Source organism: Mobula hypostoma, chromosome 8 (assembly GCF_963921235.1).
Source record: "Mobula hypostoma chromosome 8, sMobHyp1.1, whole genome shotgun sequence".
In the NCBI taxonomy this organism is placed as follows: Eukaryota; Metazoa; Chordata; class Chondrichthyes; order Myliobatiformes; family Myliobatidae; genus Mobula; species Mobula hypostoma.
In genome coordinates this window covers 118822315-119105653 of record NC_086104.1, presented here as the reverse complement: position 1 = coordinate 119105653, position 283339 = coordinate 118822315, and the positions used below count along the sequence as shown (strand labels likewise).

At 53.5% G+C, this 283339-nt stretch overlaps 2 protein-coding genes across 7 annotated transcripts; one reads left to right on the top strand and one right to left on the bottom strand.

Annotated features, from left to right (window-relative positions):
- The first annotated feature begins 23034 nt into the window (after positions 1-23034).
- Positions 23035-65411, top strand: LOC134350222 (basal cell adhesion molecule-like). Of its 2 annotated transcripts, none has more exons than XM_063055224.1 (16): positions 23035-23224; positions 37335-37462; positions 39406-39622; positions 40692-40762; positions 41621-41717; positions 42526-42708; positions 51654-51778; positions 52818-52971; positions 53926-54041; positions 55589-55730; positions 56181-56308; positions 56407-56542; positions 58999-59034; positions 59742-59886; positions 63236-63350; positions 63570-65411. In XM_063055224.1, the coding sequence occupies exons 1-16, from the start codon at positions 23179-23181 to the stop codon at positions 63573-63575; spliced, it is 1845 nt and encodes a 614-aa protein (XP_062911294.1). In that variant the 5' UTR covers positions 23035-23178; the 3' UTR covers positions 63576-65411. The 2 variants fall into 2 exon arrangements, with proteins under 2 accessions (XP_062911294.1, XP_062911295.1); XM_063055225.1 differs by lacking the exon at positions 23035-23224 and adding an exon at positions 25398-25497.
- An 89745-nt stretch (positions 65412-155156) lies between these two features.
- On the bottom strand, positions 155157-271102 carry cblc (Cbl proto-oncogene C, E3 ubiquitin protein ligase). 5 transcript variants are annotated; one of them, XM_063056670.1, is made up of 14 exons: positions 270598-271047; positions 243132-243278; positions 241256-241412; positions 240805-240926; positions 223019-223156; positions 221558-221645; positions 221133-221264; positions 176541-176741; positions 169867-170004; positions 168813-168977; positions 160961-161067; positions 159308-159466; positions 156633-156691; positions 155160-156308 (listed from the first exon to the last, which is right to left on the bottom strand). In XM_063056670.1, the coding sequence occupies exons 1-14, from the start codon at positions 270912-270914 to the stop codon at positions 156136-156138; spliced, it is 2103 nt and encodes a 700-aa protein (XP_062912740.1). In that variant the 5' UTR covers positions 270915-271047; the 3' UTR covers positions 155160-156135. The 5 variants fall into 5 exon arrangements, with proteins under 5 accessions (XP_062912741.1, XP_062912740.1, XP_062912742.1 ...); XM_063056671.1 differs by lacking the exon at positions 169867-170004 and having other exon boundaries at positions 155157-156308; positions 270598-271102; XM_063056672.1 differs by lacking the exon at positions 159308-159466 and having other exon boundaries at positions 270598-271045.
- Between the last annotated feature and the right edge of the window lie 12237 nt (positions 271103-283339).

Sequence of the window (283339 nt, the reverse complement as noted above, 5' to 3'; positions counted from 1 at the left end):
GAGTCTCTCTCTCTCTCTCTCTCTCTCTCTCTCTCTCTCTCTCTCTCTCTCTCTCACACACACACACACACACACACAAACACAGTCTCTCTCTTTCACACACATGCACGCAGAGTCTCTCTTTCACACACATACTGTCTCTTTTTCTCTCTCACACACACATACACAGTCTCTGTCTCTCACACGTACAGTCTCACACACAAATAGTATCTTTCACAAACAGAGTCTCTCTCTCACACACACATACATAGAACGTCTCTCTCTCTCTCTCACACACACACGCACACATATACACAGGCTCTCTCTCACAGTCTGTCTCCCCATCTCTCAAACACACTGTCTCTCACACATTCACAGTCTCACACACAAACAGTATCTCTCTCCTTCTCACACACACATACACACAGACTCTCTCTCTCTCTCTCTTATACACACACACACATACACAGGCTCTCTCACACAGATTCTCTCTCTCTCACACACACATATACAGAGTCTCTCTCAAACAAAGTGTCTCTGACACACAGTCTTGCACACAAACAGTATCTCAGTCTCTCTCACACACATACAGTCTCTCAAACAGTCTTTGTCTCTCACACATACACAGGCTCACACAGTCTCTCTCTCTCTCATACACACACACACACACACAGAGTCTCTCTCTCACACAGTCTCTCTCTCTCACACACAGAATTTCTCTCTTAAACACTATCTCAGTTTCACACATACAGTCTCTCACACACAAACAGTATCTCTCTCTCACACACACACTCACAGTCTCTCTCTCACACAAACACATAGCCTGTCTCTCTCACACACAGTCTCTTCTCACACACACTCTCTCACACACCTGATGAAGGGTTCCGGCCCAAAAGGTTGACTGATTATTTCCATGGATGCTGCCTGACCTGCGGAGTTCCTCCAGCGTGTTGTGAGTGTTGCTTTGACCCCAGCATCTGCGGAATATTTTGTATTTCCTCTTCTGTCCTTTCTCACCCTCCATCATCATCTCGATCTATCTCCTTCTCCTCCTCCTACCCTGGCTCACTTCCTCTCCTCAGCTCGACGTTGGATGCACTGAACGTGGAGAACAGTGCCTTAGGAACGATGTGCGTAAGGTGGAAAGAGCACAGAGATGATGTGTGTTGATGTTGCCAGTACTCCAGGGGTTGAGTTATAGAGAGGATGGGTAAATTGTGACCTTACAGAGATGTATAAAACCCCAAGGGTGAGTGCACACAGTTCTTTTCCCAGGGCTGGGGGATCAAAAACTGAAGAACACAGGTTTAAGGTAAGAGAGGAGAAGTTCAGAAGTGATCTGAAGGGCAATTTCTTCACTCAGAGGGTGGTGAGTATCTAGAATGGGCTGGGCTGTCAGAGGAAGGCATTGAGGTGGAATTTAATAGACACAGACAGGTACGTGGACAGGAAAGCTTTTGAAGGATGTGGGCCAAATGTGGGCAGATACCCATGGTGGATGGCAAGGAGCAGATGGGCCAAAAGGCTACGTGACCTTCTCCTTTGCATGGGGTTCAACACATCCATGAAAATCATAGTAACAGCTTGTGGGGAGAGGAAGGCTGTCACGTCCCCTGTGGAAAACTGCCCCATAATCGGAGGGCAGAAGAGGGGAAGGAGGATGCCAGAAGGGTAAGGAAGGAAAGCAGAAGAGAGAGCAATGGAGGTAGTGAGGGAGGAGGCTATGGGAAGGGACAAGGGGAATGGGACAAGGGATATGGGAAGGAACAAGGGGAATGGAGCGGGGAATGGGAAAGAATTCTGTGGAATCAGGGAGTGGGAGGAGGGTGATAGAGGGAGAAAAATGGAGGAGAAGGGGGAGGAAGGAAAGGAGAGGAGGTTATACAGGAACGCCCTCCAACATCACTGACCCTGCCTGTTGGGCAGCATCTGCAGTGGAAGCGGGGTAAGTAGTGTTGGGGGAGGGTGAGAGGGTGAAACAGGAAGGGAGTAGGAGGTGGAGGGGGAGGGAGAGGAAAAGGGAAAAGGATGGGGAGGGAAGGGGGAATGGGACAAGAAATGAGAGGGGGAGAGGGACAGAGAGAGCGTGAGAGGGGAGAGAGAGAGGGAGGGAGTGTAGATAGTGGGCAGGAGAGGGGTGACAGAGGATGAGGGAGATAGAGGGAACAAAGAACAGGGAGGGGCTGAGAGAGGGGGGGAGAGGGAGAGAGGGGGAAGGAGAGGGAGGGAGAGGAGTGACAGTGGGAGAGGGAGAGAGAATGGGAGGGAGGAATGAGAGGAAGAAGGAGAGGGAAAGAGAGGGAGGAGGATTAGAGAGGGAAGGGGATGGGGAGTGAGGGTTCGCAGGAGAGGTAGGAAGGGTGAGAGAAAGAAAGAGAGAGAGAGAGGGTGAAGGGGATAGAAGGAGGAAGAGAGAGAGGAAAATGGAGGTACAGAGAGAGAGCAAAGGAGGGAGAGAGTGGGGAACATGGGAGAGATGGAGGGAGAGGGGAGGGAGTGTAAGGAAGGGAGAAAGAAGGGGAGAGGAACAGAGGAAGAAAGGGAGTGAGTGAGAGAAAGGAAGGAGAGTGAGAGTGAGGGAGGGGCAGGGAGAGACAAGGAGGAGAGATGGAGGGAGAGAGAGTGGGTAGGAGAGGGAGAGGGAGGAAATGATGGAGAGATGGAGAGGGAGGAAATGATGGAGAGATGGAGAGGGAGAGAGTGGGGGAGAGGAAAACGGACAGAGGGAGAGAGGGACAAGGAACAGGGAGAAATGGAGGGAGATGGTGGGAGACAGGAGGAGTGGTAGGGAGAGGGAAGGAGAGATGGTGAAGAAGAGACAAGGAGAGGGAGAGGGACAAACAGAGAGATGGGGAGAAAGAGAAAGAGAGAGAGAGTGTGAGGAAGAGGAAGAAAGAGGGAGATGGAGAGGGAGAGAAGGGGAAGACAGAGATAGAGGGAGGGGAGAGGAGGGAGAGGGAAAGGGGGCAAGGAGGAGAGAGAGGGGGAAGGGGTTTGAGGGAGAGAGAAGTAGTGCAAAGGAGAGGAGGAGGAGGTGAGTGAGGGAGAGGGAGGGGAGGGAGTGGGTTGATGGGGAGGGTAGAGGGGAGGGGAGAGAGGGAGGGAGAGGCAGAATGATGGACCGTCAGGAACAGACAAGGAGAGAGAAGAAGAGGAAGAGGGAGGGATTGGGAGAAAGCGGGGAAGAGGAGGTTGAGGGGGAGGGAGGAAGAGAGAAGGAGAAAGGAGAGGAGGAGGAGGTGAGTGAGGGGGAGGGGAAGAGAGAGGGATAGGAGAGGGAGAAGGGAGAGGGTGAGAGAGGGATGAAGAAAGAACAGGAATAAGGGAGAGAGAAAAAGAAAGAGGGAGGTACAGAGGGGGATGGGGGATGGAGTGGGAGGGAGAATGAGAGAGAGGGGAGGGAGAGGGAGGGAGAGTGAAGGAGCAATAGCAAGAGACAAGCAGAATAAGAGAAAAGGAGATGCAGAGAGTGGGATTGAGGGTAGGAACAAAGGGAGAGGGAGGATAAGAGGGAGAGAGGGTGAGGAAGAGGGAGCAAGAGGGAGAAAAAAGTGGGGGAGAGGGACAGGGACAGAGAGAGGGGTAAAGGGTGGGAAAGAGAGAGAGAGAAAGGGAGAGCGAGGAAGGGGAGAGATAGACAGAAACAGCGACAGAGAATGGATAAGAGGACAAAGAAGGAGGGAAAGTGTGAGAGAGGGGAGGGAGATAGAAGGGGATGGTGAGTAGAATATGGAGGGAGAGGGAGGGAGACCGAGCGAGAGTGGAGAGAGGGAGGGGGATGGAGAGAAAAGGGGGAGGGAGACAGAAAGGGGGAGAGAAGGAAGCAAGGGAGGGAGAGGCAGAGAGAAGGACGACAGTGAGACAGAGGGGGAAGAGGGGGAAGAGGGGGAGGGACTGTGGGAGGAGGGAGGAGACGGTGGGAAAGGGAGAGAAAGGCTGAGGGAGAGGAAGGGGGATGGAGAGGGAAAGGAAGACGGTGAGGAAGGGAAAGGAAGAGAGACGGGAAGGGGTAGGGGAGGGAGACGGGAAGGGGTAGGGGAGGGAAAGGGAGAGAGACGGGTAGGGGAGGGAAAGGGAGAGGGGGGGAAGAGGGAGGGGGAAGAGGGAGGGGTATGGGAGAGGAGGGACAGATAGGAGGAGGGAGGGAGAGACAGGATTAGAGAGGGAGAGGGAGAAAGAAGAGGAATGGGAGAGGGAGATTGAGGGAGTGGGGGAGAGAGGGAGGAGGGAGGGCAAGAGTAACAGAGGGGGAGGGAGAGGGGATAAGAAGAGGGAGAATGAGAGAAGGAGGGGGATGGACTGGGAGGGGAAGGGGAGTGAGTGAGAGGGTGAGAGAAGGAGGGTCAGGATGGAGTTGGAGGTGAAGGGGAGGGAGGGTGAAGAAGTAGGAGGGAGAGAGAAAATGAAGGAGTGACAAGGAGTGGCAAAGAGAGGGAGAGGGAGAGATGGGAGAAAGAGAGGACAGAGAAAAAGGGTGAGAAAGAGGGAAGGAGGTGGAGGGAGAATGAGAGAGAGGAGAGGGAGTGGGACAGAAAGAGAGTGGGAAAGAGAGTGAAAGGGAGAGGAATGAGGGAACGAGTGGGTGAGTGAAAGTGTGAGGGAGCGGGAGAGGGAGAGAGAGACAGGAAGATGGAACATTAGGGAGTGAAGGAGGAAGAGAGGGGCAGTGAGAGGAAGAAACATCGGGGAAGAGAGGGAGTATGTTCGGAAATGAGAGGGGGAGCGGGTGGTGAGGGAAGGAGAGAGAAGAGGGAGAGAGGGAGAGGGGTGAGGGAAGAAGCAGAAAGGGGAGAGGCAGGGAAAGAGAAGGAGAGGGAGAGAGAGTAGGGGAGAGGGACAGAGGGAGAGAGATTGGGAGAAAGAGAGAGGCAGAGAGGGAGAGGGTGATGAAGAGGGATGGAGAGGGAAAGAGAGAAGGAGATGAAGAGGGAGAGGGTGATAGAGGAGAAGGATTAATGAGAGAGTGGCGGGGAGGAAGAAGGAGAGAGAGGGAAGGAGAGAGCAGGAGAGATAAAGAATGAGAGGCTGAGAAAAAGGAAGGGTGAGGGAGAGAGACAGAGAGGAGGGCAATGGAGAGAGCCAGGGAGAGAGAGGGAGAAAGATGAAAGGAGAGGAAGGGAGGGTGATTGGGATAGGCTAGGGGGGGTGAGGGAGATGGAGGTTGTGGGATTGGCGAGGAAGAGAGAGAGGAGAATTAGAAACAGACAAACAGACAAAGAAGGAAGCTGAATAGGGTCAGAGAGAGAGGGAGGGAGAGGGCATGAGCAAGAGAGAAAGAGAGAGAAGAGAGAAAGGTTGAGGAATTGGAAGGAGAAGGTGAGAATGAGAGGGAGCAAGAGGAAGAGGTACGGAGGGGAGAGAGAGAGGGAGGAGAAGGAGGAAGAGAGGGAGGGGGAGGGGGTTGGAGAGGAAGAGGGAGAGGGCAGAGAGGGACGAGGAGAGAGGGGGAGTGAGGGAGGGAGAGGGTAGAGAGGGAGGGAGAGAGGGAGAGGAAAGGAAGAGGACATGAAGGGGGAAAGGAGGGAGGAAGGGAAGGTGAAAAGGGAGTGGGAGAGAGAGAAAGAGAGAAGGAGGGGTGAGAGAGAGGGAGGAAGAAGGAGAGAGGGAGGAAGGGGGATGACATGGAAGGGGAAAAGGAGGGAGAGTGGGCGGGAGAGGGTGGGAGACAGAGGGAGATGGAGGGAGGGGCGGAAGAGGGAGGGAAATAGAAAGACAAGGACAGGGACAGAGAACAAGTAGGAGAGAGTGGAGGAAAGCAAGAGGAATAGATGGAGAGAGGGAGAGTCAGAAAGAGGCTGGGAAATGAAAGGAGAGTGAGCGAGGAGAAGGAGAGGGAGAGGTAGAGGGGGTTAGAGAGGAGGTTGGTGAGAAGATGAGCAAAAGAGGAAGGGAAGGAAGAGGGAAAGAGGCAGAGTGAGAGGGAGAGGGAGAGGGAGAAGAGGGAGTGAGATAGGGGTGTGAGGGAGAAAGAGGGGTGGGAGTGGGAAAGATGGGGGAGAGGGAGAGAAAGAAGGGGAGGGAGAGGGCAGGGAAGAGGAGAGGGAGGAGGAGGGAAAGAGGGAGAAGAACAGAGAAGGGTGTATGGAGAGAGGGAGAGAGAGAAGTTGGAAGGGAAATGGGAGACAGAGTGGGAGAGAGAGGGAGAGAAAAGGAGATGAAGAGGGAGCGATGGGGAGAGGGAGGGACAGAGAGACTAGGCGTGAGAGAAGCAGGAGAGAGAGGGTGGGAGGGAAATAGAGGGTGAAGGAGAGGGAGAGGGAGATAGACGAAGAAGAGAGAGAAAGTGAGAAAGTGAGGAGTAGGGAGAAGGAGAGAGAGGAGTAAGGAAGAGGGAGAGACAGTAGGAGAGGGAAAGAGGGGGAGGGACAGAGAGAGAGAATGAAAGAGGGTGGGGGAAGAGAGAGAAAAGAGGGAGATGGAGAGAGAGAGAGGAAGAGAGGGAGTGGGAGGGAAAGGGACGATGAGGGCTAAGGGAGGGAGAGTGAGGGAGAGCTAGAAAGAGACTGGGACAAAGAGAGAGAGCAAGAGTGAGGGTGGTAAAGAGACAGGGAAGGAGGATGAGTGGAGGAGTGGGTGGAAGATGAAGAGAATGGGGAGAGGTATAGAGAGATGGGGTGAGGGAGAGAGTGATAGAAAGGGAGAGAGAGAGATTGAAAGAGGGAGAGAGTGAGAAGAGTAGTGAGAGGGAGACAGAGAGCAGGAGAGAGGAAAGAGAGGGAGAGAGAAGGAAGGGGAGGGAGAGGGGACAGAGGTAAAAGGAGAGAGAGAAGACAAAGGGAATGGGAACAAGAGGGCAGAGGAATCAAGGAGAGAGGGAGGGAGGCAAGGGTGAGTGAGGGAATGTGAGGGAGATAGAGGGAGAGGTAGAGGGTGAGGTAGAGGGAGGGAGTGGAGTGGGAAAGGGAGAAGGTCAGGGACAAGGAGAATGAGAGGATTTTGGGAATGGGTGAGGCTGAGGGAGAGGGAGGTGAAATGGTGGGGTGAGAGAGATGGTGAATGAGAGTGGAGGGAGAGAGAAGGACAGAGGGTTAAGGTAAGGGTGAGGGAGTGGAGGTTAAATTGAAGTGGGAGAGAGAGGGTGAGGGAAAGGATGAGGGAGAGGGAGAGACAGAGAGGAATGAGAGAGAGATGGGAAGGAGAGAAAAAGAGAGGAGTCGGGGAGAGAGTGGAGAGATGGAGAAAAGATAAGAGAGAGAGGGGTTAGAGTAAGAAGGAAATTGAGAGAGAAAGAAAGAGTGGTTGAGGGTGAGGGAGAAAGAAGGAGGATGAGGAAAAGGGTGAGGGAGGGAGAGAGAGGGAGAAAGAGGGAAAGGGAGTGGAGAGGGTGGGGGAGAGGGGGGAGAGAGAGGGTGGGAGAGGGAGAGAGAGTGGGAGAGAGTGAGGGAGGAAGAGAGAATGTGAGGGAGATGGAGGGTGAGAGTGAGAAGGAGAGGGAGAGAGAAGAACAGGGAGTGGGAGAGTGTGACAGAGAGAGAGAATAACACAGAAGGTGAAGGAGGAAGAGCAAGAGAGCAGGAGATGGAGTGGGAGAGGGTGAAGGAGAGGGAGATGGGAGGGAGTGTGGGAGACAGAGGGAGAGAGTGTGATTTTAAGATCGCAAACACGAGGAAATCTGCAGCTGCTGGAATTTCAAGCAACACGCACAAAAAGTGCTGGTGAACGCAGCAGGCCAGGCAGCATCTATAGGAAGAGGTACAGTCGACGTTTCAGTCCTGAGGAAGGGTGTCAGCCCGAAACATCGACCGTACCTCTTCCTATAGATACTGCCTGGTCTTCTGTGTTCACCAGCATTTTTTGTGTGTGTTGCTAGATATACAGTGAGTCAGATATAGAGCAAGTGAGACATACAATCTCAGATATACTGTCAGATGTAGAAAATCAGATACAGTCAGATATACCGATGGTCAGTTAACCAGAGAGAGATGTACAGAGAGAAACAGTCTGATATACAGGGTCATAAATACAGACATTCAGACATACAGAGTGTCAAGCCTACAGCAGTTCAGATATAGAATGAGGTGGAGTCGCACACAGTCAGGTATACAAATCGTTGGATATACAGAGAGTTAAATATACAGTCAGATATAATATGATGTAACAACCAGTAATAATGGAAACACTCAGTAGATCGGGCAGCTTGTGTGGAGAGAGAATCGCTGTTTCCAGTCCCTTCATCAGAACAGGAATTATAAAGATATACTTTTTTTTATTCCCAGAGTCAGCGTGGTCAGATCGGAACAAAGACGTGTCCGAAGGTGTAGAAGACAGATAGTCACACATCAGAGACATATTCGGACAGGGAGACAGTCAGACATCAGATACACAGTCATACTTCAGAGACACAGTCAGATGATTCAGACAGACATCAGTCACACAGTTGAACCAGCTTTCCGGACACGGCAGAAAGATAGATATGATTGCATTACAAAGTACAGCTGGCACAGCTTTGGCTCAAGGAAGGGGGTGGGGGTGGTAAGTGGAGGCAGACAGAGAGGAGCAGGGTCTTGACACCTGGTTAGTTTTGGGGAGCTTGTTGCATCAGGTTCCAATAAGTGAGTCGGTTCTCTGCCATCACCATCCCCCTAGCTTCCTCCCCCAAACCCGCCTCCCAGACTTTCGAACAATAAACCTGGTGCTGTGAGCCCTCCTTCATTCACAAATAACATTCAACAATGGAAAATCAAAGGATGGGTGTGGTGCCTCCACGTTTCTGTCCTGCCAAGTCACACGGAATCAGCCAGCCTGTTTTAGATGCTAATACTAAACTGTTTACTTTGAATAACCTGATCCCTCGGCTCGAATAAACTTACAGCTCGTCCCAAACGTCGCCTATGTCCGTAATTGAAGTCAGCCTCATCCACACTTGCTCTGCGGCCCCATCACCCTGTAAAATGGGCAGAACTGGATGGGCGGCAGCAAAATAAACTCGAACAAATGCCTGAATGCGTGGTTAATCCCTTCAATGGGCGGAATGAATTTTCTGCCCAGAGCAGGACGCTCAGTGTAGGTGAGTCCTAGATCAGGTGGAGTACGTTCGATAGACATGCAGCACCTGTGACCGCCCAGCACACCCCAGTACTGTGCAGAAACAGACAGGCGCAAGGGACCGGAGAGGGAAGGATACCTGTTCACTTGCTTGTGTTTGGGGGTGGAATGGGAAGGGCAGTTTGGGAAACTTTGCCATCCAGGGATGTCAAAATCAAGCAAATTAGATTAGATTAGATTCAACTTTATTGTCATTGTGCCGAGTACAGATACAAAGCCAATGAAATGCAGTTAGCATCTAACCAAGAATGCAAAGAATAATGTTATTTACAAAATAACTGTGGAAGGGTGTGTGTGTGTGTGTCTGTCTGTGTTGGGGGGCTGTGTATGTATCTGTATACATATCAATGTGTGTGCACATGTGTATGTTTTCTGTATGCATATCTGTGTGTGTGTGTGTGTGTGTGTGTGTGTGTGCATCTGCATGCGTGTGTGTGTGGAATAGAAGGAGGGACTGACTGTAGGTTACTCAATGACTGTGTCTGTATCTCTGAATCATGGGAGCATAACAGTGCAGAAACAGGCCCATCTAGTGAACACTGACCTGATCTGTTGCCTAGTCCTCTCCACCTGCACCCCCACCATAACCTTATGAACCCCTCCTATCCATGTACACATCCAAACCTCTTGAATAGTATTGTGGAGAGAGCTTCACTCTGACCCCAGAAGTGTGTGACGGGACAGTGTGGATGGAGTTTCTCTCTGTGTCTGACCCCGGGAGTGTGTGATGGGACAGTGTGGATGAAGTTTCTCTCTGTGTCTGACCGCGTTGAGACACACACTAGAGATGCAGCATGGAACAGGCCCTTCCATCCCGACAAGCCCTGCGGCTCAGCATCTCACCGATTTAACCCTAGCTTAATCATAGGACGATTTACAATGACCAATTAACCTACTAAATGCTGTGTGTTTGGAATATGACAGGAAAGAGCACCCAAGGGAAATCCACCCCTGTCTTTCCAAGTACGAATGTCTCCTGTCACTTAGAATACCTTCCAAAAATTTAACTGTGATGGACATCGGGCGCTCTGGTCTATAATTTCTCAGCTTATTCTTAGGGCCTTCTCTCAAACAAGAAAGTGTGTTTGTCTGTGTTTACATGCACTTATGTGATTGTGAGAGTATCTGTTTGTGGGAATGTACATTGGTGTGTGTAATATTCTTTGTTCAGATATGCATAGCACATGAGCATTGTGTACATGTATGTACATATCTGTGTCCATGTATATGTGTTGACATGTTGATTCTGTGCTGGATATCCTTGGTTACTGAGCACAGTTTTGTTACAGATATAAGCACACAGTCGTACATATGTGGTGTGTGTATCTTTGTGTGAGGGAGAGAGAAACTATGTGAGTGTATTTGTGGGTGCATGTCTGTGATGAATTCATTCTGTGTGTATGAGTGGGAGTCGGTGTGTGATGAGTTCATTCTGTGAGTATTTGTGGGTGTCTGTGTGTGATGAGTTCATTGTGGGTGTCCATGTGTGATGAGTTCATTGCGTGAGTATTTGAGGGTATCCATGTGTGATGAGTTCATTGTGTGAATATTTGTGGGTGACCATGTGTGATGAATTCATTCTGTGAGAATTTGTGGGTGTCCGTGTGTGATGAGTTCATTGTGTGAGTATTTGTGCATGTCCATGTGTGATGAGTTCATTGTGTGAGTATTTGTGGGTGTCCATGTGTGATGAGTTCATTGTGGGTGTCCATGTGTGATGAGTTCATTGTGTGAGTATTTCTGGGTGTCCGTGTGTGATGAATTCATTGTGTGAGTATTTGTGCGTGTCCATGTGTGATGAGTTCATTGTGTGAGTGTTTGTGGGTGTCTGTGTGTGATGAGTTCATTGTGGGTGTCCATGTGTGATGAGTTCATTGTGTGAGTATTTGTGGGTGTCCGTGTGTGATGAGTTCATTGTGTGAGTATTTGTGGGTGTCCGTGTGTGATGAGTTCATTGTGGGTGTCCATGTGTGATGAGTTCATTGTGTGAGTATTTGTGGGTGTCCGTGTGTGATGAGTTCATTGTGTGAGTATTTGTGGGTGTCTGTGTGTGATAAGTTCATTGTGTGAGTATTTGTGGGTGTCCGTGTGTGATTAGTTCATTGTGTGAGTATTTGTGGGTGTCCGTGTGTGATTAGTTCATTGTGTGAGTATTTGTGGGCGTCCATGTGTGATGAGTTCATTGTGTGAGTATTTGTGGGTGTCCGTGTGTGATGAGTTCATTGTGGGTGTCCATGTGTGATGAGTTCATTGTGTGAGTATTTGTGGGTGTCCGTGTGTGATTAGTTCATTGTGTGAGTATTTGTGGGTGTCCGTGTGTGATGAATTCATTGTGTGAGTATTTGTGGGTGTCCATGTGTGAGGAGATCATTGTGTGAATATTTGTGGGTGACCATGTGTGATGAATTCATTGTGTGAATATTTGTGGGTGTCCGTGTGTGATGAGTTCATTGTGTGAGTATTTGTGCATGTCCATGTGTGATGAGTTCATTCTGTGAGTATTTGTGAGTGTCCATGTGTGATGAATTCATCATGTGAGTATTTGTGGCTGTCCATGTGTGATGAGTTCATTGTGGGTGTCCATATGTGATGAGTTCATTGTGTGAGTATTTGTGGGTGTCCGTGTGTGATGAATTCATTGTGTGAGTATTTGTGGGTGTCCGTGTGTGATGAGTTCATTGTGGGTGTCCATGTGTGATGAGTTCATTGTGTGAGTATTTGTGGGTGTCCGTGTGTGATGAGTTCATTCTGGGTGTCCATGTGTGATGAGTTCATTGTGTGAGTATTTGTGGGTGTCCGTGTGTGATGAATTCATTGTGTGAGTATTTGTGGGTGTCCATGTGTGATGAGATCATTGTGTGAGTATTTGTGGGTGTCCGTGTGTGATGAGTTCATTGTGTGAGTATTTGTGGGTGTCCATGTGTGATGAGTTCATTCTGTGAGTATTTGTGGGTGTCCGTGTGTGATGAGTTCAATTGGTGAGTATTTGTGCGTGTCCATGTGTGATGAATTCATTGTGTGAGTATTTGTGGGTGTCCGTGTGTGATGAGTTCATTGTGGGTGTCCATGTGTGATGAATTCATTGTGTGAGTATTTGTTGGTGTCCGTGTGTGATGAGTTCATTGTGGGTGTCCATGTGTGATGAGTTCATTGTGTGAGTATTTGTGGGTGTCCGTGTGTGATGAGTTCATTGTGTGAGTATTTGTGGGTGTCCATGTGTGATGAATTCATTGTGTGAGTATTTGTGGGTGTCCATGTGTGATGAGTTCATTGTGTGAGTATTTGTGGGTGTCCATGTGTGATGAGTTCATTGTGTGAGTATTTGTGGGTGTCCATGTGTGATGAGTTCATTGTGGGGGTCCATGTGTGATGAGTTCATTGTGTGAGTATTTGTGGGTGTCCGTGTGTGATGAGTTCATTGTGTGAGTATTTGTGGGTGTCCATGTGTGATGAGTTCATTGTGTGAGTATTTGTGGGTGTCCGTGTGTGATGAGTTCATTGTGTGAGTATTTGTGGGTGTCCATGTGTGATGAGTTCATTGTGTGAGTATTTGTGGGTGTCCGTGTGTGATGAGTTCATTGTGTGAGTATTTGTGGGTGTCCGTGTGTGATGAGTTCATTGTGGGTGTCCATGTGTGATGAGTTCATTGTGTGAGTATTTGTGGGTGTCCGTGTGTGATGAGTTCATTGTGTGAGTATTTGTGGGTGTCTGTGTGTGATGAGTTCATTGTGTGAGTATTTGTGGGTGTCCGTGTGTGATGAGTTCATTGTGTGAGTATTTGTGGGTGTCCGTGTGTGATTAGTTCATTGTGTGAGTATTTGTGGGTGTCCATGTGTGATGAGTTCATTGTGTGAGTATTTGTGGGTGTCCGTGTGTGATGAGTTCATTGTGTGAGTATTTGTGGGTGTCCATGTGTGATGAGTTCATTGTGTGAGTATTTGTGGGTGTCCGTGTGTGAGTGATTAGTTCATTGTGTGAGTATTTGTGGGTGTCCGTGTGTGATGAATTCATTGTGTGAGTATTTGTGGGTGTCCATGTGTGAGGAGATCATTGTGTGAATATTTGTGGGTGACCATGTGTGATGAATTCATTGTGTGAATATTTGTGGGTGTCCGTGTGTGATGAGTTCATTGTGTGAGTATTTGTGCATGTCCATGTGTGATGAGTTCATTCTGTGAGTATTTGTGAGTGTCCATGTGTGATGCATTCATCATGTGAGTATTTGTGGGTGTCCATGTGTGATGAGTTCATTGTGGGTGTCCATGTGTGATGAGTTCATTGTGTGAGTATTTGTGGGTGTCCGTGTGTGATGAATTCATTGTGTGAGTATTTGTGGGTGTCCATGTGTGATGAGTTCATTGTGTGAGTATTTGTGGGTGTCCGTGTGTGATGAGTTCATTGTGGGTGTCCATGTGTGATGAGTTCATTGTGTGAGTATTTGTGGGTGTCCGTGTGTGATGAGTTCATTCTGGGTGTCCATGTGTGATGAGTTCATTGTGTGAGTATTTGTGGGTGTCCGTGTGTGATGAATTCATTGTGTGAGTATTTGTGGGTGTCCATGTGTGATGAGATCATTGTGTGAGTATTTGTGGGTGTCCTTGTGTGATGAGTTCATTGTGTGAGTATTTGTGGGTGTCCATGTGTGATGAGTTCATTCTGGGTGTCCATGTGTGATGAGTTCATTGTGGGTGTCCATGTGTGATGAGTTCATTGTGTGAGTATTTGTGGGTGTCCGTGTGTGATGAGTTCATTGTGTGAGTATTTGTGGGTGTCCATGTGTGATGAGTTCATTGTGTGAGTATTTGTGGGTGTCCGTGTGTGATGAGTTCATTGTGTGAGTATTTGTGGGTGTCCATGTGTGATGAGTTCATTGTGTGAGTATTTGTGGGTGTCCGTGTGTGATGAGTTCATTGTGTGAGTATTTGTGGGTGTCCATGTGTGATGAGTTCATTGTGTGAGTATTTGTGGGTGTCCATGTGTGATGAGTTCATTGTGTGAGTATTTGTGGGTGTCCATGTGTGATGAGTTCATTGTGTGAGTATTTGTGGGTGTCCATGTGTGATGAGTTCATTGTGGGTGTCCATGTGTGATGAGTTCATTGTGTGAGTATTTCTGGGTGTCCGTGTGTGATGAATTCATTGTGTGAGTATTTGTGCGTGTCCATGTGTGATGAGTTCATTGTGTGAGTATTTGTGGGTGTCTGTGTGTGATGAGTTCATTGTGGGTGTCCATGTGTGATGAGTTCATTGTGTGAGTATTTGTGGGTGTCCGTGTGTGATGAGTTCATTGTGTGAGTATTTGTGGGTGTCCGTGTGTGATGAGTTCATTGTGTGAGTATTTGTGGGTGTCCGTGTGTGATGAGTTCATTGTGGGTGTCCATGTGTGATGAGTTCATTGTGTGAGTATTTGTGGGTGTCCGTGTGTGATGAGTTCATTGTGTGAGTATTTGTGGGTGTCTGTGTGTGATAAGTTCATTGTGTGAGTATTTGTGGGTGTCCGTGTGTGATTAGTTCATTGTGTGAGTATTTGTGGGTGTCCGTGTGTGATTAGTTCATTGTGTGAGTATTTGTGGGCGTCCATGTGTGATGAGTTCATTGTGTGAGTATTTGTGGGTGTCCGTGTGTGATGAGTTCATTGTGGGTGTCCATGTGTGATGAGTTCATTGTGTGAGTATTTGTGGGTGTCCGTGTGTGATTAGTTCATTGTGTGAGTATTTGTGGGTGTCCGTGTGTGATGAATTCATTGTGTGAGTATTTGTGGGTGTCCATGTGTGAGGAGATCTTTGTGTGAATATTTGTGGGTGACCATGTGTGATGAATTCATTGTGTGAATATTTGTGGGTGTCCGTGTGTGATGAGTTCATTGTGTGAGTATTTGTGCATGTCCATGTGTGATGAGTTCATTCTGTGAGTATTTGTGAGTGTCCATGTGTGATGAATTCATCATGTGAGTATTTGTGGCTGTCCATGTGTGATGAGTTCATTGTGGGTGTCCATATGTGATGAGTTCATTGTGTGAGTATTTGTGGGTGTCCGTGTGTGATGAATTCATTGTGTGAGTATTTGTGGGTGTCCGTGTGTGATGAGTTCATTGTGGGTGTCCATGTGTGATGAGTTCATTGTGTGAGTATTTGTGGGTGTCCGTGTGTGATGAGTTCATTCTGGGTGTCCACGTCTGATGAGTTCATTGTGTGAGTATTTGTGGGTGTCCGTGTGTGATGAATTCATTGTGTGAGTATTTGTGGGTGTCCATGTGTGATGAGATCATTGTGTGAGTATTTGTGGGTGTCCGTGTGTGATGAGTTCATTGTGTGAGTATTTGTGGGTGTCCATGTGTGATGAGTTCATTCTGTGAGTATTTGTGGGTGTCCGTGTGTGATGAGTTCAATTGGTGAGTATTTGTGCGTGTCCATGTGTGATGAATTCATTGTGTGAGTATTTGTGGGTGTCCGTGTGTGATGAGTTCATTGTGGGTGTCCATGTGTGATGAATTCATTGTGTGAGTATTTGTTGGTGTCCGTGTGTGATGAGTTCATTGTGGGTGTCCATGTGTGATGAGTTCATTGTGTGAGTATTTGTGGGTGTCCGTGTGTGATGAATTCATTGTGTGAGTATTTGTGGGTGTCCATGTGTGATAAGTTCATTGTGTGAGTATTTGTGGGTGTCCATGTGTGATGAGTTCATTGTGTGAGTATTTGTGGGTGTCCATGTGTGATGAGTTCATTGTGTGAGTATTTGTGGGTGTCCATGTGTGATGAGTTCATTGTGTGAGTATTTGTGGGTGTCCGTGTGTGATGAGTTCATTGTGTGAGTATTTGTGGGTGTCCGTGTGTGATGAGTTCATTGTGTGAGTATTTGTGGGTGTCCATGTGTGATGAGTTCATTGTGTGAGTATTTGTGGGTGTCCGTGTGTGATGAGTTCATTCTGGGTGTCCATGTGTGATGAGTTCATTGTGGGTGTCCATGTGTGATGAGTTCATTGTGTGAGTATTTGTGGGTGTCCGTGTGTGATGAATTCATTGTGTGAGTATTTGTGGGTGTCCGTGTGTGATGAGTTCATTGTGTGAGTATTTGTGGGTGTCCGTGTGTGATGAGTTCATTGTGTGAGTATTTGTGGGTGTCCATGTGTGATGAGTTCATTCTGTGAGTATTTGTGGGTGTCCATGTGTGATGAGTTCATTGTGGGTGTCCATGTGTGATGAGTTCATTGTGTGAGTATTTGTGGGTGTCCGTGTGTGATGAATTCATTGTGTGAGTATTTGTGGGTGTCCATGTGTGATGAGATCATTGTGTGAGCATTTGTGGGTGTCCGTGTGTGATGAGTTCATTGTGTGAGTATTTGTGGGTGTCCGTGTGTGATGAGTTCATTGTGGGTGTCCATGTGTGATGAATTCATTGTGTGAGTACTTGTGGGTGTCCGTGTGTGATGAGTTCCTTGTGTGAGTACTTGTGGGTGTCCATGTGTGATGAGTTCATTGTGTGAGTATTTGTTGGTGTCCGTGTGTGATGAGTTCATTGTTGTGGGTGTCCATGTGTGATGAGTTCATTGTGTGAGTATTTGTGGGTGTCCATGTGTGATGAGTTCATTGTGTGAGTATTTGTGGGTGTCCATGTGTGATGAGTTCATTGTGTGAGTATTTGTGAGTGTCCATGTGTGATGCATTCATCATGTGAGTATTTGTGGGTGTCCGTGTGTGATGAGTTCATTGTGTGAATATTTGTGGGTGTCCATGTGTGATGAATTCATTGTGTGAGTATTTGTGGGTGTCCGTGTGTGATGAGTTCATTGTGTGAGTATTTGTGGGTGTCCATGTGTGATGAGTTCATTGTGTGAGTATTTGTGAGTGTCCATGTGTGATGCATTCATCATGTGAGTATTTGTGGGTGTCCGTGTGTGATGAGTTCATTGTGTGAGTATTTGTGGGTGTCCATGTGTGATGAGTTCATTGTGTGAGTATTTGTGGGTGTCCATGTGTGATGAGTTCATTCTGTGAGTATTTGTGGGTGTCCATGTGTGATGAGTTCATTGTGGGGGTCCATGTGTGATGAGTTCATTGTGTGAGTATTTGTGGGTGTCCGTGTGTGATGAGTTCATTGTGTGAGTATTTGTGGGTGTCCGTGTGTGATGAGTTCATTGTGGGTGTCCATGTGTGATGAGTTCATTGTGTGAGTATTTGTGGGTGTCCGTGTGTGATGAGTTCATTGTGTGAGTATTTGTGGGTGTCCGTGTGTGATGAGTTCATTGTGTGAGTATTTGTGGGTGTCCGTGTGTGATGAGTTCATTGTGTGAGTATTTGTGGGTGTCCGTGTGTGATGAGTTCATTGTGTGAGTATTTGTGGGTGTCCATGTGTGATGAGTTCATTGTGTGAGTATTTGTGGGTGTCCGTGTGTGATGAGTTCATTGTGGGTGTCCATGTGTGATGAGTTCATTGTGTGAGTATTTGTGGGTGTCCGTGTGTGATGAGTTCATTGTGTGAGTATTTGTGGGTGTCCGTGTGTGATGAATTCATTGTGTGAGTATTTGTGGGTGTCCATGTGTGATAAGTTCATTGTGTGAGTATTTGTGGGTGTCCATGTGTGATGAGTTCATTGTGTGAGTATTTGTGGGTGTCCATGTGTGATGAGTTCATTGTGTGAGTATTTGTGGGTGTCCATGTGTGATAAGTTCATTGTGTGAGTATTTGTGGGTGTCCATGTGTGATGAGTTCATTGTGTGAGTATTTGTGGGTGTCCATGTGTGATGAGTTCATTGTGGGTGTCCATGTGTGATGAGTTCATTGTGTGAGTATTTGTGGGTGTCCGTGTGTGATGAGTTCATTGTGGGTGTCCATGTGTGATGAGTTCATTGTGTGAGTATTTGTGGGTGTCCGTGTGTGATGAGTTCATTCTGGGTGTCCATGTGTGATGAGTTCATTGTGGGTGTCCGTGTGTGATGAGTTCATTGTGTGAGTATTTGTGGGTGTCCGTGTGTGATGAGTTCATTGTGTGAGTATTTGTGGGTGTCCATGTGTGATGAATTCATTGTGTGAGTATTTGTGGGTGTCCGTGTGTGATGAGTTCATTGTGTGAGTATTTGTGGGTGTCCATGTGTGATGAGTTCATTCTGTGAGTATTTGTGGGTGTCCGTGTGTGATGAGTTCATTGTGTGAGTATTTGTGGGTGTCCATGTGTGATGAGTTCATTGTGTGAGTATTTGTGGGTGTCCGTGTGTGATGAGTTCATTGTGTGAGTATTTGTGGGTGTCCATGTGTGATGAATTCATTGTGTGAGTATTTGTGGGTGTCCGTGTGTGATGAGTTCATTGTGGGTGTCCATGTGTGATGAGTTCATTGTGTGAGTATTTGTGGGTGTCCGTGTGTGATGAATTCATTGTGTGAGTATTTGTGGGTGTCCTGTGTGATGAGTTCATGTGTGATAGTTCATTGTGTGAGTATTTGTGGGTGTCCATGTGTGATGAGTTCATTGTGTGAGTATTTGTGGGTGTCCATGTGTGATGAGTTCATTGTGTGAGTATTTGTGGGTGTCCATGTGTGATGAGTTCATTGTGTTGAGTATTTGTGGGTGTCCATGTGTGATGAGTTCATTGTGTGAGTATTTGTGGGTGTCCGTGTGTGATGAGTTCATTGTGGGTGTCCATGTGTGATGAGTTCATTGTGTGAGTATTTGTGGGTGTCCGTGTGTGATGAGTTCATTCTGGGTGTCCATGTGTGATGAGTTCATTGTGGGTGTCCATGTGTGATGAGTTCATTGTGTGAGTATTTGTGGGTGTCCGTGTGTGATGAATTCATTGTGTGAGTATTTGTGGGTGTCCGTGTGTGATGAGTTCATTGTGTGAGTATTTGTGGGTGTCCGTGTGTGATGAGTTCATTGTGTGAGTATTTGTGGGTGTCCATGTGTGATGAGTTCATTGTGTGAGTATTTGTGGGTGTCCATGTGTGATGAGTTCATTGTGGGTGTCCATGTGTGATGAGTTCATTGTGTGAGTATTTGTGGGTGTCCGTGTGTGATGAATTCATTGTGTGAGTATTTGTGGGTGTCCATGTGTGATGAGTTCATTGTGTGAGTATTTGTGGGTGTCCGTGTGTGATGAGTTCATTGTGTGAGTATTTGTGGGTGTCCGTGTGTGATGAGTTCATTGTGTGAATATTTGTGGGTGTCCATGTGTGATGAATTCATTGTGTGAGTATTTGTGGGTGTCCGTGTGTGATGAGTTCATTGTGTGAGTATTTGTGGGTGTCCATGTGTGATGAGTTCATTCTGTGAGTATTTGTGGGTGTCCGTGTGTGATGAGTTCATTGTGTGAGTATTTGTGGGTGTCCATGTGTGATGAGTTCATTGTGTGAGTATTTGTGGGTGTCCGTGTGTGATGAGTTCATTGTGGGTGTCCATGTGTGATGAATTCATTGTGTGAGTACTTGTGGGTGTCCGTGTGTGATGAGTTCATTGTGTGAGTATTTGTGGGTGTCCGTGTGTGATGAGTTCATTGTGTGAGTATTTGTGGGTGTCCATGTGTGATGAGTTCATTGTGTGAGTATTTGTGGGTGTCCGTGTGTGATGAGTTCATTGTGGGTGTCCATGTGTGATGAGTTCATTGTGTGAGTATTTGTGGGTGTCCGTGTGTGATGAGTTCATTGTGTGAGTATTTGTGGGTGTCCATGTGTGATGAGTTCATTGTGTGAGTATTTGTGGGTGTCCGTGTGTGATGAGTTCATTGTGGGTGTCCTGTGTGATGATTCATTGTGTGATTCTGTAGTATTTGTGGGTGTCTGTGTGATGAGTTCATTGTGTGAGTATTTGTGGGTGTCCATGTGTGATGATTCATTGTGTGAGTATTTGTGGGTGTCCGTGTGTGATGAGTTCATTGTGTGAGTATTTGTGGGTGTCCATGTGTGATGAGTTCATTGTGTGAGTATTTGTGGGTGTCCGTGTGTGATGAGTTCATTGTGGGTGTCCATGTGTGATGAGTTCATTGTGTGAGTATTTGTGGGTGTCCGTGTGTGATGAGTTCATTGTGTGAGTATTTGTGGGTGTCCGTGTGTGATGAGTTCATTGTGTGAGTATTTGTGGGTGTCCATGTGTGATGAGTTCATTCTGTGAGTATTTGTGGGTGTCCATGTGTGATGAGTTCATTGTGTGAGTATTTGTGGGTGTCCATGTGTGATGAGTCATTGTGTGAGATTTGTGGGTGTCCGTGTGTGATGAGTTCATTGTGTGAGTATTTGTGGGTGTCCGTGTGTGATGAGTTCATTGTGTGAATATTTGTGGGTGTCCATGTGTGATGAATTCATTGTGTGAGTATTTGTGGGTGTCCGTGTGTGATGAGTTCATTGTGTGAGTATTTGTGGGTGTCCATGTGTGATGAGTTCATTCTGTGAGTATTTGTGGGTGTCCGTGTGTGATGAGTTCATTGTGTGAGTATTTGTGGGTGTCCATGTGTGATGAGTTCATTGTGTGAGTATTTGTGGGTGTCCGTGTGTGATGAGTTCATTGTGGGTGTCCATGTGTGATGAGTTCATTGTGTGAGTATTGTGGGTGTCCGTGTGTGATGAGTTCCTTGTGTGAGTACTTGTGGGTGTCCATGTGTGATGAGTTCATTGTCCGTGTGTGTGATTGTGTATTTGTGGGTGTCCTGTGTGATGAGTTCATTGTGTGAGTATTTGTGAGTGTCCATGTGTGATGAGTTCATTTGTGAGTATTTGTGGGTGTCCATGTGTGATGAGTTCATTGTTGGTGTCCATGTGTGATGAGTTCATTGTGTGAGTATTTGTGGGTGTCCGTGTGTGATGAATTAATTGTGTGAGTATTTGTGGGTGTCCATGTGTGATGAGATCATTGTGTGAGCATTTGTGGGTGTCCGTGTGTGATGAGTTCATTGTGTGAGTATTTGTGGGTGTCCGTGTGTGATGAGTTCATTGTGTGAGTATTTGTGGGTGTCCATGTGTGATGAATTCATTGTGTGAGTATTTGTGGGTGTCCGTGTGTGATGAGTTCATTGTGTGAGTATTTGTGGGTGTCCATGTGTGATGAGTTCATTCTGTGAGTATTTGTGGGTGTCCGTGTGTGATGAGTTCATTGTGTGAGTATTTGTGGGTGTCCATGTGTGATGAGTTCATTGTGTGAGTATTTGTGGGTGTCCATGTGTGATGAGTTCATTGTGTGAGTATTTGTGGGTGTCCATGTGTGATGAGTTCATTGTGTGAGTATTTGTGGGTGTCCATGTGTGATGAGTTCATTGTGTGAGTATTTGTGGGTGTCCATGTGTGATGAGTTCATTGTGGGTGTCCATGTGTGATGAGTTCATTGTGTGAGTATTTGTGGGTGTCCATGTGTGATGAATTCATTGTGTGAGTATTTGTGGGTGTCCATGTGTGATGAGTTCATTGTGTGAGTATTTGTGGGTGTCCGTGTGTGATGAGTTCATTGTGGGTGTCAATGTGTGATGAGTTCATTGTGTGAGTATTTGTGGGTGTCCATGTGTGATGAGTTCATTGTGTGAGTATTTGTGGGTGTCCGTGTGTGATGAGTTCATTGTGGGTGTCCATGTGTGATGAGTTCATTGTGTGAGTATTTGTGGGTGTCCATGTGTGATGAGTTCATTGTGTGAGTATTTGTGGGTGTCCATGTGTGATGAGTTCATTGTGTGAGTATTTGTGAGTGTCCATGTGTGATGAATTCATTATGTGAGTATTTGTGGGTGTCCGTGTGTGATGAGTTCATTGTGGGTGTCCATGAGTGATGAGTTCATTGTGTGAGTATTTGTGGGTGTCCATGTGTGATGAATTCATTGTGTGAGTATTTGTGGGTGTCCGTGTGTGATGAGTTCATTGTGGGTGTCCATGTGTGATGAGTTCATTGTGTGAGTATTTGTGGGTGTCCATGTGTGATGAGTTCATTGTGTGAGTATTTGTGGGTGTCCGTGTGTGATGAATCCATTGTGTAAGTGTATTTGTGGGTGCATGTGTGCAAATAATTCACTGTGAGTGTGAACATTCATATGAGTGATATTGGAGAATGAGCATGTATGTATCTGTGACTCGTAGGCATGTGAGTGCAATGTGAATCAGCATGTGATGTACATGTATGTGTAATGATGTGTGTATACAATGGTGTGTACATGTGATTTACACATGTACGGATGATGTGTTTATAGAATGTGCTATGTCTGTAGGCTGAGTGAATTTGTGGTGCATTTCCTTCTCTCCCTCCCCTCCTCCTTCCCACCATCTCTTCCTCTAACTCCCATGCTCGACAGCCCTTACCCTAATCTACTCTCTTCCCCTTCCCAGCCCCTCCCTCTCCAATCTCTCCATCATCTTCCCTCCCTCTCTCACCTCCTCCTCTCTCCCAGTCCCCACCCCCTAGACTTCCCTTCTCTCATCCACCCCTTCTTCCTGTCCTCTTTCTCATTCCACCGTCTCTCATCATCCTACCCCTGTCCTTTCTCCATCACTCCACACCCTACCATCTCTCTCCCCATCACCCCTTCTTTCTCTCCCCATCCTTCCTCTCTTCCTCTGCGATTCTTCCCTCCCATTGCTCTCCCTTCATCCCCTTCTTTCTCTCCCACCATCCCTTCTCCCTCTTTCCCCAGCTTCCTATCTCCCTTCGTCCCTTCTATGTCTTCCCATCATCCCTCTCTCCCTCCTCCAGCCTTACTTCTCCCCCTCTTCCCAGCCTATCTCCCTCCCCACCCTCCCTTCACCCCTTTTTTCTCTCCCCACTCCTTTCTCCCTCTCCCCAACTCTCCCATCTCCCTTCTCTCTCCCCACCCTCCCTCTCCCCCACCTCCTTCGCTCTTCCCACTCTTCTCTCCCACCGTCTTCGCTTTCTCCCCACCCTTCCTCCTCTCCCTCTCTCCGTCCCCCTTCGCTTTCGTCCCGCCCTCCTCCCCCCTCCCACCCCACCCGCCGGGGCGGGGATTACAGTTGCAGACGGTGTCCGCTGTATCTCTAACTAGGGGCTCGGGGCTGCATCTGCCGCCTGTCGTGTGATGTGGGCGCGTAAGGAATACACGCCCCCCAGTTGCTGGGCTCCTTTGATGTGGAGGCGGAGGGTGCACTTTCGGGTCCTCCCCTTCTCTCGGCCGAGGGCTGGCACTTGCGAACGTCACGGCGAGCGGGCAGTGCGGCCGAGGCGGCGGAACTTGCGGGCGCGATGGCTCTGCTGACGGACATGCTCCTGCTGCTATCGGCGGCCGCAGGTAAGGGAGGGCAAAGTCCTCTCTCCTCAACCCCCCACCCAGGCAACACCCCTCACCCCACGCAGGCTAGGAGCGCGGACAACACTGCTAAAGTTGCAAGTTTAGCGGCGGTCTGGGCAGGTGTTCGGAGCCCGCACTTCATTAAATTTTCGTCACTGCTGCGGTTCCCACACCGTCTACCTCCGTCCGTCCGTCCGTCCCTCCGCTCTCTCCCTCGCTATATCCCACATTCCTTCTTTCTCCCTTTCTCATTTTCTCTAACTCTTCGTTCTCTCCCCCTCTTTCTTTCACTGCCGCTTTCCTTCTCTCCTCTCCCCTCGCTCCCTCCCCTCCTTCATTCCCTCTTCCCCTCTCGCTCCACCGTCCCTTTCTCTCTTTCCTCTCACTCCCGCAGGATCGCACTCCCGAGGGAATGCCAGCCAGTTCTCTCACCGCAGCAGACATCAATAACACCCAAACTTCTGGTGCGTCTTACTCCCCACTCCCCGCGCCAGCATTCATCTTTCTCTCTCTCTCTCACTCACTCACACACACACTCTCTCTCTCTTCTCTCTCTCTCTCTCTCTTTCTCTCTCTCACACACACACACACACACAAAAGACACTGCTTTCTCTCAAACTGCTAGGCTCCCTATTTAAACCGTAGGTACCTTTACATCGAGATGACCATCTCTCTTTCTCGTTCACCACTTTCTCTCTTTCCTTACATTCTCCTCTTCCTTTTCTTCTGAACCCTCCCAATCACTCCCTCGTCTCCATCCGCATTCAATCCTTTTCTCTCCTCCGATTTCCCCTCCTTTACCGTCTCTCTGGTTCCAGTTTTCTCATTCTCTCCACTGTACTCCCTCCCTTTCCACTCTCACTGTCCACCTGACCCCACCCCGCCCCGTCCCCGCCAGCTTTCTCTCTCCTCACGCTGTCCTACCCCCTCTATCTTCCACCTATAATCTCTGTGTGGGGAGTGTTGGTTTACTCTACGGAGAGTAGAACATTAACCCCATGCTGAGTGACCATTAACTGTCTCTCACTCTCGCTGCTGCCTGACTCGCAGTGTGTTTCTCGTTTCTGTATCCTCTCTTCTGTCCCTACCTAAATCTCTACCTTCACACCTCTCCTATAACTGCCCAACTCCTCCTGCCCCCTCCCACTGCTCTTGCCAGTCTTCTCTCACTCTACATTCTGCGATCTCTTCGCTGGACGCAATCCAGATATTCCATTTAATTCATTAAAGTTCGTGCTCCTGCAGAAATTCTTGCTGTCTCATTCTCCTTGCGTCTACCACCCCTTCCACCCCTCACACTCACTTTTCCTCTCCTTTCCTCTCTTGTTTTGTCCCTCCAGCTCCACTCCAGTGCCCCTACCCTACCCTGCGGTATCAATTATCTCTAATACCCCTGCCGCCTCTCAATTTGCCTACACTTCTGCACCTGTCTGCTCCTTTGTCTTTCTCTCTCTCTCTCTCCCTTCCCCTTTCTCTCCCCTCTCCTTTCTTTCACCCTGTCCATCACTTTCATTCCGCTCTCTATCCCTCTTCTCTCTCATTCCAACTCTCTCCTCCCTCTCTTCATCCTTCTCTTTCTCTCATACGCACACACACGCGCGTTCTCTTCCACCATTGTTTGCAGACCGTCTCCCTGAGTTGACAGCTACCCAGCTGTTGCGTGAGGCTAGTGCAGGGGGATTGGTTATGACGGGGAGGGGTGAGTGTGGGGGAGAGGTTGGCGCTGGAAGGGTGAAAGGTCTGTTACATTCCCGAGACGAGTTGTGAGACTCAGCTCCCTGTGGGGACTGGGCAGGTTTGCCAAGAGTGGGATTCCGCACATTCCTGGGATAAGACTCTCCGCGCAAGAGATAGGACACAGGCCAGGAGGGTGGGGGAGGGTGGGAGGCTGGAGTGACTGTGTCGACTGTTGTTCCGTGTGAGCGGGAAGCTTTGTTCCAGAGGCGGTGATGATTAATCGAAGTGCGAGGTGCAGGGTTTCATCAAATGCTCAACATGTTACCACAGCTCTGCATTCCCCAAGCACAAGCCTGTTATTAAACACACCTCCTCTCCTAACGGCGCCCCTCCTCCCTGGGATTTGCAGGTGACGTGCGGGTGGGGGATGGGTGAGGGGGTGAACGGACAAACAGTAATTACACAGGGCGATGGGACACTCTCAAAGGTTCCCCTGCCCGGACGGAAGAGCAGTCTACTCAGGAAGACAGCGGAGGAGAGGGGTGGGGCGGTTTTGTGAGCTTGCTGTCTGTATATTGCTGTTGTAAAGGGTACAGGTGAGTCACACCTGGAGCAGAGGGAGAAGTCTTTATTTCAGAAAAGGCAGACGGGGGTTGGCCCAGCACAGATTCACCTACTACTAGCCAGGAGTCCAGAAAAAGTGGTCACCTGAAAATGAGGTGCACACAGATTACTCATTGTGGTACAGTACCGGTGGTAACAGGTCTGACACAAAAACACCAGGGTTCTGTACCAGAGGGGACAGCTCTATCACTGGCATTCGGTATCAGTGCGGACAGGTCAATCACAGTAAAACACCAGGGCTCAGTACTGTTGGCGATGGTGCAGTCACACTAAACCATGATGTTCAGTACCATTAGCGCTGAGTCTGTCTCAGTAACACTGAGGTACAGTGCCGGTGGGACAGGTCAGTCACTGTAAAACTGAAGTACCGTGCCTGCGGGACGGGTCTGTCACTGTAACACTGAGGTGCAGTGCCGGTGGAACGGGTCTGTCTTTGTAACATTGAGATACAATGCCAGTGGGACAAGTCTGTCTCTGTAACTCTGAGGTACAGTTTCGGTGGGATGGGTCTGTCTATGTAACACTGAGGTACAGTGCCGGTAGGACAGGTCTGTCACTATAACACTGAGGCACAGTGCTGGTGGGACGGGCCTGTTACTGTAACACTGAGGCACAGTGCTGGTGGGACGGGCCTGTTACTGTAACACTGAGGCACAGTGCTGGTGGGACGGGCCTGTTACTGTAACACTGAGGCACAGTGCTGGTGGGACGGGCCTGTTACTGTAACACTGAGGCACAGTGCTGGTGGGACGGGCCTGTTACTGTAACACTGAGGCACAGTGCTGGTGGGACGGGCCTGTTACTGTAACACTGAGGCACAGTGCTGGTGGGACGGGCCTGTTACTGTAACACTGAGGCACAGTGCTGGTGGGACGGGCCTGTTACTGTAACACTGAGGCACAGTGCTGGTGGGACGGGCCTGTTACTGTAACACTGAGGCACAGTGCTGGTGGGACGGGCCTGTTACTGTAACACTGAGGCACAGTGCCGGTGGGCAGGTCTGTCTCTGTAACATTGAGATACAGTACCGGTGGGACAGATCTGTCACTGTAACACTGAGGAACAGTGCCGGGGGGATGGGTCTGTCTTTTTAACACTGAAGTACAGTGATGGTGGGACGCGTCTGTCACTATAACACTGAGGTACAGTGCCTGTGGGATGGGTCTGTCTCATTTACACTGACATACAGTGCCGATGGGACAAGTCTGTCTCTGTAACACTGAGGTACAGTGCCGATGGGACAAGTCTGTCTCTGTAACACTGAGGTACAGTGACGGTGGGACGGGTCTGACTCTGTAACACTGAGGTACAGTGCCTGTGGGACGGGTCTGTCTCAGTAACACTGAGGTACAGTGCCTGTGGGACGGGTCTGTCTCTGTAACACTGAGGTACAGTGACGGTGGGACGGGTCTATCTCTGTTACACTGAGGTACAGTGACGGTGGGACGAGTCTGTCACTATAACACTGAGGCACAGTGATGGTGGGACGCGTCTGTCACTGTAACACTGAGGTACAGTGCCTGTGGGACGAGTCTGTCACTGTAACACTGAGGTATAGTGCCTGTGGGATGAGTCTGTCACTGTAACACTGAGGTACAGTGCCTGTGGGACGGGTCTGTCTCAGTAACACCAACATACAGTGCCGGTGGGACGGGTCTGTCTCTGTAACACTGAGGTACAGTGCCTGTGGGACGAGTCTGTCTCTGTAACACTGAGGTACAGTGCCTGTGGGACGAGTCTGTCACTATAACACTGAGATACAGTGACGGGGGGACAGGTCTATCTCTGTAACACTGAGGTACAGTGACGGTGGGACGGGTCTGTCTCTGTAACCCTGAGGTACAGTGACGGTGGGATGAGTCTGTCACTGTAACACTGAGGTACATTCCCGGTGGGATGGGTCTGTCACTGTAACACTGAGGTACAGTGCCGGTGGGATGAGTCTGTCACTGTAACACTGAGGTACAGTGCCAGTGACAGGTCTGACGTACAGTGCCGGTGGGACGGGTCTGTCTATGTAACACTGAGGTACAGTGCCAGTGGGATGGGGCTGTCTATGTAAGACTGAGGCACAGTGCTGGTGGGACGAGTCTGTCACTATAACACTGAGGTACAGTGCCAGTGGGATGGGGCTGTCTATGTAACACTGAGGTACAGTGCTGGTGAGATGGGTCTGTCACTGTAACACTGAGGTACAGTGCCGATGGGATGGGTCTGTCACTGTAACACTGAGGTACAGTGCCAGTGGGATGGGTCTGTCACTGTAACACTGAGGTACAGTGACGGTGGGATGGGTCTGTCACTGTAACACTGAGGTACAGTGCCGATGGGATGGGTCTGTCACTGTAACGCTGAGGTGCAGTGACGGTGGGATGGGTCTGTCACTGTAACACTGAGGTACAGTGCCAGTGGGATGGGTCTGTCACTGTAACACTGAGGTACAGTGCCGATGGGATGGGTCTGTCACTGTAACACTGAGGTACAGTGCCGATGGGATGGGTCTGTCACTGTAACACTGAGGTACAGTGCCGATGGGATGGGTCTGTCACTGTAACACTGAGGTACAGTGCCCGTGGGATGGGTCTGTCACTGTAACACTGAGGTACAGTGACGGTGGGATGGGTCTGTCACTGTAACACTGAGGTACAGTGCCGATGGGATGGGTCTGTCACTGTAACACTGAGGTACAGTGCCCGTGGGATGGGTCTGTCACTGTAACACTGAGGTACAGTGACGGTGGGATGGGTCTGTCACTGTAACACTGAGGTACAGTGCCGATGGGATGGGTCTGTCACTGTAACACTGAGGTACAGTGCCCGTGGGATGGGTCTGTCACTGTAACACTGAGGTACAGTGACGGTGGGATGGGTCTGTCACTGTAACACTGAGGTACAGTGCCGATGGGATGGGTCTGTCACTGTAACACTGAGGTACAGTGCCCGTGGGATGGGTCTGTCACTGTAACACTGAGGTACAGTGCCCGTGGGATGGGTCTGTCACTGTAACACTGAGATACAGTGCTGGTGGGACAGGTTTGTCTCTGTAACACTGAGGTTCTGTGCCGGTGGGACGGGTCTGTTGTTCAAAACTGCGATGCGGTCTAGTGAAGACTGGTTTGACAATGTATAACACCAGTGTTGAGTCATTATTCAGGAAAGGAAATTCAATGTCATTTATTTTGAAAGTACTTTTATATAAAAGTGAAAATGTATTGCTGATGATTTATAAGGTTTAGGTTTGACTGCACTTGAAGTATTATGAGCAGTTTTGGTTCCTTTATCTAAGAAAGGATCTGCCTGCCTTGGAGACGTTCCAGAAAAGGTTCATGAGAATGGTTCCAGGAATTAAATAACTAATGTTTGAGGAGTGTTTGACGGTCCTGTGCCTGTACTCAGTGTAGAAGACTGAGGGGGATCTCATTGAAACTTTTCAAATATTGAAAGGCCTTGATTGATTGGATGGGATGTGTTGTGCATTGTGAAAGTCTAGGATCAGATGCACAGCCTCAGAAAAGTGGGGCAATTCTTTAGAAACAGATGAGGAAGAATTTTGATAGGTTCTTGGTTAGGAAGGCTGTCGACATTTATGAGGAGTAGGCTGCAGAATGGGGTTGAGAGAGAAAATCAATCAGACATGATGGAATGGCAGAGCAGACTTGATGGGCTGAATTGCCTAATTCTGCTCCAATGTCTGGTGGTATAGTACCAGTGGAGATGTGTCTGTTGCTCTTCAATTCCAGGGTACTGTACCGGTGGGGATGAGTCTGTCACTGTATAACGTCTGGGTACAGTACTGGTGAGCATGTGTCTGTCACTGTATAACACCAGGGTACAGTACTAGTGTGGATATTTCTGTCACTGTATAACACCAGGGTACAGTACGAGTGGGGATATTTCTGTCACTGTATAACACCTGGGTACAGTACTAGTGGGGATATTTCTGTCACTGTATAACACCAGGGTACAGTACGAGTGGGGATATTTCTGTCACTCTATAACACCTGGGTACAGTACTAGTGGGGATGTTTCTGTCACTGTATTACATTAAAGTACATTATGGTAGGAACAATCGTGTCACTGTTACTGCAATGGGAAGATGTGGAAAAACAGGGTGTGGACAGGTGTTTTTTGCACAACCTGTGTTGTGGACTGCGTTGTGTGGACAAGAGTTTTAGTGGACATATGTTACAGACAGGAGTTGTGAATAGATGTTGTGGACAGGAGTTGTTATTTTTAGGTACTATTTTGGACAGGCCTGTTCTCCTTTTCTCATGAAGTGAGGGACTGAGATGAAGGTTCAGCAACTGAGTCCTGGGAAAATGTTCAGATGAACTGTCTATTTACCTTCCCAGATGCTGACTGCCCCTTTGAGTTTCTTGCCTAAAGCTCCAAGGATGGCGGCTTGACTGTGTGGAGAGAGTGGGGAGACTGGTGATCAGCTTTGTGGAGGTTAGATTTAGAGTGGATATCATTACAAAAACAGGGCTCGGGGGCCGGGGGGAGGGTGTTGTAGGAGCGTTTTCCCTCAGCTGGGTGTCCAGGGGTTCTGGTCTCAGAACAAGGGGTTGGCCATTCAGGATGGAGAGGTGGCAGAGAATCTCTGGAATATCCTCTCCCGGAGGCTCAGTGTATCTGAGAGAGAATGCTGGACATGAGGAAATGGAGGGGGTCTGGGTTAATGTATGGAGGTGGGGCTGAGGGAGATCAGCCAGAGCTTCACTGAATGGGAGAGCAGTGACTTGAGGGACCGAACCCTTTCATGCTCTTCTACATTTATGCAAAAGGTCACTTGGTTCCCAAAATCTAAAAATATCGAGATGCTGCCATCTATATATAACCTCTGATCTGGCCAAATACCTCTCCAGAAATATCAGCCAGTCACATATAGTCCTGATGGGAATTCAGCAGAATGTGGGAATGAGGGACTCGCTCCTACAGGGAGGGAGGAGACAGACTGTAGGTGGACGCTGGCTGCATATGCACAGAGGAACGACCATTGCCCATGTATGCAGCCGCTCCCCGTATCTTGGAGCGTCAGTGACAGATCATGGCCTGACAGTAACCCTGTACCTCTCTCTATCCCTAATCCCATATAATACTCTATGACACCTTCTGCCATTACACCCCTCCCTCTCCCTAAAATACTCTTTGCCCCTATACCTTTATGGTAACTGTCCCCTCCAACTAAACCCCTCCCTGTCTCTGTGACCTCTACCATTATTTGTGCTCCTGCTCCTACACCCCTCCTTGTCTCTGTAACCCTACCATCCCCTGTGCCCCTCCCTGTCTCTGTAATCCATACAGTCCCCGACTCTTCCAATCTCTATGACCTCTACTGTCCCCTATACCCCTCCCTGTCTTTGTAACCCCCTCCAGCCTCTACACCCCTCACTATTTCTGTAACCCCCTCGCTGTCCCTGTAACCACTACTGTCCCTTACACTCCTCCCCATCCCCGTAGCCCGTACTGTCCCCTACACCCTATCCCATACCTGTAACCCCTACCATCTCTACACCTCTCTCCCCATCTTTGTAATCCCCTCCAGGCTCTCCACCCCTCCCCATCTCTGTGACCTCCTTCGGCACCACCTCTTCCTCCATTTCCAACCTGTCAGCCATTCTCCAATTTTTGTTGACTTGCTTGCCCCCCGAGCTCTGCGATTCCCTCTCTAATCCTCTCTGCTACCCAGCTAAACAGTTGTTTGCCAGTCACTGAACTCACAGGGACAGTTTTTCAAGCTCCCTCGTTGACTTTCCCTGTGCAGGTGAAGGGTCTCAGCCTGAAATGTCGACTGTTTATTACTCTCCATAGATGCTGCCTAACCTGCTGAGTTTCTGTACCATTTTGTGTGTATTGCTCTGGATTTCTCAAACCTTGATGACTTGAGATGATTTTCTGATGTGAACTAGGCCTTGACCCCAATCCCACTCTCAAGCCTCTGTGAATCAGGCCTTGTCCCAATCTAACCCCAGGCCTTGTCCCAATCTAACACCAGGCCTCTGTGAATCAGGCCTTGTCCCATTCTAACCCCAGGCCTTGTCCCAATCTAACACCAGGCCTCTGTGAATCAGGCCTTGCCCCAAATTCATACCAGGCCACTGTGAACCAGGCCTTGTCCCAAACCCAACTACAGTCCACTTTGAATGAGGCCTTGTTCCAAACCATAATGAGGAGAGAGGGATGAAGAAGGTTGGAAGGGAATAAGAGGTATGCAGCAACAGGGAATGAAGTGTCGCAGGTGTGATGCAGGGCTATGAGAGGACTCTCAGTCAGTGGTCCCTTCCCCCTGTCACCTGGCCTATTCTAAATCCTCTCGACCCACCTCCCACCCCCTTGCTCCCTTCCCCTACCCCTACCCCTACCCCCTTTCCCCAAAGGTAGTAGATGCAAGGTATTATGCCGGGTGGTTGGGGATCAGTGATCTGTCCTGGGACCACTGCTCTTTGTGAGGAAGTGGAAGGGTGGGTTAGTAAGTTTGCAGATGACACAAAGGAGGAGGATTAGGCACTTTGTGAGAGGGAAGAGTTAGAGTTTTTTTGTAATTGAAAGTTTGAGACCACTCATGGGTTGAAAGGAAACACACCAGCTGTTCTATTTAAACGTAAACAACAGGAATTCTGCAGATGCTGGAAAATCAAGCAACACACATCAAAGTTGCTGGTGAACGCAGCAGGCCAGCCAGCATCTATAGGAAGAGGCGCAGTCGACGTTTCAGGCCGAGACCCTTCGTCAGGACTAACTGAAGGAAGAGTGAGTAAGGGATTTGAAAGCTGGAGGGGGAGGGGGAGATGCAAAATGATAGGAGAAGACAGGAGGGGGAGGGATGGAGCCGAGAGCTGGACAGGTGATAGGCAGAAGGGGATACGAGAGGATCATGGGACCGGAGGTCCGGGAAGAAAGACAAGGGGGGGGGTGACCCAGAGGATGGGCAAGAGGTATATTCAGAGGGACAGAGGGAGAAAAAGGAGAGTGAGAGAAAGAATGTGTGCATAAAAAAGAGTAACAGATGGGGTACGAGGGGGAGGTGGGGCCTAGCGGAAGTTAGAGAAGTCAATGTTCATGCCATCAGGTTGGAGGCTACCCATACGGAATATAAGGTGTTGTTCCTCCAACCTGAGTGTGGCTTCATCTTTACAGTAGAGGAGGCCGTGGATAGACATGTCAGAATGGGAATGGGATGTGGAATTAAAATGTGTGGCCACTGGGAGATCCTGCTTTCTCTGGCGGACAGAGCGTAGATGTTCAGCAAAGCGGTCTCCCAGTCTGCGTCGGGTCTCACCAATATATAAAAGGCCACATCGGGAGCACCGGACGCAGTATATCACCCCAGTCGACTCACAGGTGAAGTGATGCCTCACCTGGAAGGACAGTTTGGGGCCCTGAATGGTGGTAAGGGAGGAAGTGTAAGGGCATGTGTAGCACTTGTTCCACTTACACGGATAAGTGCCAGGAGGGAGATCAGTGGGGAGGGATGGGGGGGACGAATGGACAAGGGAGTTGTGTAGGGAGCGATCCCTGCGGAATGCAGAGAGAGGGGGGAGGGAAAGATATGCTTAGTGGTGGGATCCCGTTGGAGGTGGCGGAAGTTACGGAGAATAATATGTTGGACCCGGAGGCTGGTGGGGTGGTAGGTGAGGACCAGGGGAACCCTATTCCTAGTGGGGTGGTGGGAGGATGGAGTGAGAGCAGATGTACGTGAAATGGGGGAGATGCGTTTAAGAGCAGAGTTGATAGTGGAGGAAGGGAAGCCCCTTTCTTTAAAAAATGAAGACATCTCCCTCGTCCTAGAATGAAAAGCCTCATCCTGAGAGCAGATGCGGCGGAGACGGAGGAATTGCGAGAAGGGGATGGCGTTTTTGCAAGAGACAGGGTGAGAAGAGGAATAGTCCAGATAGCTGTGAGAGTCAGTAGGCTTATAGTAGACATCAGTGGATAAGCTGTCTCCAGAGACAGAGACAGAAAGATCTAGAAAGGGGAGGGAGGTGTCGGAAATGGACCAGGTAAACTTGAGGGCAGGGTGAAAGTTGGAGGCAAAGTTAATAAAGTCAACGAGTTCTGCATGCGTGCAGGAAGCAGCGCCAATGCAGTCGTCGATGTAGCGAAGGAAAAGTGGGGGACAGATACCAGAATAGGCACGGAACATAGATTGTTCCACAAACCCAACAAAAAGGCAGGCATAGCTAGGACCCATACGGGTGCCCATAGCTACACCTTTAGTTTGGAGGAAATGGGAGGAGCAAAAGGAGAAATTATTAAGAGTAAGGACTAATTCCGCTAGACGGAGCGGAGTGGTGGTAGAGGGGAACTGATTAGGTCTGGAATCCAAAAAGAAGCGTAGAGCTTTGAGACCTTCCTGATGGGGGATGGAAGTATATAGGGACTGGACATCCATGGTGAAAATAAAGCGGTGGGGGCCAGGGAACTTAAAATCATCGAAAAGTTCCAGCTGTTCTATGTTCCTTTGCCTCTCTCCTCCCACCTCCCCTAACTGACCCTTTCCCCTTCTTTCTCCTACCTCCAAGCACTTCCCTCCCATCCCCCACTGAAAAGAGGAGGGCACATATTGATATAGACAAGGAGGAGGTTTGAGGGGGACCTGAGGGGTGAATTTTCCCGAACAGAGAAGGGCTGATACGTGAGGCAGCTGGTTAATCAGATGCACTCACTGTGTTTTGGATAGAATTAGGCAGAGGTACAGAGGGAGAAGTGTCATCATTCTGACTGTCTCTGATGACTTGCCATGATTTATCAGTGAGCTAGAGCACAGCATCAGCAGTACAGACGAGGAAATCTGCAGATGCCGGAAATTCAAGCAACACACACAAAAAGTGCTGGTGAACGCAGCAGGCCAGGCAGCATCTATAGCAAGAGGTACAGTCGACGTTTCGGGCCGAGACGTTGACTGTACCCCTTCCTATAGATGCTGCCTGGCCTGCTGTGTTCACCAGCATTTTTTGTGTGTGCATCAGCAGTACAGTCTCCGTGTGGCTGGTCGCTCCTCATGCTCCTGCCCAGCCTGTGCCCCCCTTCACCGCCTCTCCCTCGTCACTCCCCATACCTCTGCCTCAATGAACCGCCCCTCAATGCTCCACCCGACTCACCAGTCCTGCCCCCCCATGGTGAACCCTCTGCACTGTTCCTCTCACAACACGGTAGGGCAAGTCTCGCCAGGTGGGTCGGACTCTTCACATTCCTCAGAGTGAGCTGCTGTGGTGAGCCATGTGTTGGAGTGGATGTTCTGCCCACAGTAACCACTGTTATTGTAACTACTGTGTAACCCGACTCCTCTGCAGGTTTGTCATCAGCTGAGCAGTGGGCCGGGACCCTGCGGGGCTGGGGGTGGGGGTGGTGGTTTTTGGTGGGGATTATGGAACAGGACGCGAGCACCTGCTCTCTCTCTCTCTCTGTACAAATATTGTCTCCGCTCGCAGCTGGCTGCTTCCCTTCAACTCTCAGTGGCTGTTCATGGTCACTGCTCGCAGCTCGTTCTGGATACAAGACAACTTTCAGCTCCCCGTGTTCCGTCGCCAGGCCGCCGTGAGTGGCAGAGGCCGCCAGCAGGGTGGAGAAAAGCTCGGCTGACTCCCGGAGCCAGGGCTGTGGCGCACGGAGCGAGCGAGGGGGCCACCGTGTTTATACAGTTTATCCCAGTTTCATTACAATTCCACACGGACAGCTGAGCAGCACAGACACAGCCGGATCTCCACCCCCTCAGGCAGTGCTGCCAGATCCCCGGCAATGGCAGAGGGAACATCCACACCATCTCTCCGAGAGCTCAGCTCTTTGGGGCCCCCTCTGCACTATTAAAGACCCCTTGTCTTTGTGATAATTTCCCAAAGACCTCCTCTCTCCACTCCTTTCTCTTAGAGACCCCCTGGCACTGAGACAGACTCCAAACCACCTCCCAGTGACCTCTTGCCTAGTGATCCCCTCTCTCAGTAACCAGCCCTGCCCCCATCCCTGTGATCCTCTCTCCGTAACCCACTCATCTCCTCCAAGTGACTCCCTTCTCCCAATGCCCCTCTCCTCCTCCCAGTGAGCCGCTCTGCCCCTCTCCCAGTAACACTCCAGCCCCTCCTTGCAATGATCCCTCTACCAGTGACCCCTCTCCCAGAGAACCCATCTTCACCTCTTTGAGTGATCTCCTCTCCAAGTAACTCCCTCTCAAATTGACTCCACTCCTGGTAACCCTCTCCCAGTTACCCCTCCTCCCCTCTCTCCCTTCTCACACTGACCCCCTCTTCCAGAGAATTCCCTTTCCCCGTCCCAGAAACCCCTTTTCTAGTGAACCCCTCTCCCCATCTCTCTGATACATAGTCACAGTTTGACTCACCCTCTATCTCTGTCTCTGTCTCTGTCTCATCCTCTAACAGCCTCACTCAAACCCAGACACACACACACATATACATAGACACCCACAGTTATTGTACAATAGGGTCTGTCTGCCTGCTGTATCAGACTCAAAGAGTAGGGTTAGCTTGCAGATATAGCAGGTAATGTGGTCAAGGGGACATTCTGTGTCTTGTCTTGTCTTGTCCCAACTGCACCAACCACCGCCACTGGGCTATAAACGTGCAGGAGCAATGTGTGGTACACAACACACTGCCTCGGCTTAGGCTCGAACTCGTGACCTTCAGATCACTAGTCCAACGCCTTAACCACTTGGCCACGCGCCACACAATCGTTCTTTAATTGGAACGCATACAACCTACAGACTTTGGAGTATTTTAATACATTTTTCAGACTGTCGTTGAGACCGGACAAGGAACGTTGGGTTCCCAGTAGGTTTGTGAGGCAGGACAGATACAGTTTTGAAGTACGTTTTCAAACTGGGTGACACTGGACCGGGAACGCTGGGTTCCCATTAGATTTTTTGGCAGGATGGGCACAGTTTTGATGTACAGTACGTTTTCAGACAGTGGGTGAGACTGGACCGGGAACGCTGGGTTCCCATTTTGTGAGGCAGGATGGACACTGTGCAGAGGAGAGTCGGATTATGAGATAACAGCGCTGGCATTCTGCTGGAGTTCGGCAGGTTGGCTCGATAGTGGAGTTTGGAAGAACAACTGGACACTTCATGGAAACAGAAGAGCACAATATTACACGGCCATTTGGCCCCTCAAGCCCTGCTATGCCACTCCCCATGACTGCAGCTGCTCTCCCTCAGCCTTTCCTCCCTTAAATAACCCCATTCCCTCAAAGTGTAGAATTCTCTCTCGGAGCCACCCTCGGCCCTACCTACCTGCACTAATCTTGTCCCCTCGACTCCCTCAGAGTGTAGGTGTCTCTCTGGTACGCTGAGCTTCTGGGGGAGGTAGTTCCCGAGATTCACCGACTCACTGGGTGAAGAGATTAGGTATCCTGTGTGACCTGAATTATCTCATTCTGAGACTGGGGCCCCTGGGCCTGATCTCTCTGGCGGGGGCGCAACACCTTCCCTACAACCCCCTGTGGTTGTCAGAGCAGGACAGGCTTGATTTATCTGCCCCTCTGTGTCCTCAGCCCAATGCCTTTTCACTGCTGAAAGTCTGTACCATGATGGAGGAAGGGTTGTTTAGTGGTGGCTGGGGCTCTGATAGAGTGGACTGCTTTGTCCAGAGTGATGCTGCGTTCCTCAAGGGTTGTAGCTGCCGTCACCCAGGGAAGCGGGGATTGTCCGATTACCCTCTTGATGCTGGAATGGCCTCAGGGTGTCAGGGTGTGAGTCACGCTCTGTATTTGTGTGTGTGTGTACGTGTGTGTGTACGTGCGTGAAGGGAACAGGCCTGTGGAGGGGTCGTATCTGCTAACGGTGCCCTCTTCCCCACCAGCTGCCCTGGGATCTGTGGAGGTCTCTCTCCCGGAACAGGTGAACGCGGAGGTGATGCACAGCGTGACCATCCCCTGTACGCACACCATCACCGGTTCCCACGGCAACATCATGGTGGAGTGGTTTATGGTGAGTAGGGCTATTCAGTCTGGGAATGGAAGGGTGGGGGGTAGACAGCTAGACAGCCAGAGGGAGGCAGAAACACCCCTTTGCCCATGGCTGTCTGAAGAACTGTTTCCTCCAGGAGTAAGTGGGGTGATCACAAGGGGTGGAGGTGGGGGGGGGGCGCGAGGGTGAGTGGAGAGGTTCACACCCAAGGGTACAGTCCCAACTACGCAGGCCCACAGACAACTGAACACCAGCACCTCCCACTGACCACTGGGCCCAAACCTCCTCAAGAAATTACTGACCACAACACCCTCCTTGAGATTCCACCCCTCACCACCAAGGGGGAACGGGTTGTGTCCACAGATTTTCTGAGTATTTCTGCCCTCTCTGTGCTGTTGTACCAGCAACTCCTGCATAACCCAGTGGAACCCTCACCCAGTACTCTTCCTCTACCCCTCAGTCATCCCCTTTGCCCGTCCCATTCTCTGTAACCCCTCCTTCCCCAGGGTCCCTCCTGTCTCTGTGACTCCTCTCCCTCCCCTACACTGTTCCCGGTCTCTGTGAACCCTCTCCCTCCCCACACCCCGCTCGTCTCTGTGACTCCTCTCCCTCCCCTACACCCCTCCCTGTCTCTGTGAACCCTCTCCCTCCCCCACAATGCTTGTCTATATAAATACTCTCCCTCCCCTGCACCCCTCCCACCTCTGTGACTCCTCTCCCTCCCCTACACCCCTCCCTGTGAACCCTCTCCCTCCCCCACACTGCTTGTTTATATAAATCCTCTCCCTCCCCTGCAGCCCTCCTGCCTCTGTGACTCCTGTCCCTCCCCTACACCCCGCCCAGTCTCTGTGAACCCTCTCCCTCCCCCACACTGCTTGTCTATATAAATCCTCTCCCTCCCCTGCACCCCTCCCTATGAACCCTCTCCCTCCCCCACACTGCTTGTTTATATAAATCCCCTCCCTCCCCAGCAGCCCTCCTGCCTCTGTGACTCCTCTCCCTCCCCTACACCCCTCTTTGTCTCTTGTGAACCCTCTCCCTCTCCCACACTGCTCCCTGTCTCTATAAATGTTCTCCCTCCCATTCACCCCTCCCCATCTCTGTGACCCCTCTCCTTCCCCTCTCTAACTCCTCTCCCTCCCCTACACTGCTCCCTGTCTCTGTGACTCCTCTCCCTCCCCTACACCCCTCCGTCTCTGTGAATCCTCTCCCTCCCCCACACTGCTTGTCTATATAAATACTCTCCCTCCCCTGCACCCCTCCCACCTCTGTGACTCCTCTCCCTCCCCTACACCCCTCCCTGTCTCTGTGAACCCTCTCCCTCCCCCACACTGCTTGTCTATATAAATCCTCTCCCTCCCCTGCAGCCCTCCTGCCTCTGTGACTCCTGTCCCTCCCCTACACCCCGCCCTGTCTCTGTGAACCCTCTCCCTCCCCCACACTGCTTGTCTATATAAATCCTCTCCCTCCCCTGCACCCCTCTTTCTCTCTTGTGAACCCTCTCCCTCTCCCACACTGCTCCCTGTCTCTATAAATGTTCTCCCTTCCATACACCCCTCCTCATCTCCGTGACCCCTCTCCCTCCCCTCTCTGACTCCTCTCCTTCTCCTACACTGCTCCCTGTCTCTATGAATCCTCTCCCTCCCCTCAACCCCTCTCTGGTTCTGTGTCCGCTCTCCCTCCCCTGCACACCTCCTGATTTGTGAACCATCTCCCTCCCCGTCTCTATGAATCCGCTCCTTCCCCAACACCCCCCTCAAAACTGAAACCCTTCTGTCTCACCTACACCCTCCCCGTCCCTATGAATCCTGTCCTTCCCCTACACCCCTATTTGATTTTCTCTTTCAACTGCAGCTGCAATAGAGGGTCTGTGACTTCAGCTTCTTGGGGCCCATGCTTCATGTGTGAGCACTGTGGGTGACTGAGCTCACAGATTCTGTCTCTCCCCATTCTCCCATCTACAGCTGAACAAGAACAGCAATCGGGAGCGTATTGCCTACAAGGACCAGACGAGCAGCATAGTGGATCCCAACACAGAACTCACGGACAGGGTATCGGTGGATGCAGACTACAGCCTGACCATCAGCCCTGTTCAGTTGCAGGATGAACGATCGTTCCTCTGTCAGGTCATCGCTGGGGCCGCAGGCAGTCATGAGGGCAAGACTGACCTGAAGGTGTACGGTGAGGGGATTTTGTCCTGCAGAGGTGTGGAGTCTAGGGAACAGACGGAGTGTCCAATTTCCCTAACGACTCTTTCCCATTCACTCCCACTGTCCACATTCCCTATTGGACCCCACCTCTTCCCATTCACTCCAATCGTCCACACTCCCTATTGGACCCCACCCTTTCCCATTCACTCCCACCTTTCACATTCCTAATGGGACCCCATCCCTTCCCATTCACTCCAACCGTTCACACTCCCAATGGAACCCCATCCCTTCCCATTTACTCCCACCATCCACATCCCCAATGACACTCCACTCCTTCCCATTCACTCCCAAGGGAATCCATCCTTTTCCATTCACTCTCACTGTTCACACTCTCAATGGGATCCCATCCCTTCCCATTTGCTCCCACCATCCACACTCCCAATGACACCCCACTCCTTCCCATTCACTTCCAATGGGACCCACCCTTTCCCATTCACTCCCACTGTTCACACTCCCAATGGGACTCATTCCTTCCCATTCACTCCAACCGTTCACACTCCTAATGAGACCTACCCCTTTTCATTCACTCCCATTGGATACCAGCCCTGCCCATTCGCTCACACTGTCTGTAGCCCCAAAAGGACAGTATGTTGGGGGACCCTCTGAGCTACATATATGAGCATGGGGTGGGTTTCCAGAAATTAATTCTACCAGGGTTACTTTATGGTGAATGGCAAAAGGCTTGGAAGGATAGGTGATTGGAATGGTGGTGTTCCGGAGAGTGTGGACTTCAGTGGAGGGATGTGATCCATCATGGATTGGGAGTGTGGGAGGGTAGGGTGGGGAGTGAGAGACAGTGGGAAGGTCTGTTTGGGGAACAGTGGAAGGATTTGTGAGGTTGGGCTGGTGATAGGGAGGAGACTGGAAGTCTGTGGGTGTGGGTGTGAGGTGAGGAGTGGAAGTCAGTGGGAGGAGTTTGGGGTGCCAATCCTAGATTGGTGAGTTGGGGGTCCTGCCTGTGTTGGAATCAGTGACATTTCTGGGCTGAGTTTATCTGGCTGTTCACTCACTTGTCACCCCCTTTCCCCGTTTCTCTGCAGATTCCCCGGAACGGCCGGAGGTGACAGCAAACCCTGCCATCTTGTCAGTGATGGCACCTCTCCTGTCAGAGGTAGGGCAAGGCATCAGGTCAGGGGTCAAATGGGAAAGGATGGTGTGGGAGAGGGACATCAGCTGGGGACAGTGAGGGAGGGGCAGAAACAGGAACGGGAGGTAAAGAGACAGAAGAAAGGGGGCCTATTCTGATTGGCATCCAGTTACTAGTGGTGTTTCACAGGAGCTGTTGTTGTAACCATTTCTTTTCATGTTCTATGTTAACGATCTGGATGATGGAATTGACGGCTTTGTGACCAAATTTGCAGACAATGCAAAAATAGGTTAACGTACTGTATGAGGAGCATTTGATGACTCTGAGCCTGTACTCACTTGAGTTTAGAAGAATGAGGGGATGGGGAATCTTCGAAACCTATTGAATATTGAAAGGCCTAGATAGAGTGGATGTGGAGAGGATATTTTGTATTGTGAGGGACTCTAGGACCAGAGGGCACAGCTTCTGAATAGAGGAACAGAGACGAGGAGGAATTTCTGTAGCCAGGGAGTACTGAATCTGTGGAATTCACAGATAATTAGAGAGGCCAAATCATTGGGACTATTTGAGGAAGAGGTTGATAAATTCTTGATTACTCAGGATGAGAAAGGATACGGGGAGAAGACAGAAGATTGGGGCTGAGATGGAAAATGGACCAAGGGTGATGAAATGGCAGAGAGGACTTGATGGGCCAAATGGCCTAATTCTGTAACTGTATCTTGTGGTCTTATGAACTTGAATTCATTACACGGTGCATGAAGCTGGAATACATCTACTTGTGCATCTGATTGGCCTAGGTTTGGGTTTAGTTCTGGATTTGGGATGGTCCATTTTTAGGATTAGTCTGGGTTTGGACTTTGACTCTCCCTCTGTCTGACCCAGATCGGAAGCTGCACCAGTCGGAATGGATACCCTGCACCCTCACTCATCTGGTATAAGGATGGATCAGCCCTTAACACTGTTACCACCCACAACCAGGGTAAGTCAGGGTGGGCAGCAAGGTACAGAAGGGTAGACAAACTGATCCTGACCTTCCCCACTAACCCCCACACACTGATCCCACCCAGACTGAACCCATCCTCTGACCCCACATTGACACCCCCTTCCCCTGATTCTGTCCACCCATATGATGGACCAACAGCCCTTGGTTTCGGTTTGGACACCCGTATCGAGTTCACTCCATTCCGGACTCGATTACTTCCTGTCACTGATCCGACCACCCTTCATTACGGACTGGACTTGTCTCCGTTCCGGACTGGACTCCTCTCCGTTCCGGACTGGACTTCTCTCCATTCCGGACTGGACTCCTCTCCGTTCCGGACTGGACATCTCTCCGTTCCAGACTGGATATCTCTCCATTCCGGACTGGACTTCTCTCCGTTCCGGACTGGACTTCTCTCCTTTCCAGACTGGACTTTACTCCGTTCCGGACTTCCATCGCTGACGAGACAACCTTCCATTATGGACTGGATTTCACTCCGTTCTGGACTGGATTACCTTTGTCAATGATGAGACGACCACCAAAACAGACTTGATTCTTCTCCACACTTACACGGGGAGGAGGGTGTTCAGTACTCACACTCACCACAGGACTGTACACAGGGAGGGGGTTCAGTACACACTCAGCACAGGACTGTACACTGGGAGAAGTTCAGAACTCACATTCAGCAGAGAGCTGTACACAAGGAGCGGGGTGAGTACACAAACTCAGACAAGGTAAATAAACTTCTCCAATGACATCTCTCCCCACCCCCTACATCTATCCTTTCTGCCCCACCCCCCTGCAGAGATGTACATGACGCCCCGGGTGGTGAAGGAAGCCAGTGGCCTGTACACAGTCAGCAGCCGCCTGTATCTGCGACTACACCGTGACGACAGGCACTCACAGTTCCACTGTAGGGTCCAGTACCTGACTGCTGCGGGGAACACCCTGTGGCTCGACTCGGACCCCTTCAACATCTCCCTGCATTGTGAGTGGGTAGTGGGGGGGTGCAGTTTGGGGGGCATGGGGTGAATCGTCAGTGCGGGGGACATGGGGGGATTGAGGGGTGAATTGTCAGTGTGTGCATGAGGGCTGAGTCATTAGTGTGTGGGGCATGAGGGGGGTATCATCAGTGTGAGGGGCATTCAGTGTAAGGGCTGAATCTGTGTGTGGGGCATTGTGGCTGAAAGGTGGATCGTCATCGTGTGGTGCATGAGGGGTGAATCGTCAGTGTGAGAGTTAGGGTGGTGGAGTTCAGTTGGGGGACTGAGGGGTAGTGTATGGTCATTTGGAGGTGAGGGGGTGAATCGTCAGTGTATGGACCATGAGACCAAAAGGCATAGGTGCAGAATTCGGCCATTCATCCCATCGAGTCTGCTCAGCCATTCTATCATGGCTGATCGCAGATCCTACTTAACCCCATACACCTGCCTTCTTTCCATATCATTTTATGCCCTGACCAATCAGGAAATTATCAACTTCCACTTTAAATATACTCATGGACTTGGCCTCCACCACAGTCTGTGGCAGAGTATTCCACAGATTCACTACTTTCTGGCTAAAAAAATTCGTCCTTACCTCTGTTCTAAAAATTTGCCTCTCAATTTTGAGGTTGTGCAGTCTAGTTCTGGATGCTCCCACCGTATGTAACATCCTCTTCATATCCACCTTTATCTAGTCCTTTCAGTGTTTGATAGGTTTTAATGAAATCCCCATGCATTCTTCTAAATTCCAGTAAGTACAAGCCCAAAGCTGCCAAACGCTCTTCAGATGTTAATCCTTAAGTCCCAGAATCATCCTCATGAACCTCCTCTGGACTCTCTACAATGACAACACATTCTTTCTGAGATATAGGGCCCAAAAACTTTCAGAAAGCCTTTGATAAGGTCCCACATAGGAGATTAGTGGGCAAAATTAGAGCATGTGGTATTGGGGGGTAGGGTACTGACATGGATAGAAAATTAATTGGCAGACAGGAAACAAAGAGTAGGGATTAACGGGTCCCTTTCAGAATGGCAGGCAGTGACTAGTGGGGTACCGCAAGGCTCAGTGCTGGGTCTGCAGCTATTTACAATATACATTAATGATTTAGATGAAGGGATTAAAAGTAACATTAGCAAATTTGCAGATGACACAAAGCTGGGTGGCAGTGTGAAATGTGCGGAGGATGTTGAGATAATGCAGGATGACTTGGACAGGTTGGGTGAGTGGCCAGATGCATGTCAGATGCAGTTTAATGTGGATAAATGTGAGGTTATCCACTTTGGTGGCAAGAATAGGAAGGCAGATTACTATTTGAATGGTGTCAAGTTAGGAAAAGGGGAAGTACAACGAGATCTAGGTGTCCTTGTTGATCAGTCACTGAAAGTAAGCATGCAGGTACGGCAGGCAGTGAAGAAAGTTAATGATATGTTGGCCTTCAAAACAAGGGGAGTTGAATATAGGAGCAAAGAGGTCCTTCTGCAGTTGTACAGGGCCCTTATGAGACCACACCTGGAGTATTGCGTACAGTTTTGGTCTCCAAATTTGAGGAAGAACATTCTTGCTATTGAGGGAGTGCAGCGGAGGTTCACGAGATTAATTCCCGGGATGGCGGGACTATCATATGTTGAAAGATTGGAGCGACTGGGCTTGTATACACTGGAATTTAGAAGGATGAGAGGGGATCTGATCTAAACATATAAGATTATTGAGGGACTGGACATGCTAGAGGTAGGAAACATGTTCCCGATGTTGGGGGAGTCCAGAACCAGAGGCCACAATTTGAGAATAAGGAGTAGGCCATTTAGAACGGAGTTGAGGAAAAACTTTGTCACCCAGAGAGTGGTGGATCTGTGGAATGCTCTGCCTCAGAAGGCAGTGGAGGCCAATTCTCTGGATGCTTTCAAGAAAGAGTTAGATAGAGCTCTTGATGATAGCGGAGTCAAGGGATATGGGGAGAAGGCAGGAACGGGGTACTGATTGTGAATGATCAGCCATGATCACAGTGAATGGCAGTGCTGGCTCGAAGGGCCGAATGGCCTACTCCTTCACCTATTGTCTATTGTCTAAAACTGTTGACAAAACTCCAAGTGCGGCTTGACTAGTGTCTTATAAAGCCTCAGCATTATCTCAATGCTTTTACATATATTCCCCTTGAAATAAATGCCAAGATTGCATTTGCCTTCTTTACCACAGACTCAACCCGTAAATTAAGTTTCTCCCCATTTAGATAATAGTCTGCACTATAGTTCCTTTTACTAAAATACATCATATACTTCCCAACACTGTATTCCATCTGCCACTTCTTTGCCCATTCTTCCAAATCGACTGTCCTGCTGCAATCGCATTGCTTCCTCAGCACTACCTACCCCTCCACCTATGTTAGTATCATCTGCAACTTTGCCACAAAGCCATCAATTCCATTATCAAAATCATTGACAAACAATGTGAAACGCAATGGTCCCAATTCTGGCCCCTGAGGAGCACCACTAGTTACTGGCAGCCAACCAGAAAAGACCCCCTTTATTCCCAGTTGCTGTCTCCTGCCTGTCAACCATTCTGTTATCCATGCCAGTAGCAGCCTCATGTGAGGCGCCTTATCAAATGCCTTCTGAAAATCCAAGTAAATGATCGCCAGTGCCTCTCCTTTGTCCACTCTGCTGGTTACTTCCTCAAAGAACTTTACAGAAGTTCTTTGATTTACATGATTTCCCTTTGCAGAAACCATGCTGACTTTGACTTATTTTATCATTAGTCTCTGTACCCCGAAACCTCATCCTTAATAATAGACTCCAACACTTTCCCAACCATTAAGGTTAGGCTAACTAGTCTATAATTTCCTTTCTTTTTCCTTCCTCTCTTCTTAAAGAGTGATGTGACATTTTCAATTTTCCAGTCCTCCAGGACCATGCCGAATGCATCTGCTATCTCTTCAGCAAACTCCTTCAGGACACTGGGATGTAGTCCATCGGGTCCAGGTGACTTATCCACCTTAAGACCTTTGAGTTTGCGTAGCACTTTTTCCTGTGTAATAACAATGGCACTTTCTCCTGTTCCCTGACACTCACAGACCTCTGGCACACTGCTAGTATTATCCACAGTGAAGACTGATGCAAAGTACTCATAAAGTTAATCTGCCATTTCTTTGTTCCCCATTACTACCTCACTACCATCATTTTCCAGTGGTTCGATATTAACTCTCACCTCCCTTTTACTTTTTATATAACTGGAAAAGACTTCTGGTATCCTGCTTTATATTATTGGCTGGTCTGCCCTCATATTTCATTCTTTCCTTTCTTTTAGTGTTTCTAGTTGCCTTTTGTTGGATTTTAAAAGCTTCCCAAACATCCAAATTCCCACTCACTTTTGCTACCTTATATGCCCTTTCCTTGGCTTTTATGCAGTCCTCAACTTCCTTGTCAGCCATGGTTGCCTCTCCTGCCATTTAAGAACTTCTTCTGAGAAACATATCTACCCTGAGCCTTGTAAACTATTCCCAGAAACCAGTCACCCCTGCCGTCAGCCCTGCCAGTACCCTCCTCAAATCTACCTGGATCAGGTCCTCTCTCATACCTCTGTAATTCCCTTTATTCTATTGCAATACTGATACATATGAGTTATGTTTCTCCCTCTCAAACTGCAGTATGAATTCAATCATACTGCAATCACAGCCTCCTAAGGGTTCTTTTACGTTAAGCACCCTAAAAAGATCTGGGCTATTACGCAACACCCAATTGAAGATAGCCTTTCCCCAAGTAGGCTCATGCAGAAGCTGCTCTAAAAAGACATCGTGTAGGTACTCAACCAATTTCCCCTCTTGTGATCTGACACCAACCTAATTTTCCCAATCCCCTTGCATATTTTGGTCTCCCAATACAATAGTGACATTATCCTTATTAAACGCAAACAACAGGAATTCTGCAGATGCTGGAAATTCAAGCAACATACATCAAAGTTGCTGGTGAAGAGGCGCCTCTTCCTATAGATGCTGCTTGGCCTGCTGCGTTCATCAGCAACTTTGATGTATTATCCTTATTACATGCCTTTTCCAGCTCCCTTTGCAATCGCAACCCCATATCATGGCTACTATTTGGAGGCCTGTATATGATTCTCATAATATTTTTTTTACCCTTTCAGTTTTTTAACTCCACCCACAAAGACTCAACATTCTCTGACCCTATGTCATCTCTTTCTAAAGATGTAATTCCATCTCTTACCAACACAGCCACACCACTGCCTATGCCCTCCTTCCTGTCCTTTCGATACAAAGTATATTATTTGTTGTTCAGCTCCCAACAATGGCCTTCTTTCAACCATGACTCAGTTATGCCCACGACGTCATACTGACCAATCTCTTAATTGCGCCACAAGTTCATCCACCTCATTCTGAATGCTACACGCATTTAAATACAGCACCTTCAGTCCTGCATTCTTCAACCTTTTGAATTTTGCCTCTGTGGTACAATTTAACTGTTTGCTCCCTCTGCATTTGTACCTAGTCACTGGCTTATCCTTCTTTACATTCATGTTACACCCATCATCTACTTGTAAACCTGCTGCTCATCCTCAGCTCTATCATACAGGTTCCCACCCCACTGCCATAGTAGTTTAAACTACTCACAACAGCTCTAGTAAACCTGCCCTCAAGAATATTGGTCCCAGTTATCCAGAAATCTGAATTCCTGCCCCCTGCTCCAAGTCTTCAGCCACACAGTTATCTGCCACCTTATTCTATTCCTATCCTCGCTTTCGCATGGCACAGGCAGCAATCCCAAGATTACTACTCTTGGGTCCTGCTTCTCAAATTCCTTCCTAACTCCCTGTATTCTGTTTAAAGGACCTCCTTCCTATGACATTGGTACCAATGTGTACCACGACTTCTGGCTGCTCACCCTCCTTTTTCAGGATATTGTGGATGTGTTCAGAAACATCGTGGACCTTGGCACCTGGGAGGCAAACTACCATCCACGTTTCTTTTAAGCATCCACAGAATCGCCTATCTGTCCCCCTAATACTGCTGCCCACCCTTATACTTTATTGTCACCAAACAATTGATACTAGAATGTACAATCATCACAGCGATATTTGATTCTGCGCTTCACACTCCCTGGATTACAAATATTAAATATTTAAAATATTAAAAATAGTAAAAATTAGTAAATATTAAAAATTTAAATTATAAATCATAAATAGAAAATAGAAAAATGGAAAGTAAGGTAGTGCAAAAACCGAGAGGCAGGTCCGGATATTTGGAGGGTACGGCCCCGATCCGGGTCAGGATCCGTTCATCAGTCTTATCACAGTTGGAAAGAAGCTGTTCCCAAATATGGCCATACAAGCCTTCAAGCTCCTGAGCCTTCTCCCGGAGGGAAGAGGGACGAAAAGTCTGTTGGCTGGGTGAGTCGTGTCCTTGATTATCCTGGCAGCACTGCTCCGACAGCGTGTGGTGTAAAGTGAGTCCAAGAACGGAAGATTGGTTTGTGTGATGTGCTGCGTAGTGTTCACGATCTTCTGCAGCTTCTTTCGGTCTTGGACAGAACAACTTCCATATCAGGTTGTGATGCACCCTAGAAGAATGCTTTCTACGGTGCATCTATAAAAATTAGTGAGGGTTTTAGGGGACGGGCCAAATTTCTTTAGTTTTCTCAGGAAGTAAAGGCGCTGGTGGGCCTTCTTGGCAGTGAACTCTGCTCGGTTGGACCAAGTCAGGTCATTTGTGATATTGACCCTGAGGAACTTAAAGCTTTTGACCTGTTCCACTTGCGCACCACTGATGTAAATTTGGTTGTGCGGTCCGCTACTCCTTCTGAAGTCAACAACCAATTCCTTCATCTTGCTGATGTTGAGGGATGGGTTTTTGTCTTCGCACCATGCCACCAGGTTCTTAATTTCCTCTCTGTACTGAAACTTAGGTTTAAGAAGCACTGCTGGCGCGGTGGACTCCAGCTGGGTCAGTAGCTTCGCTAGGGTGGTGTTGATCTCAATCTTGCTAGATTGGAGGTTTAGAAAGGTTTCTCGAGTATAGGATAGTGGAGAGGGCAGTTTGCTCAGGAGAGCACGCGCAAAGTTGCCAGTTACTGGTGCCATCTTTCTTTCTTTCACCCTCTTCAGTTCCCTACCCTTGTAAGCAACAGAGCTAGACTCAGTGCCAGAGGCACGGCCACTGTTGTTTCCCCTAGGAAGGTCATCACCCCTCCAATAGTACTGAAAATGGAGTACTTATTGTTGAGGGGGACCACCACAGAGTACTCTCCACTATCTGATGTTCTCCCTTCCCTCTCCGAACAGTCACCTATTTATCTGTCTCCCTGGGGTGACTACCTCCCTGTAGCTCCTGTCTGTCACTGCTTCACTTTCCCTAACAAGTCCACTTCCGTAGCACGGTCTCTAAGGAGCTGCATCGCGATGCACCTGGTGCAGATGTGGCTATCGGGGGAGGCTGGGAGTCTCCTGGAAATCAGAAAAGAACACAGGCTCTGCAGACATACCTCTCCGCCAATTCTCTCAAGATTTAATTCATAAAAAAAAGAAATAAGTAATGAATTTACCTACTTATCTTGCCTCTGCCTGAACTCTCCAAAGCCCTGTTGATTCAAAGCCTTACGACTCTGACCCAGACCACTCTGACGACCGCTCTCATGAGGACCACTCCAATAGACGGTTCCCCTCATTAATGGAGACTGGGTTTTTAATGCTCTTTGTGGGACTTGCGCAGGATCGCTCCTACTGTGTCTGCGCACTACAACAATCAAAGACTCCAATTGAAAAAAACTCCCTGATCTTTAAAGCTCTTTGCCGGACTTGCGCGGGAAAGCTTCTACTGCGTCTGCACAGCAGTCCAATCAAAGGCCGTTGGTGTGGACGGGTGAATCATCAGTGTGTGATGCATGGGGGGAGGATGGATGAATTGTTCATGTACAGGCGTGAGGGTTGAATCGTCACTGTGTGGGACATAGGGGATGAGGGGTAAATTGGCAGTGTGTGGGGCGTGGGGGAGTCAGAGGTGAATCATCAGTGTGTGGCATGAGGATGAGGGGTGGATCGTCAGTGTGAAGAGCATGGGGTGTGAGAAAAGGAATCGTCAGTATGAGATAAATAGTTGATGGGGGTGAATTGTCAGTGTGTGAGGTGTTGGGGGTGAGGGGTGTGGGGGGATGAGTTGAATCATCAGTGTGTGGGGTGTTGGGGATGTGGGGTGAATCATAATTGTGGGGTGTAATCTGAGGAAAGACATTCTTGCCATAGAGGGAGTACAAAGAAGGTTCACCAGATTGATTCCTGGGATGGCAGGACTTTCATATGATGAAAGACTGGATCGACTAGGCTTATACTCGCTGGAATTTAGAAGATTGAGTGGGGATCTTATTGAAATGTATAAAATCCTAAAGGGGTTGGACACGCTAGATGTAGGAAGATTGTTCCCGATGTTGGGGAAGTCCAGAACGAGGGGTCACAGTTTAAGGATAAAGGGGAAGCCTTTTAGGACCGACATGAGGAAAAACTTCTTTACACAGAGAGAGTGGTGAATCTGTGGAATTTTCTGCCACAGGAAACAGTTGAGGCCAGTTCATTGGCTATATTTAAGAGGAAGTTAAATATGGCTCTTGTGGCTAAAGGGATCAGGGGGTATGGAGAGAAGGCAGGTACAGGGTTCTGAGTTGGATGATCAGCCATGATCATGCTGAATGGCGGTGCAGGCTCGAAGGGCCAAATGGCCTACTCCTGCACTTATTTTCTATGTTTCTATGTAAGGGTTGAGGGGTGAATTGTCAGGGTGCAGGAGGTGGGGTGTGAATTGTCAGTTTGTGTTAGGGTTGTGGTGGTCAGTATGTAGGGGAGTGGGGGGTGTTGTTGGAATAGTGTCTGGTCATTTGGAGGTGAGGGTGCATCGTCAGTGTGTGGGGGGTCACCCACACGGGGTGAATGATAAATTGTGAGGGTCATGGCAGGGGAGTACAGCCAGTCGAGAGGAGGGTTGTTGTTAGGGTATGAATGATCATTTGGAGGTGCAGGGTGGATCATCAGTGTGAGAATGATGAGAGATGAATTGTCATTTTGTGGGGTGTGGGGGTGAGGGGTGTATCATCAGTGTGTGGGTCATGAGGGGTGAAGGGTGAATCGTCAGTGTGTGGAGTGTGGGGGTGAAGGGTAAATCGTCAGTGAAGGGTAAGTCGTCAGCATGAGGGGCATGGAGGGTCAGGGTTGGATCATCAGCGTGTGGGGGTATTGGATGTTGGGGCGGATTTTCAGTGTGATGGTCAGGGTGGTGGAGTTCAGCTGGGGTTTGGGGTCCGTGGGCATGAGGGGCAGTTGTTGGGGTAGTGTATGATTATTCAGAGGCGAAGGGTGAGGGGAGGGTTGTCTGTGTGTGGGCCGTGGGAGCAGGAGGGTGATTCAGCAGTGTGCAGTTTGACTGCTGTAGTTCAGTGGGGGGGAACTGGGAACTGGACAGGAGGGGCAGTTGTTGGGGTGGTGTGTGCTCGTTTGGAGTTGAGGGGTGGATCGTCAGTGTGGGGATCGGGGAGGTGGAGTTCAGTGTGGACAGTGAACAATGGGGCAGTTGTTGGGGTAGTGTGTGGTCATTTGGAGGTGAAGTGGTGCTGTTCCATGGGTAGGGGAGTGGGGAAAGTGGACAAATGGGGTGGCGTTTGAGTCAGACAGTTGGAATGTGTTTGGTGCCAGGCGGATGGGCGGAGAGGGTGAAACCGGTGTGGAAGGGTTTCGAGCTGAGGGTGGGTTGTGAGGGGACGACGGAGCCTCTGAGGGTGAGAGTGAGTGTGGGATTGCGGGATGAGGTGTGTGTGGGAGAAAACTGTTGATGATTAGGAGTGGCTGGAATGTGATCAGGTGATGGGTGGGATGCCTGCCCGACCCCACAGAGGGTGCGCGGTCCCATCTCCATTGCGGGATGGTCCCCTCTCCCACTGATGCTAACCCACACCTTGCTCACAGACCACACCGAACACGTGACCTTTAACCTTGACTCGGACACTGACATCAAGGAGGGAGATGATGTACGGATGCGATGCACGGCAGACGGATTCCCTCAGCCTGAGTACATCCTGTACAGAGTGGTGGTGAGTATATGGGGAGCGGGCTGGGTGATGAAAGGAGCAGGTGGTGAATTCCGGGCATGGGCCTGATTTGTAGGATCAGGAGAGAGGACAACAAAGGATATGGAAAAATGGTTGTCTTCCAAGTGACTCAAATAAAAATAGATGAGTCAGTAAATTTGCAAATGACACAACGAGTGGTGGCATTGTGGATGGTGTTGAACAAGGGGTTCCCAAACTTCTGCATGCCATGAACCAATATCATTAAGCAAGAGATCTGTGGACCCAGGTTGGGAAACCCTGGGTGGGAATTCCTGGTGTAGAGGGAGGAGATTCCTGGTGTAGACGGTAGTAGCCCTTGGTGTAGATATGGAATCTCCTGGTGGGAGCCGTTGGTGTAGAGGTTGGGTGTACCTGGTGTAGAGGGTGGGAATTGCTGGTGTAGAGGGTGGGAATTCCTGGTGTAGAGGGTGGGAATTGCTGGTGTAGAGGGTGGGAATTCCTGGTGTAGAGATTGAAAACCTCTGGTGTAGAGGGTGGGAATTCCTGGTGTAGAGATTGAAAACCTCTGGTGTAGAGGATGGGAAGTGTGTCTGTTACAGTGAGGGTTGTAGGTTGTGTCAGTGTCACAGTGAGGGGTATGGGGTGTGTTAGTGTCACAATGAGGGTTGTGGGGTGTGTCAGTGTCACAGTGAGGGGTGTGGGGTGTGTCGGTGTTACGGTGAGGGTTGTGCGGTGTGTCAGTATTACAGTGAGGCATGTAGGTGTGTATCAAATTCAAGTTACAATGAGGAGGTTTGAGTGTCATTTCTTTTATCCCTGCTCTTGGTCTTTTGGCCTGCACCTTTGTTGGGAGGTCAGCCCTGTGTTTATCATTTGGCAGTTACCCCTCTGCCTGTTGCTGGACAGTCATCCTGATTTTCATTGGCTGTCACCCTGCCATTTCTCTGGTGGCTGCATGATGGTCACTCGCTCTGCCTGTCATTCGAGGGTTATCCCTTCAACAGTTTTTGGTCAATCGGTCCCTCTGCCTGTTGACAGATACAGCTCTTCCTGTACACAGGGTGATGAGGAGCACGAAATCCTTACCAGTAAAGACGGGCTGTTGATTTTGAAGGATGTGTCGAGGAATGACAGTGGTACCTACCGCTGTGAGGCGTTGGACTTTGATGCTCCGCCAGATGTGCTGAAGAAGGACATCTCCATCTTTGTACACTGTAAGGCCATCTGCCTCTGACTCCATCTGCTCTTCCCCCTTCCCCCCTCTCCAATCCACATCCTCTCCCCACCCACCACATCTCCATTTCTCTCCCCCCTCTGCACCACCTTTTCCCTCCCCCTCACTCTCTCACTACTCATCCTTTCTCCCCTCTTTCATCACTCTCCTCTCACTGTTTGCCCTCTCAATACCTCCCTCTGCACCCTGCCTCTCTCCCACTTCTGCCTCCCTACTATCTTCTCAATCTCCTCTCACTCCCTCCTCACTTTTCCCTCTCCCTGTCTCCTCTAATTCTGTTTTGCTCTCTGCATCTCTCCCCCTCCCAAATCCCCTCTCTCCCCACCTCCTCATCTCACCTTTTCTCCTCCCCTCTCTTCATCTCTCCCTTAAACTGTCTCCCACACTCTCCCTATCCTCTCTTCTCCCCCTCTGTCCTCATCTCCCCCTCTCTCAATCTCCCCATCTCCCCCACTCTCTCCCCTCTCATCCTCCCACTCTCCCCTCCTTCTCCCCTCTCTACACCCTCCTCCCCCCTCTCTTCTGTGCCTCACTCCCTTCTCTCCGCACCCACCCCACTCCTCTCCCTATCTCCCTGTGTCTATAGTTTTGGAGGTTTGGTGGGGGTGAGGGAGAAGATCCACAGAAGAACCCTGAATAACAGGTGACCGGTGAATCCCACGTACCTGTGGGATACTGGTAGTTTCTGAGTGGGATGGAAATTCACTGGTGGTGGGGTGTGGAGTTTGTGGTGATGGGTGTGCTCTGTAGAAGTGGAGATGAGCACTGGGCTGATGACTGTAAATAACTGCCCTCTTTTCTTCCACCAGACTGGTAGAACTGATGACCAAAGGGTCCCTCACTCCACAGCTTGGGCAGGGTGGGGTTTGTGAGGGGTTGCGCTGTAGGGGAAGTGTTGGGCCGAATTTAACTCCTATCTCTGTCCCTCTGACAGACCTGCAGCCTCCAGTACTGAACAGCAAAAGTCCCCTCATTGTCCACCTGGGACAGGATGTCGAGGTCTCCTGTTCCTCACGGGGCTCAGACACACCCAAGATCATTTGGAGGAAGGTTAGTGGTCCTACACAAAACATGCAACATGCAACACAATGCACAACAAGCAACATGCAGTACACAACACACAACACATGACATGCAACACACAACACGCAGCACACAAGACGTACCACACAACACGTGAAGCCTGCACATAACATACACACAGTGACCACAACATTAGGAACTTCCTGTACACCTGATAGAGTGGCCACTGAGTGTTTGTGTGTGGTCTTCTGCTGCTGTGGCAAGGTTTGACATGTTGTGTGTTCAGAGATGCTCTGCTGCAAATCTCTGTTGTAACATGAGTTACTGCCACCTACCTTCCTGTCAGCCTGAATCAGTCTGACCATTCTCCTCTGACCTCCCTCCCAGGGCATTTTCACCCACAGAACTCCCACCCACTGGATGTTTTTTTTTGTTTGCTGCACCATTCTCTGTAAATTCTCGAGACTTGTGTGTGATAATCCCAGGAAATCAACAGTTTTTAAGGTACTCAAACCACCCCATATGGCACCAACAATCATTCCACAGTCAAGGTCACATTCCTTCCCCATTCTGATGTTTGGTTTGAAGAACAACTGGACCCTTGACCATGTCTGTGTGCTTATAGGCAATTGAGTTGCTGACTCATGATTGGCTGATTAAATATTTGCATTAATGAGCAGGTGAACAGGTGTACCAAATAAAGTGGCCACTGAGTGATTAACACCACATAATGTACAATATACAATACACAGTACACAATGAACAATACACAACATGAACACATTGCACAATGCAGAACGCACAACACACAATATACAATATACAGCACACGGTGCAAAATATACAATACATACTGCACAACACAATGATCTATGAATAACACAATTGAACATACAATACACATCATAGAGTACACAATGCTCAATATACAATACACAATGCATATCACACAACATACAACAAACAACACAATGCATAGAACACCGAACATTGAACATGAATGTTACAGCACAGGAACACAGCCATCAGCCCAAAATGTCTGTGCCAAACATGAGGCTGAATTAAACCTAATCCCTTCTGTCTGCACATGATCCATATCCCTCCACCCTGCATATTTATGTGTCTGTCTAACACTATTATTGTATCCGCCCCAACCCTCACTCCTGGCAGCCTTTACTGTCTGTGTAACTAAACTTGTCCCACTCATCTACTTTGAAGTTATTATGTCTCCTGTTAAGTGCATGCCTTCTAGGCATTTCCCCACAGGGAAAGATCTATCTATTCCATTTTTGCCTCTTGTCATCTTATAAACTGTTATCAGGTTTCCACACAGTCTCCATCACTACAAGGGAAACAACCCTTGTTTGTCCAATCTCTGCATAGAGCTCTCATCCACACTGCATCCTGGTGAAACTTTCCTGCACCCTCCCCAAAGTATCCACATCCTTCCTGTCAGGGCAACGGCCAGAACTGCACACAGCACTCCAAATGCACCTGTCTTCCTGCTGTCCAACCTGGAAAGCCACAACTCCATGGGGATCACTTAGCTGTGAATCAGTTCCCATTTATTTCAGGGCAAAGACCACCTCTCACACTCCGGGACCCTCAGCCTCAGAAAAGTGGGCTACAAGTCAAGTGGGACATACATGTGTGAGGCGAGTGTGCCTTCCATCCGCGGGCTAGTCACAACACGGCAACTGAAGATTCTCGTTGAAGGTGAGGAGGAGTGGGTAATGTTTACAGAGACAGGGAGAAGTGTCGGGGCCAGAAGGGGTTACAGAGATGGGAAGGGGTATGGGGCACTAGGTGTTACAGAGATGGTGAGGGATGTAGGGGACAATAGGGGCTACAGAGATGGGGAGAGGTGCAGAGGCTAGAGGGGGTTACAGAGACGGGGCGGTGTAGGGGCTGGAAGGGGTCTCAGAGACAGGGAGTGTAGAGTCAGAGAGGGATACAGTGAAGGAGAAAAGAGTAGGGGATCGGAGGAGGTCACAGAGACGGGTTGGGTTGTGAGGCTGGGTATTGGTCAGGGCTGTGATTCGTATCAGGACTGGATGGGTTTGGGATGGTGTGGGTGGGGTTCAGAACAGAGTGGGGTGCTACGGGACACTTCGTTATGGATTGTGTCACATCTCCAATTTTCTCTCCCCCCACCCCCCACCACAGGGAGACCCTCCATGGAGACAACACCATTGAAGGTGACGGTGCAGAAGGAAGGTGAGCGCATCATCCTCACCTGCTCCTCCTCGGGCCACCCCAGCCCCAAGATCACTTGGAGTATCGATAAACAGCCGGTAGGTGGTGATCCCCTTCCTTGGTGAGCCAGGGTGTGGGGGTGTTGACCCTGCGCAACCCTTTGTGACCCTGTATGACTCTGTTTGCCTTTCCCCAGATGGTGAGCTCCTTGGATCAGATGGTGGTCAGTAAGGTCTCTCTGCCTGTCAGTTCGATACTAGCCCAGACCGGTGTGTTCTGTAATGCCAGCAACAAGCATGGATGGAGCCAACGGCATTTCCAGCTATCCATTGGTGTGTGAGGAGGGGTGCGACGGTAGCTGCGGGGGAGGGAGGGTTGAGGGTGATGCAGAGGGAAAGGACAGGGAAGGTAGGGAAGTGGATGGGATGAAAGGAAAGTGGGTGAGGGACAAGTGGAAGGGGAAGGGAGGGAGGTGAGTGGGTTAGACCAGACTGGGTGAGTGAGGGAAAGAATGGGAGGGAGGGAAGTTTCAGATGGCAAGGGGTATAAGGGGAGAGGGGGTACTAGTTTGATCTAAAACCAGTGTTTTATGGCTAAACAAAGGTGACTACAATGGGATAAGGGAGGAATTGGATAGGATAGACTGGGAACACAGGCTGTATATGATGGGATGGTTGAGAAACAGTGGAAGACTTTCAGAGAGATTTTTCACAGTGCTCAACAGAAGTATATTCCAGTTAAAAGCAAGGACAGTAAGGGGGGGAGAGCCAGCCTTGGATAACTAAGGAAATCAAGGAAACAATCAAACTAAAAGCTCATGTGTTAGAAGTCACCAGGAGTAGGTCACTAGAAGGTTAGGAAAACTTTAAAAAGCAACAATGAAACACTAAGCCAGCAATAAAGAAAGGGAAGATAGGTTATGAAAATAAGCCAGCACAAGATATAAAAATGATTAGTGAAAGTTTTTATGATTATATAAAGCGGAAAAGGGTGGCCAAAGTGAACGTAGATCCCTTGGAGGATGAGAAGGAGAAATTGATATTAGGTAGGGAAGAAATGGATGAGGCTTTGAATGACAATTTTGTGTCAGTTGTCACAGTGGAGGGCACTTCTAACATGACAAAGAGAGATGATATGGATGCGATGGACTCTGGGCAGGTCCTGGTGGATTGGAAGAAGGCGAACATCACGCCACTGTTCAAAAAAGGATGTAGGCAAAAGGCAGGTAACTATAGGCCAGTTAGTTTAACATCTGTTGGCAAAATGCGTGAAGCTATCATTAAAGAAAAAATAGCAAGGCATTTGGAAAGAAATGGATCCATCAGGCAGATGCAGCATGGATTCAGCAAATGCAGATCCTGTTTGACAAACATACTGGAGTTCTTTGAGGATATAACAAGCGTAGTGGATAGAGGGGAATAGATGGCTGTTCAGAAGGCTTTCGATAAGGTCCCACATAAAAGACTTATCCATAAGATAAGGATGCAGAAAAGCTGCAGGTGATGTATTAGCCTGGATAGAGAATTGGTTAACCAATAGAAAGCAAAGAGTTGGGATATATGGGTGTTGCTCTGGTTGTCAATCTGTGGTGAGCGATGTGCCACTGGGGTCAGTGCTGGGCCCGCAACTGTTCACGATATACATTAACAATCTGGAAGAGGGGACCGAGTATAGTGCATCTAAGTTTGCTGGTGACACTAAATTGAGTGAAAAAGCAAATTGTCCAGAGGATACTGAGAGTCTGTAAAGAGATATAGATAGGTTAATTGAGCAGGCAAGGGCCGGGCAGATGGAGTACAATGTTGGTAAATGCGAGGTCATCCACTTTGGAAGAAAAAATGGAAGATCAGATTATTATTTAAATGGTAAAAGACTGCAGCATGCTGCTTTGCAGAAGAACTTAGGAGTGCTTGTGCATGAATCGCAAAAGGTTGGTTTGCAGGTGCAGCAGGCTTTCAAGAAGGCAAAGGGAATGTTGTCCTTCATTACTAGAGGGATTGAATTTACGAGCAGGGAGGTTATGTGACAACTGTATAAGGTACTGATGAGGCCACATCTGGAGTACTGCATGCAGATATTTGAGGAAGTATATACTGGCTTTGGAGGTGGTGCAGAGGAAGTTCACCAGGTTGATTCCAGAGATGAGGGGGTTAGACTATGAGGAGAGATTGAGTTGCCTGGGACTGTACTCACTAGAATTCAGAAGGTATGAGAGGAGATCTTATAGAAACATATAAAATTATGAAAGGGATAGATATGATAGAGGCAGGAAAGCTGATTCCATTGGTAGGTGAGACTAGAACTGGGGAACATAACCTCGGAGAAGTAAATTTAGGACAACAATGAGGAGGAACTGCTTTTCCCAAAGAGTGATGAATCTGTGGAATCTCTGCCCAATGAAGCAGTGGAGGCTACCTCAGCAAACATATTTAAGACAAGGTTGGATAGACTTTTGCATAGTAGTGAAATTAAAGGTTATGGGGATAAGGCAGGTAGGTGGAGGTGAGTCCATGCTCAGGTCAGCCATGATCTTATGAATGGCCGAGCAGGCTCGGTGGGTCAGATAGCCTAACCCAGCTCCTATTTCTTATGTTCTGATGTTCTTTTTAAGGGAGGTATATGAGGGGAGAGTGGAAAAGGGAGGGGTATGGGGAGGTGAGATGAGGAGCGAGGAGGGAGTGGATGGTGGATGGTAGGTGGTTTGTCACCAGGCAGAGGAAAGCCAAGGGGAAAATTCTGGTACGTGGTATCCGGATTAATCCCTCACCCCAGTGTTTATCTCTTCCAGTTCCTCCCACCAGCAAGGCCCCCATATCATCTGGAGGTAAGTGTGTGACCCCCGCCCCCCTCGATCCACAGACACTTCTCTAACTGACCCTGGCACTCTCATGGACCTCACAATGATTATGGTGGGATTTCACCTCCCCCACCACTGCTCCCCTTCTCTGTGACCTCTACCAGTCCCTACATCTCTCCCTGTCTCTGTGACCCCCTACCATCCCCTACACCCCTCCCTGTCTCTGTAACCGTACTGTCCTGTAAACCCTTCCCTGTCTCTGTAACTCCCTTTGCCCCCCATCTCTGTGACCCCTACTGTCCCCTAACCCCTCCCCATTTCTGTTACCCTGTCCATCCCCTACACCCCTCCCCCTCTCTGTGACCTCATCTGGCCCCTACACCCCTCCTCATAATTCTGTCTCTGTCATCCTTGTATTCTCAAGATCTCTCTCTCTCTAATTCACACTCTCTCTTGTTCTCTTTCTATTTTGTTCTCTTCTCTCATTCTCTTGTTGCTTCTCACTCATTCACTTTAATCCACTCGTTTTCTCTCCCTCTTTCATCTCCCTCACTCCCTTCCTCTCACTCGTGCTCTCCATCTCCCTCTCTCCCACTCTGTGACTTCCTCCCTCTTCTTCTCTCTCAGTCCTGTTAAACCTCTCTCCCACTCTGTCCCTGTGTCCTCACACTCGCTCCCTCTCCCTCCCTCTCGCTCCATCCCTGTGACGGCCTTTGCGCTCGCTCTCTCTACAGGGAGCCAGGAGCAGGGGGCAGGAGGAGGTGTGGTGGTGATCGTGGTCGTGGTCTGCGTGGTTCTGCTCCTGCTGGTGGTCGGCCTGCTCTACTGCCTGCACAGGAAGGGTAAACTGCGCTGTGGCGGCTCCGAGAAAACAGACACGTGAGTGCCAGAGGGATGGAGCGTTCCCGGGAGTGTGGCTGGGGAGACAGGGCATGTGAAGGAGAGTTACACAGACGTACTGCATGAAAACAGCTCCTCGGACCAACTCGTCCATATTTGCCAGTGTTTGTTCCATATCCCTCTAAACCTTTGCTATCCACACTCCTGTCCAAGTGTCTTTTCAATATTCCCACCTTGACCACTTCCTCTGGCAGCTCGTTTCATTTACAAACCAACATCTGGGTGAAATAGTTGTCCCTCAGGTTCCTAGTATTCTCTCCCATCTCACCATAGAGCTGTGCCCTCCAGTTCTTAACTGACTGCAGAAGGAGAGCATTTGTGAGGGAGACATACTGAGACGGACAGAGGAGGGGGATGCAGCCAAGAGGCGGGGGGGAGGGTTGCAGAGCAGAGAGACAGAGAGAAGGAGAGGCAGACAGACAGATAGAGACAGAGAGGGGTGGGGAGGTGACGAGAGAGGGTGCAGAGACAAAGATAGCGAGGGAGAGGGCAGAGGGAGACAAAGGTAGAGAGGGATAGGTCAGACAGAATGAAAAGCAGGCAGCGAGAGGGAATAAAGAGAGAAGGAGAGGGGAAGGAGGGAAGGAAACAGAGATGGGGAAAGATAGATGGGAAAAGAGAAAGAGAGAGGGGCTGGTGCAGGGGTCAGAAAGAAAGAGGAGAGATGGAGAGTGAAAGATGGAGGAGGGGGGCAGTGAAGGAGATGAGAGGCAGAGAGAGAGGAGAGGTGAGATAAAAGTTGGCTCAGGCTTGCTGCTTTGTGGGATACACCATTTCCCAGCATGTAGGGTTTGGGCACAGGCAGCCTGAACGTGTCACTGGTCTGTGCCAGAGGAGCCGGGGGGGAGGTGTTGGAGGATTAGCTCTAGAGGGAGCAGTGAGGGGAACATAGCCCTGGGGCGTTGCATGCACCTTGCTTGATACAGATGTCACACTCACTGCCGTCTGCGATAATCCCAGTGGATCTCATTAGACGCGCCAAGGCTGCCTGTCCAAACCCTGTGCGCTGGCAAACCGGTTCTAATGTGTATTTAATGATGCTGCGTAATTATCAGAGGTGTCTCACAGCCCAGCTGAGGGACGAGGGAGGCTGAAGGTGGGGGTAGGGAGGGGATTGCAGGCTTGGGATACCCCTCAGAGCTGCAGCACAATTTCTCATCTCAGCTGGCTGGTGGTCTGTTGCCACTCAGCTCGGGGGGACACGGCCAGAGAAGGAGTCCAGACCACTGCACCTCACTAGCCGTGGTACGGAGTGGAAGGGCAGGGAGGTGTCGATATAATTCAGGGACATTTATACTTTGTTAGTCTCTGGCTCGAGTACTGCGCCCAGCATTGGTGTCTATGCTGTGAATCAGGTGACAGTGCTGCAGGATCAGAAGCCAGAGCATCAGAATCAGACCAATCAGCCCGTGCAGTCTGATCCGTAATTCCATCATGGCTGACTTATTATCCCTATCAACCCTATTCTCCTGTCTTCCCTGTAACCTTTGACACCCTTACCAATCAGGAACTAGCAATCATCGCTTAAAATATACCCAGTGACTTGGCTTCCTCGGCTATTTTTGCAAAGAATTCCACAGACTCACCACTCTCTGGCTGAAGAAATTCCTCCTCATCTCTGTTCCAAAGGGACAGGCTCTATTCAAAGTCTATGCCTTCTGGACCTAGACTCCCCCACCATTGGAATCATCCTCTCCATGCCCACTCAACGAATCCCCCCCTCAGCCTTCAAAGCTCCTGTGAGTACAGGACCCGAGCCATCAAATGTTAACCCTTTCATATGTCGGATCATTCTTGTGAACCTCCTGCACTCTCTCCAATGTTTGCAGATCTTTCCGTAGACAGAGGTCCCAGAATGGTTCACAATACTCCCTGCAGTCTGACCAATGTCTTATAAAGCCCCAGCATTATATCCTTGTTTTTATATTCTAGTTCTCTTGAAATGAATGCTAACATTGCGTTTGTCTTCCTCACCACCAACTCAACATGCAAGTTAACCAGTAGGGGATTCCTGCAGTGGGACATTTTCTGGAATAGAGTGTCTTGACGCGTTGGGGTGGGGGGGGGGGGGGTGGTAAAACATTTTTTTTAAAGTCTCATGAGGAGAGACTGGTTGGGCTGTATCTTTTCTTCCCAGAGTGGTGGGGGAACCTAAAACCAAGGGGCATAGATAGGGTAGACAATCCGTGGCAGAGATGTCTCTGGTCAGACGGTTTAGGTCTGAGGAGAAAGTGGAACAGGAACAGACCCATTGTCCTATCATGTTGTGCTGAGTGAATTAAACTGGTAATTAAATACCGAACTGAACTAATGGCAATGTCCACATCCCTACATTCTCACTCAGATTCCTCCATTCTCTGCACACTGAGAGCCTCTTCAACACCCATATTGTATCTGCCTCCATTCTCACCCCATCAGAACATTCAAGGCACCCACCACTGCATACAAAAAATTTGCCCTGCACATCACTTTCAACTTTCCCCACTCACCTTAAGTGCATTCCCTCTTGCTTTAGACATTTCCTGTTTTGACATGTACTGGGAATGAGGTGCTGGCATATTCTAAGCCTCACAGAGAGGGGTGAGGGGTTTTGAGGGGATATAAGGGACCTTGAGGAGTTTGTGGAACCCCCTCACAACGCTGACCAGCACTGGTATGACCGAGGCAGAGATGGGTCAGAACTAGTGCTGGGAAACGGGAGCACTGTAGGTGGGTCAGCACTAAAACAATTGGTTGAAGGGCATGTCTGTTCTGTGTTACGTAGTGTTATATCTCCTCTCTCATGGCCTCCATCAGCTGGGGACAGACTATTGACCCTGAGGTCTTCATGCCTTCTCCTGCCTTGCCCCATATGGGCCAGGATGTTCACGAGCTCCCAATGTGATCTGAAGCAGAGGGGCTTTTACCAAAGATCCCCAAATCCCAGCTAGTCAAAAGGGAACAGGAGGCACTTCAGCCCCTCAAGTCCCTGGTGACCCACTGAGTCAGAACCCAGCTACCTCTTCCTACACTTACTATGCCCCCCTCCGTTTCCTCAGTGTCCAGGAATCTCTGCTGGACACATTAAGGCTCCTTCATTCCCAGGATGACTAATCCTTCTGAGGCTGGACCCCCTGGTCTTGTGCAGCTGACGGGGTGGGGGGGGAGTATCCTCCCCACACCTCCTTGTTGAGGTGAGTGAGAACGATGTTCATGTATACAGAGTGGGGCTGGAAAAGTGAGGACCCACCCACCACCACCTCAGTGAGAGTGGCGTAAAGGCGGTTTGGGTCGGGAACGTAATGTTGGAACTGGACTGACCAACCTGGTGCCTTCTTTCCTCTCCTAGGGTTCACACAGAGGTCAGGAATGATGACATCGTGGTGGAGATGAAGACGGGCCAATCAGCAGAGACCTCTGGGCTCCTGGGCGTTAACACAGAGAGGAGGCCCGGACCAGACAGGGTGAGATGGCGCTATCCCAGGACTCAGACCTGTCTCAGATTATCCCGTTGCCGACCTACCGCTGACCTGTCCCAGACTCGTTCCTGTTCTGTCCTGCAGAGATCCAACCCAGAGGTGTCTGCTGACCAGACCCAGACATTTTCCAGTGCTGCCAATTACCCAGCTCCCTCGGACGTTTGGTCCATCTCTGCCCCACTAACCCTGTCTCTCTGTCTCCAGCGCTAGGTCTGGACCTGCTAACAGACCCAGGAGGAGCATGGAGGAACTACAGACACAAGGGATGAGGGAGAGAGTGATTCTGTGGTAAGGGACCAGGCCTGTCTCCGCCCACCACTCTCTCACCAGATGGACACCTTCCTAACACTGTCTTCTGTCAAAGCAGAGCCAGTCGAACTCCTTACCACAAACACTGGGCTGCGAGACTCTCCTCACTCTGACCCAACCCCAACGCAACTCAAGGCTGCAGCTCAGTCTATGCTCCACACTGGACATTAAGGGTCTGCCCACTGCTCCCCTCTACAGTTCGACCCTCATGGGCACACACTGGCCAAATGGGATGCTGCAGAGGATACCGCACTCTGTGACCCAGAAGTGTGTGATGGGACAGTATGCAGGGAGTTTCACTCTGTGTCTGACCCTGGGAGTGTGTGATGGGATGCTGTGAAGGGAACTTTATTTTGCATCTGACCCCAGGAGTGTGTGATGGGACAGTGCAGAGGGAGCTTCACTCCATGTCTGACCCCCAGGAGTGTGTGATGGGACAGTGTAGAAGGAGCTTCACTCTGTGTTTGACCCTGCGAGTGTGTGATGGGACAGTGCAGAGGGAGCTTCACTCTGTGTCTGACCCTGGGAGTGTGTGATGGGACAGTGCAGAGGGAGCTTCACTCTGTGCCTGACTCCGGGAGTGTGTGATGGGACGGTGCAGAGGGAGCTTCACTCTGTGTCTGACCCTGGGAGTGTGTGATGGGACGGTGTGGAGGGAGCTTCACTCTGTGTCTGACTCCGGGAGTGTGTGATGGGACGGTGCAGAGGGAGCTTCGTTCTGTCCGGCCCCGGGAGTGTGTGATGGGATGGTTCAGCGAGAGCTTACCCCTATGACAGTGTGTTAACCAATTAGAGTATATCCCTACTCTCAAACCTGTGCCTCTTGTTGATTGGAGGAAGTCCTACCTGTACAGGATATAACCATGTTGGTGCCCAATTCCTCAGCGCCCAGAGTTTGTGATGATGAGATCTGACTGCCATCTTTCCACTGTTTGTGCTTGATGTTTTTTTTAACGAGAGGGGACCCAGATAGGGTTTTGATTGCCTCACCTTCCCACTCCTTTCATACTCATTTCCTCAGTTCTGTGTCACACCCTGTGCCAGAGAGGTCAATGGGGTTCTCCCATCTGGACACCTCGCCATACCTCAGCCTGCACTGACCACTGTGGGACTGTCTGTGCAGCTCAGTAACCCCGGCCTGACAAGCGGTCAATTCCGTCCACAACCTTGATTCCCACCTCCCTCACTTTCTCACCCCATGGTCATAATACCCATCCTGTATGGTCCACTACCAAATCTCTCCACTTCCTAACACCCCTCTCCCTCTCCAACACTCCCATCCCCTTCCCTTTCTCCCCAACACCCATCTCTTCCATTCCCTCTTCTGTTCCCTTCTGTCCCTTCCTCCCCTCCTCCTCTCCCTTCCTGCCTCTCGCTCTCCTTCAGTGGGACTGTATATGCATCGTGGGTGTTCAGCAGACACAGTGGATCTCCCATCCAATTTATCACCACTCCTGCCCCTCCCTCCCCTGCTTCCCCAGCACCTTCCCCTACCCAAACTCCTCCCTTCCTGCCTGCCTGACCCCTCGTCCTACCCCCACCATCAAACCACCATTGACTGGGGCTTTGAACCCATCTGGTATCCTCTCTCAGCCTGTGTCGTGCTCTGTATATACTGTGTGTTGTGTAGAGTTGGGTTGTGTAATAGACATTGGTGTAACAAACATCAAAGTAACAGACGTTGCTGTACCAGACATTGGTGTAACAGAATCTATTAACAGACACTGGTGTAACAGACGCGGTTTACAGACACTGGTGTAACAGACGCTGTGTGTGTCACCACTTGGCTCCTGTCTCTTATTTCACATTCAGTGCCCACACCAGGGCTGGTGTGAGTGTTACTGATGCTAAACCCTCAGAGTTTCACTGATGATCATTGAGGAGGCGAGAGGAGAGAGGGGAATGGGAGATGGGAGGCATAGTAGGATTGTGTGGCCAGAATGCAATGGAAGATGGTGGTGAACCTCTGTAATTCCTCGTCAGCGATGGCTAGGAGGCTAAGGGATTGGGTACATTTAAAGCGGAAGTTGTTATCTTCTTGATTAGTCAAGGTGTCAAAGGTTACTGCAAAAAGGCAGTAAAATGAGGTTGCAAGGAATAATAAATCAACCATGATGGAACGGTGGAGCAGACTAATGGGCTGAACGGCCTAACGCTGCTCTTATAGTTTTATGGAGCCTGTTTCCTAAATCCTGGGTCCACAATCCTGAGCTGTGGATCACCCATCCTAAAGCCAGAAACCAACTATCCTAAACCATGGGAGCTCTCCCATCCTAATTCCAGTGACACACCACCCTAAATCCTGACACCAGCCACCCTAAACTCCAGGATCGCCATCTTAAACCCAGGACTGACCACCCTAAACCTCAGGAAATTCATTCTAAATCCTGGGACTGAACCATCCTTAATCCCAGAACTGACTGTCCTCATACACCATGATCATCAACCTTAGTTACCCCATCCTAAACTCCAAAGTGCTCCACTGCATGCACATCTGTCACCTGCCCTGTCTTGTTACCTAATGGGAGATACAGTATCGCATTCTCTCCAGCTGAGATCTCTATATATTGATAAAAGAAACTTCCCTGAACACTTGACAAACTATCCTATCCAGTCCCAGTCAATATGTGAAAAGTTAAAATCACCTACTATCACAACCTTATGTTTCTTGCAACTGTCTGCCATCTCTCTAAAAGTGGCTTCTCTAAATCCTGCTGACTATTAGGTGGTCTACATTAGACCCATTAAAATAGTTATTCCTTTCTTATTCCTCAGTTCCACCTATATATGCCCCAGTAGATGTGCTCTCCAGTCTGTCCTGTCTGAGAACTACTGTTACATTTTCCCTGACCAATAATGCCACCCTTTCCCCTCTAATCCTTCCCACGCTATCACGTCTAAAGCAACAGAACCCAAGAACATTGAGCTGCCGGTACTGCCCCTCCTGCAACCAAGTCTCACTTTGAGGTTAACTCTGATCTCAATCAGAGATTCCCGCTGCTGGGATTCATACAACTGTTGACCTTTCATCCTTGGAAACCACATCTGTTGACATTACAACCTCTGGGATCCACTTGGGTGACCTTTCACCCTCTAGTATCAGAAATCCAGAGCTCAGTGTTGAAGAATCAGATGCTGAGATTCCTCACCATAACCTGAGTCAATAGAGATTTGACACTTAGGCCCTTTGGCCCATCTAGTTCTTACTGACAGTCATGGACGCTTTGGCCGAGGCCTTGATGGGATTGTCCCGCCTGCACTCTGTAGCTGTCCAAAGGAGCTGGTTGTGGTCCTGTCCAGAGTGCATGATCCATCCAGACATGGACTGGTTCCCACATGATGCTCACACTGACTGCAGGGATCCATTCCAAATGAACCAGTTCCAGGATCTCAGCCTCTCTCAGCTCATAGTCAACAAGGAGTGGGACATCAACCCAGAAGATCTGAGGGGACACCCCTCATGCCAAGGAGCTTGGTGAGGAATGTCACAGACCAACTTGGTCAAAGAGGAGCACAGGTGGGAGAGTGGGGTCACTGAGGGGTTCAGGGAAGCCATACAAAGACCACACTGACTGAGGCAAAGATCACAACATGCTGTTGGACGTAGTGCCTTTTCACTCCCACTGACTGCTCTCCCAGTGGACTCCACCCTCCCCATTCACTCCCACCTTCCACACTCCTGATTGGACCCACCGCTTCCCATTCAGTCCCCATGGGACCCAGTTTTTCCCATTCATTCCCACGGATACCCACCCCTTTCCATTTGGTCCCGCCATCCACACTCCCAATGCAACCCCACCCCTCGTCATTCACTTCCATCACCCACACTCTCAATGGGAACCCCCCCCTTCCCATTCACTCCACTGCCTGCAATCCCAATGGGATCACAGCCCTTCCCATTCACTCCCACTGTCCACACTCCCAATGGGACTACACCCCTTCCCATTCACTCCACTGCCCATAATCCCAATGGGACTACACCCCTTCCCATTCACTCCCACTGTCCACACTCCCAATGGGACCCCATACTTTCCCATTCACTCCCACTGTCCACACTCCCAATGGGACCCCACACTTTCCCATTCACTCCCACAGTTCGCTCTCCCAATAGGACCCCATACTTTCCCATTCCCTCCCACCATCTGCACTCCCAATAGGACCCCATACTTTCCCATTCCCTCCCACCATCTGCACTCCCAATAGGACCCCATACTTTCCCATTCACTCCCACTGTCCACACTCCCAATGTGACCCCACACTTTCCCATTCACTCCCACCGTCCACACTTTCAATGGGACCCCACCCTTCCCCATTCACTCCCACCGTCCACACTCTAAATGGATCTTACCCCTCCCCATTCACTCCCACCATCCACACTCTAAATGGATCTTATCCCTCCCCATTCACTCCCACCGTCCACACTCTAAATGGATCTTACCCCTCCCCATTCACTCCCACCGTCCACACTCTAAATGGATCTTATCCCTCCCCATTCACTCCCACCGTCCACACTCTAAATGGATCTTACCCCTCCACATTCACTCCCACCGTCCACACTCTAAATGGATCTTACTCCTCCCCATTCACTCCCACCGTCCACACTCTAAATGGATCTTACCCCTCACCATTCACTCCCACCGTCCACACTCTAAATGGATCTTACTCCTCTCCATTCACTCCCACCGTCCACACTCTAAATGGATCTTACCCCTCCCCATTCACTCCCAGAGACCTCGCCCACCTTTTTTCACCTCCAACCATCTGCACTCCCAATGGGACCCACTCCTTCCTCTTCACTCCAGCAACTGTGTGTGTGTGTGTGTGTGTGTCTTCAGCTGATAACTGTGCAAGGCTGTGGATCTCCATCTGTGAGTCGTGTGGCAGTGAAGTGGTGTGTGAAATCTCAGTCAAGTGTGGTGCTTTATTTAATTAATCTGTATGTAGCCTCCCCCATCTCATTACTTGGACAAGGCAGAGAATTGCTTTGATAATGATGTGGCTTTTGATGAATTGTTTATTAGCCATTACTGAAAGCCTCTGTCAGCCAACAGCTGCTGGTGTAGATGCTGCCCATTCACAGAGAGGGCTTCCATCCCCTACCATCCAGCTCCCAGCACCCAGAGCATTGCGAGAGCCTTCGTCCTTTGCAAGCCCGACATGCGGTATCCAGGGGTAGTAAGACTGTGGAATGGGTAGTGAGGAGGGATCTCCACACTATGAGAGGGGTGGTGAGGAGAGATCTCTATGCTGTGAGAGGAGTCTCTACATTGTGGGAGGATCGGTGAGGAGGGTCAATGAGGGGGGATCGCCACACTGTCAGAGGGGTAGTAGGGCGGGATCTCCATACTGTGGGAGGGGCACTGAGGAGGGAGAGGTGGGATGGACGTTGCCATAGAATGTGAGTATCAAAGAAGCTACTGACTGGGATCAGGAGCAGTATTCGGTCACGAAGGAGGACTCACAATCTCCTCCATCTACTCTACCCATCTCCCTCTGTCTCCTCACCACCCATCCCACAACTGGACACTCCCTCCTCATTGTCTCACCCCTCCATCTCTCACCTCTCCATTACCTCTCCATCTCTGAGTCTTCTGCTTTCCCTCCTGTTTCCCCATCTTCCTCACCTCTACCCCCTTTTCCTCACATCTCTGCATCTCCCTATCTGCCCATCTCCCTCCTCTCTCACCATCTCCTTCCTGTATCATCCCATCTCCCTGTCTCCCCTATCTCCCTCCTGTCTCCTTCATCTCCCTCCCAGCTCTCCTCATCTTCCCCCATCTTCCTTCTGTTTGTCCCCATCTCCCTCCTGTCTACCCCATCTGCCTCCTGCCTGTCCCCATTTCTCTCCCATCTCTCCCCATCTCTCTCACATCCACCCCATTTCCCTACTCTCCCCATATCCCCATTTATCCCTGTCTCCCTCCCATCTCTACCACTTCCCTCCTTTCTCCCACACCTCCCTCCTGTCTTTTCCCATCTCCCACCATATCCTTCCCATCTCCCCCATTTCCCCTATCCCTCCCATTTCCCCTCTATCTCCCCCATTTCCACTTATCCCTCCAATCTCCCCCCATATGCCTCCCATTTCCCCTCTATCTCCCCCATTTCCCCTTATCCCTCCAATCTCCCCCATAATCCCTCCCATTTCCGCTCTATCTCCCCCATTTCCCCTTATCCCTCCAATCTCCCCCCATATCCCCTCTATCTCCCCATTTCCCCTTATCCCTCCAATCTCCCCAATATCCCTCCCATTTCCCCTCTATCTCCCCATTTCCCCTTATCCCTCCAATCTCCCCAATATCCCTCCCATTTCCCATCTATCTCCCCCATTTCCCCTTATCCCTCTAATATCCCTCCTATTTCCCCTATCCCTCCCATCTCTCCCTATCTCCTTCCTGTCTCCCCATTCCCCTCCTGTCTCCCCATCTCCTTCCATCCACCAAATTCTCTCTGTCTCTGTCCAGCTCCAATGTGTGTTTGACCTCTTTAAATAGTGATCTGTAATTCTATATAAAACCTCATCCCCCCCCACCAACAAATGTACCCCACTCCTGAAGTTTGAGACCCCCAACCCTGGAGTAGATCCCAGCCTGTAACCCACTCCCTGGTATCTGTTATTCTATACATAAAGCCCCTGAACCCCTGCATCCAATCTCAGCCTGTAGCCTGCTCCAGGTGATCTGCTTTTCGATATATTGTATAAAACCCCTGAAACCCTGAGTCAGATCCCAGCCTGAACTCCCCAGGATCTGTTATCCTCTGTATAAACCCTGTGATTAGATCCCAGCTGTAACTCCTGGGGATCTGTTTCTTGTAAATAAACCCCAGGAGGACCAGAGGTAGGTGATGGGCAGGTGAGGAGATAAGGTGAGAAGGAAAAGGGAAAGAGAATGGTGAAGGTGGGGGCCATTACCAGAAGTTAGAGAAATCGATATTTATGCCATCAGTTTGGATGCTACCCAGATGGAATATGGGGTGTTGCTCCTCCAACCTGACTGGCCTTATGGCAGCAGTAGAGGAGGCTACGGACTGCCATATTGGAATGGGAATGGGAGATAGAATTAAAAATGGGTGGCCACTGGGTGATCACACTTTTTCTGGTGGACAAAGCATAGGTACTTGGTGAATCGGTCTCCCAATCTACATTGGGTCTCATCGATATACAGGAGGCCGCACCGGGAGCGCTGGACACAGTGTATGACCCTAACAGACTCACAGGGGAAGTGTTGCCTCACCTGGAAGGACTGTTTGAGACCCTGAATGGTAGTGCGGGAGGAGGTGTAGGGGCAGGTGTAGCACTTGTTTCGCTTGCAAGGGTAAGTGCCAGAGGGAGATCAGCGGGGAGGGACAAATGGACGAGGGAGTTGCATAGGAAGCGATCCCTGTTGAAAGCAGAAAGTGTGTGTGGGCGGGGGGGGGGGTAGTACAGATGTGCTTGGTGGTGGGATCCCACTGGAGCTGGCTTTCCTCTTTTACCTTATCTCCTTACTTACCCATCACCTCTGGTGCTTCTCCCACTTCTCTTTCTTCCATTGCCTTGTCCTAAAGAGATTCATCCTTCTCCAGCCCTGCAGCTCTTTCACCAAATGACTTCCCAGCTCTTTACTTCACCCACCACCCTCCTGGTTTCACCTATCACCCTGTGTTTCTTCCACCCCTCTGCTCACCTCTAACACTGACTCCTTATCTTTTTTTCTCCATTCCTGCTGAAGGGTTTCAGCCCAAAACTTTGACTATACTCTTTCCCATAGATGCTGCCTGGCCTACGGAGTCCCTCCAATGTTTTGTGTGTGTTGCTTCTATATATAAACCCCTCGTTTAGATCCCAGCCTATGACTCTTGGGGATGTTATTCCACATGTACATCCCCAGCCTGCCAGCCATGCCAGTATAATTTAATCTGAGTCTGCGTGAGGATTTGAAGTTGGAAAGATGAATTCAACTGCGGTCTTTCTCTGCTGTGATCAGAAGCTGAACAATGATTATTCTTGTCAGCTGACTGATGCTCTACCTGGAGGCAGTTTCACAATGCTCATCTCCAAACCATTTAACTGTGAAGCGTCAAAGCCCAGGGAGACGTCCCAAATTAATCACCCTGTCTTATCCCTCGCCTCAGCAGACAGACAGGCTAGGGGCTGGGAGAGAGACGGGCTGCCAGATCAGTCCCTGTGGACATGGGGCCACAGGATCCCTTGTGGAGAACTGATAAGAGAGAGGCAGGCGGCTGGGAGAGAGAAAGGCTGCTAGATCAGTCCCTGCAGACATGGGGCCAATTCTCCATCATGGGGAATTGACAGAGAGGGGTTGGGAGTGACACCGGCTGCCAGACCCATCCCAGTGGGTGTGAGACCACAGGCTCCCTCATGGGGAACTTTACTCACTCAAGCCTCCAGCTCAGCCCGTCACGTTCTGACTGAAGGGAGACATCATACTGCAGCCCTGTTAACTGTCTCTGTGCTCAATGTGTCCTGTCCCGTGTATGGGAACGCACCGACCACAGGGTCATAACCCTCCACGCAACCAGTTCATGCTGGCCAAGAGCTAAAGTCAAAGAAAATTTATTATCAAAATACGTCTATATCAGCATACACAGCCCTGAGATTCACTTTCTTGCGGGCATTCACAAGAAAAGATCAAGAAATAAAATAGAATCAATGAAAGGCCATACAAAAACAAAGATGCCTACATAAGCTCGTCCCACTTAACTCATATCTCTCTAAACTTTTCCAACAAACCCACCAGGCCAAGTTTCTTTTAAACGTTGTTCACAACCACTTCCATTAACAGAGCACCTGCCCCCTCTGTTCCCCTTTAAGTCTCTCACTTTCCGACTTCCTCCTCCAATGAAAAACCACACGTAACAAAGACTGACAAACTTCCAATGTGCTGAAGAGGACAAATCGTGCAAATTAACAAAAAAAAACCCAAATAGTGTCGGGAATGTGAGCACCACAAGCTGTGGAGTGAAGCGAGTGAAGTCATCCGTTCCCGCTGGCCGTAGGGGAATATCTGTCCCTGAACTTGCTGGTGTGAGATCCAAGACTCCTGTCTCCAAAGTGAAATGGGCACTAGGACCCAACGTCAGCTTGTTGGTGGTGGAGGGGGTGTGTAGACTGGCAGTGTACTTCAGGGATCAGTTCGAACACCACTGCTCCAATACTGAATTTGGAGGCGAGGTTTGGAAGTATGCAGCCGACATGAAGTTCCCAGGTTTAACTGTGGGAACAATGATGAACGCTACTGATCAACTGATAAGTTGTCCACAGCAGTGAAAGGTGGATTGTCATCACGGTCAGTGTAGTCATAGTCATAGTCATATTTTATTGATCCCGAGGGAAATTGGGTTTCGTTACAGTTGCACCAACCAAGAATAGAGTATAAATATAGCAATATAAAACCATAAAAAAATTAAATAATAATATGTATATTATTCCAGGAAATAAGTCCAGGACCAGCCTATTGGCTCAAGGTGTCTGACCCTCCAAGGGAGGAGTTGTAAAGTTTGATGGCCACAGGCAGGAATGACTTCCTATGGTGCTCAGTTTTGCATCTCGGTGGAGTGAGTCTCTGGCTGAATGTACTCCTGTGCCCAACCAGTACATTATGTAGTGGATAGGAGACATTGTCCAAGATGGCATGCAACTTAGACAGCATCCTCTTTTCAGACACCACTGTGAGAGAGTCCAGTTCCATCCCCACAACATCACTGGCCTTACGAATGAGTTTATTGATTCTGTTGGTGTCTGCTACCCTAAGCCTGCTGCCCCAGCACACAACAGCAAACATGATAACACTGGCCACCATAGACTTGTAGAACATCCTCAGCATCGTCCAGCAGATGTTAAAGGACCTCAGTCTCCTCAGGAAATAAAGAGGCTCTGACCCTTCTTGTAGACAGCCTCAGTGTTCTTTGACCAGTCCAGTTTATTGTCAATTCGTATCCCCAGGTATTTGTAATCCTCCACCATGTCCACATTGACCCCCTGGATGGAAACAGGGGTCACCGGTACCTTAGCTCTCCTCAGGTCTACCACCAGCTCCTTAGACTTTTTCACATTAAGCTGCAGATAATTCTGCTCTCACCATGTGACGAAGTTTCCTACCGTAGCCCTGTACTCAGCCTCATCTCCCTTGCTGATTGTCATCACGGTCAGTGTGAGCTGGCACATTTTATGAGGTCAGAGGGCTGGTCGGACACACACGGTCGATGGTTGGGTCCCAGGAGCTATTGAGGAACAGAAGAATTTCAGTGCACACACAGGGTCCAAGCATGCTGTGAAGGCCAGGGAGAGAAGGTGGTGCAGAGGGTGTATGGTACATCATCCTCCATTCGCCAGGTCTGTTGTGATACGAAATTTTATTACAGAGGTCACAGCTGGAGTATCTGTACAGGTGCGGTCACCAAGCAACAGGAAGGAAGTGATGGGGAAATCCTGCATGATGTCGCCTGGTATGAAATATTTCAGTTCTGGTGAGAGCACACATGGGGTTGGGTTGTTTTCTTTGGAACAGAGACAACAGGGAGTTGGTTGTTACAGTAAGTCAGAAAATCTCTGAAGGGAGAATGGTTGATAAGGTTTGCACAGTTGACAAGGTCCCATGTGGTCAGTTGGTCCAGACGGTTCAGGGCTCATGTGATCTGAGGCCCTGCCCTGGGTGGTGACAGAGGCAAATATGTTGGGAACATTTAAGTGGCTCTTAGATAGGCACATGGACGATAGTAAAATTGAGGTTTATGTGTGAGCTAGGGGTTAGATTGATCTTAGAGGAGGTTAAAAGGTCAACACAACATATTGGGCTGAAGGGCCTTTACTATGCTCCATGTAGCTCAACAGGATCCAACTTTAGTTCTTTGTTTAAATTCCTTCACATGAAGTGGAATTCCACAAGACCATAAGATACAGGGACAGAATTGGGTCGTTTGGCCATGGAGCCTGCTCTGCCATTTCATCATGGCTGATCCAATTTTCCTTTCAGCCCAGCATCCTGCCTTCTCCCCGTATCCCTTCGTGCCCTGACCACTCAAGACTCTATCAGCCTCTGCCTTAAATACTCATAAAGACTTGGCCTCCACAGCTGCCTGTGGCAAAGAATTCCACAGATTCACTACCCTCCAGCTAAATAAATTCTTCCTCATCTCCATTCTGAAAGGACTCCCCTCTATTCTGAGGCTGTGTCCTCTGGTCTTAGACTCTCCCACCATCAGAAACATCCTCCCCACACCCACTCCATCAAGGCCTTTCACCATTCAATAGGTTTCAATGAGGTCACCCCCTCCCTCATTCTTCTGAATTCATGTGAATATAGGCCCAGAGCCATCTAATGCTCTTCATATAATAAGCCATTCAAGGCTTCCCATTGCTTAATTGCCCTGCATAAGGCAGTGGTGAGCAGTCTTCTTGAACCGCTGTGGTCCGTGAGGTGTGGGTAATACCTGCAGTGCAGGAATGGTGAGCTGCCATCTTAACCTGCTGCATGCTGTGAGGTGTGGGTTTTACCCGCAGTGCTGTCAGGGAGGAAGCTGCTGGATTCTGACCCAGTGGTGGTGAGTGGACAGTGATAGATTTCCAAGTGAGGATGGCACATAGCTTGGAGGACAATTTCCAGATGATGAAGTTCCCCTGTGCTTTGTCCAAGCAGGTAGAGGTGGGGGTGGTTTGGAAGGTGCTGACCAAGGAATCTCCAAAAGACCGAGGCACAGAATCTGGCCATTCAGCCCATCACCTGTTCCAGAATTCAATCACGGCTGAACTATTCTTCCTCTCCATTCTCTTGCCTTCTCCCCATAACTTTACTGATCAAGGATCTAAATAAAACTTTAAATATACCCAATGAATTCACAGCCATCTGTGGTAATGAATCCCATAGATTCGCTACTGTCTGGATAAAGAAATTCTCCCTCCTCCTGGACGTCCTTGTATTCTGAGCTGTGTTCTCTGGTCCCAGACGAGCACCGCGCCCCCCCCCCCCAACTATGGGTAACAATCTTTTATGCGTCCACTCTTATCTGGGTCTTTGATTGGCGAGTGTCTGCAGTGAGTTATGCTGCTGTGTGTTGCTGGTGGAGTCAGTGAATTGTTATGGATGGGGTGCCTGTTGAGTGACTGACGTGACCTGTACAGCGATGGGTTTGGTGAGTGTTGCCAGACAGGCAAGTGGAGAGTGTTCCATCACACTGCTGAACAGAGCCTGGTAGATATTGGACATGCTCTGGGGAGTTGCTCAGTACAGGGTTCCCAGTCTCTGACTTCACTGTGTGGGTGGCTACTCCAGTTTGGCTTAATAGTAATCCCCTGGAGATTGGCTTTATTCGTCACATGTAATCGAAATGTACAATGAAAAGTGTCAACAATGACACTGTCCGAGGATGTGCTGGGGGCAACCTACAAGTGTTGCAACACTTCCGGCGACAACATAATATACCCACAACTTACTAACCTTAGTTGGCGCGTGGCCAAGTGGTTAAGGCGTTTGTCTAGTGATCTGAAGGTCGCTAGTTCAAGCCTTGGCTGAGGCAGCGTGTTGTGTCCTTGAGCAAGGCACTTAACCACATATTGCTCTGTGAAGACACCGGTGCCAAGCTGTATGGGTCCTAATGCCCTTCCCTTGGACAACATTGGTGGCGTGGAGAGGGGAGACTTGCAGCATGGGCAACTGCCAGTCTTCCATACAACCTTGCCCAGGCCTGCGCCCTGGAAACCTTCCAAGGCACAAATCCATGGTCTCATGAGACTAACGGATGCCTATCTATCTACTGACCTTAACCCATACGTCTTTGGGAGGAAGCAGGAGTACCAGGAGGAAACCCACATGATCACAGGTAGAGCAGACAGATGGCAGTGGGAATTGATCCTGTGTTGTGGGCGCTGTAATAACACTGTGCTTACCACAATCCTATCACTCTGCCCCTATTGGAAGGGGCAGTAGTCTGCAGCAATGGCAATGTCATTCAATTACAGAGTGGATGGGATTTTCCAGCGATGGGTAGCACAGATGAGGGGGAACTGCTGCTTATCTGACCAGTTGTGATCAGTGTTGGGAGAACTAGCGCTTGTCAGATACGGCTTGGATTTAAATGAGAAACCCACACAAAGTCTTGGAGGAGCTCTGCAGGTCAGGCAGCATCTATGGAGAGGAATAGACAATTGAAACTTCAGGCAAAGGATCTTCATCAGGACAGGGGCAAGGATTAAAGGGGACCAGAGGGACAATGCTTTCCACACAGGAGGTTCATATATGGAACCAATTGCCAGAGGAAGTGTTTGAAGCTGGAACATTAACAAGAGTCAAGTGACATTAAGTCAGGTACATGGCGAGGTTAAGGTTAGAAGAATATTTGCCAAATGCAGGCAGATAAGACCACCTGAGGTCAACATAGACAAGACGTAGCCTGTGTGACCATGATCTGGGAGAGACGTGAGTGACTGTGACCTGGGAGGCATAGAGTGATAGAAAGTACAGCACAGAAATAGGCCCATGGCTCATCTAGCCCATGATGAAAACATTTAAACTGCCTCCTCCCATCAACCCGCACTGGGACAATAGACCTCCATATCCTCACTATCATGTAAATATCCAAACTTCTCTTAAATGTTGAAAGTGAGCTCACATGCACTACTTGTGCTGGAAGCTCATTCCACACTCTCACGACCCTCTGAGTGAATAGGTTTTCCCTCAGGTTCCCTTAAGCTTCTCACCTTTCACCCTTAATCCATGACTTCTGGTTGTAGTCCCACCCAATCTCAGTGGAAAAAGCCTGCTTGCATTAATCCTAACTATACCACTCATAATTTTCTATACCTCTATCCAATCTCCTCTCAATCTTCTATGTTCTAAAGGATGCAGCGCTAACCTATTCAATCTTCATATATAATTGAGGACCTCCAGACCCAGCAACATTCTTGTAAATTTTCTTTGCACTCTTTCAACCTTTTTTATATCTTTGCAGTATGCAGGTGACCAAAACTGCACACCATACTCCAAATTAGACCTCACCAATGTCTTATACAACATCAACATAACATTTCATCTTTTGTACTCAGTACATTGATTTACAAAAGCCAATGTGCCAAAAGCTTTCTTTATGACCCTGTCTACCAGTGGCACCATGGGAGATGGTGTGTGTGAGACCGTGACCTGCGAGAGGTGTGCGAGACCATGACCTGGGAGAGGTGTGTGAGACCATGACCTGGGAGAGGAGTGAGTGGCAATGACCTCGGAGAGGTGTGTGAGACCATGACCTGGGAGAGGAGTGAGTGACCGTGACCTGGGAGAGGTGGATGTGAGACTGTGACCTGGGAGAGGAGTGAGAGACCGTGACCTGGGAGAGGTGTATGTGAGACCCTGACCTGGGAGAGGTGTGTGAATGATGATGACCTGGGAGAGGTGTATGTGAGACCATGACCTGGGAGAGGTGTGTGAGAGACCGTGACCTGGGAGAGGTGTGTGAGTGACCATGACCTGGGAGAGGAATGAGTGACCGTGACCTGGGAGAGGTGTATGTGAGACTGTGACATGGGAGAGGTGTGTGTGCGACCGTGACCTGGGTGAGGAGTGAGTGACCACGACCTGGCAGAAGTGTGTGAGTGACCATGACCTGGGAGAGGTATGAGAGTGAACGTGACCGGGGAGAGGTGTTTGAGACCGTGACCTGGGAGAGGTGTGTGTGAGACCGTGACCTGGGAGAGGTGTTTGTGTGACCGTGACCTGGGAGAGGTGTGTGAGTGACCGTGAACTGGGAGAGGTGTGTGTGAGTGACCATTACCTGGGAGAGGTGTGTGAGACCGTGACCTGGGAGAGGTGTGTGTGAGTGACCATGACGTGGGAGAGGTTTGTGAATGACCATGACCTGGGAGAGGTGTGTGAGAGACCGTGACCTGGGAGAGGTGTGTGAGAGACTGTGACCTGGGAGAGGTGTGTGAGACCGTGACCTGGGAGAGGTGTGTGAGTGACCATGACCTGGGAGAGGTCTGTGTGAGACTGTGACCTGGAAGAGGAGTGAGTGACCATGACCTGGGAGAGGTGTGTGTGAGACCATGAACTGGGAGAGGTGTGTGTGTGAGACCGTGACCTGGGAGAGGAGTAAGTGACCATGACCTGGGAGAAGTGTGTGAGTGACCGTGACCTGGGAGAGGAGTGTGAGTAACCATGACCTGGGAGAGGTGTGTGAGTGACCGTGACCTGGGAGAAGTGTGTGAGTGACCGTGACCTGGGAGAGGTGTTTGATACCGTGACCTGGGAGAGGTGTGTGTGATACCGTGAACTGGGAGAGGTGTGTGTGAGACCGTGACCTGGGAGAGGAGTGAGTGACCAGGACCTGGGATAAGTGTGTGAGTGACCGTGAACTGGGAGAGGTGTGTGTGAGTGACCATGACCTGGGAGAGGTGTGTGTGAGACCGTGACCTGGGAGAGGAGTGAGTGGCCAGGACCTGGGATAAGTGTGTGAGTGACTGTGAACTGGGAGAGGTGTGTGAGTGACCATGACCTAAGAGAGGTGTGTGTGAGACCGTGACCTGGGTGAGGTGTGTGAGTGACCATGATCTGGGAGAGGTGTGTGTAACAGTGACCTGGGAGAGGTGTGTGTGAGACCGTGACCTGGGAGAGGAGTGAGTGACCGTGACCTAGGAGAAGTGTGTGAGTGACCGTGTCCTGGGAGAGGTGTGTGAGTGACCGTGACCTGGGAGAGGTGTTTGAGACCGTGACCTGGAAGTGGAGTGTGTGAGACCGTGACCTGGGAGAGGTGTGTGTAACCGTGACCTGGGAGAGGTGTGTGAGTGACCATGACCTGGGAGAGGTGTGTGTGAGACCGTGACCTGGGAGAGGAGTGAGTGACCGTGACCTAGGAGAAGTGTGTGAGTGACCGTGACCTGGGAGAGGTGTGTGAGTGACCATGACCTGGGAGAGGAAAGAGTGACCGTGACCTGGGAGAGGTGTATGTGAGACTGTGACCTGGGAGAGGTGTGTGTGAGACCGTGACCTGGGAGAGGTGTGTGTGTGACCGTGACCTGGGAGAGGTGTGTGAGTGACCGTGAACTGGGAGAGGTGTGTGTGAGTGACCATTACCTGGGAGAGGTGTGTGAGACCGTGACCTAGGAGAGGTGTGTGTGAGTGACAATGACCTGGGAGAGGTGTGTACGAGACCGTGAACACGGAAAGAAGTGAGTGACCGTGACCTGGGAGAGGTGTATGCGACACCCTGACCTGGGAGAGGTGTGTGAGTGACCGTGACCTGGGAGAGGTGTGTGAGAGACCGTGACATGGGAGAGGTGTGTGAGACCGTGACCTCGGAGAGGTGCGTGTGAGACCGTGACCTGGGAGAGGAGTGAGTGACCACGACCTGGCAGAAGTGTGTGAGTGACCATCAACTGGGAGAGGTGTGACAGTGAACGTGACCTGGGAGAGGTGTGAGAGACCGTGACCTGGGAGAGGTGTGTGTGAGACCGTGAGCTGGGAGAGGTGTGTGAGAGACCGTGACATGGGAGAGGTGTGTGAGACCGTGACCTGGGAGAGGTGCGTGTGAGACCGTGACCTGGGAGAGGAGTGAGTGACCACGACCTGGCAGAAGTGTGTGAGTGACCATCAACTGGGAGAGGTGTGAGAGTGAATGTGACCTGGGAGAGGTGTGAGAGACCATGACCTGGGAGAGGTGTGTGAGAGACCGTGACCTGGGAGAGGTGTGTGAGACCGTGACCTGAAGAGGTGTGTGTGAGACAGTGACCTGGGAGAGGAGTAAGTGACCATGACCTGGGAGAAGTGTGTGAGTGACCGTGACCTGGGAGAGGAGTGTGAGTGACCATGACCTGGGAGACGTGTGTGAGTGACCGTGACCTGGGAGAGGTGTTTGATACCGTGACCTGGGAGAGGTGTGTGTAACCATGACCTGGGAGAGGTGTGTGAGACCGTGACCTGGGAGAAGTGTGAGTGACCGTGACCTGGGAGAGGTGTGTGAGACCGTGACCTGGGAGAGGTGTGTGTGAGTGACCATGACCTGGGAGAGGTTTGTGAGTGACCATGACCTGGGAGAGGTGTGTGTGAGACCGTGACCTGGGAGAGGTGTGTGTGATACCGTGAACTGGGAGAGGTGTGTGTGAGAGACCGTGACCTGGGAGAGGAGTGAGTGACCAGGACCTGGGATAAGTGTGTGAGTGACCGTGAACTGGGAGAGGTGTGTGTGAGTGACCATGACCTGGGAGAGGTGTGTGTGAGACCGTGACCTGGGAGAGGAGTGAGTGACCAGGACCTGGGATAAGTGTGTGAGTGACTGTGAACTGGGAGAGGTGTGTGAGTGACCATGACCTAAGAGAGGTGTGTGTGAGACCGTGACCTGGGTGAGGTGTGTGAGTGACCATGATCTGGGAGAGGTGTGTGTAACAGTGACCTGGGAGAGGTATGTGTGAGACCGTGACCTGGGAGAGGAGTGAGTGACCGTGACCTAGGAGAAGTGTGTGAGTGACCGTGTCCTGGGAGAGGTGTGTGTGAGTGACCATGACCTGGGAGAGGTGTGTGTGAGACCGTGACCTGGGAGAGGAGTGAGTGACCAGGACCTGGGATAAGTGTGTGAGTGACTGTGAACTGGGAGAGGTGTGTGAGTGACCATGACCTAAGAGAGGTGTGTGTGAGACCGTGACCTGGGTGAGGTGTGTGAGTGACCATGATCTGGGAGAGGTGTGTGTAACAGTGACCTGGGAGAGGTATGTGTGAGACCGTGACCTGGGAGAGGAGTGAGTGACCGTGACCTAGGAGAAGTGTGTGAGTGACCGTGTCCTGGGAGAGGTGTGTGAGTGACCGTGACCTGGGAGAGGTGTTTGAGACCGTGACCTGGAAGTGGAGTGTGTGAGACCGTGACCTGGGAGAGGTGTGTGTAACCGTGACCTGGGAGAGGTGTGTGAGTGACCATGACCTGGGAGAGGTGTGTGTGAGACCGTGACCTGGGAGAGGAGTGAGTGACCGTGACCTAGGAGAAGTGTGTGAGTGACCGTGACCTGGGAGAGGTGTGTGAGTGACCATGACCTGGGAGAGGAAAGAGTGACCGTGACCTGGGAGAGGTGTATGTGAGACTGTGACCAGGGAGAGGTGTGTGTGAGACCGTGACCTGGGAGAGGTGTTTGTGTGACCGTGACCTGGGAGAGGTGTGTGAGTGACCGTGAACTGGGAGAGGTGTGTGTGAGTGACCATTACCTGGGAGAGGTGTGTGAGACCGTGACCTAGGAGAGGTGTGTGTGAGTGACAATGACCTGGGAGAGGTGTGTACGAGACCGTGAACAGGGAAAGAAGTGAGTGACCGTGACCTGGGAGAGATGTATGCGACACCCTGACCTGGGAGAGGTGTGTGAGTGACCGTGACCTGGGAGAGGTGTGAGAGACCGTGACATGGGAGAGGTGTGTGAGACCGTGACCTCGGAGAGGTGCGTGTGAGACCGTGACCTGGGAGAGGAGTGAGTGACCACGACCTGGCAGAAGTGTGTGAGTGACCATCAACTGGGAGAGGTGTGAGAGTGAACGTGACCTGGGAGAGGTGTGAGAGACCGTGACCTGGGAGAGGTGTGTGTGAGACCGTGACCTGGGAGAGGTGTGTGAGAAACCGTGACATGGGAGAGGTGTGTGAGACCGTGACCTGGGAGAGGTGTATGTGAGACTGTGACCTGGGAGAGGTGTGTGTGAGACCGTGACCTGGGAGAGGTGTTTGTGTGACCGTGACCTGGGAGAGGTGTGTGAGTGACCGTGAACTGGGAGAGGTGTGTGTGAGTGACCATTACCTGGGAGAGGTGTGTGAGACCGTGACCTAGGAGAGGTGTGTGTGAGAGACAATGACCTGGGAGAGGTGTGTACGAGACCGTGAACACGGAAAGAAGTGAGTGACCGTGACCTGGGAGAGGTGTATGCGACACCCTGACCTGGGAGAGGTGTGTGAGTGACCGTGACCTGGGAGAGGTGTGAGAGACCGTGACATGGGAGAGGTGTGTGAGACCGTGACCTCAGAGAGGTGCGTGTGAGACCGTGACCTGGGAGAGGAGTGAGTGACCACGACCTGGCAGAAGTGTGTGAGTGACCATCAACTGGGAGAGGTGTGAGAGTGAACGTGACCTGGGAGAGGTGTGAGAGACCATGACCTGGGAGAGGTGTGTGTGAGACCGTGACCTGGGAGAGGTGTGTGAGAGACCGTGACATGGGAGAGGTGTGTGAGACCGTGACCTAGGAGAGGTGTGTGTGAGAGACAATGACCTGGGAGAGGTGTGTACGAGACCGTGAACACGGAAAGAAGTGAGTGACCGTGACCTGGGAGAGGTGTATGCGACACCCTGACCTGGGAGAGGTGTGTGAGTGACCGTGACCTGGGAGAGGTGTGAGAGACCGTGACATGGGAGAGGTGTGTGAGACCGTGACCTCGGAGAGGTGCGTGTGAGACCGTGACCTGGGAGAGGAGTGAGTGACCACGACCTGGCAGAAGTGTGTGAGTGACCATCAACTGGGAGAGGTGTGAGAGTGAACGTGACCTGGGAGAGGTGTGAGAGACCGTGACCTGGGAGAGGTGTGTGTGAGACCGTGACCTGGGAGAGGTGTGTGAGAGACCGTGACATGGGAGAGGTGTGTGAGACCGTGACCTGGGAGAGGTGCGTGTGAGACCGTGACCTGGGAGAGGAGTGAGTGACCACGACCTGGCAGAAGTGTGTGTGTGACCATCAACTGGGAGAGGTGTGAGAGTGAACGTGACCTGGGAGAGGTGTGAGAGACCATGACCTGGGAGAGGTGTGTGAGAGACCGTGACCTGGGAGAGGTGTGTGAGACCGTGACCTGAAGAGGTGTGTGTGAGACAGTGACCTGGGAGAGGAGTAAGTGACCATGACCTGGGAGAAGTGTGTGAGTGACAGTGACCTGGGAGAGGTGTGTGAATGACCATTACCTTGGAGAGGTGTGTGAGTGACCATGACCTGGGAGAGGTTTGTGAGTGACCATGATCTGGGAGAGTTGTGTGTGAGACCGTGACCTGGGAGAGGAGTGAGTGACCGTGACCTGGGAGAGCTGTGTGTGAGACCGTGACCTGAAGAGAGGTGTGTGTGAGACCGTGACCTGGGAGAGATGTGTGTAACCGTGACATGGGAGAATTTGTGAGTGACCATGACCTGGGAGAGGTCTGTGTGAGACCGTGAACTTGGAGAGGAGTGAGTGACCGTGACCTAGGAGAAGTGTGTGAGTGACCGTGACCTGGGAGAGGTGTGTGCGTGACCGTGACCTGGGAGAGGTGTTTGAGACCGTGACCTGGGAGTGGTGTGTGTAACCGTGACCTGGGAGAGGTGTGTGAGTGACCATGACCTGGGAGAGGTGTGTGAGTGACCGTGACTTGGGAGAGGTGTGTGAGTGACCATGACTGGGAGAGGTGTCTGAGTGACTGTGAGCTGGGCGAGGTGTTTGAGAACGTCACCTGGGAGAGGTCTGTGTGGGACCGTGACTTAGGAGAGGTGTGTGTGAGACCGTGACCTGGGAGAGGTGTGTGTGAGCCGTGACCTGGGAGAGGTGTGTGTGAGACCGTGACCTGGGAGAGGAGTGAGTGACCGTGACCTGGGAGAGGTGTTTGAGACCGTGATTTGTGAGAGGTGTGTGAGTGACCGTGACCTGGGGAGGTGTTTGAGACCCTGATCTGGGAGAGGTGTGTGTGAGACCGTGACCTGGGAGAGGTGTGTGAGTGACCATGACCTGGAGGTGTGTGAGTGACCGTGACTTGGGAGAGGTGTGTGAGTGACCATGACTGGGAGAGGTGTTTGAGTGACTGTGAGCTGGGAGAGGTGTTTGAGAACGTCACCTGGGAGAGATGTGTATGGGACCGTGATTTAGGAGAGGTGTGTGTGAGACCGTGACCTGGTAGAGGTGTGTGTGAGCCGTAACCTGGGATAGGTGTGTGTGAGAATGTGACCTGGGAGAGGTGTGTGTAACCGTGACCTGGGAGAGGTGTGTGAGTGACCATGACCTGGGAGAGGTGTGTGTGAGACCGTGACCTGGGAGAGGTGTGAGAGTGAAGGTGACCTGGGAGAGGTGTGAGTGACCATAACCTGGGAAAGGTGTGTGAGACCATGACCTGTGAGATGTGTGTGCGTGACCATGACCTGGGAGAGGTGTGTGAGTCTAGTTACCTAGGAGAGGTGTGTGTGAGACTGTGACCTGGGAGAGGTATGTGTGTAACCGTGACCTGGGAGAGGTGTGTGTGAGACCGTGACCTGGGAGAGGAGTGAGTGACCGTGACCTGGGAGAGGTGTGTGTGAGACCGTGACCTGGGAGAGGTGTGTATGAGACCGTGATCTGGGAGAGGTGTGTGTAACCATGACCTAAGAGAGGTGTGTGAATGACCATTACCTAGGAGAGGTGTGTGACTGACCATGACCTGGGAGAGGTGTGTATGAGTGACCATGACCTGGGAGAGGTTTGTGATTGACCATGACCTGGAAAAGGTGTGTGTGAGACCGTGATCTGGGAGAGGAGTGAGTGACCGTGACCTGGGAGAGCTGTGTATGAGACCGTGACCTGAGAGAGGTGAGTGAGAGACCGTGACCTGGGAGAGGTGTGTGAGAGACCGTGACATGGGAGAGGTGTGTGAGACCGTGACCTGGGAGAGGTGTGTGTGAGACCGTGACCTGGGAGAGGAGTGACTGACCACGACCTGGGAGAAGTGTGTGAGTGACCATGACCTGGGAGAGGTGTGAGAGTGAAGGTGACCTGGGAGAGGTGTGAGTGACCATAACCTGGGAAAGGTGTGTGAGACCGTGACCTGTGAGATGTGTGTGCGTGACCATGACCTGGGAGAGGTGTGTGAGTCTAGTTACCTAGGAGAGGTGTGTGTGAGACTGTGACCTGGGAGAGGTATGTGTGTAACCGTGACCTGGGAGAGGTGTGTGTGAGACCGTGACCTGGGAGAGGAGTGAGTGACCGTGACCTGGGAGAGGTGTGTGTGAGACCGTGACCTGGGAGAGGTGTGTATGAGACCGTGATCTGGGAGAGGTGTGTGTAACCATGACCTAAGAGAGGCGTGTGAATGACCATTACCTAGGAGAGGTGTGTGAGTGACCATGACCTGGGAGAGGTGTGTATGAGTGACCATGACCTGGGAGAGGTTTGTGATTGACCATGACCTGGAAAAGGTGTGTGTGAGACCGTGATCTGGGAGAGGAGTGAGTGACCGTGACCTGGGAGAGTTGTGTATGAGACCGTGACCTGAGAGAGGTGAGTGAGAGACCGTGACCTGGGAGAGGTGTGTGAGAGACCGTGACATGGGAGAGGTGTGTGAGACCGTGACCTGGGAGAGGTGTGTGTGAGACCGTGACCTGGGAGAGGAGTGACTGACCACGACCTGGGAGAAGTGTGTGAGTGACCATGACCTGGGAGAGGTGTGAGAGTGAAGGTGACCTGGGAGAGGTGTGAGTGACCATAACCTGGGAGAGGTGTGTGAGACCGTGACCTGGGAGATGTGTGTGCGTGACCATGATCTCGGAGATGTGTGTGAGTCTAGTTACCTGGGAGAGGTGTGTGTGAGACCGTGACGTGGGAGAGGTATGTGTGTAACCGTGACCAGGGAGAGGTGTGTGTGAGACCGTGACCTGGGAGATGTGTGTGTGTAACCATTACCTGGGAGGGTGTGTGTGTGACCATGACCTGGGAGAGGTGTGTGAGTCTAGTTACCTAGGAGAGGTGTGTGTGAGACTGTGACCTGGGAGAGGTATGTGTGTAACCGTGACCTGGGAGAGGTGTGTGTGAGACCGTGATCTGGGAGAGGTGTGTGTAACCATGACCTAAGTGAGGTGTGTGAATGACCATTACCTAGGAGAGGTGTGTGAGTGACCATGACCTGGGAGAGGTGTGTATGAGTGACCATGACCTGGGAGAAGTTTGTGATTGACCATGACCTGGTAGAGGTGTGTGTGAGACCGTGATCTGGGAGAGGAGTGAGTGACCGTGACCTGGGAGAGCTGTGTATGAGACCGTGACCTGAGAGAGGTGTGTGTGAGACCGTGACCTGGGAAAGGAGTGAGTGACCAGGACCTGGGATAAGTGTGTGAGTGACCGTGAACTGGGAGAGGTGTGTGTGAGTGACCATGACCTGGGAGAGGTTTGTGAGTGACCATGACCTGGGAGAGGTGTGTGTGGGACCGTGACCTGGGAGAGGTGTGTGTGATACCGTGAACTGGGAGAGATGTGTGTGAGACCGTGACCTGGGTGAGGTGTGTGAGTGACCAAGATCTGGGAGAGATGTGTGTAACAGTGACCTGGGAGAGGTTTGTGAGTGACCATGACCTGGGAGAGGTGTGTGTGGGACCGTGACCTGGGAGAGGTGTGTGTGATACCGTGAACTGGGAGAGATGTGTGTGAGACCGTGACCTGGGTGAGGTGTGTGAGTGACCAAGATCTGGGAGAGGTGTGTGTAACAGTGACCTGGGAGAGGTGTGTGAGACTGTGACCTGGGAGAATTTTGTGAGTCCGTGACCTGGGTGAGGAGTGAGTGACTATGACCTGGGAGAGCTGTGTGAGTGACCATGACCTGAGAGTGGTGTGTGAGTGACCATGACCTGGTGGAGGCGTGTGAGCCCGTGACCTGGGAGAGGTGTGTGTAATCATGACATGGGAGAGCTGTGTGAATGACCGGTACCTGGCAGAGGTGTGTGTGTAACCGTGACGTGGGAGAGGTGTGTGAGACTAGTTATGTGGGAGAGGTGTGTGTGAGACTGTGACCTGGGAGAGGTATGTGTGTAACTGTGACCTGGGAGAGGTGTGTGTGAGACCGTGACCTGGGAGATGTGTGTGTGTAGCCATGACCTGGGAGAGGTGTGTGTGCAACCATGACCTGGGAGAGATGTCAGTGAGACCGTGACCTGGGAGAGGCTTTTGTGACCATGACCTGGGAGAGGTGTGAGTGACTATGACCTGGGAGAGGTGTGACAGTGATTGTGACCTAGGAGGGGTGTGTGAGTGACCGTGATCTGGGAGAGGTGTGTGAGACCGTGATCTGGGAGAGGTGTGTGAGACCGTGACCTGGAGAGGTGTGTGTAACCGTGACCTGGGAGAGGTGTGTGGGACCGTGTCCTGGGAGAGGTATGTGAGTGACCATGACCTGGTGGAGGCGTGTGAGCCCGTGACCTGGGAGAGGTGTGTGTAATCATGACATGGGAGAGCTGTGTGAATGACCGGTACCTGGCAGAGGTGTATGTGCAAACGTGACGTGGGAGAGGTGTGTGAGTGACCATGACCTGGGAGATGTGTGTGAGACTAGTTACGTGGGAGAGGTGTGTGTGAGACTGTGACCTGGGAGAGGTATGTGTGTCACCGTGACCTGGGAGAGGTGTGTGTCAGACCGTGACCTGGGAGATGTGTGTGTGTAGCCATGACCTGGGAGAGGTGTGTGTGTAACCATGACCTGGGAGAGATGTCAGTGAGACCGTGACCTGGGAGAGGCTTTTGTGACCATGACCTGGGAGAGGTGTGAGTGACTATGACCTGGGAGAGGTGTGACAGTGATTGTGACCTAGGAGGGGTGTGTGTTTGACCGTGAGCTGGGAGAGGTGTGTGAGACGGTGACCTGGGAGATGGGTATCAGTGACCGTGACCTGGGAGAGGTGTGTGAGTGACCGTGACTTGGATAGGTATGTGAGTGATCGTGACCTTGGAGAGGTCTGTGTGTAACCGTGACCTGGGAGGTGTTTGTGTGTGTAACCGTGACCTGGGAGAGGTGTGTGAGTGATCGTGACCTGGGAGAGGTGTGTGTGAGACCGTGACCTGGGAGATGGGTATCAGTGACCGTGACCTGGCAGGGGTGTGTGAGTGACCGTGACCTGGGATAGGTTTGTGAGTGATCGTGACCTTGGAGAGGTGTGTGTGTAACCGTGACCTGGGAGGTGTTTGTGTGTGTAACCGTGACCTGGGAGAGGTGTGTGAGTGATCGTGACCTGGGAGAGGTGTGTGTGAGACCGTGACCTGGGAGACGTGTGTGAGTAGCCATGACCTGGGAGATCTGTGTGCGTAACCATGACCTGGGAGAGGTGTGTGTGTAACCGTGACCTGGGATAGGTGTGTGAGTGACAGTGACCTGGGAGAGGTGTCAGTGAGACCGTGACCTGGGAGAAGTGGGTGTGTAACCGTGACCTAGGAGAGGTGTGTGACTGACCGTGACATGGGAGAGGTGTGTGTGTAACCATGACCTGGGAGAGGTGTGTGTGTGTAACCGTGACCTGGGAGGGGTGTGTGAGTGACCGTGACCTGGGAGAGGTGTGTGTGAGACCGTGACCTGGGATAGGTGTGTGTGCAGCCATGACCTGGGAGAGGTGTGTGTGAGACCGTGACCTGGGATAGGTGTGTGTGCAGCCATGACCTGGGAGAGGTGTCAGTGAGACCGTGACCAGGGAGAGGCTTTTGTCACCATGACCTGGGAGAGGTGTGAGTGACTATGACCTGGGAGAGGTGTGACAGTGATTGTGACCTAGGGGGGGTGTGTGAGTGACCGTGAGCTGGGAGAGGTGTGTGAGACCGTGATCTGGGAGAGGTGAGTGAGACCGTGACCTGGGAGATGGGTGTGAGTGACCGTGACATGGGAGAGGTGTGTGAGTGACCGTGACCTGGCAGAGGTGTGTGTGTAACCGTGACCTGGGATAGGAGTGAGTGACCGTGACCTGGGAGAGGTGTATGTGAGACCGTGACCTGGGAGAGGTGTGTGCAACCATGACCTAGGAGAGGTGTGTGAGTGACCATGACCTCGGAGAGGTGTCAGTGAGACCGTGACTTGGGAGAGGCTTTTCTGAACATGACCTGGGAGAGGTGTGAGTGACTATGACCTGGGAGAGGTGTGACAGTGATTGTGACATAGGAGGTGTGTGTGAGTGACCATGACCTGTGAGAGTTTTGTGAGAGACCATGATCTGGGAGAGGTGTGTGTGGGACCGTGACCTGGGAGAGGTGTGTGTGATACCGTGAACTGGGAGAGATGTGTGTGAGACCGTGACCTGGGTGAGGTGTGTGAGTGACCATGATCTGGGAGAGGTGTGTGTAACAGTGACCTGGGAGAGGTGTGTGTGAGACCGTGACCTGGGAGAGGTGTTTGAGACCGTGACCTGGGAGTGGTGTGTGTGAGACCGTGACCTGGGAGAGGTGTGTGTAACCGTGACCTGGGAGAGGTGTGTGAGTGACCATGACCTGGGAGAGGTGAGTGAGAGACCGTGACCTGGGAGAGGTGTGTGAGTGACCATGTCTGGGAAAGGTGTCTGAGTGACTGTGAGCTGGGAGAGGTGTTTGAGAACGTCACCTGGGAGAGGTCTGTGTGGGACCGTGACTTAGGAGAGGAGTGTGTGAGACCGTGACCTGGGAGAGGTGTGTGTGAGCCGTGACCTGGGAGAGGTGTGTGTGAGACCGTGACCTGGGAGAGGAGTGAGTGACCGTGACCTGGGAGAGATGTTTGAGACTGTGATCTGTGAGAGGTGTGTGAGTGACCGTGACCTGGGATAGGTGTGTGTAACCGTGACCTGGGAGAGGTGTGTGAGTGACCATGACCTGGGAGAGGTGTGTGAGTGACCGTGACTTGGGAGAGGTGTGTGAGTGACCATGACTGGGAGAGGTGTTTGAGTGACTGTGAGCTGGGAGAGGTGTTTGAGAACGTCACCTGGGAGAGATGTGTGTGGGACCGTGACTTAGGAGAGGTGTGTGTGAGACCGTGACCTGGTAGAGGTGTGTGTGAGCCATAACCTGGGAGAGGTGTGTGTGAGAATGTGACCTGGGAGAGGTGTGTGAGTGACCATGACCTGGGAGAGGTGTGTGTGAGACCGTGACCTGGGAGCGGAGTGTGTGAGACCGTGACCTGGGATAGGTGTGTGAGTGAGCATGACCTGGGAGAGGTGTGTGAATGACCGTGACCAGGGAGAGGTGTGTGTGAGACCGTGACCTGGGAGAGGTGTTTGTGTGACCGTGACCTGGGAGAGGTGTGTGAGTGACCGTGACCTAGGAGAGGTGTGTGTGAGTGACAATGACCTCGGAGAGGTGTGTATGAGACCGTGAACACGGAAAGAAGTGAGTGACCGTGACCTGGGAGAGGTGTATGCGACACCCTGACCTGGGAGAGGTGTGTGAATGACCATGACCTGGGAGAGGTGTGTGTGAGACCATGACCTGGGAGAGGTGTGTAAGTGACCATGTCCTGAGAGAGGTAAGTGAGAGACCGTGACCTGGGAGAGGTGTGTGAGAGACTTTCACCTGGGAGACGTGTGTGAATGACCATGACCTGGGAGAGGTGTGTGTGAGACCGTGACCTGGGAAAGGAGTGAGTGACCAGGACCTGGGATAAGTGTGTGAGTGACCGTGAACTGGGAGAGGTGTGTGTGAGTGACCATGACCTGGGAGAGGTTTGTGAGTGACCATGACCTGGGAGAGGTGTGTGTGGGGCCGTGACCTGGGAGCGGAGTGTGTGAGACCGTGACCTGGGAGAGGTGTGTGAGTGAGCATGACCTGGGAGAGGTGTGTGAATGACCGTGACCAGGGAGAGGTGTGTGTGAGACCGTGACCTGGGAGAGGTGTTTGTGTGACCGTGACCTGGGAGAGGTGTGTGAGTGACCGTGACCTAGGAGAGGTGTGTGTGAGTGACAATGACCTCGGAGAGGTGTGTATGAGACCGTGAACACGGAAAGAAGTGAGTGACCGTGACCTGGGAGAGGTGTATGCGACACTCTGACCTGGGAGAGGTGTGTGAATGACCATGACCTGGGAGAGGTGTGTGTGAGACCGTGACCTGGGAAAGGAGTGAGTGACCAGGACCTGGGATAAGTGTGTGAGTGACCGTGAACTGGGAGAGGTGTGTGTGGGACCGTGACCTGGGAGAGGTGTGTGTGATACCGTGAACTGGGAGAGATGTGTGTGAGACCGTGACCTGGGTGAGGTGTGTGAGAGACTTTCACCTGGGAGACGTGTGTGAATGACCATGACCTGGGAGAGGTGTGTGTGAGACCGTGACCTGGGAAAGGAGTGAGTGACCAGGACCTGGGATAAGTGTGTGAGTGACCGTGAACTGGGAGAGGTGTGTGTGGGACCGTGACCTGGGAGAGGTGTGTGTGATACCGTGAACTGGGAGAGATGTGTGTGAGACCGTGACCTGGGTGAGGTGTGTGAGTGACCATGATCTGGGAGAGGTGTGTGTAACAGTGACCTGGGAGAGGTGTGTGTGAGACCGTGACCTGGGAGAGGTGTTTGAGACCGTGACCTGGGAGTGGTGTGTGTGAGACCGTGACCTGGGAGAGGTGTGTGTAACCGTGACCTGGGAGAGGTGTGTGAGTGACCATGACCTGGGAGAGGTGAGTGAGAGACCGTGACCTGGGAGAGGTGTGTGAGTGACCATGTCTGGGAAAGGTGTCTGAGTGACTGTGAGCTGGGAGAGGTGTTTGAGAACGTCACCTGGGAGAGGTCTGTGTGGGACCGTGACTTAGGAGAGGAGTGTGTGAGACCGTGACCTGGGAGAGGTGTGTGTGAGCCGTGACCTGGGAGAGGTGTGTGTGAGACCGTGACCTGGGAGAGGAGTGAGTGACCGTGACCTGGGAGAGATGTTTGAGACTGTGATCTGTGAGAGGTGTGTGAGTGACCGTGACCTGGGATAGGTGTGTGTAACCGTGACCTGGGAGAGGTGTGTGAGTGACCATGACCTGGGAGAGGTGTGTGAGTGACCGTGACTTGGGAGAGGTGTGTGAGTGACCATGACTGGGAGAGGTGTTTGAGTGACTGTGAGCTGGGAGAGGTGTTTGAGAACGTCACCTGGGAGAGATGTGTGTGGGACCGTGACTTAGGAGAGGTGTGTGTGAGACCGTGACCTGGTAGAGGTGTGTGTGAGCCATAACCTGGGAGAGGTGTGTGTGAGAATGTGACCTGGGAGAGGTGTGTGAGTGACCATGACCTGGGAGAGGTGTGTGTGAGACCGTGACCTGGGAGCGGAGTGTGTGAGACCGTGACCTGGGATAGGTGTGTGAGTGAGCATGACCTGGGAGAGGTGTGTGAATGACCGTGACCAGGGAGAGGTGTGTGTGAGACCGTGACCTGGGAGAGGTGTTTGTGTGACCGTGACCTGGGAGAGGTGTGTGAGTGACCGTGACCTAGGAGAGGTGTGTGTGAGTGACAATGACCTCGGAGAGGTGTGTATGAGACCGTGAACACGGAAAGAAGTGAGTGACCGTGACCTGGGAGAGGTGTATGCGACACCCTGACCTGGGAGAGGTGTGTGAATGACCATGACCTGGGAGAGGTGTGTGTGAGACCATGACCTGGGAGAGGTGTGTAAGTGACCATGTCCTGAGAGAGGTAAGTGAGAGACCGTGACCTGGGAGAGGTGTGTGAGAGACTTTCACCTGGGAGACGTGTGTGAATGACCATGACCTGGGAGAGGTGTGTGTGAGACCGTGACCTGGGAAAGGAGTGAGTGACCAGGACCTGGGATAAGTGTGTGAGTGACCGTGAACTGGGAGAGGTGTGTGTGAGTGACCATGACCTGGGAGAGGTTTGTGAGTGACCATGACCTGGGAGAGGTGTGTGTGGGGCCGTGACCTGGGAGCGGAGTGTGTGAGACCGTGACCTGGGAGAGGTGTGTGAGTGAGCATGACCTGGGAGAGGTGTGTGAATGACCGTGACCAGGGAGAGGTGTGTGTGAGACCGTGACCTGGGAGAGGTGTTTGTGTGACCGTGACCTGGGAGAGGTGTGTGAGTGACCGTGACCTAGGAGAGGTGTGTGTGAGTGACAATGACCTCGGAGAGGTGTGTATGAGACCGTGAACACGGAAAGAAGTGAGTGACCGTGACCTGGGAGAGGTGTATGCGACACTCTGACCTGGGAGAGGTGTGTGAATGACCATGACCTGGGAGAGGTGTGTGTGAGACCGTGACCTGGGAAAGGAGTGAGTGACCAGGACCTGGGATAAGTGTGTGAGTGACCGTGAACTGGGAGAGGTGTGTGTGGGACCGTGACCTGGGAGAGGTGTGTGTGATACCGTGAACTGGGAGAGATGTGTGTGAGACCGTGACCTGGGTGAGGTGTGTGAGAGACTTTCACCTGGGAGACGTGTGTGAATGACCATGACCTGGGAGAGGTGTGTGTGAGACCGTGACCTGGGAAAGGAGTGAGTGACCAGGACCTGGGATAAGTGTGTGAGTGACCGTGAACTGGGAGAGGTGTGTGTGGGACCGTGACCTGGGAGAGGTGTGTGTGATACCGTGAACTGGGAGAGATGTGTGTGAGACCGTGACCTGGGTGAGGTGTGTGAGTGACCATGATCTGGGAGAGGTGTGTGTAACAGTGACCTGGGAGAGGTGTGTGTGAGACCGTGACCTGGGAGAGGTGTTTGAGACCGTGACCTGGGAGTGGTGTGTGTGAGACCGTGACCTGGGAGAGGTGTGTGTAACCGTGACCTGGGAGAGGTGTGTGAGTGACCATGACCTGGGAGAGGTGAGTGAGAGACCGTGACCTGGGAGAGGTGTGTGAGTGACCATGTCTGGGAAAGGTGTCTGAGTGACTGTGAGCTGGGAGAGGTGTTTGAGAACGTCACCTGGGAGAGGTCTGTGTGGGACCGTGACTTAGGAGAGGAGTGTGTGAGACCGTGACCTGGGAGAGGTGTGTGTGAGCCGTGACCTGGGAGAGGTGTGTGTGAGACCGTGACCTGGGAGAGGAGTGAGTGACCGTGACCTGGGAGAGATGTTTGAGACTGTGATCTGTCAGAGGTGTGTGAGTGACCGTGACCTGGGATAGGTGTGTGTAACCGTGACCTGGGAGAGGTGTGTGAGTGACCATGACCTGGGAGAGGTGTGTGAGTGACCGTGACTTGGGAGAGGTGTGTGAGTGACCATGACTGGGAGAGGTGTTTGAGTGACTGTGAGCTGGGAGAGGTGTTTGAGAACGTCACCTGGGAGAGATGTGTGTGGGACCGTGACTTAGGAGAGGTGTGTGTGAGACCGTGACCTGGTAGAGGTGTGTGTGAGCCATAACCTGGGAGAGGTGTGTGTGAGAATCTGACCTGGGAGAGGTGTGTGAGTGACCATGACCTGGGAGAGGTGTGTGTGAGACCGTGACCTGGGAGCGGAGTGTGTGAGACCGTGACCTGGGATAGGTGTGTGAGTGAGCATGACCTGGGAGAGGTGTGTGAATGACCGTGACCAGGGAGAGGTGTGTGTGAGACCGTGACCTGGGAGAGGTGTTTGTGTGACCGTGACCTGGGAGAGGTGTGTGAGTGACCGTGACCTAGGAGAGGTGTGTGTGAGTGACAATGACCTCGGAGAGGTGTGTATGAGACCGTGAACACGGAAAGAAGTGAGTGACCGTGACCTGGGAGAGGTGTATGCGACACCCTGACCTGGGAGAGGTGTGTGAATGACCATGACCTGGGAGAGGTGTGTGTGAGACCATGACCTCTGGGAGAGGTGTGTAAGTGACCATGTCCTGAGAGAGGTAAGTGAGAGACCGTGACCTGGGAGAGGTGTGTGAGAGACTTTCACCTGGGAGACGTGTGTGAATGACCATGACCTGGGAGAGGTGTGTGTGAGACCGTGACCTGGGAAAGGAGTGAGTGACCAGGACCTGGGATAAGTGTGTGAGTGACCGTGAACTGGGAGAGGTGTGTGTGAGTGACCATGACCTGGGAGAGGTTTGTGAGTGACCATGACCTGGGAGAGGTGTGTGTGATACCGTGAACTGGGAGAGATGTGTGTGAGACCTTGACCTGGGTGAGGTGTGTGAGTGACCAAGATCTGGGAGAGGTGTGTGTGAGACCGTGACCTGGGAAAGGAGTGAGTGACCAGGACCTGGGATAAGTGTGTGAGTGACCGTGAACTGGGAGAGGTGTGTGTGAGTGACCATGACCTGGGAGAGGTTTGTGAGTGACCATGACCTGGGAGAGGTGTGTGTGGGGCCGTGACCTGGGAGCGGAGTGTGTGAGACCGTGACCTGGGAGAGGTGTGTGAGTGAGCATGACCTGGGAGAGGTGTGTGAATGACCGTGACCAGGGAGAAGTGTGTGTGAGACCGTGACCTGGGAGAGGTGTTTGTGTGACCGTGACCTGGGAGAGGTGTGTGAGTGACCGTGACCTAGGAGAGGTGTGTGTGAGTGACAATGACCTCGGAGAGGTGTGTATGAGACCATGAACACGGAAAGAAGTGAGTGACCGTGACCTGGGAGAGGTGTATGCGACACTCTGACCTGGGAGAGGTGTGTGAATGACCATGACCTGGGAGAGGTGTGTGTGAGACCATGACCTGGGAGAGGTGTGTAAGTGACCATGTCCTGAGAGAGGTGAGTGAGAGACCGTGACCTGGGAGAGGTGTGTGAGAGACTTTCACCTGGGAGACGTGTGTGAATGACCATGACCTGGGAGAGGTGTGTGTGAGACCGTGACCTGGGAAAGGAGTGAGTGACCAGGACCTGGGATAAGTGTGTGAGTGACCGTGAACTGGGAGAGGTGTGTGTGAGTGACCATGACCTGGGAGAGGTTTGTGAGTGACCATGACCTGGGAGAGGTGTGTGTGGGACCGTGACCTGGGAGAGGTGTGTGTGATACCGTGAACTGGGAGAGATGTGTGTGAGACCGTGACCTGGGTGAGGTGTGTGAGTGACCAAGATCTGGGAGAGGTGTGTGTAACAGTGACCTGGGAGAGGTGTGTGAGACTGTGACCTGGGAGAATTTTGTGAGACCGTGACCTGGGTGAGGAGTGAGTGACTATGACCTGGGAGAGCTGTGTGAGTGACCATGACCTGAGAGTGGTGTGTGAGTGACCATGACCTGGTGGAGGCGTGTGAGCCCGTGACCTGGGAGAGGTGTGTGTAATCATGACATGGGAGAGCTGTGTGAATGACCGGTACCTGGCAGAGGTGTGTGTGCAAACGTGACGTGGGAGAGGTGTGTGAGTGACCATGACCTGGGAGATGTGTGTGAGACTAGTTACGTGGGAGAGGTGTGTGTGAGACTGTGACCTGGGAGAGGTATGTGTGTAACCGTGACCTGGGAGAGGTGTGTGTCAGACCGTGACCTGGGAGATGTGTGTGTGTAGCCATGACCCGGGAGAGATGTCAGTGAGACCGTGACCTGGGAGTGGCTTTTGTGACCATGACCTGGGAGAGGTGTGAGTGACTATGACCTGGGAGAGGTGTGACAGTGATTGTGACCTAGGAGGGGTGTGTGTTTGACCGTGAGCTGGGAGAGGTGTGTGAGACGGTGACCTGGGAGATGGGTATCAGTGACCGTGACCTGGGAGAGGTGTGTGAGTGACCGTGACTTGGGATAGGTATGTGAGTGATCGTGACCTTGGAGAGGTCTGTGTGTAACCGTGACCTGGGAGGTGTTTGTGTGTGTAACCGTGACCTGGGAGAGGTGTGTGAGTGACCGTGACCTGGGAGAGGTGTGTGTGAGACCATGACCTGGGAGAGGTGTGTAAGTGACCATGTCCTGAGAGAGGTGAGTGAGAGACCGTGACCTGGGAGAGGTGTGTGAGAGACCGTCACCTGGGAGACGTGTGTGAATGACCATGACCTGGGAGAGGTGTGTGAGAGACCGTGACCTGGGAGAGGTGTGTGAGAGACTGTGACCTGGGAGAGGTGTGTGAGACCGGGACCTGGGAGAGGTGTGTGTGAGACCGTGACCTGGGAGAGGAGTGACTGACCACGACCTGGGAGAAGTGTGTGAGTGACCATGACCTGGGAGAGGTGTGAGAGTGAAGGTGACCTGGGAGAGGTGTGAGTGACCATAACCTGGGAAAGGTGTGTGAGACCATGACCTGTGAGATGTGTGTGCGTGACCATGACCTGGGAGAGGTGTGTGAGTCTAGTTACCTAGGAGAGGTGTGTGTGAGACTGTGACCTGGGAGAGGTATGTGTGTAACCGTGACCTGGGAGAGGTGTGTGTGAGACCGTGACCTGGGAGAGGAGTGAGTGACCGTGACCTGGGAGAGGTGTGTGTGAGACCGTGACCTGGGAGAGGTGTGTATGAGACCGTGATCTGGGAGAGGTGTGTGTAACCATGACCTAAGAGAGGTGTGTGAATGACCATTACCTAGGAGAGGTGTGTGAGTGACCATGACCTGGGAGAGGTGTGTATGAGTGACCATGACCTGGGAGAGGTTTGTGATTGACCATGACCTGGAAAAGGTGTGTGTGAGACCGTGATCTGGGAGAGGAGTGAGTGACCGTGACCTGGGAGAGCTGTGTATGAGACCGTGACCTGAGAGAGGTGAGTGAGAGACCGTGACCTGGGAGAGGTGTGTGAGAGACCGTGACATGGGAGAGGTGTGTGAGACCGTGACCTGGGAGAGGTGTGTGTGAGACCGTGACCTGGGAGAGGAGTGACTGACCACGACCTGGGAGAAGTGTGTGAGTGACCATGACCTGGGAGAGGTGTGAGAGTGAAGGTGACCTGGGAGAGGTGTGAGTGACCATAACCTGGGAAAGGTGTGTGAGACCGTGACCTGTGAGATGTGTGTGCGTGACCATGAACTGGGAGAGGTGTGTGAGTCTAGTTACCTAGGAGAGGTGTGTGTGAGACTGTGACCTGGGAGAGGTATGTGTGTAACCGTGACCTGGGAGAGGTGTGTGTGAGACCGTGACCTGGGAGAGGAGTGAGTGACCGTGACCTGGGAGAGGTGTGTGTGAGACCGTGACCTGGGAGAGGTGTGTATGAGACCGTGATCTGGGAGAGGTGTGTGTAACCATGACCTAAGAGAGGTGTGTGAATGACCATTACCTAGGAGAGGTGTGTGAGTGACCATGACCTGGGAGAGGTGTGTATGAGTGACCATGACCTGGGAGAGGTTTGTGATTGACCATGACCTGGAAAAGGTGTGTGTGAGACCGTGATCTGGGAGAGGAGTGAGTGACCGTGACCTGGGAGAGTTGTGTATGAGACCGTGACCTGAGAGAGGTGAGTGAGAGACCGTGACCTGGGAGAGGTGTGTGAGAGACCGTGACATGGGAGAGGTGTGTGAGACCGTGACCTGGGAGAGGTGTGTGTGAGACCGTGACCTGGGAGAGGAGTGACTGACCACGACCTGGGAGAAGTGTGTGAGTGACCATGACCTGGGAGAGGTGTGAGAGTGAAGGTGACCTGGGAGAGGTGTGAGTGACCATAACCTGGGAGAGGTGTGTGAGACCGTGACCTGGGAGATGTGTGTGCGTGACCATGATCTCGGAGATGTGTGTGAGTCTAGTTACCTGGGAGAGGTGTGTGTGAGACCGTGACGTGGGAGAGGTATGTGTGTAACCGTGACCAGGGAGAGGTGTGTGTGAGACCGTGACCTGGGAGATGTGTGTGTGTAACCATTACCTGGGAGGGTGTGTGTGTGACCATGACCTGGGAGAGGTGTGTGAGTCTAGTTACCTAGGAGAGGTGTGTGTGAGACTGTGACCTGGGAGAGGTATGTGTGTAACCGTGACCTGGGAGAGGTGTGTGAGTGACCATGACTGGGAGAGGTGTTTGAGTGACTGTGAGCTGGGAGAGGTGTTTGAGAACGTCACCTGGGAGAGATGTGTGTGGGACCGTGACTTAGGAGAGGTGTGTGTGAGACCGTGACCTGGTAGAGGTGTGTGTGAGCCATAACCTGGGAGAGGTGTGTGTGAGAATGTGACCTGGGAGAGGTGTGTGAGTGACCATGACCTGGGAGAGGTGTGTGTGAGACCGTGACCTGGGAGCGGAGTGTGTGAGACCGTGACCTGGGATAGGTGTGTGAGTGAGCATGACCTGGGAGAGGTGTGTGAATGACCGTGACCAGGGAGAGGTGTGTGTGAGACCGTGACCTGGGAGAGGTGTTTGTGTGACCGTGACCTGGGAGAGGTGTGTGAGTGACCGTGACCTAGGAGAGGTGTGTGTGAGTGACAATGACCTCGGAGAGGTGTGTATGAGACCGTGAACACGGAAAGAAGTGAGTGACCGTGACCTGGGAGAGGTGTATGCGACACCCTGACCTGGGAGAGGTGTGTGAATGACCATGACCTGGGAGAGGTGTGTGTGAGACCATGACCTGGGAGAGGTGTGTAAGTGACCATGTCCTGAGAGAGGTAAGTGAGAGACCGTGACCTGGGAGAGGTGTGTGAGAGACTTTCACCTGGGAGACGTGTGTGAATGACCATGACCTGGGAGAGGTGTGTGTGAGACCGTGACCTGGGAAAGGAGTGAGTGACCAGGACCTGGGATAAGTGTGTGAGTGACCGTGAACTGGGAGAGGTGTGTGTGAGTGACCATGACCTGGGAGAGGTTTGTGAGTGACCATGACCTGGGAGAGGTGTGTGTGATACCGTGAACTGGGAGAGATGTGTGTGAGACCTTGACCTGGGTGAGGTGTGTGAGTGACCAAGATCTGGGAGAGGTGTGTGTGAGACCGTGACCTGGGAAAGGAGTGAGTGACCAGGACCTGGGATAAGTGTGTGAGTGACCGTGAACTGGGAGAGGTGTGTGTGAGTGACCATGACCTGGGAGAGGTTTGTGAGTGACCATGACCTGGGAGAGGTGTGTGTGGGGCCGTGACCTGGGAGCGGAGTGTGTGAGACCGTGACCTGGGAGAGGTGTGTGAGTGAGCATGACCTGGGAGAGGTGTGTGAATGACCGTGACCAGGGAGAGGTGTGTGTGAGACCGTGACCTGGGAGAGGTGTTTGTGTGACCGTGACCTGGGAGAGGTGTGTGAGTGACCGTGACCTAGGAGAGGTGTGTGTGAGTGACAATGACCTCGGAGAGGTGTGTATGAGACCGTGAACACGGAAAGAAGTGAGTGACCGTGACCTGGGAGAGGTGTATGCGACACTCTGACCTGGGAGAGGTGTGTGAATGACCATGACCTGGGAGAGGTGTGTGTGAGACCATGACCTGGGAGAGGTGTGTAAGTGACCATGTCCTGAGAGAGGTGAGTGAGAGACCGTGACCTGGGAGAGGTGTGTGAGAGACTTTCACCTGGGAGACGTGTGTGAATGACCATGACCTGGGAGAGGTGTGTGTGAGACCGTGACCTGGGAAAGGAGTGAGTGACCAGGACCTGGGATAAGTGTGTGAGTGACCGTGAACTGGGAGAGGTGTGTGTGGGACCGTGACCTGGGAGAGGTGTGTGTGATACCGTGAACTGGGAGAGATGTGTGTGAGACCGTGACCTGGGTGAGGTGTGTGAGTGACCATGATCTGGGAGAGGTGTGTGTAACAGTGACCTGGGAGAGGTGTGTGTGAGACCGTGACCTGGGAGAGGTGTTTGAGACCGTGACCTGGGAGTGGTGTGTGTGAGACCGTGACCTGGGAGAGGTGTGTGTAACCGTGACCTGGGAGAGGTGTGTGAGTGACCATGACCTGGGAGAGGTGAGTGAGAGACCGTGACCTGGGAGAGGTGTGTGAGTGACCATGTCTGGGAAAGGTGTCTGAGTGACTGTGAGCTGGGAGAGGTGTTTGAGAACGTCACCTGGGAGAGGTCTGTGTGGGACCGTGACTTAGGAGAGGAGTGTGTGAGACCGTGACCTGGGAGAGGTGTGTGTGAGCCGTGACCTGGGAGAGGTGTGTGTGAGACCGTGACCTGGGAGAGGAGTGAGTGACCGTGACCTGGGAGAGATGTTTGAGACTGTGATCTGTCAGAGGTGTGTGAGTGACCGTGACCTGGGATAGGTGTGTGTAACCGTGACCTGGGAGAGGTGTGTGAGTGACCATGACCTGGGAGAGGTGTGTGAGTGACCGTGACTTGGGAGAGGTGTGTGAGTGACCATGACTGGGAGAGGTGTTTGAGTGACTGTGAGCTGGGAGAGGTGTTTGAGAACGTCACCTGGGAGAGATGTGTGTGGGACCGTGACTTAGGAGAGGTGTGTGTGAGACCGTGACCTGGTAGAGGTGTGTGTGAGCCATAACCTGGGAGAGGTGTGTGTGAGAATGTGACCTGGGAGAGGTGTGTGAGTGACCATGACCTGGGAGAGGTGTGTGTGAGACCGTGACCTGGGAGCGGAGTGTGTGAGACCGTGACCTGGGATAGGTGTGTGAGTGAGCATGACCTGGGAGAGGTGTGTGAATGACCGTGACCAGGGAGAGGTGTGTGTGAGACCGTGACCTGGGAGAGGTGTTTGTGTGACCGTGACCTGGGAGAGGTGTGTGAGTGACCGTGACCTAGGAGAGGTGTGTGTGAGTGACAATGACCTCGGAGAGGTGTGTATGAGACCGTGAACACGGAAAGAAGTGAGTGACCGTGACCTGGGAGAGGTGTATGCGACACCCTGACCTGGGAGAGGTGTGTGAATGACCATGACCTGGGAGAGGTGTGTGTGAGACCATGACCTGGGAGAGGTGTGTAAGTGACCATGTCCTGAGAGAGGTAAGTGAGAGACCGTGACCTGGGAGAGGTGTGTGAGAGACTTTCACCTGGGAGACGTGTGTGAATGACCATGACCTGGGAGAGGTGTGTGTGAGACCGTGACCTGGGAAAGGAGTGAGTGACCAGGACCTGGGATAAGTGTGTGAGTGACCGTGAACTGGGAGAGGTGTGTGTGAGTGACCATGACCTGGGAGAGGTTTGTGAGTGACCATGACCTGGGAGAGGTGTGTGTGGGGCCGTGACCTGGGAGCGGAGTGTGTGAGACCGTGACCTGGGAGAGGTGTGTGAGTGAGCATGACCTGGGAGAGGTGTGTGAATGACCGTGACCAGGGAGAGGTGTGTGTGAGACCGTGACCTGGGAGAGGTGTTTGTGTGACCGTGACCTGGGAGAGGTGTGTGAGTGACCGTGACCTAGGAGAGGTGTGTGTGAGTGACAATGACCTCGGAGAGGTGTGTATGAGACCATGAACACGGAAAGAAGTGAGTGACCGTGACCTGGGAGAGGTGTATGCGACACTCTGACCTGGGAGAGGTGTGTGAATGACCATGACCTGGGAGAGGTGTGTGTGAGACCATGACCTGGGAGAGGTGTGTAAGTGACCATGTCCTGAGAGAGGTGAGTGAGAGACCGTGACCTGGGAGAGGTGTGTGAGAGACTTTCACCTGGGAGACGTGTGTGAATGACCATGACCTGGGAGAGGTGTGTGTGAGACCGTGACCTGGGAAAGGAGTGAGTGACCAGGACCTGGGATAAGTGTGTGAGTGACCGTGAACTGGGAGAGGTGTGTGTGAGTGACCATGACCTGGGAGAGGTTTGTGAGTGACCATGACCTGGGAGAGGTGTGTGTGGGGCCGTGACCTGGGAGCGGAGTGTGTGAGACCGTGACCTGGGAGAGGTGTGTGAGTGAGCATGACCTGGGAGAGGTGTGTGAGTGACCGTGACCTGGGAGAGGTGTGTGTGAGACCGTGACCTGGGAGAGGTGTTTGTGTGACCGTGACCTGGGAGAGGTGTGTGAGTGACCGTGACCTAGGAGAGGTGTGTGTGAGTGACAATGACCTCGGAGAGGTGTGTATGAGACCATGAACACGGAAAGAAGTGAGTGACCGTGACCTGGGAGAGGTGTATGCGACACCCTGACCTGGGAGAGGTGTGTGAATGACCATGACCTGGGAGAGGTGTGTGTGAGACCATGACCTGGGAGAGGTGTGTAAGTGACCATGTCCTGAGAGAGGTGAGTGAGAGACCGTGACCTGGGAGAGGTGTGTGAGAGACTTTCACCTGGGAGACGTGTGTGAATGACCATGACCTGGGAGAGGTGTGTGTGAGACCGTGACCTGGGAAAGGAGTGAGTGACCAGGACCTGGGATAAGTGTGTGAGTGACCGTGAACTGGGAGAGGTGTGTGTGAGTGACCATGACCTGGGAGAGGTTTGTGAGTGACCATGACCTGGGAGAGGTGTGTGTGGGACCGTGACCTGGGAGAGGTGTGTGTGAGACCTTGACCTGGGAGAGGTGTGTGTGAGTGACCGTGACCTGGGAGAGGTGTGTGAGTGACCAAGATCTGGGAGAGGTGTGTGTAACAGTGACCTGGGAGAGGTGTGTGAGACTGTGACCTGGGAGAATTTTGTGAGACCGTGACCTGGGTGAGGAGTGAGTGACTATGACCTGGGAGAGCTGTGTGAGTGACCATGACCTGACAGTGGTGTGTGAGTGACCATGACCTGGTGGAGGTGTGTGAGCCCGTGACCTGGGAGAGGTGTGCGTAACCATGACATGGGAGAGCTGTGTGAATGACCGGTACGTGGCAGAGCTGTGTGTGTGTAAACGTGACGTGGGAGAGGTGTGTGAGTGACCATGACCTGGGAGATGTGTGTGAGACTAGTTACGTGGGAGAGGTGTGTGTGAGACTGTGACCTGGGAGAGGTATGTGTGTAACCGTGACCTGGGAGAGGTGTGTGTCAGACCGTGACCTGGGAGATGTGTGTGTGTAGCCATGACCCGGGAGAGATGTCAGTGAGACCGTGACCTGGGAGTGGCTTTTGTGACCATGACCTGGGAGAGGTGTGAGTGACTATGACCTGGGAGAGGTGTGACAGTGATTGTGACCTAGGAGGGGTGTGTGTTTGACCGTGAGCTGGGAGAGGTGTGTGAGACGGTGACCTGGGAGATGGGTATCAGTGACCGTGACCTGGGAGAGGTGTGTGAGTGACCGTGACTTGGGATAGGTATGTGAGTGATCGTGACCTTGGAGAGGTCTGTGTGTAACCGTGACCTGGGAGGTGTTTGTGTGTGTAACCGTGACCTGGGAGAGGTGTGTGAGTGATCGTGACCTGGCAGAGGTGTGTGTGAGACCGTGACCTGGGAGATGGGTATCAGTGACCGTGACCTGGGAGAGGTGTGTGAGTGACCGTGACCTGGGATAGGTTTGTGAGTGATCGTGACCTTGGAGAGGTGTGTGTGTAACCGTGACCTGGGAGGTGTTTGTGTGTGTAACCGTGACCTGGGAGAGGTGTGTGAGTGACCGTGACCTGGGAGAGGTGTGTGTGAGACCATGACCTGGGAGAGGTGTGTAAGTGACCATGTCCTGAGAGAGGTGAGTGAGAGACCGTGACCTGGGAGAGGTGTGTGAGAGACCGTGACCTGGGAGACGTGTGTGAATGACCATGACCTGGGAGAGGTGTGTGAGAGACCGTGACCTGGGAGAGGTGTGTGAGAGACTGTGACCTGGGAGAGGTGTGTGAGACCGGGACCTGGGAGAGGTGTGTGTGAGACCGTGACCTGGGAGAGGAGTGACTGACCACGACCTGGGAGAAGTGTGTGAGTGACCATGACCTGGGAGAGGTGTGAGAGTGAAGGTGACCTGGGAGAGGTGTGAGTGACCATAACCTGGGAAAGGTGTGTGAGACCATGACCTGTGAGATGTGTGTGCGTGACCATGACCTGGGAGAGGTGTGTGAGTCTAGTTACCTAGGAGAGGTGTGTGTGAGACTGTGACCTGGGAGAGGTATGTGTGTGACCGTGACCTGGGAGAGGTGTGTGTGAGACCGTGACCTGGGAGAGGAGTGAGTGACCGTGACCTGGGAGAGGTGTGTGTGAGACCGTGACCTGGGAGAGGTGTGTATGAGACCGTGATCTGGGAGAGGTGTGTGTAACCATGACCTAAGAGAGGTGTGTGAATGACCATTACCTAGGAGAGGTGTGTGAGTGACCATGACCTGGGAGAGGTGTGTATGAGTGACCATGACCTGGGAGAGGTTTGTGATTGACCATGACCTGGAAAAGGTGTGTGTGAGACCGTGATCTGGGAGAGGAGTGAGTGACCGTGACCTGGGAGAGCTGTGTATGAGACCGTGACCTGAGAGAGGTGAGTGAGAGACCGTGACCTGGGAGAGGTGTGTGAGAGACCGTGACCTGGGAGAGGTGTGTGAGACCGTGACCTGGGAGAGGTGTGTGTGAGACCGTGACCTGGGAGAGGAGTGACTGACCACGACCTGGGAGAAGTGTGTGAGTGACCATGACCTGGGAGAGGTGTGAGAGTGAAGGTGACCTGGGAGAGGTGTGAGTGACCATAACCTGGGAAAGGTGTGTGAGACCGTGACCTGGGAGATGTGTGTGCGTGACCATGACCTGGGAGAGGTGTGTGAGTCTAGTTACCTAGGAGAGGTGTGTGTGAGACTGTGACCTGGGAGAGGTATGTGTGTAACCGTGACCTGGGAGAGGTGTGTGTGAGACCGTGACCTGGGAGAGGAGTGAGTGACCGTGACCTGGGAGAGGTGTTTGTGTGACCGTGACCTGGGAGAGGTGTGTGAGTGACCGTGACCTAGGAGAGGTGTGTGTGAGTGACAATGACCTCGGAGAGGTGTGTATGAGACCGTGAACACGGAAAGAAGTGAGTGACCGTGACCTGGGAGAGGTGTATGCGACACCCTGACCTGGGAGAGGTGTGTGAATGACCATGACCTGGGAGAGGTGTGTGTGAGACCATGACCTGGGAGAGGTGTGTAAGTGACCATGTCCTGAGAGAGGTAAGTGAGAGACCGTGACCTGGGAGAGGTGTGTGAGAGACTTTCACCTGGGAGAGGTGTGTGAATGACCATGACCTGGGAGAGGTGTGTGTGAGACCGTGACCTGGGAGAGGAGTGAGTGACCAGGACCTGGGAGAGGTGTGTGAGTGACCGTGACCTGGGAGAGGTGTGTGTGAGTGACCATGACCTGGGAGAGGTTTGTGAGTGACCATGACCTGGGAGAGGTGTGTGTGATACCGTGAACTGGGAGAGATGTGTGTGAGACCTTGACCTGGGTGAGGTGTGTGAGTGACCAAGATCTGGGAGAGGTGTGTGTGAGACCGTGACCTGGGAAAGGAGTGAGTGACCAGGACCTGGGATAAGTGTGTGAGTGACCGTGAACTGGGAGAGGTGTGTGTGAGTGACCATGACCTGGGAGAGGTTTGTGAGTGACCATGACCTGGGAGAGGTGTGTGTGGGGCCGTGACCTGGGAGTGGAGTGTGTGAGACCGTGACCTGGGAGAGGTGTGTGAGTGAGCATGACCTGGGAGAGGTGTGTGAATGACCGTGACCAGGGAGAGGTGTGTGTGAGACCGTGACCTGGGAGAGGTGTTTGTGTGACCGTGACCTGGGAGAGGTGTGTGAGTGACCGTGACCTAGGAGAGGTGTGTGTGAGTGACAATGACCTCGGAGAGGTGTGTATGAGACCATGAACACGGAAAGAAGTGAGTGACCGTGACCTGGGAGAGGTGTATGCGACACTCTGACCTGGGAGAGGTGTGTGAGTGACCATGACCTGGGAGAGGTGTGTGTGAGACCATGACCTGGGAGAGGTGTGTAAGTGACCATGACCTGAGAGAGGTGTGTGAGAGACCGTGACCTGGGAGAGGTGTGTGAGAGACTTTCACCTGGGAGACGTGTGTGAATGACCATGACCTGGGAGAGGTGTGTGTGAGACCGTGACCTGGGAGAGGAGTGAGTGACCAGGACCTGGGATAAGTGTGTGAGTGACCGTGAACTGGGAGAGGTGTGTGTGAGTGACCATGACCTGGGAGAGGTTTGTGAGTGACCATGACCTGGGAGAGGTGTGTGTGGGACCGTGACCTGGGAGAGGTGTGTGTGATACCGTGAACTGGGAGAGATGTGTGTGAGACCGTGACCTGGGAGAGGTGTGTGAGTGACCAAGATCTGGGAGAGGTGTGTGTAACAGTGACCTGGGAGAGGTGTGTGAGACTGTGACCTGGGAGAATTTTGTGAGACCGTGACCTGGGTGAGGAGTGAGTGACTATGACCTGGGAGAGCTGTGTGAGTGACCATGACCTGAGAGTGGTGTGTGAGTGACCATGACCTGGTGGAGGCGTGTGAGCCCGTGACCTGGGAGAGGTGTGTGTAATCATGACATGGGAGAGCTGTGTGAATGACCGGTACCTGGCAGAGGTGTGTGTGCAAACGTGACGTGGGAGAGGTGTGTGAGTGACCATGACCTGGGAGAGGTGTGTGAGACTAGTTACGTGGGAGAGGTGTGTGTGAGACTGTGACCTGGGAGAGGTATGTGTGTAACCGTGACCTGGGAGAGGTGTGTGTCAGACCGTGACCTGGGAGATGTGTGTGTGTAGCCATGACCTGGGAGAGATGTCAGTGAGACCGTGACCTGGGAGAGGCTTTTGTGACCATGACCTGGGAGAGGTGTGAGTGACTATGACCTGGGAGAGGTGTGACAGTGATTGTGACCTAGGAGGGGTGTGTGAGTGACCGTGAGCTGGGAGAGGTGTGTGAGACGGTGACCTGGGAGATGGGTATCAGTGACCGTGACCTGGGAGAGGTGTGTGAGTGACCGTGACAAGGGATAGGTTTGTGAGTGATCGTGACCTTGGAGAGGTCTGTGTGTAACCGTGACCTGGGAGGTGTTTGTGTGTGTAACCGTGACCTGGGAGAGGTGTGTGAGTGATCGTGACCTGGCAGAGGTGTGTGTGAGACCGTGACCTGGGAGATGGGTATCAGTGACCGTGACCTGGGAGAGGTGTGTGAGTGACCGTGACCTGGGATAGGTTTGTGAGTGATCGTGACCTTGGAGAGGTGTGTGTGTAACCGTGACCTGGGAGGTGTTTGTGTGTGTAACCGTGACCTGGGAGAGGTGTGTGAGTGATCGTGACCTGGGAGAGGTGTGTGTGAGACCGTGACCTGGGAGAGGTGTGTGAGTAGCCATGACCTGGGAGATGTGTGTGCGTAACCATGACCTGGGAGAGGTGTGTGTGTAACCGTGACCTGGGATAGGTGTGTGAGTGACAGTGGCCTTGGAGAGGTGTCAGTGAGACCGTGACCTGGGAGAAGTGTGTGAGTGACCGTGACCTGGGAGAGGTGTGTGTGTAACCGTGACCTGGGAGAGGTGTGTGTGTAACCGTGACCTGGGAGAGGTGTGTGTGTGTAACCGTGACCTGGGAGTGGTGTGTGAGTGACCGTGACCTGGGAGAGGTGTGTGTGAGACCGTGACCTGGGATAGGTGTGTGTGCAGCCATGACCTGGGAGAGGTGTGTGTCAGACCGTGACCTGGGATAGGTGTGTGTGCAGCCATGACCTGGGAGAGGTGTCAGTGAGACCGTGACCTGGGAGAGGCTTTTGTGACCATGACCTGGGAGAGGTGTGAGTGACTATGACCTGGGAGAGGTGTGACTGTGATTGTGACCTAGCGGGGGTGTGTGAGTGACGGTGAGCTGGGAGATGTGTGTGAGACCGTGATCTGGGAGAGGTGAGTGAGACCGTGACCTGGGAGATGGGTGTGAGTGACCGTGACCTGGGAGAGGTGTGTGAGTGACCGTGACCTGGGAGAGGTGTGTGTGCAACCATGACCTAGGAGAGGTGTGTGAGTGACCATGACCTAGGAGAGGTGTGTGAGTGACCATGACCTGGGAGAGGTGAGTGTAACCATGAGCTGGGAGAGGTGTCAGTGAGACCGTGACTTGGGAGAGGCTTTTCTGACCATGACCTGGGAGAGGTGTGAGTGACTATGACCTGGGAGAGGTGTGACAGTGATTGTGACAAAGGAGGTGTGTGTGAGTGACCATGACCTGGGAGAGGTGTGTGAGTGACCATGACCTGGGAGAGGTGTGTGTGAGACCGTGACCTGGGAGAGGTGTGTGAGTGACCATGATCTGGGAGAGGTGTGTGTAACAGTGACCTGGGAGAGGTGTGTGTGAAACCGTGACCTGGGAGAGGTGTGCGAGAGACCGTGACCTGGGAGAGGTGTGTGAGACCGTGACCTGGGAGAGGTGTGTGTGAGACCGTGACCTGGGGGAGGAGTGACTGACCACGACCTGGGAGAAGTGTGTGAGTGACCATGACCTGGGAGAGGTGTGAGAGTGAAGGTGACCTGGGAGAGGTGTGAGTGACCATAACCTGGGAGAGGTGTGTGAGACCGTGACCTGGGAGATGTGTGTGCGTGACCATGACCTCGGAGATGTGTGTGAGTCTAGTTACATGGGAGAGGTGTGTGTGAGACCGTGACGTGTGAGAGGTATGTGTGTAACCGTGACCAGGGAGAGGAGTGTGTGAGACCGTGACCTGGGAGATGTGTGTGTGTAACCATTACCTGGGAGAGGTGTGTGTGTGACCATGACCTGGGAGAGGTGTGTGAGTCTAGTTACCTAGGAGAGGTGTGTGTGAGACTGTGACCTGGGAGAGGTATGTGTGTAACCGTGACCTGGGAGAGGTGTGTGTGAGACCGTGATCTGGGAGAGGTGTGTGTAACCATGACCTAAGTGAGGTGTGTGAATGACCATTACCCAGGAGAGGTGTGTGAGTGACCATGACCTGGGAGAGGTGTGTATGAGTGACCATGACCTGGGAGAAGTGTGTGATTGACCATGACCTGGGAGAGGTGTGTGTGAGACCGTGATCTGGGAGAGGAGTGAGTGACCGTGACCTGGGAGAGCTGTGTATGAGACCGTGACCTGGGAGAGGTGTGTGTGAGACCGTGACCTGGGAGAGGAGTGACTGACCATGACCTGGGATAAGTGTGTGAGTGACCGTGACCTGGGAGAGGTGTGTGTGAGTGACTATGACCTGGGAGAGGTGTGTGAGTGACCATGACCTGGGAGAGGTGTGTGTGGGACCGTGACCTGGGAGAGGTGTGTGTGATACCGTGAACTGGGAGAGATGTGTGTGAGACCGTGACCTTGGTGAGGTGTGTGAGTGACCAAGATCTGGGAGAGGTGTGTGTAACAGTGACCTGGGAGAGGTTTGTGAGTGACCATGACCTGGGAGAGGTGTGTGTGGGACCGTGACCTGGGAGAGGTGTGTGTGATACCGTGAACTGGGAGAGGTGTGTGTGAGACCGTGACCTGGGTGAGGTGTGTGAGTGACCAAGATCTGGGAGAGGTGTGTGTAACAGTGACCTGGGAGAGGTGTGTGAGACTGTGACCTGGGAGAATTTTGTGAGACCGTGACCTGGGTGAGGAGTGAGTGACTATGACCTGGGAGAGCTGTGTGAGTGACCGTGACCTGAGAGTGGTGTGTGAGTGACCATGACCTGGTGGAGGCGTGTGAGCCCGTGACCTGGGAGAGGTGTGTGTAATCATGACATGGGAGAGCTGTGTGAATGACCGGTACCTGGCAGAGGTGTGTGTGTAACCGTGACGTGGGAGAGGTGTGTGAGTGACCATGACCTGGGAGAGGTGTGTGAGACTAGTTACGTGGGAGAGGTGTGTGTGAGACTGTGACCTGGGAGAGGTATGTGTGTAACCGTGACCTGGGAGAGGTGTGTGTGAGACCGTGACCTGGGAGATGTGTGTGTGTAGCCATGACCTGGGAGAGATGTCAGTGAGACCGTGACCTGGGAGAGGTGTGAGTGACTATGACCTGGGAGAGGTGTGACAGTGATTGTGACCTAGCAGGGGTGTGTGTTTGACCGTGAGCTGGGAGAGGTGTGTGAGACGGTGACCTGGGAGATGGGTATCAGTGACCGTGACCTGGGAGAGGTGTGTGAGTGACCGTGACTTGGGATAGGTATGTGAGTGATCGTGACCTTGGAGAGGTCTGTGTGTAACCGTGACCTGGGAGGTGCTTGTGTGTGTAACCGTGACCTGGGAGAGGTGTGTGAGTGATCGTGACCTGGGAGAGGTGTGTCTGAGACTGTGACCTGGGAGAGGTGTGTGTGAGACCGTGACCTGGGAGAGGTGTGTGAGTAGCCATGACCTGGGAGATGTGTGTGCGTAACCATGACCTGGGAGAGGTGTGTGTGTAACCGTGACCTGGGATAGGTGTATGAGTGACAGTGGCCTTGGAGAGGTGTCAGTGAGACCGTGACCTGGGAGAAGTGTGTGAGTAACCGTGACCTGGGAGAAGTGTGTGAGTGACCGTGACCTGGGAGAGGTGTGTGTGAGACCGTGACCTGGGAGAGGTGTGTGTGTAACCGTGACCTGGGAGAGGTGTGTGAGTGACCGTGACCTGGGAGAGGTGTGTGTGAGACCGTGACCTGGGATAGGTGTGTGTGCAGCCATGACCTGGGAGAGGTGTGTGTGAGACCGTGACCTGGGATAGGTGTGTGTGCAGCCATGACCTAGGAGAGGTGTCAGTGAGACCGTGACCTGGGAGAGGCTTTTGTGACCATGACCTGGGAGAGGTGTGAGTGACTATGACCTGGGAGAGGTGTGACAGTGATTGTGACCTAGGAGGGGTGTGTGAGTGACCGTGAGCTGGGAGAGGTGTGTGAGACCGTGATCTGGGAGAGGTGTGTGAGACCGTGACCTGGGAGATGGGTGTGAGTGACCGTGACCTGGGAGAGGTGTGTGAGTGACCGTGACCTGGGAGAGGTGTGTGAGTGACATTGACCTGGGAGAGGTGTGTGTGAGTGACCGTGACCTGGGAGAGGTGTATGTGAGACCGTGACCTGGGAGAGGTGTGTGCAACCATGACCTAGGAGAGGTGTGTGAGGGACCATGACCTAGGAGAGGTGTGTGAGTGACCATGACCTGGGAGAGGTGTGTGTAACCATGAGCTGGGAGAGGTGTCAGTGAGACCGTGACTTGGGAGAGGCTTTTCTGAACATGACCTGGGAGAGGTGTGAGTGACTATGACCTGGGAGAGGTGTGACAGTGATTGTGACATAGGAGGTGTGTGTGAGTGACTGTGACCTGGGAGAGGTGTGTGAGTGATCATGACCTGGGAGAGGTGTGTGTGGGACCGTGACCTGGGAGAGGTGTGTGTGATACCGTGACCTGGGAGAGATGTGTGTGAGACCGTGACCTGGGAGAGGTGTGTGAGTGACCATGACCTGGAGGAGGTCTGTGAGACTGTGACCTGGGAGAGGTGTGTGTAACCATGACCTGGGAGAGGTATGTGTGAGACCGTGACCTGGGAGAGGTGTGTGTAACCATGACCGAGGAGAAGTGTGTGAGTGACCATGACCTGGGAGAGGTGTGTGAGTGACCGTGACTTGGGAGAGGTGTGTGAGTGACCATGTCTGGGAGAGGTGTCTGAGTGACTGTGAGCTGGGAGAGGTGTTTGAGAACGTCACCTGGGAGAGGTCTATGTGGGACCGTGACTTAGGAGAGGTGTGTGTGACACCGTGACCTGGGAGAGGTGTGTGTGAACCGTGACCTGGGAGAGGTGTGTGTGAGACCGTGACCTGGGAGAGGAGTGAGTGACCGTGACCTGGGAGAGATGTTTGAGACCGTGATCTGTGAGAGGTGTGTGAGTGACCGTGACCTGGGAGATGTGTGTGTGTAGCCATGACCTGGGAGAGGTGTGTGTGTAACCATGACCTGGGAGAGATGTCAGTGAGACCGTGACCTGGGAGAGGCTTTTGTGACCATGACCTGGGAGAGGTGTGAGTGACTATGACCTGGGAGAGGTGTGACAGTGATTGTGACCTAGGAGGGGTGTGTGTGAGACCGTGACCTGGGAGATGGGTATCAGTGACCGTGACCTGGGAGAGGTGTGTGAGTGACCGTGACAAGGGATAGGTTTGTGAGTGATCGTGACCTTGGAGAGGTGTGTGTGTAACCGTGAACTGGGAGGTGTTTGTGTGTGTAACCGTGACCTGGGAGAGGTGTGTGAGTGATCGTGACCTGGGAGAGGTGTGTGTGAGACCGTGACCTGGGAGAGGTGTGTGTGAGACCGTGACCTGGGAGAGGTGTGTGAGTAGCCATGACCTGGGAGATGTGTGTGCGTAACCATGACCTGGGAGAGGTGTGTGTGTAACCGTGACCTGGGATAGGTGTGTGAGTGACAGTGACCTGGGAGAGGTGTCAGTGAGACCGTGACCTGGGAGAAGTGTGTGAGTAACCGTGACCTGGGAGAGGTGTGTGAGTGACCGTGACCTGGGAGAGGTGTGTGTGTAACCGTGACCTGGGAGAGGTGTGTGTGTGTAACCGTGACCTGGGAGGGGTGTGTGAGTGACCGTGACCTGGGAGAGGTGTGTGTGAGACCGTGACCTGGGAGAGGTGTGTGTAAGCCATGACCTGGGAGAGGTGTGTGTGAGACCGTGACCTGGGATAGGTGTGTGTGCAGCCATGACCTGGGAGAGGTGTCAGTGAGACCGTGACCTGGGAGAGGCTTTTGTGACCATGACCTGGGAGAGGTGTGAGTGACTATGACCTGGGAGAGGTGTGACAGTGATTGTGACCTAGGAGGGGTGTGTGAGTGACCGTGAGCTGGGAGAGGTGTGTGTAACCATGACCTAGGAGAGGTGTGTGAGTGACCGTGACCTAGGAGAGGTGTGTGAGTGACCATGACCTGGGAGAGGTATGTGTAACCATGAGCTGGGAGAGGTGTGTGAGTGACCATGACCTGGGAGAGGTGTGTGTGAGACCGTGACCTGGGAGAGGAGTGTGTGAGACCGTGACCTGGGAGAGGTGTGTGAGTGACCGTGACCTGGGAGAGGTGTGTGAGTGACCGTGACCTGGGAGAGGTGTGTGTGAGACCGTGACCTGGGAGAGGTGTGTGTGTGACCGTGACCTGGGAGAGGTGTGTGAGTGACCGTGACCTGGGAGAGGTGTGTGTGAGTGACCATGACCTGGGAGAGGTGTGTATGAGACCGTGAACACGGAAAGAAGTGAGTGAACGTGACCTGGGAGAGGTGTTTGCGACACCCTGACCTGGGAGAGGTGTGTGAGTGACCATGACCTGGGAGAGGTGTGTGTGAGACCATGACCTGGGAGAGGTGTGTAAGTGACCATGTCCTGAGAGAGGTGAGTGAGAGACCGTGACCTGGGAGAGGTGTGTGAGAGACTTTCACCTGGGAGACGTGTGTGAATGACCATGACCTGGGAGAGGTGTGTGTGAGACCGTGACCTGGGAAAGGAGTGAGTGACCAGGACCCGGGATAAGTGTGTGAGTGACCGTGAACTGGGAGAGGTGTGTGTGAGTGACCATGGCCTGGGAGAGGTGTGTGAGTGACCATGACCTGGGAGAGGTGTGTGTGATACCGTGAACTGGGAGAGATGTGTGTGAGACCTTGACCTGGGTGAGGTGTGTGAGTGACCAAGATCTGGGAGACGTGTGTGTGAGACCGTGACCTGGGAAAGGAGTGAGTGACCAGGACCTGGGATAAGTGTGTGAGTGACCGTGAACTGGGAGAGGTGTGTGTGAGTGACCATGACCTGGGAGAGGTTTGTGAGTGACCATGACCTGGGAGAGGTGTGTGTGGGACCGTGACCTGGGAGAGGTGTGTGTGATACCGTGACCTGGGAGAGATGTGTGTGAGACCGTGACCTGGGTGAGGTGTGTGAGTGACCAAGATCTGGGAGAGGTGTGTGTGAGACCGTGACCTGGGAGATGGGTATCAGTGACCGTGACCTAGGAGAGGTGTGTGTGAGTGACAATGACCTCGGAGAGGTGTGTATGAGACCGTGAACACGGAAAGAAGTGAGTGACCGTGACCTGGGAGAGGTGTATGCGACACCCTGACCTGGGAGAGGTGTGTGAATGACCATGACCTGGGAGAGGTGTGTGTGAGACCATGACCTGGGAGAGGTGTGTGAGTGACCATGACCTGAGAGAGGTGTGTGAGAGACCGTGACCTGGGAGAGGTGTGTGAGAGACTTTCACCTGGGAGACGTGTGTGAATGACCATGACCTGGGAGAGGTGTGTGTGAGACCGTGACCTGGGAAAGGAGTGAGTGACCAGGACCCGGGATAAGTGTGTGAGTGACCGTGAACTGGGAGAGGTGTGTGTGAGTGACCATGACCTGGGAGAGGTTTGTGAGTGACCATGACCTGGGAGAGGTGTGTGTGATACCGTGACCTGGGAGAGGTGTGTGTGAGACCGTGACCTGGGAGAGGTGTGTGAGTGACCAAGATCTGGGAGAGGTGTGTGTGAGACCGTGACCTGGGAGAGGTGTGTGTGACCATGACCTGGGAGAGGTGTGTGAGTGACCGTGACCTGGGAGAGGTGTGTGTGAGTGACCATGGCCTGGGAGAGGTGTGTGAGTGACCATGACCTGGGAGAGGTGTGTGTGAGACCGTGACCTGGGAGAGGTGTGTGTGAGACCGTGACCTGGGAGAGGTGTGTGAGTGACCATGACCTGGGAGAGGTGTGTGTGAGACCGTGACCTGGGAGATGGGTATCAGTGACCGTGACCTGGGAGAGGTGTGTGAGTGACCGTGACCTGGGATAGGTTTGTGAGTGATCGTGACCTTGGAGAGGTGTGTGTGTCACCGTGACCTGGGAGGTGTTTGTGTGTGTAACCGTGACCTGGGAGAGGTGTGTGAGTGACCGTGACCTGGGAGAGGTGTGTGTGAGACCGTGACCTGGGAGATGGGTATCAGTGACCGTGACCTGGGAGAGGTGTGTGAGTGACCGTGACCTGGGATAGGTTTGTGAGTGATCGTGACCTTGGAGAGGTGTGTGTGTAACCGTGACCTGGGAGGTGTTTGTGTGTGTAACCGTGACCTGGGAGAGGTGTGTGAGTGATCGTGACCTGGGAGAGGTGTGTGTGAGACCGTGACCTGGGAGAGGTGTGTGTGAGACCGTGACCTGGGAGAGGTGTGTGAGTAGCCATGACCTGGGAGATGTGTGTGCGTAACCATGACCTGGGAGAGGTGTGTGTGTAACCGTGACCTGGGAGAGGTGTGTGAGTGACAGTGACCTGGGAGAGGTGTCAGTGAGACCGTGACCTGGGAGAAGTGTGTGTGTAACCGTGACCTGGGAGAGGTGTGTGACTGACCGTGACATGGGAGAGGTGTGTGTGTAACCGTGACCTGGGAGAGGTGTGTGTGTGTAACCGTGACCTGGGAGAGGTGTGTGAGTGACCATGACCTGGGAGAGGTGTCAGTGAGACCGTGACCTGGGAGAGGCTTTTGTGACCATGACCTGGGAGAGGTGTGAGTGACTATGACCTGGGAGAGGTGTGACAGTGATTGTGACCTAGGAGGGGTGTGTGAGTGACCGTGAGCTGGGAGAGGCGTGTGTAACCGTGACCTGGGATAGGTTTGTGAGAGACCGTGACCTGGGAGAAGTGTGTGAGTGATCGTGACCTGGGAGAGGTGTGTGTAACCATGACCTGGGAGAGGTGTGTGAGTGACCATGACCTGGGAGAGCAGTGTGTGAGACCGTGACCTGGGAGAGGTGTGTGTGAGACCGTGACCTGGGAGAGGTGTGTGAGTGACCGTGACCTGGGAGAGGTGTGTGAGTGACCGTGACCTGGGAGAGGTGTGTGTGAGACCGTGACCTGGGAGAGGTGTTTGTGTGACCGTGACCTGGGAGAGGTGTGTGAGTGACCGTGACCTAGGAGAGGTGTGTGTGAGAGACAATGACCTCGGAGAGGTGTGTATGTGACCGTGAACACGGAAAGAAGTGAGTGACCGTGACCTGGGAGAGGTGTATGCGACACCCTGACCTGGGAGATGTGTGTGAATGACCATGACCTGGGAGAGGTGTGTGTGAGACCATGACCTGGGAGAGGAGTGAGTGTCTATGACCTCGAAGAGGTGTGACAGTGACTGTGACCTAGGAGGGGTGTGTGAGTGACTGTGACTTGGGAGACGTGTGTGAGTGACCATGACCTGGGAGAGGTGTGTATGAGACCGTGACCTGGGAGAGGAGTGAGTGTCCATGAACTGGGAGAGGTGTGTGAGTGACCGTGACCTGGGAGAGGTGTGTGTGAGTGACCATGACCTGGGAGAGGTGTGTGAGTGACCATGACCTGGGAGAGGTGTGTGTGGGACCGTGACCTGGGAGAGGTGTGTGTGATACCGTGACCTGGGAGAGGTGTGTGTGAGACCGTGACCTGGGAGAGGTGTGTGAGTGACCGTGATCTGGGAGAGGTGTGTAGACCGTGACCTGGGAGAGGTGTGTGAGTGACCGTGACCTGGGAGAGGTGTGTGTGGGACCGTGACCTGGGAGAGGTGTGTGTGAGACCGTGAACTGGGAGAGGTGTGTGTGAGTGACCGTGACCTAGGAGAGGTGTATGAGACCGTTATCTGGGAGAGGTGTGTGAGACCGTGACCTGGGAGAGGTGTGTGAGACTGTGACCTGGGAGAATTGTGTGAGACCGTGACCTGGGTGAGGAGTGAGTGACTATGACCTGGGAGAGCTGTGTGAGTGACCATGACCTGAGAGTGGTGTGTGAGTGACCATGACCTGGTGGAGGCGTGTGAGCCCGTGACCTGGGAGAGGTGTGTGGGACCTTGTCCTGGGAGAGGTATGTGAGTGACCATGACCTGGTGGAGGCGTGTGAGCCCGTGACCTGGGAGAGGTGTGTGTAATCATGACATGGGAGAGCTGTGTGAATGACCGGTACCTGGCAGAGGTGTGTGTGTAACCGTGACGTGGGAGAGGTGTGTGAGTGACCATGACCTGGGAGAGGTGTGTGAGACTAGTTACGTGGGAGAGGTGTGTGTGAGACTGTGACCTGGGAGAGGTATGTGTGTAACCGTGACCTGGGAGAGGTGTGTGTGAGACCGTGACCTGGGAGATGTGTGTGTGTAGCCATGACCTGGGAGAGGTGTGTGTGTAACCATGACCTGGGAGAGATGTCAGTGAGACCGTGACCTGGGAGAGGCTTTTGTGACCATGACCTGGGAGAGGTGTGAGTGACTATGACCTGGGAGAGGTGTGACAGTGATTGTGACCTAGGAGGGGTGTGTGAGTGACCGTGAGCTGGGAGAGGTGTGTGAGACGGTGACCTGGGAGATGGGTATCAGTGACCGTGACCTGGGAGAGGTGTGTGAGTGACCGTGACAAGGGATAGGTTTGTGAGTGATCGTGACCTTGGAGAGGTGTGTGTGTAACCGTGAACTGGGAGGTGTTTGTGTGTGTAACCGTGACCTGGGAGAGGTGTGTGAGTGATCGTGACCTGGGAGAGGTGTGTGTGAGACCGTGACCTGGGAGATGGGTATCAGTGACCGTGACCTGGGAGAGGTGTGTGAGTGACCGTGACCTGGGATAGGTGTGTGAGTGATCGTGACCTTGGAGAGGTGTGTGTGTAACCGTGACCTGGGAGGTGTTTGTGTGTGTAACCGTGACCTGGGAGAGGTGTGTGAGTGACCGTGACCTGGGAGAGGTGTGTGTGAGACCGTGACCTGGGAGAGGTGTGTGTGAGACCGTGACCTGGGAGAGGTGTGTGAGTAGCCATGACCTGGGAGATGTGTGTGCGTAACCATGACCTGGGAGAGGTGTGTGTGTAACCGTGACCTGGGATAGGTGTGTGAGTGACAGTGACCTGGGAGAGGTGTCAGTGAGACCGTGACCTGGGAGAGGTGTGTGTGAGACCGTGACCTGGGAGAGGTGTGTGTAACCATGACATGGGAGAGGAGTGAGTAACCATGACCTGGGAGAGGTGTGTGCGAGACCTTGACCTGGGAGAGGTCTGTGTGAGTGACCATGACCTGGGAGAGGTCTGTGTAACGGTGACCTGGGAAATGTGTGTGAGTGACCATGACCTGGGAGAGGTGTGTGTGAGTGACCATGACCTGGGAGAGGTGTGTGAGTGACCATGACATGGGAGAGGTGTGTGTGAGACCGTGACCTGGGAGAGGTGTGTGTGAGACCGTGACCTGGGAGAGGTGTGTGTAACCATGACCTAGGAGAGGTGTGTGAGTGACCATGACCTAGGAGAGGTGTGTGAGTGACTATGACCTGGGAGAGGTGTGACAGTGATTGTGACCTAGGAGGGGTGTGTGAGTGACCGTGATCTGGGAGAGGTGTGTGAGACCGTGATCTGGGAGAGGTGTGTGAGACCGTGACCTGGAGAGGTGTGTGTAACCGTGACCTGGGAGAGGTGTGTGGGACCGTGTCCTGGGAGAGGTATGTGAGTGACCATGACCTGGGAGAGGTGAGTGAGACCGTGACCTGGTAGAGGTGTGTGAGTGACCGTGATCTGAGAGAGGTGTGTGTGAGTGACCGTGACCTAGGAGAGGTGTGTGAGACCGTGATCTGGGAGAGGTGTGTGAGACTGTGACCTGGGAGAATTGTGTGAGACGTTGACCTGGGTGAGGAGTGAGTGACTATGACCTGAGAGTGTGTGTGAGTGACCATGACCTGGTGGAGGCGTGTGAACCCGTGACCTGGGAGAGGTGTGTGTAATCATGACATGGGAGAGCTGTGTGAATGACCGGTACCTGGCAGAGGTGTGTGTGTAACCGTGACGTGGGAGAGGTGTGTGAGTGACCATGACCTGGGAGAGGTGTGTGAGACTAGTTACGTGGGAGAGGTATGTGTGAGAATGTGACCTGGGAGAGGTATGTGTGTAACCGTGACCTGGGAGAGGTGTGTGTGAGACCGTGACCTGGGAGATGTGTGTGTGTAGCCATGACCTGGGAGAGGTGTGTGTGTAACCATGACCTGGGAGAGATGTCAGTGAGACCGTGACCTGGGAGAGGCTTTTGTGACCATGACCTGGGAGAGGTGTGAGTGAATATGACCTGGGAGAGGTGTGACAGTGATTGTGACCTAGGGGGGGTGTGTGAGTCACCATGAGCTGGGAGAGGTGTGTGAGACCGTGAGCTGGGAGAGGTGAGTGAGACCGTGACCTGGGAGAGGTGTGTGTGGGACCGTGACCTGGGAAAGTCTGTGTAAAGGTGACCTGGGAAATGTGTGTGAGTGACCGTGACCTGGGAGAGGTGTGTGTGAGACCGTGACCTGGGAGAGGTGTGTGAGTGACCGTGACCTGGGAGAGGCTTTTGTGACAATGACCTGGGAGAGGTGTGAGTAACTATGACCTGGGAGAGGTGTGACAGTGATTGTGACCTAGGAGGGGTGTGTGTTTGACCGTGAGCTGGGAGAGGTGTGTGAGACGGTGACCTGGGAAATGGGTATCAGTGACCGTGACCTGGGAGAGGTGTGTGAGTGACCGTGACTTGGGATAGGTATGTGAGTGATCGTGACCTTGGAGAGGTCTGTGTGTAACCGTGACCTGGGAGGTGTTTGTGTGTGTAACCGTGACCTGGGAGAGGTGTGTGAGTGATCGTGACCTGGGAGAGGTGTGTGTGAGACCGTGACCTGGGAGATGGGTATCAGTGACCGTGACCTGGGAGAGGTGTGTGAGTGACCGTGACCTGGGATAGGTTTGTGAGTGATCGTGACCTTGGAGAGGTGTGTGTGTAACCGTGACCTGGGAGGTGTTTGTGTGTGTAACCGTGACCTGGGAGAGGTGTGTGAGTGATCGTGACCTGGGAGAGGTGTGTGTGAGACCGTGACCTGGGAGAGGTGTGTGTGAGACCGTGACCTGGGAGAGGTGTGTGAGTAGCCATGACCTGGGAGATGTGTGTGCGTAACCATGACCTGGGAGAGGTGTGTGTGTAACCGTGACCTGGGATAGGTGTGTGAGTGACAGTGACCTGGGAGAGGTGTCAGTGAGACCGTGACCTGGGAGAAGTGTGTGTGTAACCGTGACCTGGGAGAGGTGTGTGTAACCATGACATGGGAGAGGAGTGAGTGACCATGACCTGGGAGGGGTGTGTGCGAGACCTTGACCTGGGAGAGGTCTGTGTGAGTGACCATGACCTGGGAGAGGTCTGTGTAACGGTGACCTGGGAAATGTGTGTGAGTGACTATGACCTGGTAGAGGTGTGTGTGAGTGACCGTGACCTGGGAGAGGTGTGTGAGTGACCATGACCTGGAGGAGGTCTGTGAGACTGTGACCTGGGAGAGGTGTGTGTAACCATGACCTAGGAGAGGTGTGTGAGTGACCATGACCGTGGAGAGGTGTGTGAGTGACTATGACCTGGGAGAGGTGTGACAGTGATTGTGACCTAGGAGGGGTGTGTGAGTGACCGTGATCTGGGAGAGGCGTGTGAGACCGTGATCTGGGAGAGGTGTGTGAGACCGTGACCTGGGAGAGGTGTGTGTAACCGTGACCTGGGAGAGGTGTGTGGGACCTGGGAGAGGTATGTGAGTGACCATGACCTGGGAGAGGTGAGTGAGACCGTGACCTGGTAGAGGTGTGTGAGTGACCGTGATCTGAGAGAGGTGTGTGTGAGTGACCGTGACCTAGGAGAGGTGTGTGAGACCGTGACCTGGGAGAGGTGTGTGAGACTGTGACCTGGGAGAATTGTGTGAGACCGTGACCTGGGTGAGGAGTGAGTGACTATGACCTGGGAGAGCTGTGTGAGTGACCGTGACCTGAGAGTGGTGTGTGAGTGACCATGACCTGGTGGAGGCGTGTGAGCCCGTGACCTGGGAGAGGTGTGTGTAATCATGACATGGGAGAGCTGTGTGAATGACCGGTACCTGGCAGAGGTGTGTGTGTAACCGTGACGTGGGAGAGGTGTGTGAGTGACCATGACCTGGGAGAGGTGTGTGAGACTAGTTACGTGGGAGAGGTATGTGTGAGAATGTGACCTGGGAGAGGTATGTGTGTAACCGTGACCTGGGAGAGGTGTGTGTGAGACCGTGACCTGGGAGATGTGTGTGTGTAGCCATGACCTGGGAGAGGTGTGTGTGTAACCATGACCTGGGAGAGATGTCAGTGAGACCGTGACCTGGGAGAGGCTTTTGTGACCATGACCTGGGAGAGGTGTGAGTGACTATGACCTGGGAGAGGTGTGACAGTGATTGTGACCTAGGGGGGGGGTGTATGAGTGACCGTGAGCTGGGAGAGGTGTGTGAGACCGTGAGCTGGGAGAGGTGAGTGAGACCGTGACCTGGGAGAGGTGAGTGTGTGACCGTGACCTGGGAGATGTGTGTGTGTAACCATGACCTAGGAGAGGTGTGTGAGTGACCATGACCTGGGAGAGGTGTGTGAGAGACCGTGACCTGGGAGAGGTGTGTGTGTGACCGTGACCTGGGAGAGGTGTGTGTGAGACCGTGACCTGGGAGATGTGTGTGTGTAGACCGTGACCTGGGAGAGGTGTGTGTGTAACCATGACCTGGGAGAGGTGTGTGTGTAACCATGACCTGGGAGAGGTGTCAGTGAGACCGTGACCTGGGAGAGGCTTTTGTGACCATGACCTGGGAGAGGTGTGAGTGACTATGACCTGGGAGAGGTGTGACAGTGATTGTGACCTAGGAGGGGTGTGTGAGTGACCGTGAGCTGGGAGAGGTGTGTGAGACCGTGTCCTGGGAGATGGGTATCAGTGACCGTAACCTGGGAGAGGTGTGTGAGTGACCGTGACAAGGGATAGGTTTGTGAGTGATCGTGACCTTGGAGAGGTGTGTGTGTAACCGTGACCTGGGAGGTGTTTGTGTGTGTAACCGTGACCTGGGAGAGGTGTGTGAGTGACCGTGACCTGGGAGAGGTGTGTGTGAGACCGTGACCTGGGAGATGGGTATCAGTGACCGTGACCTGGGAGAGGTGTGTGAGTGACCGTGACCTGGGAGAGGTGTGTGAGTGATCGTGACCTTGGAGAGGTGTGTGTGTAACCGTGACCTGGGAGGTGTTTGTGTGTGTAACCGTGACCTGGGAGAGGTGTGTGAGTGATCGTGACCTGGGAGAGGTGTGTGTGAGACCGTGACCTGGGAGAGGTGTGTGTGAGACCGTGACCTGGGAGAGGTGTGTGAGTAGCCATGACCTGGGAGATGTGTGTGCGTAACCATGACCTGGGAGAGGTGTGTGTGTAACCGTGACCTGGGAGAGGTGTGTGAGTGACCGTGACCTGGGAGAGGTGTCAGTGAGACCGTGACCTGGGAGAGGTGTGTGTGTAACCGTGACCTGGGAGAGGTGTGTGTAACCATGACATGGGAGAGGAGTGAGTAACCATGACCTGGGAGAGGTGTGTGCGAGACCTTGACCTGGGAGAGGTCTGTATGAGTGACCGTGACCTGGGAGAGGTCTGTGTAACCGTGACCTGGGAGATGTGTGTGAGTGACCGTGACCTGGGAGAGGTGTGTGTGAGACCGTGACCTGGGAGAGGTGTGTGTGTAGCCATGACCTGGGAGATGTGTGTGTGTAACCATGACCTGGGAGAGGTGTCAGTGAGACCGTGACCTGGGAGAGGCTTTTGTGACCATGACCTGGGAGAGGTGTGAGTGACTATGACCTGGGAGAGGTGTGACAGTGATTGTGACCTAGGAGGGGTGTGTGAGTGACCGTGAGCTGGGAGAGGTGTGTGAGACCGTGACCTGGGAGATGGGTATCAGTGACCGTGACCTGGGAGAGGTGTGTGAGTGACCGTGACTTGGGATAGGTTTGTGAGTGATCGTTACCTTGGAGAGGTCTGTGTGTAACCGTGACCTGGGAGGTGTTTGTGTGTGTAACCGTGACCTGGGAGAGGTGTGTGAGTGACCGTGACCTGGGAGAGGTGTGTGTGAGACCGTGACCTGGGAGATGTGTGTGAGTGACCGTGACCTGGGAGAGGTGTGTGAGTGACCGTGACCTGGGAGAGGTGTGTGAGTGATCGTGACCTGGGAGAGGTGTGTGTGTAACCGTGACCTGGGAGGTGTTTGTGTGTGTAACCGTGACCTGGGAGAGGTGTGTGAGTGACCGTGACCTGGGAGAGGTGTGTGTGAGACCGTGACCTGGGAGAGGTGTGTGTGAGACCGTGACCTGGGAGAGGTGTGTGAGTAGCCATGACCTGGGAGATGTGTGTGCGTAACCATGACCTGGGAGAGGTGTGTGTGTAACCGTGACCTGGGAGAGGTGTGTGAGTGACAGTGACCTGGGAGAGGTGTCAGTGAGACCGTGACCTGGGAGAGGTGTGTGTGTGACCGTGACCTGGGAGAGGTGTGTGTAACCATGACATGGGAGAGGAGTGAGTGACCATGACCTGGGAGAGGTGTGTGCGAGACCTTGACCTGGGAGAGGTCTGTATGAGTGACCGTGACCTGGGAGAGGTCTGTGTAACCGTGACCTGGGAGATGTGTGTGAGTGACCGTGACCTGGGAGAGGTGTGTGTGAGTGACCATGGCCTGGGAGAGGTGTGTGAGTGACCATGACCTGGGAGAGGTGTGTGAGTGACCGTGACCTGGGAGAGGTGTGTGAGTGACCATGACCTGGGAGAGGTGTGTGAGTGACTATGACCTGGGAGAGGTGTGACAGTGATTGTGACCTAGGAGGGGTGTGTGAGTGACCGTGACCTGGGAGAGGTGTGTGAGACCGTGACCTGGGAGAGGTGTGTGAGACCGTGACCTGGGAGAGGTGTGTGTAACCGTGACCTGGGAGAGGTGTGTGGGACCGTGTCCTGGGAGAGGTATGTGAGTGACCATGACCTGGGAGAGGTGAGTGAGACCGTGACCTGGTAGAGGTGTGTGAGTGACCGTGATCTGAGAGAGGTGTGTGTGAGTGACCGTGACCTAGGAGAGGTGTGTGAGACCGTGATCTGGGAGAGGTGTGTGAGACTGTGACCTGGGAGAATTGTGTGAGACGTTGACCTGGGTGAGGAGTGAGTGACTATGACCTGGGAGAGCTGTGTGAGTGACCGTGACCTGAGAGTGGTGTGTGAGTGACCATGACCTGGTGGAGGCGTGTGAGCCCGTGACCTGGGAGAGGTGTGTGTAATCATGACATGGGAGAGCTGTGTGAATGACCGGTACCTGGCAGAGGTGTGCGTGTAACCGTGACGTGGGAGAGGTGTGTGAGTGACCATGACCTGGGAGAGGTGTGTGAGACTAGTTACGTGGGAGAGGTATGTGTGAGAATGTGACCTGGGAGAGGTATGTGTGTAACCGTGACCTGGGAGAGGTGTGTGTGAGACCGTGATCTGGGAGATGTGTGTGTGTAGCCATGACCTGGGAGAGGTGTGTGTGTAACCATGACCTGGGAGAGATGTCAGTGAGACCGTGACCTGGGAGAGGCTTTTGTGACCATGACCTGGGAGAGGTGTGAGTGAATATGACCTGGGAGAGGTGTGACAGTGATTGTGACCTAGGGGGGGTGTGTGAGTGACCGTGAGCTGGGAGAGGTGTGTGAGACCGTGAGCTGGGAGAGGTGAGTGAGACCGTGACCTGGGAGAGGTGTGTGTGGGACAGTGACCTGGGAAAGTCTGTGTAAAGGTGACCTGGGAAATGTGTGTGAGTGACCGTGACCTGGGAGAGGTGTGTGTGAGACTGTGACCTGGGAGAGGTATGTGTGTAACCGTGACCTGGGAGAGGTGTGTGTGAGACCGTGACCTGGGAGATGTGTGTGTGTAGCCATGACCTGGGAGAGGTGTGTGTGTAACCATGACCTGGGAGAGGTGTGTGTGTAACCATGACCTGGGAGAGATGTCAGTGAGACCGTGACCTGGGAGAGGCTTTTGTGACCATGACCTGGGAGAGGTGTGAGTGACTATGACCTGGGAGAGGTGTGACAGTGATTGTGACCTAGGAGGGGTGTGTGAGTGACCGTGAGCTGGGAGAGGTGTGTGAGACGGTGACCTGGGAGATGGGTATCAGTGACCGTGACCTGGGAGAGGTGTGTGAGTGACCGTGACTTGGGATAGGTATGTGAGTGATCGTGACCTTGGAGAGGTCTGTGTGTAACCGTGACCTGGGAGGTGTTTGTGTGTGTAACCGTGACCTGGGAGAGGTGTATGAGTGATCGTGACCTGGGAGAGGTGTGTGTGAGACCGTGACCTGGGAGATGGGTATCAGTGACCGTGACCTGGGAGAGGTGTGTGAGTGACCGTGACCTGGGATAGGTTTGTGAGTGATCGTGACCTTGGAGAGGTGTGTGTGTAACCGTGACCTGGGAGGTGTTTGTGTGTGTAACCGTGACCTGGGAGAGGTGTGTGAGTGATCGTGACCTGGGAGAGGTGTGTGTGAGACCGTGACCTGGGAGAGGTGTGTGTGAGACCGTGACCTGGGAGAGGTGTGTGAGTAGCCATGACCTGGGAGATGTGTGTGCGTAACCATGACCTGGGAGAGGTGTGTGTGTAACCGTGACCTGGGATAGGTGTGTGAGTGACAGTGACCTGGGAGAGGTGTCAGTGAGACCGTGACCTGGGAGAAGTGTGTGTGTAACCGTGACCTGGGAGAGGGGTGTGTAACCATGACATGGGAGAGGAGTGAGTAACCATGACCTGGGAGAGGTGTGTGCGAGACCTTGACCTGGGAGAGGTCTGTGTGAGTGACCATGACCTGGGAGTGGTCTGTGTAACGGTGACCTGGGAAATGTGTGTGAGTGACCATGACCTGGGAGAGGTGTGTGTGTAGCCATGACCTGGGAGAGGTGTGTGTGTAACCATGACCTGGGAGAGGTGTGTGTGTAACCATGACCTGGGAGAGATGTCAGTGAGACCGTGACCTGGGAGAGGCTTTTGTGACAATAACCTGGGAGAGGTGTGAGTGACTATGACCTGGGAGAGGTGTGACAGTAATTGTGACCTAGGAGGGGTGTGTGTTTGACCGTGAGCTGGGAGAGGTGTGTGAGACGGTGACCTGGGAGATGGGTATCAGTGACCGTGACCTGGGAGAGGTGTGTGAGTGACCGTGACTTGGGATAGGTATGTGAGTGATCGTTACCTTGGAGAGGTCTGTGTGTAACCGTGACCTGGGAGGTGTTTGTGTGTGTAACCGTGACCTGGGAGAGGTGTATGAGTGATCGTGACCTGGGAGAGGTGTGTGTGAGACCGTGACCTGGGAGATGGGTATCAGTGACCGTGACCTGGGAGAGGTGTGTGAGTGACCGTGACCTGGGATAGGTTTGTGAGTGATCGTGACCTTGGAGAGGTGTGTGTGTAACCGTGACCTGGGAGGTGTTTGCGTGTGTAACCGTGACCTGGGAGAGGTGTGTGAGTGATCGTGACCTGGGAGAGGTGTGTGTGAGACCGTGACCTGGGAGAGGTGTGTGTGAGACCGTGACCTGGGAGAGGTGTGTGAGTAGCCATGACCTGGGAGATGTGTGTGCGTAACCATGACCTGGGAGAGGTGTGTGTGTAACCGTGACCTGGGATAGGTGTGTGAGTGACAGTGACCTGGGAGAGGTGTCAGTGAGACCGTGACCTGGGAGAAGTGTGTGTGTAACCGTGACCTGGGAGAGGTGTGTGTAACCATGACATGGGAGAGGAGTGAGTAACCATGACCTGGGAGAGGTGTGTGCGAGACCTTGACCTGGGAGAGGTCTGTGTGAGTGACCATGACCTGGGAGTGGTCTGTGTAACGGTGACCTGGGAAATGTGTGTGAGTGACCATGACCTGGGAGAGGTGTGTGTGAGTGACCATGACCTGGGAGAGGTGTGTGAGTGACCATGACATGGGAGAGGTGTGTGTGAGACCGTGACCTGGGAGAGGGTGTGTGAGTGACCATGACCTAGGAGAGGTGTGTGAGTGACTATGACCTGGGAGAGGTGTGACAGTGATTGTGACCAAGGAGGGGTGTGTGAGTGACCGTAATCTGGGAGAGGTGTGTGAGACCGTGATCTGGGAGAGGTGTGTGAGACCGTGACCTGGATAGGTGTGTGTAACCGTGACCTGGGAGAGGTGTGTGGGGCCGTGTCCTGGGAGAGGTATGTGAGTGACCATGACCTGCGAGAGGTGAGTGAGACCGTGACCTGGTAGAGGTGTGTGAGTGACCGTGATCTGAGAGAGGTGTGTGTGAGTGACCGTGACCTAGGAGATGTGTGTGAGACCGTGATCTGGGAGAGGTGTGTGAGACTGTGACCTGGGAGAATTGTGTGAGACGTTGACCTGGGTGAGGAGTGAGTGACTATGACCTGGGAGAGCTGTGTGAGTGACCGTGACCTGAGAGTGGTGTGTGTGTGACCATGACCTGCTGGTGGCGTGTGAGCCCGTGACCTGGGAGAGGTGTGTGTAATCATGACATGGGAGAGCTGTGTGAATGACCGGTACCTGGCAGAGGTGTGCGTGTAACCGTGACGTGGGAGAGGTGTGTGAGTGACCATGACGTGGGAGAGGTGTGTGAGACTAGTTACGTGGGAGAGGTATGTGTGAGAATGTGACCTGGGAGAGGTATGTGTGTAACCGTGACCTGGGAGAGGTGTGTGTGAGACCGTGATCTGGGAGATTTGTGTGTGTAGCCATGACCTGGGAGAGGTGTGTGTGTAACCATGACCTGGGAGAGATGTCAGTGAGACCGTGACCTGGGAGAGGCTTTTGTGACCATGACCTGGGAGAGGTGTGAGTGAATATGACCTGGGAGAGGTGTGACAGTGATTGTGACCTAGGGGGGGTGTGTGAGTGACCGTGAGCTGGGAGAGGTGTGTGAGACCGTGAGCTGGGAGAGGTGAGTGAGACCGTGACCTGGGAGAGGTGTGTGTGTGACAGTGACCTGGGAGATGTGTGTGTGTAACCATGACCTAGGAGAGGTGTGTGAGTGACCGTGACCTGGGAGAGGTGTGTGTGAGACTGTGACCTGGGAGAGGTATGTGTGTAACCGTGACCTGGGAGAGGTGTGTGTGAGACCGTGACCTGGGAGATGTGTGTGTGTAGCCATGACCTGGGAGAGGTGTGTGTGTAACCATGACCTGGGAGAGATGTCAGTGAGACCGTGACCTGGGAGAGGCTTTTGTGACAATGACCTGGGAGAGGTGTGAGTGACTATGACCTGGGAGAGGTGTGACAGTGATTGTGACCTAGGAGGGGTGTGTGAGTGACCGTGAGCTGGGAGAGGTGTGTGAGACCGTGACCTGGGAGATGGGTATCAGTGACCGTGACCTGGGAGAGGTGTGTGAGTGACCGTGACTTGGGATAGGTATGTGAGTGATCGTGACCTTGGAGAGGTCTGTGTGTAACCGTGACCTGGGAGGTGTTTGTGTGTGTAACCGTGACCTGGGAGAGGTGTATGAGTGATCGTGACCTGGGAGAGGTGTGTGTGAGACCGTGACCTGGGAGAGGTGTGTGTGAGACCGTGACCTGGGAGAGGTGTGTGAGTAGCCATGACCTGGGAGATGTGTGTGCGTAACCATGACCTGGGAGAGGTGTGTGTGTAACCGTGACCTGGGATAGGTGTGTGAGTGACAGTGACCTGGGAGAGGTGTCAGTGAGACCGTGACCTGGGAGAAGTGTGTGTGTAACCGTGACCTGGGAGAGGTGTGTGTGTGCAGCCATGACCTGGGAGAGGTGTCAGTGAGACCGTGACCAGGGAGAGGCTTTTGTGACCATGACCTGGGAGAGGTGTGAGTGACTATGACCTGGGAGAGGTGTGACAGTGATTGTGACCTAGGGGTGGTGTGTGAGTGACCGTGAGCTGGGAGAGGTGTGTGAGACCGTGATCTGGGAGAGGTGAGTGAGACCGTGACCTGGGAGATGGCTGTGAGTGACCGTGACATGGGAGAGGTGTGTGAGTGACCGTGACCTGGCAGAGGTGTGTGTGTAACCATGACCTGGGATAGGAGTGAGTGACCGTGACCTGGGAGAGGTGTATGTGAGACCGTGACCTGGGAGAGGTGTGTGCAACCATGACCTAGGAGAGGTGTGTGAGTGACCATGACCTGGGAGAGGTGTGTGTAACCATGAGCTGGGAGAGGTGTCAGTGAGACCGTGACTTGGGAGAGGCTTTTCTGAACATGACCTGGGAGAGGTGTGAGTGACTATGACCTGGGAGAGGTGTGACAGTGATTGTGACAAAGGAGGTGTGTGTGAGTGACCATGACCTGGGAGAGGTGTGTGTGGGACCGTGACCTGGGAGAGGTGTGTGTGAGACCGTGACCTGGGTGATGTGTGTGAGTGACCATGATCTGGGAGAGGTGTGTGTAACAGTGACCTGGGAGAGGTGTGTGTGAGACCGTGACCTGGGAGAGGTGTGTGAGAGATCGTGACCTGGGAGAGGTGTGTGTGAGACCGTGACCTGGGAGAGGAGTGACTGACCACGACCTGGGAGAAGTGTGTGAGTGACCATGACCTGGGAGAGGTGTGAGAGTGAAGGTGACCTGGGAGAGGTGTGAGTGACCATAACCTGGGAGAGGTGTGTGAGACCGTGACCTGGGAGATGTGTGTGCGTGACCATGTCCTCGGAGATGTGTGTGAGTCTAGTTACCTGGGAGAGGTGTGTGTGAGACCGTGACCTGGGAGAGGTATGTGTGTAACCGTGACCTGGGAGAGGTGTGTGTGAGACCGTGACCTGGGAGATGTGTGTGTGTAACCATTACCTGGGAGAGGTGTGTGTGAGACTGTGACCTGGGAGTGGTATGTGTGTAACCGTGACCTGGGAGAGGTGTGTGTGAGACCGTGATCTGGGAGAGGTGTGTGTAACCATGACCTAAGTGAGGTGTGTGAATGACCATTACCTAGGAGAGGTGTGTGAGTGACCATGACCTGGGAGAGGTGTGTATGAGTGACCATGACCTGGGAGAAGTTTGTGAGTGACCATGACCTGGGAGAGGTGTGTGTGGGACCGTGACCTGGGAGAGGTGTGTGTGATACCGTGAACTGGGAGAGATGTGTGTGAGACCGTGACCTGGGTGAGGTGTGTGAGTGACCATGATCTGGGAGAGGTGTGTGTAACAGTGACCTGGGAGAGGTGTGTGTGAGACCGTGACCTGGGAGAGGTGTGTGAGAGACCGTGACCTGGGAGAGGTGTGTGAGACCGTGACCTGGGAGAGGTGTGTGTGAGACCGTGACCTGGGAGAGGAGTGACTGACCACGACCTGGGAGAAGTGTGTGAGTGACCATGACCTGGGAGAGGTGTGAGAGTGAAGGTGACCTGGGAGAGGTCTGAGTGACCATAACCTGGGAGAGGTGTGTGAGACCGTGACCTGGGAGATGTGTGTGCGTGACCATGACCTCGGAGATGTGTGTGAGTCTAGTTACCTGGGAGACGTGTGTGTGAGACCGTGACGTGGGAGAGGTATGTGTGTAACAGTGACCAGGGAGAGGTGTGTGTGAGACTGTGACCTGGGAGATGTGTGTGTGTAACCATTACCTGGGAGAGGTGTGTGTGTGACCATGACCTGGGAGAGGTGTGTGAGTCTAGTTACCTAGGAGAGGTGTGTGTGAGACTGTGACCTGGGAGAGGTATGTGTGTAACCGTGACCTGGGAGAGGTGTGTGTGAGACCGTGATTTGGGAGAGGTGTGTGTAACCATGACCTAAGTGAGGTGTGTGAATGACCATTACCTAGGAGAGGTGTGTGAGTGACCCTGACCTGGGAGAGGTGTGTATGAGTGACCATGACCTGGGAGAAGTTTGTGATTGACCATGACCTGGGAGAGGTGTGTGTGAGACCGTGATCTGGGAGAGGAGTGGGTGACCGTGACCTGGGAGAGCTGTGTATGAGACCGTGACCTGAGAGAGGTGTGTGTGAGACCGTGACCTGGGAAAGGAGTGAGTGACCAGGACCTGGGATAAGTGTGTGAGTGACCGTGAACTGGGAGAGGTGTGTGTGAGTGACCATGACCTGGGAGAGGTTTGTGAGTGACCATGACCTGGGAGAGGTGTGTGTGGGACCGTGACCTGGGAGAGATGTGTGTGATACCGTGAACTGGGAGAGATGTGTGTGAGACCGTGACCTGGGTGAGGTGTGTGAGTGACCAAGATCTAGGAGAGGTGTGTGTAACAGTGACCTGGGAGAGGTTTGTGAGTGACCATGACCTGGGAGAGGTGTGTGTGGGACCGTGACCTGGGAGAGGTGTGTGTGATACCGTGAACTGGGAGAGATGTGTGTGAGACCGTGACCTGGGTGAGGTGTGTGAGTGACCAAGATCTGGGAGAGCTGTGTGTAACAGTGACCTGGGAGAGGTGTGTGAGACTGTGACCTGGGAGAATTTTGTGAGACCGTGACCTGGGTGAGGAGTGAGTGACTATGACCTGGGAGAGCTGTGTGAGTGACTATGACCTGGGAGAGGTGTGTGAGTGACCATGACCTGGGAGAGGTGTGTGAGACTAGTTACGTGGGAGAGGTGTGTGTGAGACTGTGACCTGGGAGAGGTATGTGTGTAACCGTGACCTGGGAGAGGTGTGTGTGAGACCGTGACCTGGGAGATGTGTGTGTGTAGCCATGACCTGGGAGAGGTGTGTGTGTAACCATGACCTGGGAGAGATGTCAGTGAGACCGTGACCTGGGAGAGGCTTTTGTGACCATGACCTGGGAGAGGTGTGAGTGACTATGACCTGGGAGAGGTGTGACAGTGATTGTGACCTAGGAGGGGTGTGTGTTTGACCGTGAGCTGGGAGAGGTGTGTGAGACGGTGACCTGGGAGATGGGTATCAGTGACCGTGACCTGGGAGAGGTGTGTGAGTGACCGTGACTTGGGATAGGTATGTGAGTGATCGTGACCTTGGAGAGGTCTGTGTGTAACCGTGACCTGGGAGGTGTTTGTGTGTGTAACCGTGACCTGGGAGAGGTGTGTGAGTGACCGTGACCTGGGAGAGGTGTGTGTGAGACCGTGACCTGGGAGATGGGTATCAGTGACCGTGACCTGGGAGAGGTGTGTGAGTGATCGTGACCTGGGAGAGGTGTGTGTGAGACCGTGACCTGGGAGATGGGTATCAGTGACCGTGACCTGGGAGAGGTGTGTGAGTGACCGTGACCTGGGATAGGTTTGTGAGTGATCGTGACCTTGGAGAGGTGTGTGTGTAACCGTGACCTGGGAGGTGTTTGTGTCTGTAACCGTGACCTGGGAGAGGTGTGTGAGTGATCGTGACCTGGGAGAGGTGTGTGTGAGACCGTGACCTGGGAGAGGTGTGTGTGAGACCGTGACCTGGGAGAGGTGTGTGAGTAGCCATGACCTGGGAGATGTGTGTGCGTAACCATGACCTGGGAGAGGTGTGTGTGTAACCGTGACCTGGGATAGGTGTGTGAGTGACAGTGACCTGGGAGAGGTGTCAGTGAGACCGTGACCTGGGAGAAGTGTGTGTGTAACCGTGACCTGGGAGAGGTGTGTGACTGACCGTGACATGGGAGAGGTGTGTGTGTAACCGTGACCTGGGAGAGGTGTGTGTGTGTAACCGTGACCTGGGAGGGGTGTGTGAGTGACCGTGACCTGGGAGAGGTGTGAGTGAATATGACCTGGGAGAGGTGTGACAGTGATTGTGACCTAGGGGGGGTGTGTGAGTGACCGTGAGCTGGGAGAGGTGTGTGAGACCGTGAGCTGGGAGAGGTGAGTGAGACCGTGACCTGGGAGAGGTGTGTGTGGGACAGTGACCTGGGAAAGTCTGTGTAAAGGTGACCTGGGAAATGTGTGTGAGTGACCGTGACCTGGGAGAGGTGTGTGTGAGACTGTGACCTGGGAGAGGTATGTGTGTAACCGTGACCTGGGAGAGGTGTGTGTGAGACCGTGACCTGGGAGATGTGTGTGTGTAGCCATGACCTGGGAGAGGTGTGTGTGTAACCATGACCTGTGAGAGATGTCAGTGAGACCGTGACCTGGGAGAGGCTTTTGTGACAATGACCTGGGAGAGGTGTGAGTGACTATGACCTGGGAGAGGTGTGACAGTAATTGTGACCTAGGAGGGGTGTGTGTTTGACCGTGAGCTGGGAGAGGTGTGTGAGACGGTGACCTGGGAGATGGGTATCAGTGACCGTGACCTGGGAGAGGTGTGTGAGTGACCGTGACTTGGGATAGGTATGTGAGTGATCGTGACCTTGGAGAGGTCTGTGTGTAACCGTGACCTGGGAGGTGTTTGTGTGTGTAACCGTGACCTGGGAGAGGTGTATGAGTGATCGTGACCTGGGAGAGGTGTGTGTGAGACCGTGACCTGGGAGATGGGTATCAGTGACCGTGACCTGGGAGAGGTGTGTGAGTGACCGTGACCTGGGATAGGTTTGTGAGTGATCGTGACCTTGGAGAGGTGTGTGTGTAACCGTGACCTGGGAGGTGTTTGTGTGTGTAACCGTGACCTGGGAGAGGTGTGTGAGTGATCGTGACCTGGGAGAGGTGTGTGTGAGACCGTGACCTGGGAGAGGTGTGTATGAGACCGTGACCTGGGAGAGGTGTGTGAGTAGCCATGACCTGGGAGATGTGTGTGCGTAACCATGACCTGGGAGAGGTGTGTGTGTAACCGTGACCTGGGATAGGTGTGTGAGTGACAGTGACCTGGGAGAGGTGTCAGTGAGACCGTGACCTGGGAGAGGCTTTTGTGACCATGACCTGGGAGAGGTGTGAGTGACTATGACCTGGGAGAGGTGTGACAGTGATTGTGACCTAGGGGTGGTGTGTGAGTGACCGTGAGCTGGGAGAGGTTTGTGAGACCGTGATCTGGGAGAGGTGAGTGAGACCGTGACCTGGGAGATGGGTGTGAGTGACCGTGACCGGGGAGAGGTGTGTGAGTGACCGTGACCTGGGAGAGGTGCGTGTGTAACCGTGACCTGGGATAGCTGTGTGAGTGACCGTGACCTGGGAGAGGTGTATGTGAGACCGTGACCTGGGAGAGGTGTGTGCAACCATGACCTAGGAGAGGTGTGTGAGTGACCATGAGCTGGGAGAGGTGTGTGTAACCATGAGCTGGGAGAGGTGTCAGTGAGACCGTGACTTGGGAGAGGCTTTTCTGAACATGACCTGGGAGAGGTGTGAGTGACTATGACCTGGGAGAGGTGTGACAGTGATTGTGACAAAGGAGGTGTGTGTGAGTGACCATGACCTGGGAGAGGTTTGTGAGTGACCATGACCTGGGAGAGGTGTGTGTGGGACCGTGACCTGGGAGAGGTGTGTGTGAGACCGTGACCTGGGTGATGTGTGTGAGTGACCATGATCTGGGAGAGGTGTGTGTAACAGTGACCTGGGAGAGGTGTGTGTGAGACCGTGACCTGGGAGAGGTGTGTGAGAGACCGTGACCTGGGAGAAGTGTGTGTGAGACCGTGACCTGGGAGAGGAGTGACTGACCACGACCTGGGAGAAGTGTGTGAGTGACCATGACCTGGGAGAGGTGTGAGAGTGAAGGTGACCTGGGAGAGGTGTGAGTGACCATAACCTGGGAGAGGTGTGTGAGACCGTGACCTGGGAGATGTGTGTGCGTGACCATGTCCTCGGAGATGTGTGTGAGTCTAGTTACCTGGGAGAGGTGTGTGTGAGACCGTGACGTGGGAGAGGTATGTGTGTAACCGTGACCAGGGAGAGGTGTGTGTGAGACCGTGACCTGGGAGATGTGTGTGTGTAACCATTACCTGGGAGAGGTATGTGTGTAACCGTGACCTGGGAGAGGTGTGTGTGAGACCGTGATCTGGGAGAGGTGTGTGTAACCATGACCTAAGTGAGGTGTGTGAATGACCATTACCTAGGAGAGGTGTGTGAGTGACCATGACCTGGGAGAGGTGTGTATGAGTGACCATGACCTGGGAGAAGTTTGTGAGTGACCATGACCTGGGAGAGGTGTGTGTGGGACCGTGACCTGGGAGAGGTGTGTGTGATACCGTGAACTGGGAGAGATGTGTGTGAGACCGTGACCTGGGTGAGGTGTGTGAGTGACCATGATCTGGGAGAGGTGTGTGAGACCGTGACCTGGGAGAGGTGTGTGTGAGACCGTGACCTGGGAGAGGAGTGACTGACCACGACCTGGGAGAAGTGTGTGAGTGACCATGACCTGGGAGAGGTGTGAGAGTGAAGGTGACCTGGGAGAGGTCTGAGTGACCATAACCTGGGAGAGGTGTGTGAGACCGTGACCTGGGAGATGTGTGTGCGTGACCATGACCTCGGAGATGTGTGTGAGTCTAGTTACCTGGGAGACGTGTGTGTGAGACCGTGACGTGGGAGAGGTATGTGTGTAACAGTGACCAGGGAGAGGTGTGTGTGAGACTGTGACCTGGGAGATGTGTGTGTGTAACCATTACCTGGGAGAGGTGTGTGTGTGACCATGACCTGGGAGAGGTGTGTGAGTCTAGTTACCTAGGAGAGGTGTGTGTGAGACTGTGACCTGGGAGAGGTATGTGTGTAACCGTGACCTGGGAGAGGTGTGTGTGAGACCGTGATTTGGGAGAGGTGTGTGTAACCATGACCTAAGTGAGGTGTGTGAATGACCATTACCTAGGAGAGGTGTGTGAGTGACCCTGACCTGGGAGAGGTGTGTATGAGTGACCATGACCTGGGAGAAGTTTGTGATTGACCATGACCTGGGAGAGGTGTGTGTGAGACCGTGACCTGAGAGAGGTGTGTGTGAGACCGTGACCTGGGAAAGGAGTGAGTGACCAGGACCTGGGATAAGTGTGTGAGTGACCGTGAACTGGGAGAGGTGTGTGTGAGTGACCATGACCTGGGAGAGGTTTGTGAGTGACCATGACCTGGGAGAGGTGTGTGTGGGACCGTGACCTGGGAGAGGTGTGTGTGATACCGTGAACTGGGAGAGATGTGTGTGAGACCGTGACCTGGGTGAGGTGTGTGAGTGACCAAGATCTAGGAGAGGTGTGTGTAACAGTGACCTGGGAGAGGTTTGTGAGTGACCATGACCTGGGAGAGGTGTGTGTGGGACCGTGACCTGGGAGAGGTGTGTGTGATACCGTGAACTGGGAGAGATGTGTGTGAGACCGTGACCTGGGTGAGGTGTGTGAGTGACCAAGATCTGGGAGAGCTGTGTGTAACAGTGACCTGGGAGAGGTGTGTGAGACTGTGACCAGGGAGAATTTTGTGAGACCGTGACCTGGGTGAGGAGTGAGTGACTATGACCTGGGAGAGCTGTGTGAGTGACTATGACCTGGGAGAGCTGTGTGAGTGACCATGACATGGGAGAGGTGTGTGAGACTAGTTACGTGGGAGAGGTGTGTGTGAGACTGTGACCTGGGAGAGGTATGTGTGTAACCGTGACCTGGGAGAGGTGTGTGTGAGACCGTGATCTGGGAGATGTGTGTGTGTAGCCATGACCTGGGAGAGGTGTGTGTGTAACCATGACCTGGGAGAGATGTCAGTGAGACCGTGACCTGGGAGAGGCTTTTGTGACCATGACCTGGGAGAGGTGTGAGTGAATATGACCTGGGAGAGGTGTGACAGTGATTGTGACCTAGGGGGGGTGTGTGAGTGACCGTGAGCTGGGAGAGGTGTGTGAGACCGTGAGCTGGGAGAGGTGTGTGTGAGACCGTGATCTGGGAGAGGTGTGTGTAACCATGACCTAAGTGAGGTGTGTGAATGACCATTACCTAGGAGAGGTGTGTGAGTGACCATGACCTGGGAGAGGTGTGTATGAGTGACCATGACCTGGGAGAAGTTTGTGAGTGACCATGACCTGGGAGAGGTGTGTGTGGGACCGTGACCTGGGAGAGGTGTGTGTGATACCGTGAACTGGGAGAGATGTGTGTGAGACCGTGACCTAGGTGAGGTGTGTGAGTGACCATGATCTGGGAGAGGTGTGTGTAACAGTGACCTGGGAGAGGTGTGTGTGAGACCGTGACCTGGGAGAGGTGTGTGAGAGACCGTGACCTGGGAGAGGTGTGTGAGACCGTGACCTGGGAGAGGTGTGTGTGAGACCGTGACCTGGGAGAGGAGTGACTGACCACGACCTGGGAGAAGTGTGTGAGTGACCATGACCTGGGAGAGGTGTGAGAGTGAAGGTGACCTGGGAGAGGTCTGAGTGACCATAACCTGGGAGAGGTGTGTGAGACCGTGACCTGGGAGATGTGTGTGCGTGACCATGACCTCGGAGATGTGTGTGAGTCTAGTTACCTGGGAGACGTGTGTGTGAGACCGTGACGTGGGAGAGGTATGTGTGTAACAGTGACCAGGGAGAGGTGTGTGTGAGACTGTGACCTGGGAGATGTGTGTGTGTAACCATTACCTGGGAGAGGTGTGTGTGTGACCATGACCTGGGAGAGGTGTGTGAGTCTAGTTACCTAGGAGAGGTGTGTGTGAGACTGTGACCTGGGAGAGGTATGTGTGTAACCGTGACCTGGGAGAGGTGTGTGTGAGACCGTGATTTGGGAGAGGTGTGTGTAACCATGACCTAAGTGAGGTGTGTGAATGACCATTACCTAGGAGAGGTGTGTGAGTGACCCTGACCTGGGAGAGGTGTGTATGAGTGACCATGACCTGGGAGAGGTGTGTGATTGACCATGACCTGGGAGAGGTGTGTGTGAGACCGTGACCTGGGAGAGGTGTGTGTGAGACCGTGACCTGGGAGAGGAGTGAGTGACCAGGACCTGGGATAAGTGTGTGAGTGACCGTGACCTGGGAGAGGTGTGTGTGAGTGACCATGACCTGGGAGAGGTGTGTGAGTGACCATGACCTGGGAGAGGTGTGTGTGGGACCGTGACCTGGGAGAGGTGTGTGTGATACCGTGAACTGGGAGAGATGTGTGTGAGACCGTGACCTGGGTGAGGTGTGTGAGTGACCAAGATCTAGGAGAGGTGTGTGTAACAGTGACCTGGGAGAGGTGTGTGAGTGACCATGACCTGGGAGAGGTGTGTGTGGGACCGTGACCTGGGAGAGGTGTGTGTGATACCGTGAACTGGGAGAGATGTGTGTGAGACCGTGACCTGGGTGAGGTGTGTGAGTGACCAAGATCTGGGAGAGCTGTGTGTAACAGTGACCTGGGAGAGGTGTGTGAGACTGTGACCTGGGAGAATTTTGTGAGACCGTGACCTGGGTGAGGAGTGAGTGACTATGACCTGGGAGAGCTGTGTGAGTGACTATGACCTGGGAGAGCTGTGTGAGTGACCATGACATGGGAGAGGTGTGTGAGACTAGTTACGTGGGAGAGGTGTGTGTGAGACTGTGACCTGGGAGAGGTATGTGTGTAACCGTGACCTGGGAGAGGTGTGTGTGAGACCGTGACCTGGGAGATGTGTGTGTGTAGCCATGACCTGGGAGAGGTGTGTGTGTAACCATGACCTGGGAGAGATGTCAGTGAGACCGTGACCTGGGAGAGGCTTTTGTGACCATGACCTGGGAGAGGTGTGAGTGACTATGACCTGGGAGAGGTGTGACAGTGATTGTGACCTAGGAGGGGTGTGTGTTTGACCGTGAGCTGGGAGAGGTGTGTGAGACGGTGACCTGGGAGATGGGTATCAGTGACCGTGACCTGGGAGAGGTGTGTGAGTGACCGTGACTTGGGATAGGTATGTGAGTGATCGTGACCTTGGAGAGGTCTGTGTGTAACCGTGACCTGGGAGGTGTTTGTGTGTGTAACCGTGACCTGGGAGAGGTGTGTGAGTGATCGTGACCTGGGATAGGTGTGTGTGAGACCGTGACCTGGGAGATGGGTATCAGTGACCGTGACCTGGGAGAGGTGTGTGAGTGATCGTGACCTGGGAGAGGTGTGTGTGAGACCGTGACCTGGGAGATGGGTATCAGTGACCGTGACCTGGGAGAGGTGTGTGAGTGACCGTGACAAGGGATAGGTTTGTGAGTGATCGTGACCTTGGAGAGGTGTGTGTGTAACCGTGAACTGGGAGGTGTTTGTGTGTGTAACCGTGACCTGGGAGAGGTGTGTGAGTGATCGTGACCTGGGAGAGGTGTGTGTGAGACCGTGACCTGGGAGAGGTGTGTGTGAGACCGTGACCTGGGAGAGGTGTGTGAGTAGCCATGACCTGGGAGATGTGTGTGCGTAACCATGACCTGGGAGAGGTGTGTGTGTAACCGTGACCTGGGATAGGTGTGTGAGTGACAGTGACCTGGGAGAGGTGTCAGTGAGACCGTGACCTGGGAGAAGTGTGTGTGTAACCGTGACCTGGGAGAGGTGTGTGACTGACCGTGACATGGGAGAGGTGTGTGTGTAACCGTGACCTGGGAGAGGTGTGTGTGTGTAACCGTGACCTGGGAGGGGTGTGTGAGTGACCGTGACCTGGGAGAGGTGTGTGTGAGACCGTGACCTGGGATAGGTGTGTGTGCAGCCATGACCTGGGAGAGGTGTGTGTGAGACCGTGACCTGGGATAGGTGTGTGTGCAGCCATGACCTGGGAGAGGTGTGTGTGTAACCATGACCTGGGAGAGATGTCAGTGAGACTGTGACCAGGGAGAGGCTTTTGTGACCATGACCTGGGAGAGGTGTGAGTGACTATGACCTGGGAGAGGTGTGACAGTGATTGTGACCTAGGGGGTGTGTGTGAGTGACCGTGAGCTGGGAGAGGTGTCTGAGACCGTCATCTGGGAGAGGTGAGTGAGACCGTGACCTGGGAGATGGGTGTGAGTGACCGTGACATGGGAGAGGTGTGTGAGTGACCGTGACCTGGCAGAGGTGTATGTGTAACCGTGACCTGGGAGAGGTGTGTGCAACCATGACCTAGGAGAGGTGTGTGAGTGACCATGACCTAGGAGAGGTGTGTGAGTGACCATGACCTGGGAGAGGTGTGTGTAACCATGAGCTGGGAGAGGTGTCAGTGAGACCGTGACTTGGGAGAGGCTTTTCTGAACATGACCTGGGAGAGGTGTGAGTGACTATGACCTGGGAGAGGTGTGACAGTGATTGTGACATAGGAGGTGTGTGTGAGTGACCGTGACCTAGGAGATGTGTGTGAGACCGTGATCTGGGAGATGTGTGTGTGAACGTGACCTGGGAGATGGGTGTGTGTGGGACCGTGACCTGGGAGAGGTGTGTGTAACCATGACATGGGAGAGGAGTGAGTGACCATGACCTGGTAGAGGTGTGTGTGAGACCTTGACCTGGGAGAGGTCTGTGTAAGTGACCATGACCTGGGAGAGGTGTGTGAGTGACCATGACATGGGAGAGGTGTGTGTGAGACCGTGACCTGGGAGAGGTGTGTGTAACCTTGACCTAGGAGAGGTGTGTGAGTGACCATGACCTAGGAGAGGTTAGTGAGTGACTATGACCTGGGAGAGGTGTGACAGTGATTGTGACCTGGGAGAGGTGTGTGTGAGACCGTGACCTGGGAGAACTGTGTGTGTAACCGTGACCTGGGAGAGGTGTGTGAGTGACCGTGACCTGGGAGAGGTGTGTGTGTAACCGTGACCTGGGAGAGGTTTGTGTGTGTAACCGTGACCTGGGAGAGGAGTGTGAGTAACCGTGACCTGGGAGAGGTGTGTGTGAGACCGTGACCTGGGAGAGGTGTGTGTAACCATGACCTAGGAGAGGTGTGTGAGTGACCATGACCTGGGAGAGGTGTGACAGTGATTGTGACATAGGAGGTGTGTGTGAGTGACCGTGACCTAGGAGATGTGTGTGAGACCGTGATCTGGGAGATGTGTGTGTGAACGTGACCTGGGAGATGGGTGTGTGTGGGACCGTGACCTGGGAGAGGTGTGTGTAACCATGACATGGGAGAGGAGTGAGTGACCATGACCTGGGAGAGGTGTGTGTGAGACCTTGACCTGGGAGAGGTCTGTGTAAGTGACCATGACCTGGGAGAGGTGTGTGAGTGACCATGACATGGGAGAGGTGTGTGTGAGACCGTGACCTGGGAGAGGTGTGTGTAACCTTGACCTAGGAGAGGTGTGTGAGTGACCATGACCTAGGAGAGGTTAGTGAGTGACTATGACCTGGGAGAGGTGTGACAGTGATTGTGACCTGGGAGAGGTGTCAGTGAGACCGTGACCTGGGAGAACTGTGTGTGTAACCGTGACCTGGGAGAGGTGTGTGAGTGACCGTGACCTGGGAGAGGTGTGTGTGTAACCGTGACCTGGGAGAGGTTTGTGTGTGTAACCGTGACCTGGGAGAGGAGTGTGAGTAACCGTGACCTGGGAGAGGTGTGTGTGAGACCGTGACCTGGGAGAGGTGTGTGTAACCATGACCTAGGAGAGGTGTGTGAGTGACCATGACCTGGGAGAGGTGTGACAGTGATTGTGACCTAGGAGGGGTGTGTCAGTGACCGTGACCTGGGAGAGGAGTGTGAGTAACCGTGACCTGGGAGAGGTGTGTGTGAGACCGTGACCTGGGAGAGGAGTGTGTAACCATGACCTAGGAGAGGTGTGTGAGTGACCATGACCTGGGAGAGGTGTGACAGTGATTGTGACCTAGGAGGGGTGTGTCAGTGACCGTGACCAAGGAGAGGTGTGTGAGACCGTGACCTGGGAGAGGTATGTGTAACCGTGACCTGGGAGAGGTTAGTGGGACCGTGTCCTGGGAGAGGTGTGTGAGTGACCATGAGCTGGGAGAGGTGTGTGAGACCGTGATCTGGGAGAGGTGAGTGAGACCGTGACCTGGGAGATGGGTGTGAGTGACCGTGAGCTGGAAGAGGTGTGTGTGAGTGTCCATGACCTGGGAGAGTTGCATTAGACCATGATCTGGGACAGGTGTGTGAGACCGTGACCTGGGAGAGGAGTGAGTGACTATGACCTGGTAGAGGTGTGTGTGAGTGACCGTGACCTGGGAGAGGTGTGTGAGTGACCATGACCTGAGAGAGGTATGTGTGAGACCGTGACCTGGGATAGGTGTGTGAGTGACCATGACCTGGGAGAGGTGTGTGTGAGACCGTGACCTGGGAGAGGTGTGTGTGAGACCGTGACCTGGGAGAGGTGTGTGTGTAACCGTGACATGGGAGAGGTGTGTGTGTGTGTAACCGTGACCTGGGAGAGTAGTGTGAGTAACCGTGACCTGGGAGAGGTGTGTGTGAGACCGTGACCTGGGAGAGGTGTGTGTAACCATGACCTAGGAGAGGTGTGTGAGTGACCATGACCTGGGAGAGGTGTGACAGTGATTGTGACCTAGGAGGGGTGTGTCAGTGACCGTGACCTGGGAGAGGTGTGTGAGACCGTGATCTGGGAGAGTTGTGTGAGACCGTGACCTGGGAGAGGTATGTGTAACCGTGACCTGGGAGAGGTGTGTGGGACCGTGTCCTGGGAGAGGTGTGTGAGTGACCATGAGCTGGGAGAGGTGTGTGAGACCGTGATCTGGGAGAGGTGAGTGAGACCGTGACCTGGGAGATGGGTGTGAGTGACCGTGACCTGGGAGAGGTGTGTGTGAGTGTCCGTGACCTGGGAGAGTTGTGTTAGACCATGATCTGGGACAGGTGTGTGAGACCGTGACCTGGGAGAGGTGTGTGAGACCGTGACCTGGGAGAGGAGTGAGTGACTATGACCTGGTAGAGGTGTGTGTGAGTGACCGTGACCTGGGAGAGGTGTGTGAGTGACCATGACCTGAGAGAGGTATGTGTGAGACCGTGACCTGGGATAGGTGTGTGAGTGACCGTGACCTGGGAGAGGTGAGTGTGTGACCGTGACCTGGGAGATGTGTGTGTGTAACCATGACCTAGGAGAGGTGTGTGAGTGACCATGACCTAGGAGAGGTGTGCGAGTGACTATGACCTGGGAGAGGTGTGACAGTGATTGTGACCTAGGAGGGGTGTGTGAGTGACCGTGATCTGGGAGAGGCGTGTGAGACCGTGATCTGGGAGAGGTGTGTGAGACCGTGACCTGGAGAGGTGTGTGTAACCGTGACCTGGGAGAGGTGTGTGGGACCGTGTCCTGGGAGAGGTATGTGAGTGACCATGACCTGGGAGAGGTGAGTGAGACCGTGACCTGGTAGAGGTGTGTGAGTGACCGTGATCTGAGAGAGGTGTGTGTGAGTGACCGTGACCTAGGAGAGGTGTATGAGACCGTTATCTGGGAGAGGTGTGTGAGACCGTGACCTGGGAGAGGTGTGTGAGACTGTGACCTGGGAGAATTGTGTGAGACCGTGACCTGGGTGAGGAGTGAGTGACTATGACCTGGGAGAGCTGTGTGAGTGACCGTGACCTGAGAGTGGTGTGTGAGTGACCATGACCTGGTGGAGGCGTGTGAGCCCGTGACCTGGGAGAGGTGTGTGTGTAATCATGACATGGGAGAGCTGTGTGAATGACCGGTACCTGGCAGAGGTGTGTGTGTAACCGTGACGTGGGAGAGGTGTGTGAGTGACCATGACCTGGGAGAGGTGTGTGAGACTAGTTACGTGGGAGAGGTGTGTGTGAGACTGTGACCTGGGAGAGGTATGTGTGTAACCGTGACCTGGGAGAGGTGTGTGTGAGACCGTGACCTGGGAGATGTGTGTGTGTAGCCATGACCTGGGAGAGGTGTGTGAGTAACCATGACCTGGGAGAGATGTCAGTGAGACCGTGACCTGGGAGAGGCTTTTGTGACCATGACCTGGGAGAGGAGTGAGTGACTATGACCTGGGAGAGGTGTGACAGTGATTGTGACCTAGGAGGTGTGTGTGAGTGACTGTGAGCTGGGAGAGGTGTGTGAGACCGTGACCTGGGAGATGGGTATCAGTGACCGTGACCTGGGAGAGGTGTGTGAGTGACCGTGAGCTGGGAGATGTGTGTGAGACCGTGACCTGGGAGATGGGTATCAGTGACCGTGACCTGGGAGAGGTGTGTGAGTGACCGTGACCTGGGAGAGGTGTGTGTGTAACCGTGACCTGGGAGAGGTGTGTGTGTGTAACCGTGACCTGGGAGAGGAGTGTGAGTGACCGTGACCTGGGAGAGGTGTGTGTGAGACCGTGACCTGGGAGAGGTGTGTGTGACCATGACCTGGGAGAGGTGTGACAGTGATTGTGACCTAGGAGGGGTGTGTCAGTGACCGTGACCTGGGAGAGGTGTGTGAGACCGTGATCTGGGAGAGGTGTGTGAGACCGTGACCTGGGAGAGGTATGTGTAACCGTGACCTGGGAGAGGTGAGTGGGACCGTGTCCTGGGAGAGGTGTGTGAGTGACCATGACCTGGGAGAGGTGTGTATGAGACCGTGACCTGGGAGAGGAGTGAGTGACCATGAACTGGGAGAGGTGTGTAACCATGACCGTGACCTGGGAGAGCTGTGTGAGTGACCGTGACCTGGGAGAGGTGTTTGAGACCACGACCTGGGAGAGGTGTGTGTGGGACCGTGACCTGGGAGAGGTGTGTGTAACCATGACATGGGAGAGGAGTGAGTGACCATGACCTGGGAGGGGTGTGTGCGAGACCTTGACCTGGGAGAGGTCTGTGTGAGTGACCATGACCTGGGAGAGGTCTGTGTAACGGTGACCTGGGAAATGTGTGTGAGTGACCATGACCTGGGAGAGGTGTGTGTGAGTGACCATGACCTGGGAGAGGTGTGTGAGTGACCATGACATGGGAGAGGTGTGTGTGAGACCGTGACCTGGGAGAGGTGTGTGTAACCATGACCTAGGAGAGGTGTGTGAGTGACCATGACCTAGGAGAGGTGTGTGAGTGACTATGACCTGGGAGAGGTGTGACAGTGATTGTGACCTAGGAGGGGTGTGTGAGTGACCGTGATCTGGGAGAGGTGTGTGTAACCATGACCTAGGAGAGTTTGTGTGAGTGACCATGACCTAGGAGAGGTGTGTGAGTGACTATGACCTGGGAGAGGTGTGACAGTGATTGTGACCTAGGAGGGGTGTGTGAGTGACCGTGATCTGGGAGAGGTGTGTGAGACCGTGATCTGGGAGAGGTGTGTGAGACCGTGACCTGGAGAGGTGTGTGTAACCGTGACCTGGGAGAGGTGTGTGGGGCCGTGTCCTGGGAGAGGTATGTGAGTGACCATGACCTGCGAGAGGTGAGTGAGACCGTGACCTGGTAGAGGTGTGTGAGTGACCGTGATCTGAGAGAGGTGTGTGTGAGTGACCGTGACCTAGGAGATGTGTGTGAGACCGTGATCTGGGAGAGGTGTGTGAGACTGTGACCTGGGAGAATTGTGTGAGACGTTGACCTGGGTGAGGAGTGAGTGACTATGACCTGGGAGAGCTGTGTGAGTGACCGTGACCTGAGAGTGGTGTGTGTAATCATGACATGGGAGAGCTGTGTGAATGACCGGTACCTGGCAGAGGTGTGCGTGTAACCGTGACGTGGGAGAGGTGTGTGAGTGACCATGACGTGGGAGAGGTGTGTGAGACTAGTTACGTGGGAGAGGTATGTGTGAGAATGTGACCTGGGAGAGGTATGTGTGTAACCGTGACCTGGGAGAGGTGTGTGTGAGACCGTGACCTGGGAGATGTGTGTGTGAGACCGTGACCTGGGAGATGTGTGTGTGTAACCATGACCTGGGAGAGGTGTCAGTGAGACCGTGACCTGGGAGAGGCTTTTGTGACCATGACCTGGGAGAGGTGTGAGTGACTATGACCTGGGAGAGGTGTGACAGTGATTGTGACCTAGGAGGGGTGTGTGAGTGACCGTGAGCTGGGAGAGGTGTGTGAGACCGTGATCTGGGAGAGGTGTGTGAGACCGTGACCTGGGAGAGGTGTGTGTGGGACCGTGACCTGGGAGAGGTGTGTGTAAAAGGTGACCTGGGAGAGGTGTGTGAGTGACCGTGACCTGGGAGAGGTGTGTGTGAGACCGTGACCTGGGAGAGGTGTGTGAGTGACCATGACCTGGGAGAGGTGTGTGAGTGACCGTGACCTGGGAGAGGTGTGTGTGAGACCGTGACCTGGGAGAGGTGTGTGTGAGACCGTGACCTGGGAGAGGTGTGTGTAACCATGACCTAGGAGAGGTGTGTGAGTGACCATGACATGGGAGAGGTGTGACAGTGATTGTGACCTAGGAGGGATGTGTCAGTGACCGTGACCTGGGAGAGGTGTGTGTGGGACAGTGACCTGGGAAAGTCTGTGTAAAGGTGACCTGGGAAATGTGTGTGAGTGACCGTGACCTGGGAGAGGTGTGTGTGAGACTGTGACCTGGGAGAGGTATGTGTGTAACCGTGACCTGGGAGAGGTGTGTGTGAGACCGTGACCTGGGAGATGTGTGTGTGAGACCATGACCTGGGAGAGGTGTGTGTGTAGCCATGACCTGGGAGATGTGTGTGTGTAACCATGACCTGGGAGAGGTGTCAGTGAGACCGTGACCTGGGAGAGGCTTTTGTGACCATGACCTGGGAGAGGTGTGAGTGACTATGACCTGGGAGAGGTGTGACAGTGATTGTGACCTAGGAGGGGTGTGTGAGTGACCGTGAGCTGGGAGAGGTGTGTGAGACCGTGACCTGGGAGATGGGTATCAGTGACTGTGACCTGGGAGAGGTGTGTGAGTGACCGTGACCTGGGAGGTGGTGTGTGTGTAACCGTGACCTGGGAGAGGTGTGTGTGTAACCGTGACCTGGGAGGTGTTTGTGTGTGTAACCGTGACCTGGGAGAGGTGTGTGAGTGACCGTGACCTGGGAGAGGTGTGTGTGAGACCGTGACCTGGGAGATGGGTATCAGTGACCGTGACCTGGGAGAGGTGTGTGAGTGACCGTGACCTGGGAGAGGTTTGTGAGTGATCGTGACCTGGGAGAGGTGTGTGAGTGACCGTGACCTGGGAGGTGTTTGTGTGTGTAACCGTGACCTGGGAGAGGTGTGTGAGTGATCATGACCTGGGAGAGGTGTGTGTGAGACCGTGACCTGGGAGAGGTGTGTGTGAGACCGTGACCTGGGAGAGGTGTGTGAGTAGCCATGACCTGGGAGATGTGTGTGCGTAACCATGACCTGGGAGAGGTGTGTGTGTAACCGTGACCTGGGAGAGGTGTGTGTGTAACCGTGACCTGGGATAGGTGTGTGAGACCGTGACCTGGGAGAGGTGTGTGTAACCATGACCTGGGAGAGGTATGTGTGAGACCGTGACCTGGGAGAGGTGTGTGTGGGACCGTGACCTGGGAGAGGTGTGTGCGAGACCTTGACCTGGGAGAGGTCTGTATGAGTGACCGTGACCTGGGAGAGGTCTGTGTAACCGTGACCTGGGAGATGTGTGTGAGTAACCATGACCTGGGAGAGGTGTGTGTGTAACCGTGACCTGGGAGAGGTGTGTGTGTAACCGTGACCTGGGATAGGTGTGTGAGTGACAGTGACCTGGGAGAGGTGTTTGTGAGACCGTGACCTGGGAGAGGCATTTGTGACCATGACCTGGGAGAGGAGTGAGTGTCTATGACCACGGAGAGGTGTGACAGTGATTGTGACCTAGGAGGGGTGTGTGAGTGACCGTGAGCTGGGAGAGGTGTGTGAGACCGTGACCTGGGAGATGGGTGTCAGTGACCGTGACCTGGGAGAGGTGTGTGAGTGACCGTGACCTGGGATAGGTTTGTGAGTGATCGTGACCTTGGAGAGGTGTGTGTGTAACCGTGAACTGGGAGGTGTTTGTGTGTGTAACCGTGACCTGGGAGAGGTGTGTGAGTGACCGTGACCTGGGAGAGGTGTGTGTGAGACCGTGACCTGGGAGATGGATGTGAGTGACCGTGACCTGGGAGAGGTGTGTGAGTGACCGTGACCTGGGAGAGGTGTGTGAGTGACCGTGACCTGGGAGAGGTGTGTGTGTAACCGTGACCTGGGAGGTGTTTGTGTGTGTAACCGTGACCTGGGATAGGTGTGTGAGTGACAGTGACCTTGGAGAGGTGTGTGTGAGACCGTGACCTGGGAGAGGTGTGTGTGAGACCGTGACCTGGGAGAGGTGTGTGAGTAGCCATGACCTGGGAGATGTGTGTGAGTAACCATGACCTGGGAGAGGTGTGTGTGTAACCGTGACCTGGGAGAGGTGTGTGAGTGACCGTGACCTGGGAGAGGTGTGTGTGAGACCGTGACCTGGGAGAGGTGTGTGTGTAACCGTGACCTGGGAGAGGTGTGTGTAACCATGACCTGGGAGAGGAGTGAGTGACCATGACCTGGGAGGGGTGTGTGCAAGACCTTGACCTGGGAGAGGTGTGTGAGTGACTATGACCTGGGAGAGGTGTGTGTAACCGTGACCTGGGAGAGGTGTGTGAGTGACCATGACCTGGGAGAGGTGTGTGTGAGTGACCATGACCTGGGAGAGGTGTGTGAGTGACCGTGACCTGGGAGAGGTGTGTGTGAGACCGTGACCTGGGAGAGGTGTGTGTGAGACCGTGACCTGGGAGAGGTGTGTGTGTGACCGTGACCTGGGAGATGTGTGTGTGTAACCATGACCTGGGAGAGGTGTGTGAGACCGTGACCTGGGAGAGGTGTGTGTAACCATGACCTGGGAGAGGTATGTGTGAGACCGTGACCTGGGAGAGGTGTGTGTGAGACCGTGACCTGGGAGAGGTGTGTGTAACCATGACCTGGGAGAGGTGTGTGAGTGACTATGACCTGGGAGAGGTGTGACAGTGATTGTGACCTAGGAGGGGTGTGTGAGTGACCGTGACCTGGGAGAGGTGTGTGAGACCGTGACCTGGGAGATGGATGTGAGTGACCGTGACCTGGGAGAGGTGTGTGAGTGACCGTGACCTGGGATAGGTGTGTGAGTGACATTGACCTGGGAGAGGTGTGTGTGAGACCGTGACCTGGGAGACCTGGGAGAGTGACCTGGGAGAGGTGTGTGAGACCGTGACCTGGGAGAGGTGTGTGTGACCGTGACCTGGGAGAGGTGTGTGAGTGACCGTGACCTGGGAGAGGGTGTGTGAGACCGTGACCTGGGAGAGGGTGTGACCAGTGTGAGACCGTGACCTGGGAGAGGTGTGTGAGTGACCGTGACCTGGGAGAGGTGTGTGTGTAACCGTGACCTGGGAGAGGTGTGTGAGTGACCGTGACCTGGGAGAGGTGTGTGAGTGACCATGACCTGGGAGAGGTGTGTGTGAGACCGTGACCTGGGAGAGGTGTGTGAGTGACCGTGACCTGGGAGAGGTGTGTGTGAGTGACCGTGACCTGGGAGATGTGTGTGAGTGACCGTGACCTGGGAGAGGTGTGTGAGACCGTGACCTGGGAGAGGTGTGTGTGAGTGACCGTGACCTGGGAGAGGTGTGTGTGAGACCGTGACCTGGGAGAGGTGTGTGAGACTATGACCTGGGAGAGGTGTGTGAGTGACCATGACCTGACAGTGGTGTGTGAGTGACCATGACCTGGTGGAGGTGTGTGAGCCCGTGACCTGGGAGAGGTGTGCGTAACCATGACATGGGAGAGCTGTGTGAATGACCGGTACGTGGCAGAGCTGTGTGTGTGTAAACGTGACCTGGGAGAGGTGTGTGAGTGACCATGACCTGGGAGAGGTGTGTGAGTCCAGTTACCCGGGAGAGGTGTGTGTGAGACTGTGACCTGGGAGAGGTATGTGTGTAACCGTGACCTGGGAGAGGTGTGTGTGAGACCGTGACCTGGGATAGGTGTGTGTGAGACCGTGACCTGGGAGATGTGTGTGTGTAACCATGACCTGGGAGAGGTGTGTGTGAGACCGTGACCTGTGAGAGGCATTTGTGACCATGACCTGGGAGAGGAGTGAGTGACTATGACCTGGGAGAGGTGTGACAGTGATTGTGACCTAGGAGGGGTGTGTGAGTGACCGTGACCTGGGAGAGGTGTGTGAGACCGTGATCTGGGAGAGGTGTGTGAGACCGTGACCTGGGAGAGGTGTGTGAGAGACCGTGACCTGGGAGAGGTGTGTGACTGACCGTGACCTGGCAGAGGTGTGTGTGAGTGACCGTGAGCTGGGAGACGTGTGTGAGACCGTGACCTGGGAGGTGTGTGTGAGACCGTGACCTGTGAGAGGTGTGTGTGAGTGACCGTGACCTGGGAGAGGTGTGTGTGTAGCCATGACCTGGGAGAGGTGTGTGTGTAACCATGACCTGGGAGAGGTGTCAGTGAGACCGTGACCTGGGAGAGGCTTTTGTGACAATGACCTGGGAGAGGTGTGAGTGACTATGACCTGGGAGAGGTGTGTCAGTGATTGTGACCTAGGAGGGGTGTGTGAGTGACCGTGACCTGGGAGAGGTGTGTGAGACCGTGACCTGGGAGATGGGTATCAGTGACCGTGACCTGGGAGAGGTGTGTGAGTGACCGTGACAAGGGATAGGTTTGTGAGTGACCGTGACCTTGGAGAGGTGTGTGTGTAACCGTGAGCTGGGAGGTGTTTGTGTGTGTGACCGTGACCTGGGAGAGTGTGTGAGTGACCGTGACCTGGGAGAGGTGTGTGTGAGTGACCGTGACCTGGGAGAGGTGTGTGTGTGAGACCGTGACCTGGGAGAGGAGTGAGTGACTATGACCTGGGAGTGGTGTGTGAGTGACCGTGACCTGGTAGAGGTGTGTGAGTGACCGTGACCTGGGAGAGGTGTGTGTGAGACCGTGACCTGGGAGAGGGTGTGTGAGACCGTGACCTGGGAGAGGTGTGTGTGTGACCGTGACCTGGGAGAGGTGTGTGTGTGACATTGACCTGGGAGAGGTGTCAGTGAGACCGTGACCTGGGAGAGGCTTTTGTGACCATGACCTGGGAGAGGAGTGAGTGACTATGACCTGGGAGAGGTGTGACAGTGATTGTGACCTAGGAGGGGTGTGTGAGTGACCGTGAGCTGGGAGAGGTGTGTGAGACCGTGATCTGGGAGAGGTGAGTGAGACCGTGACCTGGGAGATGGCTGTGAGTGACTATGACCTGGGAGAGGTGTGTGAGTGACCGTGACCTGGTAGAGGTGTGTGAGTGACCATGACCTGGGAGAGGTGTGTGTGAGTGACCGTGACCTGGGAGAGGTGTGAGAGACCGTGACCTGGGAGAGGTGTGACAGTAACCATGACCTAGGAGAGGTGTGTGAGTGACCATGACCTGGGAGAGGTGTGTGTAACCATGACCTGGGAGAGGAGTGAGTGACCGTGACCTGGGAGAGGTGTGTGTGAGTCACTGTGACCTGGGAGAGGATTTAGTGACTATGACCTGGGAGAGGTGTGACAGTAATTGTGATCTAGGAGGGGTGTGTGAGTGACCATGACCTGGGAGAGGAGTGAGTGACCGTGACCTGGGAGAGGTGTGTGTGAGTGACCGTGACCTGGGAGAGGTGTGTGAGTCCGTGATCTGGGAGAGGTGTGTGAGACCGTGACCTGGGAGAGGAGTGAGTGACCGTGACCTCAGAGAGGCTTTTGTGACCGTGACCATGACCTGGGAGTGGTGTGACAGTGATTGTGACCTTGGAGGGGTGTTGTTGTGACCGTGACCTGGAGAGCTGTACAAATTGAGTCCAAAAATAGGGGGAGTTTTCAGTCAATGACCACAGGGTAAAGGCATCTGGAATCTGAGGACATTGGTTCAGGCTTTGGGGTGATAGATTTAAATGGGAATATGAGTGCAATTTGTCTTCCCAAGGAGATGGGTTAGGGGTGGCAGAGACTCTCACAGCACTACAGAATTACACAGGCCAGCATTGGAATGGCTGGGTGTGCGATTGATCAGACACAGTACAGTGACATGGGATTTGCATACGTGGGCCAGTATAGGCTCGATGGGCAAAGAGCCTGCCTCTGTACTGTACCTCTCTACAGCAGTACATTATTGGTGAGGTGGTGTGGAGGTCATAACACTACAAGACATACAAGCAGAATTAAGCCATTCAGACCATCAAGTCTACACCACCATTCCATCATGGCTGATCCCGGATCCCACTCAATCCCATACACCTACCTTTTTGCCATATCCTTTGATCGTTGGGAAACTATTAACTTCCACCTTAAATATACCCATGGACCTGACCTTCACTGCAATCTGTGGCAAAGCTTTCCAGAGATTCACTATGCTCTGGCTAAAAAAGTTCCTTCTTAACTCTGCTCTAAAATGTCGCCCCCTCAATTTTGAGGTTGTTTCCTGTTGTTCTGGATACCCCAACAGAGAAACATCCTCTCGACATCCATCTAATCTATTCCTTTCAACCTTCGGTATGTTTCAATGAGATCCCCATGCATTTTTCTAAATTACCGTGAGTACAGGCCCAAAGCTGCCAAACACTCCTCATGTGTTAACTCTTCATTCCCAGAATCATCCTCATGAACCTCCTCTGGAGCCTCTCCAATGACAGCACATCCTTTATGAGATATGGGGGGAGGGGGGCAAAACTCTTGACCATACTCCAAGTGTTTCTTGACTAGTGTCTTAGAGAGGCTCAGCATTATCTCCTTGCTTTTATATTCTGTTCCCCTTGAAATAAATGCCAACATTGCATTTACCTTCTTTACCACGGGCTCAACCTGTAAATTAACCTTCTGGGAGTTTTGCATGAGGACTCCTAAGTCCCTCTGCACCTCTGATGTTTGAACCTTCTCCTCATTTAGATAATAGTCACACTATTGTTCCTTTCAGCAAAATGCATTATCATACGTTTCTCAACACTGCATTACATCTGCCACTTCTTTGCCCATTCTTCCAATTTGTCTAAGTTCTACTGCAATCACATTACTTCCTCAGCACTTCCTACCCCTTCACTTACCTTCATTTCAGCCACAAACACTGGCACAAAGCCATTAGATCCATTATCGAAATCATTGGCAAACAATGTGAAAATTAGTGGTCCCTATACTGACCCCTGAGGAACACCACTAGTCACTGGCAGCCAGCCAGAAAAGGCCCTTTTTATTCCTACTTACTGCCTCCTGCCGGTCAGCCATTCCGCTATCCATGCCAGTATCTTTCCTGAAATGCCATAGCATTTCTGGTTGCCTCACTATCGGAAGGATGTGGAAGCATTGGAAAGGGTACAGAGGAGATTTACCAGTATGCTGCCTGATTTAGAGAGTATGCATTATGATCAGAGATTAAGGGAGCTAAGGCTTTACTCTTTGGAGATAAGGAGGATGAGAGGAGACATGATAGAGGTGTACAAGATAATAAGAGGAATAGATAGAGTGGATAGCCAGCGCCTCTTCCCCAGCACACCACTGCTCAATACAAGAGGACATGGCTTTAAGGTAAGGGGTGGGAAGTTCAAGGGGGATATTAGAGGAAGGTTTTTTACTCAGAGAGTGGTTGGTGCGTGGAATGCACTGCCTGAGTCAGTGGTGGAGACAGATACACTAGTGAAGTTTAAGAGACTACTAGACAGGTATATGGAGGAATTTAAGGTGGGGCCTTATATGGGAGGCAGGGTTTGAGGGTTGGCACAACATTGTGGGCCAAAGGGCCTGTACTGTGCTGTACTATTCTATGTTCTATGTTCTATTTTATCCTGTTTAGCAGCCTTATATGTGGCACCTTATCAAATATCTTCTGAAAATCCACATAAATGACATCAACTGCCTCTCCTTTGTCCACCCAGCTTGTTACTTCCTGACAGATTTGTCAAGCAAGATTTCCCTTCATACAAACCATGCTGACTTTGACTAATTTTATCAGTAGTCTCTAAGTACCTCAAAACCTCATCCTTAGTAATAGACTCCAACACTTTCCCAACCATGGACGTTAGTCTAACTGGCACATAATTTCATTTCTTTTGCTTCCTCCCTTCTGAAAGAGTGGAGTGACATTTGCAATCTTCTGATCCTCTGAGACCATGCCAGAATCAAGTGATTCTTGAAAGATCATGATCAATGCATCCGTTATCTCTTCAGCAACCTCTCTGAGGATGCTAGGATGTTGTCCATCGGGTCCAGGTGACTTATCCACCTTAAGACCTTTGAGTTTTCCTAGCATTTTTCCCTTTGTAATAGCAATGGCGCTCACTCCTGCTCCCTGACACTCACGGACCTGCTCGTGTCTTCCACAGTGAAGATTGATGCAAAGTACCCAATAAGTTCATCTGTCATTTCTTTTACTCTTCATATAACTGAAAAAAGCTTTTGGTATCCTGCTTTATATTATAGGCTAGTCTTCCCACATAATTCTTTTTTTTTCTTTATAGGTTTTTTAGTTGCCTTTTGTTGTATTTTAAAAGCTTCCCAATCATTCAACTTCCACTCACTTTTGTTACCTTTGTTACTTTTTTGCCCTTTCCTGGGGACATATCTATCCTGCGCCTTGTGAAATATTCCCAGAAACACCAGACATCTCTGCTTTGCCATCATCCCTGCCAGTATCCTCCTCCAATCCACCTGGTAAAGCTCCTCTCTCATGCCTCTGCAATTCCCTTTATTCGATTGTGACATTGATACATGCTTCTCCCTCTCAAATTGCAGTATGAATTCAATCACATAACGATCACAGAGGGACTGGAGTCACTGCAGTGGATGTCAGTGACTGGTGTCTGACAGGACACAGACTCTCACTGGGTCCTGGGTGTACAAGAGGTGTCTGATGGTTAGCACAGTGGTGATGGGCCAAAGGGGTCTCTGACACAGGGCTGTACTTAGACTCTTTGTTTTAAATTGTGTTTTAAATCAATTGTGTTAGGAATAATTCAGCTGTTGAACTCCAAGAAATATTGAACAACATCAAGTTCAAATGGTGTGGTGTTGAAAAATCCTTATCCAGCTGAGTTTTCCACAAAATGTTTAATAACATTTACAAGATATAGTCTTGAACCATTCAAAATACTGTGTGCATTACAGATATACTTCCAGACGAGGGGGAATGGGGACTACGATGGAAGGGACAAGGAGGAAAGAGTTGTGTTGGGATTGAGAGGGATTATGAATTAGCCATGATGAAATGGCAAAGCACACTCGAAGGGCCAAATTCCTCCTGTATCATTTTGGTCGTCTTCTGCCCTGAGTCACGGGTAACCACTGCCACCTGCCATACACTCACAGAACTGCAGGCTAGTTTAGCATTCGCCCCAGGGGCATCTCATTCAGCCCCTCCCACCCCAGCAGGGTTGTGTCAGTGACAGAACCACTGAGTGGGGAGGGGTGTTAGTGTTGGAGGGGTCACGGAGATGGGAAGTGGCATAAGGGCCGGAGGAGGGACGGGTTACAGAGACAGGGTGAAGGGACGGAGAGTCCCAGAGAAGGGTGGGAGGGGGGGGGGGCGGCGGTGTGGAGGTGTAGATTCCAGAGGCGTTCACAGAGACAGGGAGGCGTGTCGGGGCCGGAAGGGTTACAGAGACAGGAGGGAGTGTTGGGACCTGAGGGGGATACAAAGACAGGGTGGGGGTAGTTAATGAATGGAAGTGTGTAGTATCATGACCCCGTGTCGGAGAGGTGACACTGGTTGGGCGGGCCCATGGCTGTTGTGTGTCCAGCCAGAGTGAGTCAGGAACACAGGCAGTGTTTGGGAGACGTTGTGGTTTACACTTTGTGAACAAGGAATCCAGTGAGCGAGGGGTCTGGAGCCCTTCCTTCAGCAGTGGCTGCTCTCCAGCCAGTGATCCAGCGATGCAGAGACCCGATACGCCAGAGACCAGGGGCCGGTGGATCCTGTGATTCCTCTCTTGTCCAGTGCCACATCCAGCCAATGGTGTATTCATTGGGTGGACCCCCCACCCCCCGGGGTGCAGGGAGGGGTGAGCGGTAGCGATCACGGGAGTCCATGATGCAGCCCAGAATCAGGAGGACTGGGGTCTGTGGCTCGGCACGAACTCCGAAAGGATGATGCGCGCAAGCTGCATGTTGTTGCTGGAGATGGACAGCGCCTTGTGGATCTCTTCAAGTGGGAATCCCTCCCTCTGCAGCGTGGCACAGGCCGCCGGATCGATTGGGGGGAGCTCCACTGGGTGACCTATCAGGAGCGGAGCAGACTGGAGTGGGGGCAGAGCAGAGAATTCGCCACCACCCCTCCAGCCCCACAATGACCCCGAATCCCATCATCCCCGCTGAACCTCATCCCCTCCTCTTATCCTAACCTCACAATCCTAACCCTAATGAAACCCCCACACCCGCTGCTAACCCACAATCTACCCAGGACCCTCCCCTCCAACTTCCTTACACCAGTAATCAATTCCGATCCCTTCTCGCCATCCAACAACTCCAATCCCCTCTTCCCTCCCTCTGCAAATCTTATTGCCCACCCCCCCCCCATGCCAGGCACAGCCTGACCACCCACCTGGGGGGCATCTCGGCGACTGTGACAGTGAGGAGGCTCCACACGCAGTCTGGCCCGGCCTGTGGGCAGTGAGGACACAGTTAGGGGCGAGGGTCAGAGTCCACGTCATGAACACGGTGGGGGAGGGGGCAACAGGGCCATGTGAGATGCGAGGCACAGCAAGGAGGGAGGGACAGCAAATAGGGTGGTGTCGGTGGGAGGGATGAGGAGGGGATGGAGGGACTGGTGAGGAGGGTTTTAAGAAAGCTGGTTGGTGTGTGTCTGTGTGAGGAGAAGACAGAGAGAGGGATGTGGAGGGTTTCAGGAAGGGTAGTGAGGGCGGTGTCAGTGGGAGGGATGAGGAGGGGACGGAGGGTTTCAGGAAGGGTAGTGAGGGCGGTGTCAGTGGGAGGGATGAGGAGGGTCGGAGGAACAGGTGTGGAGGGTTTCAGGAAGGGCAGTGAGGGTGGTGTCAGTGGGAGGGATGAGGAGGGGATGGAGGGACAGGTGTGGAGGGTTTCAGGAAGGGTAGTGAGGGCGGTGTCAGTGGGAGGGATGAGGAGGGGATGGAGGGATTGGTGTGGAGGGTTTCAGGAAGGGTAGTGAGGGCGGTGTCAGTGGGAGGGATGAGGAGGGGACGGAGGGACAGGTGTGAAGGGTTTCAGGAAGGGTAGTGAGGGTGGTGTCAGTGGGAGGGATGAGGAGGGGACAGAGGGACAGGTGTGAAGGGTTTCAGGAAGGGTAGTGAGGGTGGTGTCAGTGGGAGGGATGAGGAGGGTTGGAGGGACAGGTGTGGAGGGTTTCAGGAAGGGTAGTGAGGGTGGTATCAGTGGGAGGGATGAGGAGGGGATGGAGGGACAGGTGTGGAGGGTTTCAGGAAGGGTAGTGAGGGCGGTGTCAGTGGGAGGGATGAGGAGGGGACGGAGGGATTGGTGTGGAGGGTTTCAGGAAGGGTAGTGAGGGCGGTGTCAGTGGGAGGGATGAGGAGGGGACGGAGGGACAGGTGTGAAGGGTTTCAGGAAGGGTAGTGAGGGTGGTGTCAGTGGGAGGGATGAGGAGGGGACAGAGGGACAGGTGTGAAGGGTTTCAGGAAGGGTAGTGAGGGTGGTGTCAGTGGGAGGGATGAGGAGGGTCGGAGGAACAGGTGTGGAGGGTTTCAGGAAGGGCAGTGAGGGTGGTGTCAGTGGGAGGGATGAGGAGGGGATGGAGGGACAGGTGTGGAGGGTTTCAGGAAGGGTAGTGAGGGCGGTGTCAGTGGGAGGAATGAGGAGGGGACGGAGGGATTGGTGTGGAGGGTTTCAGGAAGGGTAGTGAGGGTGGTGTCAGTGGGAGGGATGAGGAGGGGACAGAGGGACAGGTGTGAAGGGTTTCAGGAAGGGTAGTGAGGGTGGTGTCAGTGGGAGGGATGAGGAGGGGACAGAGGGACAGGTGTGAAGGGTTTCAGGAAGGGTAGTGAGGGTGGTGTCAGTGGGAGGGATGAGGAGGGGACAGAGGGACAGGTGTGAAGGGTTTCAGGAAGGGTAGTGAGGGTGGTGTCAGAAGAGGGATGAGGAGGGGACAGAGGGACAGGTGTGAAGGGTTTCAGGAAGGGTAGTAAGGGTGGTGTCAGTGGGAGGGATGAGGAGGGTCGGAGGAACAGGTGTGGAGGGTTTCAGGAAGGGCAGTGAGGGTGGTGTCAGTGGGAGGGATGAGGAGGGGATGGAGGGACAGGTGTGGAGGGTTTCAGGAAGGGTAGTGAGGGCGGTGTCAGTGGGAGGGATGAGGAGGGGACGGAGGGATTGGTGTGGAGGGTTTCAGGAAGGGTAGTGAGGGTGGTGTCAGTGGGAGGGATGAGGAGGGGATGGAGGGACAGGTGTGAAGGGTTTCAGGAAGGGTAGTGAGGGTGGTGTCAGTGGGAGGGATGAGGAGGGGACAGAGGGACAGGTGTGAAGGGTTTCAGGAAGGGTAGTGAGGGTGGTGTCAGTGGGAGGGATGAGGAGGGGACAGAGGGACAGGTGTGAAGGGTTTCAGGAAGGGTAGTAAGGGTGGTGTCAGTGGGAGGGATGAGGAGGGGATGGAGGGATTGGTGTGGAGGGTTTCAGGAAGGGTAGTGAGGGCGGTGTCATTGGGAGGGATGAGGAGGGGATGGAGGGATTGGTATGGAGGGTTTCAGGAAGGGTAGTGAGGGTGGTATCAGTGGGAGGGATGAGGAGGGGACGGAGGGATTGGTGTGGAAGGTTTCAGGAAGGGTAGTGAGGGTGGTGTCAGTGGGAGGGATGAGGAGGGGACGGAGGGATTGGTGTGGAAGGTTTCAGGAAGGGTAGTGAGGGCGGTGTCAGTGGGAGGGATGAGGAGGGGATGGAGGGATTGGTGTGGAGGGTTTCAGGAGGGGTAGTGAGGGTGGTGTCAGTGGGAGGGATGAGGAGGGTTGGAGGGACAGGTGTGGAGGGTTTTAGGAAGGGTAGTGAGGGCGGTGTCAGTGGGAGGGATGAGGAGGGGACGGAGTGATTGGTGTGGAGGGTTTCAGGAAGAGTAGTGAGTGTGGTGTCAGTGGGAGGGATGAAGAGGAGTGTCTCCTTGTTTTGGGGTGTGTGAGTTATCTGGGAGCAGGGGGCGGGGAATGAAGAGGGTCTTAATGGGAGGGGTGACTGCAGGGCCGGTGGCAGGAGAGGGTGAAGTAGGGAAGAATGAGGTGGGGAGGCAGTGAGAACTTTTACCCTGTGAGCCTCCCTGTGACGGGGAGAGAGTGTGTGAGAGTCCCATTGTTAGGGCCGGGCTTTGTGCAGACTGCTGACACGTCCGTCACCTCTTCCTCGTCCTCGTCATCTTCCTCACTCCACCAGTCCAGGTGGGAGAGTGAAGAGCAGCCAGGCAGCCTACTCACAGCCAGACAGCGGTGAAACGAGGGGGTGGGGTGACGAGACAGGGCATGGGGAGACAATGCCACGTACGGTAGGTGAGGCGGGGAGCGGGGTGGTGATGCAGGGAGATGGATCAGGAAGACAAGATGGGGAAGCAAGTCAGCAGTGGGATGATGAGACAGGGTTCAGTGAAACAGGATGGGAAGGTTACACAGAGGCAAGAGGGGACGAGACAGATGTGGGAACACAGGCAGGCGTGAAGGGAGGTGAGACAGGGAGACAAGAGGATTCACGGTGCAGAGATTTGGGGAGACAGATGGAGATGAGACAGACGGCAGGATGTGGAGACGACAGGGGTACAGGGGTGTTTACGCAGGGGACAGGGAATGGAGACAGCCACAGGGAGACCGGGAGAGAGGGTGCACGAGTCAGGTATGGGATTAACAGGTGTAGACAAATTCAAAGACAGGTGTAAACAGACAGAAATTGACAGGCAGGAAGAGAGAGGCAAGGACATGGAGAGACACAGGTGGGTACAGACAGACAGGGTGAGATGAGGAGTGACAGGCAAAGACAATGGAGAGGACAGAGAGAGACAAGTGGGGGGACACCAGGGGAAACAAGTGGAGAGCGACAGGCAAGGGAAATGGGGAGATACAGGCAGAGACAGACAGGGAGAGAGAAAATTATCATTATTCACTGATTAAATTTAGTTCCGCTGAGACACCGGGGAAAAGGGGGGTGGCGGAGGGGATGGAGGAAATTGGAAAGGGTAGGGAAGTTAAGATGAAAGTGTGAGGAGGGATAAGAAGAAGGGAAGGGGTAGTTGGAGATAAGTGCATACAGGGAAAAAGAGGAGAGGGGAATGGTTGAGATGGGGGAAGGGGGAGAGAATGGGGAAGAGGGGGGAGTGCGTGGTGGGAGACAGAGTTGGGGGTTGGAGAGTGTGGGGGTGGAGAGAGAGAGCAGGGGTGGAGAGAGCTAGAGGGGGAATAGAGAGGGGATAGAGAGGGGGATAGAGAAGGGTAGAGAGAGAGAGAGGGTAGAGAGAGAGGGTGGAGAGAGAGGGTGGAGAGAGAGTAGAGAGAGAAGGTATGAGGACAGGTGGGGGAATGGGGAAGGGAGAGGAGGAGAGGGGAAGAAGGGAAGAGGGGAGGAGAGGGGGAGAGGGGAGGAGAGGGGGAGAGGGGAGGAGAGGGGGAGAGATGGAAGGGAGATGGAGATGGGATGGTAGAAGATGGAGGAGTGATGGAAGGGGAGAGTGGGAGTTGGGGGATAGTAGGTGTGGGGGGAGAGTGAGGGAGTGAGAGTGGGAGAGGTGAGAATGGGAGCGAGGAGAGTGGGAGGAGCGAGAGGGAAGAGGCTAGGAGTGGGGGAGGAGAGCGGAAGAAGGGAAGAGGGGAGGAGATGAGGGGAGTGGGAGAAATGGGGAAGAGGAGATTTTTGAGCAGTAGGAAATGAAGAGGGGGTTGAAGGGATGGAGGGGGCTGACAAGATTTCGAATCTTACTGTGCAGTTGAGTTCAGGTCAATCGAGTTTCTGTCGGCAGTGGAGAGGTGGGGTTGGGGCTGTGGCTCTGTATATTTGGGATCCACGTCAATGTCCAGGCGGGTCTCCTAGTGGATGAGAGGGAAGGTCAGGCCAGCCCCTCAACACCAACCGCTGTTGTGATATGTGGTTTGTCGGTGCACCATGGTCTGGAGGAAGGTTGATTTGTTTGGTTGTACATATGGTGACAATAAAATTGAACCTTTATAAACCCCTGTGAGGTCACCTCTCGACCTTCTTCGCTCCAGGGATGACAGTTCCAGTCTGTCAAGTCTCTCCTGATAACTCACGCCCTCCAGTTCCGGAAACATCCTCGTGAATCTTTCCTGCACCCTCTCCAGCTTAATGACATCCTTCCTATAGCTGGGTGACCAGAACTGCACAGAGTACTCCAAGCGCGGTCTTACCAACGTCTTGTACAAGTATCACATAGTATCACAACTTGTTTCCTCTGTGCCCTGACCAGTGACCACCTGCATCTCAGACACCTTCTTTGCCAACCTGTTTATTGAACACTCAAACAAACTTCTACAGGTGTACTGTTGGAAGTGTCCTGACTGGTAGCACCATGACCTGGTGCGGCAATTTGAATGTGAAGAACATTGGAATCTGCAGAGAGCAGCAGATTCTGCCCAATATACCATAGGCACCTCCCTCTCCACCATCAGTAGTATCTGCAAGAGATGCTGTCTCAAAAAGACAACATCCATCAAAGGTCCAGGCCATGCCATCTTCTCACGCCTCCCATCGGGCAGGAGGTACAGCAGCTTGAGGTTCCACACCCGGTTCATGAACAGCTACTTCCATTCAACCATTCTGCAATCAACTCGGACAACCCTTTCACAGGGCTGAACAGTGAACTATTTAAGGGAAGCATAAGGGGAATCTTATTTGCTCCGAGTGTGGTGAGCGAGTGGAACGAGCTGCCAGTGTAAGTGGTGAGTGCGAGCTTAATTTCAACATTTAAGACAAATTTGGACAGGTCCATGGATGGTAGGAGTATGGAGACCTGTGGTTTGAGTGACGGTCGATGGGAGTAGGCAGTAGTAAATGATCTGGCACAGACTAGATGGGCCAAAGGGCCTGTTTCTGTGCTGTGGATGCCAATGACTGTATCACTTTAATCACACCTCAGTATGACAAAAGTGGGACGACCACTTTGATCACTTTAAACGAAGAGGTTTTTTTTGCACTAAATGTGTTCTTTCTTGAAAAAATTATGTATAGCATAAGTTATATTTGTATTTTTTGGGTATGTTGTGTATCTGATGCTGTGAGCATCGGATGCTGCCACAAGTAAATTTTTCATTGCCCACATGCAGTTTGAGTAATTGTGTCACTAGTCTCAGGGAACCATATCCCTGTATCTCCGTGTTTCTCTGTTCTACAACACTCCCCAGGCCTCACTCTTCACTGTACAAGTCCCAGCCTTGTTTCACTTCCCAAACTGTGTCCATGCACTTGCCTGTGTTAAACTTCACCTGCCATTCCTTGGCCCAGTTCCCCAGCTGACCCTGATCCCACTGTGACCTGAGAGACCCTTTCCCACTGTCCACCCTGTGTGATATCATCCATTGCATACTGAACACATCACGTGCACCCGTCACCACTCTCATCCTCACCCGTCCTCCTGAGAGACCTTTTCCTCACTGTCTACCGCACCACCCAGTGTGTAACGCACCAGGCATGTCACCAAAACCCATCACCACCAGGATGTGGTCTACAAATTACAACAGGACATAGAAAATGCATGCCTGAAGGGCAATGTTACAATCTTCATGGGGGTTTCAATATGCAGGTTGATTTGGAAAATTAGTTTGGTGCAGGATTCCAGGAGGGGATTAATTTCTAGAGTGCCTACGAGACAGCTTTTTAGAGTCCACAAGAGGATCAGCTATTCTGGGCTAGGTGTTGTGCAATGAAACAGAATTGATTAGAGAGCATAAGGTAAAGGAACCCTAAGGAGAGGTGTTCATAATGTGATCGACTTCACCCTGAGATTTCATCCACTCGCTCCGACCGGAAGGGCCTGGCGCCGGCATCGAGACCATAAACAAAGACAGGGGAAGCGTGGAGGTTTGCGTGCTAGGTTAAGACTAAATCCACACTGGCCAGCGCTACCTAGCATCTTCCTCGCCAATGTTCCGTCTCTGACAAGCAAGCTGGATGAACTAAGGACTTGGACCCTCATACAAAGAAGGCTTATGGATTGCAACGTCATGTTTTTTACGGAGACGTGGCTAAACAGTGATGTTCCAAACAACGTGGTGGAACTGGAAGGGCGCACGGTCTTCAGGGCTGACAGAGCTGCAACAGCGACAGGTAAAAGTAGGGGAGGTGGTTTATGCATCTACGTGAATCGATCATGGTGTACTAACTCTACCATTGCTGACATTTATTGCTTTGCTGATTTGGAATACCTGATTATTAAGTGCAGACTTTTTTTTATCAACCTTGAGCGTTTACATGCATCATTGCTGTCGCAGTTTATGTACCACCGGATGCTAATGCTAAAGTAGCCATGAAAGACCTCAGTGCCGCTATTAGCAAGCTGCAGAGATTGCATCCAGACGGAGCCTTTATTGTCGCTGGGGACTTTGTAACCTACATACCGTGTTTCCAAAATTTTACCAAAATGTATCATGCACCACAAAGGGAAATGAAACATTAGATCATGTCTACACAAATGTGGCTGACACTTACAAAGCCACTACCCTCCCCCACCTGGGACAGTGGGACCATCTTTCATTGTTTCTGATTCACAAGTATAGCCCGGTCATTAAACGTGTGAAATGCACAATGAAGACTGTTACGATCTGGCTGGAGGGTGCTGACTCTGCTCTTCAGCACCAATTCCAGCACACAGACTGGAGCGTGTTTGCTGCCCATGCCACCACAGACTCTCAGATTAACACTGATTTATATACCAACTCTGTCCTTGAGCACATCAACAAGTGTGTAGATAGAGTGACATCACAAAAACAAACAAAAGTTTTCCCCAATCAGAAACCATGGATGAACAGAAAAGTTTACCTCCTGCTCAAAGCCAGAGATTCAGCCTTCAGGTCTGGAGACCGGGAGACTTACAGCTCAGCCAGGGCCAACCTGAGGAGGGGAATCTCTCAGGCTAAACACATATACAAACAGAGAATCGAGGAGCATTTCAACTCCTCAGAGAACTGGCGCATGTGGCAAGGCATACAGGTCATTACAGACTTCAAATCACCTAGTACTGTGCCCCCTTCCAGCTCTGCTACCCTCCCTGATGAGCTCAATTACTTCTACGCTCGCTTTGACCAAGAAAACAAGGAGGTCACCCTCAAAGCGGATCTCCCACCTGGTGAACTGGCTCTCTCACTTTCCACCTCCGATGTTTGCGCCACCCTGAGCAGGGTGAATGTACGGAAGGCAGCTGGTCTGGATGGAATACCTGGCCGTGTGCTCAGAGTCTGAGCAGGGCAGTTGGCTGGGGTCTTCATGGACATTTTTAATCTGTCCCTGGTCTAGGCAGTTGTCTCCATAAGCTTCAAGATCACCACCATTGTTCCAGTGCCGAGGCATTCCACTGCCACGGGCCTGAATGACTTCCGCCCAGTTACACTCATCCCCATCATTGCAAAGTGCTTTGAGAGACTGGTTCTATCACATCTGAAATCCTGTCTGCCCTCTACACTGGACCCCCATCAATTTGCCTAACACACCAACAGGTCAACAGAGGATGCCATCTCCACGGCACTTCACTCTGCCCTGACTCACCTGCACAGCCCCAACTCTTACGTCAGAATGCTGTTCATTGACTTTAGTTCAGCATTCAATACTGTGATCCCCTCCAAGCTGATCACCAAACTTCGCCAGCTTGGTATCAGCTCATCTCTCTGCAATTGGACCTTGAACCTACTGACTAACAGACCCCAATCAGTTAAGTTAGACAACCTCTCCTCCTCCACTCTCACCCTGAACACCGGCGTGCCTCAAGGCTGTGTGCTGAACCCTCTTCTGTACTCCCATTTCACCTATGACTGCACTCCTATACATGGTTCTAACTCCAGAATCAAGTTCGCAGACATCACCACAGTGGTTGGCCTGATCAGAGGGGATGATGAGACGGCCTACAGGGATGAGGTCTAGCACCTGGCCGCGTGGTGTGCCGACAACAACCTGGCCTTTAACACCCAGAAGACCAAGGAGATCATTGTGGACTTCAGGCATGCTGGGAGCCACACTCATGTCCCCATCTACATCAACGGAGCTGTAGTGGAGCGTGAATCAAGCTTCAAATTCCTTGGTGTCCACCTTTCTGAGGATCTCACCTGGTCCCTGGACTCCTCCATCCTGCTGAAAAAGGTGCAACAGCGCCTTTATTTCCTGCAGAGCATCAAAAAACCTCACCGCTGTCCCAGAATACTGACGGACTTTTACCGCTGTGCCATTGAGAGCATACTCACCAACTGCATCTCAGTGTGGTATGGCAATTGTCCTGTATTGGACTGCAAAGCACTCCAGCGGGTGAAAACTGCCCAGCGGATTATCAGCACCCAATTCCCCACCATTGAGAACATCTACCATAAACGCTGCCTGGGCAGGGTGAAAAGCATTATCAAGGATGCATCTCACCCTAACCATGGACTTTTTACTCTCCTCCCATCCAGTAGGCGCTACAGGAGCCTCTGCTCCCACACCAGCAGACACAGGAAGAGCTTCTTCCCTGAGGCTGTGACCCTGCTGAACCTCACATCACAACGCTAAGCAGTATTGCACCCATATTGTACTGTCTCCGTACTTTTATATTTGTGTGCTGTAGCATTTACTTTTTATTCGCAGTTATTTTGTAAATAACACTATTCTTTGCATTTCTGGTCAGATGCTAACTGCATTTCATTGGCTTTTTATCTGTACTTGGCACAGTGACAATAAAGTTGCATCTAATCTAATCTAATTTGAGAAGGAGAAGCTAAAGTCAGATGTATCACTGTTACAGTGGAATAAATGTAATTACAAAAGCTTGAGAAAGGAGTTGGCCAGAATTGATTGTAAAAGAACATTGACAGAGGTGATGGCAGAGCAACCTAGAAGCAACTTGGAAGTCAAGTCAAGTTTATTTATAAAGCACATTTAAAAATAATCCATGTTGACCAAAGTGCTGTACAATCCATAACAGGTTGCTAAAATTACAAATACAAGAAACACAGATATACACAACAAGGCACACAACTTATAGGCACAAAATAAACAACACATGAGCCTAAGCACAAGCCAAAAAATCAGCCACATCAGGAAGACTTAAACACTAGAAGGCACAAGTTATATACATCCCAAAGAGGAAGAAGTATTCAGAAGGAAAGATGACACAACTATGGCTAACAAGAGAGTCAAAGCCAACATAAAGGCCAAAGAACGGTCATATAATAGAGCAAATATTTGTGAGAAGTTAGAGGATTGGGATACTTTAAGAACCCAACAGGAGGTAAATAAAAAAAGTAATTAAGAAGGTAAAGTTGGAATACAAAAGAAAGTTATCCAATAATATTAAAGTGGATACCAGAAGTTTCTTCAGATATATAAATTGTAAAAGAGAGATGAGCATGGATATCAGACCTCTGGACAAAAAAAAAGATGCTGGAGAGGTAGTAATGTGGAACAGTGGTCTAACCAACAAACTGATTAAATATTTTGGCAGCATTCTTCACTGTGGAAGGCACTTGCAGTATGTTGGAAGTTCCAGGTGTAAGGGGTCATGGATTATGTAAAGTTACTATAACTGGCATAACTAAAAAGAAAGTTCTTGGGAAACTGAAAGGTCTGAAGGTAGATAAGGCACTTGGACCAGATGGTGTACACGTCAGGGTTCTGGAGGAGGTAGCTGAAGAGATTGTGGAGGCATTAGTAATGATCTTTCAAGAATCACTAGATTCTGGAATGGTTCCAAAAGACTGGAAAATTCCACACTTCAAGAAGGGAGAAAGGCAAAAAAAAAAGGAAACTACAGGCCAATTAATTTGACCTCAGTGGTTGGGAAGATTTTGGAGTTGATTATTCAATAGGAGGTCTCAGGCTACCTAGAGGCACATGATAAAATAAGCCGTAGTCAGCATGGTTTCCACAAGGGAAAATCTTGCCTAACAAATCTGTTGGAAACAAAGAAATAACAAGCGGGATAGACAAAGGAGAATCAGTTGATGTTGTGTACTTGGATTTTCAGAAGGTCTTTGACTAGGTGCCACACGTGAGGCTGCTTACAAACTAGGAGCCCATGGGATTAGAGGAAAGATTCTAGCATAGATAAAGCAGAAGCAAATTAGCAGAAGGCAAAGAGTGAGAATAAAGGGAGCCTTTTCTGACTGGCTGCAGTGACTAGTGGTGTTCCACAGGAGTCAGTGTTGGGACCGATTTTTTAATGTTATATGCCAATCATTTGGATGATATGAAGAGAGGTGGAGGGGAAGGTAGTTTTGAAGAAGTTGAGAGGCTAGAGAAGGACTTAGATTGGGAGCATGGGCAAAGAAATGGCGGATGGACCACAGTGTCGGAAAGTGTACGGTAATGAACTTTGGAAGACAACATGAAACGGTTGACTATTTTCTAAATGGAGAGAAAATACAAAAATATGAGGCACAAAGGGACTTGGAAGTTCTTGTAAACACGAGAAAATCTGCACATGCTGGAAATTCAAGCAACAGACACAAAATGCTGGTGGAACGCAGCAGGCCAGACAGCATTCCTTCTCGACCCGAAACGTCGACTGTGCTTCTTCCTATGGATGCTGTCTGGCCTGCTGCGTTCCACCAGCATTTTGTGTGTGTTGCTGGAAGTTCTTGTGCAGGATTCCCTGAAGGTTAATTTGTAGTTTGAGTCTGTAGTGAGGAAGGCAAATGTGATGTTAACATTCATTTCAAGAGGACTAGAATGAAAAAGCCAGGACGTAATATTGAGAATTTATAAAGCACTGGTGAGGTCTCACTTGGAGTATTGTGAGCAATATTGGACCCCTTATCATAGAAAGGATGTGCTGAGACTGAAGAAGGTTCAAAAGAGTTCAACAGAAATGATTCCAGGATTAAATGGTGTGTCATGTACAGATTGTTTGATGGCTCTTCACTGGAATTCAGAAGAACGAGGGGTCACCTCATTGAAGCCTACCAAATGATGAAAAGCTTTCACAGAGCAGATGTGGAAAGGATGTTTCCTATAATGGAACAGTCTAAGACCAGAGGACACAGCCTCAGAATAGAGGAGCGTCCTTTTAAAATGGAGCTGAGGAGAAATTTCTTGAGCTGGAAGTTGGTGAATCTGTGAATTCATTGCCACAGGCAGCTGTTGAGGTCAAGTCTGTACGTATATTTAATGCAGAGGTTGAAAAATTGTTGATTGGCCAGCACATGAAGAGATACAGGGAGAAGGCAGGATATTAGGGCCGAGAGGAAAATTGGATAAGTCATGATGAAATGGTAGAGTAGACTCGATAGGCAAATGGCCTAATTCTGCTCCTATATATTACGGTGTTATGATGTCACCTCTCAACCTCAAAGACCTTCTATACACTCCACCACACCACCCAGGGTGGTGTCATCTGTAACATACCGACCACATCACCAATACCCATCACCACCCCTCATCCTTACCCCTACCTCCTTACGCCCGCCACTCCTTGCCCTCACCCTCTCCATCCTCCCTCCTCAAACCTATCTCTATACCTCCCTGCTCACCCCTTCCCCGATACCCTTCCTCCTCAGCTCCTCCCTCCTCACTCAAACCACTCCTCCTGAGGCCCTACCCATCCTTCACTGCCACCCCCCTGAGCTTTCTTCACCCTCACCGCTGCTACGTGCCGGCGCTCAGCGCCCCTGCGGCCAAGGAGGTCCCAGGCAGTCATCTCGGTGCCCTGGCGATGCCCGGCTCCTCTCCCGGAAATGGGAACCCTTGGCAGGGGACGGTTCTTCATCCGCTCCTGGATCACCGTGGCCGGCACTTTTGGACTGGCCTGAGGGGCAGAGAGGAAGAGGGTGAGGCAGACGTAGGAGGAGGGTGTAGAGGGGGGTGGTGGAGGGGGGAGAAGGGTGTAGGGGAAAAGGGGTGGGGAGGAGGGGCAAGTGGGAGAGGGGGAGTGGGGTGGTAGGGGTTGGGGGGGTAGGAGATGATGTTGAGAAGAGAAAAGGGAAGGTGAGGGTGATGAGAAGACAAGGGACAGTGGGTATGAATGGAGGAGAGTGGAATGAGGAAGAGGATGTGGTAGAAGAGCATGTTGGAGAGGATGAGCGGTGAGGGGGTGGGAAATGAAAAGGAAGGGATATTTGGGGGTAGGTGAATGGGTTAGCATTAGGAAGATATGGGGGAGGTGAAGTGAGAGAGAGGGGAGGGGTTGAGAGAGACTTAAATGTTTGTTTCTTCTGGTACATACCCTCCTGATCCTGTTCTCCCTTCCCTCCCCACACCCTCTTTCCTTCCCCTTCCACCCTCTCTCCCTCCTCCCACCCTCCTCCCTATTCTTCCTTTGTCACCTCCCCCTCCCCATGCGTAGCTGTGGGCAGTCACAGACAAGGAGACAGTGGGAGGGTGGGGAAGAAGTTCAGAGTGCAGAACTCTGAAATCCTTTCCCCTGCCCTCGGAGAGATCCTCCTATTACACTCCCAAACTTCCTACTGAGACCTCACCACTCCCCTGTCCCATGGGTAAGGCAGGGTGAAGGTGAGTCGGGGTACAGATTCAGGGGAATAGAGTCGTGGGAGTTGGGTGTTGGAGTTGGTCTTGGGGAGGAGAGGGATGGTTTGGGATCCAAGGAGAAGGTGGGGCCGAGAGTGTGAGGTGTCCCGGGGAACTGAGGGTGCAAGAGGAGATGGGTGAGGGGTCCCATGGTGAGGTATTGACCTTACCTGGGGCACAGTGGGTGGACTGCCGAACCTGCGGCAGGGAGGTTGAGGGACACGGCCGTTACCCTGGGAACCCGACAGGTCAGTCCGTGGTGGGACAGGGGGACAAGCAGGCGGGGTCTCCGGGTGGTCTCGGTTCTCCTGTGGGGTGAGCAGAGAAAGGAGTGTCAGATCATAGAATGTGGACCAGTACTGTACAGGAACAGGCCCCTTACCCACAGGACCAGGCCCTTCAGCCCACAGGGACTGTGCTGAAAACATTGCCAAATTAAACTAATCCCGACAGTCTGCACGAGTCCATTTCCCTCCATCCATACGACCAGAAGACATAGGAGCAGAATTAGGCCATTGAACCCAGCGTGTCTGCCTCACTATTCCATCATGGCTGATATATTATATGTCTCAAAGCCATTCTCCTGCCTTCTCCCTGTAATGTCTGATGCCCTGACTAATCAAGAACCTATTAACCTCCAGTTTAGATATACTGAAAAACTTGGCCTCCATAGCCATCTGTGGCAATGAATTCCAAAAATTTGTCATACTTGTTCTCATTCCTCAACTCTGTTCGAAGGAGACGTCCTTGTATTTTGAGCCTTTACCCTCTGGCCGAGACGCTCCCACTGTTGGAGGCATCCTCTCCATGTCTGTTATCTACATATTTCAATATTTGATGTTTTGATGAGTCCCACCCACTTTATTCTTCTGAAGTCCAGTGCGTGTAGGCCCAGAGCAATCATACATTAACCCGTCCATTCTTTGGTCATTCCTGCAAACCTCCTCTGGACCCCCTCCAATGGCAGTACATCTTTTCTCAGATACGGGACCCAAAACTTGTCACAATACTCCAAGTGCAGTCTGAACAATGCTTTATAAAGCCTCAGCATCACAATCTTGCTCTCACATTCTAGTCCTCTTGAAATGAATGCTAACATTGCATTTGCATTCCTTACCACCAACTCAACCTGCAAGTTAACCTGCAGGGAATCCTGCATGAGGACTCCCAAGTCCCTTTGCACATCCAATTTCTCACAATAGTCTACATAATTACTCATTGTACTTGCCTTCAACACTATCTGCCCCTCCACCTACCTTCATATCATCTGCAAACTTGGATAAAAGTCACCACTTCTGTCATCCAGATCATTTGCATATAACATAAAAAGAAATGGTTCCAACACTGAACTCTGTGGAATACCACTAGTCACCAGTAGCCAGCCAGTAAAGGTTCCCTTTACTCTCACTCTTTGCTTCCTGCCAATCAGCCAATGTTCTATCCATGCCAGTATATACGATAGGCTCTTATCTTGTTTAGCAGCTTCGTGTGTGGTACCTTGTCAAAGGCTTCCTGAAAATCAAAGTAAACAACACCATTGACTCTGCTTTGTCTATTGTGCCTCTTGTTTTCCTTGAAGAAGGCAAACAGATCTGTCACACAAGACTTTCTGTTGAAGGAAGCCATGCTGACTTCAGCTTATTTTATCAAAACCACATCTTTAATAATGAACTCCAACATCTATGGACTCAACCACTGCAGTCAGACCAACTAATTTCCTTATTTCTGGCCCTTTCCCTTTTTAAAGAGTGGAGTGACATTTGCAATTTTCCATTCCTCCATCGCCATTCCAGAATCCAGTGATTCAATGACTTCAGCTGCCTCTTTCAGGACCCTGGATAGCAGTCCATCTGGTCCAAGAGAATTATCTGCCTTCCGACCTTTCAGCTTCCCAAGCTCCTCCTCCTTTACAACAGCAACTGCACTCACTTCAGCCACCTGACACTCTTGAATTTCTGCAATACTGATGGTATCATTTGCTGTGAAGGCTGACACAAAATATTTGAGTTCTTCTGCCATTTCTTTGTCCCCCCAATACTACCTCTCGAGAGGTGTGATCCAATATCCATTCTTGCCTCTCTTTTACTCTTCATATATGCGAAGAAGCTATTGGTATCCTCATTTATATTACTGGTTAGCTTACCTTCATAGTTCATCTTTTCTCTCTTTATTGTTTTTTTCAGTTGCCTTCTGGTGATTTTTAAATCGCTTCCCAGTACTGTAGCTTCCCACAATTTGCTGCATTGTATGTCTTCACTTTTGCTTTCATTCTGTCCTAACTTCCCTTGTTGCCATGCTATTCCATCCTCCCTTTAGAAAACTTTTTCATAAGACGTGGGAGCAGAATTAGGCCATTTGGCCCGTAGAGTCTGCACTGCCACTTCATCATGGCCGATCCAATTTGCTTTTAGTCCCAATCTCCTGACTTCTCCATGTAACCCTTCATGCCTTCACGAATCGAGCTCCTATCAACCCCTGCCTTCAACACGCTCAATGGCCTGACTTCCACAGATCCACCACTCTTCGGCTAAAGAAACTCCTCCTCATTTCTGTTGTAAATGAACACCACTCTATTCTGAGGCTCTGCCCTCTGGTCCTAGGCCTCCGCATCATAGGAAACATTCTTTCCACATCTGCTCTGTTGAGGCCTTTCAACATTCAATAGATTTCAATGAGATCCATAGAAACATAGAAAACCTACAGCACAATACAGGCCCTTCGGCTCACAAAGTTGTGCCAAACATATCCCTAACATAGAAATTACTAGGGTTACCCATAGACCTCTATTTTTCAAAGCTCCATGTACCTATCCAAAAGTCTCTTAAAAGACCATATTGTATCCGCCTCCACCACTGTTGCCAGCAGCCCATTCCACTCACTTACCACTATCTGCGTAAAAAACCTACCCCTGCCGTCTACTCTGTACCTACTCCTAAGCACTTTAAACTTGTGCCCTCTTGTGGCAGCCATTATAGATCTGGGAAAAAGCTTCTGACTATTCACACGATCAATGCCTCTCATCATCTTATACACCTCTATCAGGTCACCTCTCATCCTCCGTCGCTCCAAGGAGAAAAGGCCGATTTCACTCAACCTGTCTTTATAAGGTGTGTTTCCCAATCCAGGCAACATCCTTGTAAATCTCCTCTGCACCCTTCTATGGTTTCCACATCCTTCCTGTAGTGAGGTGACCAGAACTGAGCACAGTACTCCAAATGGGGTCTGACCAGTGTCTTATATAGCTGCAACATTACCTCTCGCTCTTAAACTCAATCCCATGATTGATGAAGGCCAATGCACCTTATGCCTTCTTAAGCACAGAGTCAACCTGCGCAGCAGATTTGAATGTCCTATGAACTCGGACCCCAAGATCCCTCTGATCCTCCACACTGTCAAGAGTCACCATTAATCCTATATTCTGCCATCATATTTGACCTACCAAAATGAACCACTTCACACTTACCTGGGTTGAACTCCATCTGCCAATTCTCAGCACAGTTTTGCATCCTATCAATGTCCTGCTGTAACCTCTGACAGCCCTCCACACTATCCATAACACCCCCAACCGTTGTGTCATCAGCAACCTTACTAATCCATCCCTCCACTTTCTCATCCAGGTCAATTATAAAAATCATGAAGAGTAGGGGTCCCAGAACAGATCCCTGAGGCACACCACTGCTGACCGACCTCCATGCAGAATATGACCTGTCTACAATCACTCTTTGCCTTCTGTGGGCAAGCCAGTTCTGGATCCACAAAGCAATGTCCCCTTGGATCCCATGCCTCCTTACTTTCTCAATAAGCCTTGCAATAACCTTATCAAATGCCTTACTGAAATCCATATACACCACATCTACTGCTCTTCCTTCATCAATGTGTTCAGTCACATCCTCAAAAAATTCAATCAGGCTCATAAGGCACGACCTGCCCTTGACAAAGCCATGCTAACTATTCCTAATCATATTATACTGTACCTCTCCAAATGTTCATAATCCTGCCTCTCAGGATCTTCTCCATCAACTTACCAACCACTGAAGTAAGACTCCCTGGTCTATAATTTCCTGGGGTAACTCTACTCTCTTGCTTGAATAAGGGAACACTATTCACAACCCTCCAATCCTCCAGAACCTCTCCCATCCCTATTGATGATGCAAAGATCATCGCCAGAGGCTCAGCAATCTCCTCCCTCACTTCCCACAGTAGCCTGGGATACATCTCATCCGGTCCCGGCAACTTATTCAACTTGATGCTTTTCAAAAGCTCCAGCACATCCTGTTTCTTAATATCTACATGCTCAAGCTTTTCAGTCCATTGCAAGTCATCACTACAATCACCAAATTCCTTTTCCATAGTGAATATTGAAGTAAAATATTCATTAAGTACCTCTGCTACTTCCTCTGGTTCCATACGCATTTTCCCACTGTCACACTTGATAGGTCCTATTCTTTCATGTCTTATCCTCCTTCATTCTTCTGAATTACAGTCAGTACAGGCCCAGAGCCATCAAATGTTCCTTATATGAAAAGCCTTTCAATCCTGGCATCATTTTCATGGACCTCCTTTGAAATTTCTCTAATGTCAGCACATCCTTTCTACAATAAGGGGCCTAAAACTGCTCACAATACTCCAAGTGAGGCATCGCCAGTGCCTTATAAAGCCTCAATATTCACCTTTGGAATAAGTCATGGATGGAGGGAATGTGGTTCCAGAGATAGTCCCACTCTGGATGGGATTCATGTGGTCCCTGAGAAGGTCCCACCATGGGTAGGTGCAGGTGTTCCTAGAGACGGTCAATATGTCCAGGTGGCTCCAGAACTGGTCCCATCATCAATGGGGATCAGGTGGTCACACTGCATATGAGGTTTGGGTAGTTACAGAGATGGTCCCACAGTGGATGGGATACACAGTGGCATGCAAATGTTTGGGCACCCCGGTCAAAATTTGTTACTGTGAATAGCTAAGCGAGTAAAAGATGACCTGATTTCCAAAAGGCATAAAATTAAAGATGACACATTTCTTTAATATTTTAAGCAAGATTACTTTTTTATTTCCACCTTTTACAATTTCAAAATAACAAAAAAGGAAAGGGCCCAAAGCAAAAGTTTGGGCACCCTGCATGGTCAGTAACAGCCCCTTTAGCAAGTTTCACAGCTTGTAAATGCTTTCTGTAGCCAGCTAAGAGTCTTTCAATTCTTGTTTAGGTGATTTTTGCCCATTCTTTCTTGCAAAAGGCTTCCAGTTCTGTGAGATTCTTGGGCTGTCTTGCATGCACTGCTCTTTTGAGGTCTATCCACAGATTCTCGATGATGTTTAGGTCGGGGGTCTGTGAGGGCCATGGCAAAACCTTCAGCTTGCGCCTCTTGAGGTAGTCCATTGTGAATTTTGAGGTGTGTTTAGGATCATTATCCTGTTGTAGAAGCCATCCTCTTTTCATCTTCAGCTTTTTTACAGACAGTGTGATGTTTGTTTCCAGAATTTAATTGAATTCATTCTTCCCTCTACCAGTGAAATGTTCCCTGTGCCATTAGCTGCAACATAAGTCCAAAGCATGATCGATCCACCCCTGTGCTTAACAGTTGGAGAGGTGTTCTTTTCATGAAATTCAGCACCCTTTTTTCTCCAAACATATCTTTGTTTATTGCAGCCAAAAAGTTCTATTTTAACTTCATCAGTCCATAGGACTTGTTTCCAAAATGCATCAGGCTTATTTAGATGTTCCTTTGTAAACTTCTGACATTGAATTTTGTGTTGAGGACACAGGAAAGGTTTTCTTCTGATGACTCTTCCATGAAGGTCATATTTGTGCAGGTGTCGCTGCACAGTAGAACAGTGCACCAGCACTCTAGAGTCTGCTAAATCTTCCTGAAGGTCTTTTGCAGTCAAACAGGGGTTTTGATTTGCCTTTCTAGCAATCCTTCGAGCAGTTCTCTTGGAAAGTTTTCTTGGTCTTCCAGACCTCAACTTGACCTCCACCGTTCCTGTTAACTTCCATTTCTTAATTACATTACGAACTGAGGAAACGGCTACCTGAAATCAATGTGCTATCTTCTTATAGCCTTTTCCTGCTTTGTGGGCATCATTTATTTTAATTCTCAGAGTGCTAGGCAGATACTTCGAGGAGCCCATGGCTGCTGATTGTTGGGTCAAGGTTTGAGGAGTCAGGGCATTTATAAAGCTTTGAAATTTGCATCACCTGGCCTTTCCTGACGATGACTGTGAACAAGCCATAGCCCTAACAAGCTAATTAAGGTCTGAGACCTTGTTAAAAGTTGTCTGAGAGCTCAAAGCTCCTGGAGTGCCCAAACTTTTGCATCATGCTCCTTCCCTTTTTTTCCACTCTAAAACTGTACAAAACAAAAATAATACACTAATCTTGCTTAAAATGTTGATTAGAATATTTCATCTTTAACTTTATGACTGTTGGAGATCAGTTCATCTTCACTTAACTATTCACAGTAACAGAAATTTTGACCAGGGATGCCCAAACTTTTTCAGGCCACAATAGATGTTTCCTCATTGCATATAGGGTTAGGATGATCCCAGATATGGTCCCACTGTGGATGGAGTTCAGTTAGTCCCAGCAAAGTTTCCACCCTGGCTGAGGTTCAGGTTGTTTCAGAGATGGCTGGTGTGGATGGGGTTTGAGTGGTCCAAGAGATAGTCACTCTAAAGATGGAGTTCATGTGGTCGCAGTGATGATCCCACCATGGATGGGGTTTGGGTGGTCCCACAAATGGTTCCACTGCCGATGGGGTTTAGATGGTCCCAGTGATTGTTCCACCGTGGCTGGGGTTTGGGTGGTCCCACAGATAGAGAGAAACAATGCCCCAACCTCAGATCTCACCTTGTTGAGCAATGCCAGCTGATCAACCAGGGTCTCCATGTCTTCAAAGTTGTCCTCCTCGTCTTCATCCTCTGACTCCACCTCAGCCAGTGGGGCACTGGGGGAGGGACGACACGGACGAGGGGCAAATGGCTCGACCACAATTAGCTGTGTGCCCCGAATCTCACAGCGACAGAAGGGACAAGTGTGGCCATCAGACTGCTAGAGGAAGAGTGGAGCGCTGAGTGAGTTTGGGAGAGTAGACGAAGAGAGTAGTGGGAAAAGAGTGGGAGTTGAAAAGAGTGAGAGTGGGAGGGGTTGAGAAGAGTGGAGCGTTGAAAAGAGTGGAGGGTGAGGAGGGCGGGGGAGTGAGGAGGGATGGGGGTGAGGAGAGCGGGGGTTGAGGAGAGCGGGGGGCGAGGAGAGCGGGGGGCGAGGAGAGCGGGGGGCGAGGAGAGCGGGGGGCGAGGAGAGCGGGGGGCGAGGGCAGAGGGGGTGAGGGCAGAGGGGGTGAGGGCAGAGGGGGTGAGGGCAGAGGGGGTGAGGGCAGAGGGGGTGAGGAGGGGAGAGGGGGGTGAGGAGAGTGGAGGGGTGAGGAAAGAGGGGGGTTGAAGAGAGAGGGGGTTGAGAAGAGCGTGAGGTTGAGAAGAGCGGGGGGTGAGGAGAGCGGGGGCTGAGGAGAGCGGGGGCTGAGGAGAGCGAGGTGGTGAAAAGAGCGGGGTGGTGAAAAGAGCGGGGGGGGTGAAAAGAGCGGGGGGGGGTGAGGAGAGCGGGGGGGTGAGGAGAGCGGGGGGTGAGGAGAGCGGGGGGTGAGGAGAGCGGGGGGTGAGGAGAGCGGGGGGGTGAGGAGAGCGGGGGGGTGAGGAGAGCGGGGGGTGAGGAGAGCGGGGGGTGAGGAGAGCGGGGGGGTGAGGAGAGCGGGGGGGTGAGGGGAGCGGGGGGGGTGAAAAGAGCGGGGGGATTAGGAGAGCGGGGGGGATTAGGAGAGCGGGGGGGGTGAGAAGAGCGGCGGGGTGAGAAGAGCGGGGGGGTGAGAAGAGCGGGGGGGTGAGAAGAGCGGGGGGGTGAGAAGAGCGGGGGGTTGAAGAGAGAGGGGGGTTGAAGAGAGAGGGGGGTTGAAGAGAGAGGGGGGTTGAGGAGAGCGGAGGGGGAGGAGAGCAGTGGGGGTGAGGAGAGCTGGGGGTGAGGAGAGGGGGTGAGGAGAGGGGGGGTGAGAAGAGCGGAGGGGTGAGAAGAGCGGAGGGGTGAGAAGAGCGGAGGGGTGAGAAGCGCGGGGGATGAGGAGAGAGTGGGGTGAGGAGAGGAGGGGGTGAGGAGAGGGGGGGTTGAGGAGAGGGGGGTTGAGGAGAGGGGGGTTGAGGAGAGGGGGGTTGAGGAGAGGGGGGGTTGAGGAGAGGGGGGGTTGAGGAGAGGGGGGGTTGAGGAGAGAGGGGGTGAGCAGAGAGGGGGTGAGGAGAGAGGGGGTGAGGAGAGACGGGGATTAGGGGAGAGGAGGGTTAGGGAGAAGGGGGGTTGGGGAGAGGGGGGTTGGGGAGAGGGGGTTGAGGGGAGAGGGGGTTGAGCGGAGAGGGGGTTGAGGGGAGAGGGGAGAGGGGTGTGAGGGGAGAGGGGTGTGAGGGGAGAGGGGGTGAGGGGAGAGGGGGTGAGGGGAGAGGGGGTGAGGGGAGAGGGGGGTGAGGGGAGAGGGGGTGAGGGGAGAGGGGGTGAGGGGAGAGGGGGGGTGAGGGGAGAGGAGGGGTGAGCGAGGGGGGGTTGAGAAGAGCGGGGGTGAGAGTATAGGGGGTTGAGAAGAGCGGGGGGTGAGGAGAGGGGGGGTGAGGGGAGAGGGGGTGAGGGGAGAGGAGAGCGGGGTGAGGAGAGCGGGGTGAGAAGGGGGGTGAGAAGGGGCGTGAGAAGGGGGGTGAGAAGGGGGGTGAGAAGGGGGGGTGAGAAGGGGGGGTGAGAAGGGGGGGTGAGAAGGGGGGGTGAGCAGAGCAGGGGTGTTGAGAAGAGCGGAGGGAGAGGAGAGCGGGGGAGAGCTGGGGGTGAGGATAGAGGGGAGGTTTAGAAGAGCGGGGGACGATAAGAGCGGGGGGCTGAGAAGCGCGGGGGGTGGAGAGAGTGGGAGTGAAAAAGGGGGGTTGGGGGATTGGGGGGTTAGGGGAGGGGGTGTTAGGGCAGGGGGGTGCGGAGAGATGGGGGGGTGAGGCGAGGGGGCTGAGTAGAGTGGTGTGAGTAGAGGGGGGTGAGTAGACGGGGGTGAGTAGACGAGGGTGAGCAGAGGAGGGTGAGGAGAGGAGGGTGAGGAGAGGAGGGTGAGGAGAGCGGGGGGAGAGGAGAGCGGGGGGAGAGGAGAGCGGGGGAGAGGAGAGCTGGGGGTGAGGATAGAGGGGGGTTTAGTAGAGCGGGGGTTGAGAAGAGTGGGAGGCTGAGAAGCGCGGGGGGGAGAGAGTAGGGGTGAGAAGGGGGTGTTGGGGGATAGCAGGGGTTAGGGGAGGGGGGTTAGATGAGGGGTCGGTGAGGAGAGAGGTGGGATGAGAAGAGTGGGGGGCTGAGAAGAGCGGGGGGTGAGGAGAGAGGGGGTTGGGAAGAGCGGGGGTGATGAGAGAGGGGGGTGAAGAGAGCAGGGGGTGAGGAGAGGGGGATTGAGAAGAGCGGGGCGGCGGAGAGGGGGGCGGAGGAGAGGGGGGTTGAGGAGGGGGTGATGGGGGGGTGAGGAGGGAGGGGTGAGGAGGGGGGGGTGAGGAGAGGGTGGGTGAGGAGAGGGGGGTGAGGAGAGGGGGGTGAGGAGAGGGGGGGTGAGGAGAGGGGGGTGAGGAGAGGGGGGTGAGGAGAGGGGGGTGAGGAGAGGGGGGTGAGGAGAGGGGGGTGAGGAGAGAGGGGTGTTAGGGGAGGGGGGGTGTTAGGGGAGGGGGGTGCGGAGATAGGGGGAGTGAGGAGAGGGGGCTGAGGAGAGAGGGTGAGGATAGAGGGGGTGAGGAGAGGGGGGGGTGAGGAGAGGGGGGGTGAGGAGAGGGGGGTGAGGAGAGGGGGGTGAGGAGAGGGGGGTGAGGAGAGGGGGTGAGAAGAGGGGGGTGAGAAGAGGGGGTGAGGAGAGGGGGTGAGGAGAGGGGGTGAGGAGAGGGGGTGAGGAGAGGGGGTGAGGAGAGGGGGTGAGGAGAGGGGGGTGAGGAGAGGGGGGTGAGGAGAGGGGGGGTGAGGACAGGGGGGTGAGGACAGGGGGGGTGAGGACAGGGGGGGTGAGGACAGGGGGGGTGAGGACAGGGGGGGCGAGGAGAGCGGGGGGCGAGGAGAGCGGGGAGCGAGGAGAGCGGGGGGGTGAAGAGAGCGGGGGGGTGAAGAGAGCGGGTGGGTGAAGAGAGCGGAGGGGGAGGAGAGCGGAGGGGGAGGAGAGCGGAGGGGGAGGAGAGCGGAGGGGGAGGACAGCGGAAGGGGAGGACAGCGGAAGGGGAGGACAGCGGAAGGGGAGGACAGCGGAGGGGGAGGACAGCGGAGGGGGAAGAGAGCGGAGGGGGTGAGGAGAGCTGGGGGTGAGGAGAGCTGGGGGTGAGGAGAGGGGGGGTGAGGAGAGGGCGGGGTGAGGAGAGGGGGGGTGAGGAGAGGGGGGGTGAGGAGAGGGGGGTTGAGAAGAATGGGGGGTGAAAAGAGCCGCGGGGTGAAAAGAGCAGGGGGAGAAGAGCAGTGGGGGTGAGTAGAGCGGGGTTGAGGAGAGCGGAGTTGAGGAGAGTGGGGTTGGGGAGAGGGGGGTTGGGGAGAAGGGGGTTGGGGAGAGGGGGGTTGTGGAGAGGGGGGTGAGGAGAGGGGGGTGAGGAGAGGGGGGTTGAGAAGAACGGGGGTGAGAAGAGCGGGGGGTTGAAGAGAGCGGGGGTTGAAGAGAGCGGAGGGTTGAAGAGAGCGGAGGGTTGAAGAGAGCGCAGGGTTGAAGACAGAGAGTGGTTGAAGAGAGAGAGGGGTTGAAGAGAGAGAGGGGTTGAGGAGAGAGGGGTTGAGGAGGGCAGGGGTGAAAAGAGCGGGGGGTGGAAAGGGCTGGGGGTGGAAAGGGCTGGGGGGTGAAAAGGGCGGGGGGTGAAAAGAGCGGGGGGTGAAAAGAGCGGGGGGTGAAAAGAGCGGGGGGGGTGAAAAGAGCAGGGGGAGGAGAGCAGTGGGGGTGAGTAGAGCGGGGTTGAGGAGAGCGGAGTTGAGGAGAGCGGGGTTGAGGAGAGGGAGGTTGAGGAGAGGGGGTGAGGAGAGGGGGGTGAGGAGAGAGGGGGGTGAGGAGAGAGGGGGGTGAGGAGAGAGGGGGGTGAGGAGAGAGGGGGTGAGGAGAGAGGGGGGTTAGGGGAGATGTGGGATTAGGGGAGAGGGGGATTAGGGGAGAAGGGGATTGGGGAGAAGGGGATCAGGGGAGAAGGGGTGTCAGGGGAGAGAGGGTGTTAGGGGAGAGGGGGTGCAGAGAGAGGGGGAGTGAGGAGAGGGGGCTGAGGAGGGGGGGTGAGGAGAGGGGGGTGAGGAGAGCGGGTTGGCGAGGAGTGCGGGGGGGCGAGGAGTGCTGGGGTGCGAGGAGAGCTGGGGTGCGAGGAGAGCTGGGGTGCGAGGAGAGTTGGGGTGCGAGGAGAGTTGGGGTGCGAGGAGAGCTGTGGGGGTGAGGAGAGCAGTGGGGGTGAGGAGAGCAGTGGGGGTGAGGGCAGAGGGGGTGAGGGCAGAGGGGGTGAGGGCAGAGGGGGTGAGGAGAGTGCAGGGGTGAGGAAAGAGGGGGGTTGAAGAGAGAGGGGGGTTGAAGAGAGAGGGGGTTGAGAAGAGAGGGGAGGTTGAGAAGAGAGGGGAGGTTGAGAAGAGAGGGGAGGTTGAGCAGAGAGGGGAGGTTGAGAAGAGCGTGGGGGTGAGGAGAGAGGGGAGGTTGAGAAGAGAGGGGAGGTTGAGAAGAGCGTGGGGGTGAGGAGAGGGCGGGTGAGGAGAGGGGGGTGAGGAGAGGGGAGTGAGGAGAGGGGAGTGAGGAGAGGGAGGTGAGGAGAGCGGGGGGGGTGAAAAGAGCGGGGGGGGTGAAAAGAGCGGGGGGGTGAGGAGAGCGGGGGGGTGAGGAGAGCGGGGGGGTGAGGAGAGCGGGGGGGTGAGGAGAGCGGGGGGGTGAAAAGAGCGGGGGGGTGAAAAGAGCGGGGGGGTGAAAAGAGCGGGGGGTGAAAAGGGCGGGGGGTGAAAAGGGCGGGGGGTGAAAAGAGCGGGGGGTGAAAAGAGCGGGGGGTGAAAAGAGCGGGGGATGAAAAGAGCGGGGGATGAAAAGAGCAGGGGGGGTGAAAAGAGCAGGGGGAGGAGAGCAGAGGTGAGTAGAGCGGGGTTGAGGAGAGGGGAGTTGAGGAGAGCAGGGTTGAGGAGAGCAGGGTTGAGGAGAGGGGGGTGAGGAAAGGGGCGTGAGGAGAGGGGGGTGAGGAGAGGGGGGTGAGGAGAGGGGGGTGAGGAGAGAGGGGGGTGAGGAGAGAAGGGGGTGAGGAGAGAAGGGGGTGAGGAGAGACGTGGGACTAGGGGAGAGGGGAGATTAGGGGAGAGGGGGATTGGGGAGAAGGGGAGAAGGGGTGTTAGGGGAGAGAGGGTGTTAGGGGAGAGAGGGTGTTAGGGGAGAGAGGGTGTTAGGGGAGAGAGGGTGCGGAGAGAGGGGGGGTGAGGAGAGGGGGGGTGAGGAGAGGGGGGGTGAGGAGAGGGGGGGTGAGGAGAGCGGGTTGGCGAGGAGAGCGGGGGGCGAGGAGTGCTGGGGTGCAATGAGAGCTGGGGTGCGAGGAGAGCTGGGGTGCGAGGAGAGCAGTGGGGGTGAGGAGAGCAGTGGGGGTGAGGAGAGCAGTGGGGGTGAGGAGGGCAGTGGGGGTGAGGAGGGCAGTGGGGGTGAGGAGAGCAGTGGGGTGAGGAGGGCAGTGGGGGTGAGGGCAGAGGGGGTGAGGGCAGAGGGGGTGAGGGCAGAGGGGGTGAGGGCAGAGGGGGTGAGGAGAGTGCAGGGGTGAGGAAAGAGTGGGGGTGAGGAGAGAGGGGGGTTGAAGAGAGAGAGGGGTTGAAGAGAGAGGGGGTTGAGAAGAGAGGGGAGGTTGAGAAGAGAGGGGAGGTTGAGAAGAGCGGGGGGGTGAGGAGAGGGCGGGTGAGGAGAGGGCGGGTGAGGAGAGGGCGGGTGAGGAGAGGGCGGGTGAGGAGAGGGCGGGTGAGGAGAGGGCGGGTGAGGAGAGGGGGGTGAGGAGACGGGAGTGAGGAGAGGGGGGTGAAAAGAGCGGGGGGGTGAAAAGAGCGGGGGGTGAGGAGAGTGGGGGGGTGAGGAGAGCGGGGGGGTGAGGAGAGCGGGGGGGTGAGGAGAGTGGGGGGGTGAGAAGAATGGGGGCTGAGAAGAACAGGGGCTGAGAAGAATGGGGGCGTTGAAGAGAAAGGGGGGTTGAGGAGAGCAGTGGAGGTGAGGAGAACTGGGGGTGAGGAGAGGGGGTTGAGAAGAGCAGGGAATGAGAAGAGCGGGGGGGTGAAGAGAGCGGGGGGGTGACGAGAGAGGGGGGTTGAAGAGAGAGAGGGGGTGAGGAGAGGGGAGGTGAGGAGGGGGGATGAGGAGGGGGGGTGAGGAGAGGGGGGTGAGGAGAGGGGGGTGAGGAGAGGGGGGTGAGGAGAGGGGGGTGAGGAGAGGGGGGGTGAGGAGAGAGGGGGTGAGGAGAGAGGGGGCTGAGGAGAGCGGGGGCTGAGGAGAGCGGGTGTGTGAGAAGAGCGGGGGGTTGAAGAGAGCGTGGGGTTGAAGAGAGCGGGGGGATTGAAGAGAGCGGGGGGTGTCGAGAGCGGGGGGGTGAGGAGAGCAGGGGGTGAGGAGAGCGGGGTGGTGAGGAGAGCGGGGGGGGTGAGCAGAGCGGGGGGGTGAGGAGAGCGGGGGGGTGAGGAGAGCGGGGGGGGTGAGGAGAGAGGGGGGTTGAAGAGAGAGAGAGGGTGAGTAGAGGGGGGTGAGGAGAGGGGTGGTGAGGAGAGGGGGGGTGAGGAGAGGGGGGGTGAGGAGAGGGGGGGTGAGGAGAGGGGGGTGAGGAGGGCGGGGTGAGGAGGGGGGGGCGAGGAGAGGGGGGTGAGGAGAGGGGGGCGAGGAGAGGGGGGGTGAGGAGAGGGGGGGTGAGGAGAGGGGGGGCAAGGAGAGGGGGGGCAAGGAGAGGGGGGCGAGGAGAGGGGGGCGAGGAGAGGGGGGCGAGGAGAGGGGGGCGAGGAGAGGGGGGGCGAGGAGAGGGGGGGCGAGGAGAGGGGGGCGAGGAGAGGGGGGGTGAGGAGAGGGGGCGAGGAGAGGGGGGGCGAGGAGAGGGGGGCGAGGAGAGGGGGGTGAGGAGAGGGGGGGTGAGGAGAGAGGGGGTGAGGAGAGCGGGGGCTGAGGAGAGCGGGTGTGTGAGAAGAGCGGGGGGTTGAAGAGAGCGTGGGGTTGAAGAGAGCGGGGGGATTGAAGAGAGCGGGGGGTGTCGAGAGCGGGGGGGTGAGGAGAGCAGGGGGGTGAGGAGAGCGGGGTGGTGAGGAGAGCGGGGGGGGTGAGCAGAGCGGGGGGGGTGAGCAGAGCGGGGGGGTGAGGAGAGAGGGGGGTTGAAGAGAGAGGGGGGTTGAAGAGAGAGAGAGGGTGAGTAGAGGGGGGTGAGGAGAGGGGGGGTGAGGAGAGGGGGGGTGAGGAGAGGGGGGGTGAGGAGAGGGGGGTGAGGAGGGGGGGGTGAGGAGGGGGGGCGAGGAGAGGGGGGCGAGGAGAGGGGGGTGAGGAGATGGGGGTGAGGAGAGGGGGGCGAAGAGAGGGGGGCGAGGAGAGGGGGGGCGAGGAGAGGGGGGGCGAGGAGAGACGGGGATTAGGGGAGAGGAGGGTTAGGGAGAAGGGGGGTTGGGGAGAGGGGGTTGAGGGGAGAGGGGTGAGGGGAGAGGGGTGAGGGGAGAGGGGTGAGGGGAGAGGGGGGTGAGGGGAGAGGGTGGTGAGGGGAGAGGGTGGTGAGGGGAGAGGGGGTGAGGGGAGAGGGGGTGAGGGGAGAGGGGGGTTGAGGGGAGAGGGGGTTGAGGGGAGAGGGGGTTGAGGGGAGAGGGGGGTGAGGGGAGAGGGGGGTGAGGGGAGAGGGGGGTGAGGGGAGAGGAGGGGTGAGCGAGGGGGGGTTGAGAAGAGCGGGGGTGAGAGTATAGGGGGTTGAGAAGAGCGGGGGGTGAGGGGAGAGGGGTGAGGGGAGAGGGGTGAGGGGAGAGGGGTGAGGGGAGAGGGGTGTGAGGGGAGAGGGGGGTGAGGGGAGAGGGGGTGAGGGGAGAGGGGGGTCAGGGGAGAGGGGGTGAGGGGAGAGGGGGGGGTGAGGGGAGAGGGGGTGTGAGGGGAGAGGGGGGTGAGGGGAGGGGGGGTGAGGGGAGAGGAGGGGTGAGCGAGGGGGGGTTGAGAAGAGCGGGGGTGAGAGTATAGGGGGTTGAGAAGAGCGGGGGTTGAGGAGAGGGGGGGTGAGGGGAGAGGGGGTGAGGGGAGAGGAGAGTGGGGTGAGGAGAGCGGGGTGAGAAGGGGGGTGAGAAGGGGGGGTGAGAAGGGGGGTGAGAAGGGGGGTGAGAAGGGGGGGTGAGCAGAGCAGGGGTGTTGAGAAGAGCGGAGGGAGAGGAGAGCGGGGGAGAGCTGGGGGTGAGGATAGAGGGGAGGTTTAGAAGAGCGGGGGGTGATAAGAGCGGGGGGCGATAAGAGCGGAGGGCTGAGAAGCGCGGGGGGTGGAGAGAGTGGGAGTGAAAAAGGGGGGTTGGGGGATTGGGGGGTCAGGGGAGAGGGGGTGTTAGGGCAGGGGGATGCGGAGAGACGGGGGGGTGAGGCGAGGGGGCTGAGTAGAGGGGGGTGAGTAGAGGGGGGTGAGTAGACGGGGGTGAGTAGACGAGGGTGAGCAGAGGAGGGTGAGGAGAGCGGGGGAGAGGAGAGCGGGGGAGAGGAGAGCTGGGGGTGAGGATAGAGGGGGGTTTAGTAGAGCGGGGGTTGAGAAGAGTGGGAGGCTGAGAAGCGCGGGGGGGAGAGAGTAGGGGTGAGAAAGGGGTGTTGGGGGATAGCAGGGGTTAGGGGAGGGGGGTTAGATGAGGGGTCGGTGAGGAGAGAGGTGGGATGAGAAGAGTGGGGGGCTGAGAAGAGCGGGGGGTGAGGAGAGGGGGATTGAGAAGAGCGGGGCGGCGGAGAGGGGGGCGGAGGAGAGGGGGGTTGATGGGGGGGTGAGGAGGGGGGGGTGAGGAGAGGGGGGTGAGGAGAGGGGGGTGAGGAGAGAGGGGTGTTAGGGGAGGGGGGGTGTTAGGGGAGGGGGGTGCGGAGATAGGGGGAGTGAGGAGAGGGGGCTGAGGAGAGGGGGCTGAGGAGAGAGGGTGAGGAGAGGGGGTGAGGAGAGGGGGTGAGGAGAGGGGGCTGAGGAGAGGGGGGCTGAGGAGAGGGGGGGTGAGGAGAGGGGGGGTGAGGAGAGGGGGGTGAGGAGAGGGGGGTGAGAAGAGGGGGGTGAGAAGAGGGGGGTGAGAAGAGGGGGTGAGGAGAGGGGGGTGAGGAGAGGGGGGGTGAGGACAGGGGGGGCGAGGAGAGCGGGGGCTGAGGAGAGCGGGGGATTAGCACAGCGGGGGATTAGGACAGTGGGAGTGTGAGAAGAGCGGGGGGTTGAGGAGAGCGGAGGGGGAGGAGAGCAGTGGGGGTGAGGAGAGCTGGGGTTGAGAAGAGCAGGGGGTGAGGAGAGCAGGGGGGTGAAAAGGGCGGGGGGGGTGAAAAGGGCGGGGGGGGTGAAAAGGGTGGGGGGGTGAAAAGAGCGGGGGGTGAGGAGAGCAGGGGATTGGGAGAGTGGGGGATTGGGAGAGTGGGGGATTGGGAGAGCAGGGGTTGAGGAGAGCGAGGGGGTGAAAATAGCGGGGGGCGTGAGGAGAGCGGGGTGGTGAGTAGAGCGGGGGGGTGAGGAGAGCGGGGGGGTGAGGAGAGCGGGGGGGGTGAGGAGAGCGGGGGGGTGAGGAGAGCGGGGGGGTGAGGAGAGCGGGGGGTGAGGAGAGCGGGGGGTGAGGGGAGCGGGGGGTGAGGAGAGCGGGGGGGTGAGAAGGGCGGGGGGGTGAGAAGGGCGGGGGGGTGAAAAGATCAGGGGGGGCTGAAAAGAGCGGGAGGGGCTGAAAAGAGCGGGGGGTGAGGAGAACGGGGGGTGAGGAGAGCGGGGGATTGGGAGAGCGGGGGGTTGAGGAGAGCGGGGGGTGAGGAGAGCGGGGGGTGAGGAGAGCGGGGGGTGAGGAGAATGGGGGTGAGAAGAACGGGGGGTTGAAGAGAGAGGGGTGTTGAGGAGAGCAGTGGGGGTGAGGAGAGCTGGGGGTGAGGAGAGGGGGGTTGAGGAGAGCGGGGGGTGAGGAGAGCGGGGGATGAGGAGAGCGGGGGTGAGGAGAGGGGGGTTGAGGAGAGGGGGGGGTGAGGAGAGCGGGGGGTGAGGAGAGCGGGGGGTGAGGAGAGCGGGGGATGAGGAGAGGGGGGTTGAGGAGAGCGGGGGGTGAGGAGAGCGGGGGGTGAGGAGAGGGGGGTTGAGGAGAGCGGGGGGTGAGGAGAGCGGGGCGTGTCGAGAGCGGGGGGTGAGGAGAGCGGGGGGTGAGGAGAGGGGGGTTGAGGAGAGCGGGGGGTGAGTAGAGCGGGGGGTGAGGAGAGGGGGGGGTGAGGAGAGGGGGGGGTGAGGAGAGGGGGGGGTGAGGAGAGGGGGGTGAGGAGAGGGGGGTGAGGAGAGGGGGGTGAGGGGGGGGTGAGGAGGGGGGGGTGAGGAGGGGGGGTGAGGAGGGGGGGTGAGGAGGGGGGGTGAGGAGGGGGGTGAGGAGGGGGGGTGAGGAGGGGGGGTGAGGAGAGCGGGGGGTGAGGAGAGAGGGGGATGAGGAGCAAGGGGGGGTTGAGAAGAGTGGGGGCTGAGGAGAGCGGGGGATTAGGACAGCTGGGGATTAGGACAGCGGGGGATTAGGACAGCGGGGGATTAGGACAGCGGGGGATTAGGACAGCGGGGGTGTGAGAAGAGCAGGGGGTTGAAGAGAGCAGGGGGTTGAAGAGAGCGGGGGGTGTCGAGAGCGGGGGGTGAGGAGAGCGGGGGGTGAGGAGAGCGGGGGGGTGAGGAGAGCAGGGGGGTGAGGAGAGCAGGGGGGTGAGAAGAGAGGGGGGTGAGAAGAGAGGGGGGTTGAAGTGGGAGAGGGGGTGAGGAGAGGGGGGGTGAGGAGAGCGGGGGGTTGAGGAGAGCGGGGGGTGAGGAGAGCGGGGGGTGAGGAGAGCGGGGGGGTGAGCAGCGTGGGGGCTGGAGAGAGGGGGGTTGGGGGATCGGGGTGGTTAGGGGTGGGGGGTTAGGGGAGGGGTTGGTGATGAGAGAGGTGGGGTGAGAAGAGCGGGGGGTGAGGAGAGAGGGGGGTGAGGAGAGAGGGGGGTGAGGAGAGAGGGGTGAGGAGAGGGGGGTGAGGAGAGGGGGGTGAGGAGGGGGGGTGAGGAGAGGGGGGTGAGGAGAGGGGGGTGAGGAGAGGGGGGTGAGGAGAGGGGGTGAGGAAGGGGGGTGAGGAGGGGGGGTGAGGAGGGGGAGTGAGGAGGGGGGGTGAGGAGGGCGCGTGAGGAGAGCGGGGGGTGAGGAGAATGGGGGTGAGAAGAACGGGGGGTTGAAGAGAGGGGTGTTGAGGAGAGCAGTGGGGGTGAGGAGAGCTGGGGGTGAGGAGAGGGGGGTTGAGGAGAGCGGGGGGTGAGGAGAGCGGGGGATGAGGAGAGCGGGGGTGAGGAGAGCGGGGGGTGAGGAGAGCGGGGGGTGAGGAGAGCGGGGGGTGAGGAGAGCGGGGGATGAGGAGAGGGGGGTTGAGGAGAGCGGGGGGTGAGGAGAGCGGGGGGTGAGGAGAGGGGGGTTGAGGAGAGCGGGGGGTGAGGAGAGCGGGGCGTGTCGAGAGCGGGGGGTGAGGAGAGCGGGGGGTGAGGAGAGGGGGGTTGAGGAGAGGGGGGTTGAGGAGAGCGGGGGGTGAGGAGAGCGGGGGGTGAGGAGAGGGGGGGGTGAGGAGAGGGGGGTGAGGAGAGGGGGGTGAGGAGAGGGGGGTGAGGAGAGGGGGGTGAGGAGAGGGGGGTGAGGGGGGGGTGAGGAGGGGGGGTGAGGAGGGGGGGGTGAGGAGGGGGGGTGAGGAGGGGGGGTGAGGAGGGGGGGTGAGGAGGGGGGGTGAGGAGAGCGGGGGGTGAGGAGAGAGGGGGATGAGGAGCAAGGGGGGGTTGAGAAGAGTGGGGGCTGAGGAGAGCGGGGGATTAGGACAGCTGGGGATTAGGACAGCGGGGGATTAGGACAGCGGGGGTGTGAGAAGAGCAGGGGGTTGAAGAGAGCGGGGGGTGTCGAGAGCGGGGGGTGAGGAGAGCGGGCGGTGAGGAGAGCGGGGGGGTGAGGAGAGCAGGGGGGTGAGGAGAGCAGGGGGGTGAGGAGAGCAGGGGGGTGAGAAGAGAGGGGGGTGAGAAGAGAGGGGGGTTGAAGAGAGAGAGGGGGTGAGGAGAGGGGGGGTGAGGAGAGCGGGGGGTTGAGGAGAGAGGGGGGTGAGGAGAGCGGGGGGTGAGGAGAGCGGGGGGGTGAGCAGCGCGGGGGCTGGAGAGAGGGGGGTTGGGGGATCGGGGTGGTTAGGGGTGGGGGGTTAGGGGAGGGGTTGGTGATGAGAGAGGTGGGGTGAGAAGAGCGGGGGGTGAGGAGAGAGGGGGGTGAGGAGAGAGGGGGGTGAGGAGAGAGGGGGGTGAGTAGAGGGGGGTGAGGAGAGGGGGGTGAGGAGAGGGGGGTGAGGAGAGGGGGGTGAGGAGAGGGGGGTGAGGAGGGGGGGTGAGGAAGGGGGGTGAGGAGGGGGGGGTGAGGAGAGGGGGGTGAGGAGAGGGGGGTGAGGAGAGGGGGGTGAGGAGAGGGGGTGAGGAGGGGGGGTGAGAAGAGCGGGGGGTGAGGAGAGAGGGGGATGAGGAGAGGGGGGGTGAGGGGGGGGCGAGGAGAGCAGGGGGCGAGGAGAGAGGAGGGCGAGGAGAGAGGAGGGCGAGGAGAGAGGAGGGCGAGGAGAGAGGTGGGCGAGGAGAGAGGGGGGTGAGGAGAGAGGGGGGTGAGGAGAGAGGGAGCTGAGGAGAGCGGGGGCTGAGGAGAGCGGGGGCTGAGGAGAGCGGGGGATTAGGACAGCGGGGGATTAGGACAGTGGGAGTGTGAGAAGAGCGGGGGGTTGAGGAGAGCGGGGGGTTGAAGAGAGCGGGGGGTTGAGGAGAGCGGAGGGGGAGGAGAGCAGTGGGGGTGAGGAGAGCTGGGGTTGAGAAGAGCAGGGGGTGAGGAGAGCAGGGGGGTGAAAAGAGCGGGGGTGAAAAGGGCGGGGGGGTGAAAAGGGGGGGTGAAATGGGCGGGGGCTGAAATGGGCGGGGGGGTGAAAAGATCAGGGGGGGCTGAAAAGAGTGGGGGGGGCTGAAAAGAGCGGGGGGTGAGGAGAGCAGGGGATTGGGAGAGCGGGGGTTGTGGAGAGCGGGGGTTGAGGAGAGCGAGGGGGTGAAGAGAGCGGGGGGTGAGGAGAGCGGGGGGGTGAGGAGAGCGGGGGGGGTGAGGAGAGCGGGGGGGTGAGGAGAGCGGGGGGGTGAGGAGAGCGGGGGGGTGAGGAGAGCGGGGGGGTGAGGAGAGCGGGGGGGGTGAGGAGAGCGGGGGGTGAGGAGAGCGGGGGTGAGGAGAGCGGGGGGTTGAGGAGAGCGGGGGGTGAGAAGGGCGGGGGGTGAGAAGGGCGGGGGGTGAGAAGGGCGGGGGGTGAGAAGGGCGGGGGGTGAGAAGGGCGGGGGGGTGAAAATATCAGGGGGGGCTGAAAAGAGCGGGAGGGGCTGAAAAGAGCGGGGGGTGAGGAGAACGGGGGGTGAGGAGAGCGGGGGGTGAGGAGAGCGGGGGGTTGAGGAGAGCGGGGGGTTGAGGAGAGCGGGGGGTTGAGGAGAGCGGGGGGTTGAGGAGAGAGGGGTGTTGAGGAGAGCAGTGGGGGTGAGGAGAGCTGGGGGTGAGGAGAGGGGGGTTGAGGAGAGGGGGGTTGAGGAGAGGGGGGTTGAGGAGAGCGGGGGGTGAGGAGAGCGGGGGGTGAGGAGAGCGGGGGATGAAAAGAGCGGGGGGGTGAGAAGCGCGGGGTCTGGAGAGAGGGGGGTTGGGGGATCGGGGTGGTTAGGGGTGGGGGGTTAGGGGAGGGGTTGGTGATGAGAGAGGTGGGGTGAGAAGAGCGGGGGGTGAGGAGAGAGGGGGGTGAGGAGAGGGTGGGTGAGGAGAGGGGGGTGAGGAGAGGGGGGTGAGGAGAGGGGGGTGAGGAGAGGGGGGTGAGGAGAGGGGGTTGAGGAGAGGGGGTGAGGAGAGGGGGGTGAGGAGAGGGGGGTGAGGAGGGCGGGGAGGTGAGAAGAGTCTGGGGAGGAGAGGAGGGGTTGGGTGATGGGGGTGGTTAGGGATGGGGAGTTAGTGGAGGGGTTGGTGAGGAGAGAGGTGGGGTGAGAAGAGAGGGGGGTGAGGAGAAACGGGGTGAGTAGAGACGGGGGATGAGGAGAGACGGGGATGAGGAGAGGAGGGGGATGAGGAGAGGAGGGGGTGAGGAGAGGGGGGTGAGGAGAGGGGGTGAGGAGGGGGGTGAGGAGGGGGGGTGAGCAGAGCGGGGGGTGAGGAGAGAGGGGGATGAGGAGCAGGGGAGGTTGAGAAGAGTGGGGGCTGAGGAGAGCGGGGGATTAGGACAGCTGGGGATTAGGACAGAGGGGGATTAGGACAGCGGGGGTGTGAGAAGAGCAGGGGGTTGAAGAGAGCGGGGGGTGTCGAGAGCGGGGGGTGAGGAGAGCGGGGGGTGAGGAGAGCGGGGGGGTGAGGAGAGCGGGGGGGTGAGGAGAGCAGGGGGGTGAGAAGAGAGGGGGGTGAGAAGAGAGGGGGGTGAGAAGAGAGGGGGGTGAGAAGAGAGGGGGGTTGAAGAGAGAGAGGGGGTGAGGAGAGGGGGGGTGACAAGAACGGGGGGTGACAAGAGCGGGGGGTGACAAGAGCGGGGGGTGACAAGAGCGGGGGGTGACGAGAGCGGGGGGTGACGAGAGCGGGGGTGACGAGAGCGGGGAAGTGAGGAGAGCGGGGGAGTGAGGAGAGCGGGGGAGTGAGGAGAGCGGGGTAGAGAGCAGAGGGGGAGTGAGGAGAGAGGGGGGTTGAAGAGAGAGAGGGGGTGAGTAGAGGGGGGGTGATGATAAGGGGGGGTGATGAGGGGGGGTGATGAGGGGGGGTGATGAGGGGGGGTGATGAGGGGGGGTGATGAGGGGGGGTGAGGAGAGCGGGGGGGCGAGAGAGCGGGGGGGCGAGAGAGCGGGGGGCGAGGAGAGCGGGGAGCGAGGAGAGCGGGGTCGAGGAGAGCGGGTTGAGAAGAGTGGGGGGGTGAAGAGAGCGGGGGGTGATGAGAGCGGGGGGTGACAAGATCGGGGGGTGACAAGAGCGGGGGAGTGAGGAGAGCGGGGGAGTGAGGAGAGCGGGGGAGAGAGGAGAGCGGGGGAGTGAGGAGAGCGGGGGGTTGAAGAGAGAGAGGGGGTGAGTAGAGGGGGGGTGAGTAGAGGGGGGTGAGGAGAGGGGTGTGAGGAGAGGGGTGTGAGGAGAGGGGGTGTGAGGAGAGGGCGTGTGAGGAGAGGGCGTGTGAGGAGAGGGGGTGTGAGGAGAGGGAGGGTGAGGAGAGGGAGGGTGAGGAGAGGGAGGGTGAGAAGAGGGAGGGTGAGGAGAGGGGAGGTGAGGAGAGGGGAGGTGAGGAGAGGGGAGGTGAGGAGAGGGGGGGTGAGGGGGGGGGCGAGGAGAGCAGGGGGCGAGGAGAGAGGAGGGCGAGGAGAGAGGAGGGCGAGGAGAGAGGGGGGTGAGGAGAGAGGGGGGTGAGGAGAGAGGGAGCTGAGGAGAGCGGGGGCTGAGGAGAGCGGGGGCTGAGGAGAGCGGGGGATTAGGACAGCGGGGGATTAGGACAGTGGGAGTGTGAGAAGAGCGGGGGGTTGAGGAGAGCGGGGGGTTGAAGAGAGCGGGGGGTTGAGGAGAGCGGAGGGGGAGGAGAGCAGTGGGGGTGAGGAGAGCTGGGGTTGAGAAGAGCAGGGGGTGAGGAGAGCAGGGGGGTGAAAAGAGCGGGGGGTGAAAAGGGCGGGGGGGTGAAAAGGGGGGGTGAAATGGGCGGGGGCTGAAATGGGCGGGGGGGTGAAAAGATCAGGGGGGGCTGAAAAGAGTGGGGGGGGCTGAAAAGAGCGGGGGGTGAGGAGAGCAGGGGATTGGGAGAGCGGGGGTTGTGGAGAGCGGGGGTTGAGGAGAGCGAGGGGGTGAAGAGAGCGGGGGAGTGAGGAGAGCGGGGGAGTGAGGAGAGCGGGGGGTTGAAGAGAGAGAGGGGGTGAGTAGAGGGGGGGTGAGTAGAGGGGGGTGAGGAGAGGGGTGTGAGGAGAGGGGGTGTGAGGAGAGGGCGTGTGAGGAGAGGGCGTGTGAGGAGAGGGCGTGTGAGGAGAGGGGGTGTGAGGAGAGGGGGTGTGAGGAGAGGGAGGGTGAGGAGAGGGAGGGTGAGGAGAGGGAGGGTGAGAAGAGGGAGGGTGAGGAGAGGGGAGGTGAGGAGAGGGGAGGTGAGGAGAGGGGAGGTGAGGAGAGGGGGGGTGAGGGGGGGGGCGAGGAGAGCAGGGGGCGAGGAGAGAGGAGGGCGAGGAGAGAGGAGGGCGAGGAGAGAGGTGGGCGAGGAGAGAGGGGGGTGAGGAGAGAGGGGGGTGAGGAGAGAGGGAGCTGAGGAGAGCGGGGGCTGAGGAGAGCGGGGGCTGAGGAGAGCGGGGGATTAGGACAGCGGGGGATTAGGACAGTGGGAGTGTGAGAAGAGCGGGGGGTTGAGGAGAGCGGGGGGTTGAAGAGAGCGGGGGGTTGAGGGGAGCGGAGGGGGAGGAGAGCAGTGGGGGTGAGGAGAGCTGGGGTTGAGAAGAGCAGGGGGTGAGGAGAGCAGGGGGGTGAAAAGAGCGGGGGGTGAAAAGGGCGGGGGGGTGAAAAGGGGGGGTGAAATGGGCGGGGGCTGAAATGGGCGGGGGCTGAAATGGGCGGGGGGGTGAAAAGATCAGGGGGGGCTGAAAAGAGTGGGGGGGGCTGAAAAGAGCGGGGGGTGAGGAGAGCAGGGGATTGGGAGAGCGGGGGTTGTGGAGAGCGGGGGTTGAGGAGAGCGAGGGGGTGAAGAGAGCGGGGGGTGAGGAGAGCGGGGGGGTGAGGAGAGCGGGGGGGTGAGGAGAGCGGGGGGGTGAGGAGAGCGGGGGGGTGAGGAGAGCGGGGGGTGAGGAGAGCGGGGGTGAGGAGAGCGGGGGGTTGAGGAGAGCGGGGGGTGAGAAGGGCGGGGGGTGAGAAGGGCGGGGGGGTGAAAAGATCAGGGGGGGCTGAAAAGAGCGGGAGGGGCTGAAAAGAGCGGGGGGTGAGGAGAACGGGGGGTGAGGAGAGCGGGGGGTGAGGAGAGCGGGGGGTTGAGGAGAGCGGGGGGTTGAGGAGAGCGGGGGGTTGAGGAGAGCGGGGGGTTGAGGAGAGAGGGGTGTTGAGGAGCAGTGGGGGTGAGGAGAGCTGGGGGTGAGGAGAGGGGGGTTGAGGAGAGGGGGGTTGAGGAGAGGGGGGTTGAGGAGAGCGGGGGGTGAGGAGAGCGGGGGGTGAGGAGAGCGGGGGATGAAAAGAGCGGGGGGGTGAGAAGCGCGGGGTCTGGAGAGAGGGGGGTTGGGGGATCGGGGTGGTTAGGGGTGGGGGGTTAGGGGAGGGGTTGGTGATGAGAGAGGTGGGGTGAGAAGAGCGGGGGGTGAGGAGAGGGTGGGTGAGGAGAGGGGGGTGAGGAGAGGGGGGTGAGGAGAGGGGGGTGAGGAGAGGGGGGTGAGGAGAGGGGGGTGAGGAGAGGGGGTTGAGGAGAGGGGGTGAGGAGAGGGGGGTGAGGAGAGGGGGGTGAGGAGGGCGGGGAGGTGAGAAGAGTCTGGGGAGGAGAGGAGGGGTTGGGTGATGGGGGTGGTTAGGGATGGGGAGTTAGTGGAGGGGTTGGTGAGGAGAGAGGTGGGGTGAGAAGAGAGGGGGGTGAGGAGAAACGGGGTGAGTAGAGACGGGGGATGAGGAGAGACGGGGATGAGGAGAGGAGGGGGATGAGGAGAGGAGGGGGTGAGGAGAGGAGGGGGTGAGGAGAGATGGGGATGAGGAGAGGAGGGGGTGAGGAGAGATGGGGGATGAGGAGAGGACGGGGTGAGGAGAGAGGGGGTTGAGGAGAGAGGGGGGGTTGAGAAGCACGGGGGGTGAGGAGGGCGGGGTGGTGAGAAGAGTGGGGGAGGAGAGGAGGGGTGGGGGGAGGAGAGGAGGGGTTGGGGATGGGGGTGGTTAGGGGTGGGGGGTTAGGGGAGGGGTTGGTGAGGAGAGAGGTGGGGTGAGAAGAGCGGGGGGTGAGGAGAGAGGGGGTGAGAAGAGCGGGGGGGTGAGAAGAACAGGGGGTTGAAGAGAGTGGGGGGTTGAGGAGAGCAGTGGGGGTGAGGAGTGCTGGGGTGAGGAGAGGGGGGTTGAGAAGAGCGGGGGATGAGGAGAGCGGGGGGTTGGCGGATGGGGCTGGTTAGTGGTGGGGGTTAAGGGAGGGGTTGGTGAGGAGAGAGGTGGGGCGAGGAGAGCGGGGGGGTGAGGAGAGACGGGGGATGAGGAGAGGAGGGGGTTGAGGAGAGAGGGGGTTGAGGAGAGAGGGGGTGTTGAGGAGAGAGGGGGGTTGAGGAGAGAGGGGGTTGAGGAGAGAGGGGGTTGAGAAGCGCGGGGGGGTGAGGAGGGCGGGGTGGTGAGAAGAGTGGGGGGAGGAGAGGAGGGGTTGGGGATGGGGCTGGTTAGGGGTGGGGGTTAGGGGAAGGGTTGGTGAGGAGAGAGGGCGGTGAGGAGAGACGGGGGTGAGGAGAGAGGGCGGTGAGGAGAGAGGGCGGTGAGGAGAGACGGGGATGAGGAGAGACGGGGATGAGGAGAGAGGGGGATGAGGAGAGAGGGGGATGAGGAGAGAGGGGGGGTTGAGGAGAGAGGGGGGGTTGAGGAGAGAGGGGGGGTTGAGGAGAGAGGGGGATTGAGGAGAGAGGGTTGTTGAGGAGAGAGGGGGGGTTGAGGAGAGGGGGGGTTGAGGAGAGGGGGGGTTGAGGAGCGAGGGGGGTGAGGAGAGGGGGATGAGGAGGGGGGGTGAGGAGAGAGGGGGCTGAGGAGGGGGGGGTGAGGAGAGAGGGGGATGAGGAGGGGGGTGAGGAGAGAGGGGGTGAGGAGAGAGGGGGTGAGGAGAGAGGGGGGAGATGGGGGTGAGGTGAGCGAGGAAGGGAGAGGGGGGGTGAGGAGAGGTGGGGTAAGGAGAGGTGAAGGAGAGAGGGGGATTAGGGGAGAGGAGGGGTGAGGGGAGAGGAGGGGTGGGGGAGAGGTGGTGAGGGGAGGGGGGTGAGGGGAAGGGGGGTGAGGGGAGGGGAGGTGAGGAGAGAGGGGGGTGAGGAGAGAGGGGGGTGAGGAGAGAGGGGGGTGAGGAGGGAGGGGGAGATGGGGGTGAGGTGAGCGAGGAAGGGAGAGGGGGGGTGAGGAGAGAGGTGGGGTAAGGAGAGAGGTGGAGTAAGGAGAGAGGTGGATTAGGGAAGAGGGGGAATTAGGGGAGAGGGGGGTGAGGGGAGAGGGGGGTGAGGGGAGGGGGGGTGAGGGGAGGGGGGTGAGGGGAGGGGGGTGAGGGGAGGGGGGTGAGGGGGGTGAGGGGAGGGGGGTGAGGGGAGGGGGGTGAGGGGAGGGGGGTGAGGGGAGGGGGCGTTGAGAAGAGCGGGGGTGAGAGTATAGGGGGATTGAGGAGAGTGTGGGCTGAGGAGAGAGGGGGTGAGGAGAGAGGGGGGTGAGGAGAGAGAGGGGGTGAGTGGAGGGCGGGTGAGGAGAGGGCGGGTGAGGAGAGGGCGGGTGAGGAGAGGGCGGGTGAGGAGAGGTGGGGTAAGGAGAGAGGGGGGTAAGGGGAGAGGGGTGTAAGGGGAGAGGGGGGATTGGGGAGAGGGGGGATTGGGGAGAGGGGGGATTGGGGAGAGGGGGGATTGGGGAGAGGGGGTTTAGGGGAGGGGGGGTTTAGGGGAGGGGGGGTTTAGGGGAGGGGGGGTTTAGGGGAGGGGGGTTTAGGGGAGGGGGCTGAGGAGGGTGGGTGAGGGGAGAGGGGGTGAGGGGAGAGGGGGTGAGGGGAGAGGGGGTGAGGGGAGAGGGGGGGGTGAGGGGAGAGAGGGGGTGACGGGAGAGAGGGGTGAGGGGATGGGGGGTTGAGAAGAGCACGGGTGAGAGTATAGGGGGGTTGAGAAGAGTGGGGGGGGGAGGAGAGAGGGGTGGTGAGGAGAGAGGGGGAGAGGAGAGAGGGTTGAGGAGAGAGGGTTGAGGAGAGAGGGTTGAGGAGAGAGGGGTGAGGAGAGAGGGGTGAGGAGAGAGGGGTGACGAGAGAGGGGTGAGGAGAGAGGGGTGAGGAGAGAGGGGTGAGGAGAGAGGGGTGAGGAGAGAGGGGTGAGGAGAGCAGGGGTTGAGAAGGGGGGTGAGAAGGGAGGTGAGAAGGGAGGTGAGGAGAGCAGGGGGGTCGAGGAGAGTGGGGGGTGAGGGTGGGGGGGTGAGGATGGGGAGTGAGAAGAGCGGGGGGCTGAGAAGTGCGGGGGGCTGAGAAGCGCGGGGGAGGAGAGTGGGGGTGAGAAGGGGAGGTTGGGGGGTAGGGGGGTTAGGGGAGGGGTTGTTAGGGGAGGGGGAAGGGGGGAAGGGGGGTGAGGAGAGGGGGGTTGAAGAGAGGGTGGTTGAGGAGGGGGTGTTGAGGAGATCGGGGAGAGAGGAGAGCTGTGGGAGAGGAGAGCTGTGGGAGAGGAGAGCTGTGGGAGAGGAGAGCTGGGGGTGAGGATAGAGGGGGGTTTAGAAGAGCGGGGGATGAGAAGAGCGGGGGGCTGAGAAGCGCAGGGGGAGGAGAGAGTGGGTGTGAGAAGGGGGGTTGGGGGATGGGGGGGTTAGGGGAGGGGGTGGTTGGGGAGAGGGGTTAGGGGAGGGGGTGGTTGGGGAGAGGGGTTAGGGGAGGGAGGTTAGGGGAGGGGGTTTAGGGGAGGAGTCGGTGAGGAGAGAGGTGGGATGAGAAGAGTGGGGGCTGAGAAGAGCGGGGGGGTGAGGAGAGAGGGGGTTGGGAAGAGTGGGGGTGATGAGAGAGGGGGTGAAGAGATCAGGGGGTGAGGAGAGAGGGTGATTGAGAAGAGCGGGGCGGTGAGAAGAGCGGGTCAGAGGAGAGGGGGGTTGAGGAGAGAGGGGTGAGGAGAGGGGGTGAGGAGAGGGGGTGAGGAGAGAGGGGTGAGGAGAGAGGGGTGAGGAGAGAGGGGTGAGGAGAGAGGGGGGTGAGGAGAGGGGGGTGAGGAGAGGGGGGTGAGGAGAGGGGTTGAGGAGGGGGGGTGAGGAGAGGGGGGTGAGGAGAGGGGGGTGAGGAGAGAGGGGGATGAGGAGCAAGGGGGGGTTGAGAAGACTGGGGGCTGAGGAGAGCGGGGGATTAGGACAGCTGGGGATTAGGACAGCGGGGGATTAGGACAGCGGGGGATTAGGACAGCGGGGGATTAGGACAGCGGGGGATTAGGACAGCGGGGGATTAGGACAGCAGGGGTGTGAGAAGAGCAGGGGGTTGAAGAGAGCGGGGGGTGTCGAGAGCGGGGGGTGTCGAGAGCGGGGGGTGAGGAGAGCGGGGGGTGAGGAGAGCGGGGGGTGAGGAGAGCGGGGGGTGAGGAGAGCGGGGGGGTGAGGAGAGCGGGGGGGTGAGGAGAGAGGGGGTTGGGAAGAGTGGGGGTGATGAGAGAGGGGGTGAAGAGATCAGGGGGTGAGGAGAGAGGGTGATTGAGAAGAGCGGGGCGGTGAGAAGAGCGGGTCAGAGGAGAGGGGGGTTGAGGAGAGAGGGGTGAGGAGAGGGGGTGAGGAGAGAGGGGTGAGGAGAGAGGGGTGAGGAGAGAGGGGGGTGAGGAGAGGGGGGTGAGGAGAGGGGGGTGAGGAGAGGGGTTGAGGAGGGGGGTTGAGGAGAGGGGGGTGAGGAGAGAGGGGTGAGGAGAGGGGGGTGAGGAGAGGGGGGTGAGGAGAGGGGGGTGAGGAGAGGGGGGTGAGGAGGGGGGGTGAGGAGGGGGGGTGAGGAGAGGGGGGTGAGGAGAGGGGGGTGAGGAGAGGGGGTGAGGAGAGGGGGTGAGGAGGGGGGTGAGGAGGGGGGTGAGCAGAGCGGGGGGTGAGGAGAGAGGGGGATGAGGAGCAAGGGGGGGTTGAGAAGACTGGGGGCTGAGGAGAGCGGGGGATTAGGACAGCTGGGGATTAGGACAGCGGGGGATTAGGACAGCGGGGGATTAGGACAGCGGGGGATTAGGACAGCAGGGGTGTGAGAAGAGCAGGGGGTTGAAGAGAGCGGGGGGTGTCGAGAGCGGGGGGTGTCGAGAGCGGGGGGTGTCGAGAGCGGGGGTGTCGAGAGCGGGGGTGTCGAGAGCGGGGGGTGTCGAGAGCGGGGGGTGAGGAGAGCGGGGGGTGAGGAGAGCGGGGGGTGAGGAGAGCGGGGGGGTGAGGAGAGCGGGGGGGTGAGGAGAGCGGGGGGGTGAGGAGAGCAGAGGGGTGAGAAGAGAGGGGGGTGAGAAGAGAGGGGGGTTGAAGAGAGAGAGGGGGTGAGGAGAGGGGGGGTGACGAGAGCGGGGGGTGACGAGAGCGGGGGGTGACGAGAGCGGGGGGTGACGAGAGCGGGGGGTGACGAGAGCGGGGGAGTGAGGAGAGGGGGAGTGAGGAGAGGGGGAGTGAGGAGAGGGGGAGTGAGGAGAGAGGGGGGTTGAAGAGAGAGAGGGGGTGAGTAGAGGGGGGGTGATGAGGGGGGGTGATGAGGGGGGGGTGAGGAGAGCGGGGGGGCGAGAGAGCGGGGGGCGAGAGAGCGGGGAGCGAGGAGAGCGGGGAGCGAGGAGAGCGGGGAGCGAGGAGAGCGGGGAGCGAGGAGAGCGGGAGCGAGGAGAGCGGGGGCGAGGAGAGCGGGGGCGAGGAGAGTGGGTTGAGAAGAGTGGGGGGGTGAAGAGAGCGGGGGGTGATGAGAGCGGGGGGTGACGAGAGCGGGGGGTGACAAGATCGGGGGGTGACAAGAGCGGGGGGTGACAAGAGCGGGGGGTGACAAGAGCGGGGGAGTGAGGAGAGCGGGGGAGTGAGGAGAGAGGGGGGTTGAAGAGAGAGAGGGGGTGAGTAGAGGGGGGGTGAGTAGAGGGGGGTGAGGAGAGGGGTGTAAGGAGAGGGGGTGTGAGGAGAGGGGGTGTGAGGAGAGGGGGTGTGAGGAGAGGGAGGGTGAGGAGAGGGAGGGTGAGGAGAGGGAGGGTGAGAAGAGGGAGGGTGAGAAGAGGGAGGGTGAGGAGAGGGGAGGTGAGGAGAGGGGAGGTGAGGAGAGGGGAGGTGAGGAGAGGGGAGGTGAGGAGAGGGGGGTGAGGAGAGGGGGGGTGAGGGGGGGCGAGGGGGGGGGCGAGGAGAGCAGGGGGCGAGGAGAGAGGAGGGCGAGGAGAGAGGAGGGCGAGGAGAGAGGGGGGCGAGGAGAGAGGGGGGCGAGGAGAGAGGGGGGCGAGGTGAGAGGGGGGCGAGGAGAGAGGGGGGCGAGGAGAGAGGGGGCGAGGAGAGAGGGTGCGAGGAGAGAGGGGGGTGAGGAGAGAGGGGGGTGAGGAGAGAGGGGGGTGAGGAGAGAGGGAGCTGAGGAGAGCAGGGGCTGAGGAGAGCGGGGGCTGAGGAGAGCGGGGGCTGAGGAGAGCGGGGGATTAGGACAGCGGGGGATTAGGACAGTGGGAGTGTGAGAAGAGCGGGGGGTTGAGGAGAGCGGGGGGTTGAAGAGAGCGGGGGGTTGAAGAGAGCGGGGGGTTGAGGAGAGCGGAGGGGGAGGAGAGCAGTGGGGGTGAGGAGAGCTGGGGTTGAGAAGAGCAGGGGGTGAGGAGAGCGGGGGGGTGAAAAGAGCGGGGGGTGAAAAGGGCGGGGGGTGAAAAGGGCGGGGGGGTGAAAAGGGGGGGGTGAAATGGGCGGGGGCTGAAATGGGCGGGGGCTGAAATGGGCGGGGGGGTGAAAAGATCAGGGGGGGCTGAAAAGAGTGGGGGGGGCTGAAAAGAGTGGGGGGGGGCTGAAAAGAGCGGGGGGTGAGGAGAGCAGGGGATTGGGAGAGCGGGGGTTGTGGAGAGCGGGGGTTGAGGAGAGCGAGGGGGTGAAGAGAGCGAGGGGGTGAAGAGAGCGGGGGGGTGAGGAGAGCGGGGGGGTGAGTAGAGCGGGGGGGTGAGGAGAGCGGGGGGGTGAGGAGAGCGGGGGGTGAGGAGAGCGGGGGTGAGGAGAGCGGGGGGTGAGAAGGGCGGGGGGTGAGACGGGCGGGGGGTGAGAAGGGCGGGGGGTGAGGAGAGCGGGGGGGTGAGCAGCGCGGGGTCTGGAGAGAGGGGGGTTGGGGGATCGGGGTGGTTACGGGTGGGGGGTTAGGGGAGGGGTTGGTGATGAGAGAGGTGGGGTGAGAAGAGCGGGGGGTGAGGAGAGAGGGGGGTGAGGAGAGAGGGGGGTGAGGAGAGGGGGTGAGGAGAGGGGGGTGAGGAGAGGGGGGTGAGGAGAGGGGGGTGAGGACAGGGGGGTGAGGAGGGGGGGTGAGGAGGGGGGGTGAGGAGGGGGGGGTGAGGAGAGGGGGGTGAGGAGAGGGGGGTGAGGAGAGGGGGGTGAGGAGAGGGGGTGAGGAGAGGGGGTGAGGAGGGGGGTGAGGAGGGGGGGTGAGCAGAGCGGGGGGTGAGGAGAGAGGGGGATGAGGAGCAGGGGGGGTTGAGAAGAGTGGGGGCTGAGGAGAGCGGGGGATTAGGACAGCTGGGGATTAGGACAGAGGGGGATTAGGACAGCGGGGGTGTGAGAAGAGCAGGGGGTTGAAGAGAGCGGGGGGTGTCGAGAGCGGGGGGTGAGGAGAGCGGGGGGTGAGGAGAGCGGGGGGGTGAGGAGAGCGGGGGGGTGAGGAGAGCAGGGGGGTGAGAAGAGAGGGGGGTGAGAAGAGAGGGGGGTGAGAAGAGAGGGGGGTGAGAAGAGAGGGGGGTGAGAAGAGAGGGGGGTTGAAGAGAGAGAGGGGGTGAGGAGAGGGGGGGTGACAAGAACGGGGGGTGACAAGAGCGGGGGGTGACAAGAGCGGGGGGTGACGAGAGCGGGGGGTGACGAGAGCGGGGGGTGACGAGAGCGGGGGAGTGAGGAGAGCGGGGGAGTGAGGAGAGCGGGGGAGTGAGGAGAGCGGGGGAGTGAGGAGAGGGGGAGTGAGGAGAGAGGGGGGTTGAAGAGAGAGAGGGGGTGAGTAGAGGGGGGGTGATGATGAGGGGGGGTGATGAGGGGGGGTGATGAGGGGGGTGATGAGGGGGGGTGAGGAGAGCGGGGGGGCGAGAGAGCGGGGGGGCGAGAGAGCGGGGGGGGCCGAGAGAGCGGGGGGCGAGGAGAGCGGGGAGCGAGGAGAGCGGGGTCGAGGAGAGCGGGTTGAGAAGAGTGGGGGGGTGAAGAGAGCGGGGGGTGATGAGAGCGGGGGGTGACAAGATCGGGGGGTGACAAGAGCGGGGGAGTGAGGAGAGCGGGGGAGTGAGGAGAGCGGGGGAGTGAGGAGAGCGGGGGAGTGAGGAGAGCTGGGGGTTGAAGAGAGAGAGGGGGTGAGTAGAGGGGGGGTGAGTAGAGGGGTGTGAGGAGAGGGGTGTGAGGAGAGGGGGTGGGAGGAGAGGGCGTGTGAGGAGAGGGCGTGTGAGGAGAGGGGGTGTGAGGAGAGGGGGTGTGAGGAGAGGGGGTGTGAGGAGAGGGAGGGTGAGGAGAGGGAGGGTGAGAAGAGGGAGGGTGAGGAGAGGGGAGGTGAGGAGAGGGGAGGTGAGGAGAGGGGAGGTGAGGAGAGGGGAGGTGAGGAGAGGGGGGGTGAGGGGGGGGCGAGGAAGCAGGGGGCGAGGAGAGAGGAGGGCGAGGAGAGAGGAGGGCGAGGAGAGAGGAGGGCGAGGAGAGAGGTGGGCGAGGAGAGAGGGGGGTGAGGAGAGAGGGGGGTGAGGAGAGAGGGAGCTGAGGAGAGCGGGGGCTGAGGAGAGCGGGGGCTGAGGAGAGCGGGGGATTAGGACAGCGGGGGATTAGGACAGTGGGAGTGTGAGAAGAGCGGGGGGTTGAGGAGAGCGGGGGGTTGAAGAGAGCGGGGGGTTGAGGAGAGCGGAGGGGGAGGAGAGCAGTGGGGGTGAGGAGAGCTGGGGTTGAGAAGAGCAGGGGGTGAGGAGAGCAGGGGGGTGAAAAGAGCGGGGGGTGAAAAGGGCGGGGGGGTGAAAAGGGGGGGTGAAATGGGCGGGGGCTGAAATGGGCGGGGGGGTGAAAAGATCAGGGGGGGCTGAAAAGAGTGGGGGGGGCTGAAAAGAGCGGGGGGTGAGGAGAGCAGGGGATTGGGAGAGCGGGGGTTGTGGAGAGCGGGGGTTGAGGAGAGCGAGGGGGTGAAGAGAGCGGGGGGTGAGGAGAGCGGGGGGGTGAGTAGAGCGGGGGGGTGAGTAGAGCGGGGGGGTGAGGAGAGCGGGGGGGTGAGGAGAGCGGGGGGTGAGGAAAGCGGGGGTGAGGAGAGCGGGGGTGAGGAGAGCGGGGGTGAGGAGAGCGGGGGGTTGAGGAGAGCGGGGGGTGAGAAGGGCGGGGGGTGAGAAGGGCGGGGGGTGAGAAGGGCGGGGGGTGAGAAGGGCGGGGGGTGAGAAGGGCGGGGGGGTGAAAAGATCAGGGGGGGCTGAAAAGAGCGGGAGGGGCTGAAAAGAGCGGGGGGTGAGGAGAACGGGGGGTGAGGAGAGCGGGGGGTGAGGAGAGCGGGGGGTTGAGGAGAGCGGGGGGTTGAGGAGAGCGGGGGGTTGAGGAGAGAGGGGTGTTGAGGAGAGCAGTGGGGGTGAGGAGAGCTGGGGGTGAGGAGAGGGGGGTTGAGGAGAGGGGGGTTGAGGAGAGGGGGGTTGAGGAGAGCGGGGGGTGAGGAGAGCGGGGGGTGAGGAGAGCGGGGGGTGAGGAGAGCGGGGGATGAAAAGAGCGGGGGGGTGAGAAGCGCGGGGTCTGGAGAGAGGGGGGTTGGGGGATCGGGGTGGTTAGGGGTGGGGGGTTAGGGGAGGGGTTGGTGATGAGAGAGGTGGGGTGAGAAGAGCGGGGGGTGAGGAGAGCGGGGGGTGAGGAGAGGGTGGGTGAGGAGAGGGGGGTGAGGAGAGGGGGGTGAGGAGAGGGGGGTGAGGAGAGGGGGTTGAGGAGAGGGGGTGAGGAGAGGGGGGTGAGGAGAGGGGGGTGAGGAGAGGGGGGTGAGGAGGGCGGGGAGGTGAGAAGAGTCTGGGGAGGAGAGGAGGGGTTGGGTGATGGGGGTGGTTAGGGATGGGGAGTTAGTGGAGGGGTTGGTGAGGAGAGAGGTGGGGTGAGAAGAGAGGGGGGTGAGGAGAAACGGGGTGAGTAGAGACGGGGGATGAGGAGAGACGGGGATGAGGAGAGGAGGGGGATGAGGAGAGGAGGGGGTGAGGAGAGGAGGGGGTGAGGAGAGGAGGGGGTGAGGAGAGATGGGGATGAGGAGAGGAGGGGGTGAGGAGAGATGGGGGATAGGAGAGGACGGGGTGAGGGAGAGAGGGGGTTGAGGAGAGAGGGGGGGTTGAGAAGCACGGGGGGTGAGGAGGGCGGGGTGGTGAGAAGAGTGGGGGAGGAGAGGAGGGGTGGGGGGAGGAGAGGAGGGGTTGGGGATGGGGGTGGTTAGGGGTGGGGGGTTAGGGGAGGGGTTGGTGAGGAGAGAGGTGGGGTGAGAAGAGCGGGGGGTGAGGAGAGAGGGGGTGAGAAGAGCGGGGGGGTGAGAAGAACAGGGGGTTGAAGAGAGTGGGGGGTTGAGGAGAGCAGTGGGGGTGAGGAGTGCTGGGGTGAGGAGAGGGGGGTTGAGAAGAGCGGGGGATGAGGAGAGCGGGGGGTTGGCGGATGGGGCTGGTTAGTGGTGGGGGTTAAGGGAGGGGTTGGTGAGGAGAGAGGTGGGGCGAGGAGAGCGGGGGGGTGAGGAGAGACGGGGATGAGGAGAGGAGGGGGTTGAGGAGAGAGGGGGTTGAGGAGAGAGGGGGTGTTGAGGAGAGAGGGGGGTTGAGGAGAGAGGGGGGTTGAGGAGAGAGGGGGTTGAGAAGCGCGGGGGGTGAGGAGGGCGGGGTGGTGAGAAGAGTGGGGGGAGGAGAGGAGGGGTTGGGGATGGGGCTGGTTAGGGGTGGGGGTTAGGGGAAGGGTTGGTGAGGAGAGAGGGCGGTGAGGAGAGACGGGGGTGAGGAGAGAGGGCGGTGAGGAGAGAGGGCGGTGAGGAGAGACGGGGATGAGGAGAGACGGGGATGAGGAGAGAGGGGGATGAGGAGAGAGGGGGATGAGGAGAGAGGGGGATGAGGAGAGAGGGGGGGTTGAGGAGAGAGGGGGGGTTGAGGAGAGAGGGGGGGTTGAGGAGAGAGGGGGATTGAGGAGAGAGGGGGGTTGAGGAGAGAGGGGGGGTTGAGGAGAGGGGGGGTTGAGGAGAGGGGGGGTTGAGGAGCGAGGGGGGTGAGGAGAGGGGGATGAGGAGGGGGGGTGAGGAGAGAGGGGGCTGAGGAGGGGGGGGTGAGGAGAGAGGGGGATGAGGAGGGGGGGTGAGGAGAGAGGGGGTGAGGAGAGAGGGGGTGAGGAGAGAGGGGGGAGATGGGGGTGAGGTGAGCGAGGAAGGGAGAGGGGGGGTGAGGAGAGGTGGGGTAAGGAGAGGTGAAGGAGAGAGGGGGATTAGGGGAGAGGAGGGGTGAGGGGAGAGGAGGGGTGGGGGAGAGGTGGTGAGGGGAGGGGGGTGAGGGGAAGGGGGGTGAGGGGAGGGGAGGTGAGGAGAGAGGGGGGTGAGGAGAGAGGGGGGTGAGGAGAGAGGGGGGTGAGGAGAGAGGGGGGTGAGGAGGGAGGGGGAGATGGGGGTGAGGTGAGCGAGGAAGGGAGAGGGGGGGTGAGGAGAGAGGTGGGGTAAGGAGAGAGGTGGAGTAAGGAGAGAGGTGGATTAGGGAAGAGGGGGAATTAGGGGAGAGGGGGGTGAGGGGAGAGGGGTGAGGGGAGGGGGGTGAGGGGGGTGAGGGGAGGGGGGTGAGGGGAGGGGGGTGAGGGGAGGGGGGTGAGGGGAGGGGGCGTTGAGAAGAGCGGGGGTGAGAGTATAGGGGGATTGAGGAGAGTGTGGGCTGAGGAGAGAGGGGGTGAGGAGAGAGGGGGGTGAGGAGAGAGAGGGGGTGAGTGGAGGGCGGGTGAGGAGAGGGCGGGTGAGGAGAGGGCGGGTGAGGAGAGGGCGGGTGAGGAGAGGTGGGGTAAGGAGAGAGGGGGGTAAGGGGAGAGGGGTGTAAGGGGAGAGGGGGGATTGGGGAGAGGGGGGATTGGGGAGAGGGGGGATTGGGGAGAGGGGGGATTGGGGAGAGGGGGTTTAGGGGAGGGGGGGTTTAGGGGAGGGGGGGTTTAGGGGAGGGGGGTTTAGGGGAGGGGGGTTTAGGGGAGGGGGCTGAGGAGGGTGGGTGAGGGGAGAGGGGGTGAGGGGAGAGGGGGTGAGGGGAGAGGGGGTGAGGGGAGAGGGGGGGTGAGGGGAGAGAGGGGGTGACGGGAGAGAGGGGTGAGGGGATGGGGGGTTGAGAAGAGCACGGGTGAGAGTATAGGGGGGTTGAGAAGAGTGGGGGGGGAGGAGAGAGGGGTGGTGAGGAGAGAGGGGGAGAGGAGAGAGGGTTGAGGAGAGAGGGTTGAGGAGAGAGGGTTGAGGAGAGAGGGGTGAGGAGAGAGGGGTGAGGAGAGAGGGGTGACGAGAGAGGGGTGAGGAGAGAGGGGTGAGGAGAGAGGGGTGAGGAGAGAGGGGTGAGGAGAGCAGGGGTTGAGAAGGGGGGTGAGAAGGGAGGTGAGAAGGGAGGTGAGGAGAGCAGGGGGGTCGAGGAGAGTGGGGGGTGAGGGTGGGGGGGTGAGGATGGGGAGTGAGAAGAGCGGGGGGCTGAGAAGTGCGGGGGGCTGAGAAGCGCGGGGGAGGAGAGTGGGGGTGAGAAGGGGAGGTTGGGGGGTAGGGGGGTTAGGGGAGGGGTTGTTAGGGGAGGGGGAAGGGGGGGAAGGGGGGTGAGGAGAGGGGGGTTGAAGAGAGGGTGGTTGAGGAGGGGGTGTTGAGGAGATCGGGGAGAGAGGAGAGCTGTGGGAGAGGAGAGCTGTGGGAGAGGAGAGCTGTGGGAGAGGAGAGCTGGGGGTGAGGATAGAGGGGGGTTTAGAAGAGCGGGGGATGAGAAGAGCGGGGGGCTGAGAAGCGCAGGGGGAGGAGAGAGTGGGTGTGAGAAGGGGGGTTGGGGGATGGGGGGGTTAGGGGAGGGGGTGGTTGGGGAGAGGGGTTAGGGGAGGGGGTGGTTGGGGAGAGGGGTTAGGGGAGGGAGGTTAGGGGAGGGGGTTTAGGGGAGGAGTCGGTGAGGAGAGAGGTGGGATGAGAAGAGTGGGGGCTGAGAAGAGCGGGGGGGTGAGGAGAGAGGGGGTTGGGAAGAGTGGGGGTGATGAGAGAGGGGGTGAAGAGATCAGGGGGTGAGGAGAGAGGGTGATTGAGAAGAGCGGGGCGGTGAGAAGAGCGGGTCAGAGGAGAGGGGGGTTGAGGAGAGAGGGGTGAGGAGAGGGGGTGAGGAGAGGGGGTGAGGAGAGAGGGGTGAGGAGAGAGGGGTGAGGAGAGAGGGGTGAGGAGAGAGGGGGGTGAGGAGAGGGGGGTGAGGAGAGGGGGGTGAGGAGAGGGGGTGAGGAGAGAGGGGTGAGGAGAGAGGGGTGAGGAGAGAGGGGTGAGGAGAGAGGGGGGTGAGGAGAGGGGGGTGAGGAGAGGGGGGTGAGGAGAGGGGTTGAGGAGGGGGGGTGAGGAGAGGGCGGTGAGGAGAGGGGGGTGAGGAGAGAGGGGGATGAGGAGCAAGGGGGGGTTGAGAAGACTGGGGGCTGAGGAGAGCGGGGGATTAGGACAGCTGGGGATTAGGACAGCGGGGGATTAGGACAGCGGGGGATTAGGACAGCGGGGGATTAGGACAGCGGGGGATTAGGACAGCAGGGGTGTGAGAAGAGCAGGGGGTTGAAGAGAGCGGGGGGTGTCGAGAGCGGGGGGTGAGGAGAGCGGGGGGTGAGGAGAGCGGGAGGTGAGGAGAGCGGGGGGGTGAGGAGAGAGGGGGTTGGGAAGAGTGGGGGTGATGAGAGAGGGGGTGAAGAGATCAGGGGGTGAGGAGAGAGGGTGATTGAGAAGAGCGGGGCGGTGAGAAGAGCGGGTCAGAGGAGAGGGGGGTTGAGGAGAGAGGGGTGAGGAGAGGGGGTGAGGAGAGAGGGGTGAGGAGAGAGGGGTGAGGAGAGAGGGGGGTGAGGAGAGGGGGGTGAGGAGAGGGGGGTGAGGAAGGGGGTTGAGGAGGGGGGTTGAGGAGGGGGGTTGAGGAGGGGGGGTGAGGAGGGGGGGTGAGGAGGGGGGGTGAGGAGAGGGGGGTGAGGAGAGAGGGGTGAGGAGAGGGGGGTGAGGAGAGGGGGGTGAGGAGAGGGGGGTGAGGAGAGGGGGGTGAGGAGAGGGGGGTGAGGAGAGGGGGGTGAGGAGGGGGGGTGAGGAGAGGGGGGTGAGGAGAGGGGGGTGAGGAGAGGGGGGTGAGGAGAGGGGGGTGAGGAGAGGGGGTGAGGAGAGGGGGTGAGGAGGGGGGTGAGGAGGGGGGGTGAGCAGAGCGGGGGGTGAGGAGAGAGGGGGATGAGGAGCAAGGGGGGGTTGAGAAGACTGGGGGCTGAGGAGAGCGGGGGATTAGGACAGCTGGGGATTAGGACAGCGGGGGATTAGGACAGCGGGGGATTAGGACAGCGGGGGATTAGGACAGCAGGGGTGTGAGAAGAGCAGGGGGTTGAAGAGAGCGGGGGGTGTCGAGAGCGGGGGGTGTCGAGAGCGGGGGGTGTCGAGAGCGGGGGGTGAGGAGAGCGGGGGGTGAGGAGAGCGGGGGGGTGAGGAGAGCGGGGGGGTGAGGAGAGCGGGGGGGTGAGGAGAGCGGGGGGGTGAGGAGAGCAGAGGGGTGAGAAGAGAGGGGGGTGAGAAGAGAGGGGGGTTGAAGAGAGAGAGGGGGTGAGGAGAGGGGGGGTGACGAGAGCGGGGGGTGACGAGAGCGGGGGGTGACGAGAGCGGGGGGTGACGAGAGCGGGGGAGTGAGGAGAGGGGGAGTGAGGAGAGGGGGAGTGAGGAGAGGGGGAGTGAGGAGAGAGGAGGGGGGTTGAAGAGAGAGAGGGGGTGAGTAGAGGGGGGGTGATGAGGGGGGGTGATGAGGGGGGGGTGAGGAGAGCGGGGGGGCGAGAGAGCGGGGAGCGAGGAGAGCGGGGAGCGAGGAGAGCGGGAGCGAGGAGAGCGGGGGCGAGGAGAGCGGGGGCGAGGAGAGTGGGTTGAGAAGAGTGGGGGGGTGAAGAGAGCGGGGGGTGATGAGAGCGGGGGGTGACGAGAGCGGGGGGTGACGAGATCGGGGGGTGACAAGAGCGGGGGGTGACAAGAGCGGGGGAGTGAGGAGAGCGGGGGAGTGAGGAGAGAGGGGGGTTGAAGAGAGAGAGGGGGTGAGTAGAGGGGGGGTGAGTAGAGGGGGGTGAGGAGAGGGGTGTAAGGAGAGGGGGTGTGAGGAGAGGGGGTGTGAGGAGAGGGGGTGTGAGGAGAGGGGGTGTGAGGAGAGGGAGGGTGAGGAGAGGGAGGGTGAGGAGAGGGAGGGTGAGAAGAGGGAGGGTGAGGAGAGGGGAGGTGAGGAGAGGGGAGGTGAGGAGAGTGGAGGTGAGGAGAGGGGAGGTGAGGAGAGGGGGGTGAGGAGAGGGGGGGTGAGGGGGGGGTGAGGGGGGGGCGAGGAGAGCAGGGGGCGAGGAGAGAGGAGGGCGAGGAGAGAGGAGGGCGAGGAGAGAGGGGGGCGAGGAGAGAGGGGGGCGAGGAGAGAGGGGGCGAGGAGAGAGGGGGCGAGGAGAGAGGGGGGTGAGGAGAGAGGGGGGTGAGGAGAGAGGGAGCTGAGGAGAGCGGGGGCTGAGGAGAGCGGGGGCTGAGGAGAGCGGGGGATTAGGACAGCGGGGGATTAGGACAGTGGGAGTGTGAGAAGTGCGGGGGGTTGAGGAGAGCGGTGTTTGAAGAGAGCGGGGGGTTGAGGAGAGCGGAGGGGGAGGAGAGCAGTGGGGGTGAGGAGAGCTGGGGTTGAGAAGAGCAGGGGGTGAGGAGAGCAGGGGGGTGAAAAGAGCGGGGGGTGAAAAGGGCGGGGGGGTGAAAAGGGGGGGGTGAAATGGGCGGGGGCTGAAATGGGCGGGGGGGTGAAAAGATCAGGGGGGGCTGAAAAGTGTGGGGGGGGCTGAAAAGAGCGGGGGGTGAGGAGAGCAGGGGATTGGGAGAGCGGGGGTTGTGGAGAGCGGGGGTTGAGGAGAGCGAGGGGGTGAAGAGAGCGGGGGGTGACAAGATCGGGGGGTGACAAGAGCGGGGGAGTGAGGAGAGCGGGGGAGTGAGGAGAGAGGGGGGTTGAAGAGAGAGAGGGGGTGAGTAGAGGGGGGGTGAGTAGAGGGGGGTGAGGAGAGGGGTGTAAGGAGAGGGGGTGTGAGGAGAGGGGGTGTGAGGAGAGGGAGGGTGAGGAGAGGGAGGGTGAGGAGAGGGAGGGTGAGGAGAGGGAGGGTGAGAAGAGGGAGGGTGAGAAGAGGGAGGGTGAGGAGAGGGGAGGTGAGGAGAGGGGAGGTGAGGAGAGGGGAGGTGAGGAGAGGGGGGTGAGGAGAGGGGGGTGAGGAGAGGGGGGTGAGGAGAGGGGGGTGAGGGGGGGCGAGGGGGGGGGGCGAGGAGAGCAGGGGGCGAGGAGAGAGGAGAGCGAGGAGAGAGGAGGGCGAGGAGAGAGGAGGGCAAGGAGAGAGGGGGGCGAGGAGAGAGGGGGGCGAGCAGAGAGGGGGGCGAGGAGAGAGGGGGCGAGGAGAGAGGGGGTGAGGAGAGAGGGGGGTGAGGAGAGAGGGGTGTGAGGAGAGAGGGGTGTGAGGAGAGAGGGAGCTGAGGAGAGCAGGGGCTGAGGAGAGCGGGGGCTGAGGAGAGCGGGGGATTAGGACAGCGGGGGATTAGGACAGTGGGAGTGTGAGAAGAGCGGGGGGTTGAGGAGAGCGGGGGGTTGAAGAGAGCGGGGGGTTGAGGAGAGCGGAGGGGGAGGAGAGCAGTGGGGGTGAGGAGAGCTGGGGTTGAGAAGAGCAGGGGGTGAGGAGAGCAGGGGGGTGAAAAGAACGGGGGGTGAAAAGGGCGGGGGGTGAAAAGGGCGGGGGGGTGAAAAGGGGGGGGTGAAATGGGCGGGGGCTGAAATGGGCGGGGGGGTGAAAAGATCAGGGGGGGCTGAAAAGAGTGGGGGGGGCTGAAAAGAGTGGGGGGGGCTGAAAAGAGCGGGGGGTGAGGAGAGCAGGGGATTGGGAGAGCGGGGGTTGTGGAGAGCGGGGGTTGAGGAGAGCGAGGGGGTGAAGAGAGCGGGGGGGTGAAGAGAGCGGGGGGGTGAGGAGAGCGGGGGGGTGAGGAGAGCGGGGGGGTGAGTAGAGCGGGGGGGGTGAGGAGAGCGGGGGGGTGAGGAGAGCGGGGGGGTGAGGAGAGCGGGGGGTGAGGAGAGCGGGGGTGAGGAGAGCGGGGGGTGAGAAGGGCGGGGGGTGAGAAGGGCGGGGGGTGAGAAGGGCGGGGGGTGAGAAGGGCGGGGGGGTGAAAAGATCAGGGGGGGCTGAAAAGAGCGGGAGGGGCTGAAAAGAGCGGGGGGTGAGGAGAGCGGGGGGTGAGGAGAGCGGGGGGTGAGGAGAGCGGGGGGTGAGGAGAGCGGGGGGTTGAGGAGAGAGGGGTGTTGAGGAGAGCAGTGGGGGTGAGGAGAGCTGGGGGTGAGGAGAGGGGGGTTGAGGAGAGGGGGGTTGAGGAGAGGGGGGTTGAGGAGAGCGGGGGGTGAGGAGAGCGGGGGGTGAGGAGAGCGGGGGGTGAGGAGAGCGGGGGATGAAAAGAGCGGGGGGGTGAGAAGCGCGGGGTCTGGAGAGAGGGGGGTTGGGGGATCGGGGTGGTTAGGGGTGGGGGGTTAGGGGAGGGGTTGGTGATGAGAGAGGTGGGGTGAGAAGAGCGGGGGGTGAGGAGAGAGGGGGGCGAGGAGAGGGTGGGTGAGGAGAGGGGGGTGAGGAGAGGGGGGTGAGGAGAGGGGGGTGAGGAGAGGGGGGTGAGGAGGGCGGGGAGGTGAGAAGAGTCTGGGGAGGAGAGGAGGGGTTGGGTGATGGGGGTGGTTAGGGATGGGGAGTTAGTGGAGGGGTTGGTGAGGAGAGAGGTGGGGTGAGAAGAGAGGGGGGTGAGGAGAAACGGGGTGAGTAGAGACGGGGGATGAGGAGAGACGGGGATGAGGAGAGGAGGGGGATGAGGAGAGGAGGGGGTGAGGAGAGGAGGGGGTGAGGAGAGGAGGGGGTGAGGAGAGGAGGGGGTGAGGAGAGATGGGGGATGAGGAGAGGACGGGGTGAGGAGAGAGGGGGTTGAGGAGAGAGGGGGGGTTGAGAAGCACGGGGGGTGAGGAGGGCGGGGTGGTGAGAAGAGTGGGGGAGGAGAGGAGGGGTGGGGGAGGAGAGGAGGGGTTGGGGATGGGGGTGGTTAGGGGTGGGGGGTTAGGGGAGGGGTTGGTGAGGAGAGAGGTGGGGTGAGAAGAGCGGGGGGTGAGGAGAGAGGGGGTGAGAAGAGCGGGGGGGTGAGAAGAACAGGGGGTTGAAGAGAGTGGGGGGTTGAGGAGAGCAGTGGGGGTGAGGAGTGCTGGGGTGAGGAGAGGGGGGTTGAGAAGAGCGGGGGATGAGGAGAGCGGGGGGTTGGCGGATGGGGCTGGTTAGTGGTGGGGGTTAAGGGAGGGGTTGGTGAGGAGAGAGGTGGGGTGAGGAGAGCGGGGGGGTGAGGAGAGACGGGGATGAGGGAGAGGAGGGGGTTGAGGAGAGAGGGGGTTGAGCAGAGAGGGGGTGTTGAGGAGAGAGGGGGGTTGAGGAGAGAGGGGGGTTGAGGAGAGCGGGGGTGAGGAGAGCGGGGGGTGAGAAGGGCGGGGGGTGAGAAGGGCGGGGGGTGAGAAGGGCGGGGGGTGAGAAGGGCGGGGGGGTGAAAAGATCAGGGGGGGCTGAAAAGAGCGGGAGGGGCTGAAAAGAGCGGGGGGTGAGGAGAACGGGGGGTGAGGAGAGTGGGGGGTGAGGAGAGCGGGGGGTGAGGAGAGCGGGGGGTGAGGAGAGCGGGGGGTTGAGGAGAGCGGGGGGTTGAGGAGAGAGGGGTGTTGAGGAGAGCAGTGGGGGTGAGGAGAGCTGGGGGTGAGGAGAGGGGGGTTGAGGAGAGGGGGGTTGAGGAGAGGGGTGTTGAGGAGAGCGGGGGGTGAGGAGAGCGGGGGGTGAGGAGAGCGGGGGATGAAAAGAGCGGGGGGGTGAGAAGCGCGGGGTCTGGAGAGAGGGGGGTTGGGGGATCGGGGTGGTTAGGGGTGGGGGGTTAGGGGAGGGGTTGGTGATGAGAGAGGTGGGGTGAGAAGAGCGGGGGGTGAGGAGAGAGGGGGGTGAGGAGAGGGGGGGTGAGGAGAGGGGGGTGAGGAGAGGGGGGTGAGGAGAGGGGGGTGAGGAGAGGGGGGTGAGGAGAGGGGGGTGAGGAGGGCGGGGAGGTGAGAAGAGTCTGGGGAGGAGAGGAGGGGTTGGGTGATGGGGGTGGTTAGGGATGGGGAGTTAGTGGAGGGGTTGGTGAGGAGAGAGGTGGGGTGAGAAGAGAGGGGGGTGAGGAGAAACGGGGTGAGTAGAGACGGGGGATGAGGAGAGACGGGGATGAGGAGAGGAGGGGGATGAGGAGAGGAGGGGGTGAGGAGAGGAGGGGGTGAGGAGAGATGGGGATGAGGAGAGGAGGGGGTGAGGAGAGATGGGGGATGAGGAGAGGACGGGGTGAGGAGAGAGGGGGTTGAGGAGAGAGGGGGGGTTGAGAAGCACAGGGGGTGAGGAGGGCGGGGTGGTGAGAAGAGTGGGGGAGGAGAGGAGGGGTGGGGGAGGAGAGGAGGGGTTGGGGATGGGGGTGGTTAGGGGTGGGGGGTTAGGGGAGGGGTTGGTGAGGAGAGAGGTGGAGTGAGAAGAGCGGGGGGTGAGGAGAGAGGGGGTGAGAAGAGCGGGGGGTGAGAAGAACAGGGGGTTGAAGAGAGTGGGGGGTTGAGGAGAGCAGTGGGGGTGAGGAGTGCTGGGGTGAGGAGAGGGGGGTTGAGAAGAGCGGGGGATGAGGAGAGCGGGGGGTTGGCGGATGGGGCTGGTTAGTGGTGGGGGTTAAGGGAGGGGTTGGTGAGGAGAGAGGTGGGGTGAGGAGAGCGGGGGGGTGAGGAGAGACGGGGATGAGGAGAGGAGGGGGATGAGGAGAGGAGGGGGTTGAGGAGAGAGGGGGTTGAGGAGAGAGGGGGTTGAGGAGAGAGGGGGTTGAGGAGAGAGGGGGTGTTGAGGAGAGAGGGGGGTTGAGGAGAGAGGGGGGTTGAGGAGAGAGGGGGGTTGAGAAGCGCGGGGGATGAGGAGGGTGGGGAGGTGAGAAGAGTCTTGGGAGGAGAGGAGGGGTTGGGGGATGGGGGTGATTAGGGATGGGGAGTTAGTGGAGGGGTTGGTGAGGAGAGAGGTGGGGTGAGAAGAGCAGGGGGTGAGGAGAGAGGGGATGAGGAGAGACGGGGGTGAGGAGAGACGTGGGTGATGAGAGGAGGGGGTGAGGAGAGGAGGGGGATGAGGAGAGGAGGGGGATGAGGAGAGGAGGGGGATGAGGAGAGGAGGGGATGAGGAGAGGAGGGGGTGAGGAGAGAGGGGGGTTGAGGAGAGAGGGGGGTTGAGAAGCGCGGGGGGTGAGGAGGGCGGGGTGGTGAGAAGAGTGGGGGAGGAGAGGAGGGGTTCGGGATGGGGCTGGTTAGGGGTGGGGGTTAGGGGAAGGGTTGGTGAGGAGAGAGGGCGGTGAGGAGAGACGGGGGTGAGGAGAGAGGGCAGTGAGGAGAGACGGGGATGAGGAGAGAGGGGGATGAGGAGAGAGGGGGATGAGGAGAGAGGGGGATGAGGAGAGAGGGGGATGAGGAGAGAGGGGGGGTTGAGGAGAGAGGGGGGGTTGAGGAGAGAGGGGGGTTGAGGAGAGAGGGGGGTTGAGGAGAGAGGGGGGTTGAGGAGAGAGGGGGTGTTGAGGAGAGGGGGGGTTGAGGAGCGAGGGGGGTGAGGAGAGGGGGATGAGGAGGGGGGGTGAGGAGAGAGGGGGCTGAGGAGGGGGGGGTGAGGAGAGAGGGGGATGAGGAGGGGGGGTGAGGAGAGAGGGGGTGAGGAGAGAGGGGGTGAGGAGAGAGGGGGTGAGGAGAGAGGGGGTGAGGAGAGAGGGGGTGAGGAGAGAGGGGGGAGATGGGGGTGAGGTGAGCGAGGAAGGGAGAGGGGGGGTGAGGAGAGAGGTGGGGTAAGGAGAGGTGAAGGAGAGAGGGGGATTCGGGGAGAGGAGGGGTGAGGGGAGAGGTGGTGAGGGGAGGGGGGTGAGGGGAAGGGGGGTGAGGGGAGGGGAGGTGAGGAGAGAGGGGGGTGAGGAGAGAGTGGGAGTGAGGAGAGAGTGGGGTGAGGAGAGAGGTAGGGTGAGGAGAGAGGTGGGGTAAGGAGAGAGGTGGAGTAAGGAGAGAGGTGGAGTAAGGAGAGAGGTGGATTAGGGAAGAGGGGGAATTAGGGGAGAGGGGGGTGAGGGGAGAGGGGGGTGAGGGGAGAGGGGGTGAGGGGAGGGGGGGTGAGGGGAGGGGGGTGAGGAGAGGGGGGTGAGGGGAGGGGGGTGAGGGGAGGGTGGTGAGGGGAGGGTGGTGAGGGGAGGGTGGTGAGGGGAGGGTGGTGAGGGGAGGGGGGTGAGGGGAGGGGGGTGAGGGGAGGGGGGGTTGAGAAGAGCGGGGGTGAGAGTATAGGGGGATTGAGGAGAGAGGGGGTGAGGAGAGAGGGGGGTGAGGAGAGAGAGGGGGTGAGGAGAGGGCGGGTGAGGAGAGGGCGGGTGAGGAGAGGGCGGGTGAGGAGAGGGCGGGTGAGGAGAGGGCGGGTGAGGAGAGGTGGGGTAAGGAGAGAGGGGGGTAAGGGGAGAGGGGTGTAAGGGGAGAGGGGGGATTGGGGAGAGGGGGGATTGGGGAGAGGGGGGATTGGGGAGAGGGGGTTTAGGGGAGGGGGGTTTAGGGGAGGGGGCTGAGGAGGGTGGGTGAGGGGAGAGGGGGTGAGGGGAGAGGGGGTGAGGGGAGAGGGGGTGAGGGGAGAGGGGGTGAGGGGAGAGGGGGGTGAGGGGAGAGAGGGGGTGACGGGAGAGAGGGGTGAGGGGATGGGGGGTTGAGAAGAGCACGGGTGAGAGTATAGGGGGGTTGAGAAGAGTGGGGTGGGGAGGAGAGAGGGGTGGTGAGGAGAGAGGGGGAGAGGAGAGAGGGTTGAGGAGAGAGGGTTGAGGAGAGAGGGTTGAGGAGAGAGGGGGTGAAGAAAGAGGGGTGACGAGAGAGGGGTGACGAGAGAGGGGTGACGAGAGAGGGGTGACGAGAGAGGGGTGACGAGAGAGGGGTGACGAGAGAGGGGTGAGGAGAGAGGGGTGACGAGAGAGGGGTGACGAGAGAGGGGTGAGGAGAGAGGGGTGAGGAGAGAGGGGTGAGGAGAGAGGGGTGAGGAGAGAGGGGTGAGGAGAGCAGGGGTTGAGAAGGGGGGTGAGAAGGGAGGTGAGGAGAGCAGGGGGGTCGAGGAGAGTGGGGGGTGAGGGTGGGGGGGTGAGGATGGGGGTGAGAAGAGCGGGGGGCTGAGAAGCGCGGGGGAGGAGAGTGGGGGTGAGAAGGGGAGGTTGGGGGGTAGGGGGGTTAGGGGAGGGGTTGTTAGGGGAGGGGGAAGGGGGGAAGGGGGGTGAGGAGAGGGGGGTTGAAGAGAGGGGGGTTGAGGAGAGGGGGGTTGAGGAGAGGGGGGTTGAGGAGAGCGGGGAGAGAGGAGAGCTGTGGGAGAGGAGAGCTGTGGGAGAGGAGAGCTGGGGGTGAGGATAGAGGGGGGGTTTAGAAGAGCGGGGGATGAGAAGAGCGGGGGGCTGAGAAGCGCAGGGGGAGGAGAGAGTGGGTGTGAGAAGGGGGGTTGGGGGATGGGGGGGTTAGGGGAGGGGGTGGTTGGGGAGAGGGGTTAGGGGAGGGGGTGGTTGGGGAGAGGGGTTAGGGGAGGGAGGTTAGGGGAGGGGGTTTAGGGGAGGAGTCGGTGAGGAGAGAGGTGGGATGAGAAGAGTGGGGGCTGAGAAGAGCGGGGGGGTGAGGAGAGAGGGGGTTGGGAAGAGTGGGGGTGATGAGAGAGGGGGTGAAGAGATCAGGGGGTGAGGAGAGAGGGTGATTGAGAAGAGCGGGGCGGTGAGAAGAGCGGGTCAGAGGAGAGGGGGGTTGAGGAGAGGGGGTGAGGAGAGAGGGGTGAGGAGAGAGGGGTGAGGAGAGAGGGGTGAGGAGAGAGGGGTGAGGAGAGAGGTTTGAGGAGAGTGGGGTTTGAGGAGAGAGGGGGGTGAGCAGAGAGGGGGGTGAGCAGAGAAGGGGGTGAGGAGAGAAGGGGGTGAGGAGAGAAGGGGGCTGGGGAGACAGGGGATTAGGGGAGAGGGGAGATTAGGGGAGAGGGGGATTAGGGGAGAGGGGGATTAGGGGAGAGGGGGATTGGGGAGAGGGGGATTATGGGAGAGGGGGTTTAGGGGAGAGGGGTATTAGGGGAGAGGGGGTGTTAGGGGAGGGGGGTGTTAGGGGAGGGGGGTGCGGAGAGAGGGGGGTTGAGGAGGGGGGTGAGGAGAGGGGGGTGAGGAGAGGGGGGTGAGGAGAGGGGGGTGAGGAGAGGGGGGTGAGGAGAGGGGGGGGTGAGGAGAGGCGGGGGTGAGGAGAGGGTGGTGAGGAGAGGGGGGTGAGGAGAGGGGGGTGAGGAGAGGGGGGTGAGGAGAGGGGGGTGTGAGGGGAGGGGAGTGTGAGGGGAGGGGAGTGTGAGGGGAGGGGAGTGTGAGGGGAGGGGGTTGACAAGAGCGGGGGGGATGAGGGGAGAGGGTGGGTGAGGGGAGAGGGGGGTTAGGGGAGAGGGGGGTTAGGGGAGAGGGGGGTTAGGGGAGAGGGGGGTTAGGGGAGGGGTGGTTAGGGGAGAGGGGGGTTAGGGGAGACGGGATTAGGGGAGACGGGGGTTAGGGGAGGGAGGGTGAGGAGAGAGGGGGGTGAGGGGAGAGGGGGGTGAGGGGAGAGGGGGGTGAGGGGTGAGGGGGGTGAGGGGAGGGGGGGTTGAGAAGAGCAGGGGGTGAGAGGAGAGGGGATTTGAGGAGAGAGGGGGGGTGAGGAGAGAGGGTGGTGAGGAGAGAGGGTGGTGAGGAGAGAGGGGGTGAGGAGAGAGGGGGTGAGGAGAGAGGGGGTGAGGAGAGAGGGGGGTAAGGAGAGGGGGTTGAGGGGGGTAAGGAGAGGGGGGTAAGGAGAGGGGGGTGAGGAGAGGGGTGAGGAGGGGGGATGAGGAGGGGAGAGTGGGGGTGAGGAGAGGTGGGGTAAGGAGAGAGGGGGTTAAGGAGAGAGGGGGTTAAGGGGAGAGGGGGTTAAGGGGAGAGGGGGGTAAGGGGAGAGGGGGGTAAGGGGAGAGGGAGTGTAAGGGGAGAGGGGGTGTAAGGGGAGAGGGGGTGTAAGGGGAGAGGGGGGTAATGGGAGAGGGGGTAAGGGGAGAGGGGGTAAGGGGAGAGGGGTAAGGGGAGGGGGGTAAGGGGAGAGGGGGGATAGGGGAGGGGGGTTTAGGGGAGGGGAGGTTTAGGGGAGGGGGGGTTTAGGGGAGGGGGGGTTTAGGGGAGGGGGCTGAGGAGGGTGGGTGAGGGGAGAGGGGGCTGAGGGGAGAGGGGGTGAGGGGAAAGTGGGTGAGGGGAAGGGGTGAGGGGAGGGGGGAGTGAGGGGAGGGGGGAGTGAGGGGAGGGGGGAGTGAGGGGAGGGGGGAGTGAGGGGAGAGGGGGGTGAGGGGATGGGGGATTGAGAAGAGCGCAGGTGAGAGTATAAGGGGGTTGAGAAGAGCGGGGGGTGAGGAGAGAGGGGGTGAGGAGAGAGGGGTGGCGAGCAGAGAGGGGGTGAGGAGAGAGGGGGAGAGGAGAGAGGGGGAAAGGAGAGAGGGGGAAAGGAGAGAGGGGGAAAGGAGAGAGGGTTGAGGAGAGAGGGTTGTGGAGAGAGGGTTGTGGAGAGAGGGTTGTGGAGAGAGGGTTGAGGAGAGAGGGTTGAGGAGAGAGGGTTGAGGAGAGGGGGTTGAGGAGAGGGGGTTGAGGAGAGGGGGTTGAGGAGAGGGGGGTAAGGAGAGAGGGGGTGAGGAGAGACGGGTGAGGAGAGAGGGGTGAGGAGAGAGGGGGTTGAGAGGGGGGTGAGAGGGGGGTGAGAGGGGGGTGAGAAGGGGGTGAGAAGGGGGTGAGAAGGGGGTGAGAAGGGGGTGAGAAGGGGGGTGAGAAGGGGGGTGAGGAGAGCAGGGGTAGAGGAGAGCTGGGGGTGAGGAGAGCTGGGGGTGTTAGAAGGGGGGGGTTAGAAGAGCGGGGGTGAGAAGAGCGGGGGGCTGAGAAGAGCGGGGGGCTGAGAAGCGCGGGGGGCTGAGAAGCGCGGGGGGCTGAGAAGCGCGGGGGAGGAGAGAGTGGGGGTGAGAAGGGGAGGTTGGGGGGTAGGGGGGTTAGGGGAGGGGTTGTTAGGGGAGGGGGTGTGGAGAGAGGGGGGTGAGGGGGGTGAGGAGAGGGGGGTTGAGGAGAGGGGGTTTGAGGAGAGGGGGTTTGAGGAGAGGGGGTTTGAGGAGAGGGGGTTTGAGGAGAGGGGGTTTGAGGAGAGGGGGGTTGAGGAGAGGGGGGTTGAGGAGAGGGGGGTTGAGGAGAGCGGGGAGAGAGGAGAGCTGGGGGTGAGGAGAGCTGGGGGTGAGGAGAGCTGGGGGGTTTAGAAGAGCGGGGGATGAGAAGAGCGGGGGATGAGAAGAGCGGGGGGCTGAGAAGCGCAGGGGAGGAGAGAGTGGGTGTGAGAAGGGGGGTTGGGGGATAGAGGGGTTAGGGGAGGGGTTGGTTGGGGAGAGGGGTTAGGGGAGGGGTCGGTGAGGAGAGAGGTGGGATGAGAAGAGTGGGGGCTGAGAAGAGCGGGGGGGTGAGGAGAGAGGGGGTTGGGAAGAGCGGGGGTGATGAGAGAGGGGGGTGAAGAGAGCAGGGGGTGAGGAGAGAGGGGGATTGAGAAGAGCGGGTCGGAGGAGAGGGGGGTTGAGGAGAGAGGGGTTTGAGGAGAGAGGGGGGTGAGCAGAGAGGGGGGTGAGCAGAGAGGGGGGTGAGCAGAGAGGGGGGTGAGCAGAGAGGGGGGGTTAGGGGAGACAGGGGATTAGGTGAGAGGGGGATTAGGGGAGAAGGGGATTAGGGGAGAGGGGGATTAGGAGATGGGGTGTTAGGGGAGAGGGGGTGTTAGGGGAGAGGGGGTGTTAGGGGAGGGGGGGTGTTAGGGGAGGGGGTGTGGAGAGAGGGGGGTTGCAGAGAGGGGTGAGGAGAGGGGGCTGAGGAGAGGGGGGGTGAGGAGAGGGGGGGGTGAGGAGAGGGGGGTGAGGAGAGGGGGTTGAGAAGAGCGGGGGGATGAGGGGAGAGGGTGGGTGGGGGAGAGGGGGGTTGGGGGGGTTAGAGGAGGAAGGGTGAGGAGAGAGGGTGGTGAGGAGAGGGTGGTGAGGAGAGGGTGGTGAGGAGAGGGTGGTGAGGAGAGGGTGGTGAGGAGAGAGGGGGGGTTGAGGAGAGAGGGGTGAAGAGAGAGGGGGTGAGGAGAGAGGGGGTGAGGAGAGAGGGGGTGAGGAGAGAGGGGTTGAGGAGAGAGGGGTTGAGGAGGGGTGGGTGAGGAGAGGGGGGTGAGGAGAGAGGTGGGGTGAGGAGAGAGGTGGGGTGAGGAGAGAGGTGGGGTGAGGAGAGAGGTGTGGTGAGGAGAGCGAGGAGGGGAGAGGGGGGTGAGGAGAGGGGTGGATGAGGAGAGAGGAGGGCGAGGGGGGTGTTAGGAGAGCGGGGGGGTTAGGAAAGCGGGGGGCCAAGGGAGCGGGGGGGCAAGGGAGCGGGGGGCAAGGGAGCGGGGGGCAAGGGAGCGGGGGGCAAGGGAGCGGGGGGCAAGGGAGCGGGGGGGCAAGGGAGCGGGGGGGGCAAGGGAGCGGGGGGGCCAGGGAGCGGGGGGGCCAGGAGAGCGGGGGGGCCAGGAGAGCGGGGGGTGGCCAGGAGAGCGGGGGGGTGGCCAGGAGAGCGGGGGGGGCAGGAGAGCGGGGGGGCGAGGAGATCGGGGGGGTGAGGAGAGAGAGCAGGGGGTGAGCTAAGAGGGGGGGGTGTGACGAGAGTGGGGGGTTCAGGAGAGCGGGGGTTGAGGGGAGAGGGGGGTTGAGGGGAGAGGGGTGTAAGGAGAGCGGGGGGTGAGAAGAGAGGGGGTGAGGAGAGGGGGGTGAGGAGAGGGGGGTGAGGAGAGGGGGGTGAGGAGAGGGGGGTGAGGAGAGGGGGGTGAGGAGAGGGGGGTTTGAGGACAACGGAAGGGGTGAGACAAGTGGAGGGGTGAGGAGAGCGGGTGGTGAGGTGAGCGGGTGGTGAGGTGAGAGGGGGGTGAGGGGAGAGGGGGTTGAGGGGAGAGGGGGTTGAGGGGAGAGGGGGTTGAGGGGAGAGGGGGTTGAGGAGGGGAGAGGGGTGTGAGGAGAGCGTGGGTGTTACCAGATGTGTGATAAGGGGTGCTTGGGGGTGTTTGGAGGGTTGGGGGTTGAGGTCGTTGGGTATATGGGAGTTGACGATGGGGCGATAGGGAGTTGAGGATAGCTTTGATGTGAAATTGGGGGCAGGGGTGATTGGAAGTTGGGGGGTGGGTTTACATACCAGCCAGGAAGTGAGACACGTGTCACAGATGAGGTGACCACAGGGCTCCATCTTCCTGTTCTTGTTGTTCTCCGTACAGATCTTACACATCTGGAAACTCGACCCCATCTCACAGTACAACTGGTATTGTTCCTGGGGGAGAAGGTCACTGCATTACCCCAGCACTGCCAACACCCCCCTCTGTCTCACACACTCTCCCAGCTTCTCACACCCCTCCCAGTGCCTATAACCCCTCCCGCATCTCTGTAACCCCTTCCACCTCTCTGCAACACCCTCCACGTCTCTGTAAACTCCTCCACATTTTTATAAACCCCACCCCATCTCTGTCACCTCTTCTGACCCTTCCACCCTTCCCTGTTTCACTAACCACTTCTGACCCCTCAACACCTCCCTGCCTCTTTGAGCCGCCCAGCCCACACCTGTACCTGCGACACCTGGATGCGATCCTGCTGGGAAGGCTGACAAAGGGCTGTCAGATCCGGATTGAAATCCCGTCCATCAGGGTATAAGTAACTGGTGGGAGGAGCAAAAGTCAAGGGTCACTTTGTGTCCCTTGCTAGTAGAATATTGATGGCTTCAGTGTTGCACCCACCCAGTCAACAGTTTCCCACCCCCTTTTCTCAAATTCCCATCCCTCTGCCCCCGATTACAATCAACCTCACACATCCTTCCCCCCCCCACCAACCCATCCCACTAGCTCGACTCCAATACCAAGGTACATGGAGGGGCAGGCAGTGTTCAGGAATCTGCAGAAGGAGAATGGGCAAAGCAATGGCAAATATAATAGTGTCAGGAAGTGTATGGTCATGCACTTAGCTAGAAGGAATAGAGGCAGACTATTTTCCAAATGAGGAGAAAATTCAGAAAGCAGATGTGCAAAGGGACTTGGCAATCCTCATGCAGGCCAAGTCGGTGGCAAGGAAGGCAATTGCGATGTTAGCATTCATTTCTAGGACTGGAATATAAAAGCAAGGATGTGAGGCTTTACAAGGCATTCATCAGCCCACACAATTTGTGAGCACTTCTGGCCCCATATCTAAGAAAGGATGTGCTGGCATTGGAGAGGGTCAGGAGGTGGCTCACAAGAATGATTCTGGGAATGAAAGGTTTAAAGTATGAGGAGTGTTTGATGGCTCTGGGCCTGTACTCACCAGACAAGAATAATGCTGGAAATCAGAGCAATACACACCAATGCTGGAAGAACTCAGCGGATCAGAAATCATCCATGGAGAAGTGTAAACCGTCGACGTTCTGGACCAAGTCATAATGAAGGGTGTTTACTCTTTTCCATAGATGCTGCCTGGCCTGTTGAGTTCCTCCAAGAGCATGTGTACTCACTGGAGTTTCGAAGAATGGTGGGTGGGGGAGGGGTGGAACATGGCTTCTCATTGAAACTGTTCGAATATTGAAGAGTGCATGTGGAGAGGATGTTTTCTAGAGTGGGGGCATCCAGGACCAGAATGCACAGTCTTAGAATAGAGGGACATCCATTTATAATGAAGATGGGAAGGAATTTCTTTATCCAGAGGGTGGTGAATCTGTGGAATTTATTGTCTCAGAGGGCCATGGAGGCCAAACCATTGATTATATTTAAAGCAGAGGTGTAAATATACCTCTTGATTAGCCAGGCAACCAAAGGATATGGAGAGAATGCAGGAGAATGGGGTTGAGAGGGAAAATAAATCAGCCATAATGGAGTGGCAGAGCAGACTCGATGGGTCAAATAGCCAAATTCTTCCAACACTATACACGTCATAGTCTTATGGCGCCAGCACACTGTTCTTTCCATGATTAGCGTCGTTCCCATTATCTTTGCTGACCTACCCTTACTCCCCTCTTTCCTCCCTCGCTTTCCAGTCCTCCCTCCTCCCCCAGCCCACACTCACAATCCCTCACGAGCGCCCTCAGTCAGGGCATGCGACAGTGGCTTGTTGTGGGGGATGGTCTGTAGAGTAGTCCCGTCGTCCGTCACGTATCCAATGGCCCACTGGCCCAGCTGCGTGCAGCTGAGACGGAAAATGTAACTGTGGGAGAGAGACAGTGAGAACGGGGTCAGTGAAGGGCAGAGAGGGACGAAGAGGTGGGGGGGGTGGGTTTGTTGCTTAACGAATGGCCCACTGACTATGGGAAAGGGACTGTGATGATGGAGGTTGTAATGTTTTGTAATGTCTGGATGTGTGAATGTTAGTTTAATTTTTACTTTAAGCAAGACAAGTACGTATGACGAGGGGGCATAATGATGTCTGCGATTCACGTGCTTTTACACATAGACCGTAATTAATTATTTTAAAAAGCAAACTGAATCAATAATATATTAAGAAACATAGAAAATCTACAGCACAATACAGGCCCTTCAGACAACAAAGCTGTGCCGAACATGTCCTTACCTTAGAAATTGCCTAGGGTTACCCATAACCCTCTATTTTTCTGAGCTCTATGTACTCTGTCCAGGAGTCTCTGAAAAGACCCTGTCATATCCGCCTCCACCACCATCGCCGGCAGCCAATTCCACACACTCAGCGCACTCTGTGTAAAAAACCTACCCCTGACATCTCCTCTGTACCTGCTTCCAAGCACCTTAAAACTGTGTCCTCTCATGCTAGCCATTTCAGCCCTGGGAAAAAGCCTCTGGCTATCCACATGATCAATGCCTCTCATCATCTTATACACCTCTATCAGGTCACCTCTCATCCTCCGTCACGCCAAGGAAAAAAGGCCGAATTCATTCAATCTATTCTCATAAGGCATGCTCCCCAATCCAGGCAATATCCTTCTAAATATCCTCTGTACCCTTTGTATGGTTTCTACATCCTTCCTATAGTCAGGCGACCAGAACTGAGCACAGTACTCCAAGTGGGGTCTGACCAGGGTCCTATATAGCTGCAACATTACCTCTCAGCTCCTAAACTCAATCCCATGATTGATGAAGGCCAATGCACTGTACCCTTTCTTAACCACAGAGTCAACCAGCGCAGCAGCTTTGAGTGTCCTATGGACTCGGATCCCAAGTTCCCTCTGATCCTCCACACTGCCAAGAGTCTTACCATTAATACTATCATATTTGACCAACCAAAATGAACCACCTCACACTTATTTGGGTTGAACTCCATCTGCCACTTCTCAGCCCAGTTTGCATCTTATCAATGTCCCACCGGATTCTTAATTCAGTGGTTTGTAAATTGGTGGAACTTATCTGGGTTGAACTCCACACTGTCCACAACACCCCCAACCTTCGCGTCATCAGAAAATTTACTAACCTATCCCTCCACTTCCTCATCCAGGTCATTTATAAAAATCACGAAGAGTAGGGGTCCCAGAACAGATCCCTGAGGCACACCACTGGTGACCGACCTCCATGCAGAATATGACCCGTCTACAACCACTCTTTGCCTTCTGTGGGCAAGCCAGTTCTGGATCCACAAAGCAATGTCCCCTTGGATCCCATGCCTCCTTACTTTCTCAATAAGCCTCACATGGGGTACCTTATCAAATACCTTGCTGAAATCCACATACTGTACAATACATCCACTACTCTTCCTTCATTGATGAGTTTAGTCGCATCCTCAAAAAATTCAATCAGGCTCATAAGGCACTACTTGCCCTTGACAAAGCCATGCTGACTATTCCCAATCATATTATGCTTCTCCAAATGTTCATAAATCCTGCCTCTCAGGATCTTCTCCATCAACTTACAAACCACTGAACTAAGACTCACTGGTCTATAATTTCTTGGGCTATCTCTACTCCCTCTCTTAAATAATGCTACAACATCCGCAACTCTCCAGTCCTCTGGAACCTATCCTGTCTCCATTGATGATGCAAAGATCAGACATGTCAAGTCAAAGGCTCAGCAATCTCTTCTTTCACCTCCCACAGTAACCTGGGGTACATCTTGTCCAGTTCCAGTGACTTTTCCAACTCGGTGCTTTCCAAAAGCTCCAGCACATCCTCTTTCTTAATATCTACATACTCAAGCTTTTCAGTCAGCTGTAAGTCATCCCTACAATTGCCAAGATCCTTTTCTGAAGTGAATACTGAAGCAAAGTATTCATTAAGTACCTCAGCTATCTCCTCCGGTTCCATACACACTTTTCCACTGTCACACTTGGTTGATCCCATTCTCTCACGTCTTATCCTCTTTCTCTTCACATACTTGTGGAATGCTTTGGGATTTTCCTTAATCCTGCTCACCAAGGCCTTCTCATGGTCCCTTCCGGCTCTCCTAATTTCTTTCTTAAGCTCCTTCCTACTTGCCTTATAGTCTTCTAGATCTCTATCATTACCTAGTTTTTTGAACCTTTCGTAAGCTCTTCTTTTCTTCTTGACTAGATTTACAACAGCCTTTGGTCACCATGGTTCCTGGATGCTTCCATCCTGTCCCTGTCTCATTGGAACGTACCTATGCAGAACTCCACGCAAATATCCCCTGAACATTTGCCACATTTCTTACATACATTTCCCCGAGAACATCTGTTCCCAATTTATGCTTCTAAATTCCTGCCCGATAGCCTCATATTTCCCCTTACTGCAATTAAACATTTCTCTAACTTGTCTGTTCCTATCCCTCTCCAATACTATGGTAAAGGAGATAGAATTGTGATCACTATCTCCAAAATGCTCTCTCACTGAGAGATCTGACACCTGACCAGGTTCATTTCCCAATATCAGATCAAGTACAGCCTCTCCTCTTGTAGGCTTATCTACATATTGTGTCAAGAAACCTTCTTGAACACACCTAACAAACTCCACCCCGACTAAACCCTTTGCTCTAGGGACAGGCCAATCGATATTTGGGAAATTAAAATCTCCCGTCACAACCCTGTTATTATTACACCTTTCCAGAATCTGTCTCCCTATCTGCTCCTTGATGTCCCTGTTACTATTGGGTGGTCTATTAAAAACACCGAGTAGTTATTGACCACTTCCTGTTCCTAACATACACCCACAGAGACTCACTAAACAATCCCGCCATGTTTTCCTCCTTTTCTGCAGTCATAACACTATCTCTGATCAACAGTGCCATGCTCCCCCCTCCTTTGCTCCCCCCTCCCACCATCCTTTCTGAAACATCTAAAGTCTGGCACTCAAAGTAATTATTCCTGCCCCTGAACAATCCAAGTCTTTGTAATGGCCACAACATCATAGCTCCAAGTACTGATCCACACTCTAAGCTCATCTGCTTTGTTCATAATACTCAAATATTACAATATTTAAGTATTGTAATACTTACAATATTTACATTACTGAAATATTAAATATACAACACTCCTCCCTGCTTAGCTATAAACTCCAATTCTGATTTGATGGAGAATGGACGTGAAAGCACAGAGAAACATCTGAAGAAATTTCTGAAACGCCTGTACACTGCTGTTGTTACTGTGTGGTCAGGAATCTTTCAGAGGGGAGGCCTCAAAATCCCCGGCCTTGCCTGCTTTTGGCGACCGAGAAGGAGATCGAATCGTTCGGACAGAGATGGCGCTCAGTACTCATTGTCGGACAGCTGATCAGAGCTCTAAGTTTTCGGATGACTCAGAGTCGGATTGTGGTCAGCATGGCAGGGAGAGTTTTTTCTTCCTTCTTCCTTCTGCGTGAGATGTGGGACATTTGAGAAACTTTGAACTTTACTGTGCTCACGGACTTCATCAAGTTATGGTATTGTGACACTGTTTGTAACTATATGTTATAATTATGTGGTTTTGTCAGTTTTTTCAGTGTTGGTTTGTCCTGTGTTTTGTGGTATCACACTGGAGGAAATAATGTATCATTTCTTAATGACAATAAAAGAGGACTACTTGTCTTCATAATCATAATAGAGAATCCATCTCAACTATATACACAGTGTAGTATACAATATAGACATCCACAGCATAGCAAATTTTAAATTGTCCTGTTGGGGCCTAAAGGTTTAATTGCTTGCAGGCTTCCTTACTCTTGTGGAATAGCATCTTTCCTGTCAAGGGTGTCACTCTGAGACTTGTGGATGTGAAACTGTTCTACATCCTGGAGCCTCATCTATGGTGCCTGCAGGAATTGACTCTGGGACTTCAGAAGTGGTTCTAGCAGCTCTGGATACCTTTCTTCTCTAACAATTGACTCTGTTCTTCTCAGCTGATCTATGTGCCGTCTCCAGATGACACGAAAGGCAATCTCTACTGTGTAGGAGAGTGGCCATGTTCTGTCCTTAATCCTCCCGAGTACCCACGTGATCAGCTTTTTTTCTCCCTCACCAGGATTGCTTGTCCAGGAGTGAAACACTGAACCTCTTTGTTTAAGGAACCCTCAATTTGTCTCTGCTGTTTCTCCTGCATACTCCTCCTGAGACAGGGTTTGAGGAGATCCAAGCATAAACCCAAGGGACAACCCAGGAACAGCATAGCTGGTGAGTTGTTGGATGTCCATTATTCTGCATTATGATGTCCAATGAGTAATTTGGTGATCTTCTGATTCAGTGCCAGTGTGTTGCTTGCATTGCATTCTTTAGACTCTAGACAAAGCTTTCTGCAAGCTATTTGTAGTTGAGTGGTATGGTACAGATGTAATTTTAGATTATGAAGATACGCAGTCCTCTTTTATTGTCATTTAGTAATGCATGAATTAAGAAATGATACAATATTTTCTCTGGTGTGATATCACAAAATACAGGACAGACCAAGACTGAAAAAAACTAACAAAACCATAATTATAACATATAGTTACAACAGTGCAACAATACCATAACTTAAAGGGTTGACGGTGGATATGCAATGGCAAGCATTTAAAGATCGCATGGATGAACTACAACAATTGTTCATCCCAGTTTGGCAAAAGAATAAATCAGGGAAGGTAGTGCAAATCAGGGAAGGGAAATTAGGGATAGTATCAATTCCAAAGAAGAAACATACAAATTAGCCAGAAAAAGCGTCTCACCTGAGGACTGGGAGAAATTCAGAGTCCAGCAGAGGAGGACAAAGGGCTTAATTAGGAAGGGGAAAAAAGATTATGAGAGAAAACTGGCAGGGAACATAAAAACTCACTGTAAAAGCTTTTACAGATATGTGAAAAGAAAAAGATTGGTTAAGGCAAATGTAGGTCCCCTACAGACAGAAACAGGTGAATTGATTATGGGGAGCAAGGACAAGGCAGACCAATTGAATAATTACTTTGGTTCTGTCTTCACTAAGGAGGACATAAATAATCTTCCGGAAATAGTAGGGGACAGAGGGTCCAGTGAGATGGAGGAACTGAGGGAAATACATGTTAGTAGGGAAGTGGTGTTAGGTAAATTGAAGGGATTAAAGGCGGATAAATCCCCAGGGCCAGATGGTCTGCATCCCAGAGTGCTTAAGGAAGTAGCCCAAGAAATAGTGGATGCATTAGTGATAATTTTTCAAAACTCTTTAGATTCTGGACTAGTTCCTGAGGATTGGAGGGTGGCTAATGTAGCCCCACTTTTTAAAAAAGGAGGGAGAGAGAAACCAGGGAATTATAGATCGGTTAGCCTAACATCGGTGGTGGGGAAACTGCTAGAGTCAGTTATCAAAGATGTGATAACGGCACATTTGGAAAATGGTGAAATCATCGGACAAAGTCAGCATGGATTTGTGAAAGGAAAATCACGTCTGACGAATCTCATAGAATTTTTTGAGGATGTAACTAGTAGAGTGGATAGGGGAGAACCAGTGGATGTGGTATATTTGGATTTTCAAAAGGCTTTTGACAAGGTCCCACACAGGAAATTAGTGTGCAAACTTAAAGCACACGGTATTGGGGGTATGGTATTAATGTGGATAGAGAATTGGTTGGCAGACAGGAAGCAAAGAGCAGGAATAAATGGGACCTTTTCAGAATGGCAGGCAGTGACTAGTGGGGTACCGCAAGGCTCAGTGCTGGGACCCCAGTTGTTTACAATATATAATAATGACTTGGATGAGGGAATTAAATGCAGCATCTCCAAGTTTGCGGATGACACGAAGCTGGGCGGCAGTGTTAGCTGTGAGGAGGTTGCTAAGAGGATGCAGGGTGACTTGGATAGGTTAGGTGAGTGGGCAAGTTCTTGGTAGATGCAATTTAATGTGGATAAATGTGAAGTTATCCACTTTGGTGGCAAAAACAGGAAAACAGATTATTATCTGAATGGTGGCCGATTAGGAAAAGGGGAGGAGCAACAAGACCTAGGTGTCATTATACACCAGTCATTGAAAGTGGGCATGCAGGTACAGCAGGCGGTGAAAAAGGCGAATGGTATGCTGGCATTTATAGCAAGAGGATTCGAGTACAGGAGCAGGGAGGTGCTACTGCAGTTGTACAAGGCCTTGGTGAGACCACACCTGGAGTATTGTGTGCAGTTTTGGTCCCCTAATCTGAGGAAAGACATCCTTGCCATAGAGGGAGTACAAAGAAGGTTCACCAGATTGATTCCTGGTATGGCAGGACTTTCATATGATGAAAGACTGGATAAACTAGGCTTATACTTGTTGGAATTTAGAAGATTGAGGGGGGATCTGATTGAAACGTATAAAATCCTAAAGGGATTGGACAGGCTAGATACGGGAAGATTGTTCCTGATGTTGGGGAAGTCCAGAACGAAGGGTCACAGTTTGAGGATAAAGGGGAAGCCTTTTGGGACCAAGATTAGGAAAAACTTCTTCACACAGAGAGTGGTGAATCTGTGGAATTCTCTGCCACAGGAAACAGTTGAGACCAGTTCATTGGCTATATTTAAGAGGGAGTTAGATATGGCCCTTGTGGCTAAAGGGATCAGGGGGTATGGAGGAAAGGCTGGTACAGGGTTCTGAGTTGGATGATCAGCCATGATCATACTGAATGGCGGTTCAGGCTCGAAGGGCCGAATGTCCTACTCTTGCACCTATTTTCTATGTTTTCTATGTTTGATGAAGAAGTGCATGAGTACAGTAAAAGTTCAAAGTCTCTCCAATGTCCCACATCTCACGCAGACAGGAGAAGGAAGAAAAACTCTCCCTGCCATACTCGACCACGGTCTGACTGAGTCATCTGAAAACTTCGAGCTCTGATCAGCTCTCCAACAGAGAGTACGGAGCGCCATCTCTATCTGAATGATTCGACCTCCATCTCGGTCGCCAACAGCAGGCAAGGCCGGGGATTTTGAGGCCTTCCCTCCAAAAGATTCCCAACCGCGCAGTAACGACAGCAGCGAACGAGCATTTCAGAAATTTTTCCAGATGTTCCTCTGTGCTTTCACGTCCATCTCCATCAAATCAGAATTGTTCACGGCCCCTACTTAACAAATCCGAATCAATTTTTACCGGAGGGCTGCACATGTGCGGTGCGCTGCTTCTCTCTCCTCCCACCAATTTTAGGCCCCTATAATATGTCTTATTCCATAATTCTTAGTAATTAATGAAACAGTTTCCCCACAAACTATGGCCCATTGTCACTGACTAAGTGTTCTGGAACATTAGTTCTTTCGAAGATGATTCTCAACATATCTCTATCTGCGAGGCTCTAGTGGAGGCTGTTGGAAACACTTATGGCCACTTTTTAGCTGCAATAAATTTGTGCCCATGAATAGTCCAGCAAAATCCACATGAATCCTCTGCCAGGGATGGAGATGCACTGCTCTTGGCATCTTCAGGACATGTTGCCATCCTGAACAGCGCATGGCAAGCTGCTTGATCTTCTGATCTATCCCAGGCCACCAGACAATTTGTCAACCCAAGGCCTTCAGTTTTACCCTGCGTGTAGCATGTAGCTCTTCCAACACTTTAGCTGTCAGCTTGGATGATGCAACAATTCTCAATCCCCACATATGGCAACCTCCATCAAGGGCGAGTTCATCCCAGCATTGTTAAAAATGGGGAACTGGGATTTTTGCTGAGACAGTGAGGGGTATTTTCTGATTTCCTTTTGGATCACCTCTGCTGTAATAGGGAGACTTCCAATATACATCAGGGAAAATATGTCCTCATTGGTAAATTATTCCAATATTTCCTTTTTGAAGGGTAATCGGGACAATCCATCGGCATTTCCATGATTATACATCCTCTTGAATCCAATTTTGTAATTGTGTCCTCCAAAAAACACAGACCATCTCTGCATTCATGCTGTTGCTGCTTGTGGAACCACTGGGCACTTAGTGGTTGATGATCAGTAATGAGGGTAAACTCTCTCCCATTCAAGTACTGGCCGAAACGTTTTACACACCCAAAACAGGCTCAAGGCTTCTTTGTCAATCTGTGGGTATTTTTCTCTGCAGCAGTGAGGGAATATGAGGTAAAGGCAAAGGGCGTTCATTTCCACCATTTATAAGGTGACATGACTGCACCTATACCATAAAGCGAGGCATCACAAGCAAGTGTCACTGGACAATGTGGATTATAATGTGTGAGTACAGTGTCTGTCATCACCATTCCCTTCCCCTTTTGGGAAGCCACCTCATACTGCTTTGTGCATTGCCATTTCTTCTTGATCTGTTGTAATGAATTCAAGGGGTGGAGCACAGTAGTCAGGTTTACCAGGAGCCAGTTAGAGTAATTGACAAATCCTAAAGTGGACCACAACTGTGACACACCCACTGGCCTTGGGGTATCCACCTCTGCTTGAATTTCCTCAACACACTGTTGCAAAATTTGTGCTTCAATAGTGTGACAGTAACTAAAGCTTAGTTTAAAGAATTCACACTTATTGCATCATGCTGTGTGCCCATAATCTTCTAATCTTTTTAAAACAGTCTTGAGATTCTGAAGATGTCCCTTGTCATCCTCACTGGTTAAAATTATGCCACCCAGGCAACACCGAGTGCCTGGACAGCCTTGCAATACTTGGTTCATAGTTTTCTACCAGAGTGCGGGTGCAGGTGCTGCCTATTTTTGTGATAAAGCCTTTTGTGAGTATTTATGATGAGAAGCAGCTCAGACTCTTCTTTCATCTTTATCTATAGGTAGACCTCAGCTATATCAACTTTGCTAACTGTTTTCCTCCAGAAAGGGTTTGCAAAGATAATCCTCTATCATGGGGAGAGAGTATTGATCTACTTTCGTTACTGGGTTGATGGTGGCCTTAAAATCACCACAGAACCTGACAGACCAATTCTTCTTGGCTACTGAGACCTTTGAAATTGCCCATGGGATCCATTCAATCTTGAAAAGAATTCCTTTGGTCTTCAAGAGATCTAACTCACTGGATACTTTATCCCGAATTATAAAAGGAACTGGATGGGCTTTACAAAACTTGGGTGTGGCATGTTCATTTAACACCGTTTTACCCTCGATATATTTGAGTTTTCCAATGTCATCCTCCAATAATGCTGTGGCATCATCCAGTACCTTTCTTCATTCACTTTCAGTTGACTCTTTTGCAGGGAATGTGGTATGCCACTGGTGGATGGATCTCTTATCAAGTTGAAGTTGTCTCAGCCAATCACATCCCCACAATGCTGACGCTTCTGTTTTTAAACCACATGCAAGCCTAATGTGGCTTGTTGGTTGTTATCTTTCACTGTTACCAATGTCATTCCCACACAAGTTATCTTCTCTCCAGTTTAAGTTCTTAATTGGATATTTGTAGGCTATAGTTTAGTATCTTTGAAATGCTGTTCATATTTATTTTGTGGAATGACTGAAACAGCTGATCCAGTGTCCAATTCCATTTTAATTAATTTGCTGTTCACTTCTGGCGTAAGCCATGGTGCTTATCTATTGTGAGCTTTCTCACTGTAGATCTGCAGGCTGTCTGGTCCTATGTCACTCTCACCATTATCAGATGTTTCAACAACAGCATGCAGATTAGTGCTCTTTTAGACTGAAACTTGACTTTTTATCATTTTTCTCTTCCTTTATTTTTGCATGCTTTTTGTACATGTCCAACTTTGTTGCACTTTCTGCAAGCTTCACCTTTAAACCTTCATTGGTTTGGTGTTTATGAGACCCTGCCACAACTGTAACACAATTTTTTTGGCCAGGCAGGTTTCTGCTTAGATGCTGCAATTTCGTTTATGCTCACTTTCATTCCTGTCTGCTGTTTCCATTGATACAGCTATTTCAATTGTTCTTATAAATGTAAGCTGGCCTTCAGTTGGGAGACATTTTCTTGTAAGATTCCACAAACTAAATGATCTCTCAGTGCATCATAAAGCCCACTAATGAACTGACAATACTCAGACAACCTCCTCAATTCAGCTACATGTGCTGAAATGGACACCCCTTCCTTTTGATTCCACTTATGAAACTAAAAGCGTTCTGCAATGAATAATAGTTTTGGTTCCAAATATTCCTGCATTACTTTCACAAAATCAGCAAAGCCTGGTTTGGTTGGAGTAGTCAAACTTCAAAGCAAGCACAACGCACTCAGCAAAATTGGCACTTGCTTCACATTGGTTATTTAATTTAATTCAAAAAACAGTTTAAGTCACTGAGTATACATATTCCAGTTATCTCTTGTGCAATCGAACTTGTCTACCATTCTGATGTAGCGATCCATTTCTGTTCATTTTTTTGTAAGTTTATGATTAACTATCACCGGAAACTCACAATGTCAGTACCCCCAGTTGAACTTTGTCTTTAGCGTGTTTTCTCCTTGATGTCAGTCTGTGGTTTTGTATTGCCATGTGCTCTTGTTTACACTGCCCCATGTGCTCCTGTCCCCACTCCTGCTCTCTATGACCTGCCTCTCTATTGATTGCTCAGTGTATTTTAGTCCTGTTTTTTCACCTGTTTGTTGCTAAATTGTGTCAGTGAGTTTTCCATGGCCTTCGCAGCATTTGTACCTGAACCCTGTCCATCTGAATATCAACTCTGCCTGTTTCCCAATTCTGGTTTTTGGATTTCTCTGGATGTTTTGATCTCTGCCTGAACTTTGATGCTGACTTTATTTGCACCTTGGGATTTGTTATTCAATTAATATCACTGTGTGTACAGTACTAGGTCTATGATTGGATCCCTACTCCAGTGCCCTGATAGTACAATCTGGCCAGAATGGATCCAGCAGACCCTGGTTGTCTGAGAGCTGCCCTGGAACAACAGGGAGTGATGCTGGGGAGACACCAGAACCACCTGGACTCTGTGTTCAGGGCAGTGGAGTTGCTTTCTGCCAATTAGCCGAACTTGTGGCCCAGACTCTGTCACTCTGGCTGTCCCAGAGCGCCCATCAACATTCTGCGACTGCATCTTCTGCCCCGCCCTCTACGTTCTCGCTCACTCCTCCTGTCCAAGAGCCCCGTCTGCCTCCTCCAGAAAAGTACTCAGGTGAGCTCGGTTCCTACCACTCTTTTCTTTCCCAGTGCACACTCATTTTTGAATTACAACCAACAACATTTCCAACTGATTGATCCAAGATAGCCTACGTTTCACCCAACTGCCCAGTTGGGTGAGAGAATGTGGAATAGCCGTCTGGGAGGCAGGCTGCCCTTTCTGCAGTAGTTTTCAGTTACTTTCTGAGGAGCTGCTGCTCCAAACATGGGAGAGAGGCTGCCCGTGAAATGCTGAACATGCACCAGGGGTGCCGGTCTGTGTTAGATTACGCCATAGAGTTCCACACCCTAGCCACCTCCAGCAGCTGGAACTCGGAGGCACAGTACAACATCTTCCTGAACGGCCTCTCCAAAGATATCAAAGTTGAGCTGATCACCCAGGACCTTCCTGCCACCTTTACCCTGGTGGATTTGGCCATCCGTATTGATATTCACCTTCAGCAGCGCCACAGAGGGAGGAGTTCCAGAGGGTCCTTGGGGGCACTGGATGAGTTCCAAGCTCCTCATCAGTGTACATTGCCCTGCCGTTTGCTCTATTTACATCTCCCATTGCAGAGTCCGAAGTTATGAAGGTTGACTGTACCCACCTGACGCCGACTGAAGACAAAGGAGAATCAGCACCTGTTCCTGTACTGTGGCCAACCAGACCACTTCATTTCTACCTGCCCAGTAAAAGCCAAGTGCTCACAAGTAGGACAAGGACTACTGGTGAGCATGACCCCTGTCTGACCCTCCTCAACGCCACTCACTCGTCTGCTTCTCTGGAGTGGGGCGTCCAACGGCAAGCAGTCTCAGTCTTGGTTGATTCCGGTGCGGGGGAGTGTTTTATCGATTCCAGCTTGGCTGCCCAGTAGGGATTACCCACGTCTGCTCTCCAATCACCATTGGTGGCCAATGCCTTGACGGTTAGAGACTGGCTAACATCGCCCATGTCACGGCCCCAGTGAGTCTCAGTTTATCCAGAAACCACCATGAACAGTTAACCCTTTATGTTATTGACTGTCCTCAAGCTCCCATTGTCCTGGGCCATCCCTGTTTAGTTAAACACAACCCCCACATTGACTGGCTCAGTTGTAAGATTGCAGTCTGGAGCCCATTCTGTCACTCCCACTGCCTCCACCATGCTCAGATCCCCTTGTCTCCAAGCCCAGATCCCCACAAGGAATATCCGGACCTTAGTGCCATCCCTCCTGAATACATGAACCTCAAGGCTGTGTTCAGCAAGTCTCGGGCCACTTCCCTGCTGCCTCATCGTCCATATGATTGTGCCATTGACCTCTTGCCTAGCACATCTCCCCCAAGGGGCCACCTGCTATTCCTTGTCCGTACCTGAAACAGAAGCCATGAGTAAGTACAGTCAAGAGTCTCTGGCTGCAGGCATCATCTGGCCATCTTCCTCTCCTGCTGGTGCCAGTATTTTCTTTGTTGAAAAGAAGGATGGTTCCTTGCATCCATGCCTTGATTACCGGGGACTGAATAAAGTCACTGTTAAGGACCGTTACCCTCTGCCGCTCATGACCTCAGCATTTGAACTACTGCAAGGAGCCACAGTTTGCACCAAGCTTGATCTCCCTAATGCCTACCATCTTGTCCGCATCTGCGAAGGGAACGAGTGGAAGATGGACTTCGACACTGCCTCAGGCCGTCATGACATTCGGTCTCACCAATGTCCCTGCTGTCTTCCAAGCCCTGGTAAATGATGTTCCCAGGGACATGCTGAACCAATTTGTTTTTGTATATCTCAATGACATTTTGATTTTTTTCTAAGTCCCTTGCTGAACATACTGGTCATGTACGCAGAGTTCTCCAGTGCCTTCTGGAGAACCAGCTCTTTGTGAAGGCTGAAAAATGTGAGTTTCATCGCAATACCTTCTCCTTCCTGGGTTATGTAATTTAAGGCTGTTCCATTCACATGGACCAACAAAAGGTCAAGGCAGTGGTCGAATGGCCCCAACCCTCGACTCGTCGGGAGTTGCAACGCTTCTTGAGCTTTGCTAACCTCTATCACTGCTTCATCAGAAATTACAGTACGCTGGCTGCACCATTCACTGCTCTTACCTCACCTGCTCTTAGATTCTCCTGGTCCTCTGCTGCTGAAAAAGCATTCTCTGACCTGAAGGAAAGTTTCAGCTTCGCCCACATCCTGATTCAACCAGTTCGTTGTGGAGGTGGATGTGTTTGACATTGGCGTAGGAGCTGATCTCTCTCAGTGCTCGGCCAAGGATGAGAAGGTACACCCCGCGCCATCTTCTCTCACCGCCTCACTCCCACGGAGCGGAATTATGATGTCAGAAACCGGGAGCTGCTGGCTGTGAAGCTAGCTCTGGAGGAGTGGAGACATTGGCTGGAGGGAGCCAAGGTGCCATTTTTAGTCTGGACTGATCACAAGAATCTGGAATATATCCATACTGCCAAACGTCTCAACTCCCATCAAGTTCATTGGTCCCTGTTTTTCTCAAGATTCAATTTTACTCTGTCCTTCCACCCCAGTTCCAAGAATGGAAAACCTAATGCCCTCTTCTGAGATTTCCCTCCTCTAAGACCTCTGAGGTCACCGATGTCATCCTCCCTGCTCACTGTCTCATGGGTGCAGTGCAATGGGACATTGAACCCATTGTGTAAGCTGCTCAACAGAGCGAGGCAGCCCCTGGTCAATGCCCTGTGTTTATGTTCTCAGCTGTCCGTGCACAGGTATTGCAGTGGGGTCATTCTTCCTGGTTATCTTGTCACCCTGGAACCAAGCGTACTCAGGCCCTCATCAGTCGGTGGTTCTGGTGGCCCTCCATGGGAGATGACATCCACAAATTTGTCTCAGCCTGCTCACTGTGTGCTCAAGGCAAGAACTCTAACTGTTCACCCACTGGTCTGTTACAACCCCTGTCTATCCCCAAGAGACTCTGGTCCCACATTGCCTGGACTTTGTCACCGGTCTTCCCCCATCAGAGGGTAGCACCACCATTCTCACAGAAGTTGATCGTTTCTCCAAGTCTGTACACTTCATTCCTTTACCTAAACTCCCATCTGCCAAAGAAACAGGCAGATTACTAGTACTGCATGTTTTTAAATTGCATGGTTTACCTGTAGATGTTGTGTCAGACAGGGGCTCTCAATTCACATCCAACTTCTGGAGGGCATTCTGTAATCTTCTGGGTGCCTCTGAGTCTGTCTTCAGGATTCCTCCCACAGACTGAGTGGGCCAACCAACAGCTAGAGATAGTATTGCGGTATCTGGTCTCCCAGAACCCCTCTGCGTGGAGTCAGCAGTTACACTGGGCCGAGTACACCATAAACTCTCATCCGTCCTCATCCACCGGTCTGTCGCCTTCGAGTGCTGCCTTGGCTACCAACCTCCACTGTTTTCTGCCCAGGAGGAGGAGGTTGGCGTTCCATCTGCCGAGGCATTCATCCGCCGTTGTCAGCGAACATGGAGGCCCACTCGCTCTGCCCTTCTCCATGCTACGATCAAGCGTCAAGCTGACCACCATCGCTCCAAGGCCCTATGTTACCACCAGGGACAGCATGTGTGGCTTTCGACCCGAGACCTGCCCCTCAAGGTGGATTCCTGCAAGCTCACCCCCCACTTCATCGACCCCTTTCCCATTGCTAAAGTCATCAGCCCTGCTGCCGTCCATTTCAAGCTCCCCTCCACTCTCTGACACATTCATCCCACTTTGCATGTGTCCTGCATCAAGCCTTTCATCAGCCACCCCTATGTCCTTCCCCCAGATCCCGCCCCCCCCAGCTCATTGATGGGTCAGAGAACCTCATGGTGCGTCGCCGGGGCCTTGACCTCCAGCACCTTGTGGACTGGGAGGGCTATGGGCCTGAGGAGAGGTGCCGGGTCCCCGCCTGTAACACCTTGGACCCCTCTCTCATCAGGGACTTCCATCACCAGCACCCAGCTCTACCTGCCCTGACACCAACAGGCATCCGTTGGGGGGGTGGGGGGTGGCAGGGTTACTGACAGTACCCTCAGTTTGTGTGTTTTCCCCCAGCTGTCAGTCTGTGGTTTTGCATTGCCATGTGCTCTTGTTTGTTTTCATGCCCCATGTGCTCCTGTCCCTGCTCTTGCTCTACTCCGGCCCTGTATTACTGAGTGCTCTGCCTCTCACCTGTTTCTCATTATTACCTGTTTTGCTGCCACTCCTGTCTCATTATGCTCCACCTATCATCTGCCTCTCTGTTTATTGCTCAGTATATTTCAGTCCTGCGTTTTCACCTGGTTGTTGCCAGATTGTGTCAGGAAGTTTTCCTGAGCCTTTCCAGCATTCGTATCTGAACTCTGTCCATCTGAATATCGACTCTGCCTGTTTCCCGATTCTGGTTTTTGGATTTCTCTGGATGTTTTGATCTCTGCCTGAACTTTGATGCTGACTTTGTTTACGCCTTGGGATTTGTTACTCAATTAATATCACTGTGTGCACAGTACTGGTCTGCAATTGGATCCCTGCACCAGCGCCCTGACACAGTTCATGAACCCATGAATTTGACAATTTTCTGCCTTTTTTAAAAAAACATTTCTCTCTTGTGAAGAAAGTGCACTATACTTTTTTCACTCAAAAGTCACACTGAGCTTTTTTTTAAAGCCTGAACATTTCAATAGATAATAGGTGCAGGAGTAGGCCATTCGGCCCTTCGAGCCAGCACCACCATTCACTGTGATCATGGCTGATCATCCACAATCAGTATCCAGTTCTTGCCTTATCCCCATAACCTTTTCGTTGCACTTCAACAGGTATGTAGTCATCTCTGGTGTGTTTTAAACCTTACTTGTCTCCACTGTTATGTTTTGTAATGCCCAAGCAAAAAAATAATTCTAAGAAAAAGACAGGAGGAAGGGGATGGAGGGGGCGGAAAGGGGGTGGGGAATGGAGTGAGGTGGGAAAGAAGGGGGACAGACAGGGAGAGGAAGAGGATGGAGAGCAGGAGGGTAAGCATGAGGGGAGAGGGGGGTTTTGGAACTACTAGCTAAGTCTAGGACCAGAAGACACTGCCTCAGAGTAGAGTGACATCCTTTTAGAATGGAGATGAAAGAATTTTTAGCCAGGTGGTGGTGAATCTGTGGAATTCATTACCAGGGTTGTGGAGGTCAGGCTATGGGTATGTTTAAAGCGGAGGCTGATGGGTTCTTGATTACTCAAGGTGTCGAAGGTTACAAGAAGTCAAGAGTATGGGGTCGAGAGGGATCATTAATCAGCCATGATGTAATGGCGGTGCAGGCTAGATGGGGCAATTGGCTGAATTCTTCTTGTATGTCTTCCTGTCTGATCAACACACAGTGCTGAAGGAACACTGCAGGTATGGTGGCAGGCATGGACTGTCCCTTCATTGATACTGTCTGACCTGTAAAGAGCACCAGGGAGGGGGAAGGTGTGATGGAACAGTACACACTCATTCTCTCTGACATACACACACACTTACACGCTCTCTCCTGTGCGCACACACACTCATTCTCTCTCACACGCACACCGATAAACACTGTCTCCCAAACGCACACACTTACGCATATTCTCTCACACAAACACAGCACAAACATAGACACACACATACACACCACAGAGTGCATGCATCTATGCTCACGACTTACTGGTGACCCTGGTAAACTACAGTCTACCTAGCAACCCACTTGAAGCTAGTTGATACATTCATCAAGTATTAACACAGTAGTCTCCTTAACCTTGAAGATTAATCTTGAAGAGTCATTACTCAGCAGAATAATTAATGCTGGGTTTTGGAGAGTGTGTGTATGAGAGAGCGTCTCAGGACCCTTGACAAACAGCTCCCACCAAATTACTCTGACATCCGTGTTCCCAATGTGAGACAAGTTACCTACCGAATAAAAGTCTGCATAGCATGGTTACTAACTGTGTTAATCCAAATAGATTATTGATTATTAACAATCAGCAATGGGTTAACAGCACCAACACATTATCTTAGTTTTCTGCTGCCCAATCAAGAAGGACTGCATAGCGCAGGGGATCCCACAGGAAGGGATTACAGAGATGGCGATGGGTGTAGGGGCCGGAAGGGTTACAGAGAAAGGGAGGGGTGTAGGATTTGCAGAGATGGGGAGGGATATAGGGTTGGTAGGAGGTCACAGAGGTGGGGAGGGGTGTACTGGTTAGAGACGGAGAGGACTCTAGAGGTACAGAGGTGGGGAGGGGTGCAGGGGATAGAGGGGTTACAGGGGTGGGGAAGGGTGTAGGGACAGAGGGTTTACGGAGATGAGGTCAGGTGTTGGGATGGTGGGGGGTGGTTACAGAGACAGGAAGCCATGTTGGGGGTCACAGTGATGGATGGTGATAATCACACCCTGTACTGAACTTTGACCTCAGCATTGGCCTGCACTCACTCCCCAGGTCCTGCCCCCTCCCACAGCACTGACAGATCGCGCTGTCTCCCCTCCCCACTCCTTGCTGAGTGATCCAAGAGATTTCCAGTTCCAGAATGTCCCCTGCCTGTACTCACCTGCCGGGTTTGTGGCTGAATGCCTGGAGCCGAGACTTCACCTCGTCGTAGGTGAGGAAGGCCATGTAGCCAGGATGGGTCACTGCCAGCGTATTCCAGTTCTTCAGGAGCGTCACCCATGGCTGTGGGGGTCAGGAGGAAAAGAAGTGGGGGACGCTTGATAACACACTCCTCCCCTCAACCCCAGCTTTCACCTTCTCCCCACCCTCTCCACTCGCCCCTACCCAACTCCTCTCCCAACCGTCTGTGTTGTGGAGGTCACTGGAAGGCTTGGCCGAGTAGAGAAGTTGTGGGGAGGTGTAGAGGCTGAGGGATGCAAAGTTATAGGTTGGAGGGCTTTTCAAGTGAGAGGGAAAGTCTGGAGCTGATGGCAGACGGTGGGGTTAGAGAAGAGAGAGGCCGTGGGTGGGAGGAATAGAGGGCCGTGTTTGGGATGGAGGGGCTCACCCACCTGGAAGAGGCGAGTGAAGATGTCGAACTCAAAGACAGAGATTTGTTGATTGCAGGTGAGGTCGATGGTGGAGCGAAGGGCCATGGATTCCATTCCACCGCCAAACGGGTGGATGCGGTATAGATGTTCCCGGAAATCCGCCCATGGGACGATGCTCCTAGGGAAGAGAGAAAGGGGTGAAGGGAAGGAAAGGGGGTAGGGAGAGAAGATGCAGGGTATAGAAGGAGGGATTGGGGAGGGGAAGGAGGAGGAGGGAGGTGAGGGGAAGAAAGGAGGGACAGGAGAAAAGGAGGAGGGTTGTATGGGATGGAGAGGGGTGTGGTGAGAAAGATGAAGCAGAGTAAAATGGAGGGGAGGGAAAGGAGGCAGGGAATGATTGTGGTTGGGTCAAGGGAATGGGGAAAGGGAATGAAGAAGACTTAGTGCTGCTAAAATTGTTCCTCATCCACATATCATTGATTGATGTCACTCTGGTTACCACATCAAAACCCATCTGCAGCATGTCTTCTCCATACTTTAACACAAGTTTATTCAAATGCAAAAATATCACAGTAATACAACACTGCAATAATACAGCACTTCATGACAATCACTATTTATCATTCCCAATTAAAACATGGTTGTCACTCTCCACAACACACCAAAGCCTCTGTGGAACCACCATCCTTAGAAATCACTTGTACCCATGGACAACGAGAAGGAAGTGGGGGGTGGGGAGTAGAAGAGTGTGGGGGGGGGAGAGGAGAGGGGTGTGTGGGGGGGAGAGGAGAGGGGTGTGTAGGGGGGGAGAGGAGAGGGGTGTGTAGGGGGAGAGGAGAGGGGTGTGTAGGGGGGAGAAGGGGGGTGTGTAGGGGGGAGAAGAGGGGGTGGGTAGGGGGAGAGAAGAGGGGGTGGGTAGGGGGGAGAGGAGAGGGGTGTGTGGGGGGAGAGGAGAGGGGTGTGTAGGGGGAGAAGAGGGGGTGTGTAGGGGGAGAAGAGGGGGTGTGTAGGGGAGAACAGAAGGGTGTGTGGGGGGGAGAGGAGAGGGGTGTGTGGGGGGAGAGGGGTGTGTGGGGGAGGGGTGTGTGGGGGGGAGAGGAGAGGGGTGTGTGGGGGGAAGAGGAGAGGGGGTGTGTAGGGGAGAAGAGGGGGGGTGTGGGGGGGAGAGGGGTATGGGGGAGAGGGGTGTGTGGGGGAGAGGGGTGTGTGGGGGGAGAGGAGAGGGGTGTGTGGGGGGGAGAGGAGAGGGGTGTGTGGGGGGGGAGAGGAGAGGGGTGTGTGGGGGGGGAGAGGAGAGGGGTGTGTGGGGGGGGAGAGGAGAGGGGTGTGTGGGGGGGAGAAGAGGGGGTGTGTAGGGAAGAAGAGAGGGGTGTGTAGGGAAGAAGAGAGGGGTGTGTGGGGGGAGAGGGGTATGGGGGGAGAGGGGTATGGGGGGAGAGGGGTGTGTGGGGGGAGAGGGGTGTGTGGGGGGAGGGGTGTGTGGGGGAGGGGTGTGTGGGGGGGAGAGGAGAGGGGTGTGTGGGGGGAGGGGTGTGTGGGGGGAGGGGTGTGTGGGGGGGAGAGGAGAGGGGTGTGTGGGGGGGAGAAGAGGGGGTGTGTAGGGGGAGAAGAGGGGGTGTGTGGAGGGGAGAAGAGGGGTGTGTCGGGGAAGAGGGGTGTGTGGGGTGAGAAGAGGGGTGTGGCCAAGAGAGGGAACTTGTGTGATGGCATGTTGTTCCATGGGACAGTGTGTGGGTGACAGATTGGTGTTGGTTGTGTGTGAGAGAGGGAGAGAATGACAGAGAGTGAGAGTTTGAGCCCATTTCATCTCCTACACAATCCCAACACACATTCCCTCTCCCAACACCGTGGGTCTCTTTACTCCACAGACAGACACACACAGACACAATGAACTCACTGGTTACTGAAGGACTGTCTCCAGAAGTCAGCAGCTTCTGGCTTAGTGATGGCGTAGGTGTCTCCGTGATACTGACCTTCGGGAAAGACGGCTCGCAGCTCGGACAAGATGTGACTGAAGATGAGCGAGAGCTTCATCAGGTTCCGCCTGAGGAGGGCAAATGAACAACAGGTCAATGGGTGGTGGAAGGGACGGTGAGGAAGGAGTGCCATGATGTGGGAGGGGTGGTGAGGGTGCCCCCTCCACCAGCTCTGCCCTGTCTTTTGAGAAGGGACACTAAAGCGTGCTAAACACCATTTTAACAATGCTGTCTATCAAAGACTATCAAACCTCTCGAGCTGCAGTGTTGAAGGTAGCCTGACTGGTTTCATCATGGCCTGGTGGGGGAATTCAAATGAACAGGAATGTAAGAAGATGCAGAGAAATGTGGACAGCCCAATACATCACAGGTACATCCCTCCTTACCATCAGCAGTATCTACAGGAGGCGCCACCTCAAACTGACAGCATTTTCTGTCTAACACCCCCTCCATGTTCTCTTCTCAATACCAGCATCGGGCAGGAGGTAGAGGAACTAATATTACCCAACAACCATCAGGCTCCATAACAAGAGTGGATAAATTCAGTCACCCCACCCCTGAGCTGATGCCACAACTTGCAGATTCATTTTCAAGGACTTTACTACTCGTGCTCTCAGTATTTTAATTCCATAACTTGCTTTCTTTTGCACATTGGTTGTTTGTCAGTAATTGTTCATCATAAATTGTATTGTTCCCATGTTCCAATAAAGAAAATGAATTTCAGGTAGTGTATGGTCATATCTACACACTTTGATAATAAATTTCCTTTGACTTTCTTCAAACATTCAGTTCTAAAAACAAACTGGTGGAACCCTAATCATGACCTCAGTTCAACAACACAGTGACCGATCGCCTCCTCAGTACAACACAGTGACCGATCGCTTCCTCAGTACAGCGACACAGTGACCTATCACTACCTCAGTACAACAGTGACCGATTGCTTCCCCAGCACAACACAGTGACCGGTCGCTACCTCAGTAAAGCAACACAGTGACCGGTCGCTACCTCAGTACAGCAACACAGTGACCGGTCGCTACCTCAGTACAGCAACACAGTGACCGGTCGCTTCCTCAGTACAGCAACACAGTGACCGGTCGCTTCCTCAGTACAGCAACACAGTGACCGGTCGCTTCCTCAGTACAGCAACACAGTGACCATTTTACACTGCAATGTACTTTTTTTCAGAATTATGCTCATTTTGTAAAAATTGTGGGTCATTTACGCTTGAAAAGTTTTTCTTGGGTGAAATATTTTGTTCTTGATAGTCTGTGCCTGTGAGTTTTCATTGCATTTGTTCATCCATACGTCAATCAACTTTGACTTCACGTTCTTCACCAACCTCAGCATCACATTTCGGACACCCACCTCTGTCTGTGTTAGCAGAAACTTACCATATGTACTGCTTATTTGGATGTGAATTTATGTGGAACAATTAGCAACTTTGCATATCATACTAAATTCGGGGCAGTTTTTGAGTGTGAGGCAGATTAAGATGAAACACAATGAAATCTTGATTATTTTGGAAGATGGGCTGAGGTCACTGTGGTCAGGAGGGATTGGACAGGTTACCAACTGTGGTCAGGAGACGTGGGACTGGTCACAGTGGCCAGGAGGGATTGGACAAAAGACCAAATGTGGCCAGGAGGAATTAGACTGGTTGCCAAATGTGGTCAGGGGAGTGTGAGTTAATACACTTTGGACATTCAAACCAGGATAGAATGTGTACTGTGAATGACAGGGCAATGAGAGTACAAGTTGCTGAAGAGTACTGAAAGTGGCCATGTAACTAGACAGGGTAGTATGTTGGCCTTCGTATGTCAGGACATTAAGTTTAGGGTGTAGGGGCATTGTGTTGTAGTCATCTAATTTACTGTTGAGTCGAGTCTTGGAATATTGTGTGCCCTGTTGGTCACCCTGTTACAGGAAAGACATTGTCAAGCTGGAGAGAATGTAGAGGAGATTTATGAGGACAATACATGGACTAGAGAGCCTGAGAGGTTGGTCCCTCTGGATCTTTATTCGAGGGAATGCAGAAGAATGAGAGGTGACCTCAGAAGTTCATAAAATCATGAGGAGTTCGAATAAGGTGGATGGTCATAGCCTGTTCCTCAGGAATGGGGGAGTCCAAAATGAAGGGCACAGATAAAAAATATGAGGGGGGGAGATTTAAAAGAGAACTGAGAGGAAACTTTACACAGAGGGAAGTGAGCACTTGGAATGAACAGCTACAGGAAGTGGTTGAGGTGGGTGCACCGGTGACAGTCAAGAGGTATTTGCACAGGTACATGGAGAAGAGGGTTTTGAGGTTTATTGACCAAACATGGCCAGCTGGGACTAGCAGGGAGGATGCTGTGGTCAGTATGGGCCAATTGAGCTGAAGTAATCTTTATCTAAGAGTATCTATCTCTATTTATAAAAATACAGCTTGGCCCTTTGAGCTACGGCACCCAATTTAAGCCTAGCTTAATCATGGGACAGTTTACTAAACTAGTATGTCGAGCAGTCACAGGGAGAACATACAAACTCCTTATACTCTAGGCAGCAGCAGGAGGAATTGAACCCAGTTCACCTGTACTGTAAAGTATACTCTCATATGACTTCTGTGTGATTTAGTCTAGGCACCTCCCTACACTTGCTGAGTCTTCACCCATATCCGACTCATTCTCCCTCCCAGTTCTGTGCCATTTCGCCCTCCACCCCCTGTGGAAATACTGTACCCTCCTCCCTCCCCAGGTGTAGAGAGTAAATAAATCAGGAAAGTAGAAGCTCCCCACAGCCAGCCAGAATCTCGGCAGAAGGGGTTGTAGTTCCTGAGATTGAGCAGGGAAAGGTGGTGAGGATCAGCAGGGGAGGATAAATTAGTGCAATCATGAAGGCGGCACTCCAGCAAATCTACTTCATTAGAAGTTTGAGATTCTGCATGTCACCAAAATCTCTTAGCAAATTTCTATGGATATACCACGCAGAACATTCTGACTGGTCACATTACTGCCTTGCATCAAGGCTCCAATGCATAAGATCATAAAAGATTGTTGACTCTGCCAGTTCCGTCACAGGAACATCCCTCCTACCACTATTGACATCTTTTTTTGACGTGTGCCTCCGTGCATGCGACTCTGTGCGTGTGCGTGCGTCCGTGATGATGTCTTTTTCAAGGCTTTTACAAGGCGTGGAGCGAGAGAGAGACTGTGTGACACGCCACTCCTCACACGGACATTTTCACAGTATTTTTCCCTTTCATTTTACGAGGTCGAGTTGCGATCTGGACTCTCAACCCGGCACGGATGGAAAGCGTACTCGGGAGTGGACCCGACTGGTTTTGAACCCGGAAACCTCCACTCCCGGGTCCGGTGCCGACGTCATTGCGCCACCAGCCGGCTCCACTATTGACATCTTCTTAAGGCAATGCCTCAAGAAGGCAGTATCAATCATTAAGGACCCCCATCAAACACAGCACTCCCTTTTCTCATTGCGACCATCAGGGAGGAGGGACAGGAGCCTAAAGACAGACACTCAACATTTTAGGAACAGCTTCCTCCCATGACCATCAGATTTCTGAATGGACACTAAACCCATGAACACTATCACACTATTTTGCTCTCCCTCGGCACTGTTTACTTATTTTTACAGTAACTTTGTTAAGCGCTGTACTGCTACCATAAAACAACAAACTTCACTACATTTCTCAGTATAATAAACCTGATTTGGATTTAGTTTCTAGCTGGGGGCTGTTGGCAGACTAGTCACCTGAGGAGATAGGCCTCAACCTGCAGGAGGGATGTGAACAGACAGGTTCCCCCATCTCCCCTGGAGCTGTCGGTGAGCTGCCTGATATTTCTGTGCAACCAGGCAGGGCCTGGTCTCCACCACATTGCCTGGGGCTCACCCAGTTCGGCACCAGGCCAGGGGATCTGATCTCTGTCACTCCTCATAAGTCCAAGGGACATAGGAACAGAATGAGACTATTCAGCCCATCTGCTACTCCATTCCATCATTATTGATTAGTTATCCCTCTCAACTTCATTCTCCTGCCTTCTCCCCATATCCCCAGTGACTTGGCCTCCACAGTTGTCAGTAGCAAGGAATCGCACTGGTTCACTACCCTCTAGTTAAAGAAATTCCTCCTCATCTCTGTTCTTAAAGGATGTCCTTGTATTTGGAAGCTGTGCACTCTGGTCCAAGACTCCCCAGTATTGGAAACATCCTCTGTATGTCCAAGGACCACTAGTCCTTTCAGTATTTTGTAGCTTTCAGTGAGAACCCCCATCATTCTGCTAAACTCCAGTCAGTACTGGCTCAGAGCCAGCAAATGCTCCTCATATATTAACCCTTCCATTCCTGAAGTTATTCTTATGAACTTCCTCTGGACCCTCTCCAATGCCAGCACTTTCTTTCTTAGATATGGGGGCCAAAATACTCCAAATGTGGTCTGACCAAAGCACAACCTTGCTTTTATATTCTAGTCCTGTTGAAATGAAAGCTAACATTGTATTTTCTTTCCTTTCCACTGATTCAACCTGCAAATTAACCTTTAGGGAATCCTGCACGAGGACTTGAAAGTCCCTTTGCACTTCCAATTTCAGAATTCATGGGTCAAAACCTGGTCCCAGGAACCTGCTTGGGGAATCTCTCCTGTTCTGCTCTGCCTGCCAGCTTGTTCTTCCTTTGGGAAATCATTGTTACACAGCAGAGAAACAGGCCCTTCATCTAAGCTGAGATGTCCATCTACACTGATCCCATCTGCCCACATTTGGCTCACACATTTCTACACCATTCCTATCCAGGGACTTGTCTAAATATCTTTTAGATGTTGTTAATGTACCTGCCTCAACTACTTCCTCTGGCAACTCACTCCACAAACCAACCACCGCCTGGGTGGAAAACATATCCCTCAGGACGTCATTCAATCTCTTCCCTCTCACCTTAAACCTCTGCTGTCAAGTTTTAGTCTCCCCTACCATGGCAAAAAAGACTGTGATCATCCACCTTACCTGTATTCCTCATAATTTTATACATTTCAAGTTCAAGTCTATTGTTACTTGACTTATATACAATCAAATGAAACACAATGGTGGACCCACAAAGCTTATAGCATACACGGCACATACACCAAAGTATTACCATAAATATGTTAATAAGATGTCATTCAAAATGTGTGTAGTGCGCAGCCCATATAAACAGTACGGTGAACAGTAAACAGCTCAGTGTTCTAGTGCCGAGACCTCGGTGATAGCTGGGTAGTCTATGTGGTCACCCCTCATTCTCCTGTCTCTAAGGAACAAAAGATCCAGTGTAGCCAACCTCTCCCTGTAACCCAGGCCCTCTAGTTCAGTCAACATCCTTGTAAATCTCTTCTGCACCCTCTCCTGCTTGACAATGTCTTCCCTATAACAGGGTGGGAAATAAAAACTGTACACAATTCTCCATGTGGGCCTCAGCAATGACTTGATTAACAACATAAAGTCCAAAACTAGATTGGACTATTGTTTATTGACTACAGCTCTGCCTTCAATACTAGCATTCCAAGCAAACTTATCACCAAATGTCAGACCCTGAAAGTCAGCGCCTCCCTCTGTAACTTGATCCTCGATTTCCTGACCAACAGACCTCAAACAGTAAGGATAGGCAGCAACACCTCCACCACAGTTATTCTAGACTCTGATGCTTCACGAGGTCTACAGCCCGTGACTCTAATCCCTGTACACTCGTGACTGTGTGGCCAGACTCTGCTCTCACTCTGTGTGCAAGCTTGCAGATGATAAGCTCCGAAACTTTGGTCTCAATATCCCCTTGCACAATTGGATTCTACATTTCCTCGCTTGTAGACTCCAGTCAGTTCGGATTGGCAAAATCTCCTCCACATTCTCCATCAGCACTGGTGCACCACACACGGCTGTGTGCTTAGCCCCCTGCTCTACTCACTTTACACCTATGACTGTGGCTCAGCACAGGTGCAGTATCATATTCAAGCTTGCTGAAGGCACCACTGTTGTGGGCCGAATCAAAGGTGGTGAGGAATCAGCATACAGGAGGGAGATTGAAAATTTGGTTGTGGTGTTATCACAACAACCTCTCACTCAATATCAGCAAGACAAAGGAACTGATTGTAGACATCAGGAGAGGGAAAGCAGAGGTCCATGAGCCAGTACTCATTGGAGGTGGAGAGGTTGAGCAGCTTTAAATTCCTGGGAGTTACTATTTCAGAGAACTTGTCCTGGACACACACACAGGTGTAATTGTGAAAAAGCATCTACTTTCTTAGAAGTCTGCGGAGATTGGGCATGACATCTAAAACTTTGACAAACTTCTATAAATGTGTTGTGGAGAGTGTATCGACTGGCAATGCCTTTGAGTGGAAAATGCTACAAAAGGTAGTGGATATGGCCAGGTATATCACAGGTAAAGATCTCCCAACCATTGAACATATCTACATGAAATGCTGTCGTAGGAAAGCAGCATCCCTCATCAGAGATCCTCACCATCCGGACCATGACCTTTTCTAGCCGCTGCCATCAGATATAAGGTACAAGGGCCTTAGGACTCACCACCAGGTTCACAAACACCCCACAACCATCAGACTCATGAACAAAAGGAGATAAGTACACTCACAGGCCTATTCATTGAGGTGTTCCCACACGCAGTGATCTCACTTTAAGGACTCTTGCTTTCATTATCTCATGCTCTCATTATTTATTGCTACTTATTTGTACAGGTATTTGCATTTGCACAGTATGTTGTTTTCTGCACCCTAGTTGACCTTTCATTGATCCTGTTACAGTTATTATTCTGTAGATTTGTTGAATTTGCCGGGAGGAAAATGAATCACAGGTTTGTATGTTATGGTTTTGATAATAAATTTACTTTGAGCTTTACTTTGCTGACACAGTGGACTGTAACTCAAATACTGATGAGTCAGAGTACAGGAAGGAGATGAAGAGCTTAGTGACGTGGTGACGTGACAACAAGCTTTACTTCAGAATCAGAATCAAGTTTATTATCACCGGCAAATATCATGAAATTTGTAAACTTCGTGGCGGCTGTACAAAGCAATACATGATAATATAGAAAAAAAATCAATTAAAGTATATGTATTTACCTAATTAATATACATATTAGATTAATCTAATCTAATATGTATATTAATTAGGTAAATTAAAAATAGTGCAAAAACAGACATAATAGAAGTAAGGTAGGGTTCATGGGTTCAATGTCCACTTAGAAGTTGGATGGCAGAGGGGAAAAGCTATGCCTGAATCACTGAGTATGTGTCTGGGTGATGGGGGTTCTTAGTAATGAACGTCACCTTTCTGAGGTATCACTCCTTGAGGATGTCTTGGAGATTATGGAGGCTAGTACCCATGATGGAGCTGACAAATTTTATAACCTTCTGTAGCCTCCTTTGGTCCTGTTCAGTACCCCCACCCCATACCAGGTAGTGATGCAGCCTGTCAGAATGCTCTCCACAGTATATCTGTAGAAGTTTGAGTGTCTTAGTGACAAACCAAATCTCCTCAGACTCCTAATGAAATACAGCCGCTGCCTTGCCTTCTTTATAGTTACATTAATATCTTGTGACAGGTTAGACCTTCAGAGATCTTGACCCCCAGGAACTTGGAATTGTTCACTCTCTCAACTTCTGATTACTCTATGAGCATTGGTTTGTGTCCCCTCATCCTACCCTTTCTGAATTCCGCAATCAGCTCTTTAGTCTTACTGACACTGAGTACAAGGTTGCTGCTGCGACACCACTCAACTAGCTGGTATACCTCGGTCTTGTACACCCTCTTGTCTCCATCTGAGATTCAGCTAAAAAGTGATTGTATCATCAGTAAAATTATAGATGACCTTTGAGCCACACAGCCATGGGTAGAGACAGAGCAGAACAGTGGACCAAGCACACATCCCTGAGGTGCACTAGTATCGATCATGAGTGAGGAGGAGTTACTAATATATATCTGCACAGATTGTGGTCTTCTGGTTCGGAAGTGGAGGATTCAATTGCAGAGAGAGGTACAGAGGCCCAGGTTCCATATCTTATTGATCAGGACTGTAGGAATGATGTTATTAAACACTGAGCTATAGTCCATGATCAGCATCTGGACATAGTCATTTGTATTGTCCAGGTAACCCAAGGCCATGTGAAGAGCCATTGAGATTGCATCTGCTGTAGACCTATTGTAGTGATAGGCAAATTGTAGGGGATCCGGATCCTTGCAGGTGTTGATTCTAGCCATGACCAACCTCCCAAATCATTTCATCACCATAGATGTAGTGCTATTAGATGATAGTCATTAAGGCAGCTCACACTACCCTTCTTGGGCACTGGTATGATTTTTGCCCTTTTGAAGCAGGTAGGAACTTCCAACTATAGCAATGAGGGATTGAAAATGTCTTTGAATATCCCTGCCAGTTTGTTGGCACAAGTTTTCAGAGCCTTAGCAGGTATTTCATCAGGGCCCTATCACCTTGTGAGGATTCACTCTCCTGAAAGACAGCCTGACATTAGCCTCCAAGACGGAGATCACAGGGTCACTGGGTGCAGCAGGGATGCTCACAGCTGTAGTTATATTTGTCCTTTCAAACCAGAAATGAAAGGCATTGAGCTCATCTGGCAGTGAAGCATCGCTGCCATCCATACTTCAAGGTCAACAAAACAAGAGAGTGGTTATTGGCTTTGGTGGGGGGGGGGGGCGGTGGAGAGAGGAAAGCTTCTGTCTACTGTAATGTTACTGAGGTCAAGAGGGTTGACAGTTTCATGTTCCTAGGACTGAACACGACCTGGTTTGTCCTGCTTAACCATGTAGATGGCACAGCCAAGAAAGCTCACCAATCCCTCTACTTTTTCAGGAGGCTAAACAACTTCAGCATGTCCCTGCTGACCCTGAATAATTTTTATTGAAGAACCACAGAAATGATTCTATCCGGACATTTCACAGCTTGGTACAGCAATTTCCCTAGCCATGACCACAGGAAGCTGCAGAGAGTTGTGACGCAGCCCAGCACATCACGGAAGCTAGCCTCCTCTTCATGGACTCTGTCTAAATTTCCTGCAGCCTTGCTAAAGCAGCCAGTATAATCAAAGACCCCACACACCCTGGACACGACGAGACAGGCTTACATGACTTTCAGTAAGGTCTTTGACAAGAGCCCAGGTGAGAGACCAGCCTAAAAGGCTCAAGCTCATGGAATCAAGACCTGGTGGTGACTAAAGATGGGGGAGATGATTGGGGGCAGTGGTGTTATTGAGCTGGGAGCCCAGGGTCAGCGGTCTACCAGTTGGGACCCTTTCTGTGTGAAACACACAGGTGTGATCAGTCGGTTGGCAGATATCACTGGTACCAGAGAGGCCAGTGTAATGAGGACTTCTGTAAATAATGTGGGCCATGGCAGTGACAGGTGGAATGCAAATGCGAGCTGATCCAGGGTGTTGGAGATCTGATAAGGAACGGAAGGTCACCTACAGCAAATGATACGGCCCTGGGGGGTGTTGAGGAACAGAGTGACCTCAATGGACAAGTGTCCCTGGGTGTGGGGCTCAGGTAGAGAAGGAGATGAAGAATCTTCATTAGCTGGGACAAGGAGTACAACTACACAAAGGTTATAGTACAGCATTATTTAACATTGGTCAGACCACAATGTTATATTGCGTACAGATACTGCAGGAAGGAAGTGATTGCAATGGAGGGGCGTGGGGGGGGGGGCGGAATTGCACAGAAGATTTGTGGTACACACCCTGGGATGGAGTGGTGGAAGAGAAGGGAGTGACTGAATCTGTTCCTCCCAAGATGGAGGAGGATAGTTGAGGGGGGTGGTGGAATCAAACAGAAGAGTATAACATTATGAGGGAAACAGATATGGCAGGTATGCGGAAAGTTTTCCCCAGGACAGAGGTGCATGAAGCCAAACAGCAAGGATTGAGGGTAGGAGGTACGAGGCGAAGGGCTCAAAAGAGACTTGAAATTCCCCAGGAGAGGTTACAAACCTGGAACTGAGGGAGTGGTGAAGCCAGTGACTCTCTAAAACTGCCAAAGAACATATTTTATGCATAGTAAGGCAACAGGGAGTGCAATGGAACGGAGGGGACCTTGGAGTACAAGTGCATCATTTGTTGAAAGCAGCCTCACAAGTAGGCAAGACGGTAAAGAACGCATTCAGCTCGCTGGCCTTCACATCAGGCGCAGAGTACAGGAATTGGGAAATGATGTAGCTGTTGTATGAGACATTGGTGAGAGGACACATGTTCAAGAAAAGGTGTGGTTAAACTGCACAGAGTGCGGAGGAGATTTACAAGGATGCCACCAGGACTAGAGGGTCTTGATTATAGTTAAGGTTAGAGAAGGAGGTCTTTCTTCCCTTGGGTAGGTAGAATCCAAAAACTAGGGAGGAGAGGTTTAATGTGAGAGGAGAAAGATTTAAAAGGACCCGAAGGGCAACATTTTCATGTGGAAAGGGGATGAGTATATAGAATGAGTTGCCAGAGGAAATGGTTGAAGCAGCTACAACAGAGACACTTAAGAAGCACTTGGGTGGGTACATGGAGGGGTACTGGTCAATCACAGGAAACCGGGAGTAGTGACTGGGCACGATGGCCAGCTCAGAATGATTAGGCCGAAGGGCCTGTATCCGTGCTGTAGTGCTCGATGACCAGGTACCAGGACCAGCACTGGTATAGCTGACCAGTATTGCACAGAGCTGTACCGTAAGCTCCCTGCTCTCACTCACTGTGTCCGGGATAACAAGGAGGATAACCTCCCCTCCCCTCATGGATCCTCGGCCATGTGTCCCAGGGCCAGGAGCTTGTTCTGGAACCATCGATGACATCTTCAAAGGACAGTGAGGGTGGTGTCAACTGTAATCAAGCCATCTTCTGGTCATGTACACAAAGATTAAAGATTGTCTTTCTTTGTCATTAAAACAGACAGTAAAATTCACTGTTTGTGTTAATGTCCAACACAGCCCAAAGATCTGTTGAGGGTAGTTTGCAAGTGTAACCACACTTTTGGCATAAAATAGCATGTCCTAACAGTACGTCTCAGGAATGTGGGAGGAACCCAGAGCACCAGGAAGAATCCATGTGCTCTGCAGTGAAGTACAGGTACAGTGTACGGTCTCAGCCCAAAATGTCAACATCCATAGATGCTGCCTGACCTGCTGAGTCCCTCTAGCATTTCATGTGTGTGTTGCTCAAGATTTCCAGCATCTGCAGAACCTCTTCTGTTTAATTAGAGTGAAATCTTCCTTGCATTTGCATCACAGGCACATGGGGTCAGACAACACACAAGACACAAACTCGGGAAACTGAGCTGAAGAGCAGCAGTGAAATCCTGTCTGCACTGGAAGCAGGGTGTTTGAAATGTGGAGCAGGCTTCCCACTCCATGGACCTCCTTGCCCTCCCCAGAGAGGTAGTTCCCTCCCCCGGACAGAATCTCCTCTTCTGTCACTGTTGACTTTACTCAGAACAATTTCCAGTCCCACGTCTACACCAACCTGGGCATCCACATCCTCCCTTCCAGCCCCAGCTTCATTCCCAATCCCAGCTCCAACTCCATTCCCAACAACAACTGGGTATAGGTGGAGCCTGCCTCTTCACAATCCCAACACCAGCCCTATTCCCATTACAAACCCAGCTAGTGTATGGAGAATGAAGACTGCCGCTCCACAAAACCATTGCCAATCCCATTGTACTGACAATACCAACAGGATGAAGCAACAGGGACAACAGCAGGAGACCAGGAAGCAACCAGTCAGTGAGCAGACTGACAGATGAGTGGCGATGGGTGATGAGATCATCACAGTCCCTTAGCTCACACATGAACCAGCACAGAGACAACAGCAGAAGACCAGGAAGCAATCAGTCAGTGAGCAGACTAAGAGATAAGTGGTGATGGGCGACGAGATCGTCACAGTCCCTTAGCTCACGCATGAACCAGAACAGAGACTGTGTGTTTTTACACTATTACTGTTTTCTGTCAAATGTTAGGTAATTAATAAACTAGTGATTTCATGATCTTCTGAAGGACTTGGTGTACTTAACTCTCAAGCATGCAGGTACAGAACCTTTAAGGGGATGAAGATACATCGTCATGGCCTGAAGAGAGGGAGGAGGGGAAGACTCCAAGCCAAACTGAAACACCAAGCAGTGGAAGTTCCTCTACCCAGCATCTTGTTAGCAAATGTACAGTTGCTGGAGAACAAGTTCAGGACCTAAGGGCAAGTTTGCTATATTGGAGAGAAATGAGCAATTGCTGTGCTCTGTGTTTCTTAGAGACATGGCTCACTACAGACACGCCAGATACATGGTATATCACCGCTATACTATGATAAGGAATACCTACTGTTCCATGCCTTGACCGGATATCAGAAAAACTGATCACTTGACTGTCCTTCTCCTACCTGCATACAGGCAGAGTCTTAAGTGCAGAAAAGGACAACACAGAGGTGGTCACAAGAGGCAGAGGAACAGCTATGGGATTGCTTTGAGTCAGTGGACTGGTCTGTGTTTAGGGATTCATCAGAAGATCTGAATTAATACACCGCGGTTGTCATTCACTTAATTAAAACAGTCATAGATGAGTATGTCCACAGAAAATCATGCAAAGTCTTCCCCAAACAGAAGCCCTGAATGAACCATGAGATTCACAATCTGCTGAGGGCCAGATCAGGCAACCGAGATAGAAGTCCAAGTACGACATTCAGAAAGCCATCTTCCGGGCAAAGTCACAATTCTGGAGCAAACTTGAATCACGAAAGGATGCTCAACTGCTGCGGCAGGGCCTTAACAAAATGAAACCAAGCAATATAGAGTAGATGACAAAAAGACTTCACTCTCAGATGAGATCCATTCCTTCTACACCTGCTTTGACCATCAAAGCATGGAAGAACCTTCACAAACTCCGATAATCCCTGTGATGTCAGTCTCTGAGGTCAACACGAGAGCATCCTTCAGGAGGGTGAATCCACGGAAGGTATCTGGCCCATACGGAGTACCTGACTGAGTACTGAAGACTTGTGCTGATCAACTGGCTGGAATGTTCACCGATATCTTTAACCTCTCACTTCAGCAGTCTGAGGTACCCACTTGCTTCAAGCTGGCTTCAATCATACCAGTACCTCCAAAGAATATTGTAACATGTCTCAATGACTATCGCCCAGTAGAACTTACATCCACAGTGATGAAGTGCTTTGAGAGGCTGGTGATGAAACATAACAGCTACTGCCTGAGAAGTGATTTGCATCCACTCCCAGTTGCCTACTGGCACAACAGGTCCACAAAAGATGCCATTTTATTGGCTCTTCACTAAACCCTGGAACATCTGAACAGCAAAGGTGCATACATCAGAATGCTCTTTACTGACTACACCTTGGCATTCAATACTACTATCCTCCTCAAAACTCAGAATCAGATTTAATATCACCGGCATACATAGTGAAATTTGTTAACTTTGCAGCAGCAGTACAATGCAGTACATAATAATATAGAAGAAAGCTATGAAATAAAGCGTATACTGTAAATATGTGTATAGCAAACAGTTAAATTAAATAAGTAGTGCAAAAGCATAAATATAAAAAAGTAATGAGGTAGTGTTCATGGGTTCAGAAATTGGATGGCAGAGGGGAAGAAGCTGTTCCTAAATCACTGAGTGTGTGCCTTCACAGTCTGATCATTCTCCTCTGCCCTCTCTCATTAACAAGGTGTGTTTGGTGCTTCTTTGCCAGGCCACGGTCAAAGTAACTTTGATCGCGTTTCTTCTCCAGTCTGAAGTCTGAGCTGAACTGAACCTCTTGACCATGTCTGCATGCTTTTATGCATTGATGGGCTGCCACATGGTTGGCTGATTAGCTATTTGCATTCATGAGCAAGCGTATAGGTATACCTAATAAAGTGGCTACTGAGTGCAAATTCTGTTAATCCTGGTCAGGTACAGAGTGAAGCTCCCTCCACATCACCCCATCACACACTTCCACCCGTGGTCCACTACTGTGGACAGGTGTGAGCGTGTTCTCTAGCTGAGCCGTCTGGTCACAGCCTCAACCACATCACAGGTGGCTCTGTACTCCCCAACGGTTCTCTCACACCCAAAGCAAGAGAAAATCTGCAGATGCCAGAGATCCAAACAACATACACAAAATGCTGGAGGAACTCAGCATGCCAGGCTGCATACATGGAAAAAAAAGTACAGTCGATGTTTTGGGTCCTGGAGTCCTGCCGAAGGGTTTCGGCCTGAAATGTCGACTGTGCTTTTTTCCATAGATACCCCCTGGCCTGCTGAATTCCTCCAGCATTTTGTGCGTGTGTCTTCACACCAGAGTTTGAACCAGTTGACCTGGTCTGTGACACGTTCTACTCGACGCCCACTGCTTGATACAGGAAGTCAGTTAAATTTAGCACAGTGGAAAGGAGACAGACGCTGTGCAACAGCAGCTCTAGGCTCTGCACTGCCCCGAGGTCACTCAACACCTCACCCCATCCTAGCCTTGAGAAGACATAGTACTTGAGAAGACATCATGAAGCTGGAGAAAGTGCAGAAAGGATTCACTGCGATGTTACCACGACTAAGGCGGCTTGAGTTATAAGGAGAGGCTGGTCAGTCTGCGTCTATTTTCCCTGGAGTGAAGGAGATTGAAGGATGACCTAACAGAGGCTTATAAAGTCTTGAGAGGTGGATACCCTTCCAGACTGGGCCAGTGAAAAGACCTAATGCGAGGGCATAGGTTTAATGTGAGACAGGAAAGGAATAAAGACTTTACGCACACAGAAGGCAGGGACGTATGGAGCAACTGCCAGAGGAAGTTGCAGAGGTAGGGTACGAAACAACGTTTGAAATATATTTCCACAGGCAGACCGCAAGCCAGAAGAGATGCGTGCAGAATTAGGCCATTCGGCCCATCAGTCCTGCTCCACCATTTCATTGTGGCTGATCCATTTTCCCTCTCAGCCCCATTCTCTAGCCTTCTCTCTGTAACATTTCATGCCCTGACTAATCAAGAACATATCAACCTCTGCTTTAAATACATCTAGTGAGTGGCCTCCACACTCACCTGTGACAATGAAGTCCACAAGTACACCACTCCTTGGCTAAAGAAATTCCTCTTCATCTCCATTCTAAATGGATGGCTCTCCATTCTGAGGCTGTACCCTCTGGTCCAAGACTCCCCTTACTATAGGAAACATCTTCTCCATATCCATTCTATCTAGGCCTTTCAGCATTTCATAGGTTTCAATGAGGTTCACCTTATTCTTCTGATTTCCACAGAGTAGAGGCCCAGAGCCATCAAACACAATTCATATGACAAACCTTTCAATCGCAGAATCATTTTCGTGAATCTCCTTTGAACCCTCCCAATTTCAGTATGTCCTTTCTTAGATAAGGAGCCCAAAACTGCTCACAAAACTGCAAGTGTGGCCTCATCAGTGTTTTATAAAGCCTCAGCGTTACAACCTGGCTTTCATATTCTAGTCCTTTCAAAATGAATGTTATCATCGCATTTGTCTTCCTCACCACTGACTCAACCTGAAAATTAACCTGCATGAGGACTCCCAAGTCAAAGGCCTGATTTTGAGGGATATGGGTCAAACATTGGCAAATGAGACAAACTCAGGTTGACGATATTCAGATCAGCCTGGAGGAGTGCTTTAGTGTTGTCTCATTTTGTGACTTTAACTTCACAAGCATCCATTAACTTGCTGGATTTTTCCCTGGGTCTGGTCCCACGCACAGGGGTAGGCCTGGAATACAGAGACCTCCCTGGACAAGACATGCTTCTCCAGGGGTTTGCCAAGGTTGAGTTGGAGATACTGGACCTGTACCCACCCAATAACTCTTTTCACTCTGGTTCCTCCCCGCCATGATCTTCGATCCTGCCCACTGTTGGATTCCTGTCTCGTCTCACCCTCCTTCCCAAATGCCCTGAGCGAGGTATAAGTAGCCTCAGTGGTCCAGCTTCACTGCTGTCCGGTGTATTGGGACATTATCCAGGACAATGGCATCAGGAGAGTTAAACGGTGACCCATAGGGAGGTATGGGCCCACTGACCCACGCCAGGGTTCTGCCCACCCATTATCGCTGGCCTAGAGGACAATGTAGGTACAGACTGCACTTCTTCAGGGCAGGACAGGACTCTCAGACCTGACCCCAGGACCCATCTTCACCCCATTATTGAAGCTCCTTTGTCCAATGCACCCTCCACTGGTATCTCACCAACCCACTCCGCAAATGGTCAACAGCACCAATCCTCTCTGTCATTGTTAAATGATGCATCACTAAAACCCTCTACCATTGGTCACCAAACCCATCTGCAATTGGCCAACAGTACAGCACCTAAACCTCTCCAGCATTGGTCAACGGTAGATCACTAAACCTTTCCACCATTGGTCGATGACACATTACTAATCCCACCCACCATTGGTCAGAACCCATCATTAGGTTCTTCACTCTACTACTGTCTCTCTCATACCCAAGGACAGTCGTCGCTGAAGCTTGTTAGCCATCGATCCCCAATAAATCTTCTGCTGATAATGGAAGAGATAGTAAGGAATTGAGTATAAATTATTCCATTCACTCAGATGGGGTCTGAAGAGTACTGTCAGAAGAGGAGCTGATCCACCCAGCTACACTGGGCAGAATGGCCCCAGCTGCTGGGATTTTCTCTTGGCTGGGAGATGGGGTGAGCTCACTTTGGCCTCCACGTGATCATGGATTCACACACAAGAAAAACAGGCCCTTCACCCCTGTGTCCATGCTGACCCTGGTGCCAGTGACATTCTGCCCCTCCCAACAACTCTCTGTGGCACACACTGTGTTTTTGATGTCTCCAAGTTCCCTTTTCTGGTGGTTGTGCTGCCTCTATCTTTTTACCCCATGTTCAGCTGTCTCCACAGTAGAGTGAACTACCTCATTAACACAGCCTCCTCCTTCCTGTCCCAGCAACAGAACAAGCTTCCTCAGCCCGAACTACTGCCTCGATCTTCAACACTGGGTACTAGATCACTTCTGACGAGCTGATCTGCGACACATTCTAGCATCCAAACCTCGGGGGCACACGTCCCATGTCTGTCATAGATCCCAGCTAAGGTTGTCCAACCTCAATGTCGCTCATCCCAGACAAGTCCATCCAAACATCACACAAAAATCCTAGCAAAGTCTGTCAAAATATCAGACAAATATCCCAGCAAACTTCATCCTAACCTTGAACACAGATCCCAGCAAATTCCATCCTAACTTTGGACAGATTGCAATAAAGTCCACCCTAACCTCGGATGCAGTTTGCAACACCATCCAGACCTCACAATGCATCTACTTACGTCTCCAAAGTATCCCCTCCCCTCCCCATTCACTGACACTGTCCACACTGCCTATGGGACCCTATCCCTCTCTGTTCACTCCCCCTGCACTCATCCACAAACAACCCACCAATACTGGGTAAGTTTCTAATTCTGACACATCACGAATTCTAAAAACATCAGCATTGGGCAGTCCGAGACTGTACCGGGAGGATGGGAGGGAGGGGAAAAAGATGGGAGAGGGTGAGGGAGATGGAACAGAAGATGGGAGAGAGAACCACCCATATACCCAAGCTCCTTCACTCACTCCCCTACCCACCTCCTGCTCTCCAGATGGGAGGGAGAGGATGGGGGCTCACAGAGGGAGAGGGAAGCTACATGAGGGTCTCGGCCCGAAACGTCGACTACTTACTCTGTTTCCATGGATGCTGCCTGGCCTGCTGAGTTCCTCCAGCATTTTGTGTGCGTTACACCTGCACATTTTCTCTTGTTTGAGGATACACGAGGAACGGGAAATGCTGGAATCTGGAACAGCACACAAGATTCTGGAGGAACCCAATATGATGACCACTTTCTGTGGGAGATTCTCAACCCAAAATGTCAATAGTCTTTTTTTACCCACAGTCACTGCCTGAGCTACTCCAGCTGTTTTTGTGCGGTTACAGGAGGAAGGAGCTGGAGGGAGGGAGGGAGGGTTCGGTAGCAACACTTCCCCCACTCTCTGCACAGACAGGTTTGTCTGGTTTAACGCTTAACCTCAATGTCTGATAACAGCTGCTGATACTTCCACCATATGGCCAAGTCCAGAGCGCCAGATCACGTGGGATACGGCCCACTGCATACAGAATTGTGTTGGTGGTAGGAGAGGTGAGGAGGGGGCCGGGGGGGGGACGAGGAGGGGGAGGGGGCAAGTGAGACCAGCAGCTTCCTCTGATGAGAAACGAACAGTCCAATATGTTACGGGTGCCTTCCTGAGACAGGCCAGCCAGTTGTCCCATCATTCAGTTGTTGGAGGTACTTTGAGAGTCTAGCCATGACAGGCATTACTGCCTTTCTCACATACAACCTCAACCCACTGTAATTCACCTGCTACCAACACAGGTTCTACAGCAGACCCCATCTCCCTGGCTCAAATTCACCCCTGTGTCATCTGAACATTCAGGACATCTACATCCGTCTATTGTTCATTCAAGACAGCTCTGCCTTCAGAAGTATAATTCCTAGAAGACATCGCCAACACAGGAAATTCTGCACATGCTGGAAATCCAAAGCAACGCACACAAATGCTGGAGGAACTCAGCAGGTCAGATGGCATCTATAGAAATGAATAACAGTCAACGTTTTGGGCTGAGACCCTTCTTCAGGACTGGAAAGAAAAGGGGAAGACACCAGAATAAAAAGGTGACAGGAGGGAAGAGAGGATAGCTGGAAAGTGAGAGGTGAAGCCAGGTGGATAGGAAAGGTAAAGGGCTGGAGAGTGGAACATGGAAAGTGAGGAGGAGGTACACCAGTGCATTGTGATTGGCAAATGAGAAGAAGTAAGGAGCCAATGTGGGAAATAGAAGCAGAGAGGAGGGTATTTTTACTTTACTTTATGGCACAAGAGGGGCCAAAGCCCAACATGTCAGAGCAGCAATGAGAATTGGAATTAAAATCTTTGTCCATTGGGAAGACCTGCTTTTGGCAGATGGAGCGGAGGTGTTCAATGTAGCGGTCCCCAATTTACAATGGGTCTCCCCTGTGTAGAAGAGGTCACATCGGCAGCACCAGACACAATAGATGACCTCAACAGATTCATGGTTGAAGTGCTGCCTCACCTGGAAGGACTACTTGGGGCTCAGAATGGAGGTGAGGGAGGAGGTGAATGGGCAGGTGTACCACTTGGGTCACTTACAGGGATAGTTCCAGGAAGGGACAAATAGACAAGGGAATCATGGACGGAACAACCCCTGCAGAAATCAGAGACTGAGGGGCAGGTAAAGATGTGTTTGGTGGTAGGATCCCTTTGTAGATGGCGGAAGTTGCAGAGGTTGATGTGTTGGATGTGGAGGCTGATGGCATGATAGGTTAGGACAAGAGGAACTCTATCACTGTTACGGCAGTGGGAAGATGGGGTGAGCACAACTGTCCAGAAAATGGAGGAGATGTGGGTGAGGGCAGCATTAATGGTAGAGGAAAGGAAACCCCGTTCTTTGATGGAGGACATCTTGGATGTCCTTGAAAGGAAAGCCGTGTCCTGGGAACAGGTGTGGCAGAGGCAAATACACTGAGGAAAGGGAATACTGTATCATTTTTGAAGGGACACGTATGGAAGAGGTATAGTCCAAGATAGCAATGGGAATTGGTAGGCTGATAAAAGATATCGTTCAACAGTTTGCCTTCAGAGATGGAGACAGGGAAATAGAGAGAGGGGAGGAAGGTGACAGAAATGGACCAAGTGAGTTTAAGGGCAGGGTGGAAGTTAGAGGCAAAATTGATAAAATTGATGAGCTCAACATGGGTGCGTAAAGCAGAACCAATGCAGTCAGTGTTGTGGAGCATTACTGGGGAAGGCTTGGAACCTGTTCAGTTCTATGTAAACAACGAAAAGGCAGGCATAACTGGGGCCCATGGCTATGCCTCGAGTCTGGAGAAAGTGCGAACAGCTGAAGGAGAAATTATTGAGGGTGAAGACAAGTTCTGCCAGATGAAGGAAGGTTGTGGTGGAGGGGGATTGTTTGTTTCTTTTATTAAGAAAGAAGCAGAGCGCTTTAAGGCCTTCTTGATGGGAGAATAGAACTGTACAGGGACTGAACATCCGTGGTGAAAATCAGGCAGTCAGAGTTAGGGAATATAAAGTTAGTGAGAAGGCCAAGAGCACGAGAAGTGTCGCGGAGGGAGAAGGAATGCTGTCAAGGTATGAGGACATGAGTTCAGTGGAGCAGGAACAGGCAGAGACAATGGGCCTACCCAGACAGTCAGGTTTGTGAATTTTAGGTAGGAGATAGAAGTGAGCAGTGTGGGGGAGGTGAGCTATGAGAGGCTGGGAGATCTCAACAGTTCATGAGGTCAGTGATAGTGTTGGAGACAGTAGCCTGATTGTCCAGCGAGGAGTCCTCTTCAAGGGGCAGGTAAGAGAAGGTGTCTGAGAGTTGCCACCTGGCCTTAGCACGGTAGAGGTAAGTGCACCGCTCTGCAACATAACCCTTTTGTCTGTGGGTTTGATGATAATGTTGGGTTGGTGCAGACAGAGAAGAGAGCATTCAGAGGGGATAAGGTTCGAGGAGGAGTGAGGACCGCTGAAGTTGTGCTGGTTATCATGCACCACCAAACTCAGGACCCTGGGAGTCAATGTCACACTCTGCAACTGGATCCTTGACTTGCTGACCAACAAATCACAATCAGAAAGGACAGGCAGCAACACCAACGCCACGACTGTACTCAACAGTGCTGCTTAACAAGTAGTCTCAGTCCACTAATCTACTCTCTGTACACACTCGTAATTGTGTGGCAGGTTCTGCTCTCACTCCATCTACAAGTTTTCAGATGACACCACCTCAAATAATGATGAATTGGAGTAGACAAGGGAGGTGGACAGCTTACTGACATGATGACAGCCAGCAGCCTTCCCTCGATATCAGCAAATCAAAAGAATTGGTTATTTACTTCAGGAAGGGGTGTGTGCATATGCTTCAGCTTTTATCAACTGTATTGAGGTTGAGAGGGTTGAGAGCCTCTCCTGGCCCAATCACGACGACAAGAAAGCTTACCAATGCCTCTACTTCTTCAAGGTGATAAATAAATTCAGTCTGTCTCCAACGACCTTTACCAATTTTTGTCTATGCACCAAAGAAAGCATCCTAACCAGCTTAGTATGGCAACTGCTCTTCCCAAGAGCACAAGAAGCTGCAGAGAGTTGTGGGCACAGCTTGGCACATCATGGGAACATGTCTCCCCTCCCTAGATTTTGTCTACACTTCTCGCTTCTCAGTAAATCAGCCAACAGAATCAAAGACCCCACCAGACATTCTCTCATCTCCCCTCTTCCAACGAGCAGAAGATACAGAAGCCTGAAAGTACATTCCACCAGGCAAGAGGACAGCTTCTATCCCACTGTTGTAAGACTGTTGAATGGATTCCTAATATGATAAGGGCTCCTTATTATGAACTTCAGTTTAAATTCCACTCAGAATATCTTGGAGATCAAGAACCGAAACCAAACCAAAACTTGCACCTTGTTGTCTAACTGCATTGCAGTCTCTCCAGAACATCACTGCATTCTGTCATTGTTTTCCCTCAATGCATTGTTTAATGACTGGAACTCCATGGACACTGTTCCCTGTACCTCTTCTCATATGACGAGAATAAACCTGTTCCAATTCCCCATGTGTTCAGGGACGTGAGACGCAGCTCAAATCCAGGGATCTGTAGATTGTATGTTTGCGAACTTTAACTATCAATGGTGTGGACATGAAGTCCCTTCAGGTCTGCACTGACCCGGACCTCACTGCCACCACACTTCCCCATAGTCTGTACCTCTGACCCTGCCCTCTACCTGTGATCCCCTCTCCTCCCTTACTGTTGAACTCTCTGGGGGTTACCCTGAACTCGAGACAGAGGAGGCCGCTCCATTCCTTCCTACCAGCACTGTGTCTGCTTCTCTCAACAGTACAAAAAGAGGTCGCCTGGCCCTCCACCAGTCCAGTGTCCCAACCCGTACCCCACCACATCCCAAACTAATGCTCTCCGCAACGGAAGCGGCTTCTGTGCAGCCTATAGTGCGGGCACAGGCCCTTCACCGAACATGTGCACACTAGCGATTGTCTCCCTCCACAGTAAACCCAGCGAGCAATGACCTGGAACCTGGAATGTGGATCCTGGCCATCAACAGCATGTACACAAGTCAGCCTCCCCTCCATGGACTCCATCTACACTTCCTACTGCCTCAGTAAAACAGCCAGCATAACCAAAGACCCCTTCGCCCCTCTCCCATCAGACAGAAAGCCTGAAAGCATGTACCACCAGGCTCATGGACAGCTTCTTCCCTGCAGTTAACAGGCTTAAAGAAACCTCTTGTACAATCGGATGGACTCTTGACTTCAGAAACAACCTCGTTATAATCTTGCACGTTATCGATTTCCTGCACTGCACTTTCTCTGTAAATGTAACACATTATTCTGTGCTCTGTTGTTTTATTTTCCCCATTGCACTGATGTACATAACGATCTGTCTAGAAGGCAAAGAAACAACATTTTCGCTGTCCACAACTACAACAATCGAGACGTGAATGTCACAACGGTAGGGAGGGCTGCTGGATTTTCAGGGTTTAGATGTTTCATAAGGGTCAGGGAGGGAGGAAAGTAAAGGAGGTGAGGGTGTGACATTGCTCATCAGGGATATCACAATTGCAGAAAGTGTGGACGTACTGAAGGTATCTTCTACTAAGTGTGGGTGGAAGTCAGAAACAGGAAGAGAGCAATCACTCTGTCTAGAGTATTCTAGAATGTTCTATGTTCCAACTGACAAACCCAGTTAATAACTCAGAGCAGATAGTTAATTTTCCCATTATACAAGAGACCAGTAAACATTGTCAACATCTTCCAACTGAGAGAGCACAATTCCTTTTCCCGTTATACCAGAGACCAGCAAACATTGTAAACTTCTCCCAATTCAGAGAGCACAGAGTAGGGATTGCACCCTACTCGTCCCTCCCCACTAACCTCCCTGTCTTTATCATAAATCTTTTGTTAATTTACAGCAAATTTTATATCCATAAATGCAAATATAACAATAAGAAACCTTCATTTATATTTTTTACATCAGACATCAAACTATACATTAATACTCTGAAAGCTTCCCATAACCAGAAAGCTGTAAAGACTGTACAAATTTGTCAATGTTTTGAGTTATTTCTGTAAATGTTTTTGTTTTGTGACTCCTTTTAGATATAGTTCCTTCTGTCCAGCAATATTTAGAGTGGATTTTCTTTTTTGTTTGTATATTTAAAGAATAGTTATATATTTGTTGCTGCTCATGTGAGAGTCCCTGGCTTTGTTATCATATGCTCAGTAATTTTGTTTCTGTTTTTGTTTGATAAAAATTAAAATTAAAAAAAATAATCTCCCTTAAAAATAATCACTTATCCTTGCAAACGGAACAAGTGCTACACCGGCCCCTACAGTTCCTCCCTCACTACCATTCAGGGCCCCAAACAGTCCTTCCAAGTGAGGAGACACTTCACCTGCGAGTCTGTTGGGGTCATATACTGTGTTCAGTGCTCCTGGCATGGCCTTTTGTATATCGGTGAGACCTAACGTAGATTGGGAGACCGCTTCAAAAAGCATCTATGTTCCATCCACCAGATTAAGCGGGATCTCCCAGTGGCCACCCGTTTTACTTCCACTTCCCATTCCCATTCCAATATGTCCATCCATGGCCTCCTCCACTGTCAGGATAAGGCCACACTTAGGTTGGAGGAGCAACACCTTATATTTCCATTTGGATAGCCTCCAACCTGATGGCAAGAACATTGATTTCTCAAACTTCCAGTAATGCCTCCCCTCTCCGAACTTCATCATTTCCCATTCCTTTGTCACTCTCTCATGTTATCTCCTTGCCTGCCCATCACCTCCCTCCAGTCCTCCCCCCTCTTTTTTTCCTTTCTTCCATGGCCTTCTGTCGCATTCACCAATCAACTTCCCAGCTCTTTGCTTTATAACCAACCCCCCAAGTTTCACCTATCAGCTGGCATTTCTCTCTCCCCTCCCTCCCACCTTTTAAACCTACTCCTCAGCTTTTTCTCTCCAGTCCTGCCGAAGGGTTTTGGCCCAAAACGTTGACTGCAGTTTTTTTTACATAGATGCAGCCTGTCCTGCTGAGTTCCTCCAGCATTTTCTATGTCGCTTGGATTTCCAGTATCTGCAGACTTTCTCATTGGTGATTTGATCACAGTTCCTTTTCTGGTTATACCGGAGAGCCGCAGACATAGCAAACATTTTCCAACTCAGAGCACTGTGTTCCTTTTCCCGTTATACTGGACGTGGTAAAGATGCACACACGATGATAGGCAGGGGATAGGGAAGCTGGTCTAATGCGGGAAGGCTCATTTGTGTATGTGCTGTTGGAGGCAAGAACGTAAGTTCCAGGCCATCAGGACATGATGGGCCGTGGCCAGGCTGTAGTACGTCACAGAGGCAGCGTCTGCTGCGGCTCACAGGAGTACTGCAGGTCTGGGATCTGAATGGATGATAGGTAATCCCTTTGCTCTATGGCTCTGTGACTCTAACCATTCCTGCTCCCCTCTACCCTACAGCCTCACACCTGGATCTTTCACAGAGCCATACTGCATGGGAGCCACACCCTTTGGCCCAACTCATTCATGCTGACCAAAATTCCCATCTTAATTATTCCCATATTTGATCCATAATCACTCAGAACTTTTCCTAGCCTTGTACCTGTCTAAGTGCCTTTTAGACAATTGTCAGTGCTGTGCCCGTCTCAGCCACTTCCTCTGGCAGTTTGTTCCATATAGACCTCACACTGGATGAGAAACTGGCCTCTCATTACCCCTTCAATTCTCTACCCTCTCACCGTGCCCTCTGGTTCTTGATTCCACCCCCCAGCTCTGGAGAAAAGACAGGGCCACTTGCAGTTTTACATAAGGTAACCCTTTCATTCCCCAAGAACACACACCAGTCCTCACTGAGGAGTCAGCAGTGGAAAGGGTGAGCAGTTTCAAGTTCCCGGGCATCAATATCTCTAAGCGTCCATCAGCCTATTGATACAACCATGAGGGGGGCATGCCAGAAGCTATACTTCTTTAGGAATTTGAAGAGATTTAATATGTCACCAAAACTTTGAGCAAATTACCACAGATGCCCCCTCACCATCTGGAGGCTTCAATGCATAGAACTGGAAAAAGCGGCAGAAGGTTGTAGACTCAGACAGCTCCATCGTGGGCACTAGCCTCCCCACCATCGACGACATCTCCCAAAGGCAGTGCCTCAAGTAGGGGGCACCAATCAGCAAGGACCCTCACCATTCTGGACATGTTCTCCTCTCATACCATCAGGAAGAATGTACAGGAGCCTGAAGACCCACACTCAACACTTTAGGAACAGCCTCTTTCACTCTGCCTTCAGATTTCTGAAAGCTCCCTGAACCCATGAATATAGTCCTCTTTTGTACCACATGTTTGCTTGTTTTACTGTAACTTGCTTTAATTTTTTTAATGTCTGAAACTGTACTGCAGCCACTGAACAGCGAATTTCACAACATTAGTGAGTGATAGTAAACCTGATTCTGAGACACCTCGGTCAATGTGTCCTCGCCCTCCCTCACAGGGAAGCAATTGTAGTCTCTGCAGCATGTCTGTGACTATCTCTCATTCATATGCCCCCACCACCGACATCCTTCCTGTAATGAACGTGATACTCTAGTTTTGACCAGCTACAACTGCCACAAACACTGTGACCAGCACCCGTCCTCCATTCGCTGAGAAACACGTTCATTGCCCGATGGTGGGAGCAGATGGAGGGGTTGAGAAGAGAGAGTACTGGAGAGGGAGAGGGAGAAGGAGAGGAGGAGTGGGGGTGGATGGTTGCAGAGTGACCATGATTTTGTCCCTGGGACACCATGCACATGTCTGGTCTCAGTGACAGAGTACCGACTTCCAGAGGAGATGCACCAGATCAATTCCTGGTAGAGTGGTCTTGTCCCCTGGTGGAATCCAGGGAGAAAAGAGGCAAACATGGGTGGTTTTCTCTGGAGCATTGGACACAGAGATATATAAAGTTATAAGAGACACAGACACAGGTAGAATAGACAGTTGGTATAGTTCTCCCTCAGGGTGGATGCATCTAATGCCAAGGGCATGTGTTTATTGTGAGAAAGGGCAAGTTCACAGGGCTGGTTTGTTTTTTATACAGAGTGGTGGGTGTATGGAATGTGCTGCTCGGGAAGGGTGTGGGGCAAATACGATAGAGATATTCAAGAGGCCCCAAGGCAGGCACACGAATGTGTGGATAAAGGAGGGATATGGACAGTGTGTAGAGGGGTTAGTGTGCTAGACAGACATGTGAAGGTGTGGGGAGTGGAGGAGTATGGGCATTGTGCAGAGGGGATTAGTGCGTTAGTGGGTTACTTAGTTCTGCACACACAAGATGGGCTTGTTCCTGTGATGTACTGCTCTGTGCTCCGTGACTGGGTGAATGAAATGGGATTAGTGCAGAATGGGTGCCTGATGGTCAGCATAGATTCAGTGGGCCGAAGGGCCTGTTACTATGCTGTATGAGAGTCAGCTGGAACTCCCTGGAGTTTGACAGAACATGAGAATATCCCATTCAAGTGCAAGGAGCTTAATGGGGGGACAGGGTTAGTGCAGGGAGGAGAGGCCGAGGGAGGTTCAGTGTATCAGAAAGATTCCTACTCTGAGGGAATCGAGGGGACTGGGTTAGTGCAGGGAGGTGGGGCTGAGAGAGGAAGTTTATCTGAGATTCCTATACTCTGAGGGAATTGAGGGGATGGAGTTAGTGCAGGGAGGAGAGGCTGAGAGAGTTTCAATGTATCTGAGAGAGATTCCTACGCTGAGGGAATCAAGGGGACTGGGTTAGTGCAGGGAGGTGGGGCTGAGGAAGCAAATTAGCCAAGGTTGTGGGGTAGTTAGCATGGCTCGAGGGGCCGAATAGCTTCCTTCTGCCCTGATCTTTGGAGTTCAGAACGTCACACAAGGAGAAATGGTGGGACTGGATATCTGCCAGTACTGTCCCATTGAGGGTGAGGATAGGAGGAGGAGAGAGGGAAAAGAGATAAAGAGAGAGAGTGAGTGAGGACAGAGAGAGGGAGAGAGGAAAGAGATAGAGGGAGAGAGGAAAGAGATAGAGGGGGAGAGGAAAGAGATAGAGGGGGAGAGGAAAGAGATAGAGGGAGTGAGAAAAGGAGAGAGGAAAGAGAAAGAGCGAGCCAGAGAGAAAGAATGAGTGAGGAGGGAGAAGAGAGGTGGAGAGGACAGAGAGAGATGGGGGAAAGAAAGAAACAGAGAGTAGGAGAGAAGACAGACAGGTGGAACAGGAAGGGCGGACGTGGACAGGGGAGGGTGTGCACTGGGATCTTGCTGTGCCCGACTCACCGTGCCTGGGAGTTTTCCTGGAACATCTGCTCGCCAGCATCCTCAAACAGTTCATTGGTCTGCCTGCACTTAGACGCCAGATTCACCAGGCAGCTGTCGAGGTGTTGACGGCCCTTCTCCCGCAGTCGCGTCTCGGCCAGCACCCGGTCCAAGTGCGCGGCGGTGGCGGTGGCGATCTCGGGCAGGTAAGGCGGACTGTTGCGGAGCCGCAGCCGAGGGCTCTGGCAGCGCTGGGCTAGTTTGCGAAGCTGCCCCTGCACCCGGCTCGCCTTCCGCCGCTGAGGGTCCGCGGGCAGCCGCCAGCCCGCCGATATCATACTCACTCCATCTCCGCTCGGCCCGGCCAGGGAGTGTGTCACGGACGCGGCGACAGGGAGAGGAGGGAGGAGAAAGGGGAGGGACCGAGGAGGAGATAGATAGAGGGAGGGAGGGAGGGAGGGAGGGACTGAGGAGGAAATAGAGGGAGGGAATAGGGAAGAGAGGGAGGGACTATGGAGAGGACGGAGGGAGAGAGGGGTTGGAGGCGGAAGGAGAGAAAAAAGTGATCACACCATTCATTGTCCCAGTAATGCCCACCCTCAGTGTGGAAATACCCCAGGTAGGACACTCCGTGCACACACAGCCTATGTACACTCAGTCTCTCTGTGCATACCCACGAACTCTGCACAGTGACATACACTGTGCACACTATCACGCGTCGAATGCACAGACGCACTCTCCGCTTACACATTGGACCTCGACCCAGTCACCTGGTTCCTCACCCATCTGACCTAGAAAACATTTCTCCCTCTCCCCTCCACAGTTCCCATCCTGTCCCACCCTGGAATCTGTACGGAACCGGCTTATAAATGCCAGATTTCTCCTCAATGTTCTCAGAGGACTTTATAGCAGGCACTAACGTGTCACACCGTCATACAGTCCCCTTCAGCCGGTCGACGGTTGAGTTGGCTGTGAATACCTCCTGTCCAGGTGACCACACGGATTCGTGAGGTACGTCCCGACTCCTGGGAAGTTGCCAATATTCACCCGGAACCCTACCGTGTGTGAAACCAGTCAGACTGGAGATGGCAGCAGGGTCTGTCACCTCACCGCCCTCTGCCCAGCCTGGTCCCCGTGGAGGGACACTCCCCCCCCTCCCCCCCCACCCCGGCCCCGACACACAGACGTTTCTTCCTCTTGTCAAGGAGCCTTTTTCACAGACCCCGCCCGATCTTTTGAGTATTGCTGAGGTTCTGTCATGTCCCCAGTGTCTGCAGTTCCTGTTTGTGACCTCCACCTTCTGCAGCCACTGAGGCAAGCAGGAGCTGTCTCTACTTCTCACCGCCTGGTAAGGCAGTCAACAGAGTCAAAGACCTAATCCACCACAGATGTTATCTACATTGGGCAGAAGATATAAAACCCTGAAAGCACTTACCACCAGGCGGGAGGACAGCTTCCACAGAGAGGAAAAGAAGCAACAGATGGTTGCAGACTCAGGCAGCTCCATCATGGGCAGAACCCTCCCACTACAAAAGACATCATCAGAAAGGCAGCATCCATCAGCAAAGACCTTCTCTATCCAGGACATGTCCTCTTCTTGGTGCTACCATCATGGATACTTGTACAGGAACCTGAAGACACGTACTCAATATTGCAGGAGCACCTTCTTCCCCTTTGCAGTCAGATTACTGAAAGATGCATGAACACCAAGCTCATCATTTTGATGTATTTTTGCACTATTTATGTGTGTGTATATATATATATATATATACACACACAAGTGGTTCAGACATTCATCTAGTGATTTGAAGGTCGCTAGTTCGAGCCTTGGCTGAGGCAGCGTGTGTGTACCCTTGAGCAAGGCACTTAACCATACATTGCTCTGCCACGACACTGGTGCCAAGCCCTTCACTTGGACAACATCGGTGTCGTGGAGAGGGGAGACTTGCAGCATAGGCAACTGCTGATTTTCCATACAACCTTGCCCAGGCCTGCACCCTGGAAACCTTCCAAGGTGCAAATCCATGGTCTCATGAGACTAATGGATCCCCATATACTTATATACATACATACAGTATATGTTTTTCTTATTTAAAATAATAGCAATTTTTAGGTACTGCTGCCACAAAGGAACACATTTCGTGACACACATCAGTGATAATAAACCTGATTCTGACACCCTGATATTATAGGACAATTATACGGTTCCCTGGTAAGATAAGATCAACGGTTGACCCCGCGATCTATCTTATTCTGATTTTCACCTTGCTGTTTACCAGCACTGCACTCTCAGAACCAGGTTTAATATCACTGAGATACATCGTGAAATTTGTCTTTTTGTTGCTGCAGCAGATGTACATTCCAATACATAGTATTAAAACTATAAATTACAATAAGTATATATTACAAAAAAAGAAAATTAAATGAAACAAGTAGAGCCAAAAGAGAGGCGGAAATACTGAGATAGTGCTCATAGAATCACTGTATGTTCAGAAATTGAATGGTAGAGGGGAAGAAGCTGTGCCTGAAATATTGAGTGTGTGTGCCTTCAAGCTCCTGTACCTCCTCCTCGATGGTAGCAATGAAAGGAGAACGTGTCCTGGATGAATGGGAGGGCGAGGGTCCTGAATGACGGATGCCACTTCCTTGAGGTATCGCTTTATGAAGGATGCTGGAGAGGTTAGTGCCCATGATGGAGCTGTTTGAGTTTACAATGTCCTGCAGCTTGTTTCCAATCCTGTGCAGTGGCCCCTCTATACCAGACTGATGGGACCAGTTAGAATGCTCTCCACGGAACATTTGTAGAGATTTGCAAGAATCCTTGGTAACCTACCCATATCCTCCAACTTCTACTGAAGTATAGCCGCTGTCGTGCCTTATTTCTAATTGCATCAATATGTTGGGCCCAGGATAGATCTTCAGAGATGCTGTCACCCAGGAACTTGCTCACCTTTTCCACTTCTGATTCTTGTAACTGTTACACTTTATTTTGAATTCTGTTATTGTTTTCCCTTGTTCCACCTCAATGCACTGTGTAATGAATGAGCAGTATGCAAGACGAGCTTCTCCATGGAGCCCAGTACATGCGACGATAAGAAACCAACTCCAATTCTATGTGAATCACTACCTTGGGGGGGAGCAGAGAGGTGATCAGACTTAGACCATAAGAGATAGTTGCAGAACTAGGCCATTTGGGCCATCGGGTTTGCTCTGCCATTTCATCATGGATGATCCAATTTTCTTCTCGGCTCCGATCTCCTGCCTTCTCCTGTATCCCTTCATGCCCTGACCAATCAAGAATCTATCAACCTCTGCCTTGAATATCTCTAAAGTCTCGGCCTCCACAGCCTCCTGTGGCAATTACTTGAACCACACAAGTGTTTCTTCTCTCTGATCAGTAACGGGCGTCAGTGTGGAGTCCATCTGTACAGCTTAGAAGTCTGCGTGAACCGCACTCTCTAGCACTTGGACACTTCACACTCTATTTTTGAAGTTGAGAGGTTTTACTCAGGGGCCGGCTGGGAAGGGCTGGTTAAAGTTTAATTGCACAAGCCACACACAGAGGCCTTCACAGTGTGGTCACCAGAGCACTGGATGAGACAAAACTTTCAGTTTATCTGTCCTCCTCAGGCCTGAACTCTCACTAAGTCAATGCCTCGAACCTCGGTCAGTTCTAAAGCAGTTGGAGTTCTCGCTGAAGTCAAACATTGGCCTTTCTCTGCTTCCTGTTGTCACCCTGAGACACTGTAAATAGGTCACAGGCACTGTCTTGGCCACAACCAGAACAGGAGGCAGAATCTTGTCCCAGGCTTTGTCTCAGCTGCCACCTCTTCTATCCGACAGAGCTTCCACGGCAGTTGGTCTCTCTCCACTTTCTGTTCACACAGAATAAGTGGCAGATGGAATATAGTGTAAGAAAGTTTATGGTCATGCATTTTGGTAGAAGAAATAAAGGCATAGACTTTACTACTGAAAATTCAAAAATCAGATGTGCAAGGATTCCCTAAAGGTTAATTGGCAGTTTGAGTTGGTGGTAAGGAAGGCAAATGCAATGTTAACAGTCATTTCAAGAGGCATAGAATATAAGAGCAAGAATGTAATGCTGAGGCCTTATAAGGTATTGGTCAGACCGCACTTGTGAGCAGTCAGGGCCCCTTATCTAAGAAAAGATGTGGTGACATTGTTGGAGGTACAGAAGCCTGAAGGCACACACTCAGCAATTCAGGAACAGCTTCTTCTCGTCTGTCATCCGATTTCTGAATGGACATTGAATCCATGAACACAACCACTTTTTAAAAATTATTTCTGTTTCTGCATGACTTATCTTAATTTAACTATTTAATATACATATGTATACTTTCTGTAATGAATTAATTTATTTTTTGATATTTATTATTGTACTGCTGCCTCTAAGTTAACAAGTGTCCATGACACATGCCGGTGCTATTAAACCTGAATCTGATTCTGGGCCTGTAATCACTGGAGCTCAGAAGAATGAGGGGGAATAGCATTGAAACCTATTGAATATTGAATCGTCTGGATAGATGGACTAGATGTGCAGAGGATGTTTCCTAAAGTGTGGGAATCTAGGACCGGAGGCCATAGCCTCAGAATAGAGGGACTCCCATTTAGAACAGAGATGAGAAGGAATTTCTTTATTCAGAGGGTGGTGAATCTGTGGAATTCATTGCAACAGACAGCTGTGGAGGCCAAGCCAATGAGTATATTTAAAGCAGACGTTGATAGATTCTTGATTAGCCAGTGTGTCAAAGGTTACAGGGAGAAGTCAGGAGAATGGGGTTGAAAGGGCTAGTAAATCAGTCACGATGAAATGGCAGAGTAGACTTGATGGGCTGAATGGCCTAATTCTGCTCTTATGTTTTACGTGCTTATGGTCTTATGATTTGGGGGGATGTTGGCTTGAACTGTTGAGACAGCATTGAATTTTCAATCCCGGGTCATAGAGACACATAATAGGGAAACAGGCCCTTCAGCCCAACTCATCCGTGCCAACCAGTGTACATTCCTGAGCAGATCTGCATTTGGCCCATGTACCGTTAACCCCTTCCTCTCTGTGTACAAGTGACTAACACATAACTGTACACTCATTACTTCCTCTGGCAGCGCATTCCATGTGCAGCCACCCTCTCAGCGAAAAACATACCCCTCTGTCACCTCTAAACCTTTTCCCTCTCACCTAAAACCTCTGCAACACACAAAATACCAGAGAAACTCCGCCGATCAGGCAGCATCAATAGAAATGAATAAACTGTCAATGTTTCTGGCCAAGACCCTTAAACAGGACTGGAAAGGAAAGAGTGCCAGAATGAAACATCCTCTGCCTTGAAGGTTTAGACTCTCCCTCCCCCAGGAGAAAGACTGTGACTGTCCATCTTATCTGTGCCCTTCACGGTTTTATAAACCCCTATAAGGTCACTCCTCAGCCTCCTGTCCAATCTCTCCTTATAACTCAAGCCCTTCAGTCCCAGTAACATCCCAGTGAATCATTTCTGCCCCCTCTGCTGTTTAATCACATCCCCCCTATGGCTGGAGGGGTAGTGGTGAGCTGTCTTCTTGAACCCCTGTAGTCCATAAGGTGGGTTATACCCGCAGTCTGTAAGGTGTGGGTTATGCGCGCAGTGGAAGGATGGTGGTGAGGTGCCATCTTGAACCACTGTGGTCTGTAAGGTGTGGGTTATATGCACAGTGGAAAGATGGTGGTAAACTGCCAGCTTAACCCACTGCAGTCTGTGAGTTGTCGATTGAACCTGCAGTGCTGTCAAGGAGGAAGTTGCAGAATTCCGACCCAGTGATGGTGAGGGGACAGCAGTATATTTCCAAGTCAGGACAGTGTGTGGTTTGGAGCGCAACTTCCAGCTGGTGGGGCGCCCCATGGTTGTGCCTGTGTGGGAGTGAGAGAGCGGATGTGATGGGGTATTTGTCGGATGAATTCCACCCGCAAGTAGCACTTCCACTGACTTTAACAAATACCATAGCTACCCTTTCCCAAAGGTTTTGTTCAGCATTAATATCCCTTCTCTTAGCCTCAGGGAGAGGGAATTCAATGCTGGAGACACATGAGAGAGGAGAAGCTGTAATCCAGAGCAACATACAAGGTGCTGGAAGAATTCAGCAGGTTCAGCTGCAACTATGAATGGGAGCAGATGGTCAACGTTTGAGCATGAATCCCTTTTTCCACCCTTCTCTCCTCCCCCTCTGTGTGGGCACGTGGCCAAGTGGTTAAGACATTGGACTAGCGACCTGAAGGTTGTGAGTTCAAGCCCCATCCATTGCTCTGCGACAACACTGGTGCCAAGCTGTATGGGTCCTAATGCCCTTCCCTTGGACAACATTGGTGTCGTGGAGAGGGGAGACTTGCAGCATGGGCACTGCTGGTCTTCCATACAACCTTGCCCAGGCCTGCGCCCTGGAGAGTGAAGACTTTCCAGGTGCAGATCCATGGTCTCGCAAGACTAATGGATGCCTCCTCCCCTCTGTTTTCCTCTTCCATCCACCTCTGTGCTCTCTTCCTCCCCTCTCTCTCTCCTCTACTGCATCCTCATTTTCTCTTTCCCCTCCTCTCTCCTCCCTTGCCCCATCTCCCTCGCCCCTCTTCTGCCTCCTCTTACCCTACACTCCTGCTCCTCCTCTCTTTGCCCCCTCTCTTTCTCTCCCCCTCCCCGCAACTTCAAAGTAAATTTATTATTAAAGTACCTACTACATGTGTCACCATATACTGTTATAACCCTGAGATTCCTTTGCTTGCGGGCTTTCACAGTAATTACAAGAACCACAATGGGATAAATGAAAGACCAGACTCAACATGATGGACAAGCAACCAATGTGCAAAAAAAACACAACAAATTCTGCAAATACAAAATGAGAAAAAGATAACAACATTAATAAAAACAATAGACAAAGCAAAGCAATCAATATCAATAAAATGAGATGAAGAGTTCTTGAAAGTGAGTTCAGTTTGGTGGGAATGGTTCAGTGATGCGGTGAGTGAAGTTATTGCCTCTGGTTCAAGAGCCTGATGATTGAGGGGTAAAACTGTTCCCGAGCCTGGCAGTGCAGGTCCTCCTGAGACTCCTGCATTTTCTTCCTGATGGCAACAGTGAGAAGAGAGCATGGCTTGTGTGTTGGGGATTCTCCTTTCCTGTAACAATGTTTTATGTAGATTTGCTCAATGGAGGGGAGGGCTTTATCCGTGATGGAGGGGGCCATATCCACTACTTTTTGTCGGTTTCTCTATTCAAGAGCATTGGTGTTTCCATATCAGGCCATGATACAGCCAGTCAATATACTCTTCACCACACACCTATAAAAGTGTATCAAAGTTTTAGATATCATGCCAAATCTAAGCAAATTTCTAAGAAGGTAAAAGTGCTGCCGTGCTTTGTCACAATGGCACTAATGTGCTGGGTCCAAGACAGAGCTTCTGAAACAATAACACAAGGAATTTTTCCTTTCCCATCCATTCTTCCCTCACCCTTTCCCTCCCCTCTCTGTTCCTCTCTTATCCCATCTCTCTCTCGCTCTCTATTCACCTTCTCCCTCTCTCCCCTGCCTTGCCCGCTTTCTGCCCTCCCTTTTCCCCCACCTATCTAACCCATTGGGACAGTACTGGCAGACCCCCAGTCCAAACACTTCTCCTTCTGAGGTGTTCTGAAATCCGAACAGCTGGGGCAGGAAGAGAATATTCACCCACGACCCTCCCAGGGCCTCTGCCCTCCCGTTCTCCATGACTCTGGCTGATCTTCTCCCTCAGCCCCAGCGCCCTGCACTAACCCAGACCTCTTCATTCTCGCAGTGTCCAGCTACCTCTCTCTGATATGCTGAGCCTCCCTCAGCCCCACCACCCTGCACTAACCCAGACCCCAATCCCCCAGTGTCGAGGTACCTCCCTCGGATACACTGACCCCCCACCACCCTGCACTAACCCAGACCCCAATCCCCCAGTGTCGAGGTACCTCCCTCGGATACACTGACCCCCCACCACCCTGCACTAACACAGACCCCATTCCCCCAGTGTCGAGGTACCTCCCTCGGATACACTGACCCCCCACCACCCTGCACTAACACAGACCCCATTCCCCCAGTGTCGAGGTACCTCCCTCGGATACACTGACCCCCCACCACCCTGCACTAACCCAGACCCCAATCCCCCAGTGTCGAGGTACCTCCCTCGGATACACTGACCCCCCACCACCCTGCACTAACCCAGACCCCAATCCCCCAGTGTCGAGGTACCTCCCTCGGATACACTGACCCCCCACCACCCTGCACTAACACAGACCCCATTCCCCCAGTGTCGAGGTACCTCCCTCGGATACACTGACCCCCCCACCACCCTGCACTAACCCAGACCCCAATCCCCCAGTGTCGAGGTACCTCCCTCGGATACACTGAACCTCCCTCAGCCCCACTACCCTGCACTAACCCAGACCCCATTCCCCCAGTGCCTAGGTACCTCCCTCGGATACACTGACCCCCCACCACCCTGCACTAACACAGACCCCATTCCCCCAGTGCCTAGGTACCTCCCTCGGATACACTGACCCCCCACCACCCTGCACTAACACAGACCCCATTCCCCCAGTGCCTAGGTACCTCCCTCGGATACACTGACCCCCCACCACCCTGCACTAACACAGACCCCATTCCCCCAGTGCCTAGGTACCTCTCCCAGGTCTTCCACTTTATCATTTACCTGCAGTATACTTCCTTGACAGCTTTTACACTTCATTCTGTAGTTTTGTAGTTTTAATTTGTTCCTGTTCAATGCACTGTGTAATGAGCTGATCTGTATAAACAGTATACAAGACAAGTTGTTTATAATCTGTACAGTATAAACTAATACCTAATACACTGAGCCACCGGGGAGGGAATTCCTGAGATTCCCCACCCTCTGGGTGAAGAGATCTCTCCCCCTCATCCTCAGGCAGCAACCCCTGGTCCTGGACTTCCCTAGCCAGAGGAGGGGAAAGGGGAGTCCACCCTCCCAACACCCCTCTGTGGGGATAATATTCTTCCTATACTCCAAAGGTCGGTGAAGATATTCCCATTCTCCCCACACACAGCACCACCCCAGGAACCGATCTGGTGCACTCTCTGGGCAGCCGCTGCAGTGTGAGTGTCCCTCACTCATGGCAGATGAAGAGTTCGCTCCTCCTCTGCCCTGTAAAGGCAGCAATGCAGATCTTGCTCCACGCACACCTGACAAATCTCGCTCATAGTCCAAAGTCCAGGGTGTCAGGCACAGTGTGATCTGTGCAACCCGACATGTCACCTGAATGGTCCAAATGGGCCACAGAGGTCGCTAAAGCATAGAGTGGCAACAGGCCTTTCGGCCCATCATGTCTGGCTGTGATCCTGTCTGAAGGAGCAGAGGGGTAAGGTACTCTCCAAGCTACACACGGGCCTAGCTAGGGAAATATGTCACCGTTTCTTCATCTTCACTGAATCGAAGTCCCAGAACTTTCTCCCCAACCGCACCATGGGCCACTGTTGTCCACCATGTCAGCTCAACGCTGCCTTCTCAAACCATCCCTATCTGTCCATCCTGATCCCAACTGTGATCCTTGTTCCAATCCCGGTCCAAATCCCTCCATCCTGATCCAATCCAATCCGGAGCCTGAGTACCATCCTGATTCCAATCCTCATGTGCATCCCAATCCTATCCGGATGACAACCTGATCCCGAACTGATCCGGATCTTAATCCCGATCCCAATCCTGATTCTCCATTTCCTGCCTGTTGACGAGCCTGTCACACACACAAAATGCTGAATGAACTCAGCAGACCAGGCAGCATCAGTGGAAGGAAGTAACAGTTCTGCCCAATTCTTTTCCAATCCTGATGAAGGGTATTTCAAAATTTCCACTGTTTATTCCTCTCCCTAGATACTCCCTAACTTGCTGAGTTCCTTCCTCAGCAGTTTGTGCATGTTGCTCAAGATTTTCAGCATTTGCAGAATCTCTTGTGTGTTGTTGTGCCTACGAGCCTCTTAAGTACCTGTATCGTCTCTGCCTCCACCACCACCATTCCAGACAGCCAACGCTTCTGTGTAAAAATCTGCCCTGCACATCTTCTTTGAACCTTTTCCCTCTCACCTTAAATGCATGCCTTCTGGTAAGTATCCCCCACCCCCAGGTCACTGGGGTCAGGGGTTGTGATGCCAGTCTGGAAGTCAAGGGCCAAAGGTCAAACCTGTTAAAGTCTGGAGGGCAAAGCTGAAGGTCGAAGACTGAGTGTGGAGACATGAAGGAGTCACGAGGGCCCAAAGGAGACACAAGGGTTCAGATCATTGGGGTTGGAGGTCCCTGAGAGTCCAAAGGTCGGGGCCTGAAGGTCAAACTTGTGATTAGCAAGCTCTGGGATGAAATCTGAAGCAAATTCTGCCCCATCCAAATCTTTTGTGCTAAGGAGGTTCCACTCAATACTAGGGAAGTTTGAAGTCACCCATGAAAACAACCCTGTTATTTTCGCACCTTTTCAAAATCTGCCTCCTGACCTTTTTCTCAGATCTCTGTTGCTATCAGGGTCTATGGAATATTCCCAGTAGAGTGGTTGCTCCCATCCTGTTTCTGAATTCCACCCACACTGACTCAGTAGACATTCCCTCCACAATGTCCTCTCTTTCTGTAGCTGCGATACTCTCCCTGATTAGCAATGCCACTCCACCACTTCTTTAACCTCCCTCCCTGTTGGTTTTGAAACATCTAAACCCCAGACATCCAAAATCCATCCCTGCCCTTGTGACAGCCAAGGCTCCGTAATGGCCACAACATCATAGCTCCATGTACAGACCTAGAGTAGATGTGTCCAGGAAGGATTCCTGACTCGATGTGTTGACAGGCTGACTAGAGGAGAGGCCATACTGGATCAGGTGTTAGATCTCTCAGTGGGTGAGTACTTCAGAGTCAGTGACCACAACCTTTACCCCAAGCTTTACTATAGCCTTGGCGAGGGCTAGAAGTAGACAGTATGGGAAAGTATTTAATTCGGGGAGGGTGAATTATAACGCTATTAGGCAGGAACTGACAAGGATAATAGCTTCAGGGAACCTTGATTTTCGAGAGATATTGAGGCCCTGGTTAAGGAAGGAAGAGGGTACATAGCAGGTAAAGGCAGGCAGGAACAAATGAGGTACTTGAGAATAAGAATTCCAAGAGAACATTTAAGAAAGAAATCAGGAAGGCTAAAAGAAGGCAAGAGGTTGTTCTAGCAGACAAGGAATAGGAGAATATGAAGGGCTTCTGGAGATTTGTAAGAGTAAAAGGATTGCAAGGAACAAAACTGGTCTTCTGAAAGATCAGAATTGTACTGTAGGCATGGAGCCAAGACAGATAGGGGAGATCTTAAATGGATTTTTTTGCACCTGTATTTATTCAGATGAACACAGAGTCTATAGAAGTGAGGCAGTAGTGAGCTAATGGACACCATGCAGATTACAGAGAAGGGGAGGTTCACTGTTTTGAGGCAAGTCAGGGTGGTCAGACCCCAGGGCCTGACAAGGTGTTCTCTCGGACCCTGTGAGAGGTAAGTGTAGAAATTGCCGGGGCCCTAGCAGAGATTTTTTAATCATCCTTAGCAACCGGTATTATACCGGAGCATTGGAGAATAGCTAAAGTTGTTCTGCTGTTTATGAAAGGCTCATTACTTCAATCATTCCATTTAATATCAGTATACATCCTGAAAGTCTATAGATATGTGGTGGAAAATGTGCTGACTGGCTGCATTATGGTCTGGTATGGAAACACCAATGCCTTTGAGTGGAAAACCCAAACAAAAGTGAGTGGATTCAGCCCAATACATCATGGGTAAAACCCTCCCAACCATTGAGTGCATCAACATGAAATGTTGCCGTAGAAAAGCAGCATCCAACAACAAAGACCTTCAGCACCCAGGCCATGTTGTTTTCTCACTGCTGCCATCAGGTAGAAGGTACAAGTGCATCAGGACTCGCACCACCAGGTTCAAGAACAGTTACTACCCCTCAGCCATCAGGCTATTGAACAAAAAGAGATCACAACACTCGTTCTATTTCTGGTGTTCCCACAACCAATGGTCTCATAGTCATAGTCATAGTCATACTTTATTGATCCCAAGGGAAATTGACTTCCGTTACATTTGCCCCAAGCAAGAATAGTGTATAAATATATCAATATAAAACCACAAATAATTAAATAGTAATATGTAAATTATGCCAGTAAATTACGAAATAAGTCCAGGACCAGCCTATTGGCTCAGGGTGTCTGACTCTCCAAGGGAGGGGTTGTAAAGTTTGATGGCCACAGGCAGGAATGACTTCCTATGACGCTCAGTGTTGCATCTTGGTGGAATGAGTCTCTGGCTGAATGTACTCCTGTGCCCACCCAGTACATTATGTAGTGGATGGGAGACATTCTCCAAGATGGCATGCAACTTGGACGGCATCCTCTTTTCAGACACCACCGTCAGAGAGTCCAGTTCCATCCCCACAACATCACTGGCCTTATGAATGAGTTTGTTGATTCTGCTGGTGTCTGCTACCCTCAGCCTGGTGCCCCAGCACACAACAGCAAACATGATAGCACTGGCCACCAGAGACTCATAGAACATCCTCAGCATCATCCAGCAGATGTTAAAGGACCTCAGTCTCCTCAGGAAATAGAGACGGCTCTGATCCTTCTTGTAGACAGCCTCAGTGTTCTTTGACCAGTCCAGTTTATTGTCAATTCGTATCCCCAGGTATTTGTAATCCTCCACCATGTTCACAC

Coding starts and splice junctions, on each gene's coding strand:
- LOC134350222 (XM_063055224.1), top strand. CDS start 23,179: ATGGCTCTGCTGACGGACATGCTCCTGCTGCTATCGGCGGCCGCAG. Junction 37,463..39,405: donor TCATGGTGGAGTGGTTTATG/GTGAGTAGGGCT, acceptor TCCCATCTACAG/CTGAACAAGAACAGCAATCG. Junction 39,623..40,691: donor GACTGACCTGAAGGTGTACG/GTGAGGGGATTT, acceptor GTTTCTCTGCAG/ATTCCCCGGAACGGCCGGAG.
- cblc (XM_063056670.1), bottom strand. CDS start 270,914: ATGATATCGGCGGGCTGGCGGCTGCCCGCGGACCCTCAGCGGCGGAAG. Junction 221,646..223,018: donor GAGGGCGCTCGTGAGGGATT/GTGAGTGTGGGC, acceptor TCCTCCCACCAG/TTACTTATACCCTGATGGAC. Junction 159,467..160,960: donor GACCTGAACTCAACTGCACA/GTAAGATTCGAA, acceptor GGCTGTGAGTAG/GCTGCCTGGCTGCTCTTCAC.